General features: G+C 32.7%; 11 protein-coding genes and 1 long non-coding RNA gene across 22 annotated transcripts; 4 read left to right on the top strand and 8 right to left on the bottom strand.

The window, feature by feature from the left end:
• Window positions 1-4,351: 4,351 nt before the first annotated feature.
• LOC145306740 (band 7 protein AGAP004871-like) lies at window positions 4,352-89,858 on the bottom strand. Of its 4 annotated transcripts, none has more exons than XM_080149027.1 (17): window positions 89,795-89,858; window positions 89,100-89,197; window positions 88,573-88,665; window positions 82,508-82,592; window positions 65,724-65,830; window positions 64,728-64,800; window positions 62,880-62,962; window positions 58,006-58,115; window positions 57,159-57,252; window positions 54,285-54,340; window positions 52,043-52,121; window positions 34,739-34,840; window positions 23,130-23,187; window positions 14,465-14,533; window positions 13,729-13,796; window positions 10,360-10,425; window positions 4,352-9,054 (listed from the first exon to the last, which is right to left on the bottom strand). In XM_080149027.1, the coding sequence occupies exons 3-17, from the start codon at window positions 88,594-88,596 to the stop codon at window positions 9,046-9,048; spliced, it is 1,083 nt and encodes a 360-aa protein (XP_080005153.1). In that variant the 5' UTR covers window positions 88,597-88,665; window positions 89,100-89,197; window positions 89,795-89,858; the 3' UTR covers window positions 4,352-9,045. The 4 variants fall into 4 exon arrangements, with proteins under 4 accessions (XP_080005153.1, XP_080005155.1, XP_080005157.1 ...); XM_080149029.1 differs by lacking the exon at window positions 62,880-62,962 and adding an exon at window positions 62,750-62,832; XM_080149031.1 differs by lacking the exons at window positions 10,360-10,425; window positions 13,729-13,796 and having other exon boundaries at window positions 4,352-9,056; window positions 89,795-89,851.
• A 35,399-nt stretch (window positions 89,859-125,257) lies between these two features.
• LOC145306735 (uncharacterized) lies at window positions 125,258-161,987 on the bottom strand. Of its 3 annotated transcripts, XM_080149015.1 has the most exons (21): window positions 161,892-161,987; window positions 161,408-161,442; window positions 161,070-161,146; window positions 160,508-160,543; window positions 140,967-141,052; window positions 140,502-140,554; window positions 139,423-139,487; window positions 138,647-138,715; window positions 137,459-137,497; window positions 136,759-136,837; window positions 135,556-135,595; window positions 135,308-135,347; window positions 134,661-134,760; window positions 134,214-134,269; window positions 133,681-133,710; window positions 132,872-132,944; window positions 132,120-132,170; window positions 131,604-131,710; window positions 129,117-129,201; window positions 127,737-127,796; window positions 125,258-126,250 (listed from the first exon to the last, which is right to left on the bottom strand). In XM_080149015.1, exons 1-21 carry the CDS (start codon window positions 161,959-161,961, stop codon window positions 126,212-126,214), a joined length of 1,290 nt encoding a protein of 429 aa, XP_080005141.1. In that variant the 5' UTR covers window positions 161,962-161,987; the 3' UTR covers window positions 125,258-126,211. The 3 variants fall into 3 exon arrangements, with proteins under 3 accessions (XP_080005141.1, XP_080005143.1, XP_080005142.1); XM_080149017.1 differs by lacking the exons at window positions 125,258-126,250; window positions 127,737-127,796; window positions 129,117-129,201 and adding an exon at window positions 129,414-129,492; XM_080149016.1 differs by lacking the exons at window positions 125,258-126,250; window positions 127,737-127,796; window positions 129,117-129,201 and adding an exon at window positions 130,061-130,136.
• LOC145307252 (uncharacterized) lies at window positions 152,251-155,589 on the top strand. 2 transcript variants are annotated; one of them, XR_013875368.1, is made up of 3 exons: window positions 152,251-152,530; window positions 154,247-154,303; window positions 155,521-155,589. It is a non-coding gene; the product is annotated as an uncharacterized LOC145307252 (long non-coding RNA). The 2 variants fall into 2 exon arrangements; XR_013875369.1 differs by lacking the exon at window positions 155,521-155,589 and adding an exon at window positions 155,065-155,110.
• LOC145307508 (uncharacterized) lies at window positions 155,654-159,314 on the top strand. The gene is made up of 6 exons (XM_080149964.1): window positions 155,654-155,679; window positions 155,732-155,851; window positions 156,062-156,131; window positions 156,562-156,616; window positions 157,406-157,477; window positions 159,208-159,314. Exons 1-6 carry the CDS (start codon window positions 155,654-155,656, stop codon window positions 159,294-159,296), a joined length of 432 nt encoding a protein of 143 aa, XP_080006090.1. The 3' UTR covers window positions 159,297-159,314.
• A 14,389-nt stretch (window positions 161,988-176,376) lies between the features above and the next one.
• On the top strand, window positions 176,377-181,780 carry LOC145306734 (uncharacterized). Its single transcript, XM_080149014.1, has 8 exons — window positions 176,377-176,539; window positions 177,621-177,694; window positions 177,852-177,910; window positions 178,618-178,786; window positions 179,574-179,828; window positions 180,087-180,153; window positions 180,661-180,736; window positions 181,089-181,780. Exons 1-8 carry the CDS (start codon window positions 176,382-176,384, stop codon window positions 181,158-181,160), a joined length of 930 nt encoding a protein of 309 aa, XP_080005140.1. The 5' UTR covers window positions 176,377-176,381; the 3' UTR covers window positions 181,161-181,780.
• A 7,484-nt stretch (window positions 181,781-189,264) lies between these two features.
• Window positions 189,265-193,579, bottom strand: LOC145306733 (uncharacterized). Its single transcript, XM_080149012.1, has 2 exons — window positions 191,957-193,579; window positions 189,265-190,487 (listed from the first exon to the last, which is right to left on the bottom strand). The coding sequence occupies exon 1, from the start codon at window positions 193,577-193,579 to the stop codon at window positions 192,629-192,631; it is 951 nt and encodes a 316-aa protein (XP_080005138.1). The 3' UTR covers window positions 189,265-190,487; window positions 191,957-192,628.
• Window positions 193,580-193,661: 82 nt separating this feature from the next.
• On the bottom strand, window positions 193,662-198,239 carry LOC145306929 (uncharacterized). Its single transcript, XM_080149268.1, has 6 exons — window positions 197,576-198,239; window positions 196,601-197,356; window positions 195,756-195,847; window positions 194,758-194,812; window positions 194,319-194,386; window positions 193,662-193,679 (listed from the first exon to the last, which is right to left on the bottom strand). The coding sequence occupies exons 1-6, from the start codon at window positions 198,237-198,239 to the stop codon at window positions 193,662-193,664; spliced, it is 1,653 nt and encodes a 550-aa protein (XP_080005394.1).
• Window positions 198,240-205,419: 7,180 nt separating this feature from the next.
• LOC145307638 (uncharacterized) lies at window positions 205,420-224,977 on the bottom strand. 4 transcript variants are annotated; one of them, XM_080150120.1, is made up of 19 exons: window positions 224,877-224,977; window positions 224,292-224,327; window positions 222,813-222,878; window positions 221,404-221,456; window positions 220,402-220,492; window positions 219,219-219,251; window positions 218,486-218,540; window positions 215,558-215,637; window positions 214,684-214,734; window positions 213,317-213,377; window positions 212,696-212,770; window positions 212,170-212,216; window positions 210,621-210,714; window positions 210,380-210,489; window positions 209,504-209,543; window positions 208,869-209,057; window positions 207,498-207,628; window positions 206,239-206,364; window positions 205,420-205,765 (listed from the first exon to the last, which is right to left on the bottom strand). In XM_080150120.1, the coding sequence occupies exons 1-19, from the start codon at window positions 224,919-224,921 to the stop codon at window positions 205,439-205,441; spliced, it is 1,710 nt and encodes a 569-aa protein (XP_080006246.1). In that variant the 5' UTR covers window positions 224,922-224,977; the 3' UTR covers window positions 205,420-205,438. The 4 variants fall into 4 exon arrangements, with proteins under 4 accessions (XP_080006246.1, XP_080006245.1, XP_080006247.1 ...); XM_080150119.1 differs by having other exon boundaries at window positions 214,684-214,738; window positions 215,562-215,637; window positions 224,877-224,976; XM_080150121.1 differs by lacking the exons at window positions 222,813-222,878; window positions 224,292-224,327; window positions 224,877-224,977 and adding an exon at window positions 222,520-222,566 and having other exon boundaries at window positions 214,684-214,738; window positions 215,562-215,637.
• A 642-nt stretch (window positions 224,978-225,619) lies between these two features.
• LOC145306928 (uncharacterized) lies at window positions 225,620-229,762 on the bottom strand. Its single transcript, XM_080149267.1, has 7 exons — window positions 229,739-229,762; window positions 229,378-229,492; window positions 228,798-228,872; window positions 227,992-228,080; window positions 227,293-227,314; window positions 226,491-226,528; window positions 225,620-225,695 (listed from the first exon to the last, which is right to left on the bottom strand). Exons 2-7 carry the CDS (start codon window positions 229,474-229,476, stop codon window positions 225,620-225,622), a joined length of 399 nt encoding a protein of 132 aa, XP_080005393.1. The 5' UTR covers window positions 229,477-229,492; window positions 229,739-229,762.
• Window positions 229,763-232,326: 2,564 nt separating this feature from the next.
• LOC145306732 (uncharacterized) lies at window positions 232,327-257,424 on the top strand. Of its 2 annotated transcripts, none has more exons than XM_080149011.1 (18): window positions 232,327-232,542; window positions 232,796-232,879; window positions 234,418-234,465; window positions 235,410-235,536; window positions 239,060-239,155; window positions 239,586-239,628; window positions 240,571-240,618; window positions 245,150-246,558; window positions 249,824-249,871; window positions 250,398-250,425; window positions 252,341-252,406; window positions 252,858-252,986; window positions 253,188-253,228; window positions 254,560-254,668; window positions 255,464-255,544; window positions 255,629-255,733; window positions 256,487-256,528; window positions 257,207-257,424. In XM_080149011.1, exons 1-18 carry the CDS (start codon window positions 232,371-232,373, stop codon window positions 257,261-257,263), a joined length of 2,733 nt encoding a protein of 910 aa, XP_080005137.1. In that variant the 5' UTR covers window positions 232,327-232,370; the 3' UTR covers window positions 257,264-257,424. The 2 variants fall into 2 exon arrangements, with proteins under 2 accessions (XP_080005137.1, XP_080005136.1); XM_080149010.1 differs by having other exon boundaries at window positions 232,328-232,542; window positions 235,410-235,533; window positions 239,057-239,155.
• Window positions 257,425-260,033: 2,609 nt separating this feature from the next.
• On the bottom strand, window positions 260,034-277,330 carry LOC145306730 (uncharacterized). Its single transcript, XM_080149009.1, has 22 exons — window positions 277,280-277,330; window positions 276,700-276,802; window positions 276,515-276,612; window positions 275,849-275,941; window positions 275,693-275,785; window positions 275,039-275,140; window positions 274,686-274,787; window positions 273,873-273,971; window positions 271,958-272,056; window positions 271,720-271,818; window positions 269,668-269,742; window positions 268,529-268,627; window positions 268,108-268,209; window positions 266,864-266,962; window positions 265,631-265,729; window positions 265,187-265,300; window positions 264,156-264,254; window positions 263,891-263,989; window positions 263,546-263,581; window positions 263,072-263,122; window positions 261,805-261,851; window positions 260,034-260,144 (listed from the first exon to the last, which is right to left on the bottom strand). Exons 2-21 carry the CDS (start codon window positions 276,714-276,716, stop codon window positions 261,823-261,825), a joined length of 1,704 nt encoding a protein of 567 aa, XP_080005135.1. The 5' UTR covers window positions 276,717-276,802; window positions 277,280-277,330; the 3' UTR covers window positions 260,034-260,144; window positions 261,805-261,822.
• Window positions 277,331-283,143: 5,813 nt separating this feature from the next.
• On the bottom strand, window positions 283,144-284,441 carry LOC145306927 (uncharacterized). Its single transcript, XM_080149265.1, has 4 exons — window positions 283,826-284,441; window positions 283,711-283,745; window positions 283,339-283,474; window positions 283,144-283,215 (listed from the first exon to the last, which is right to left on the bottom strand). The coding sequence occupies exons 1-4, from the start codon at window positions 284,429-284,431 to the stop codon at window positions 283,144-283,146; spliced, it is 849 nt and encodes a 282-aa protein (XP_080005391.1). The 5' UTR covers window positions 284,432-284,441.
• Window positions 284,442-288,358: the final 3,917 nt, after the last annotated feature.

Raw genomic sequence — 288,358 nt, 5'->3', positions numbered from 1 at the left:
TTTTTTATATTTTTTTCATAAAAATCAAATAAAGAGGTTAAACTAAAAAAATGCCTTTCGATGCTGCTTATATTAACCCCTTCTAAACCACTGTTAAGCTTTGAATTAGATTCTCAATCACTTTAATGATCCAACCAATCAAAATTCACTACCGCCCCCAAAGTTGTTGAGCCAACACAAGGGAAAACGTTATTATAAAACTTTGGGAACTAGTGTAATAAACAGCCTATTGTCCCCTCTCCCAGGAAATTGTACCAAGATCGTAATCAATAATATAGTGTAAGAGAAAAAAGATTTTTTAAAGCGAAGCTTTTCTATAAGAAGGGTAGGTCAGTATGTCCGTAATGGTTAGCTCTTTTCGTTATTTTATACATGTTAGAATTTTACTTTTAATTTCAAACTTTGCATAATGATTCCTTTTTACAGTTAGGTACAATTCTGAAAGCAAAGCAACTCTATAATTGTTATCAGAATTTTCGTACTTCCATTATGTAATACATGCTGATCTTTAACTTTTTTGACGTTATTTTTTGTATGATATGATTATCAAAATAATATGTTAGAATTATAAATAGGGTAACTAAAGAGACATATTGTCTGATTCCACCAATAGGAGAATACTAAAGAAACTTACAAGAGACACATTGGTTGAAATTGTGTACATATTTTGTTAAACACGGGCACATCTGTCTTGTGTTGTAAATGGGAAACAAAAAATGTCTGTCCTATAAGAAGAAAACAAAAGTTTTAGACATTTATATCAAGATTAAATCCTGAAATTTTCAAAATATTTAACAATGGGTTTTTGAGAAAATTAGATTTATAAATTTTAAGTTCAATTTTCATCCCCTAGGAGTTACCGCATAATCATGACAAAAAAAACAAAGATTATTTATTTTAAATTTTAAACAATTTTGCTTTTGTGAAGTCTTTCACAAAACCTTTCTATATTAGATTTATTTAAGGCTGAATTTTCGTGACCTTGGCAAAGCAACTGATAAAAATGGCCATTAATTAACTCCCTTCAGGAGTGGTTTTATGAAGAACTTTAAAAACCAAACTTGTTCAAAAATTTTAACAAATAATCTTTGCTTTTCTTGTCATGATTATGCGGTAACTCCTAGGGAATAAATAATGACCTATCGGTCCATCATTTATTCCCTCGGGTAAGAAATATTCATTCCTAAACAAAAAACTGGACAGGAATATCATTCTCATTTAAACAAAAAACTCATTTTTTTATGCTAAAATGTGGTTTAATTTTGGTTTTTAATTTTCATTTATTTCCCGGCTATGATCATTTTTATCCCTGATATCAAGTTTATTTTAATAATTAATAATAATTCAAAAATCTTCCAAAATAATTTTAAAATCTTCTAAAAATGACTACCTCGGGGAAATGAATGGTTACCTCCGGGAAATAAATGAATATTTACATCCACTATATAAGGGGTTGTTTATATGGGAATGATAATTGAACTTGAAATTTTCAAATCTAATTTTCTCAGAAAACCCTTGTTAGAATATTTTGAAAATTTCAGGATTTAATCTTGATATAAATGTCTAAAACTATTGTTGTTTTCTTCTTATAGGGCAGACATTTTTTGTTTTCCATTTACATTTCAAGACAGATGTGCGGGCTAATTTTTAAAATTTCTTTCGTATTGCGAGTCAGGTTTAAATTGTCGCATATTTTAGGATTAAGCCTTTCCTTTTGCCCAATAAACCTGATAAAAATCAGCAAAATAAAACACATACCAAAGATTATTTTTTTACAAAATTTTATCCCTTTTCAGCCATTTCAAGCATTTTTTAGGGTTGATTGCTTTCTTCTAACTTCAAAAATTTCTATAAACAAATTTACTTAAACAGATCATATTTGTGATTTATTTCCTACTTTTACAATATATTCAATTTTTGCTACAAAACCCTTACTCATTGTTATGGTGGAATGCTCACTGAAAAATCACCTAAAAGGCAAAGGAACTAAAGAGACATCTCTTAAGTAAAACTAATTATGAAATAAAAAAAATCTTCCAAAAGTAAAGAACAAAATCCCCCCAAAAAAAAACAAGATAACAATAAAATTCCATGATAAAACACGGTTTTCCCGTTATAAATAGTTTCAATCCTGCATAAAAAAAATCTTTTTAAAATTTCTTTCTCTAATTTTTAAAATTTTGGAAGATTTAAATATAAACGAAGTTGCGGGTTTCATCGTATTTTCACAGTAGCTTTTGAAAGGTTATTAGGTTAGGTTAAGTAAATGTTAATGATTTCCCAGCAGGGTTAAAAAATATGCCCCACAGGGCTAGAGCCCCCTGCAGGGGCTAGAAATAGCATAAAAGGTACTGTTAAAATACGACGAAACCCACAACTTCATTTTCTTTCCATGATCCGATGTCCCTTTAAAATGTTTGTCCTAGAGGACCTTTGTCACTTACAATTTATGTTCTTTAGGAGGTTTATCCGTTTAGGATGTTTGTCCCTTTAGGAGGTTTATTCCTTTAGGAGGTTTGTCCCTTTTAGGAGGTTTGTCCCTTTCGGAGGTTAGTCCCCTTTAGGAGGCTTATCCCTTTAGAATGCTTGTCCCCTTTAGGAGGTTTATTCACTTTAGGAGGTTTGTCCCTTTAGGAGGCTTGTCCCCTTTAGGAGGTTTGTCCCTTTAGGAGGTTTGTCCCCTTTAGGAGGTTTGTCCCTTTAGAGAGTTTATCCCTTTAGGAGGTTTATCCCTTTAGGAGGTTTGTCCCTTTAGGAGGTTTGTCCCTTTTGGAGGTTTGTCCCCTTTAGGAGGATTGTCCCTTTAGGAGATTTGTCCCCTTTAGGAGGTTTGTCCCTTTAGGAGTTTTATCCCTTTAGGAGGTTTGTCCACTTTAGGAGGTTTATCCCTTTAGGAGATTTGTCCACTTTAGAAGGTTTGTCCCCTTTAGGAGGTTTGTCAAAACTTGCTTGTTTAAGTAAGGGTTTTTATAATAAAGTAGAGGACAGAAAATTTAATCACAAATGACCGCCTCCCCCCCCCCCCCCCCCCACGACAGTTATGGGTTAAGCAACTAATGACAAAAATTACTTGTAAATTTTGTATAGCCATAAGGAAAAAGTATAAGAGCATGAATACTCTTTTCATGGTAAAATACTACTTTCCCATACCTAAATTTTAAAGAAAATTTAGCAGACGAAAAGCTAAAACCACAACAGGCTTTTTGTATGTCAATCATAAATAACAATGACCTATCTTATATATATAAAAAAAAAATTAAAAATTTAATTTTTATTATTATTATTCTATAATTTATTAGGTTTTAAAAAAATTGAAGGAAAATATTTAAAATACAATTTGATTTAGAATCTTTTAGAAAAAACAAAAAGCCAGTTGTGGTCTTGATGCGGCAGAAAAGTATGTTTCACATAGTTTAAAAATAGGAGGATCTACCTTTTATGATTGAAAATTTAATTTTTTTTGAAATTAGCCTAAATGTAATATTTAAATCTAATTAACATGATAAAACTTTAAAATGTTTACTAATAAAGAATTAATAGTTTAGCTCTCAGCCACCAGGTTCGCTAGTTTTCTACTTCAAAGACACACATAAAAAAAATATTTCAAAACTGAATAATCTAAATAAGTGAATAATCTGTAATGCTATCTATGTTCTCTCTAAGACAATGTTTTTACAATATTTTTAACAATTTCAAGTGATGTTATTTACCCCTCAGGGTTTGGCCCTTTAGTGACAAAATCCAAAACAAGAAAAATACAAACAAAATAAAAATAGATGAACGCTTTGATATTCTAGTTCTATATCCAAAGCTAGATGGCACTGAAAAATTGATTATTATGATTTACAGTCAAATGTTTATATTAATTTGTAAAAACGTTTAATTATTAAAAAATAAAAGTTAAATAGACTGCAATATAAATCTTATAAACTAATAATGTGTGTAATGATTTAAGTCAGTAGCAAAGTTATGAGAAATTAATAATGATAATTTTATATCCTTTTTATAAGTTTCATCAGAATGGATAATAATTCAAAATATTTCTATAAAAATCAGATGTATGCTTCAAACAGTAACTATAATTGTCTTGAAATTACATTTAATTTTAAAATATTCTTATTTTGAAAAGTGGTGGAATAACAATAAAAATTCAGCGCGACAATTGCTCAATATAGGCCTCTAGGCCCACTGACTATTTTAGTCCTTCAAATACCTCGATTCCTCTCTTTTATTATTTTCTCTATGTGTATAGCAAACTGGATTTTTTTCGATTTTTGAATCCTTACTTAAAGCTTACTTCTAACCTAGAGTAACAAAAGCTACAAAATATGGTTGCAAAAAAAAACAAAAAAAAGTTTAAAATTCATATATTTGGTCTAACTTTAAATGACATATTTCATTAAAAAATTAAATTGAAGCAATAATTATAATAATATTATTTTATTATTAATATAATATTAAGGATTATTTCTTTTTTTTGTCTCTCTCTCTTTCTATCTCTCATAAGAAGAACTAAAGAGATGTAAAAAGTATGAAAAATGAATATCTTGCTTAAGTATGCAGGGGTAAAATCACAACATTTTTTTGGCACTTTTTTGCATTTTGGGAGTAATGTTTTATTTTATATTATTGATTTTTCATACTTTTTTAGTTTTAACATTTTTAAAGATAGATAGATAGTCAGATTTATAATATATAAGATCTCTAATAAAAACAAAAATTTGAAAATCAGTACTGGGGCAAATTTATTACTTAAAAAGTCAAGCAGACACATTATAAAATAATCTACTTGGCATAAATAATCCTATATCATTTATTTGAGCATTCAGTAGGAGGAGACATTAATTTTTTTTTTAAATTATGAAATTAAACAGAGGTGGATTCTTAAAAAAAAAATTTGGGTCGCTTCTCACTGGCGAGGCAAAATTATTTTTGTAAAAAATACTCCAAAATCGCATAAGAAATCTACAACAATTAAATAAAAACATAAAAGGGTTATTAACATAAGATTTTGTTTAATTTTTGTAGATTTTTTACAAAAAAACAATTTTGCCTCAACAGCGAGCTGCGACCAAAATGATTTTAAAGAATCCAACTCAGGATACATTTTTGTTTCATAATTATATTGAATTTGATTTAAAAAGCAAAACTTAAAACTTTACTTATGAGAATAGTTATTAGGACAAGAAAAAAACATGTCTTTTAGTTCCACCAGGGTGAGAGTCAGTAAAATATATTTTATATATATTTCTAAATAATATACAATTAAGCTTTGGAATTTTATCATCTACAAAGATTCATAACAGAACTTGAATGAGGGTTTTTTAAAAAGATTTTATTTCCTTGAAAATCATTGATTTTGGTCCAAAAAGATAATAATCTTAACTCCTTGAAAAACAAGGAACTGATTACAGCAAGCCATACTTTTCTTCTCTCATATAAATTGAGCTAATATTTTTTTAAATTTTTCACCAAATAATTTACTTTTCTAAAAAGCTTTTTTTTTTAACATATTTCCTAGGTATTTTTTTCTATTAAAAAATAACTTTATTTGGTGAAAAAATGATTTTATCTAAACATTAATATACAGAGAGACTTAGAGAGAGAGATACATATAATAATAAGTAAGAAATATAAAACTAGAGAGATGATTAAACAGAAAAATAAAATTAAATGCTATTTTACTTTAGGATTTTACACTAACTCTTTTCTTTATATTTACATATCCATTCTAAATATTTGGGATTTGGAATAACTTAGAGATTTTATCAATATCATTGTTTCAACTTGCTAGCCAGGAGAAAGGAAATTGTGAGTTTTTATTTATTTATTTTTTGTCCTAAGACATCAAAAGACCTGGATAAGAGGCTGTTATAACTATTGAATTCAACAAGGTTTATTCATAATTCAAAATCAGGGATCTAAAGGGATAAGACAATGGCCAATCTATTGATGTTCAACCCCAAAGATGATTACATTTAGTGGTTGAAACATTAGGACACTCAACTAAATACACAAACCAATCAAAATCTAATGTCCCCAAAGTTGTTAAGCCAACAAATAAGTAAACTTTATTAATAAAAATTTTGGGAACAGTGCAATAAAAAGCCCAATGTCCCCTCCATCCCTGATTCCTAACAGAGGACTATAAACAAAAACTCACAATTGTGTATTCTGGGCCAAAACAAATCTCTTCAGTGAATGTGTTTTCTATTTACTTTCTTCTTAATTAGACATTAAAACTTTATAACAAATTTAATAGAAATCTGGGATATAATAATCTTTCATACAATATGATTCATCCATTATTATTAAATCACAATCATACAATTAATTAAGGATTATTCTTAACTGTTAAAAATGTTGGCTATCTCATATTTTCTCATATTTTCTAAGAAAGGACGCAAACTTCAAAACCTAAGTTATTTTCTTTTTTTTTCAGAGAGAAATTCTGGTCAGGTTCTCCTTATTCCTGTGTGCATTGTGCTATCACTTTATCAATTATAATTGTCACTTGTCTGTGCACTTTTATTCTAATAAAGAGGAACAATATTTTTGGCTGCATGTGAACACATTTTTTTCTCTATTTCTCTTAAAAAAACACTACTGTTTTTTTTTAGGGGTGTTAGAGGGGTGGGTGGTTATGTTAGTGGTGTAGGAGCATGCCCCCACCCCCCTTGGTATCTTTTTTTTTAAATTTTTTACATTTCACTGTTTCTACTTCTACTTCTGGTCTTAGACATTAAAGTGTCAGAAATTAATAAGCATCCTTGTCCAGTTTTTATTCAACTTATTCCCCCCTCCCCCCAATTAAATAATTAATCATCAAAAAATTACATTAAGCATCTAAAATCTAAAAATGAATTAATTCTATTAATGTTAAATGCATTTAGAGCTATATGTGAGTAGCAAATGAGGGGGGGGGAGTTGAACTACCAAGGACAAAATTAGACAAATGGAAGTTACAATTATAGATTGTGCTATAGTATATATTTATATATATATATATATATGTTATTCATTTTATTATTTCAGTGACAATTTCACTGCTCATATAATATCAAAATTGTTTACAGTTGTCTAAAGTTATTTTTATATCTAAAGCATATTTAAACCTAAAGTCGAAAATTTTGATTATTGCATAAAAAATCTTCCAATTGTCAAAGAAAAAATCTTCCAATTTTTAGAGTATTTCCATAAAAATTTGAAGATTTTTTGTTTGTTAATTGGAAGATTTTTTTGCAATAATTTTATATTTTCAGTTGAAAATGCTTTGGTAATATCAAAGTTTGGGATAGTTCTAATATTTATAGAAATTGGAGAAAAAACTATGTCTTCATAAAATAAGAAGAATGATGAAAAATTTTAAATTTTAAACTTTAAATTTGATTTTTTTTGCAATAAGAAATTTTGGCTATAAGCATTATTTTTTTCACCCATTCTCCTTACTCTAGTATTAATGAAAAATTTCTAAATTAATTTATATCATAACATAAACAATTTGTATACATAGTGGTGAGTTAGTATTAGTTTCAAGAGACAAAATTTGGACTCAGAATTGAAGGGAGGTTTTGGTACTTCTCATTCATTTTTTAAATATTTTATTTCAATTTTTCTAGTAAATGCAAAAAAAACATGATCTATTTTCACATCAGTGAGATATGATTGTAAAAAAAAGTTTTTATATTTAGCAAAACCAAGAAAAAAAAGATGGAAATATCCAGTTTTAGAGGTCGTCTTTTCAATGGAAAAATCTGAATTTTTGGCACATTAATTTCTAGAAAGGATTGGTAGTAAATTGGTTTATTCAAGATAATGTTTCAAAGGCCCAAAGTTGAGCAGATATCTATTTAATTGTTTGCATTGATGGATTTTGGCTTTTTGTTATTACTATAAATGGACCAAGTGCAGTTTAGTGTAAAATGTTCCTGGTATGACAAATATGTCTACAAAAATCTATGAACGGCCAAACGGTGGAACGTATAGATTATGCTCGCACAAAATTGTAACTGACAAAAGAAGGCCTACAAATAGTCTGGAATAGTCATTTATCAATAATGCACAATCAGTGCACAAACATAAATGCGCCAAAATGACTTATTTTACACGTTTTTTCTTCATTAAAGCTTTCCCTGTGCATCATTGGATCTTGGCTACTCCATATTATTTGTAGGCCTTCTTATGCCCATTTAAACGGTGTGCAGGTATGATATGTACGTTCAGCCATTTGGCAGCTAGCCGATTTTAAACTTCATATATTTTTTGGAGATATTCGTTACCAGGAATATTTTACCGTGAACTGCTCTTGACCCATATTAAGTTTCAGGATAAAATTAATCAAATAATACAACAAATAATAATTGTAATTATTATAATAAAATAATACTGTAGCATTTCTGATCCCAGAGGTTAAAAATTGACATTTTTAGTTTTTTTTTATTATTACTGTAGAAAAAAGGTTTTCATTATGCCATTAATAAGATTTATTAAATCTTTTTAAAGACAAATGGGGAAGATATTTATGCAAAAAAACAAGCAAAAATCGTTACCATTTTAGATAAAACTCATAAATATAATCAAAATTTTAAAATCCTTGCTTTTAACTACTTTTTAGAGTTACAAATTTAAAATCTTTACTGAAAATTTTACAATTTTTTAAAGCTTAAAAAATCTTATTCATGGCATACTTTAAATTAAATTTAGTGATAAGGTTTTGAATAGTTTGAAGAAAGCTTGAGACACAAGTTAAGAAGGTTGTATTCTTCTCTTGATCATGAGATCAAGTTAAGATAGTTGTATACTTATCTTGATCATGAAGACCAAGTTAAGAAGATGGTATTCTTCTCTTGATCATTAGATCAAGTTAAGAAGATGTATTCTTCATTTGATCATAAGATCAAGTTAAGAAGGTTGAATCCTTCTCTTGATCATGAGAGGACTCATGGAAGGATATTCCTCCACCTCTATCTCAAGCTCCTCCACCTGCCCCTCCTCCTGTCCCTCCCCAAGATCCTCCTCCTCCAATTCTTCACAGTCCATACCTGACTATTCATCCTGCAGAGCAGCCAACATTTTAGACAATAATTTATTTTTTCATGATAGGGTCAGTTATTTCGCGTGTTTTCCGTAAAGTTGGGTCTAACCTTTTAGTCAAATACTCTTATCAAAAACACAACCGGCCGGATATCGAGTATTTTGCCGGGAATCCGGCTACGACCGGCTATCTGGCCTGATACGTTTGATTTAAGGCAAAAGAAGTTTGACTAAATCCATAAGAAAAAAGCTATATGACCATTAAATATACCCATTATCAGGAACTGATTTTCTTGAAATCGTAGCTGTTCCTTCTTGGGATTCATCCCATTTTAAAGATGAGAATTCCTTAAAATATCAAATAATTTACGTTGCGAAAATTCCCTTTTAAATTGATCAACTGGTAAACACCTTGTATGTGCAATATATATTTGCACTTTTGTCTACTGCGATAATTCTTATATAAAAGTAAAACGAAGTATACTATCTTGCTAACCACTGGACCAATGTGGTGAAGCTTCTTATAGGTATAGGTTTTTGAACCTAGTAATAGTGTCTAACTTTTTATCTTTGAGACGTAACAAAAATTAAAGGATAAGAGGGGAGGTGGGAAAGGAAACCCCTAAAAAAGAGATGGATTTTTGTTACGTCACAAAGAAAAAAGTTAGACACTATTACTAGGTTCTAGGTTTATAATTGTTTTGGATGGGGGACCCTCCACTTTTCTAAGAGAAATTTGCATATTCTAGCTTTCCTTAAGTGTTTAAATAAAGCATGAATATAGTTTTTAAATTTCTGCAGGTTCCCCAACAATTTTGCAACTTAGCTTCTAAACTTTAATTGATACAAGAATTTATTTTCTGTATCGCTTTAAAACCGATTAATATCCGGTGGATTAGAACCGGTTCACAGCCATACCGAAAACTTATGTCTAGCATTGTATTGTATCCAGTTTTCTATAAATATAAAAATGTACAATCATAAGATTCCGCATCTTAGGGCTAAAAAACTGGTTTCTATCTCATAATTGTGCATTTTATATCCGCTGAAAGCTGTTTATAATACGATGCGAGAAATAAATATTATTTTTTTTAACACTAGCGCTTTTTCCAATGGTATTTCAGTTTAAAGAAAAGTACTACAGATCCTTAGTGATTATATTACAATTATAACCAGACAGAATTTTAAAAAGTACCCAAAGTTTTCTTTGTGCCAACCAATAAGATAACGTGGATACCCGTGTAATTATAGTCCAATGACCCCTAAAAAAATGCATTTTATTGGACAACCCCGGCCCTGTAGATTCAAATTATTTATCAAAAATGCCTTTTTCATATATTTGTTGAGATCACTCTTGCGGGCGGGATTCATGTCACATTCCTTCATATGCGCCTAAAAATGGTCCATCTCAAAAAACGCCTATTTCAAATGATGCCAATCTCAAAAAAAACCTATATCAATTTCTGCCTATCTCAAAAATTGCCTATATATCAAAATTATGCGCCTAAAAAGGGGCAGACTTACAAAAAAGCGACAAACATTTTTATTCAACCCAAGATAGATATTTAGATGAAATCAAGCAATTATCATGTCAAATAATAAGAATATATCACATATCATACCCAATGATGATACACAAAATTACCACTTTTTAGATCACAATTATAGGTTGAAACGTTTATACACTTTATGAACCAGCATATTAAAATTTAATATATATTTTTAAAAATAGTTAGTAAGCATTTTATGAGATATGCGTTTTTTGAGATAGGCGTATTCTGAGCGTTTTTTGAGATGACCCAAAATGACAATATCCTAGCCTAACTTTTAAAAATAAACCTTCTTAACCCTTACAGATCGGGGGGGGGGTCATATTGACCCCCCCCTCTAGTTTTTTCAATGTCATTTTTTTTGTAGGTAAGATGGAGAGCTGTGACTTCATGACTTTTTAAGTTTAGTAATTATGCGTCGGCAAGAGTTGATTTTATTAGGATATCTGGTCTGTGTCGGTCGTGGTGTCCGGTCAAAGTCGGTTGGGTAGCACCAAAATTTAAAAAAATTCTAAATACTTTTGTGTATAAGGTAGAAACCTATATTTTTTTTGGTGAATACTAAGATATCAATGACCTTATGAGAAAAGTGGTGTTATGACCGTTTGACCGCACCCTGACCGACTTTATGACCGATTTTTGTCCGGCTTTTACTACAGACATATATCCTGAATATCATGGCTTCTATTGCAGCTAGAGACCTAAAATTTTTTTTGGTAAATTCTTGAGGAACAATAAACAGATAAAAATATTAATTGGCGCCGCCAACCGCCGTTTTACCGCCGTAACCGCCGAAAATGGCGGTTTCCGTTATTTGCCGTTTTTCGGCGATGATCAGAAAAAGTAATTTTTTTGTTATGAAAAATAAAAGTTCGTCCTAAAATTTGGTCATCCTAGCTGCAAAATTGGCCGCTCTACAGCTGTTTTAAAATTTAGCGGCTGGCCGCTAAAAAGCGGCTAAGGAGCGGCCTGGCCGCTATGACTAGAAAAAGTTATTTTCTCTAAAAATACACATGAACCACCAGAAAAAAATTTTACGTCTTTATCTGTAACAGAAGCTGAGATAGAGGGGGGGGTCAATATGACCCCCCCCCCCGATCTATTAAGGTGGGAATTGGGGCCCGATCTGTAAGGGTTAAATAAATGACCGACAGTCCAATTTCAGCAGTCTACCTTATATTGGAGACGAGTAAATCTGGTTTTCTTCAAAAATATTTTAGACAGACGGACAGACATTTCAAATTGTAGAGTAGCCTCCCTTATAATAACAGAAAGGACAGACTTTTTGTTTCACCATCAAATTTAGTTTCTTTCTTTATTTTTTTTGTTCATTTATTTATCGCATCGGATAAGAAACAGCTTTTCGCGGATATTAAAATATAAAATGATAAGATCAAAACCAGTTTTGATAGCTGAAGGCCCGGCCTAAAAAAAGCTGTTTTTGATTTTATTATTTTCTTTATGATATTAGTGGAAAATTGTGTGTAATATGATGCTATACAAAATTTTTCAGTATGGCTTAGGACCTTGTTTTGAAAACCAGCGGATATTAATCGGTTTCGAAACCACACTGAAAAATGGAGTAAAAAACAATAGGCCTAGCCTATAAGTTGGCTTTCCTAAGTCATACATAGTCATTTAAATCTGTGTATGAATAAGGAAATCTTATCTTTAAAAAATAGCTTTCATGTTAAATACTTGTGGCTGCGTCCAAAGAGGCCTCTAGGGGCACTTGAGTTGGGGTCGATCCCTGTTTTAATTTTAGTTTTAAATAGAAATTTTTTTGTGAGGGTCATTTTTCTAGAGGCGTTTTCTCTTGTAAGGGTGGTTGCAACTTTCCCCAAAATAGTTATAAACCTTCCCAGGACCTAAGTCAAGCTATACTGTAAAGGAGAACCATATTGGTTGGGTGGTTAGGGAGATCCATTGTCAAGATAAACATCCTGTTACTTTTAAAAAATTTTTAAACCTATTCTCAAAATTTTTATTTGTAGTTAAAATTTAATAATTTTCTTTCGGTTTTCTTATATTCTTTACCTATCTCAAACATGACATGGGGATTCCTGTAACTATTTAGAATTCATAGATAAATGCCTTTCCTGTATAATTCAAAATTTTGCCATTTTTAACCCTTACAGATCGGGCCCCAATTCCCACCTTAATAGATCGGGGGGGGGGGTCATATTGACCCCCCCCTCTATCTCAGCTTCTGTTACAGATAAAGACGTAAAATTTTTTTCTGGTGGTTCATGTGTATTTTTAGAGAAAATAACTTTTTCTAGTCATAGCGGCCAGGCCGCTCCTTAGCCGCTTTTTAGCGGCCAGCCGCTAAATTTTAAAACAGCTGTAGAGCGGCCAATTTTGCAGCTAGGATGACCAAATTTTAGGACGAACTTTTATTTTTCATAACAAAAAAATTACTTTTTCTGATCATCGCCGAAAAACGGCAAATAACGGAAACCGCCATTTTCGGCGGTTACGGCGGTAAAACGGCGGTTGGCGGCGCCAATTAATATTTTTATCTGTTTATTGTTCCTCAAGAATTTACCAAAAAAGATTTTAGGTCTCTAGCTGCAATAGAAGCCATGATATTCAGGATATATGTCTGTAGTAAAAGCCGGACAAAAATCGGTCATAAAGTCGGTCAGGGTGCGGTCAAACGGTCATAACACCACTTTTCTCATAAGGTCATTGATATCTTAGTATTCACCAAAAAAAATATAGGTTTCTACCTTATACACAAAAGTATTTAGAATTTTTTTAAATTTTGGTGCTACCCAACCGACTTTGACCGGACACCACGACCGACACAGACCAGATATCCTAATAAAATCAACTCTTGCCGACGCATAATTACTAAACTTAAAAAGTCATGAAGTCACAGCTCTCCATCTTACCTACAAAAAAAATGACATTGAAAAAACTAGAGGGGGGGGTCAATATGACCCCCCCCCCGATCTGTAAGGGTTAATTAGAATAAACAAAATCACCCTTTCTGTAGATTAAAACTATTTTTGCAAAAATTTGGACACTGCTATTTTGTATAAAGTTTTAATGAAAAGTACCCAATGTTTTAAAGTCAACAAATGGTAGAAATTGTTAGTAAAATTTTGGGTACCTGTTGGTAAAGTGTCGGGTACCTTACCTTTGAATCACTCAAGAAGCGTTCTACATGACTGCATCCATCGAAGTCACACATGAATGCTTTGCACTACAATCCAGGATATCAGGTATTAATAATGATACACAAAATTACCCCTTCATGTAGATAAAAATTGGTGGTTGAATAAACCAACCAATCAAAATTCAATAAAAATCCCCAGGGTTGTTAAGTATAGGAATAAGAAAACGTTATTATAAAACTTTGGGGACTAGTGTATTAAACAGCCCAATGTCTCCTCCCTCCCTGAATAATTGTACTAGCATATATAGATGATCATTAGAATGTAAAATTTGGGAATCAGCGTAAAGTCAAGCACAATCCAGGGTATAAGTGATTTTATATTTACAACAGGGATCTAAAGGGATAAGACAATGGCCGATAAATTGATATACATCCCCAACGGAGATGCACAAAATTACCCATTCAAAAATTACAATTAGTGGTTGAAACGTTAGGACAATCAACTTAATGAACCAACCAATCAAAGTTCAACATATACCTAAGTTGTTAAGTCAACGATTAAGAAAATGTTATTATAAAACTTTGGGGTCATCTATCTCCAATTGCAGCCAAGAAATCACATATACTCTGTTAAAATTCAATGTCCTCCACAATCTATTTTTACATCTCCTCACTAGAAGGACGGTCGGACGAACAGATAAAGTAAATTATAGAGTAGCATTGCTGTTGAAAAAAAACTTGATGTCTAAAATTTCCTTTGGCTTTATCTTTTCTGTTGAGGATGCCCTCTCTGGTCCCTTACCATTCAACAAGTGAGTAATCAAATCTGAAATAAGAATTCATTAAACTTTCCATTTTTTCTATCTATGTATCTATCGATGTATCTATTGATGTATCTAGCGATGTATATATTGATGTATCTATCGATGTATCTATCAATGTTTCTATCAATGTTTCTTTCGATGTATCTGACGATGTATCTATCAAAGTTTCTATTAATTTATCTATCAATCATTCTATCCATGTATCTATCAATCATTCTTTGTATCTATTAATGTATCTATCAATGTATCTATCAATGTATCTATCAATGTATCTATCGATGTATCTATCGATGTATCTATCGATGTATCTATCAATGTATCTATCGATGTATCTATCGATGTATCTATTGATGTATCTATCAATGTATCTATTGATGTATCTATCAATGTATCTATTTATGTATCTATCAATGTATCTAACAATGTATCTATCAATGTATCTATCAATGTATCTATCAATGAATCTATCAATGTATCTATCAATGTATTTATCAATGTATCTATTTATGAATCTATCAATGTATCTATCAATGTATCTAACAACGTATCTATTAATGTATCTATTAATGTATCTATTTATGTATCTATAAATGTATCTATCAATGTATCTATCGATGTATTTATCAATGTATCTATCAATGTATCTATGATATATCTATTGATGTAACTATCAATGTATCTATTGATGTATCTATCTATGTATCTATTGGTGTATCTATCAATGTATCTATCAATGTATCTGTCAATGTATCTATTGATGTAGCTATCAATGTATCTATTTATGTATCTATCAATGTATCTAACAATGTATCTATCAATGTATCTATCAATGTATCTATCAATGTATCTATCAATGTATCTATCAATGTATCTATCAATGTATCTGTCAATGTATCTATTGATGTAGCTATCAATGTATCTATCGATGTATCTATAGATGTATCTATCGTTGTATCTATCAATGTATCTATCAATGTATCTATCAAGATATCTATCAATGTATCTTTCAAAGTATCAATCAATGTATCTATCAATGTATCTATCAATGTATCTATCAACGGATCCATCAATGTATCTATCAATGTATCTATCAATGTATTTATCAATGTATTTATCAATATACCTATCATTGTATCTATCGATGTCTATATTAATGTATCTATCAATGTATCTATCAATGTATCTATCAATATATCTATCAATGTATCTATCAATGTATCTATCAATATTTTCTATAGATGTATCTATCAATATATCAACCATTGATACACTGATAATACACAAAATTACCACATTTCTGTAGATTAAAATTAGTGGTTGAAAGGTTTGGACACTCAACTTAATTAAACTAACCTAAATTCACCAAAGTTGTTACTCTTTGGAGACTAGTGTAATAAATAGCCCAATGTCTATGTCAATATCTATTAATGTATCTATTTATGTATCTATCAATGTATCTATAGATGTATCTATCAATGTATCTATCAATGTATCTATGATATATCTATTGATGTAACTATAAATGTATCTATCAATGTATCTATTTATGTATTTATCAATATATCTATCTATGTATCTATTGGTGTATCTATAAAAGTATCTATCAATGTATCTGTCAATGTATCTATTGATGTATCTATCGATGTATCTATTAATGTATCTATCAATGTATCTGTCAATGTATCTATTGATGTATCTATCGATGTATCTATCAATGTATCTATCAACGGATCTATCAATGTATCTATCAATGTATCTATCAATGTATCTATAAATGTATCTATCAATGTATCTATCAATGTATTTATTAATATACCTATCATTGTATCTATCGATGTCTATATTAATGTATCTATCAATGTATCTATCAATGTATATATCAATGTATCTATCAATGTATCTATCAGTGTATCTATCAATGTATCTATCGATGTATCTATCAATGTATCTATCAATGTATCTATCAATGTATCTATCAACGGATCTATCAATGTATCTATCAATGTATCTATCAATGTATCTATTAATGTATCTATCAATGTATCTATCAATGTATCTATCAATGTATTTATTAATATACCTATCATTGTATCTATCGATGTCTATATCAATGTATCTATCAATGTATCTATCAATGTATCTATCAATGTATCTATCAATGTTTCTATCAATGTACCTATCAGTGTATCTATCAATGCATCTATCGATGTATCTATCAATGTATCTATTAATGTATCTATCATTGTATCTATCAAGGTATCTATCAATGTATCTTTCAACGGATCTATCAATGTATTTATCAATGTATTTATCAATATACCTATCATTGTATCTATCGATGTCTATATTAATGTATCTATCAATGTATCTATCAATGTATCTATCATTATATCTATCAAGGTATCTATCAATGTATCTTTCAACGGATCTATCAATGTATTTATCAATATACCTATCATTGTATCTATCGATGTCTATATTAATGTATCTATCAATGTATCTATCAATGTATCTATCAATATATCTATCAATTTATCTATTAATGTATCTATTAATGTATCTATTTATGTATCTATCAATGTATCTATCAATGTATCTATCGATGTATTTATCAATGTATCTATCAATGTATCTATGATATATCTATTGATGTAACTATCAATGTATCTATTGATGTATCTATCTATGTATCTATTGGTGTATCTATCAATGTATCTATCAATGTATCTGTCAATGTATCTATTGATGTAGCTATCAATGTATCTATTTATGTATCTATCAATGTATCTAACAATGTATCTATCAATGTATCTATCAATGTATCTATCAATGTATCTATCAATGTATCTATCAATGTATCTATCAATGTATCTGTCAATGTATCTATTGATGTAGCTATCGATGTATCTATCGATGTATCTATCGATGTATCTATAGATGTATCTATCGTTGTATCTATCAATGTATCTATCAATGTATCTATCAAGATATCTATCAATGTATCTTTCAAAGTATCAATCAATGTATCTATCAATGTATCTATCAATTTATCTATCAACGGATCTATCAATGTATCTATCAATGTATCTATCAATGTATTTATCAATGTATTTATCAATATACCTATCATTGTATCTATCGATGTCTATATTAATGTATCTATCAATGTATCTATCAATGTATCTATCAATATATCTATCAATGTATCTATCAATGTATCTATCAATGTTTTCTATAGATGTATCTATCAATATATCAACCATTGATACACTGATAATACACAAAATTACCACATTTCTGTAGATTAAAATTAGTGGTTGAAAGGTTTGGACACTCAACTTAATTAAACTAACCTAAATTCACCAAAGTTGTTACTCTTTGGAGACTAGTGTAATAAATAGCCCAATGTCTATGTCAATATCTATTAATGTATCTATTTATGTATCTATCAATGTATCTATAGATGTATCTATCAATGTATCTATCAATGTATCTATGATATATCTATTGATGTAACTATAAATGTATCTATCAATGTATCTATTTATGTATTTATCAATATATCTATCTATGTATCTATTGGTGTATCTATAAAAGTATCTATCAATGTATCTGTCAATGTATCTATTGATGTATCTATCGATGTATCTATTAATGTATCTATCAATGTATCTGTCAATGTATCTATTGATGTATCTATCGATGTATCTATCGATGTATCTATCGATGTATCTATCAATGTATCTACCAACGGATCTATCAATGTATCTATCAATGTATCTATCAATGTATCTATAAATGTATCTATCAATGTATCTATCAATGTATTTATTAATATACCTATCATTGTATCTATCGATGTCTATATTAATGTATCTATCAATGTATCTATCAATGTATATATCAATGTATCTATCAATGTATCTATCAGTGTATCTAACAATGTATCTATCGATGTATCTATCAATGTATCTATCAATGTATCTATCAATGTATCTATCAACGGATCTATAAATGTATCTATCAATGTATCTATTTATGTATTTATCAATATATCTATCTATGTATCTATTGGTGTATCTATAAAAGTATCTATCAATGTATCTGTCAATGTATCTATCAATGTATCTATCAATGTATCTATCAATGTATCTATCAATGTATTTATTAATATACCTATCATTGTATCTATCGATGTCTATATCAATGTATCTATCAATGTATCTATCAATGTATCTATCAATGTTTCTATCAATGTACCTATCAGTGTATCTATCAATGTATCTATCGATGTATCTATCAATGTATCTATTAATGTATCTATCAATGTATCTATCAAGGTATCTATCAATGTATCTTTCAACGGATCTATCAATGTATTTATCAATGTATTTATCAATATACCTATCATTGTATCTATCGATGTCTATATTAATGTATCTATCAATGTATCTATCAATGTATCTATCATTATATCTATCAATGTATCTATCAATGTATCTATCAATGTTTTCTATAGATGCATCTATCAATATATCAACCATTGATACACTGATGATACACAAAATTACCACATTTCTGTAGATTACAATTAGTGGTTGAAAGGTTTGGACACTCAACTTAATTAAACTAACCTAAATTCACCAAAGTTGTTACTCTTTGGAGACTAGTGTAATAAACACCGCAATGTCTCCTCCTTCCCTGCCACAAATATGTATAAAGAAAGTTATTTTCATAAAAATTAGATTTCTATTTTTAGAACAAAAAACTTTTCTTACAATTTTCTGCTGCAATTCTACTCTAGCCATTACAATAAACAATTTAATCTAAAATCCAACGTCTAAAAAAGCAACTAAAACCAGGTGCAACTAATTATAAATACCATGCATAGTTAGGACTCACAGATAAAGGTTGTGCAATCAATGGTTTGGTTGCCTATCAGGCGAATGGACACAGCTTTACACAGCAAAGTGCCTGGAGAGATCTAGAACCCGAAGCGTCCCTTAAGATTAAATGAATTTTAGAGTAGCTTCGCTACTAAAAATCTACATTTATATAAAAAAAACATCTTCAGTGAGTGGGTTTATGAAGATAATATGTGTGTGTGTGTGTTTATATATGTGTGTGTGTGTGTGTGTATGTGTGTTTGTGTGTTTGTGTGGTTGTATATATGTATATGTGTGTGTGTGAGTGTGTGTAATCAGTATTCTTAGTGCTTGCCCATTTACATGTTCTCTTTCTCTGTATATAAGTAAAGACTCACACAACCTATCTAATCAGGGATTTTAAGGGATAAGATAATGGCCGATAAATTAATTAGCATCCCAAATGTTAATACATAAATTACTCCTTCTAGTGATTAAAATTAGTGCTTGAAACGTTTGTAAACTCAACCAAACAAATTCAATAAAATTCCCCAAAGCCAATGAATAGGACAATGTTATTATAGAACTTTGGAGACTAGTGTAATAAACAGCCCATTGTCCGCTCCCTCTCTGAATCAAATCCTCTGCCACAGAGCAGATACCATGTCGCAACTTTGTATTCGGTCTTTGAAATCAGCTAATAGCGTTGAAAATAATAACAAAGCCAATTTCATAAAAAAGAACAGAAAGCAATTTGCTAGTAGATGAAAAGAAACTTCACCACTTGTACAAGGTAGTTTTCTGGATTATACATTTCTTCCTGTGGCATTAGCAAGACTATGTGGATATTGACAGGGGAATTTTTGTTGTCAATTTAAGTTGCTCGTAAAAAAAGTCCTCAGATATTGGTCAATATGTTCCTCCATGGTGTTGGTTATGGATGAGGTTTGTAGTAAGGGGTATCGTTATTTAAAGCAGTTTAGAAAAACATTTTATCAGGGTATGCAAGAATCTCTAGATAATAATATCCATGTAGTCCAGAACATAGTGTGCAATGCTAGAGCTGTTACTTGGGTTGTTAACAAAATAATGCCAAACTAAACCACGCGGTGGGGGCGTGATTTAAATGTGTAGTACTCCTTTTGTTAAACTCAATTTATGGTTTTGTATATAATTGCAACGTATTTATAAGACTTTGGGGAGCAATAAAATGAGACGTTGGGTATCCCTCTAACTGAACCGATTTTTGATTAGTCAACGGATCTAAATTTGTGTCGGCCAGGATATAATTAAAAGCCTAAATTGGCCAAGGAATAGCCGAAAACGATATTTTTAAACTTAAAAAATTAAAAATAAAGAGCTAAATGAGCGATTGCGTCTTTCTCTTTTTATCAACAGACGCACTTGTATATATTATTTTCATAATGAATGATATGTATTTCCCATTTTAACGTCAGCTTATGTATAAATTTGGTAAGCTATATTATTGAGTAGCGTTGTTAAGTTTGGATGGAAGAATTTTGTAATGAAAGCGAAAGTGGGGTAGAGATGGGGTAGGAACCGGTTACAATAAATCCTAGAACTCTTGTCAGTGGATCAAATTCCACTGTTACTTGTTACTACTGATGGTATTTCAGGAGTAATAAATACCCACAGGGTTAGAGTAAATGCCAGCTTGTTGCCAACTAAAGCACAATTCAGACTTTAAGACAATTATTAAATTAAATAATTAGTTGTTATTTAACCTATTACCCTATCTATTAAGAACTTTAGCGTAAATGATAATGTTTTTGCTGGCTGTCAGAAAGATGTCAGGTTCAAGCCTAGACATTGCTGTGTTATACTATAGCCTTTAACAATAGTTACTAATGCTGCTATGTCAAGCATTTGGCACTAATGAACTTATTATTATGAACAGTTAGGACTTCCAGACAATGGTATTAAATTAAAGGGTTTGTTGTTAATTAAAGTAATATCCTATCTATTAAACTATCAAATATGCACAGCATTAGAGTAAAACCCAAATGACATAATATTAGAATAATGACTAATCTAATATGACATCATTTAGGATACTTAAGCCAAAATTTTATAAAGGGATAAGTAGTTTGTGCTTGTATTGCATAAAATCTGTGAGTTGGCTTCAGTCGAAAAGAATTATTAAGTCTAATTGTTTTTAAATATGCGTTTAATTATACTTTGCGTTTTGTCAATATTAAGAACAGTTAGACTTAATAATCACTTTCGACTGAAGCCAACTCACAGATTTTACACAATACAAGCACAAACTACTTCTCCATTTATCCCCTTTTTCATGGGCACTAAGCATATGCGCAATTTTTTTGAAAATGTCAAATTTGTGTCGGTTTTGTGTGCTTTTTTTATGTGTGTAACATTTGTTAATAAGAGATGAGAAAAAGAGAGGTAAAATTCAGGGAGGGAGGGGACATCCAGCTACTTGTTAGTTTAGTCCCCAAAGTTTTGTATTAACGTACTTTAAACCTTGACTTTAAGAGACTTTTATTAATTTTAATGGGTAGTATAATTTAGTTGAGTGTCCTAACGTTTCAACCACTAATTGTAATCTACAGAAGGGATAATTCTGTGTATCATCAGTGGGGATGTACATGAATTTATCGGCCATTGTCTTATCCATTTAGATCCCTGGGTAAAATCTAATATTTGAATATAAACCCTACCCCACCCCCTCTTTCCATATTTTTAATACAGAATAGGGGAAAAGGTTGAGGGGGGGGGGGGTCAAGGTTTAATCTAAAGGTCCAGTGATGCATAAATAACGACAATACATCCCTATCCTAAAATATGTCAGCAATAATTAACAAAATTAACGCTATTCTCATCATGAGATAATTACTTAATTGCTACTATCTATCTATCTATCTATCTATCTTTATATCGGTGTATCTATCTATGTATCTATCTATCTATGTATCTATCTATCTATCTATCTATCTATCTATCTATCTATCTATCTATCTATCTATCTATCTATCTATCTATCTATCTATCTATCTATCTATCTATCTATCTATCTATCTATCTATCTATCTATCTATCTATCTATCTATCTATCTATCTATCTATCTATCTATCTATCTATCTATCTATCTATCTATCTATCTATCTATCTATCTATCTATCTATCTATCTATCTATCTATCTATCTATCTATCTATCTATCTATCTATCTATCTATCTATCTATCTATCTATCTATCTATCTATCTATCTATCTATCTATCTATCTATCTATCTATCTATCTATCTATCTATCTATCTATCTATCTATCTATCTATCTATCTATCTATCTATCTATCTATCTATCTATCTATCTATCTATCTATCTATCTATCTATCTATCTATCTATCTATCTATCTATCTATCTATCTATCTATCTATCTATCTATCTATCTATCTATCTATCTATCTATCTATCTATCTATCTATCTATCTATCTATCTATCTATCTATCTATCTATCTATCTATCTATCTATCTATCTATCTATCTATCAATCTATCTATCTATCTATCTATCTATCTATCTATCTATCTATCTATCTATCTATCTATCTATCTATCTATCTATCTATCTATCTATCTATCTATCTATCTATCTATCTATCTATCTATCTATCTATCTATCTATCTATCTATCTATCTATCTATCTATCTATCTATCTATCTATCTATCTATCTATCTATCTCATTACCAATGGGCAGAGGGAAGATTATAGTTGAATTTTTCTCGGCAGAAATTGAGTTCAACGTCTAAAAATAAAATGAAACATTAATTTAAAAAAAAACAAGGATGAAATTTTGAGGACCTAGCGGCACTTTAAATGTTGGGTACTCAAAAAATGTTATAGGAAAACATTGGGTGGGGGGGGATCCCAAACCCTGCACCTATAACAAATTATTGGTTTAAAAGTTTGGACACAGTTTATTTTGAATCTACCAATCAAAATTCAATATAAGAACCCAAAGTTTTTGAGACAATGAATAAAACAACGTGGTTATAAAACTTTGGGTACGATTATAATTTCAATATCCTCTTCCTTACTGATTCTATTTACCATAAAGTAGGGGGCGGGGGGGGGGGGGATAAATATTATTCTCGTATTCATTCGAATCCGGTGGATAGGAACCGGTTCTCATCCATACGAAAAAACTATGTCTAGCATCGTATTATATCCAGCTTTCTACGAACATAAAAATGTACAATCATTAAAACCAGCTTTTTTTTAGCCAGTGCCTTCGGCATCTCGGGGCTAAAAAAACTTGTTTTAATCTTATAATTTTACATTCTATATCCGCGGAAAGCTGTTTATAATACGATGCGAGAAATAACTATTATTGTTTTATCTCTGGGTATTGCATAACAGAGAGAGAGAGGGGACAATGGGCTGTTTATTACACTAGTCCCCAAAGATTTATAATAACGTTTTCTTATTCGCTGACTGACGAATCCCAAAATACATAACTTTTGCACCACGTCGTCTTCCTGTGACGTCATATTCTCCATCTCTTTTTTAGGGATTTTCTTTCCCACTTCTCCTCTCATCTCCCTCATTTTATGACGTCACAGGAAGACGACGTGGTGCAAAAGTTATGTATTTTGGGCTTCGTCCGCTGACTTAACAACTTTGGGGACTGTAGTGAACTGTTGGTACATTAAGATGAGTGTTCATACGTTTTAACCACTAATTTTAATCTACAGTAGGGGTAATTTTGTGTATAATCATTGGGGATGTATATTAGATCTTTTCATGAAAATACACTTTTTCGAATTTTAGTCTTCTGCTAACCTAAAAAGTTACTTTAGGAGCCTAGAAATACATGTACAAAATTTCAGCTCTCTATCTCTACTGGCGACCTAGCGCCAGGCATGTAAAATATCAACAGATAACGGTAGCACGGCGGTTTTAACAATATCTCAGTAATGTGCAGGTTTTGAGCTCTTCTGCATATTTCAATTTAAACACATAAGGACAAAGGTATATTATCCCAAAAATCTTTTGTCAAAGTCTACTCTACACCTAGCGCCAGTCAGTTTTCTAAAATCATGCATTTTATACCTGTGAAAATAGAAATCGCCAGCGCTAGGTGTAGAGTAGACTTTGACAAAAGATTTTTGGGATATTATATCTTTGGCCTTATGAGTTTAAATTAAAATATGCAGAACACCTAAATTCATCTTCCAAGCCATTCTCTAAGCATTTTAATTTTTTTTATGAAATAACGGGATTTCAAAACCGCCCTTTGAAAAGGCCTAAAAAATATCTTTTTTTGTCACTTTTTTCACTGCTTATAGTTACAACTTATTAAGATATTATGCTCAGTTAAAAAAAAATCGGCGCCTCCAGCACCAAAACCGGCAACAACTGGCAGTTAAACTTCTGTGCCCCTACTTGCCCCCCTCTTTGGCCAACAGTAGTTATCTCAAGAAGTAAAAGAGATATCACACAGAAAGAAAACTTTTTAAATAAAACTTAACAAAGTAACCATTACAGATTTCATTTTGGGACTTTCCTTCTAGGTTCTTGTGGAGCAAAAGACCCCCCAAAACACTAAAAATATGAGTTCTGAGCTTATTTTTAAAGAGATCAACCTGTTTTTTTTGAAAACTTTGTTAACATAATGAAACTCAGTAACATTTACATATTTCATTTTGGGACTTTCCTTCTAGGGGCTTGTTTGGCAAAAGACCACCAAAAACTAAAAATATGAGTTCTGGACTTATTTTTAAAGATATCAACAAAATTTTTTTGGGAAAACTTTTTTCACATAACCAAACTCAGCAACCTATACAGATTTCATTTTGGGACTTTCCTTCCAGGAGCTAGTGGAGCAAAAGACCCCCCAAAACAAAGATATCAACCTGATTTTTTTAAAGAAAACTTTTTAAATAAAACTAAACTCAGTAATGTTTACACATTTCATTTTGGACTTTGCTTTGAGGGGCTTGTAGAGCAAAAGACCCCCAAAAACAAAAAAATATGAATTCTGAGCTGATATATAAAGATATCAACCTGATTTTTTTGTTGAAAACTTTGTTAACATAAACAAACTCAGTAACATTTACAGATTTCATTTTGGGACTTTCCTTCTAGGGGCTAGTGGGACAAAAGACTCCAAAAACAATAAAAATATGAGTTCTGAGCTTATTTTTAGAGATATTGAGCTGATTTTTAAATGAAAACTTTTTGAACATAACTGAACTCAGAAACCATTACAGATTTAATTTTGGGACTTTCCTTCTAGGGGCTTGTGGAGCAAAAGACCCCCCCAACACTTTTATTCCTTCTAGGGGCAGGTGGGACAAAAGAACCCCAAAACAAAAAAATATGAGTTCTGAGCTTATTTTTAGAGATATTGAGCTGATTTTTTTATGAAAACTTTTTGAACATAACTGTACTAAGTACCCATTACATATTTAATTTTGGGACTTTCCTTCTAGGGGCTCGTGGAGCAAAAGACCCTCCAAAACACTAAAATATGTGGGGGGTCTTTTGCTCTACAACAATCTGTAAACATTACTGAGTTTGGTTATGTTAAAAAAGTTTTCTTTAGAAAAATCAGAGCTGGATCTTTAAATCGTTTATAGGTGCGCTGAACCAGGTTGATTCATTTCAGCGCACCATCAGATTAATAACATCAATCTTTAAATCGAAATGGCATGGGCAATTTGGCGCGGCCAGTGGCGCGGTACTGGCGCGACAATAGTCCTCAGCGAGTGGCATTGCCGCGCCAAATCGAGGTAAATCATATTTAATAAATAAATATTTTTTTTAATTACTTTAATATTTTATTGCAAAACTATTGTGAAAACATTTTTATAGTTATTTTTAAAATAAATTATATATTGTTTTATTATAATCACCACCTCTGGATCGCCCCGATCTGGCGCACCACTAAAACGATTTAAAGATCCAACTCAGGTTGATATTTTTAAATATAAGCTCAGAACTCATATTTTTTTGTGTCTTGGGAGGTCTTTTGGTCCACTAGCCCCTCAAAGAAAAGTCCAAAATGAAATTTGTAATGGTTACTGAGTTCAGTTTTATTTAAAAAGTTTTCTTTAAAAAAAATCAGGTTGATATCTATAAAAAAAAGCTCAGAACTTTTTTTGTTCCACTAGCTCCTGGAAGGAAAGTCCCAAAATGAAATCTGTATAGGTTGCTGAGTTTGGTTATGTGAAAAAAGTTTTCTCAAAAAAATTTTGTTGATATCTTTAAAAATAAGTCCAGAACTCATATTTTTAGTTTTTGGTGGTCTTTTGCCAAACAAGCCCCTAGAAGGAAAGTCCCAAAATGAAATCTGTAAATGTTACTGAGTTTCATTATGTTAACAAAGTTTTCAAAAAAATCAGGTTGATCTCTTTAAAAATAAGCTCAGAACTCATATTTTTAGTGTTTTGGGGGGTCTTTTGCTCCACAAGAACCTAGAAGGAAAGTCCCAAAATGAAATCTGTAATGGTTACTTTGTTAAGTTTTATTTAAAAAGTTTTCTTTCTGTGTGATATCTCTTTTACTTCTTGAGATAACTACTGTTGGCCAAAGAGGGGGGCAAGTAGGGGCACAGAAGTTTAACTGCCAGTTTTTGCCGGTTTTGGTGCTGGAGGCGCCGATTTTTTTTTAACTGAGCATAATATCTTAATAAGTTGTAACTATAAGCAGTGAAAAAAGTGACAAAAAAAGATATTTTTTAGGCCTTTTCAAAGGGCAGTTTTGAAATCCCGTTATTTTATAAAAAAATTAAAATGCTTAGAGAATGGCTTGGAAGATGAATTTAGGTGTTCTGCATATTTTAATTTAAACTCATAAGGCCAAAGATATAACATCCCAAAAATCTTTTGTCAAAGTCTACTCTACACCTAGCGCTGGCGATTTCTATTTTCACAGGTATAAAATGCATGATTTTAGAAAACTGACTGGCGCTAGGTGTAGAGTAGACTTTGACAAAAGACTTTTGGGATAATATACCTTTGTCCTTATGTGTTTAAATTGAAATATGCAGAAGAGCTCAAAACCTACACATTGCTGAGATATTGTTAAAACCGCCGTGCTACCGTTATCTGTTGATATTTTACATGCCTGGCGCTAGGTCGCCAGTAGAGATAGAGAGCTGAAATTTTGTACATGTATTTCTAGGCTCCTAAAGTAACTTTTTAGGTTAGCAGAAGACTAAAATTCGAAAAGTGTATTTTCATGAAAAGATCTAATGTATATAAAATTATCGGCCATTGTCTTATCCCTTTAGGTCCCTTGTTGCATAATAATGCATTGTTTAATCAAATTATCATATCTTTGGGAGCAAAGCTTCTCTATAACTCAATATGTCCGTCCGTCCGTCTGTCCGTCCGTATGTCCGCCGTCCGTCTCTCCAAGGATCTAAAGGGATAAGACAATGGCCTATAAATTGATGTACATCCCAAATGATGATACACAGAATTATCCCTTCTGTAGATTTTTGAAACAATTGGACACTCAACTTAATGAACCAATCAATCAAAATTCAATTAAAGCCACAAAAGTTGTTAAGCCAAAAAATAAGAAAACTTTCTTATAAAACTTTTATGTGCTTTCAGAGAGAGAGAGGATAATCAACAATTTATTACACTAGTCCCCAAAGTTTTATATTAACCTTTTCTTATTCGTTTGCTCATCAACTTTGGGGACTTTTAGTTAATTTTGATTGGTTGGTTTATTAAGTTGAGTGTTTATACGTTTAAACCATTAATTCCACAGAAGGAATAATTTTGTATATAATGATTGGGGATACATTATCGGCCATTGTCCTATCCCTTTAGATACCAGAGCTGGATCTTTAAATCATTTCAATGGTGCGCCAAATCGGGGTGCGCCGAATTTCAGCCAATCAAAGCGCGTAAAATGATGTGCTCTTATTTATGGAAAGTTGGCTCACCCCGATTTGGCGAGGCGCACCATTGAAATGATTTAAAGATCCAGCTCAGATGTGCTTCGGTACTTATGGATGTTGTCTTACTTGTTGGTTCAATGTTTGTTTAATTAACCATAGTGTACTTAATCTACTTATAATACCATGGCAGGGAGAGGACAATGGATTGTACATTATACTTGGTACCCAAAGTTTCATTCTCATTCGTCAGTTTAAAATCTTTTGGTTGGTTAGTTCAAGCTAGCAGTGTCCAAAATTTACCAATGCTGGATCTTTAAATCATTTTAGTGGTGAGCCAGATCGGGGTGAGCCAACTTTCCACCAAATGAGAGCACAGCATTTTATGAAACGTCGCGCTGTGATTGGTGGAAATTCGGCGCACCCGATCTGGCTCACCACTAAAATGATTTAAAGATCCAGCTCAATTTTAATACAACTTTGGGTACTAGTATAATTAACATTCCATTATTACCTGGCTGTTTATTACACTAGTCCCCAAAGTTTTATAATTACGTTGGCTTAACGTCTTTTAATTTTGATTGGTTGATTTAAACGTTTCACCCACTCATTGTAATCTACAGAAGGGTTAATTTTGTGTATCATTATTGGGGATGTTGTACATGAATTTATCGGCCATTGTCTTATCCCTTTAGATCCATGAGCCACCCTACTAAAAAATAAGAAGAAAAAATATTTTTTGGTTGCAAATATTGTTTACACATCAATCTACAAATAAATATTCATGAACAGGGTGTTTCATAACAAATAATTATGTATACATCTTGAATAGCAGCTGAGATTCATGGTCGGACAGACAGAGTGTACATCCCCAATGATGATACAGAAAACTAGTCCCCTTTTCGTGGATTACAATTACTGGTTGAAACGTTTTGATACTAAACTTTATGAACCAACCAATCAAAATTCAGTAAGAGTCACCAAATTTGTTGAGCCAAATAATAAAAACTTTTGGGACTAGTGTAATAAAAAGCCCAGTGTCCCCTCCATTCCTATAAATGTATATGTATCTATATCTTATATTAAAAGTATGGGTTGGTTCATGTTCTAATATAGAAACCTGACCTTAAGATCTATAAATAGCAGGGATCTAAAGGGATAAGACAATGACCAAAAATTAATGTACATCCCCAATGATGCTACACAAAATAACTCCTTTTGTATATTACATTTAGTAGTTTTGACATTGAACTTAATGAATCAACCAATCAAAATTCAATAATAGTTTCCAAAGCTGTTAAGCCAACCTATAAGTTAATAAAAATAAATAGCAAGCCTAAAAAATGACGGATTTCTATAAAATAGGAGCCGATAAAATCACGAACCTCCCCTCAAAATAGTTATAAACCTTCCCTAGACCTATAAGAACCTATAGTCCCTAAAGTTTTATTATAATTCTTATTTGTTGGCTTAACAAATTTAAGAGACTTTTATTGAATTTTGATAGGTTGGATTATTAAGTTGAGTGTTTAAACGTTTCAACTATTGAATTTTTGTGTATCACCATTGGAGATGTTATATCAATTTATCGGCCATTGTCTTGTCCACGTAGACCCCTTTATCCTTATTTTACCATTGGTAAATTAAAATGTATAATGGCCTATCATTGGTCATTTGTATTGTATGACGTCATTTTTTATTAGGCACTATTTACTGCTTCAGGTTTCTTTAGTTAACTAAGACCAAATGTCTAGGTCCCCTCCTCTTAGAATAAATCGATACTAAATAAATATAATAAATGTAGTATAACAAGTTATCAATATAAAACAAATAAATAAGATTGGTCAAATGAATATATTATTATTTTTTCTTTGCCAGGAATCTAAAGGGATAAGACAATGGACGATAAATTGATGTACATCCCCAATGATGATACACAAAATAACTCCTTCTGTAGATTATAATTAATGATTGAATCATTTGGACACTCAACTTAATGAACCAGCCAATCAAAATTTAATTAAAGTCTTAAAGTTTAGCCAAGCAATAAGAAAACGTTATCATTAAACTTTGGGGACTAGTGTAATAAACAGCTTAATGTCCCATTCCTCTCTGATTTCTGGCGGAAGCGAACCAGCTCTATAAATAACGTAATTTTAACTATTCAAGATAGACAACGTAATTTTTAGAAACCATTATATTAAAGTAACATGATGCCTGTCTATCTATATTGAAGGATCTTGCCGATGAACCGATATGGTTCTCCTTTACAGTGTAGCTTCTCATAGATCCTGGGAAGGTTTATAACTATTTTGGTAAAGGGTGTCACCACCCATCCAAAAGAAACGCTCCCACCCATTTTTTCTTTAAAATCTAAAATTGAATGTGAGTAAGAGACTTCCCCCCTCCCCCCTTTCAGAAGCCTCTAGGGGCAAAACCATTAATATCCGATAATTGGAACAGGTTGTCAGCCATACTGAAAAATCCCGCATAGCTTCGTAATATAGGCAATTTTCAACGAATATTAAAATAAAAACTATAAGATTAAAACCAGTTTTGTTAGGCCTTCATAGGGGAAACCTTCGATTCGATATATTCCAAAATTATCTATGGACACACTTACATTTTTAGGCTTGATTATAAAGATGCTTCGATTGTAAAAAGATGACTAATAATCCATATTCTATGTATACCATGTCACGGTTGGTTTTTTATTAAATGAATAAGTTAGGGTACAATGTTTGGCACTTTCGATATAAGTAAATGATAATAAAAAAACCCATAGAATGCGATAATAACTTCAGAAAAATCGAAGAAAATAGTTTTCATACTTAATTAACGTTTTTAAGTTTTTCTTCAAAAAGTTTAGATAAGATGCCTTTAAAAGTCGTCTATGATTTTGTCAGGGATAAAAATGTAACTTTAAAATAAGAATTACAACATATTTTTTCAATTAGTACAAAGTAAAATTTTGAACATTTTATTGATCAGTATATTTTTTAAAATGTGAAATATTTTATCATGAAAATTTTGTTATGATTTGATTGTCTGCTAGATTACAAGAAAAAAGATACTGACAGTACTTGTTGGTTCTTTAAAAAAAATTAGGTAGATTACTTTCAGAACCCATCTTTTTGCAACGTTATTTCAATAGAACAGAGCCGTAGTCTTAGTGTACTCAATATCTAGACAGCCAACCATTGTTTTAGAATTGTTCAATTTTTTTTAACTTCTGATAAAAACAGAATTAATGGTATTTTGTAAATATTATACCTCCAAGAAATGGCTATACTTCCCAATCATATGTTGTGTGATATTTAAGAGGAATTATTTTGATATAATGTCATTAAAATATTCATTGAAAAAAGTGCTATTCTAGCTTATACTTTACATTTTAATGTGTATGATAATTCAAATAAAAGATAATGAAGATTTATATTATATTTAATGGTTATAATTATAAAGAAAAACCTGGAAACAGTAAAAAACTGACTTTATTTTATTGACGTAGGGAAAATTTTGTCAAATATTTGAATAAAAAAACAATATAAAACAAAATAAATTATTTTTAATATAGTCACAAAAAGGCTTAATGAGTTTAGGAAATATTTCATTCACTAATCATGTCATTTAAACTCTATTACACAGAATACAGTGTAAAAAGATGTTCTCGTTTTGATTTTAAGTAATTTCAAATGCATTTTAATACCTTTTAATGATTTATTTTTTGAAACATCTTTTTATAAAATGTTATTGATTTTTGAAGTTATATGTTAAAATGTTTTTAAATTTTGTTAACATTTTGTTTTAAATGTAGAAAATTGGTAATTCTAAACATTCAAAAAATGATTTTATTAAATTTTCATCACTTAAATTGCATGTTTGATGAAATTTTCAACTGATAATTCAAGAAAAATCGTTTAAGTTTTATTATATTTTACTTTGAAATGTTAAAAAAAATATAATTATTGTCAAAAATGTGGAAGTTATACTTTCCTCAAAAAAAGACCTAAAACATGCAAATTAACACGTGTAATGAGATTTTTTTTCTTTCAGGTTTAATTTTAAGTAATTATTGATATTTTTTGTAAAAAGGATTTTATATAAAAAGTTTTAAAACTCGAGTTATGTAGTGGTTCTAAAAAAGGTTGCGAATTTATGCAATTTTCTTGCAAAAAAAATTTTCTAGGATTTTAAAAATAGCAAAGGGTGTTATTAGAAGTACTTACAGATACAATTGCTAAGTCATTTTGGCCAAACACTAAAATAAAGTTTTTACATCTGAGGGTCCAACCGTGATGTACAAAGAGGGTAACTTAGGTGTTAGGTTGTAGTCAAATGCTATTATCAAGTCAAACTGTTCTTAAATTTGGATTATTTCATAAATATACATTATAAATTTGGTAATAATTAATAACACTTTGACTTAATAAGAGCATTTGACTACAACCCAACACCCAACTTAGGACCTTGGACAAAGTAGCTTCAGACAAATTAGCTTCACGACAAAGTAGCTTCACGACAAAGTAGCTTCGGGACATTTACATAAGAAAAGTTTAAAATTTCGTGGATTTTACAAAAAGTAATTGGTAGAATTTTACAATTTTAAATAATGTTTTTACAATTTTTTGGTTAGGTTAGGTTAGGTTATAGTCTAAGGAGCCGAGCGCCCGCGGCTAGGCAGGTCAGTGGGCCGAGCACTGCGGCCATGACCTTTATTAACAATGGAGGATACTTTGTCCAGAAGCTACTTTGTCCTGAAGCTACTTTGTCCTACAGCTACTTTGTCCTGCAACCAATATTGTGGAATTAGGCAAATAGAATGATATATACTAAAAGACAAACAAAAATATGATAAAAATAGCTCTACGGACGTTCTACTAATGATTATAGAGTTGCACCAAATTCTAAGTTGTACCTAACTGTCACCATGACAAGTTTAAAAATGATAAAACTATTCTAACATGCTTAAATTTACGATTTTAACTATCCATTACGGACAGACGGACAGACGGACAGACAGACAGACAGACAGACGGACAGACAGACAGATAGACAGACAGACGGACAGACAACATAGAAAAAGCTTTGCTTATGAAAAAGTTAAAAATAGTAAATTTGAAGAAAAAAAAGTAATTTAGAGAAACATTTTACTCATTTAAGTTGGACAATTTACATTTTAATTCAGGGTGGGAGGGGACATTGAGCTGTTTATTACGCTAGTTCCCAATGTCTGTTTTCTTATTTGTTGGGGACTTTTATTCAATTTTTATTGGTTGGTTCATTTAGTTGAGTGTTCAAACGTTTCAATGACTTATTGTAATCTACAGAAGAGTTAATATTGTGCATCATCATTGGTGATGTACAATGTACATCAATTTATCGGCCATAGTCTTATCCCTTTAGATTCCTGATTTTAAGTAACTTTTCTTTGAGACCTTTCAAGTGTAAATGAAAATAAAATATATCTGTGTTTGTGACTGTTTGTTGCAGAGGATCTCAATAACAGCTGAACCGATATGGTTCTCTTTTACATAGTAGCCTCTAATAGGTCTAGGAAAGGTTTAAACTATTTTGGAGGAGGGTAATGAGAATTCGCCCTAAGACAGAGTACCACCTACCCCCCTAAAAACAAATGCATTTTTAAAAAAATTTCCCGTTTAAATTTAGAATTATAACTGAAGCCCACTTCCCTAACTCAATACCCCTAAGAAGCCTCTAGGAGCGTAGCTGCTAGTCCTATAGTATAAAGTAGTAGGCTTATTTATGTTTTGTCTGTTAAGATCTGAATCGATTGGGATAAGAGATGTATCAATAATGCCTCGGGATGGTTTTAGGCTATTTTCGTTTAATTATAGTCTTTGATTTTTTGTTGCTAATTTTAGATGTTTCAATTACGTCTCGGGATGGTTTTAGGCTATTTTGTATAATTTTGATCTATGGTCGTATTTTGGATAATTTTAGATTATGCCCACGCTGAAAGAAATATTCCCATGTCTACAATAATATTCCCACGAATACAGAAATATTTCCATACCCACAGAAAATGTTCCCAAGCCTTAATAAGCTTAAATATTCCCACGCCCACATTAATATTTCCACGAAAACTGAAATATTCCCACGCATACTGAAATATTCCCACGCCTAGAGAAAATATTCCTACGCCTACAGAAAGTGTTCCTACACCTACAGAAAATGTTCCGACGTTTTAATAAATATTTCATGCCTTTAAATATATATATAATGCGCATAAATATTAAATATTCCCACACCTACAGAAATATTCCAACGCCTCGAGAAATATTGTTGTACCTGCAAGTATCTCAGCTGAAGGGCCTTAATAATCATTTCCATTCCATAATAAGCATAAATATTCCCACGAATACTGAAATATTCCCATGCCTAACGAGATATTCTCACGGCACCAGAAATATTGTTTTACCTGCAAGTATCTGAGCTGTAGAGCAGCTGAAGACTCAGCTATAACCTCTGAAGCTTCTCTCAGAGCTCTGGAGGCTTTCTGTTCTCCTTCTGCGGCTATCACCTAGATAATTATTATAGTATTATACACAGCTTTCCGCGAATAGTAAAATGAAATAAAAGGCCCCTAACCGCTTCTAATCCAGCGGATTACTAGTCGGCTTCGAAGCTATATAGGAATAGTTATTAATAGCAAAGTATTAAAGACAGCTTTCCGCAGACTAAATAAAATAAAAATAGGATTAAACTAGTTTTGTTGGCCTAAGGGGCCGAAGGCCCTGTCTAACAAAACTGGTATTAATTTTATTATTTTTATTTTAATATTAAACTACGATGATATACATGACTGTTACGTATGGCAGATAACCGGTTATAATCCTGAGGATATCAATCGGTTTCGAAGCCATACTGGAAAACATTATAATTCATTCATTAATTTACAGCGTTTTTTTTAAACTGCGACCGTGGCTCAACACATAGTGCATCCGCTCGTCGTAGGGGAAATTACAGGTTTGAATCTCCGCTTAAAACCGCGTCATAACAAAAGACAAAAATAGTTCTTACTGCTGCCATGTCAGATGCGCAACATAAATAGTTTTAAGGGTCCTACGACAAACGCAGGAGTCCCAACCATCGGAGTGGACACTTAACTTAACCTAACCTATTTTAGACCATCTTATAGGTTTTTTATATGCCTAACACCTGCGGGGGGCTTATTTGTTCATTCATATTTTAACCTAACCTAATCTGTACAGAAATACTTAATCACGTTAATATTTTAACACTCCTGCGTTTGTCCACTCCGACGTTTGGGACTCCTGCGTTTGTCCGTTTGAACCGTTTTAAAGGATATGACAATGGACGATACATTAATGTACAACCCAAGTAATGATGATTAACAAAAGAACCCTATATTCAATATTTATATCTAAATTATTGGTTGAAAAGTTTGAAGCAACGAATCAAGTGTGGATGCAAGTATTATTCTTATATAAAAGTATCGGGATGTCTTTCTGTCTGTCTGTGTGTAGCGTAAGAACCACTGAACCGACATGGTTCTCTTTTACAGTGAAGCTTCTTATAGGTCAAGAAAACATTTATAACCATTGCATTTTTATTTGTTGGTTCATTTGGTTGAGTGTCCAACCGTTTCAACCACTTGTTGTAATCTACAGATGATATAATTTTGTGTACCGTCATTGGTGATGATCATAAATTTATCGGCAATTGCCCTATCCCTTTAGATCACTGACGTTCCTATATAAGAAGATTTTTTTGTTAAAAGTTTTTCTTTTATTACTTTTTGGATAAATCAATCAGAATCAGATTCTGCACTTTGACCCAGGGATCTAAAGGGATAAGACAATGGCCGAGATTTTGATGTACAGTACATACCCAATGATGAAACACAAAATTACCCCTTCTGTAGATTACAATTAGTGGTTAAATTGTTTTGACTTGATGTACCAACCAAAAAAATTTTACTAACAGTCCCCAAAGTTGTTAATCCACCGAATAAGAAAACGCTATTATAAATCTTTGGGGACTAGTGTATTAATTACCCCAATGTCCCCCTCCTCCCTGAATTTAACATAAGAAGGTTGAACATAATAGATATAAAACATCTAGATTCCTACTCCGTAAATTGAACCAAAAAAAAAAAAACTGAGGTGGATTCTTAAAAAACTTTTTGGCTCACTAAAATTAGTGAGACTCGCTAATTTTTTTTTTGTGAAAAATCCTCCAAAATCACATAATCGGGATTGTTATTTTTTTTAAAACCCTTTTATGATTTTATTTAGTTTTTGTATATTTTTTATGTGATTTTGGAGGATTTTAAACAGAATTTTTTTAGCAAGTCTCACTGATTTTAGGGAACCAGTGAACAAAAAAGTTTTTTTAAAACCACCTCTGTTTTCTTGGTTAGAACAAAATTTTTTGGTACGAAAGAGGACAGTTATTTCTTATCAAATACATCCTTATAAAAGTAACAAGATCAGTGTCTGTTTGTTTGTCTATGCCATAGGATCACTGTAACCGCTTAACCGATATGGTTCTCCTTTACAGAGTAGCTTCATATGGGTCATCGAAAGATTTATTTTTGGAGAGGGTTCCACCCCCCTCCAAAGAAAAATCACCTCTAGAAATTTCCTTGCCCAAATTGTTTTTCTATACCTTTTCTTTTAAAACTACGATTGAAAGAGAGGGTAGGGGTGGTTCTAAATTCCAATTTAAGTTGTACAGATTATTGTATCAGATAGACTATCTGGGGTAAAAAATCTATTTTGAAAAGGTTGCATTTAACCAGGGTGGAAGGGAACATTGGGCTGATTATTACACTAGTCCCCTAAGTTTTATAATAATATTTTCTTATCTTTTATATTCTAACTACAATTTCCCTCCCCCCCAAAAAGGGCCCCAGGTGCAAAAAATCACAATTGGCCAAATCACACCAGGGATAAGACAATGTATAATTAATTGACTATTTTGCGGAGTTTTCATTATTATTCCATAAAACGGTTGCCAAATTCTATTTTACTAAGATAGCTTATATAATAGTTAAATTATAAGCAGTTTTTTTAAAAAACAGATTATGCGCTGTATGTGCTGTTCTCTATAAGGTTCTCTCTCATACTGTTCTCTATTAGGTTCTCTCTCATACTGTTCTCTATTAGGTTCTCTCTCATACTGTTCTCTATTAGGTTCTCTATCATACTGTTCTCTATTAGGTTCTCTCTCATACTGTTCTCTATTAGGTTCTCTCTCATATGATCTCTATTAGGTTCATTCTCATACTGTTCTCTATTAGGTTCTCTCTCATATGATCTCTATTGGGTTCTCTCTCATACCGTTCTCTATTAGGTTCTCTCTCATATGCAATGATCTCTATTGGGTTCTCTCTCATACCGTTCTCTATTAGGTTCTCTCTCATACTGTTCTCTATTAGGTTCTCTCTCATATGATCTCTATTAGGTTCTCTCTCATACTGTTCTCTATTAGGTTCTCTCTCATATGATCTCTATTAGGTTCTCCCTCATACTGTTCTCTATTAGGTTCTCTCTCATACTGTTCTCTATTAGGTACTCTCTCATACTGTTCTCTATTAGGTTCTCTCTCATATGATCTCTATTGGGTTCTCTCTCATACCGTTCTCTATTAGGTTCTCTCTCATACTGTTCTCTATTAGGTTCTCTCTCACACTGTTCTCTATTAGGTTCTCTCTCATATGATCTCTATTGGGTTCTCTCTCATACGGTTCTCTATTAGGTTCTCTCTCATATGATCTCTATTGGGTTCTCTCTCATACCGTTCTCTATTAGGTTCTCTCTCATACTGTTCTCTTTTAGGTTCTCTTTCATATGCTCTATTAGGTTCTCTCTCCTGCTTTCAAATGATATGCCCTAGTTGAGTTTTATTCCAACACCACACCATGTGTGACTGATGCATATTTACAGGAGGATGTTTTGATACTTCACATAACATAGATTTTTTAGCACAACTTTTCTGTAATTATGGCATGTAAGATAGGGATATAAAATGTATCAAAAGCAATTTTTTTACTTTAGATTTAATTATAAAAAATCTCTGCTTTTTGGATATTGTTTTTTTGTAATTATGGAAAACTTTGCTTTTAGAACAATTGTGTTCCAAATCTTTAATTTTGAAAATTATAAGAGGTGCTAATATCGTCTCTCAAAGTGGCAATATGAAATAAAGGGGCAACATGGGGCAGTGTCACAGACCAAGAATAGCCCAAAATATAAAATAAATCCTTGTGTTACAAAATTGTGATAAAATGTGGTATGAAAAGCTATGTTAAAAGCAGAAAACAGACACAATTTTACCATACTAGTTTACATTAGAGTGTATCAAATCCTGGCTTTTTTAATTACAGGGAGTTTGATGTCATTTTGGGTTTTAGACCTCTCCATTCACCTTATTAAATGTGGTATAAAGCATCCATTCACCCTGCAGACATCCAACCCTTTGATTGCAAAACTTCGTCTTAGTCATGAAGTCCTAACTGTGTATGGTAATCAGTTGCTGTTTATGGTACAAGGCATCTTACTATTGATATGACTAAGCTGACATAGCATCAGTAGGTACCATTATTAACATTTCTAGTATTATGCATTGTGGTCTAGACTTGTATGTGACACTTCCCGGACAGCAAGCTGACACATTACCAATTACTGGAAGTTTAGTTGAATGTTACTACTTTAAAATTTAATTTTATTATTGTATCCGTTATTTGATAGAAAAGTAGTTGCTTTCTCACAAAATGAATGTCACTTTTTCTTATGCTTTCTCCCTGTATGGGGGCCTATACCTGTAGAGACCTATTTCAACTTTAACCTAACCTAACCTTACCTAAAGTTATAAACAAACAAACACTAAATGAGCCTTCTCTCCCCATTATTTGAAACTCAATAAAAATGGGGACGGAGTGGGGACCTTACTTTTATCCCAGGTATCTAAAGAGCTACGACAATGGCTGATAAATTTATGTACATCCTTAATAAAAAATTCCCTTCTGTAGATAACAAATGTTAGGACACTCAACTGAATGAACAAATCAATCAAAATTTAATAAAATTTCCCAAAGTTGCCAATGAACTAATATGTTACTAAAAATTTTTATATGGGAAGGTACTAATTCAATTTAGGGAAAACATGTTCTAAACTCATCATAAGGTTCCAGTACATCCTGTTTAAACCTTTCCTCATGTTTTTTTTCTAAACTTTGGGTGGGGTGTGTATAGATTTTAAGTACTAGCGTAACAAACAGCCTAATGTCCCCTCCCTCCCTGCTTGTAGCCACAGTTTAAATAAATTTTGAAACAGTCTACTGTGTGCATACATAATTTAAGATTTTCTAAAGTTTTACATAAATATTTAATATAAAAGTTAGAGACTTAGAGTATAATGCAAACAAGAGCAATTTTATCTAAAAAAAAGCGCAGCATCAACAAACTTTTATATTTCAAGGAAAAATAAATAATAAATTTCTACTAAATCAAAAAAACATTTTATGTTAAAATAAAATAACTGTTGTAATGATTGATAGATCTAGTGATAGATTGATGGATAGATTTATTAATATTTATGGATTTATTGATAATTAGATTGATTGATAAAACATGTGATAGAATGATTAATTGATAGATAGATTCCTAAAGCAATTGATAAATTGATTTAGGAATGAGAAATTTGATTATGAGTTCAATTGAGAGACAGATTGACAGATCCAATGATTGATATATTGATAGATTGATTGATAGATCATGTGTTAAATGAATTAATTAAACAATCTATTGAAAGATTGATTGATAGATTGATTGTTAGATTAATTGATTAACCATGTGATAGATAGATTAATTGGTATCAAAATCAAAAGATTGATTTTTAAATTGATTGATGTATTGATTGATTGGTCGATTAAAATTAAAAAATTACTTGCAAGATTGATTGATAGAGAAGTAGATAGATCAATCAATAGTTCATTAGATAGATTGATTGATAGATTGATTGATAGACTGCTTGATAGATTACTTGATTTTTTGATTGATAGAATAATAAAGAAACATGATCTATGTGTGTTTGTCTGTCTCTTTGTACCAAAGAATCTTGCTAACCCCTGAACTGGGTTTTCTTTACAATAAAGCTTCACATAGGTCCTGGGAAGGTTTATAACTATTTTTGTGCAGAGTATCACCACCCTTCCAATTGAAATCACCCATAGAAAAACATATACACATCCCCCCAAAAATACTAATTTTTTAACTAGAATTGAAAATGGGGGGTTGGTCGAATCCCGACCCCTGTAAATTTTTTTATTTTTATTTTTAAAACTGAAATAAATATATAGGGGTCGAATTCAATCCCCGACAACCCCTAGAGGCCTCAAGGAGTGAAGCCACTAGTAGATATTTAAACAAAAGACTGCTTAATAGATTGGTAGATAATCATATTTGACGATGGTTCTTTTTAATTAAAACCCTAGAGGACTTGATATCAGGGATGTTAAGGGATAAGACAATGGATGATAAATTGATATACACATTCAATGTAGATGAACAGAATGACCCCCACTGTAGATTAAATTATAGGATGAAATGTTTACACACTACTAGTTTGGAACCAATCAATATTTAAGTACCCAAAGTTAAACTTTGGGTACTAGAGTACTTTACAGTTTAATGTTGTCTGGATAAACTTTGAACTAATCAAAATTCAATAAAAGTACCCAAAGTTTTCATTTGCCAAAGAGTAAGAAACAATGGAGTTATAAAACTTTGGGTACCAGTTTAATTTAAAGTGTCCAATGGTCCCTTCCTACACCTGAGGTGAATTCTTTAAAAAAATTGCCCCACTAATCGTTTAGTGGGGCAAAATTGTTTTAGTGAAAAATCCACCAAAATCACATTCAAAATCTACAAAAATGAAACAAAATCATATGTTAATAACCCTTCTATGATTTGTTTAATTTTTGTCGGTTTTTAATGTGATTTTGGTGGATTTTTCACGAAAACAATTTTGTCCCACTGAGCGATTAGTGGGGCAATTTTTTTTAAGTATCCACCTCTGGTAAATCTGTAATTGGTCTCTATTTGTCCCAACTTTTAAGCAAGGGCAGTTTTAGCAGGGAGGGAGGGGACATTGGGCTATTTATTACACTAGTACCCATAGTTTTATAATAACGTTTTCTTCTTTGTTGGCTTAACAACTTTGGGGACATTTATTGTATTTTGATTAGTTGGTTCAAAAAGCCGAAAGTTTTTAAAGTATGTTCTGTTATTCCTTGGCTTAAAAGCTTTGCTTGATTGGTTGATACAAAGAAGTATCCAAACATTTCCACCAATAATTGTATTCTACAGAGAGGGTGATATTGTTTATCATAATTTGGGGTGTAACTGTACATTCATCAATTTATCATCCAATGTTCAAACTTTTCAACCATTAGTTTTATCTTGTTTATTATGATTGGGGATGTAAATCAACTTATCGGTCATTGTCTTATCCCTTTAGATCACAGTAAGGAGCTACAAAGATTTGCTCTCATTAGCAGAACTGCAAATTAACAAGGATGACAACATCCATATATAGCAAAGCTCTCCAAAATAAATATAAGAAATTTATCCTTGAGGGGAGGTGACATTGGGCTGTTTATTACACTAGTCCCCAAAGTTTTATAATAACCTTTTCTTATTTGTTGGCTTGATTACTTTGGGGACTTTTGTTGAATTTTGATTGGTTGGTTCATTAAGTTGGGTACGTTTCAAGCACCAATTAATCTACAAAAGGGGTAATTTTGTGCATCATCAATTGGTAATTACATCAATCTATCGGCCATTGTCTTATCCCTGTAGATCCCTGGATATATTAGTAGCTTAAGATCTCACTAACCACTGAATCGATTGGGTTCTCCAATTTAGAGAAGGCGGTTTTAGGCAATTTTATTTTTTAGATTTAAGTCTCGGGATGGTTTTAGGCTATGTTTCTACCCTTTCAAATACAAAGCCCCTAGAGGCCCCTAGTAGCCTTTTGTAATACATGAAATTAAAATATCCCTATACATATTTAAAGACTAATACAAAATTTATTCAATTAGTTTTTGTGATTTATTTTCTTTTCGCTTCGAAACCAATCAATATCCAGTGGATTAGAACCGGTTCTCAGACATACTGGAAAACTAAGTATAGCATCGTATTATATCCAGTTTTCCTTATGCTAAAAAGAATGATTTTAATCTTATTATTGAAGATTTTTATATCCATGGAAATCTGTTTATAGTACGATGCGATAAATTACTATTATTACACTTATTCTATAACTTTCAAAAAGCGAAGCTTTTCTATAATTAGGGTCGTTCCTTACGTTCGTATGGGATGGATATCTCTTATCGTTACTTTAGGCATGTAGGAATTGTCCGATCAATTTCAAACTTAGCATGATGGTTCCTGTAGTAGGTAAATATGACCTAGAAAGATTTTTATTTGATATGATTATCCTATTGATCTGATTTTTTTGATTATTCATTCCTATTACAACAAGGTACAATAATAATAGTGAAGCACCTCTATAATCAAGTCTTAGAAATGAATATATGTCCTTAAACAGTTTCTTGTTTTTAAGCAGTTTTGCAACACATTTTATAACAATTTTGCTTTATAATATGTTTATTTAGTTCTACCACTCTACAAGTGTAAATGTTCGTTTGTCCTACCGTTTCAGAGCTTCGCTTTTATGGATGTTGTCATCCTTGTCTTTATTTTATAACCCATAATGGCTATTGTGCAAAAAAAATCGTTGCAAATAAACTTTTCAATAAAACAAAAAAAAATGCTTCTTAGGCATTTTTTTTGGAGTGTTTTCCCAGTGTTTTGGAACTTACACTCCCCCCCCCCCCTTTCATAAACAAAAACAAAGAAACGAACAATTTTAAAGATAAGAAAGGGGGGGGGGGGGGTGAGGGTATTTTAAAATTCTTTGTAAAATGATTTGAAAACAGCAAATATTTATTTTTCAAGGCCATCAAACCTGGGATCTAAAGGGATAAGACAATGGCCGATAAATTGATGTTTATTCCCAATGATGATACACAAAGTAACCACTTCTGTAGATAACATTTAGTGGTTGAAACGTTTAAAACTCAACTTAATAAACCAACCTAACAAAATTCAAAGTTGTTAAGCAAACGAATAAGAAAACGTTATTATAAAACTTTGAGGACTAGTGTAATAAACAGTTCCTCCCCTGAAGTAAAAGTAGCACAGGAAGGAAAGAGAGACCATGGATTGTAAATTACACTGGTACCCAAAGTTTTATAACTTACTTATTTGTTATAAATTCTGATTGGTTGGTTACTTACAAACAAAGTCCTAACTTTCCAACTAATAATCTTAATATGCAAATGGGATAATTTTCTTGATCTTCATTGGGGATGTACACCAATTTATCAGCTATTGTCTTATCCCTTTAGATCCCTGGGAATTGCCAAAGTTTCTCCTATTTTCGTTACAGGGATCTAAAGGGATAAGACAATGGCCGAAAAATTTATTTACATTCCCAATGGTTTGCAGAATATTACACCATCTGTATATTAAAATTATTAGACGGTTAACTGACCAATTAAAGTTCAGCAAAAGTCCCCAAAGTTGGTAAGCCAACAAATAATAAAACTTTGGGGACTAGTGTAATAAACAGCTCAATGTCCCCTCACTCCCTGAATTTCTACCATGTTTTGTTACAAGAATAAAAGAAATGGAAAGATTGCAAAAAAGTTTTTCTATCCAGTTAGGTAAGTGGATAGATATAGAATATGTGGATACATGTCCAGTGAGGTAAGTGAATAGATATAGGATATATGGATACATGTCCAGTGGGGTAAGTGAATAGATATAGGATATATGGATACATGTCCAATGGGGTAGTGAATAGATATAGGATATGTGGATACATGTCCAGTGGGGTTAGTGAATAGATATAGGATATATGGATACATGTCCAGTGAGGTAAGTGAATAGATATAGGATATATGGATACATTTCCAGTGGGGTAAGTGAATAGATATAGGATATATGGATACATTTCCAGTGGGGTAAGTGAATAGATATAGGATATATGGATACATGTCCAGTGGGGTAAGTGAATAGATATATTATATATGTGGATACATGTCCAGTGAGGTAAGTGAATAGATATAGGATATGTGGATACATGTCCAATGGGGTAGTGAAAAGATATAGGATATGTGGATACATGTCCAGTGAGGTAAGTGAATAGATATAGGATATATGGATACATGTCCAGTGGGGTAAGTGAATAGATATAGGATATATGGATACATGTCCAGTGGGGTAAGTGAATAGATATAGGATATATGGATACATGTCCAGTGGGGTAAGTGAATAGATATAGGATATATGGATACATGTCCAGTGGGGTAAGTGAATAGATATAGGATATATGGATACATGTCCAGTGGGGTAGTGAATAGATATAGGATATATGGATACATGTCCAATGGGGTAGTGAATAGATATAGGATATGTGGATACATGTCCAGTGGGGTTAGTGAATAGATATAGGATATATGGATACATGTCCAGTGAGGTAAGTGAATAGATATAGGATATATGGATACATTTCCAGTGGGGTAAGTGAATAGATATAGGATATATGGATACATGTCCAGTGGGGTAAGTGAATAGATATATTATATATGTGGATACATGTCCAGTGAGGTAAGTGAATAGATATAGGATATGTGGATACATGTCCAATGGGGTAGTGAAAAGATATAGGATATGTGGATACATGTCCAGTGAGGTAAGTGAATAGATATAGGATATATGGATACATGTCCAATGGGGTAGTGAAAAGATATAGGATATGTGGATACATGTCCAATGAGGTAAGTGAATAGATATAGGGTATATGGATACATGTCCAGTGGGGTAAGTGAATAGATATATTATATATGTGGATACATGTCCAGTGAGGTAAGTGAATAGATATAGGATATGTTGATACATGTCCAATGGGGTAAGTGAAATGATATAGGATATATGGATACATGTCCAGTGAGGTAAGTGAATAGATATAGGATATATGGATACATGTCCAGTGGGGTAAGTGAATAGATATAGGATATATGGATACATGTCCAGTGAGGTAAGTAAATAGATATAGGATATATGGATACATGTCCAGTGGAGTAAGTGAATAGATATAGGGTATATGGATACATGTCCAGTGGGGTAAGTGAATAGATAAATGATATGTGGATACATGTCAATTAATCTTGAAATTCATTTATTGGTCAGTTTGTTCAGGGAAGGTTTATAACTAAGAGAAATAACCCCTAAAATAAACCATTTTCAACTTTAAAAAAATTAAATATAAACTTTGAAACTTATCATGTTGAAAGGGACTTTCTAGCTTAATCTGAAATCAGACCCAAACACCTTTAAATTGGGAACAAGAGAAAAATAAACCAATACAGGATCGAAAGGGATAAGATAATAGCTGAAAAATTAAAGTACATTTTCAATGATTACGCCCCCCTTCTGTAGATTACAATTATTGGTATAAATATATTGACACTCGAAAGTTTTCAAAGTTGTTGAGCCAACAAAGAAGGAAACATTATTATAAACTTTTTGGTACTAGTGTAATAAACAGCCCAATGTCTTCTCCCTCCCTGGTGACTACCATATTAAGGGCTTTTTCTAGCAGCTAACAAAGAAACCATAACTTTTTCTTCAATTCACAAATAAAAAACATTTTGCAATAAAGTCAATCAAATGGATAAAACCTTTTTATTCTTAGCAAGGCTTTGACAGCAATTAAATAGCAATAAAACTACGAAACCTTCCCTAGGTAGCTAATTATTTATATTATAATTGTAAAGTGCAGTAGATAGCCTGCTGTTCTATGTACTGCTACAATTAAGCGGGGCCTAATTTCTCGCATTAATAAATCTTATCTTATCTAAACTATAAACATTTAGGTATGATTTGGCTATTCACAAAATTTGCAAGACTCAAGGCAAAAATTTTCTTTTTTTTTCATTTATTTAATGTCAAAAGAGAGAGTGAGTGTCAGACAGACAAAGAGATAGAGTGAGGATATAGACAGACAGACAGACTGACAAAGTTAAGAACAGACAGAGAGATAGAGTAGGGACAGACAGACAGAGTGAAGGACAGATAGAATTTTTGAGAAACAGAGTGAGATACAGAAAGAGGGACAGTGGGTGACAGACATACAGAGTGAGGGATAGACAGACAGGCAGACATAGTGAGAGACAGACAGATAGATAGAGGGACAGACAGATAGAGGGACAAACAGATAGAGTGAGAGATAGACAGACAGACAGAGTAAGGGTTAGACGGACAGAGTAAGAGACAGACAGACAGAGTGAGAGACAGACAGATAAGTAGAGGGACAGACAGACAGATGGAAAGACATACAGAGTGAGACAGACAGAAAAAGTAAGGGTAGACAGACAGACAAAGTGAGAGACAGACAGAGTGAGGGATAGACAGACAGACAGATTGAGGGATAGACGGACAGAGTAAGAGACAAACAGACAGATAGAGGGAGGGACAAACAGACAAACGGACAGACAAACAGACAGACAAACAGACAGAAAAACAAACAGAAAAACAGACAGACAAACAGACAGACAAACAGACAGACAAACAGACAGACAAACAGACAGACAAACAGACAAACAGACAGACAAACAGAAGGCAGAGAAACAAACAAACATTAAAACAGACAGACAGACTAACAGACAGATAGACAAACAGAAAGACAAACAACAAACAAACAGACTAACAGACAGAGAGACAAACAAACAGACAAACAGACAGACATACAGACAGATAAACAGACAGACAGACAGACAGATAAACAGACAGACAAAGGAATGTGTGTAACAAAAAAAAGATATCACTTAGCAAGATGATATTTTTCTCTTCTCTTTTAGATTAATTGTGTGTATGTGTGTGTGTGTGTGTATGTGTGTGTGTGTGTGTGTATGTGTGTGTATGTGTGTGCACAAATTGACAACACACAACACCTTATCATTAGTCTTCATTTGGTCAGTTCCACACACATACATACACATTCACACACACACACACACACAAAGATACACACACACCTGAACATAGATGGGGGACAAATTCAGATGGTTTTATAAAAAGAATACCTAAGTGACTTTTGATTTAAATGATACTAGCGGATTTCTCTTGGGATAGTGGTGGTACCCTCCCCCAAAATAGTTATAAACCGTCCCAGGCTCTATGAGAAGCTACCCTGTAAAGGAGAACCACATCGGTTCAGCGGTTAGCAAGATCCTTTGGTACAAACAAACAAAGAGATAGACATCCTGTTACTTTATTATAAAGATGATTCAAAATATAGGGATCTTAAGGGATAAGCCAATTGAGGTTAAATTTATGCAGCTTAAAATCGTTGGTTAAAAAGTTTAGACACTTCAAATGAATTTTTCTTTTCATAGTCCAAAGTCTATATGAAACTTTGAGGTCCAGTATATTATTCTTGCTAATGTCCCCTTAGTCCATGCTTAGAAAACAAGAGTATCATATTTCTAAACGTCTTTTGAAATTCAAGTAACTTAAAACGTTTGGGTACTTTTGAAGAAAGTGCGGTTGATACCCCCCCGCCCCCTTTAACATATATTAAAAATGAAAATTCTGGTGAATATTTTTTTTCTATGCTTAACCCCTGCAGGGGGCCCTAACCCTGTAACCTAGTAACTGCTGCGCCCCTGCATCTATGAAATATGTATTCCAAGAGTAAAGAAAGCAGAAAAATAGCCAGAAACCATCCCAGGACCTATAGAAAGCTTCCATAGATTGGAGAGCTTAATCGATTTATAATCCTATTATATAAAGTAGTAAGCTTTTTTGGCTGTAGCGAAGGATCTCGCTAACCGCTAAACATATATGGATCTCCTTTACAGTGAAGCTACTTATAGGTCCAGGGAAGGTTTTAGGCTATTTTATTTTTAAATTTAAGACTTGGGATGGTTTAAGTTTTTTTCTACCACCTCCTTAACCCTTTAAAGTCCCCTGGATACTCGGGGCGCAGCCGCTAGTACTTATTATAAGTATGGGGGGGGGGGGGGGGGATTATCAGTGCTTAAGAGGATACTTTTAAATAAAGCACCGAAATTTTAAATAAATTTACTTTTTGATATTCATGACGTTTATTCAGCTGTGCATCTAGCTTCGAGAAATTATATCAAGAAAAATATTAAATTAAACATATAAGATAATCCTTATACAAAAGTAACATGATGTTTGTCTGTTTGTCTGTGTGTTTGTACCGAAGGATCTCGCTAACCGCTGAACTGATCGGGTTCTCCTTAACAGGGTATTTCTCATAGGTCCCGGGAAGGTTTATAACTATTTTGGGGGAGGTTACCACTACTCTCCCAAGAAAAATCGCTCCTAGAAAAAAATTCCCCTCCCCCCAAAAAATTACGTTTTCTTTTAAAATCTAAAATAATAAATTGGGTTATCAAATTCGACTCTCCCCTCTTCAAGTGTACCTAGAGGCCTCTAGGGGCGTAGAAGCTAGTGAATAATAAATTAATGTACAATTCTGACAAACCAACAAACAAATTATTTGTCGAAATTGTACCTATCAATTAAGATTAAATATTTTTTTTGACCATGGCAACGTTTTATGTTAGATATCTCTAAAAAGCAATATTGCTTCCTCAAAATTTGGTTCAAATTGGAATTTTTAAGAAAAAAATGTCCCCCCCCCAAGAATAAGGTTAAAAATGGATGATAAAATCCATAAGTAGCGAGTAATAAAAAAAACTGACAAAGTTTTTTAAAATGCAGATGTTAAGTTGTCATAACAAATTTTAAAAAGAGAGATAATATGCAAAAATCTCCGAAACATAACGTTTACATCATTAGAAGCATGACCAATATACAGACGGAAAAAACAATGTATAGATTAGATGCGCATATGTCATAAGAATCTTCAATAAAAAATTCAACTGTCTTTCTTTAATAGCAGCCGATGAAATCACGTTTCCCCCATAGCGTTATGGACGGACAGACAAAGTGAATTATAGAGTAGCTTCGCTACTTCAGAAACCGATCTCCAAAGAATATGCGAGGATATATGTAGGTAGATATACATCTGCAATATACTTCAAGGATATCTAGGAATAGGAACATCATTATCTACAATATAAAGTAGTACGATGTCTATCTGTCTGTCTGAAGCTTAAGATTTCAGCAACCACTGAACTGATTGGGCTCTACTCTTCAGGGAATATACCTACTGGTCCTGGGATGGTATCTTGGGGGGTGGGACGCCCCCAACCCCCACAAAAAATGAAAAATACCACCCCCCCAAAAAACTGAAATTAAAAAAAGGAATCGACCACTTCCACCCCCCTCCCCCGCAAAAAAAGAAAAATTTCCCCCCCTCCAAAATTTTTTCTTCTTTCAAATCTAAAATATGAAAATTAGGTTGATTAAACCTCTGGGGAGGGAGCCCCTATAAGCTAGGGGCGAAGCCGCTAGTATTCTTTAAGGTGGGGGGTATTGGACGTTAAATTATATTGTTGCCTAAAGTTTTCCTTAAAGGTGTTAGTTTTAACGCTTAAAAACAGTAATAGAACGATATTATTCACTAAATATATGTATTCATTATTGAATAGAACCATAGACAAAAATTTTGTATATTTATATTTAGTGAATATTATCGTTCTACTACTGTTTTTGAGCCTTAAAACTCACACCTTTACGGAATTATAGCACAACCTTCCTCCCCCTTTGTAATTTTGTGTATCATCAATGGGATGTACATTAATTTATCGGCAATTGTCTTATCCCTTTAGATCCCTTCTAAATTCTACTTGTGCCCAAAGTTTTTGATAGTTTATATCTTGGGTACTTTTATTATTAATTCTTGAGTGTCCAATCTTTTTCACCAATAATTTTAATCAACAAAAAGGATAATATTGGGGTTGTTCTTCAATTTATCATCCATTGTCTTATGCCTTGATACCCTTGGGGTCTGTGTGTGTGTGTGTGTGTGTGTGTGTGTGTGTGTGTGTGTGTGTGTGTGTGTGTGTGTGTGTGTGTGTGTGTGTACATGTGTATATATGTGTGTGTGTATGTGTGTTCATGCCGTGTGTATGTGTATGTATGTGTTTGTGTGTGTGTGTGTGTGTGTGTGTGTGTGTGTGTGTGTGTGTGTATGTGTGTGTGTGAGCATGTGTGTGTGTGTATGTGTGTGTAGCATAGTACCTCCCTAGGGGTTAATAATTAATTACACAGAAGTCCACAACATAGGTCTACCCAGGGTGGGAGGGAGGGGACATTACACTGGTACCCAAAGTTTTATAATAATTTAATTTAATTTTAATTGGTTGATTCATTAAGTTGAGTAACCAAACGTTTCATATTGTAATCCACAGAAGGAATAATTTTATGTATCATCATTGAGGATGTACATCAATTTATCAGCCATTGTCTTATCCCTTTAGAGCCCTGTGTCTACTTCTAGATATATATAAATAGATCAGAAAGGGATAAGCCAATGAACGATAAATTAATGTTCATTCCGATGATATACAAAAATACCCCTTCTGTAGATTACAATTAGAGGTTGAAACTTTTGGTCATTCAACTTAATGAACCTTAAATATTGGGTATATGCTCTCAAATGCTTTTCTTAGTTCAAACTGCTTAAAATTAATATTTATTGCATCGTATTATAGACAACTTTTCGCGGATATTAAAATGAAAAACTATAAGATTAAAACCAGTTTTTAAGTCCAAAAGACCCGGGCTAATAAAACTGCGTAAAATTGTCAGTAATACGATGCTATACATGATTTTTCAGTATGGCTGAAAACCGTCGGATATTAATCGGTTTCGAAGCCTTACTGAAAATTTCTTTATTTTATCTGAAACTCAGAACTTGCTTATTCGAAATGGTTGTAGTTTTCCGGTAAGTTTTATATTTGTTTATTTGATGGTTTTAAGCTATTCTTCTCACCTACCCAGCACTCGCCAAGGAGCTAGAGGCGAAGCAAAAGGAATTCTCTTATTCATACATGTGCAGTGCAACCTACCATTTGATTGCGCGAACTTTGTCTAACTGTCCTAACTGTGCATGGTAGTGAGTCACCCATGTTTTTTGGCATTCCCATTACTTGTAACTATTTTTTGCCCATCTGACATAGCAGCAGTAGGAACCATTTCTAACGTCTTTAGTTATGACGCAGTGTTGGGCCGAGATTCAAACTTATAACCTTTCTCAAAACGAGCGGATATGCACTGTTTGAAATCATATAATATAATCGGGTAAGCATTAAACTTTGGATAATTACTTAATATTGCATCATATCAAAGAAATATTTCATCAGATATTAAATTAAAGAATTATAACATTATAACCAGTTTTGTAAGACACGAGGGCCGAAGACCCGGGCTAACAAAACAGGTATTAATTATATGATTTTTATTGTAATATTCGTGGAAAATTATCTGTAATAATATGTTATACACGATTTTTCAGGACGGCTGACTGAACCGGTAATAATCCGGCGGATATGAATCGATTTCGACGCCATACTGGAAATATATACTTTTCAAGTATTATAGTTCAGATCCGTTTCTAATCCAGTGTAAATGCAGCGGAAATACAGCGGATTTGTAGCTGAAATGCAGCGGATTCTAAATCTGCTTACCTTAGCTCTGGCCTCCCTAGCGGCCTCAGCCTCGGCAGCCATAGCTCTCTGCAGCTGAACTGGCAACCTCGCATCTTTACTAAAATTTTATACAATCATTAGTTAAGCTCACAAAACGGCGTTGCTACAAAAGACCTAATTACAAAACACCGTAAAGACCAATATTACAATAGATCTTATCTTACATAAGACCATTATTCTACAAAAGATCTAATCTTACAAAAGACGTTTATTTTCCAAAAGATCTAATCTTACAAATGACCTAATAAGAAAACACTTAATCTTACAAAAGACATAATCCTACAAAAGACCTTATTACAAAACACCTAATCTTACAAAAGACCTATTTACAAAATATTTAAGCCTACAAAAGACCTAATTTTACAAAAGATCTAATCCTACAAAATCCATAACCCCTCAAAGGGCCTAATCCTACAAAAGACCTAATAAGATAACACCTAATAAGAAAACATCTAATCTTAAAAAAGACCTAATTACAAAACACCTAATCTTACAAAAGACCTAATTTTACAAAAGATCGAATGCTACAAAATACATAATCCCTCAAAGGCCTAATCCTACAAAAGACCTAATTTTACAAAAGATCTGATCCTCCAAAAGACTTATTCCTTAAAAATACCTATTCCTACAAAAGACCTAATTAATGAAAGACCTAATATTGAAATTGATCAGTTTCAAATACATTTTTTACAAAAAGGGACTATAGAAGGTTGAAAAGGATTAGTGGTAACTAATCAAAATATATTCCTACTTTTGAGCTGTGTGTTTTTCTATGGATAGTCTCTTTTCAACACTAGTGCTATGTATCATTCTATAACCTAATCTTTTGTGATTAAGTCTTTTGTAGCAACGCCCACCAAACACCCGAATTTGATGAATTTCCCAGTATTGCTTTGGAACCGATTCTTATCCTCTGGATTAGAACCGGTTCTTAGTCATACTGAAAAATCACGTAAAGCATCGTATTAAAGACAATTTTCCACGAATAGTAAAATGAAAATCATAAAATTCATACCAGTTTGGTTAACCCGGTTCTTTTTAATATCCGCGGAAAGCTGCCTATAATACGATGCAATTGTAGAATTTTATCCCCTGTAAAATAATTTGTTATTGCTACTCTACTTAAAATAAGTATTTATCGCATCATATTACAGACAGCTTTCCGCAGATTTAAAAATAAAAATAAAAACTCTAGTTTGTTAACCCTGAGAGGCCGAAGACCCAGGCCTTTTATGATATTTATATTAATACACGTGGAAAATTATCTGTAATTTGATGCTATACATGATTTTTCGGTATGGCTGAGAACCGGTTGTAATCAACCGGATATTAATCGGTTGGAAGCCATACTAGAAATAATTCTTACCTTTCTTATGTTGATTAAACTCCCATGGGAAAAAAAATTATTTTTAATAGCGAAGCTACTCCATAATTCACTTCCGTTCGTCCGTCAGTCAGTCCGTAACGCAATTGGGGAAATGTGATTTATCGGCTGCAATTACAGATAGACAGCTGAAATTTTTAGTGAAGATTCTTCTGCCATATGCACATCTATTCTATACATTTTTGTGTTCGTCAATCGTCTGTCTGTTGTTAATGCTTAAAAAGATGTAAACTTTATTTTCTTTTTAAAGGTTTTGTGATTTTCTTGGAGTTTTAGCATATTCTCTCTTTTTTCTTTGTTATGAGAACTGTACATCTTCTCTATAACTAACTTTGTCTGTTTGTCCTAGGCGTTTATTTTTTTGTGCTTCGCTACTTATGGATGTTGTCATCCTTGTTAAACTAGACATTCACATCGTTCAAGTTAAATATTTTTTCATGAGGGGGTGGGGGGAGTTTAAACAACATGATTCTTTCTGAGGTAGAATATAAACCCTCCTACATTTCAATCTTTTTATTTGACTATACGGGAGTGGGGGGAGGGGTTTACTGAGGAAATTCTAACTGATTTTTAATTATACCTACCTTCCTCTCTGAGTTTCTAACTATCTATCTACTTCCTATCTTTGTATATAAAACCTCAATCGGTTCAGTGGTTAACACATTTTTAAAAAATCTTTCTAACTGATAAACTACCTACTATTTGTTAGAGATTTTAAAAATCCACTAAAAATATTGAAGAAATTCACTAAATTGTTGTAGTAAATTCGAGGATTTCTTTTCTCTAAATTCCCGGATTTTTGTCCAACTATTTGAAGAGAATATAGATTATACTTACATCTCAACTCTCTCGACTTTGATACCCCAACTTGTGGTCGCCTCGTCGAGAACAGTCTAAAGAGTTTTACAATTTTGTTAACATTACAAAAAAGGGGATTATGACTGGTCGGACATTTTGGCCTCCCTGTGCATTGTATCACTCGGCATTTGGCGCACGTGTTCGCGCAAATGCCGCAAACATGCACAAGGGATGCACCAATAATGCCCCACGCACACGAGGATTAATATCCAAAAACTTACATCTCCACACGCTCCACCTTGATTCCCCACGATGTCGTGGCCTCGTCCAGGACAATCTGAAAACATCGAAGAAAAAAGGAGATACTATTTGGGTAAATGGGTTAAGGACAAAAAAAGGTATTCTAAATAAACAAACAAGGATGACATCATATACTTGATAGTGTAATAGTTATTTCTCGCATTGTGTTATAAACCGCTTTCTGCGGATATAGAATGTATAATTATAAGATTAAAACCAGTTTTAATCTTATGATTGTACATTTTTATATTCGTAGAAAGCTGGATATAATACGATGCTAGACATAGTTTTTTCGAATGGATGAGAACCAGTTCCTATCCGGATTTGAATGAATATGAGAAAACAAATTATTGCCTTATTATTCCTAAGAGTATATAAATAGCAATGTTTCAAAAAAAAAATAATGGTTAATTTAAGTTTAATTTAAATAGAAGGTAAGTTTTCATCACTCCTACCAAGCCCTGACTGTTTGAATCAAATCTCAGAGAAGTAAATGAAGCATATGAAGCAATAGTTTTAATTTTTTTATGTTTGTTATTGGGGGGAAGGAAAACCGCATCTTTACTTATTTTGCCTAATATTTAAGATTTTGGGGGGAGATGCATAAACCATAAGTGATAGAGGAAAACAGGAAAGAATTCTTTTTGTTTTTGAGCGAATCTGGTAAAAGTGTCTCTAAAAAAGGGTAAATTTTAAAACTTGTGGTCGAAGTATCACAATTGACGTCATTTTTCCTTCTAATATGATGTCATTTGGAATAGTTTGGCCAAACATTGTAACCATTAGTCCCCTTTTATTAGGAGACACTTTTACTGTCTTATTTTTGGGGTTATGAAATCTACTAAAAACTTCATTAAAATACTTAAAAAGGAATAAGGGATTAAAACATTAATAGAAAATTTTCAAATTAAAATATAAGAATAATTTTTTTGTCACAGTTAAAATTATTTCCAGGTAAAACATAAAATCTAATTTTAAAACGTTTATGAAATTGATCAAAAAATATCTAGGAATATTTAAACCTTGACATAGAATAATAGATAATAACATAATTGATGAATTCCAGCTCTGTAGAAAGAGAAATAAATATCTAAGAAAAGAAAAAAAACCTAAAACAATTTTCATAAAATTATCTAAAGAAAATTAATAACAATTTTTTGAATAAGTTAATTTTTTATTCCATTTCGAAGCTCAACTTCTATTGAACCTTTCAGGCTGTTGTCAATATTGCATGAAATATATATTTAGGGACAAGGGAAAAAGATTCTAAAAACAAATCAAATGCAAATTTCCCCACAAGCCCCCTTCCTTTTTAATGCACTTTCCTTTAGTTACAGCACAATGATGTGATGTGATGTCATAAAAATGAGTGAATATCCATCTCTTTTTTTAGGGGTTTTCTTTTCCACTTCTCACCTCATCTCCCTCATTTTTATGACGTCACATGTCTGATTTTTTAGTGATTTTCTCCATTTATATCGTATTAATCATGGCCACTGCATTTGGAATAGAAAAAATTCATATTTGTGTTTGGTTATGTAAACAATACAAAAAATGTCATCAAACTTTTCCCATAAAAATAAAGTCAACATTTTTATAATTAATACAAAAAAAACTATTCCAACTCACTTTTACTAATCAATAAAACTCATATTATGAAACTTCTTACAAGAAAAAAATGCGGAAAAAAATAAAAATTTAAGGGGTAAATATGGAAAAAACGAAAATGTAATAAAACTTAAATTTATGTTAGAAACAACTTCTCTAACTAATTTGTTAAATGGAATTATTTTTACAGGGAACTAAAGGGATAAGTCAATGGCCAATAAATTGGCCAACATCCCCATTGATGATACACAATATAACCCCTTCTGAAAATTACAATTAGTGGTTGAAACGTTTGAACACTCAACTTAATGACCCAACCATTAAAATTCAATAAAAGTCAAATTTTATCATAGAACTTTGGGGACTAGTGTAATAAACTTTCTGCCAACAAACACAAAAACTTTAAAAGGTAGCTTTGCAAAAAAAACCTAAAACATTAATAAACAATATGTTAGAACTTTCAAAAATAAAAAAATAAAAATTATTTACAATTATAATTTTAATATTTTATTATTACTCCAATTAATCCACATATAAAAGTAACAAGAAGTCTGTGTGTTTAGTTCAGAGGTGAATTCTTAAAAAAAACTTTTGCCCCACTAAAATTGAGGCAAAATTGACCCCTCTAAATTTTTAGTTCGCCTCACTGATTTTAGTGGGGCAAAAGTTTTTTAAGAATTCACCTCAGAAAAGTGATTTAAATTTTCTTGTAACTTTTAAAAGAAAATTTAAGAATATGGAAGCTTCTCAATTAAACTGATCAAATCCCTCCAAACCCTCCCTTCAAAGCAAAAAAATCTAATTTCAACAAATAAACCAGACGATTTTTTATGAAAGCTGAAGCCTTTATGAACCCATCTCATATAAAGATTCAAATTATGAATCATTTATCAGGGCCATACAAAAGACGAGAAAGCATTAAAAAACAAGTTTTTTAATTGACGGCAGAAGTGAAAACTATAAGCCTTTTGTTTTAATGCGCGTAAAAAAAATATTTTTTTTTACCTGCATCGACCCAGATATAGATTCTCTGTCGCTTAGAATTTCATGGAGATTCTTCGTACCCAAAATATTACGCAGTGTTGTTTGAGCAAGTAGTCTAGATAGATAGATAGATTATATAGATAGATATATGAAAAGATAGACAGATAGAATAAAAGACATATGTAACAGATGTAAAGACAGACTGATAGACAGACTGACTGTCTCACATAAAAACAGACAAGCAGATGGAAAGATAGACAGACTGATAGATGGACAGACAGACAGACAGAACGATAAATAGACGTACAGACAGACTGATAGACATGCAGAAAGACAGATAGACAGACAGGCTGATAGAAAGCAGACAGACAGACACTGTCATACATAAAAGCAGACAAACAGACAGACAGACTGATATACAGACAGACAGAAAGACAGATAGACAGACAGACAGAAAGACAGATAGAAAGACAGATTGATAGACAGACAGACAGAAAGACAGATAGAAAGATAGACTGATAGACAGACAGACTGAAAGACAGACAGAAAAACAGATTGATAGAAAGACAGACCGAAAGACTTATAGAAAGACAGATTTATAGACAGACAGACAGAAAAAAAGACAGTAAGACAGACAGAAAAACAGATAAAAAGAAGGACATATACATACAGACAGACAAACTGATATATAGACAGACTGATAGATAGATAGGCAGACTGTCATACAGACAGAAAGTCAGATAGATAGACGGACAGACAGACTGATAGACAGGCAGAAAGACAGATAGACAGATAGAAAGCAGATAAACAGACAGACAAATCCGCAAACTCTTACATAGTAAACTTAGAGAAAAAGCTAATTGTTTACCTTGTGGAATGATGCGCGTTTTCTACATTTGCCACAGACACAGTGGCGTTTGATACTCGGTAATATACTACAGCATCCACTGATACTGTCACAGAATCTTTGGTCAATACCTAGATAGATAGATAGATAGATAGATAGATAGATAGATAGATAGATAGATAGATAGATAGATAGATAGATAGATAGATAGATAGATAGATAGATAGATAGATAAATAGATAGATAGATAGATAAATGGATAGATAGATAGATAGATAGATAGATAGATAGATAGATAGAAATATATATATATAGATAGATAGATAGCTGGATAGATAGATAGATAGCTGGATAGATAGATAGATAGATAGTATGTAGATGGATAGATAGATAGATAAATAGATATACAGATGGATAGATAGATAGATAGATAGATAGATAGATAGATAGCTGGATAGATAGATAGACAGATAGTATGTAGATGGATAGATAGATAGATAAATAGATATACAGATGGATAGATAGATAGATAGATAGATAGATAGATAGATAAATAGATATACAGATGGATAGATAGATAAATAGATATACAGATGGATAGATAGATAGATGTAAAAATAGAAAGCTGGATAGATAGATAATAGTTATTTCTCTCATCGTATTATAAACAGCTTTCCGCGGATATAGAATGTACAATTATAAGATTAAAACCATTTTTTTAGCCCCCGAGGTGCCGAAGGCACGGGTTAAAAAAAAGGTTTTAATCTTATGATTGTACATTTTTATATTCCTAGAAAGCTGGATATAATACGATGCTAGACATAGTTTTTTCGTATGGATGAGAACCGGTTCCTATCCACCGGATTCGAATGAATACGATAAATAGATATTATTTAACATATATAGAATGCATAACGATACTCTTCAGTTACAATAATATTTTGATACTGAAAATAAAATAAAAAAAATCTAAAGTTTCAAAGATTTTTACAAAAAACATTAGAGGATTTTTCAAGGCATAATCTAAATTACAAATATTTATTTAAAATAGATAGACAGATATACACCATATAAAAGATACTGAACAACACCTAGGGTAGAAATCTAAAAATAAATTTTCACATACAGTTCCCCATTGAGCGCAGATACCTCCCTCCCCTCTTACTTATTTTGAAAAAATAAGAGGTTTGGTGGGGGGGGGTTAGTTTTTCGTTTGTGACACAATAAAAACTGTCACGAATTTGTATTAATTTTGAGGAACACGACTCCAATTACGTCATATTTTTCTTTCCCGAAAAAGGGAAGGGGGAAAGAAAAAAAGGGAAGGGGGGAAGAAAAAAGAGATGGGAGAAAAGGGGGTTTTCCCCATCTCTTTTGAAGAGATTTTCTTCCCCCCTTCCCTTTTTCGGGAAAGAAAAATATGACGTCACTGGAGTCGTGTTCCTCAAAATTAGTACAAATTCGGGACAGTTTTTATTGTGTCTTCGTTTGTTTGTTTATTTATTTTAGGTTAGGTTAAGTTAGTTTGGTTATTAAATAGCCGAAGTTTTAATTCCCCCGCAGTGTTTAATAATTGGAAAAGAAACATTACACTCAATTTATTAAAAAACTTATGGGGGGATTATAAGTGGTCCAGCGACCACTTATGGGAAATCACCAAATGCCAGGGAGAAAGGGGACATTGGGCTGTTTATTACACTAGTCCCCAAAGTTTTATAATAACATTTTCTTATTCGTTGGTACATAGCTTTGGGGACTTTTATTAAATTTTAATTTGTTGCTTCATAAAGTTGTGTGTCCAAACGTTTCGACCATTTATTGTGGAATCTATTTAAAATAATCTATGGAGTAATTTTGTGTATCATCATTGGGGATGTACATAAATATATCGGCCATTGTCTTATCCCTTTAGATCCCTGACAATGTCTTATCCCTTTAGATTCATTTAGATCCAATCCTCTAAATGTATGTAAAAATTTACAAATGTACCCTTTAGTCTTCAATTTAGTTATGGCAGGCAGGGAGTAGGGAAGGGGACAATGGATCGAATATTTAATTTTTGGGAGTCTCAGACTTTGGGTACTGGCTTAAAGGGATTATGGTTTTTCTAGACTTGATTAACAATTTCTTCAAATTTCTGGATAACTCTGGATTTCATGGCCTTTCAGCGAAAACTCTTAAGTTGAATTAATTGCCCATTGTCCCCTCCCTTACTCCCTGTAGGGCAGGAACAAACAAACTGACGGACGGACATACCCTAAATATAGATTATCTGTGCTACCAAAAGATGTAAAAATGACCATGAAAGTACAATGGATATATGTATACTTGGATGTTGCAACAGATTTCCATGTTCTCTAATAAAGTGAAACTTACATCCACCCTTTATATTCCCATCACCTCCCCTCCAATTGGATGAACCAATAAATGATGTCCCTTTTAGCAACCTAAATTGACGACAGTTTTTCCCCTGTCAATATATCCAAGTATTATATTCTATATCCATTATTGCAAGTACTAACTATTGATCTAAAGGGATAAGACAATGTCCGATAAATTGATGTACATCCCCAGATTACAATTAGTGGTGGAAACGTTAGGACACTCAAATTAATGAACCAACCAATTAAAATTTGATTAAAGTTTCCAAAGTTATTAAGACAACGAAAAAGAAAACGTTATTATAAAACCATGGGGACTATTGTAATAAACAGCTCAATGTCCCCTCCCTCCCTGGATTGCTAACAATGCTAACTCTAATTGACCTTCGACCAACTTTACTTAGCAACTCTTAGGCAGCAGGAATCTCAAGGGATAAGACAATGGACAATAAATTTGATGTTCATCCCAAATGGTGATACACAAAATTACCCCCAAGGACGTCCAAGCTTTTTTATTTGAGGGGGGGGGGGGCGGTAAAAATTGGAAATTAAAATTTTGGGGGTGCCGTAGTTCATTTTGAGGGGGTAATCTTTATATCATAGTTTAAAGGACTCCAAGCTTTTATTATGGGGGGGGGGGGGGGGTAATCATCTTTTCACCCGCCCCCCTTGGACTTCCATGATTACCCCTGTTGTGGGTTAAATTTATTTTTTAATAGTTTGTAATAAACAATAATTATTTGATAATAAAGTACTTTGAATACTATTGTAATTTAATGCCCAATGTCCCCTCCCTCCCTAAATACTAAAGTATGTATGCATGGACGTCCAAGCTTTTTTTTTATTTTGAGGGGGGTAAAATGAGAGGTTACAAATGTTTTAGGTGGTGTAAACAAACACCCCTTTAGCCCCCCCCCCTTTCTATAGTTTATATATATTCTCTAGGAAGCTTGATAGAGATTCAGAGCAGGTTTTATGCCATTTTCTGGAGGGTTATTTAGTTTATACCCCTAAAAAAAGATTTTTCTTCTTCTATATAAACTCAGGAAAAAATGGATATATTATTAGTTGGATCTTACACCAGATTTTTAATGATCTCTAATAAAGTAAAACATGCTGCGGGATAATATAACGATTCCCTCCTTTCACCCCCCCCCCAATTATCCCCTCTCCCAACTACTGAATGAATAATCTGACCAATAAATAACAGGGGCAATAGCAATTAATAGACAAAAATTAGTCCCCTGCCATAATATCCACAAATATTCTATATCAATTAATATTTCCTAAAAATTATGACATTAGAAAAAATTTATTTTTCATTAATTTGCGGAGATAAGACAATGAATGATAAATAAATGTGCTCCCCCAATTGATAATAAACAAAATTCTCCTCCTTTAGATTGAAATTATAGGTTGCAAAATATGGACACTTTTAGTTTGTAACCATCCATTCAAATTCATGAAAAGTACCCAAAGTTATTGTTAAAAAACTTTGAGTTCCGGTACGGTTTCCACTCCAATGTGCTCTTCCTCGTTGAACAGGTTTATAATAAATGTTCCTGGAATCGAACCTTTCCTAAAAAAGTTTATAATAAATGTTCCTTGATTTAAACCTTTCCTAAAAAAGTTTATAATAAATGCTTCTGGAATCGAACCTTTCCTAAAAAAGTTTATAATAAATGCTTCTGGAATCGAACCTTTCCTAAAAAAGTACATAATAAATATTCCTGGAATCGAACCTTTCCTAAAAAAAGTTTATAATAAATGCTTCTGGAATCGAATCTTTCCTGAAAAAAGTTCATGATAAATGTTCCTGGAATCGAACTTTCCCTGAAAAAGTTTATAATAAATGTTCCTGGAATTGAACCTTTCCTGAAAAAGTTTATGATAAATGTTCCTGGAATCGAACCTCTCCTGAAAAAAGTATATAATAAATGTTCCTGGAATCAAACCTTTCCTGAAAAAGTTTATGTTAAATGTTTCTGGAATCAAACCTTTCCTGGAAAAGTTTATGTTAAATGTTCCTTGATTTAAGCCTTTCCTGAAAAAAGTTCATAATAAATGTTCCTTGATTCCAACCTTTCCTGAAAAAGTTCATGATACATGTTCCATGATATTGATCAAATCGTTCCTGAAAATTCAAACTTTATAGGCTGCTAGCGGCTGAATATATTTGCATATCTTCTTATTACCTGAATGAAAAAATGGCTTACAAGTAATCTGAAATAGCGCCTAGCAAGAGTGCAAAGAAAAAAATGCCCGAAAAAAAATATTTTCGCGCAATTACCCAGCCACATATGGTGGATGCGAAGAAATTTGCCATCGTACAATTCGTACAATCGCACAATTTGCTGCTTGAGATATTAATTAGTTCATAATACCTCTTGTGGAGGTACACATAGTGTTATTGTTCGCAGGTCCACTTTTTGATAGGATTCTATGCAAGGCAGCACGAAAAATATTCCTAAATATATATCATGTGTTGTGATTGGTTGACAATAGCGTTCATACCTCTTGTGGGGGTACACCAAGGGTAATGGTACGCAGGTCCACCTTCTGATACGACTCGATGCATGGCAGGACGAAAAATATTCCTGAAAAAAACGGATTCACATAAGCAAAAATGTTTTTTTTTAGGCCATACCCCCTCACCCCCGCCCCCCACATACCCTCCCTTCTTACTTAGGGTAAATAATTAAACCTAAACTTGACTTGAAACACCTATCTTTTATGGTAGGATGTATTACTATAGGATATTTTAATATTTTGGTAACACAAAACGCTTTGTTTAAGTAAAAAAATAATTTTGCTCTTTGCCTGGATGACCATGCCAGGTTTGCTGGCATCCTGTACCCACAAAGATGGAGATATTCAAAAAATTTCAGAACTCAGTTATATATTTAAAAAGACACTAAATTATAGTTATCAATCTTTCATTCACAAAAAAATAAATAATAAAAAGCTTCACTGTTAAGGAAAACCATATTGGTCCAGTGGTTGTTGAGATCTTTTGCTACACACATAGACATTCTATTACTTAAGCGCTACTTATGAAATAACTCTCCTTATTCCCAGGTTGTACATTGAGCACTAAATGTCATTTTATTTATCAAATAAGAAAACATATAAAATCCTATACAAAAACTTCTTAACTGTGCCAGATGTATAACCTGGGTTACATACAAAAATTTCTTAACCATATCCAATGTATTACCCGGGTTACATACAAATATTTTTTAAACATATACGATGTATAACCTGGGTTGTTACATACATAAATTTCTTAACCATATCCGATGTATAACCTGGGTTATATACAAAGGTTTCTTAACCCTATGCGATGTATAACCTAGGTTGTTACATACAACAATTTCTTAACAATGTATGATGTATAACCTGGTTTACATACAGAATTTTCTTAACAATGTATGATGTATAACCTGGGTTACATTTAGAAATTTCTTTGCAATGTATGATGTATAACCTGGGTTACATACAGAAATTTCTTAACAATATATGATTTATAACCTGGGTTACATACAAAAATTTCTTAACCCTATCTGATGTATAACCTGGGTTACATACAAAAATTTCTTAACAACGACTGATGTATAACCTGGGTTACATACAAAAATTTCTTAACAACGACTGATGTATAACCAGAGTTACTTACAAAAATTTCTTAAACATATTCGATGTATAACCTGGGTTACATACAAAAATTTCTTAACCCTATCTGATGTATAACCTGGGTTACATACAAAATTTTTTTAAACATATACGATGTATAACCTGTGTTGTTACATACATCAATTTCTTAACCCATATCCGATGTATTACCTGGGTTACATACAAATATTTTTCAAACATATACGATGTATAACCTGGGTTGTTACATACATAAATTTCTTAACCATGTCCAATGTATAACCTGGGTTACATCCAAAATTTCTTAACTATGTATGATGTATAACCTGGTTTACATACAGAATTTTCTTAACAATGTATGATGTATAACCTGGGTTACATTTAGAAATTTCTTTGCAATGTATGATGTATAACCTGGGTTACATTTAGAAATTTATTTGCAATGTATGATGTATAACCTGGGTTACATACAAAAATTTCTTAAACATATTCGAATGTATAACCTGGGTTACATACAAAAATTTCTTAACCATATACAATGTAAAAACTGGCTTACATACAAAAATTTCTTAATCATAACTGATGTATAACCTGGGTTACGTACAAAAATTTCTTAATCACTTGCCCCTATAAGGAAAGTGTATTCTGTAGTGGCTACTTAGTTCTTTCATGTCAAAATAAATCCATAAATAGATTGTATTGATACTGTACCTGGACCCCTGGAGCCTCCAGACAAGAGACGACCTAATCTGAATATAACAGCTCTCTCATACTCCTGCACAACCTAAATAACACAGTCATAGATAATAACATCACCTCAAAATAATGTTTTTTTTCCAGTATTGCTTTGAAACCGGTTAATATCCAGTGGGTTAAAACCAGTTCTCAGCCATTGAAAAATTAGGTCTAACATTGTATATTATCCAGTTTTTTATGAATATAAAAATGTACAATCATAAGTTTAAAACCAGTTTTTTTAGTCTGGTTTTAATCTTATAGTTGTGCATTTTATATCCGCAGGAAGCTGTTTATAATACAATGCAAGAAATAACTATTATTTTCTCCCCAGGAGAGCATTTTCTAACGTTCCTCACACTTTTCAATGATGCTACTAAAGTACAAACAGCACAAAGATGGTATTTATAGTTCAAAAAACTAGAGCGAGCTCAGCAAAGTTTATTTCTACTATTTTTGTTTTTTGGATAACTTAAAATCAAGACATAAATCTCCTTATTAAACGTTATAAAACTCATTTTAAAGAATTTTATAAAGTTAAAGAAACAGGAAGATATTTCAAACTGATTACTTTGGCTTGTGAAGAAACTATTTCAGTATCAGAAAGCTTAAAGGTACAAAACAAATAAAGCAGACATATAAAGAATCTTCACATTAAAAAAATCAGCATGCTTTGTTAAACAGCAGCTGAGAAATTAAGGCGCTTCACCCAGAAACAGACGGACACTTCGAATTATTGAGTAGCTTTGTTACTAAAGCAAAAGCAGGGATGATAAGGAATAAGACAATGGACAATAAATTGGTACACAACCCCAATGACTAATAACAACTATTTGTTGTAAAGTTTGAAGTCAACCAATAAAAAACACCCATAGCTTTTGAGCCAAAGAAAAAGATATCTTTTGGGGTACCAGTGTAATTTACAGTCCAATGTCCCCCCCCCCTCATCTGCCTCCCCCACCCCATCCCTACCTTGAAGCATACACACAGAGAGAAGGGAAGGGTAACAACAACTACGCCCCAGGAGATAGCGGTCAGCAGCCACCCACACACACCAATACCACGGATTTCACTGTCAGCTGAATTAAATGGATAATTTTCATAACCCCTTTCATCTAAATTGATTAATTGATTGATTGATTGATATATAGATTGATAGATAGTAGGTCATGCGGTCATTTTGATATGCAACATGCCTGTGTTTGAAGGAATTTCAATTTTTGGTTTTATAAGGGGCGGGCACATTTTATACCCCCCGCGCGCCCGTTGTTTTTAGATTACAAAACCCCTTTCAAGTTTCACAGGGTTTTATAGTGGCCAAGTAACCCTTGCCAACATGCTGTAATATGAAATTTCAAAGTCGACCCACTCTAATAGATAGATAGATAGATAGATAGATAGATAGATAGATAGATAGATAGATAGATATATAGATAGATAGATAGATAGATAGATAGATAGATAGATAGATAGATAGATAGATAGATAGATAGATAGATAGATTATTTGGAAAACTTCCCTAGACCTCTAAGAAACTTAACTGTAAAGGGGAACCATACCGATCGGGTGGCTAGCAAAATCTTAAGGTACAGACATACAGACATCATTTTTTTATATTAGAATATTTTTGACATGCTATTGCTGTGCTACTGATATACACAATACTTGTCATTGTTTTTATTCAGGCAGGGAGGGGACATTGCACTGTTTATTTCCATAGTCCCCAAAGTTTTATTATTCTAACAACTTTGGAGATTTTGATTGGTTGGTTAATTAAGTTGAGTCTCAAAATGTTTTCATCACTAACTGTAATCAACTGAAGAGGTGATTTTGTGTGTCATTATTTGGGATGCACAACAATTTATTGGCCATTGTCTTATCCCTTTAGATCCCTTAGGTTTTATTTGTTTTCTTTTTATCCTCTCATTTCTCTTCAGATGCATCAACTAAACCTAAATAATCCTTTTTCATCCAACTATCTATCTTTATATCTATCTATCTTTCTATCTATCTATCTTTCTATCTATAGCTATGTTTATATATTTCTATTTACACAGAGTAATCAACACAGTTTATTTGAACATGTCATTTTTATTTAGTAAACAGTGTTCCATTTGAATAATCCTTTTTCATCCAACTATCTATCTTTATATCTATCTATCTTTCTATCTATCTATCTTTCTATCTATAGCTATGTTTATATATTTCTATTTACACAGAGTAATCAACACAGTTTATTTGAACATGTCATTTTTATTTAGTAAACAGTGTTCCATTTGAATAATCCTTTTTCATCCAACTATCTATCTTTATATCTATCTATCTTTCTATCTATCTATCTTTCTATCTATAGCTATGTTTATATTTCTATTTACACAGAGTAATCAACACAGTTTATTTGAACATGTCATTTTTATTTGATACACAGTGTTCCATTTGAATAATCCTTTTTCATCCAACTATCTATCTTTATATCTATCTATCTTTCTATCTATCTATCTTTCTATCTATAGCTATGTTTATATTTCTATTTACACAGAGTAATCAACACAGTTTATTTGAACATGTCATTTTTATTTGATACACAGTGTTCCATTTGAATAATCCTTTTTCATCCAACTATCTATCTTTATATCTATCTATCTTTCTATCTATCTATCTTTCTATCTATAGCTATGTTTATATTTCTATTTACACAGAGTAATCAACACAGTTTATTTGAACATGTCATTTTTATTTGATACACAGTGTTCCATTTGAATAATCCTTTTTCATCCAACTAACTATCTTTATATCTATCTATCTTTCTATCTATAGCTATGTTTATATATTTCTATTTACACAGAGTAATCAACACAGTTTATTTGAACATGTCATTTTTATTTGATACACAGTGTTCCATTTGAATAATCCTTTTTCATCCAACTAACTATCTTTATATCTATCTATCTTTCTATCTATAGCTATGTTTATATATTTCTATTTACACAGAGTAATCAACACAGTTTATTTGAACATGTTATTTTTATTTGATAAGTTAAATACACAGTGTTTCATTGTTTAATTTTAACAAATCATCAGTTGGCTAATAATTAAAAAGGCATGATATTCAAATGAGTATTTAATAAATACCTATACATGCTTTAGTTGGGTTTTCGCAATCCAAGTGAAATCCAACTTTTGTCCTCCTTATGAAGGGCCACCCTATGAAAAGGAGGGTCCAACCCATAAAAACGCGGGGCCAACCTCTAAAAAGGAGGAGAGGGACCACCTAGAGCAACTGAGGAGCTGAAAAGTACTGCATGTAAGTAATATTGCTGTAAACCTATGGAAACTTAAAGATGTCTTTTTTATGCACAGTCGCGGTAAGAAAGGAGTGGTTTGGGTGATTTTTTGGTGGGGAGAGGGTAGTTAAATTTGTGCTTTTAAGCTATGACTAATTTTTTTTATATAGCACAAAAAAGATAATAATTACTTAAAATTAAGTAATTTTTTGAATGATATATATATCTTACATCTTTTTACCAATCTATTATTGATATATAAACTTATATATCTGAATTAATCAGTTAGGAAGTAGTTAAATAATTTACATAAAATTTGGGGGTTTTATTGAGTCATTATTGGGCTTGAAAGTGAAACAGTGATCAAGCTTTTTCACCAATAACATTAGGGTATATATAAATATTGCCTCTGTTGTCCCATCTCTTAAGATCCATGCAAAGTGTAAAAATTGGCCGAGTAGATTTGGTGTTTATGCATGTGTGCAGATATAATTTATAGTAAAGAGTACAACCCTCAACCATGGCTCAACCTTGTTGTCAGGGAGGTGAAAGGTTCGAATCTAGTTGTAACAACGTGTCATAACTAAAGACTGTAAAATGGTACTGCTGATATGTCAGGAGCAAAACATTAATAGTTAGAGTTGGGGGAATGCTTGAAATGCCAAGACTATATATAGCAGAAAAAAAGTTTTGATTTAAATTCAAAGTATACATATCCATCAAAATGTAATCTTTTCATTCCATTAATTGTTCGATAATAGCCTTTAAAGTTTATAGATTTTTTGAGATGATAACTACAAGGAACATTTTAACATGAACTGTACTACATCTAATGAATCTACTTAATCAACTTGGGTACAAAGCCATATTAATTGTGGCTAAAAAATTCAAACAAGATCTGGATTGAATAAGTGCACATTGTAGATGAGCATTTATTGTTTTTCTTTCTTTTCCCCACATGGTTTACATACAAAACTACTATAAATATTCCTTTTTAGTAGCAAAAATGTCTATTTGTCAATCTGATTGTAAGTGTGACTACAATGTAACATTAAATTTTTGTAAAGAGCCAGTATAATATCACTATTGCCTGTCTGTAATGCTTTGAAGGATATTTAAACAGCTGCTGTTTTTGATAAAATAATTACTTTTAGTACAACGTGCCAGACATAACAGCAGTTACCGTTTTTTATGTCTCTAGTCCAAACTTGAACCTGACACATCCCCAACAGCAAGCAGGCACACCATCTTTAACACTAATGCCATGGGTTCATCAAATACTTACGATTAAAAAAAAACATGTCCGAGAGGAAACCTGGGTGTGTTTTAGCTACGTTTAAAAAATAACATGTCTGAAAGAAAACCTGTGTTGACACTTTGCTTTTTACATATTCAAATAATTAAAAGAGGCTCACTTGCAGCCCACCTGGCATTGCAAAATGACTTCTGTCACTGAGCCAGTGCTCTCCAATGCCATTTTGATTTAAAGATCGCAATTAGGTGAGCTGCTTTCAAAATCGGCTCACTAGAGGTATTGGCAGTGGCATCGCAGTGATTTAAAGATTTGTATCTATTTCAGCAATAGATATAGTAAAACTAGATGGCCAAATTGGCCCTATAACCCATCAAACTTAGAAAATAAAGCAGACAAACACCTTTTTTTATTTTTTGTTGTATATGATATAATTTCTAAAAAGCTAACTTTATCATATAAAATTCAACTAATATATTCATGGCAGACTTATTATATGTTGTATCATAAGCTTCGCATTACATGAGGGAAGAAATTTGTACTCAGTATAATTTGCCCCCAAAAAAACTTTATCCCAAGTAATGCGACTATTTTTGCGAACAAAATGAAAAAATATGCCTATTCATGCCAAAATCTGTACACATTTCAACCAACAACAAGGCCGGATGTTGGTACACTGTTATTCTATTGGCAAAAACCCACGACCCTAGCACAACTCATAGCGCACTTGCTCATCTTTGGGGAGGTGATAGGTTCGAATCTCAACTTACTATGCATCATAACTGAAGACATTAAAAATGATTTCTACTGTTACTGTGTCAGGTGTAAAACATTAATATTTAGAGTAGGGGGAATGCCTTGGCCCAAAACAGGCTTAACTCATTACAAGCACAGTTAGGACTTCTCAGACAAAGGTCGTGCAATCAAACAGTTGGTTGTCTAATGGGTGTTACTTAATCTTATACCCAGGGTGTTTGGACAGAATAGGAGATATTTTGCTCCTTTTGGTTATCCTGGGTTGTTGGACCATTGCATTTGAATGTCATGAACAGAAACTCCACCCGTATGAAGTAATTGACAAGGTAATCCTTTTGGCTGATTTAGAATATCATTAGTTGGCTTGTGTGAACACTTTGCTTATTTGGCAGCGGGATAATGAGAATACTTTTACAGAATATCAACACACAATAAAGACTTACCAGGGCCGGGAGAGAGGGGGGGGGGGACATTGGACTGTAAATAAGTTATACTGGTACCCAAAGTTTTATATAAACATGATATCTCATTATTTGGGTACTTTAATCAAATAAACTCACAATAAAGACTTACCAAGGCCGGGAGAGAGGGGGGGGGACATTGGACTGTAAATAAGTTATACTGGTACCCAAAGTTTTATATAAACATGACATATAATTACTTGGGAAATTTTTGTTAAATTGTCAAAACTGTCTTAACATTTCCACCTATGATATTTATATAAAGAAGGGGCAATGTGTTTAGGGTAATTTGTACATCAATATATATATATATCTATAATACAAAGTAGAATGATGTCGGTTCATCCGTCTGTCTGAAGCTTAAGATCTCGGTAACCAATGAACCAATTGGGCTCTACTCTTCAGGGAATGGCCGATTAATTAATTTACATTCCCAATGATGTTACACAAACTACCCCTTTTATAGATTACAATTAGTCGTTCTAACGTTTAGACACTTAACCTAATTAACCAACCAATCACATTTAATAACTGTCCCCAAAGTTGTCAGGCCAAAGAATAAGACAACATTTTTATAAAACTTTGGGGACTAAATAAAAAATTGAAAATTTGTAGATTAAAATTATTGGAACTTCTTGCAATTTAGAACTCATTAATCATAATTCAAAAAAAGTACCCAAAGTTATACAACTAACAAATAAGAGAACTAGGTTATAAAACTTTGGGTACCAGTGTAATTTACAGTGAAATTCGTTCCTCCATCTTGGCAAAATATTAATGGGCATACATGATTCTACATAGCATAATAGATAGATAATAGTTATTTATCGCATAATCGTATTATAGACAGCTTTCCGCGGGCAGTAAAACAATAAAAACTTAAAGATTAATTCCGGTTATGTTAGCCCCAAAAGGCCGAAGGCCCAGACTGACGAAATGAGTATTAACATTATGATTTTTTTTATTTTACTATCCGTAGAAAATTGTCTATAATATGTTACGATACATGATTTTTTAGTATGGCTCTCTGAACCTGTTCTAATCCGGATATTAATCAGTTTTGAAGCCATACTGGAAAAAGATTTTAATTTTTATTGAAAAATATAAAACATCATGTTTATATATTAAGAAAAATGCTGAATTTTCAAAATTAATAAAATTTTAAAATATTTTCATTTTCAGATTTTTAATTTTAGAAGATTTTTTAAAATCTTTAAAATCAATTCTTTTCCAAAGTTTAATAGCCAGAATAGTTTGTGTATGAGAAAGGCGTATGGACCTATATACTGACAGACGGACGGACAGACAGACAGATATACTATTTGTGCAGAGAGAGAGGGGACAATGGGCTGTACTTACACTAGTCCCCACAGATTTATAATAACGTTTTCTTATTCATTGGCATAACAACTTTGGAAACTTTGAATTTTGATAGGTTGTTTCATTTATTTAAATGTTCAAATGTTTAAACCACTAATTTTAATCTACAAAAGTGGTAATTTTGTGTATCATCATTGGGGGATGTACATCAATTTATCGGCCATTGTCTTATCCCTTTAGATCCTTGGTATTTGTGACTATTACAGAAGAAACTAAAAGAAAAAAGAAGAAAATCAATTGTTATCAATCTTTCTCAATGATAGAAGGGATGAGGAGAAATTTATTTTTTTGTTTATCATTATTGGGGATGTATGTCAATTTATTGTTAATAGTCTTATCCCCAAAAGTATCTTATGAAAACTATAAAAAAAACGCGCTAAAAAAGGCATTATTTTTCGCAATATTACATAAAATTGAGCGAAAGCTTTCAGTCAAATGCGCGTATTAGGTCATATTAATGGTCATAATTAATGACAGCTTGACCTAATAAGCGCATTTGACTGGAATTCGACAGACTTATGTGCAAAAATGACGCTCTTTTTTGCTGTTTTTTTTGAGGTTTAGGGACTTTTGAGGATAATACAATGAAAAATGAATAGACATACATCCCCAATAATGATAAACAAAAAAACTTTTGGTAGATTTAAATCATTGCTTAAAAAGTTTGAACAATATCCCATGACAACTTTTAATATTTTTATAAATCGTAGAACAAATCATATAAAGTAGTAAGGTTTTTTTTGTCTGTAGCTAAAGATTTAAATAAGTACTTAAACTATCGAGTTCTCCATTTGTGGAAACTTCACATAAGTCCTGAGATGGTTTTAAGCTATTTCATTTTTGGATTTAAGATTTAGGCTATTTTCAGTACGAGGTTCTCAGGAGGGAAGGGACATTGAACAGCTTTAGGTACTTTTATTAGATTTTGATTGGTTTGTTCAAACTTTGTTATCAGTATCAAAACATTTCTTCCAAAAATTTTAATCTACAGAGGGTATAATTTTGTAAATTATCAATGGGGTTATACACCAATATGTTGTCCATTGTCTTATCCCTTAAGATCCCTGTTCCATCTTTGTATTTTGAAGTTTGTCTTATCCCTTTTACCCCTATACATACATACATATATATATATATGTATGAACTCTTTTCTTACAAGGAGGGGGGGATCTTTAGGCTGTTTATTATACTAGTCCTCAAGGTTTTTAACTGACAATTTTCTTATTTTAATAACTTTGGGGACTTTTGTTAAATTTTTATTAGTTAGTTCATTTAGTTGAGTGTCTATACCACTAATTGTAATCTACAGAAGGGAAAGTTTTGGGTACCATCATTGGCAATGTACCTCAATTTATCGGCCATTGTCTTATCCCTTTAGATCCCTATTTTTCTTACCCCCAACCCCTTCCCCCAATCCACTCTATTATTCTTTTTCTCAGTAAAACTAAGAGACTTATTAGTCATAGAGAATTATTCACTTAGTAAAAGTACATAAAAAATCTACAAAAAATGAAATAAAATCGTAGAAGGGTTATTAACATAAATTTTATTTATTTTTATAGATTTTTTATGTGAATTTGGAGGATTTTTCACAAAAACTATTTTGTCTCACCAGCGATGCAGCAACCTTCATTTTTTTAAAGAATCCACCTCTGGTGTTGTTTGTCAATAACCATTGGACTAAATCCTATAGTTATGGCCTATATTAGCCTCTGAATCTGAAGGGATAAGACAATATACAATAAATTGATAAACATCCCAAATGAGGATACACAAAATTATCCCTTTTGTAGATTAAAAACATTGCTGTACTAGTTTTGCTAAAAGTTTTGAACAAACCAATCAAAATTTAATAGAAATACCCAATATTTTTGAGCCAAAGAATAAGATAACATAACTATAAAACTTTGTGCCACCAAAAAAATGATGTCAAACAATAAAATGACCAAAGAGAGGCAAGTATGAGTTTTATCACTGGTCAATAACAATTATACTGGCCTATCATTGGTCAATCAATTGTATGTCTTTTTTTGAGGCACTTTACGCTGCTTCATTGTGATTGTGTTGGATCCTGCCTCTAAATAAATCTATTCTGTTACCTCTATTATCTCACAAGATATTGAGAATGTTTTGATTGAATACTTTCCTCTTGTTAGAAGCAAAACTACTCAATAATTCTCCATACATCTGTCTGTACGGTTACATGTGTTATTTACTCAGCTGTTATATAGGATAGGCTTCTGATTTTACAAGCACTAGCTGCCAGACAGCCAGCCGATAATATGATGCAATTATACTGCTTTTTTGCATATAAAACTTGGATATCCAAAGTTATATAACAACAATATATAAAAATTGGTACTTTTATTAACTTTATATTGAAAGTATTTGAATCTTCAATCATTTATAATCTGTAAAAGGTGTAATTATCTGTAAAGGCTGCTATTACTCTACTTATGGATGGTTTTGTCCTAGTTTTCTCTCTTTCACTGATCATTGATAGAGTTATTTGCAGGGATCTAAAGGGATAAGACAATGGATGATAATTTGATATACAAACCATTGATGATAAACAAAATTAAATGAAATAGATGAAATGTTGAAAATTTTTTTTGGAATCAACCAATCAAAATTACCCAAAAAAAGTACCCAAGGTTTTCAACAAATAAGATAAGATAAAACTTTGGGTACCAGTGTAAATGATAGTCCAATGTCTCCTCCCTCCCTGGTTATAGCTTCGAAACCTATTTTTATGCAAACTGAAAAATCAGGTATAGCATCGTATTACGGACAAATTTCTACAAATTTTAAAATAAAAATCATGAAATTAATACCAGGTGTGTTGGCCCGGGCCTTCGGTTCCTCAGAGCTAACAAAACTGGTTTTAATCTTATAATTTTATTATCCGTGGAAAGCTGTCTATAATACAATGCAGTTATACAACAGATATTACAGTTTACTACTTGTAAAGAAACATAAAAAAAGGATAAATAATTCCTTTACTTTTCTTGTTTAATGTGTATGTGTGTGAGTGTGTGTGTGTGTGTGTGTGTGTATGTGTGTGTATTGTATTTGCTTTGAGGCGTGATATGGGCTGATTACAATAGTATATTTGTGTGTATGTGTGTGTGTGTGTGTGTATATGTGTGTGTGTGCTATCATGTATAACTAACCACTGGGGAATTATAAAGCTATATAACAACAGGGAGAGAGGGGACATTGGGCTGTTTATTACACTAGGCCCCAAAGTCTTATGATAGTTTTTTCTTGTTTCTTGGCTTATCAACCTTGGGGACTTTTATTGAATTTTGATTGGTAGATTCATATAGTTCAAACGTTTCACCCACTTATTGTAATCCACAGAAGGGGAAGTATTGTGTATTATCATCCGGGATGTACACCAGTTTATTGGTCATTGTCTTATCCCTTTAGATCCCTGATATAACAAACCAAGAACAAGGATGACAACATCCATAAGTAGCAACTGAACAAATGCTCCATAACTCACTTTGTCCGTTTGTCCATCAGGTTTTTTATTGGTGCTTCGCTACTTATGGATGTAGTCATCCTTGTTATGATTTTATTACTGAGGTTTTTCATCCGTTTGAAGGAATTGTCAAGAGATTTTCAAGACAAATGTATTGGAAATGTGTTTCAGTGGTCGATTTGGTACAATATTGAAGTCATGTCTTAAAATTTGTGAGTATGCAATTATAAAAGGGGATAAGACAATGGTCGATAAATTAATGTACATCGTCAATGATGATATACAAAATTACCCCTTCTGTAGACTACAGTTAGTTGTTTAAACATTTGAACACTCAACTTAATAAACTAACCAATAAAAATTCAATAAAAGTCCCCAAAGTTGTTGAGCCAACAAGTAATTAAAAACTTTACGTTAGAATTATATAATAGTTATTTCTTTCATCGTATTATATACGGCTTTCCGCGGATATAGAATCTACAATTATAAGATTAAAACTAGTTTTTTTAGCCCCGAGATGCCGAAGGCACGGTTTATAATACGATGCTAGACATAGTTTTTTCGTATTGATGAGAACCGGTTCCTATCCACCGGATTCGAATGAATACGAGAAAATCTATTATTTTTTAGGATTTATAGCTTAACTTTTGTAGATATTGTCATCCTTGTTTTAAAAAAAGTCAAGAGTTATCAAGTTCTTTAGTCCGTTTTTCGATATCAACTTTATTCTTTGTGATATATTATATTTTTCAGAAAGGGAGGGGACATTGGACTGTAAATTATACTGGTACCCAAAGTTTTATAATAACGTTTCCTTATTTGTTAACAACTTTAGGGACTTTTATTGAATTTATATTGGGTGGTTCATTAAGTTGAGTGTCTAAACTTTTCAACCACTAATTGTAATCTGCAGAATGGGTAATATTGTGTATCATCAATGGGGATAGACAGTATTTAAAAGACATTTCGAAAATTTTGATGTGTTTGTTCAACCGTTACAAGCACTTTAATTTTGTGTATCATCATTGGGGATGTACATCAATTTATTGGCTATTGTCTTATCCATTTGGATCCCAGGTAAATTATACTGGTCCCCAAAGTTTTAAAAACACGTGCTCTCATTAATTGGTATTAAAAGAACCAAAAAAAAGGCCAAAATTATAAGCTTAAACCACTTAAAACTTCCTTTATAAAAATATTCCTTTAAAGAAAAAATATAAGGAATCAACTCATTTGACATTAACTTTTTTGTCTAAATGAAACCTCCCCCCCCCCCTCCCTTTGCAGAAAGAGTTTTTGGGATGTTTATTACACTGGTCTCCAAAGTTTTAACAACTTTGGGGACTTTAATAGGATTTTGATTGGTTGGTTCATTAAGTTGAGTGTTTAAACGTGGCAAACACTAATTGTAATCTGCAGAAGGGGTAATATTGTGTATCATCATTGGGAAAAGACATACCAAATAAGACACTTTTGAAAAATAGCCTAAAACTTCCCAAGACTTAATATCAAATTTTACCAGTAGAACAAAAACCCTACTAGGGCCTTATATATTCGAGGGGAGAGGGAAAAGCAGAAAAATAGCTTAAAATCATCCCTAAATCTAAAAATAAAGTAGCTTATAACAATTGATCTATGTAAAGCTTCTCTAAAAAGAAGAACTTAATTGGTAGCTATCGAAATCTTAAGCTACAGACAAAAAAACCTTATCCTATTATATAAAGTAATAAGCTATTTTGTCTGTAACGAAAGATCTCACTAACCGATTAAGTTCTCCTTTCCAAGGAATCTTCAGATGTGTCCATGGGATGGTTTTGGGCTATTTTATTTCCAGAGCTGGATCTTTAAATCATTTCAATGGTGCGCTAAATCGGAGTGCGCAGAATTTCAGCCAATCACAGCGGCGCAATTTTTCAAAATCATTTCAATTGTGCGCTAAATCGGGGTGCACCATTGAAATGATTTAAAGATCCAGCTCAGATCAATGGGTTGGGATGGTTTTAGGCTATTTTTGGCATATCCTAGCTATTGAAATACATAGCCCATTGATGCTTGGAGCGCAGCCGCTAGTTACTTTATGTAATAAAGTTTTTAAAATTTATAGTTATGGGTGGGGGGGGGGGAGGTCCGGCTAAGATAAAAGTGGATATCCCAAATTATGTTTATGAAAAGCCTTTTACTTTCATCTTAATATATGTATTCCGGGCATCTAAAGGGATAAGACAATGGCTGATTAATTGATGTACATCCCATATGATGATGCAAAAAATTTCTGTAGATTAAAATTAGTGGTTGAAACATTTGAACACTAAACTAATCAAAAATCAATACATAGCTGTTAAGCCGACGAATAAGAAAACTTTATTTTAAGACTTTGGGGACTAGTTTAATAAACAGCCCAATGTCCCCTCCCTACCTGTATGTATCCAGTATTAACAGCAATATTAAGGGATAAGACAATGGACAATCAATTTAAATTCATCCCCAATGATGATTAGCACAATTACCCCTTATTGATCTATCAGTTTCGATACCACTTTTTATCAATTTATATTAAAGTACCCAAAGTTTTTGAGCCAAAGAATAAGATAACATGTTTATAACATTTTTATAAAACTTTGGGTGGCAATATGATTTACAGTCCAATGTCCCCTCCCTTCCTGAGTAATTTTTATTACAATATTCCTGTTAAATATCATGATTTCTGTTTGTTTGTCTTTCTGTATGTATGTCTGTGTCTTTGACTGTCTCTTTGTCTGTCTCTTTGTCTGTCTGTTTGTAAGTCTGTATATCTGTTTGTCTGTTTGCATTTAGGTTTGCTTGTCTGTATGTCTCTTTGTCTATTTGTTTGTCTGTCTGTTTGTATGTTAGTTTATTTGTCTGTCTGTTTGTTTGTCTGTCTATTTGTCTGTTTATCTGTTTGTCTGTCTGCATGTATGTTTGTTTGTCTCTTTTTCTGTATGTCTGTTTTTTTATATGTCTCTTTGTATGTTGTTTGGTCGTTTGTTTGCCAGTGTATATGTCTGTATGTCTCTTTGTCTATGTGTTTGTCTGTCTGTTTGTATGTTAGTTTATTTGTCTGTCTGTTTGTTTGTCTGTCTGGCTGTTTTTTTTGTTTTTTTTTGTCTTTTTGTCTGTCTGTATGTCTCTTTGTCTATTTGTTTGTTGTCTATTTGTATGTTTGTTTGTCTGTCTTTTTGTCTGTCTGTTTGTCTGTCTGTTTGTATGTTTTTTTATTTGTCTGTCTATTTGTCTGTCTGCATGGATGTCTGTTTGTTTGTCTGTCTGTTTGTCTATATATTTATCTTATAATTATCTTTTGTCTTTACATAAGATTGTAGTCATAATTAGGCAAATACTATTAAGTTTTCTGGGTTAGTCAGAATTTCCCATGGAATTGGGCTGTTTATTACACTAGTCCCCAAAGTTTTAAGGTAATGTTTTGGCGTTTTGGCGGGGGAGGGGGGGCGGGTACTCAAATTTTCAAAATTGAAAAAAAAAATTCTAAGAGGATAATACCAATGTTTTCTTATTCGTTTGCTTTACAACTTTGGGACTTAATTCGTAAGTTGAGTGTCCAAACCTTTCAACAACTAATTGTAATCTGCAAATGGGTAATTTTGTATATCAAAATTGGGGATGTACATCAATTTATGGGCAATTGTCTTATCCCTTTCAATCCTTGTATAAAAGTAACAGGATGTATGTTTTTCTGTGTATGTGTGTCTGTTGCCTAATATTTCCATTTTTTTCTTTTTAAAGCTAAAATGGAAAATAGAGTATGGATGGACCCTAAATTGAATTCAATTGATACCCAAAGTTAACAAAGCCCATATTATCCTGTTGTGACGTCATAAATTTTGCAAAAGGTAAATGAAAAGGGAAAGAAGAACCCCATTTCTCCCATCTTTTTTTGAAGAGATTTTCTTCCCCCCTTTTCTTCTCCTATCCGGAAATTCATGACGTCACAACAGAACAATATTGGCTTTGTCCCCAAAGTTTAATAACCGCATTTCTCATTCAATAGCTCAAAGCTTTGGGTACTCTTGTTGAATTGATATTGGTTGGTTCATTAGGTTCAGTTTCCAAATGTTTCAACCACTAATTATAAACTAAAGAAGGGGTAATTTTGTGTATCATTATTGGGGATGTACATCAATATATTGGCCATAGTCTGATCCCTTTCAATTAAACCTATTGAAGTTCAATCAAAGTACTCAAAACCTGGTTGAAAACTTTGGGTACCAATTTAATTTCTAGTGCAATGTCCCCCCCTCCCTGGTATTATGATATTATTATAAACAACAAGTCAGCAACTTTTTCCAATGCAAAAATAAAAGACAGCTTTTGTGTATAGTCCCTTTTATGACAACGCCTCTTAGCATAACATAAAATAACCTATCAAAATACAATGAAAAGCCCCTGAAGAGGCGTTGTCACGAAAGGGACTATACCCCAGCATTTTTTAAAATTTTTGTAAAAGAATAGTTATTTCTCGTATCCTATTATAAACGGCTTTCCGCGGATATAGAATGTACAATTATAAGATTAAAACTATTTTTTTTAGCCCCGAGGTGCCGGAGGCACCGGCTAAAAAAACTGGTTTTAATCTTATGATTGTACATTTCTATATTCGTAGAAAACTGGATATAATACGATGCTAGACATAGTTTTTTCGTATGGATGAGAACCGGTTCCTATCCACCGGATTCGAATGAATACGAGAAAAACTTTTCTTTTGTGTATTTGGATCTACTGCAGTTCCTGGTAAAATGCTCCTGTTAACGAATATCTCCAAAAATTTATATATTTTAAAAGCTGCTAGCTACCAAACAGCTAATCATACATGTCATGTCCATTGTTCATATAAAACATTTTACCGATATGACTAAAATTCTTATCGGCAAATTGTACTTTAATCACTTTGAAGTAAGAAAGAGACAGCGTAAAGTGGCACAAAAAAAAAAACAATAAAGTTGACCAATTAGGATCCATTATACACTGTAATTGGCCAATGGTAAAATTTGTACTAGCCTGTCATTAGTTATTTTAACATATGACGTCATTTTTTTGTGCCACTTTACGCTGTCTTAGTAAGACAGCTTATTGGATACGCTTTTCCTCAGATATGAACGCTTATAAGAAACTTGGGCTCATGTCAAGGAAACGAAGTGGCAGGTTTCATCGCATTTTCACAGTAGCTTTTAAATGTTATTTTAGGTTAGGTTAGGTGATAGCCCCGCAGGGTTAGGCAATCGCCAAACGCAGGGGCTAGAAATAGGTGAAAATCTACTGTGAAAATATGATAAAACCTGCAACTTCATTTCCTTCACATGAAACTTGCTTATGAATCATACTACGATTTGTTCCGAAACTTGAAAATACACCATATAATAGTATTGCTTGGTTGGTATGGTAAAGATGGAGAATGAATCATACTACGATTTGTTCCGAAGCTTGAAATTACATCGTATAATAGTATTGCTGGGTTGGTATGGTAAAGATGGAGACCGAATCGAGACATTTTGTTCAAAAATTTGAAAATACACTATATAATAGTATTGCTGGGTTGTTAGGGCAAAGATGGAGACTGAATCCTACTACATTTTGTTCAAAAACTTGAAATTACATCGTATAATAGTATTGCTTGGTTGGTATGGTAAAGATGGAGAATGAATCACACTACGATTTGTTCCGAAGCTTGAAATTACATCGTATAATAGTATTGCTGGGTTGGTATGGTAAAGATGGAGACCGAATCGAGACATTTTGTTCCAAAAATTGAAAATACACCATATAATAGTATTGCTGGGTTGTTATCGCAAAGAAGGAGAGAGACGTCACAATTTTAAAAAATGACGTCATACGATAAAATTGACCAATGAGAGGCCAGTATAAAATTCACCATTGGTCAATTACAGTGTATACTGACCCCTTATTGGTAAATTTTATTATATGACGTCATTTTCGGAAGAACTTTACATTGTCTTAAAAGGAGAAAGCTTCATAGTTTTGACTTCAGCTGGAGTGAAAAAATTCCAAATATTGGCAGCCACCTCGTATAATTGTCCCATAACTAATATGCAGGCATAACAAGGGATAAGACAAAGGTTGATAAAACACCCATTGAGGAAGAATTTGTTTGTAAACTTTTGGGTACTAGTATAATTAACAATCAGATGTTCCTTTCTTCCTTTAAGATCTAACTCTTTATCTATCTATCTATCTATCTATCTATCTATCTATCTATCTATCTATCTATCTATCTATGTATAGAGCATATAAAACAAGAAATGCGGTGTCATGAATTATTCAGCTACTCTATTGTATGAGCCCCTGTACTTTTGTCCATCCAACCGTTAGGCCGTCTGTCAGATGTCATATATAAGAAGTCAGATATAAGAATTTAGATGTCAGATATCAGATGTTAGAAGTCGGATTTCATTTTTCAGACATCTGATGTCAGATATCAGAATTCAGATATCTGATTTCAGATTTCAGGCATCTGATGTCAAATGCCAGATAATAGATGTTAGGTGTTATTTATCAGATGTCAGATGCCAGACATCAGATGTCAGATGTCAGATTTAGATGTCAGTTGTTATTTATCAGATATCAGATGTCAGACATCAGATGTCAGATGTAAGGTATCAGATGTCAGATGCCAGATATTAGATGTCAGATGTTATTTATCATATGTCAGATCAGATGTTATTTGTCAAATGTCAGATATCAGATGTCAAATGTCAGATTTAGATATCAGATGTCAGACATCAGATGTCAGATGTCAGACATCAGATGTCAGATGTCAGACATCAGATGTCAGATGTCAGACATCAGATGTCAGATGTCAGACATCAGATGTCAGATGTCAGACATCAGATGTTATTTGTTAGATGTTATTTATCAGATGTCATATGTCAGATGTTATTTATCAGATGTGAGATGTTATTTATCATATGTCAGATCAGATGTTATTTGGCAAATGTCAGATATCAGATGTCAGATTTAGATGTCAGATGTTATTTATCAGATGTCAGATGTCAGATTTAGATGTCAGATGTTATTTATCAAATATCAGATGCTAGACATCAGATGCCAGATGTTAGATGTCATTTATCAGATGTCAAACTTACCCTGCATGGCTTCTTCGTCATTACTCATACCAATGTTACTGACATTAGATCCGCGCTTTCCGTCGCCGTCACCGTTTCTTTGGGACTAGAAAAAATCAAAATTATTATCCTTATATCTTTGTGCAAGTGTGTGTCTGTCTTTTTGTTTCGGAAGTTATCGCTTTCGATGGACCAATACAATTCTCATTTACTCCTAGAGTCCTCTAGTGGCTTAGCCACTAAAAATCTAAAGTAATACTTTCAATTTCTTGAAGGAAATGGGATTATCAAGCAAAGGCACTGATAATTTTTTTATATTTGTTTTTAATTGAGGGTGCATATTTAGTTTTTAATTTGTTTCATAATCATTTTGAGAAAAAAAAACTAAGATGACAAGGTTAACTTGTAAATTCATATCAGAATTTATCTTAATAAAACAAGAATTTTAACATCCATAAGTTGCAAAGCACGAAAAATACTCGGTTCTAATAATATGCATACAGAGGCTGTGCTGCCAGCCATTTGTAAGATAACTGCATTTAATTTTATTTAGAATAATCACCCTGGAATTTTAGTGTTGGTCCATTCATATTTCCAAAATCATATGCTATGGAAAAACAGGATTTTGAAGCATAATTTGTTTTAATGCAAAATCACTAATACTAATGAAGAAAAAATATATTGATTATTAATTTCTGTAAATGGTAAGTGGGTTCAATTTAGCAACACCTTTGTTCAATTGTTTGTTGATGATGATAAACAAAATTACCCCTTCAGTAGATTTAAATAATTGGTAGCAATAGTTTTAATAGTTTTAACTCCTAGTTTGAACAAAAACATCAAGATTAAAATAACATTAAAAAAATTTATAACCCAACAAATGTGAGATAATGTTCATAATACTTTGGGTATCAGCTTTATTTTCAATCCAATATCCCCTCCCTTTCTGGTAACAGCAGAGCTATAAGCCAACTAGAGAAATTGTTTTAATTTCCTATTCTTGAAATTTGTAAATCCAATTTTAGCTTTGCCTTTCAGTAGAGTAATTCCTTGCATGGCCTGGCAGCCGCAAGCCAGCTTCCAGACAGCTGCAAGTCATCTGCAAGTCATCTGCCAACCAGCTGCCAGACTCACAGCTGCTTATATGCTGCAAATTTACTGCTCTGAATACAAGTAAAATAGCCTTTGAAAGAAGTAAATTCAGGAATTAAGGGGACATTAGACTGAAATTCCATAGGTACCCAAAGTTTTAAAACGATGATTTCTTGTTCCAAATTTTATATTTATACTATTTTTATAAAACTTTGGGGACTAGTTTTCCATAAACCTCTAATCTTAATTTCATAAATAATGGAACAAAAAAAAGGATCTTTATGTAAATTTATTTATCTATATTTTATAATTTTTTTATCTCTGAAGTTTTGCGTTGCTCTAATTTTAAATCTTCAAAAATGCATAAATGACAAGAGTATGATTTTAAAGTCATGATATTTTTAAAACTACTTAGTAAAACATTAAATTTCTTCATTTATAAGCTTTGTAAGTGCATATGATGCAATAGAATTGGAAAAAATACTGGGTTTTCTAATTTAAGTTGAAATGCATTTCATGCAACTATCCCTTTACCTATATCTTTGGTTCTGATAGAATTCAGAACTTTACAAGTATTAGGATCCTGAGTATTTTTGTAGATAGATAATTTGGGACACTTTCACATATAGAAATATATATGTTGAACACTGAATCCCCCCTAATTTTTTTAAAAGAATTTCTAAAAATTGATGGGTATTATTTGTTTTTTATTTATTACTTAAAGTAAAGTTAGATTAGATTATGTAGGTTACTGAACACTACAACACACACAGGGGTATGGATGAAAAAAGCCTTCCCCCTCCTTACTTTCATCTTATCCCTTTAAATCCCTGAATAGCATAAAAAAAGAAGAATGTATTACAAGCTCCCAAGCCCTGAATTTAAATTTGATCTGTAGGTAATTAAACTTGAAATTCTCAGAGAAGATAGTAGGTTCTAAAAACATGTTAAAACATCATTTGCACAGTGAGGTTTCACCCAGAGCAGTTTTCTTAAGCACAGAGCAGGGCGGTAGGGGACATTGGGTTGATTATTACATAAGTCCCCAAAGTTTTAAAATAGCATATTCTTATTTATTTCCTATTTGTGAATTTTGATTAGTTGGTTCATTAAGTTGAGAGTCTAAACATTTTAACCACTAATTGTAATCTACATGAAGGGGTAATTTTGTGTATCATCAAACGTGATATATATATTATATATACTAATTTATCCGCCATTGTCTTATCCCTTTAGATCTCAGAGCACAGGTAACTACATTTGGAAATAAAAAGGTTTTATATTTATGTAGAATCTGTACATTCATTTAAGTCTTTTAATTTTGTATTCAAATTTATCTACAAATTTTTTAAAATTTTTCCTATTAAAATATTTTAGGAAATTCTTTTACAGAGCATAAGTGATAAGACAATGAACGAGAAATTGATGTAAAACCCCCATTATGATGAAAAAATTACCCCTTATATAGATAACAATTAGTGGTTAAAAGGTTTGGACTCTCAACTTAATGAACAAACCAACCAAAATTCGAAAAAAGTCATCAAACTTGTTTAGCCAACTAATAAGAAACTTTATCTTAAAACTTTGGGGACTGGTGTAATAAATATGATTTACAGTCCAATGTTCTCTCCCTCTCTGTTTAATTTCTACCTTTCATATGAAAGATCTATTTAAAGATTCATATATTAATGTGGTGTTTTATCATTTCCACAAGTGATTGAGTCATTCAAAACCTCATTAATGCTCAACTTTGTTTTTTAAAAGCGAAGCTTTTCTATAATTAGGGTTGGTCCGTCCGTCCGTACGTAACAAATAGCTCTTTTCGTTTATTTAGGCATGTTAGAATTGTCCTTTCGATTTCAAACTTTGAATGATGATTCCTATAGGAGTTAGGAACGAGTTAGAAAGCAAAGCAACTCTAAAATCGTAGGTCCATTTTAAACGTGTTGATTTTTAACATCAAACTTTTATGTAATAAAATTATCCGATTGTTCTGATTTTTGGAATACTGATTTCTAGGACAACAAGGTACAAAATAATCTTTTTTTTTTCAATTTCACTTTTTTCATTGTAAAATTTTATTAAAATTTTCAGGAAAAAAAATCTTCAAACAAAAAAAAATTATCATAATTCAAAAAAATAATACCTTCTGTGGATAGCAATTAGTGGTTGAAACATTTGGTCACTCAACTTAATTAGCCAACCAATCAAAATTCAATTAAAGTCTCCAAATCTGTTAAGCCAACGAATAATAAAACGTTATTATTAAATGCTTTGGGGACTAGTGTATTAAACAGTTCAATGTTCCCTCCCTATTTTGCGAATATTAAAAACATAGAAAAATGACATTTTGCGGTAGCCAAGGGTACAAAATTGATTTTCAATTAGATCTCTCTCTCTCTCTCTCTCTCTCTCTCTCTCTCTCTCTCTCTCTCTCTCTCTCTCTCTCTCTCTCTCTCTCTCTCTCTCTCTCTCTCAAAAGTGCATCAGAACCTTTGTCTGGAAGTTTGTCAGCCCCGGCAACTCAAAATTTTCCAGGGAATAAAAGAAAAATAAGTGGCTCAATGTAAATTTTATTGTTAAAAGCGAAGTTTTTCTATAATTCTAACTTGACATGGTGATTCTAGTGGTAGTTAGGTACCATTTAAAAAGCATGGCAACACAATAATCGTTACCAGAAAGTCCATACGTTCTTTTAAAACATGTTGATTTTTTATTTTTGACAACAATTTTTTATGGGTCATAATTATCCTATTCATTCATATCTGTTATTTTATACCAACCAATGAAAAATAAATGATAATACCCATAGTTTTTAAGCCAACAAATAAGGGATTGTGGGATTATAAAACTTTGGGTACCAGTTTAATTTACAGTCCAATGTCTTCCCCCCCCCCCCCAACCCTAAATAATTTACTTATCCATTTATCCGAGGAAAGGCCCTTCAAAGTTTATATTGGTTGAAAGTTAAATGGATGTCTCAACATTCCCACAATTCAAAACTATCGGCTACGCCCCTAGAGGCGAGAAAAGGGGGGGAAATCGTCCTTCATCTATTTTTGATTTTAGTTAGATAAGAAAAAATAACAAAAAAAAACATATTTTGGGGTGATCATTTTTTTCCTCCAAATATCAGTTAAACCTATGGGAAGCTAAATTGTATAAGGAGAACCATATCGGTTTGCGAGACCCCTCAGAACACTCAGAGACATATCCATCCCGCATGTAAAACAAGAGGCTACGCCCCTAGAGGCCACTAGGCTCCCTTGGGGTGGGAGGGAAGAGGGGAGAAAAATCATGTATAGCATCTTATTATCGACAATTTTCTACAAAAATTAAAATAAAAATCATAAAATTAATACAAGTTTTGTTAGCCTCAAGGAGACTAAGGTTTAAATCTTATAATTTTTCTTTATAATATCCGCGAAAAGCTGTCAATAATACGATGGGATGAATAACTCATTTACCCTTACAGTTAAATGTTATCAAACGTCTTGCTAAAGTCAAACTGCTTATAATTGCTACAATTACAATTTCCATCCTATAATATCAGGGATCTAAAGGGATAAGACAATGGCCGCTAAATTGATGTACATCCCCAATGATGATAAACAAACTAACCGCTTCTGTAGATTACAATTAGTGGTTGAAATGTTGAGATGCTCACAACATAATAAACCACCAAATCAAAACACAAAATAAAACCCGTTTAATTTTATAGCAGAAAAACATTTCATGGTCTTCAAAAAAAAATTGCCAATAAAGTTCCATATTTTTAAAATTTTAGTGGCACATGACCAATTTACAAGGTTATTGCTTCAACAAGTGAGTGAAGAAAGTCGCTCATAAAAAAAAATTCTGACGTCATAAAAATGAGGGATGAAGAGAGGAGGAGTGGGAAAGAAAAACCCCTAAAGAAGAGATGGATAATCCTTAATTCTAATGACGGATGCTGTGAGTATTGGTGCAAAAAATGGGGACAAATTTCAAATTGTTTTGGCGTGTGACGTCATACCCCCATCTCTTTTCTAGGGGGTTTCTTTCCTCCTTCCCTTTTCTTTCCCCTCACTTGTGACGTAAATAATCAGCCCCGTCAAATCAATTTAAAATTTGTCCCCATTTTATGCACCAATACTCACAGCATCCAACATTGTCAGTTTGTTCCTTTCATGATTTTTTTGTGTGCTTCACAACTTATGGATGTTGTCATCCTTGTTTTTTTTTACAAATAAGCTTCACTTACAATTTTTAGATTATTTTTTTTTACATTTAAGGGGGTTAAAGTGCCTTATAAAAAAGTGGAGGTATTTAAACCGAAATATCAAGATTTAGCGTTATATTCCCTTTTAATATGACGTCACTTGATTAGATTGGCCTAACATTGTAAAAAATTTCCAGTATCGCTTTGAAACCGAGTACTATCTGGAGGATTAGAACCAGTTCTCAGCCATACTGGAAAATTATGTCTAGTATTGTATTATAACCAGTTATATAATAATGTACAATCATAAGACAAAAAATGACGTCATATCTCCTTCTGATATGACGTCACTTGCATAGGTTGGCCAAAAATTGTATCATTTTTCCCCTTTTTTACAAGGCACCTTTTCTACTATCAAATTACATTTTTTAAATCAGAGCCTAGTAAATGACGTCATATCCCCTTCTGATATGACGTAACTTAAATAGGTTGGCCAAAAATTATAACATTTTCCCCCTTTTTTACAAGGCACTTCTACTTACATTTTTTAGATCAGAGCCTAGCAAATTACGTCATATCCCCTTCTGATATGACGTCACTTGCATAGGTTGGCCAAAATTTATAACATTTTTTACCTTTTCTACGAGGCACTTTTTCAACATACATATTTTAGATCAGAGCCTAGCAAATGACGTCATAGCCCCTTCTGATATGACGTCACTTCAATAAGCTGGCCAAAAATGTTAATATTTTTTCCCTTTTTTACAAGGCACTTTTTCTACTATCAACTTACATTTTTTAGATCAGAGCCTAGCATATCTCAGTGGCCCCTACAGATGAAAAGGTTGTTCAGGCTGCTGAGTCTTCAATACCATACAACATCTATACCACATGAATATTTATTTAGATATTGATTTTCATATTTGTGGAAAATTGTCTGTTTTACGACGCTATACATCATTTTTCAGAATGTCCAGGGAAAAAGGAATGTGATTCTAACAAACAATTCTATGTGAAAATTTCCCCTTAACACACCTCCCTTTTTTCTATCCCCCTTCTTACCCACTTCCCTTTCAGTTACACCAAAAAACAAGTTTTACTTCGACTATACTTTAAATTCTCATGATGGTTTAATGCTATTTTACCACCCTCCCTTCCATTATGTTATTGCAATAAGCAAAATTTTCTTTGCAGCTGAAAATAGAAAAAAAACAGTATAGAGAAAATTACCCATAAATTAGATTTTAAAATTTGTCAACAATTTGATTAAAATTTGATAATAATTTTTTAAAATGCATATATCTAAATAAATATTCCTATCTATCTGATTTCTGAAGGAGGATATTTAAATTTGGGAAAGGAAGAAATTCGCCAATGTATTGGCAGTAAGTTGATTAATTGATGGTTCACTGACCCTCCTGTGTACGTATTATTTTATGCGACAGAGTTGACAACTTTTTAAAATTTTATTTATTTTTCTAAATTTTAGCGTGTTTGTTTGCTCGCTGAAAACTGTTCAGTTCTGTACCTTAATCTGACATAATATGAAGTGCTAGCATATTGGCAATGATTAATGGTTACAACAATTTCCTGTGTACGAAAAATTTTGGGTTAACAACTTTCAATAGTTTTAATATTTTATTTTAATACCATGTTAGATTACTAGCTGGAAAATGTCTGTATCTTATTCTGACATAACATAATTAAAGAAAGTAATTACGTATTGGCTACAAATTTATTGATTAATGGTTACAACAATTTCCAGTGTATGCAATATTTCAGGGTTAACAACTTTTAATAGTTTTATTATTTTTTAAAATTTTTAGCTTGTTAGTTTACTGTTTGGAAAATGTCCAGTTCAAATCTGTATCTTAATATGACTATTACACAGAAATATTTTTAAACACTAATGTATGGACTGATCGACGAACATACAGAATGACAAATAAAATTATAAAGTAACTACTAAAAAATGTGTAAATAAAATAGTTGTCAATTCTGTTGCAAGAAAATACCTAGTGGAGCAAAATTTGGCGCCAAAAAACAGGTTCTGTGTCAGCTGATCAAAGTGATGGTTCTGTAAGTGTATGTGTTGTTTATCTGGATTTTTTAAAGATTAATTATGATAAACAAAATTACCTCTTCTATAGATCTTAAAGTTTTGGGTTCAGAAGATAAATTCAAAATTTGATATAGGTACCAAAACTTTTTAAGCCAAGAAATAAAAGATTGTGTTTACAAAACCTTGGGTACAACCGGTATGATTTAATAGTCCAATGACCCTTCTCCCAGTCTTGTTGAATGTAACTATTTCACAGGGATCTAAAGGGATAGGACAATGGCCGATCAATTGATCTGTATCCCTAATGATAATACTCAAAATTGCCCCTAATGTAAATTACAATTAGTGGTTGAAAAGTTTGGACACTTAACTAAATGAACCAACCAATCAAAATCCAATAAAAGTCCCTATGGTTATAAAGCCAACAAATTAGAAAATCTTACTATAAAACTTTGAGGACTAGTGTAATAAACAGTCCAACGACCCCTCCCTCTCTGAATATGTATTCAATTATTCTGTAAATGTCAAAGTCTACTAAAGTTAGATGAGAATTAATCTAATTTCTACATAACTTCCATAGAGAAAATAATATAAGTTATGATTAAAATGCAAAAAGCCATTGTATGTTCCCTATTTTTTCATAATTTTTTTCCGGATGGGAAAGTAATATTTTGGGGTAGTCAATCTCATATTCTTTTTTTTCTAATCATAAGCTTGCATATTGGGGGTGGGGGGTACTCCCCCCCACCCTCCAAATGAAAATAATTCAGAAATTAATTGGACTGTTTATTACACTAGACCCCAAAGTTTTATAATAAAAAGTCGGGGATAAGACAGTGAACAATAAATTGATTAACATCCCCAATTATGATAAACAAAAATAAACCCTATTATTGATAAAGTTATTGGTTGAAAAGTTTGTGCAATCAAATGTTTGGTTGTCTGTCGGATGTTACTTAACCTAATATCCTTGGGTGTTAGGTTATGTAACACCCATCAGACAACCAACGCTTTCATTGCATGACCTTTGTCTGAGAAGTCCTAAATGTGCATGGTGGTGAGTTTTGCATGTTTTGGGCCAAGGCATTCTCTCTACTCTAACTATTAATGTCACACACCTGACATAGTAGCAGTAGGATCCATTTTATTAACGTTATGATTATGATTTGTTGTTAAGCCGAGTTTTGAACCTATCACCTTCTTGACGATGAGGGGATGCGCTACGTGTTGAGCCACGGTCGCGGAATTTTAAATTGTATTACATGGGCTTGTAAAGAAACTATTTGAGTATCAGAAAATAACACATTTCCTAAAGTGTTATGAGGAGTTTTTCCTCTGTTGCAAAATTATCAGTTCAACTCCCAACTCTCATTTTAATCATTTATTTTCTGAAATAAAATATTTATCAATGATTTGAGGACATTTTTATCAGAAAGGGAGGGTACTTTAGGCTGTTTATTACAGTAGTAAATTTTGGGGAATTTATTGAAGTTTTGGTTGATTGGTTCATTAGTTCAGTATCCAAACGTTTTAACCACGAATTTAAGAGGTGATTTTGTGTATCATCATTGGGGATGTACATCAATTTATCGGCCATTGTCTTACCCCTTTAGACCACTGCATTTTATGCTAACAATCAAAAAAATATAAACATTTTCATTTATTAGAATTTATAAAATTTATTTATCATCATTGAGATGTCTTGAATTTAACTTATAATCTTTTTATTATAATTATATGCAGTTTGAATTTAGAAAAACGTTTGGTAGCATATACACATAACATAAGAGGTCAGAGATCTAAAGGGATAAGACAATGGCTGATAAATTGATGTACATACCCAATATATTACACGAAATTATCCCTTCTGTAGATTACAATTTGTGGTTTTAACGTTTACATACTCAACTTAATGAATCAATGAATCAAGATTTAATAAAAGTCCCTAAAGTTGTTAAAACCCAACAAATAATAAAACATTACTATAAAACTTTGGGGACTAGTGTAATAAACAACCCAATGTCCCATTCTGCCCTTCTTTAGATTTATTACAATGGTTAAAACGTTTGGACACTGCATATGTGTACCCAAGATTTAATATAAGTACTAGGGTTGGGCCGGAGACCGGATATCCGGCTAATTTCTAATGCCGGATATCCTGAATCCGGCCGGTTATCTGGTCAAACTTTAATATCCTGCAAATAACCGGATACCCGGCCAGATAATCGGATATCCTGCTTTTGAAATCAGCCGGATATCCGGTATCCGGATAGTAAAAATATCCGATATCCGGTTGGATATTGAAAATAGCCGGATATCCGGCCCAACTCTAATAAGTACCTAAAGTTTTGTCATGAATGCATGATATAAAAGTTTGGAAACAAAGGCCTTTTTATTATATTATGATATTTACATAATGTAATTAGAAGAACAAAAATCATATTTCTTTTCCTGAATATTTATTTATCGCATCGTATTATAGACAGCTTTCCGCGGGTAGTAAAATGAAAAATGATACGGTTAATTAAAGGTTTGTTGGTCCCTGGAATTTATTTTACTATTTTTATTTTGGTATCCTTGGAAAATTGTCTCTAATACGATACGAAAGGATGATTCTTCAGCATGGTTTAAAACCGGTTATAATCCATCGGATATTGATCAGTTTCGAAGCCATTAGTAAAAATTTAGGGTCCATCCGTAACGTTATTTTAGGCAAGTAAGAATAGTCCTATTAATTTCAAACTTGAAATAATGATTCCTGTAGTCGTTAGGTACAAGCGTATCAATGAAAGAAAAAGAAAATATAGATAGATGGATAAATGGATAGATAGATAGATAGATGGATAGATAGAGATATAGATAGATAGATATATAGATAGATAGATAGATAGATAGATAGATAGATAGATAGATAGATAGATAGATAGATAGATATATAGATAGATAGATAGATAGATAGATAGATAGATAGATAGATAGATAGATAGATAGATAGATAGATAGATAGATAGATAGATAGATAGATAGATAGATAGATAGATAGATAGATAGATAGATAGATAGATAGATAGATAGATAGATAGATAGATAGATAGATAGATAGATAGATAGATAGATAGATAGATAGATAGATAGATAGATAGATAGATAGATAGATAGATAGATAGATAGATAGATAGATAGATAGATAGATAGATAGATAGATAGATAGATAGATAGATAGATAGATAGATAGATAGATAGATAGATAGATAGATAGATAGATAGATAGATAGATAGATAGATAGATAGATAGATAGATAGATAGATAGATAGATAGATAGATAGATAGATAGATAGATAGATAGATAGATAGATAGATAGATAGATAGATAGATAGACAGAGTACCATTACTGTTGAATAATAAAAGAATAAATTATTGCTTATTAGACAACTCTCTGTATTATAGTTGAATAACATCTCTAGAAATATTCTGCAATCTGATTTCTCCATGACGTTATTAATATTGGGTTCCCAAAGTCTGTCAAAGAAACACTTAAAGCGAGTCCCCAAACCAGGTATACAAATATTTTATTCAATGACTCGACTGACAGACTAACTGATCTAAAGGAGAAGAGAATGGCTGATAAATTGATGTACATCCCCTATGATGACACACAAAATATCCCCTTCAGTAGATTAAAATTTGTGGTTGAAACGATTGAACACTCAACTTAATGAACCAACCAATCAAAATTAAGTAAAAGTCCCCTCAAAGTTGTTAAGCCAACGAATGAGAAAACGTTATTATAAAACTTTGGGGACCAGTGTTATAAAAAGCCCTATATGCCCTCTCTTTATGATTTTTAGGAAATTATTGTTCTTGATAAAAATGAATATTTATTTATTGTTTTCTTAGTATTTTTACATACATCAGAGAATATTAATAACAAACTTGTACCCAAGGTTTTATAAACACAGGTTCGCCTAAAAACTTTGGGAACTTTCATTAAATTTCAAAAGGTATCGGTGTCTACAAGTTTTTTACTAATACTTTTATTCTACAGAAGGGGTAATTTTGTGTATCATCATTGCGGATGTACATCAGTTTATCTTATTCCTTTAGACCCCTTGGAACCTGCACGACTTTCATTTGGGTCTTTGAATATCAGCCAATAGCGTCAGAAATAATAACACAGCCTTGTCGCTACAAATGAGCAGAAGGCAATTAGCTAGCCGACACTTAAGATCCCCACCACTGGAACCAGGTAGTTGTCTGGGCTATACATTATACATAAAATTTATACATTTAGTTTTTTTCACTTAACCTGTCTTTTGTTATTCTTTTAAATATTTTCATCTGCTATAAAAAGTGTCAATACATTGTGAGTAAATTTTCTTCTAGAATAGATACAAAAATTATCAGGAATCTTAAGGAATAAGACAATGACCGATAAATTTATGTAAATCCCCAATGATAATACACTAAATTACCCCTTCTGTAGATTGCAATTAGTTGTCGAAACGTAATGAACCAACCAAATAAAATTTAAATAGTCCAATACAGACCGAGAGACAGACATACAAAAAGGCAAAAAGAGAAAGAGACAGACAAACAAAAAGAGAGACAAACAGATAGACAGACAAACAGACAGACAAATAGAAAGAGAAACAGACAGACAAATAAACAGACAAACAGACAGACAAACAGACAGACAAACAGACAGACAAACAGACAGACAAACAGACAGACAAACAGACAGACAAACAGACAGACAAACAGACAGACAAACAGACAGACAAACAGACAGACAAACAGACAGACAAACAGACAGACAAACAGACAGACAAACAGACAAACAGACAAACAGACAAACAGACAAACAGACAGACAAACAGACAGACAAACAGACAGACAAACAGACAGACAAACAGACATACAAACAGACAGACAAACAGACAGACAAACAGATAGACAAACAGATAGAAAAACAGACAAACAGAAAAACAAACAGACAAACAAAATGATAAGCAGAGAAAGATACTACCAAATAAAAAGAGAGACAAACATTCAAACAAACATACAGACAAACAGACAAACAAAAAGACAAACAAAAAGACAAACAAACAGACTGAAAAACAGAGAGAAAAAACATACAATCTAACAGACAAACAAACAAAGTAACAAAACAAACAGACAGACAAACAGACAGACAGACATTCTGTTCCTTTTTTATCTTGCTTAATGACAAAACTAACATTTTTGCTTTTTTTTAAAAAGAATAAAATCTGTTGTTTTAAAGGGCAGCTAGGGTATCAATATTCATATGGGGTATTGTTTTATTGTTTTTCAATATCAAAGGGGGGGAGGGGGGTGTTTACACATTACAACCAGGGAAGAAGGGGAAATTGGAAGGAATCTAGAGGGATAAGTGGTGATTTAATGTCAAACACAATAAAACAAGGATGAAATCATCCATAAAAGCAAAGCACTGAAACGGTAGGACAAACGGACATAAGCACTTGTATAGTGTCAGAACTAAGCAAACTGAATATAAATGTATAGGAGTCGAAGCAAATTTGTAAGTAAATTTGTTGAAAAACTGCTTGGTACAGGATAAGTTTTAGAACTGTAGTATACAGGTTTTTCTCTTTTAATATTTTACTTTGTTGTCCCAGGAATCGGTATACCAAAAATCAGACCAATCGGATTATTAGATCACAATTTGTTATTAAAAAAGAAAAAAAAATCAACTTGTTTAAAACTGACGTACGGACATTCAGGTCATGATTATAGAGTTGCTACGCTTTCTAAATTGCTCCTAACTACTACAGGAATCACCATGCAAAGTTTGAAATCGATAGGACAATTCTAACATGCCTAAATTAATAAAAAAGCTATCCATTCCGGACGGATGTACGGACAGACGCTTTTCAAAAAATCTCTGGGATTAAGCCCTTTGAACAAAGTAAGGTACTTTTTTCTCAATAATGCTAATTCAAAATAGATCTTTCTACCTAATAAACAAAAACTTTCCGTGGTTTTCCATTTTTCCCCCCTGAAGTGCCGTAAAATCAAGTCAAGACATAAATCCTTAATATTTTTGTTAATAGGACAATTTTGGTTGATCAGTATATATTGCGAAAAGTGCTTAGAAATTATTAAGGTTTGATAATCAGTAATTGTAAGCACTTATAAATTTATCATAAACTCTCAACAGTAGCATTATTGCTGTCGGGGAGGTGTCAGGTTTGAGTCATGTTCACAAAGTGTCATACTAGAAATGTTAAAATGTTACCTACTGCTGCTATGTCTGACACGTGACACTTAAAAAAGAGTATGGAGAATGTCTTGGCACATAAACAGGCACAAATCATTATTATGCACAGTTAGGACTTTAAGACAAAGCTCATTCAAACAAAGGGTTGGTTGTCTTTTGGAAGTAAACTAATTTCCTTGGATGTTAGAGTATCACATTTTTTTGTATGATATATTTATCCTATCCTGATAATGAAAGTATATCCTTAAAAATTATCCTCTATTTAAGCCCTTTTGAGACAAATTTATGTACAACTTTGTTTAGACCTATAAATAAATATTCTACTTATTAATTTCTTTCAATAAGTGTCAATGCTTGTGTCCTACCGTCTAATTTTTTAAAAAGCGAAGCTTTTCTATAATTAGGGTAGGTCCATCCGTCCGTCCGTCCGTAACGGATAGCTTTTTTCATTAATTTAGGCATGTTAGAATAGTCCTATCGATTTCAAATTTTGCATGGTGATTCCTTTAGTAGTTAGGTACGATTTATAAAGCGTAGCAACTCTATAATCATTACCAAAATGTCCGTACGTCCATTTTAAACTTGTTGATTTTTTTACTTGGGGTCTTTTATTGAATTTAAATTCGTAGGTTAATTAAGTTGGGTGTCCAAACAGCTAACCACTAATTGTAATCAAAGCGAGTAATAATTTTGTGTATCATCATTGGAGATGTACATCAATTTATTAACCATTGATTTATCCCTTTATATCCCTGGCCTTATGGATGTTGTCATCCTTGTTGTGTAAATATAAGAATTATGCTTTTAGTAAGGGATTAAGGGATAGGCAATTAATAAAAATTTTCTCTTTGTTTACTTTTTAATGTTGTACCTTTCTATCAATGTATGCCACTAATTTCCGTGTCAAAATCTGCAAAATACATCCCAAGCACTTTAAGCAAGTCTCTAAGGTTTAACATTCATATTTGGTCCCCAAAGTCTGTCACAACCTGCAAAAACCTTCACATACACTTTAAGCAAGTCCCCAAGGTTTGACAATCACATTTAGTTCCCAAAGTCTGTCAAAACCTGCAAAATCCATCCCAAGCACTTTAAGCAAGTCCCTAAGATTTGACATTCATATTTGGTCCCCAAAGTCTGTCAAAACCTGCTAAATCCTTCACATACACTTTTACCAAGTCCCTAAGGTCTGACATTCATATTTGGGTCCCAAAGAATTTCAAAAAAAAAATCCATCACAAACACTTTAAGCAAAGGTTGAGACCTCTAAATATTGAATATTCAATCCATTGTCGCATCCCTAGACCCCTGGTTCCTAGTAGTATCAAATAATGTCAATAATAATAATATGTATTTATAACAAAGAAAATAAGCATACACCACTGAATATTAATATAATATATAGAGGTGGAATATTAAAAAATTTGGGTCGCTGCTCGCTGGTGAGGCAAAATTATTTTGTGAAAAATCCTTCAAAATCGCAAAAAAATCTACAATAATTAAATAAAATCAAAAAAGGGATGTTAACATAAGATTTTGTTCAATTTTTATAGATTTTTATGTGATTTTTGGAGGATTTTTTACAAAATAACTTTGCCTCACCAACGAGCAGATACCCTAATTTTTTTAAGAATCCACCTCAGTATAGTATTCATAATATAACTACAATTATTATTTTTTATTTTGTCCAAAGAAGAAGGAGATATAAGCAGGGATCTAAAGGGATAAGACAATAGTCGATATATTGATTTACATCCCCATTGATTATACACAAAATTACCCCTTCTGTATATGTATTACAATAAGTGGTTAAAATGTTTGGATACTCAACTTTATAAACAAACTAATCAAAACTGAATAAACGTCCCAAAAGTTGTTAAGCCAACGAAAAAGAAACATTGTAATAAAACTTTAGGACTAGTGTAATAAACAACCCAATATCCCCTACCTCCCTGAAACATAATATAAGTAGATTCATTATCTTTTTTATTTAGTCTTAAGAGGGATGAAAATTGTTTATTACACTAGTACCCAAAGTTTTATAATTAGGTTATTCCTTGGCTTAAAAACTTTTACAAATTTTTATTATTTATTTCATATCAAATGGTGGCCAAAACGTTTTTAACAATATTTTTTTCCTCCTTAATTTTGTTTATCTTCATTGGGAATGTAGATTTATTTATCCTCCATTGTCTTATCCCTTAAGATCCCTGTTCTTAGTAGCTAATCAACTCTCCAACTCACTTTGTCTGTTAGTCGGTAATGTCTTAAGAATAGTTATTTCTCTCATCGTATTATAAACAGCTTTCCGCGGATATAAAATGTACAATTATAACATTAAAACCAGTTTTTTAGCTTCAAGATGCTGAAGGCACGGGCAAAAATACTGGTTTAAATCTTATGATTGTACGTTTTCATATTCGTAGAAAAATGGATATAATACGATGCTAGACATGGTATTTTTTGTATGGATGAGAACCAGTTCTAATCCACCGGATATTAATCAGTTTCGAATGTGTACGAGAATTTTTTTTCTTTCCTATCACCCCCCCCCCCCTTATTGCAAGGAATGATTTATTTTGTGTTCAACTCTCTACACCCCTATACACCCCCCCCCCCTTTGACAAGGGTCTACACCCCCCAAAGAGCCAGAAATTTTAAGGAATAAGACAATGGATGATGAATTGATGTTCATCCCCCAATGATAATAAACAAAATTACGACTTCTCTATACTAAAATCATTGAAATTTAAGCTTTAAATATTTAAGCCAACTAATGTGAAAACGTATTTTAAAAACTTTGGGTACCAGTATAATTTACAGCCCAATGCCCTCTTCCTCCCTGATATAATTAATATATAGATAAGAGGATTATGTGTTAGGATTTTTTTGAGGGGCAAAGCTATTCTATAATTAGGGTCTGTCCGTAACGGATAGCTTTTTTAGGGTTCCATTGGAATTCAGCCCACACGGGATTCAACCCACCGAATTCAGCCCAGCGGGATTCAACCCAACGGTATTCAGCCCACACGGGATTCAACCCACGGTATTCAGCCCACACGGGATTCAACCCACGGTATTCAGTCCATACGGGACTCAACCCTCGGAATTCAGTCCATACGGGACTCAACCCACGGAATTCAGTCCATACGGGACTCAACCCACGGAATTCAGTCCATAGGGGACTCAACCCACGGAATTCAGTCCACACGGGATTCAACCCATTATATATGTAAAATTACCAGTTTGAAAAAAAATATTTTTTTTTTTAAATTTGAGAACAAAATTTTTAGAAAATTTTTTAAAAAGTTTTTAAAAAAGTTTATGTAAATTTTTTTATTGTAGAAATTATTTTATAAAATATGCTTTATAAAAAATTTGAGAATTATTTTCTAAAAATTTGTTTCTCAAATTTGAAAAAAAAATATTTGTTTTTAAAACTGAGAATTTTATACATATATTGGGTTGAATTCCGTGTGGACTGAATTCTCAGTTTTAAAAACAAATATTTTTTTTTTCAAATTTGAGAAACAAATTTTTAGAAAATAATTCTTTTTTTCTCAAATTTTTTTATAAAGCATATTTTATAAAATAGTTTCTACAGTAAAAAAAAATTACATAAACTTTTTTTTTAAATTTTCTAAATATTTAGTTCTCAAATTTAAAAAAAAATATTTTTGAAAACTGGCAATTTTAGATATATAATGGGTTGAATCCCATGTGGACTGAATTCCATGGGTTGAGTCCCGTATGGACTGAATTCCGTGGGTTGAGTCCCGTATGGACTGAATTCCGTGGGTTGAGTCCCGTATGGACTGAATTCCATGGGTTGAGTCCCGTATGGACTGAATTCCGTGGGTTGAGTCCCGTATGGACTGAATTCCGTGGGTTGAGTCCCGTATGGACTGAATTCCGTGTGGGCTGAATACCGTGGGTTGAATCCCGTATGGGCTGAATACCGTTGGGTTGAATCCCGCTGGGCTGAATTCCGTGGGTTGAATCCCGTGTGGACTGAATTCCAATGGAACCCTTTTTTAGGCATGTTAGAATTGTCCTATCAATTTCAAACTTTGCATAGTGATTATTGTAGTAGTTAGGTACGATTTAGAAAGCGTAGCCACTCTATAATTATGACCTGAATGTCCTTACGTTCATTTTAAACATGATACTTTTTTTGCTTTCTTAAAAACAATTTTTTATGTGATCATTTGATTGATTTGATTTTTGGATTACTAATTTCTATTACAATAAGGTACAATATTATAAGCATCTCTATAAGTTTTGCAACAAATTTACATATTGTTTTGCCAAAACTTATTTATATATCTATATTTTGTACATTCAGTTCTGACACTCTACAAGAGTTAATGTTCTACTGTCATACCGTTTCAGAACTTTGCTTTTATGGATGTTGTCATCCTTGTTTTTTAGTAGCAAAGCTGTTCTATAATTCACTTTGTCTGTCTGTTAACTACAGGAGGAAATTTCTCAGCTGCTATTTGAGATACGAAATTTTGAGTGGTGACTCACTGTACCAATGAGCTTAATTTACTTAAACCGTCGGTCTGTCGGTTATGCTTCAAAAGACAGCTCACTTTGTCCGTTTGTCCAAAATGTCATCCTTGTTCTTATTTGAAAAAGTAGGCTATTAATTCTGATTAAGGATTTAACATTACTTGGATGTTGCACTAGATTTTCATGTACTCTGACAAAGTGATGACCGCAGCTGGCTAAATTAACGTTAACCCAATCCATCCCCCGTTACCCCATCCTCACTGGATGAATGAACTGACCAATCAATGAGGTCAATATTAGCAACCTAAATAAACGACAAATTTTCCCTTGTCAATATATCTTTATCAATTATATTAGCAACCTAAATAAACGACAAATTTTCCCTTGTCAATATATCTTTATCAATTATCTTTAAAGACAAGGAAATTTTTTCTTTTAAGGGAAGACTTCTAAGAGGACTAGTGTAATAAACAGTCCAATGTTCACCTCCTCTCTGTGAAAATCCCGAAACATTTAACATATATTTTATTAATGTATTTCAAAATATTTCAAAATGCCTGACAGACAGACCAACGGATGCTAATTGGTATCACGAATCTTCACAAAACAAGGATGACAACATCCTTAAAAGCGAAGCTCTAAAACGGTAGGACAAAAGGGCATTAACACTTGTATAGTGTCAGAACTGAATAATCAGAATATAAATGCATATGAGTCGAAGCAAAATTGTAAGTAAATTTGTTGAAAAATTGCTTGATGCAGGATAATATCTAAGGACATACATACATTTTAAGGAGTAAAGATTTGCTTCGCTTATAATATTGTTGTCCCAGGAATCAGATCAATCGGATAATTATATCATGTAAAAATTTGTTTTTGAAAAGTGAAAAAATCAACATGTTTAAAATGGACGAACGGACATTCTGATAACGATTATAGAGGTGCTACGCTTTCTAACTTGTACCTAATTACTACAGGGTTCACCATGCAAAATTTGAAAACGATAGGACAATTTTAACGTGCCTAAATTAACGAAAAAAGTTATCCGTCACGGACGGACCGACCCTAATTATAGAAAAGCTTCACTTTTAAAAATTTCAGCTGTCTATATTGACTAGCAGCCGAAAAAATCACATTTTCCCCTCACATTGTTACATACGGACAGACATACAAAGTGAAATATAGAGTAGCTTTGCTACTAAAAAAATAAATTTAAGATTACGGATTTAAAAATGTTGAAAGATACCGAAAAATTCCAAGCCTAAGAATGTGAGAATGTTGACAGGGATCTAAAGGGATAAGACAATGTCCGATAAATTGATATACATACTTAATGCAGATACACAAAATTACCCCTTCTATAGATTAAAATTAGTGGTCGAAACGTTAGAACACGAACTTAATGAGCCAATATATCAAAATTCAATAAATGTTCCCAAAGTTGTTAAGCAAACGAAAAATAAAATTTTTTTATAAAACTTCGGAGACTAGTGTAATTAACAGTCCAATGTCCCCTCCCTCCCTGAAATGTAACTTACTTTTTTCAATCATAAAAATGTTTGAAATTTGCGGAGGGGGGGAGGGAGGACATAGGACTTTTAATTATAGTAGTAATACCCAAAGTTTATAAGCAAGTTCTTATTCGTTGGCCAGACAGTTTGGGTTTCTGTATTAAATTTTAATTAATTGGTTCGTCAAGTTGAGTGTCCGAACGAATCAACCAATAGTTTTAGTTTTCAAAAGTGGTAATATTGTCTAAAAGTCTGAAACGAAAGATCTTGAAACTGCCGAACTAATATGGTTCTTCTTTACAATGTAGCTACTAATAGGTCCTGGGAAGGTTTCTTATTTTTAAAGCGAAGCTTTTCTATAATTAGGTCGGTCTGTACGTTCGTACGTATGACATGTTAGAATTTTCCTATCGATTATAAACTTGGAATGCTGATTCCTTCAACAGTTAGGTATGATTTATAAAGCGTAGCAACTCTGTAATAATTACTAAAAAGTCCGCAGGTTTTGAAAAATGATAATTTTACTTTTTGATAAAAGTTATTTATCGCATCGTATTATAGACAGCTATCCGCAGATATTAACATGAAAAATTGTAAGAGGCCTGTGCTAACAAAAATATTTTATTTAAATATAGAAATAGTGAAAAATTGTCTGCAATCAATTGCTGTACATGATTTGTCAGTATGGCGAAGAACCAGTTCTAATTCCGCGGATTTTAATAGGTTTCAAAGTTTTAATTGGCAAAATCTTTCGGAGATTAGACTAAATTTCAGAAATACTAAAACAAATCAATATGCGAGGGGGACATAGGTCTGTTTATTACACTAGTCTCCAAAGTTTTATAATAACGTTTACTTATTCGTTGCTTTTTATTAAATTTTGATTGGTTGGTTCATTTAGTTGAGTGTCCATACGTTTCAACCACCTGTTGTAATCTACAGACGGGGTAATTTTGTATATCATTACAAAGAAGTATATCAATTTATCGGCCATTGTCTTATCCCTTTAGATCCCTAACCTAAATTAATTTTCATATTATAATAACTTTACTTTATAATTTATTTATTTCATGGTATTATAAAAAGTCCGTACCTTCGACATCTTATAATTGTACATTTTTATACTCATAATGGATATAACACGATGCTATACATAATGCTTTAGTATGGCTGTTCTAATCCAGCGGATATTAATCGGTGTCGAAGCCATACTGGAAAATGTATACCATATCGGCTACAATATGAGGCATTCTTATTCATAACTGACTTAGCTCGAAGATTTTTAAAAAACAATTTGAAGATTTTTTTATTTTCAAAGCAAATAAACTCAAAATGTAACTTTGTCCTTTTTTGCTATAGATTAATGTATTATAGAATACTATTAACTGCGTCCTTAACATCTAGGGGCTCTACATTCGAAGAGATATGGAAGGTCAGAAAAAATAGCCTAAAACCATCACATGACGTAAATTCAAAGAATGAAGTAGCCTTCAACCAACCCAGAAACTATAAGAAGCTGAACTGTAAAAGAGAACTCAATCGGTTGAGTAGTTATCAAAATAGTAAGCTAAAGACAAAAAAAACTTACTACTTTATATAAAGTTATATATACGTTTCTAAGGACAATTTTTATACAAATAATAAGAAATACATTAACATGTAAATAATTATTATGTAAATCACCTCTAGAGTAAAAGTATAATACTGTTTTTTCTTTTTTTTTTCTTTCTCTTATTTTCTCTCTTTTTTATATTCTATATCTCATATGAGTATATTGTATGTGTGAGTGTGTGTGTGTGTATGTGTGTGTGAGTGTGTGTGTGTGTGTGTGTGTATGTGTGTTAGTTTTCTCAGCCTCTATATATTTTGAAAACCTCTGAAACAACTCGTATAGAACAACCAAATTTCAACCAAAAACAGCATAAAAGTCGTTTTCTAGTAGGGCTTCAAAACCGATAAATATCCGCTGGATTTACACCGGTTCAGTCTAATTCATAAAATGATGAGCTATCAGTCAAATCATTTAATACATATTGGTTAACAAATATTTATTTATGCTAAATTTTATTTTTGAAAATGACTCATTTTAAGGCAATTTATTTCATATGTGTCATAAATAAATAAGAGTTTCTATCTTTCATAGTTGCTAAGAAATCCTCATTTAAACTAATTTAGATTTACACCTAAGGATTTATCCTAGATATAAAGTAGCTACACAACTTATGAAAAAAGAAAAAATTAAGGAATTGGCCAGAAATATCCTAAAACCATCCCAAGAAATAATATAGAATAAAGCCCTCAATACAATACTTTAAAATACAGAACTCTATTGGTTTGGAAGATCTTAACAAACAGACAAACATATTTATTACTTTATATAATTAGACTATCAGTTAAGCCTCAAGAGGCCGCTAGGGAAGGGGTGAAGAGGGGGAGAGAGAATCAACCCTACAGTTTTTCATTTTTTTGTTGAGGGGGGGAGGTGAACTTTCTCAAATGACGATGTCTTTCAGGAGGGTGGAGGTGCCCTCTCTTGAATCTCCAATGAGTTAAGTGACACCATAAAAATGATGTCATACAATTAAGTTGACCAATGAGAGGGCAGTATTCACTGTAATTGACCAATGGTAAAATTAATACTGGCCTCTCATTGATTATTTTATCGTATGAAGCCCCTTTAGACATCCTATTTCTTTTTATTTCAGGCTACAAATTTGCAATTTAAAATTTTTGCTGTTTCGTATAGATCTTTCTCTGTCATATAGATTGCGGGTTAGAGGGGGAGCGGGGGTGTTGTTGCAGTATACTTGCAAGGAAAAGGGGGATAAGGGGGACATTAAAAACATCCCTTCTTAAAATAATATCCCCCCCCCCCTATGTTCTATAATTCTTTAAGATGTAGCCTTCCCCTTTTTTAAAGCCAAATAATACACCTACCCCTAGGCTTTATCAAAATAAGTATATATATGTTTATACATATATTAGAGAGGGAGAGGACATTGGAATGATTATTGCACTAGTCCCCAAAGTCTTTAACATCCAGCTAAACTACAAGATTGAAGTGGGTGCAGTGTCCACTGAAATATATTTCAATAAATAACTAAGAAGTATCAAAGACTTTTTCACTCAGTGAATTTATCTTATAATAAGGTTTTCTTATTTGTTGGCTTAACAACCTTGGTGGCTTTTATTTAATATTAATTTAGTTGATTGTCCAAACGTTTTAACGACTATTTTAAATCTACAGAAAGGGTAATTTTTGTATGATCATTGGGGATGTTCATAAATTTATCAGCCATTGTCTTATCCCTTTAGATACCTGGTATAAATGTAAATATATATATTATATTATATGTTTAAATCTTAAGAAAACGATTCTAATAAAGATAAACGGATATATTATTACATGGATATTACACAAGAATTTTTCTCTAGTAAAATGAAACACGCAGCGGGCTGAAATAACAATTTCCCCCATTTCCTTTACCTCATCCCCTTTTACTGGATAAACGAATTGTCCAATATACGAGTTCCATGTTAGCAAGCTTATATGCCAAAAAATTTTCCCCTGCCATAATATCCACGTATATTCAAGTTCAAGTTCATTCTACAGAAGGGGTAATTTAGTTTATTATCATTGCAGATGTACATACATCAAATAAATGTTTATAGTCTTATCTCTTGATTTTATTTTTCGTGGAAAATTGTCTGTAATACGATGCTTTACAGTATTGATCGGTCCTAATCCGGCGGATTTTCATCGGTTTTCAAGCTATCATTTTAAAAAGTTTAAATATTTCCTAAAAATTCGTTTTCAAAAATGCTTTCTGTAGCATAAGATCTCGCTAACCGCTCACCCCGATATGGTTCTCCTTTCCAGCGAAGTTTATTATAGATTAAAATACCATTAGGTATAATACTACAAGCGAAGCATCTCCATAATCAAGTATATAAATGTAAGTAGGTCCGTGCATACTATATTTATGCAATTTTGCAACAAATTTCTGTACAATTTTGTTCAGAACTACAAATTATTGTTCATAGTTTTTTATTGCATCGTATTATAGACAGCTTTTCGCGGATAGTTAAATGAAAAAATTATAAGATTAAAACCAGTTTTGTTAACCACAAGGGGCCAAAAGGGGCTAACAATAATGGTATTCATTTTATTTTAATATTCGTGGAAAATTTCTGTAATGCGATGCTATATGTGATTTTTCAGTGTGGATTAATTCCAGTTGTCTCGGTTCTAATCTTTATTTTAATATCCGCGGAAAGCTGTCTATAATACAATGCGATAAAAAAACTATTTAAAAAAAAACTGTTATATTATATTCCTTTAGATCTTTGAATAAATACACACAGACATTTCAGTTATTTAAAGGGATAAGACAATGGCCAATAAATTTATGTAAAACCCCAATGATGATACACAAAATTACCCCTTCTGCAGACCACGATTAGTTGTTAAAACATTTGGACAATAAGTAATCAACTTTGGACACTCAACTTAATAACCAACTTATTAAAGTCCCCAAAGTTGTTAAGCCAACGAATAAGAAGACGGTATCATAAAACTTTGAAAACTTGTGTAATAAACAGCTCAATGTCAATTCCCTCCCTCCACACACACACATACACACACAAACACACATACACACACACACACACACACACACATACACACACACAAACACAAACACACACACAAACAAAAATAAAGAGTAAAACAAGGATGACAACATTAATAAGTAGCAAAGCACAAAAAATCATGGTCAGACAAACGGACAAAGTGAGAACAAAACTAGATGTTCAGTGATTATAAAAAAGAAGATAATATTGTGTAAATACTAACAAAAAAAAACCTATTTGAGACTTTTTGAAGATTGACCGACGGATTGACGGACGAAGTAAATAAGAAAGACTAAACTACATAACTTTTGTGTCACTTTTGGAAAAGACGATTCCTATATGACGTCATATAAAGGGAAAAGAAAAAGGGAAGGGGGGGAGAAATCTCTTCAGAAGAGATGGGAGAAAAGGATGCTGTGAGTATTGGTGCAAAAAATATGACGTAACAAAATAAATTAGCCAATGAGAGGCCGTTATTGACCAATGGTAAAATTTATAGTGGCCTCTCATTGGCTAATTTTTTTTGTTACGTCATATTTTTTGCACCAATACTCACAGCATCGAGAAAAGGGAATCGTCTTCCTCAAAAGTGACACAAAAGTTATGTAGTTTAGTCTTTTGTCAAGTATATGATATAATGGTTGCTCAGTGGGAAACATCACAGAAAGATTTCAGCTGTCTATCTTCAATAGCAGCGGAATAAATCGCATTTATACTAATAAGGCAGGGAGGGGATATTGGACTGTAATTTATACTGGTACCCAAAGTTTAATCAACAAGTTTTCAGTAATAAAAACTTGGTTTAAACGTGAAGGGTCCAAACTTTTCAACTAATTATTTTGCTATGTAGAATGGGTAATTTCGATGGGTAAGTAATTTATTGTCCATTGTCTTATCCCTCAAGATCCCTGCGCTTATCCAAAAAAAGTATTTTAAGTTTTGGTTAGGTTAGGTTAGGTTAGATTAGATTAAGTTAGGTTATGTAAGGTAAGGTAAGGTAAGGTAAGGTAAGGTAAGGTAAGGTAAGGTAAGGTAAGGTAAGGTAAGGTAAGGTAAGGTAAGGTAAGGTAAGGTAAGGTAAGGTAAGGTAAGGTAAGGTAAGGTAAGGTAAGGTAAGGTAAGGTAAGGTAAGAGTTTTTGACGGACGGCTACAATTTTATAGAAGTTTTTTTTGTGTCCAAACTATAAATCCTAAGAGATTTTAGCGAAAATAAGCTAAATTTACTTTTTAAATCCCTTTACCAAAGTTATTATATAAAAGTTATATTATGCAATGGATTTATTATGACTTGGATCTTACACTAGATTGTCATGTACTCTAAGTGAAACTTGTATCTGGCTAAAAAATACCTCCTCCCTCCACAAAATCACCCCTTTTACCTCTACCCCTCCTACTGGATGAACGAACTGACCAATAAATGATGTCCATGTTAGCAACCTAAATTGACCCCTCCCTGTCATTTTTTAGGGGGGGGGGGGAGGCCCACTTGCTAATAGGACATCACAAATCTTAGAGTATCAGAAAATAAGCGATATATCCCCAATGATTATAAACAAAATCACCCCTTTTTGGTTGAGAAGTTTGAACGCTACAGATTTTGAACCAACCAATCAAAATTCGATAAAATTACCAAAAATTTTAAACCAACGTATAATATAACGTGGTTATAAAACATTGAGTACTAGCCAGGGGTAGCCAGTCTAACCAACAATTTTACAAAAAAAAATCACAAAACCTTATGGGGTATCTGGTGGTATATTTTATTTTTGTCATGTAAGTGAAGAGGGGTGGGAAAAGGGAAGGGGAGGAAAAGGGGAAGGGGGTTGTGGGGAATTTTCCTTTAGAGTTGTTTGTCAGAATATCATTCCCTTGTCCCTGGATAATAGCATAAATTACAGTCCAATTTCCCCTCCTTCCCTAGCTGCAATAAATCTACTTACTTTTACAACAACTTTGGCGCCCTTACTCTAAGACTTAACTTTGAGCTAATTTAAGACATTTTACTTTTATTGCTTCAGTTTCTTTCCATGGTGGGAGGGGACAATGGGCTGTTTATTACACTAGTCCCCAAAGTTTTTTAATAACGTTTTCTTATTGGCTTTCCAACTTTGGAGACTTTAGTTAATTTTGATTGGTTGGACAATTAAGTTGAGTGTTCAAACGTTTCAACCACTAATTTAAATCTAAAGAAGGGGAAATTTTGTGTATCAATATTGGGGATGTGCGCCAATTTATCGGCCATTGTCTTATCCCCTTTCGTTCAAGGTTTATTTTACTCAGGAATCTTAAGGGATAAGACAATGGCCGATAAATTTATGTACATCCCCAATGAGAATAAAACAACATTATCCTTACTGTAGATTACAATCAGTGATGGAAACGTTTGGACAATTAACTTAATGCACCAACCAATGAAAATTCAATAAAAAAGTCCCCAAAGTTGTTGAGCCAAAGAATAAAAAAATGTTGTTATAAAACTTTGGGGACTAGTGTAGTAAACAGCCCTAGTTTTTTATTTGTAGCTGGACAAAGTGACTCGACCAATCAGCCTTGTGACGTCATAAAAATGAGGGATTATCCACCTATATTTTAGGGGTTTTCTTTCCCACTTCTCCTCTCATCTCCCTTATTTTTATGACGTCACATGGCTGATTTTGAGACACTTTTCCAGCTACTTTCATTTCTGGGATAGCGCTATGTAGGATAAATTTATCTCTAATATAAGTCGAGGAAAAAGGAAAAAAAAAATTTATAGGTCATTTTAAAAACGGGTCGGTCCGTCCGTCCGGAACGGTTTGCTTTTCTCGTATATTTTGAATGTCCGTACGTCCATTTTAAATATGTTGATATTTAACCTTTTTAAAAAAAACTATTTTTTTGTGATATAGTTATCCTATTCATCTTATTTTTTGAATAATGATTCCCATTACATCAAGGTATAGTGTTCTAAGCGAAGCATCTCTATATTGAAGTCCTAAAATGTAATTATGTCCGTTGACAAAATCCAGAATTGAAGCAATTTTGCTAAAAGTTTATTTAAATTTTATTTTGCCTCTACAAGTTAAGTGTTAATATTCGTTTGTCCAACCGTTTCAGAGCTTCACTTTTATGGATGTTGTCCTCCTTGTTTTTATTAATTTTTCTTTCTTTATCCCAAGTCATCAAATTTGTAGGGGTAGGGGGGGGGGGGGTGAATCGAGAATATCAAAATTTGGACATACATTTAAAACCTAATTATAGAAATGCTTTGCTTATAACATTAATCCTAATCCTAGAAATCAAAACTCTAAAAATCAATTAATAGTTATTTCTCGCATCGTATTATAAACAGCTTTCAGTGGATTTAAAAATGTACAAATATAAGATTATAACCAGTTTTTTTAGCCCAGAGATGCACGGGCTAAAAAAAAATATTTTTAATCTTATGATTGTACATTTTTTAAGTATGGCTGAGAACCGGTTCTAATCCACCAGATAATAATCGGTTTCGAAGCGATACCGGAAAAAGATTTATCAGGCTTATAATCAAATAAGCAAAAAAAGTCCCCCCCTCCCCACCTTCCTGATTTTTTTCCCTTTTTCGTCGTTAAACATGGGCGTATTAAAATTCAGGGAAGGTGGGATGCACCCAGAGAGAGGGAGGGGACAATTGGCTGTTTATTACACCAGTCCCCAAAGTTTTACAATAGCTTTTTCATATCCGTTGGCTTAACAACTTTGGTGACTTTTACTGAATCTTGATTGGTTGGTTCATAAAGTTGAGTGTTCCAACGTTTCAACCAATTATTTTAATCTACAGAAGGGGTATTTTTGTTTGTAATTATTAGGGATGTACATCAATTTATCGGTCATTGTCTTATCCATTTAGAACCCTGAAATACACCACAAGATCTTATTTTGATGTATCTGTGAACCAAGACCTTGCTTATTGAATTAGTAATTACTGCAGGGATCTAAAGGGATAAGACAATGGCCGATAAATTGATGTACATCCCCAATGATGAAACACCTTATTACCCCTTTTGTAAATTAAATTTAGTGGTTGAAAAAAATTGAACACTAAACTTAATTAACTAAACAATCAAAATTCACTAAAGTCCCTAAAGTTGTTAATCCAACGAAAAAGAAAATGTTATCATAAAACTTTGAGGACTAGTGTAATAAACACCCCATTGTCCCCTCCCTTTCTCTCTAAATTACTGGCAACTACTCTATAGGCTTTAAACCATTCCAAGACTTAAATCTAAAAATAGAATAGCCTAAAACCATCAAAGAACCTCTGTAAAGGTTCCCTAAAATAGAGAACCCAATCGGCTCAATATTCATTAAGACAAAAAAACTCGTACTACTTTATATATTAGAATTTTATGGTCAAACTTTGTCTAGGTTCTGCATTTCCATGACTTGTGTCTGTTGTTGGGCCAAAGTATTCTCCCTCCTTTGACTATCTAAGTCGCGCACCTGACATAGCAGCGGTGTAAACCATTTTAAATGTCTTTAGTTATTACAAATTAGGCGTTATTGGCTCTTTAGAGAATTATTTTAAGTACGCCTCTCTCTTTCTCTCTCTCGCTATGTGTTGAGCCAAGGGTCATTTTACCAAGTTGATACAGGAATCATTTGAAAATGCTTAATAATGAGTTTTCAAATATTAGTGTGAAATCAGGAATCTAAAGGGATAAGACATTGGCCAATAAATTATTGTACATTCCCAATGATGACACACCAAATTACCCCTTATGTAGATTAAAATTAGTAGTTGAAACGTTTGAACACTCAACTTAATAAACCAATCAATAAAAGGCCCCAATGTTGTTACTTAACGAATAATAAAACGTTTTTATGAAACTTTGGGGACTAGTGTAATAAATAGCCCATTATTATATTCAACTGTCTGTCTGTCTGTCTGAATGTTCAGAGTTTAAAATTTTTGGTGAATATTCCCTACGCAGTAGTTATTTATAGCATCATATTATAGAGAGCTTTTCGCGGATGGAAAAAATTTTTAAACCAGTTTTGTTATTTTACTAACTCTGTCCAAAAAGATGGTTATTTTGGTAAACTTAAAACAATATATTTTACATGGAGCAAACAAAATTTTAAATGAATATTTTTTAATAATTTGTCTTTATATAAATAATTAAAAAAGAAAAAGTAAAAAGAAATATTTTCTAGGGGCGATTTTTTGAGGGAGGGTGGTGGTATCCTCGCCCAAGTTGATTATAAACCCTCCCAGGACTTATAAGAAGCTTCACTGTAAAGGAGAACCATATAGGTTCAACGGTTGGCGAGATCATTCGGTAAAAACACAAACACACAGACACATACACATCCTGTTACTTTAATATAAGGAGTAGTGGATGCGCTCATAGCATCTAGGACCTCTGTATTCGATGGAGTAAAAAATTCAAAAATAGCCTAAAACCAAACTTATTGATAAGAATTAATTAGCTTAAAACCAAACATATAAATAAGAATTAATTAGCCTAAAACCATCCGGGGACCTATAAGAAACTTCCATAAAATGAAGAACTCAATCGGTTCTGTAGTTATATAAACCTTATATCTATAATACAAAGTAGCTTTATGTCTATCTGTCTGTCTGCATGAAGCTTAAGATCTCGGTAACCGCTGAACCGATTGGGATTCTACACCTCAGGGAATATACCTACTGTGGTGGTTTTAAGCTATTTCATAATGGACAATGGATAAATGGATAAAAACAAAAAAAAAATATTAACACTATTTCACTAAGTTTATCCAAAGCTTGGGTTATACCAAGTCTTAAGGGTGACCAAATATGGATACAGATCACTAAATTTTCTTCTTTAGGTGTTTTACATCCATTGGTATATTAAATCCACTGTAAAACAATAACACAAGCAACAAATTTCAACAAAATTCACTAAAAAAAACAAGAAAAAACTGGGGTGGATAATTTTAGATTTGTTAATAAATCACTGTGTATGAGTTGTGTGGTAATGATGATGTGTGGGCCTGGACTACTGGACTAACAAGCACAGATACCCACTCTATCTCTCTCTCTCTCTCTCTCTCTCCTTCTCTCTCTATCTCTCACTGTCAGAGAACATATCTATGTTAGGAGTGGATGTTTAGACCTTATTCTTAAGCAGAAATACCCACATTCTCTCTCTCTTTCTCTTTCTCCCTCTCACTCTCTCTCTCTCTCTCTCACTCTATGATATGGATGGATGTATGGACCTTATTCTATTCCTGGATGCTATATAAATGTTTGTGTGTGCATGTGTGTATGTGTGTGTATGCTTAAGGATGAGAGAGAGAAATATACACTATGATTCCAAAAAAAGAAAAGTTGAGGGTTCAATTAATCAGGGATCTTAAGGGATAAGACAATGGTCAATAAACTGATGTACATCCTCAATGTTGAAACACAAAAATACCCCTTCTGTAGATTATAATTATTGGTTGAAACATTTGGACACCCAACTTTACGAACCAACCGATCAAATTCAGTCTCAAAAGTTGTTAAGACAACAAATAAGAAAACGTTATTCTATCTTAAATAGTAGCCATAAAAATCGGATATATGGAAGGACAGATGGATATTTCTAATTCTGAAGTAGCTTTGCTAAAAAATAGAATTTATAAAGTAATATTAATTCTAGAAATACTAGAAAAAAAGGATGACAACATCTATAAAAGTGAGGCTTAACAATTAACAGGAAGGACAGACAAACAATAAATCTTGTAGAGTGTAAGAGCTTAATAAGTAGAACATTGATTTTTAATAAAAGGAGGAGTAGTTTGTGCTTGTATTGCATAAAATCCTTGAGTTAGCTTCATCGAAAGTGATTATAAAGTCTCAACTCAACTCAATCAAATATTTTAGTAAATATTGAAATCTTTTATTCTGAAGGGAATTTTCTTGGGAGGGTGCAAGGGTGGTGAGAACCTCCCCAAAACTAGTTCTAAAACTTACTAGGACCTAAGTGAAGCCAAATTGTAAAGGATAATCATATTGGTTCCTGGATTTGCATCATAATTTTGAATTGGTTCATGTATATTCATATATAGGAATTAGATACCACTATTTATTTAACTAGCGGCTACACCCCCCCCCCCCCCCCCTAGAGGCCTCTAGGGGCACTTGAGTGGGGGGAGTTGAATCCCAATTTTTTTTTACTTCAGATTTTTTAAAAGTAAAAATAATTTTTGGGGGGGAGATTTTAGTTTTTAAAAAATTTAACTTAATATTTTTTTTGGTGGGGAGGGGGTAATTTTTTTCTAGGGACGAATTCTCTTAAGGTGATGGTACCCTCCCCCAAAATAGTCAAAGACTTTCCTGGGACCTATGAGAAGCTACCCTGTAAAGGAGAACCTGATCCGTTCAGCAGTTAGTGAGATCCTTTGGTACAGACAAACAGACACAAAGAAGGACAGACATCGTACTACTTTGTGTTATAGATATTAACCCTTTACAGTCGGGCCCCTTGCCGCACCTTAATCGTGTAACCAGTTATAATTGTGTAAAAGTAACCAGTGAAGGGATAAGAATTGGACTTTTTTCTTTCAAAACCCACTGGAAATTATACATTACTTCCACAAAGATGATGTTAGAGAGAGAGAGTGAGAGAGAAAGAGAGAGAGAGAGATGGAGAGTTAGAGAGAGAGAGAGAATGAAAGAAAGAAAATGGTGTATTCAATGTTAGTGGCCCATATAACCCAATCTTTTACTCACACACACACACATACACACACTCACAGTCACACACACACACACACACACACACACAAACATATTTTGCAGATGTATCAAAGAGAGAGAGAGAGAAAAAGCAGATCAAGGTGCTTTTTATCCGAGGATATTGAGAGAGAGAGAGACAGAGAGAGAGAGAGGGAGAGAGAGAGATAGAGAGAGGGAGAGAGGGTGAGGGAGGAAGAGAGAGAGAGAATAGGAACAGATACAAGATTATTAATTAAGGTTTCCTAATTAGAATGGATGTAGAATATACATAGATATTTTGACAGGAGAAAAATAGTCATCAATTTAAGTTTGCTATTTTCCCTGTCATTTATTTGTCAGTTTTTTCAACCTGCATTGGAAGGAGAGGTAATCATTATTTTAGCCTGCTAAAAGTTTCACTCTATTTGATAACGTGGTTATTTGGTGTAAGATCCAAGTAACAATAAATCCATTATTATAAACAGTAATAAGAGCTTTTCTGTGCCAAAACAAAATATTTGGACATTTTTTTAGCCATCTAAAGGGATAAGACAATGGCCTATAAATTGATGTACATCCCCAAAATTATACCTTCTGTATAAAACAATCAGGGGTTGAAATGTATGGATTCTCGACTTTATAAATCAACTAATAAAAAATTAATAAAGGAACCTATGGTTGTTGCGCTAACAAATAAGAAAACTTTATTATAAAATTTTGGGAACTTTTGTAATAAACACTAAACAGCCCAATGTCCACTCCATTCTTGAGTAATAAAAGCTTTTTTAAGCGCAAATAAATTTTACCAAAAAAAAAGTAAAAAAACAAACCTTATTTGGTAGTTTATTTTGATAGAAACATCATTAATTATTGAAAGTATTGATGCCTTTAGATCCCTGCAAAGAAAATTTTTCATTTTTAAATTTTAAACTACAAAGTAATACAATTTTACAAAGAAAATTTGCAAATGTACACATAGATTTGAGTTTAAGAAATGTTAAGTAAAGCAACTATCCCATAAAAATTACTTATTTTGGAGAAAGAAAAAAAACTGCAACCAATTGACATATTATTACCTACTAGTGGATATGCCCCTAGAAGCCTCTAGGTGCACTTAAGGTAGGAGGGGGAAAAGTTGACCTCATCCCATTTTAAATTTAAGTTTCAAAAGAGTAAAAAAATATTTTTTTGGGGGGAGGGGGGTAAAGACACTCTCTCCAAGAATAGTTTAAAACCTTCCCATGACCTATAAGGAGCATCAATATTGGTTCAGCGGTAAGCAAGATCCTTCAGAACAGACAAAACACACTTACTACTTTATATGATAGGATTATATTCATTTTGGGGGGTTGTTTGTGGGTTTGGGGTTTGTTTCAGTGCTCCACATCAATTTTCATGAACTCAGAAAGGGAGGGGACATTAGTTCCCTAATTTTTTGATAATAAATGTTTTTTTACTCGTTGGCATAACAACTTTAGTGACTTCCAATTTTCATTGGTTATTTCATAAATTTAAGTTTCCAAATGTTTGTAATCTACAGAAGGGGTAATTTTGTGTATCATCATTTGTGAATGTACATTATTTAATTGGCCATTGTCTTATCCCTTTAAATCCCTGCAAATACCTTCCTTCATCAACAACCTTGAGTGGAGGTTTTCAAGGTGTCTCTGAGAGGTTTAGCACCTCTTTTCTGCTCATTATTTACATCCCCCCACCCCATCTCCTTTTTTATACCCCAATCTCTCTCTGTCTCTCTCTTTCTCTCTCTCTCTCTTTCTTTCTATCTCTCTCTCTCTCTCTTTTTATCTCAACTATACTAGAGGTTGGTTTATACCCTTGAGATTCAAAAAAGAGGATAAGGGAGAATTCTTTTGAAAAAAAAATGAAACAAACAATCTCTGAAACGGCTGAAAGGATAATTGATCATTGTTTTCCTGGTACCTATTGAAGATAGATTGCTGGAATTGTTTTTATAATAAACTTTGTGTTTAATATATTGTTCTCCCTCTCCCTCAAAGTATGATGCTCTAACTGAACACTATGGAAAAACACTATGTACAAGTCCCCAAAGTCTTATAATAACGTTTTCTTATTCGTTGGCTTAATAACTTTGGGGACTTTTGATTTTTTAATTTTGATTGGTTGGTTTATTAAGTTGAGTGTTTGAACGTTTCAACCACTAATCTTAAGCTACAGAAGGGGTAACTTTGTGTTCCAGCATTTGGGATGTACATTAAATCAAGTCCCATCGTATATAGCTAATACTCTGTGGATAAATGGTTTCAATTAAAGATAGAATTTGGAAAGTCACCAAGACAATTAATTCCCAATATGGCTTCGTAACTGAATTATATCTGCTGGATTAGAACCGGTTCGGTCAGCCATACTGAAAAATCATGTTTAGCATCGTATTACAGACAATTTTCCGCGTATATTTAAATAAAAATCATTGAAATTAATGCCAGTTTTGTTAGCCCGGGCTTACAGTTCCTCGTGGCTAACAAAACTGGTTTTAATTTTTTATTTTAATATCCGCGGAAAACTGTCATCTTAGGGTCATCCTTATTTTTAAATATATCATTGTGATGGAAGGGGAAGGGAAGGGAGGAAAGAGAGGGAATAGTTTGGAGGGGGAGGGGTGGGGAAAAATGAGGGGATAAGTTAGGGTTGCTAACAAACTAGTGCCAAACTAAACCACGCGGTGGGGGCGTGATTTAAATGTGTAGTATACTCCTTTTGTTAAACTTAATTTAGGGTTTCTTATATAATTGCAACGTAGTTATAAGACTTTGGGTAGTAATAAAATGAGACGTTGGGTACACCTCTAACTGAAACGATTTTTGATTAGTCAACGGATCTAAATTTGTCTCGGACAGGATATAATTAAAAGCCTAAATCGGACAAGGAATAGCCGAAAACGATATTTTTATACTTAAAATTTAAAATATAGAGCTAAATGAGTGACTGCGTCTTTTTTTCTTTTTATCGACAGACGCACTTGGATATATTATTTTCATAATGAATGATATGTATTTCCGATTTTAACGTCAGCTCATATTCAAATATTATTAAGTAGCGTTGTTAAGATTGGATGGAAGAATTTTGTAATGAAAGCAAAAGTGGGGAAGGAGGATAAGGGATGGGGTAAACAAGTTATCAAAAAACCAAAATTTCTTGCCAGTGGAACAAATTCCACCTAAGTTAGAAGTGAAGGGGGGAAGGCAATGAGGGGATTTGTTGGAAGGGAGGGGGGGAAGGGAGAAATTAGTTTGGAGAGGGGAGGGCAAATTTAGGAGAGGGGTAGGAAATGGGGGAGAGAGGAATTAGGGTAGGGATAAGGGGGGAGGGAAATTTTAGGGAAGGGGGAGAGAAGAATTGGTGGAGGGGGAGAGAGCGGTTAAAGCGGGAAATTGGTGATTTCTTTGAGGATCAAGCATGTTCAATCCATTCCGCTTATATTACATCCATAAATTGGTAATAGTTATTTTTCGCATCGTATTATAGACAGCTTTCCGCGAATATTAAGATGAAATATTATGAGATTTAAACCAGTTTTGTTAACCCCGAGGGGCCGAAGCCCAAGTAAACAAAACTTTATTAATGATTAAAAATCTTAGAGAAAAGACAATGGCCGTTAAATTGATGTACATCCCCAATGATGATATACAAAATTATCCCTTCTGTAGATTAAAATTAATGGTTGAGATGTTTGAACACTCAACCTAAAGAGCCAACCAATTAAAATTAATAAAAATAACAAAAGGTGTTTAAGCCGCGAATAAGAAAACGTTAATATAAAACTCTTGGGACTAGTGTAATAGACAGCCCACTGTCACCTCCCTCCCTGAAAAAAAAATTTGGTGCAAAGATGATTTGAAACATTTTGGGGACTTGAGGACCCAACACTGTATAGGCTCAATATGTATATCAAAGATGTGTATTAATGTGTGTGTGTGTGCGTGTGTGTGTGTGTGCGTGTGTATGTGTGTGTAAGTGTGTGTGTATGTGTGTCTCAAAGGCCCATATCCATACCAGAGAAGGGAAGCGAGGCCTTTCTATAATTAGGGTTGGTCCGTCCGTACGTCCGTACCGAATAGATTCTTTGTTAATTTATACATGTTACAATTGTCCTATCGATTTCAAACTTTGCATAATGATTCCTATAATAGTTACGTACGATGAAGGCAGCGTAGCAACTCTTACCATAGTTACCATAAAGTCCATACGTTTATTTGTACTTTTAAAACTTAGTTAATGATCAATATTTATAAAAGTACCCAAAGAATTTAGGCCAAGAAAATGTGATCATAAACTTAATACCAGTGTAATTAACCAGGAGGGGACAATGGGCAATTAATTCAATTTAAGAGTTTTTGCTGATAAGCAATGAAAACCAGATTTATCCAGAAAATTTGACCAAAATTGTAAAGGGATCATAGTAATATAATTTAGAACAAAATTAGTTCTAAGAAAAAAATCATTTACTTGAAAATTAAATTACCAATACATCACAATCTAGTAAACATTCTGTAATTAATCACTAGAAAAATCGTGTTTAGAACTTCGTCAACCCTTCTCATATATTTTTAACTGCCACCTAAATTCAAGGGGTTCTTAGATTGTTTAATATATAAATATCACAGTAGAGTTTCTATACATGAAATGACATTTACCCAAAGTCAGTCAAACCCGCTGAATTCGTGCACATTCCCTTTAAGCCAGTACCCAAAGTCTGAGACTCTTCAAAATTGAATATGTGATTCATTGTCCCCTCCCTTACTCCCTGGTAATTAACAGTCCAATGTCCCTTCCCTCCTTGGAAAAATAGGCTTCGACGAAAATAAACTTGTTAATTGGGAATTGTATTCCACCCCTCACCACGCCCCCCCCCCCTCAAGGTCAGTTGAATAGATATATTATATCTAGATGGTCAATTTGGCCCCATAATCAGTCAAAATTAGAAAAGAAAAAAGGGAGGGTACAATGGGTTGTTTATCACACTAGTCTCCAAAGTTTTATAATAACGTTTTCTTATTTGTTTGCATAACAACTTTAAGTACTTCAGTGTATATTGATTAGTTCGTTCAATAAGTTGAGTGTTTAAACGTTTCAACTACAAATATTAATCTACAGAAGTGGTAATTTTGTGTATCATCATTGAGGATGTACATCAATTTATCGGCCATTGTCTTATTCCTTTAGATCCCTTTGTTTTTTATTTGTTATATACGATTGTTTCTATCAATGCGAGCGACGAAATGTTTCGACGATATAATTCCGTAAGCTAGATTTATCCTAAGAAAATTGAAGTATTTGCGACTATTAAAAGCTGACTTATAATGCGAATGAAGTGACAAAATAACCGCCCACTCTCAACAATTTGTGTACACACTTTCTAACCAATAATATGGCCAGGTTGTTCCTTCACTGTTTTCCTATTGGTTAATTTAGAGAGTTTGTATATTTGAACACATTCTAACCAATATTTTGGCCGGCTTGTTCCTTCAGTGTTTTCCTATTGGTTAATTTAGAGAGTTTGTATATTTGTACATATTCTAACCAATACTATGGCCAGGTTGTTCCTCCATTGTTTTTCTATTGGTTAATTTAGAGAGTTTGTATATTTGTACATATTATAACCAATAATATGGCCAGGTTGTTCCTCCATTGTTTTTCTATTGGATAATTTAGAGAGTTTGTATATTTGTACACATTCTAACCAATAATATGGCCTGCTTGTTCCTCCATTGTTTGTCTATTGGCTAATTTAGAGAGTTTGTATATTTGAACACATTCTAACCAATAATAAGGCCAGGTTGTTCCTCCATTGTTTTCCTATTGGCTAATTTAGAGAGTTTGTATATTTGAACACATTCTAACCAATAATATGGCCAGGTTGTTCCTTCACTGTTTTCCTATTGGTTAATTTAGAGAGTTTGTATATTTGTACATATTCTAACCAATAATATTGCCTGCTTGTTCCTCCATTGTTTTCCTATTGGCTAATTTAGAGAGTTTGTATATTTGTACACATTCTAACCAATAATATGGCCTGGTTGTTCCTCCATTGTTTTTCTATTGGTTAATTTAGAGAGTTTGTATATTTGTACATATTATAACCAATAATATGGCCTGGTTGTTCCTCCATTGTTTTTCTATTGGATAATTTAAAGAGTTTGTATATTTGTACACATTCTAACCAATAATAAGGCCAGGTTGTTCCTTAACTGTTTTCCTTTTGGATAATTTAGAGAGCTTGTATATTTGTACACATTCTAACCAATAATATTGCCGGCTTGTTCCTCCATTGTTTTCCTAGTTACTAATTTAGAGAGTTTGTATATTTGTACACATTATAACCAATAATAAGGCCAGGTTGTTCCTCCATTGTTTTCCTATTAGCTGATTTATAGAATACTCATGTATTTTCCAGTATGGCTTCGAAAACCGATTAATATCTGCTGAAATGGAACCAGTTCTCAGCCATACGGAAAAAACATGTATTTCATCGTTTTAGACATTTTCCACAAATATAAAATCATAGAATTAATACCTGTTTTGTTAGCTCGGTCCTTCGGCCCCTCAGGTCTTACAAAAATTGTTTCAATCTTTTAATTTTAATTTTAATATCCGTGGAAAGCTGTCTTTAATACAATGAGATATATAACATTCCCTTTTCAATAATTATTCCAAGGGGAGGATGGGAACATGGCACAGTAAATTATTTTCGTACCCATACTTTTGTTAATACCCTCTCTTATTCGCTGGTTTATTCTTTGGGTACGAGCTTGGTTGGCTCAAACTAGCAGGTCCAAAATATTTTCTTGAAGTGAAGCTTTCAACAATAAGAGTCGCTCTGTCTGTCAGTTCGTAACGGATAGCTCATTTCTTTCATTTAGACATGTTAGAATTGTCCTATCAATTTCATACTTTGTATGCTGATTTCTGTAGCAGTTAGGTTCGATTAGAAAAGCGTAGTAAGTCAATAAACAAGGATGAAAACATCCATAAGTAGCAAAGCTCAAAATTAGTCATGAAAGAAATAAAAAATTAACTGAAATAAATAACGAAACCTTTTAAAATTTATAACCTGAAAATCTAGGAAACGATCTAGCACCCCAACAAATAAGAAAATTTGTGAAAATATGTAAAATGTTGTTTAATCCCTGAAAATTTTAGCCGTCTATGACAATGAATATGAGAAGATAAAAGTATGAAAACTTAAAAAATCTTTAAATGGCACCCCAACCAATAAGGAATTCTCAATGAAACTTGATATAAGTATGCAGAATATGAATTTATTCAATTCCTAAAAAGTTCAGTCGTCTATCTTGTATAGAAGTCGAGAAAATCATAAAAACTAAAAAATCTAGGAATTGATTTAGCCGAGAAAATCACGTTTCCCCCAAACGTTTCAGACGGGTATTTTAAATTATATAATAGCTTCGCTTCTTCAATATTTTTCTTGAAAATCCTCGGGAAAAAATCTTCTAATTTCTTTTTAAAAATCTTCCAGCTTCGTGGATCTACAAATGTTGATATTTTGATAACTACTTAACCGATTTAGTTCTTCATTTTATGGAAACTTCTTATAGGTCCCTGGATAGTTTTTTAATGCTATTAAATTTGTATATATTTTGGTTTAGTTTAGGGCTATTTTCCTACTTTCCCTACTCCTAAATGCTAGGAACGCAACCGCTAGTTTATTTTTAGTAGCGAAGCTACTCTATAAATCACCATGTCTGTCCGCCCGCTTAAAGCTAGTCCTTTTAATATCGTTCCCAGTATGGGGTTATTTCGGTAAATAACTTTTTTAGGCAGCTTTTAGATTTTTACTGATTTCCACATATATTTGGTGATTATAGTCAGATTTAAGTTTTTTACGAGTAATGGAATCAAAATTAAATTTCCCGTCGTTCTGAAGGATTTTATAAATGAAAGGGATAGGGCAATTGCCGATAAATTGATGTATATCCCCAATCATTATACACAAAATTGTTTATTCTGCAGATTGCCCCTTCTGTAGCTTAAGATTAGTGGTTGAAACGTTTAAATACTCAATTTGATAAACCAATCAAAATTCATTAAAGGTCCCAAAATTGCTAAGCCGACGATTAAGAAAACGTTATTATAAGACTTTGGGGACTAGTGCAATAAACAGCCCATTGTTCCCTCTCTCTCTCTCTCTCTCTCTCTGTCTATAATGCTTAATTTGAGTCACTTTAACCTTAGCAAAGCTTTTAATATTGTCAAATATAAATTCACGAAACCTTTGACTAAAAATATAGTAATATATATTTATGTATGGGTTCGAAACCGATTAATATCCGGTGGACTAGAACCGGTTTTCAGCCATACTGAAATTTCAAAGCCTTGGGGCTAACAAAACTGGTCGTCGGAAAGGTGATAGGTTCGAATCTCGGGCGTTAAGACGTTAAAGGAATCCTGCAAGAAATACCACGCTTTAACTGCTGAAAGACTGCCACAAGTAGACCAAATACCCCAAATTTGAAGCCTCCAGCTTCTATAACAAAAAAGTTCTAGGCATTTTAAAATGACATTTTATGTACAATGAAAATTTTGAAAGAATTGCAATGCTCATGTTGAAAACTTTGAAATTAAACTACGTGGCCTAGAAACAAAATTATAAGCTTATTTTTGTCATAAATTTAGGTTTCCAGTAACTAATTATATTTTTACAATAAAATTACCCATTTTTATAGTCAAAATCATTAAAAAAAATTAAGTTTAACTTGCATTGTACCGAGTGTACTGTAGCCAATAAGAAGGCTGAATCAGCTTAACAACCAATCACAGCTAAGCTTGTATTAGTTTCCCCCTTTGTTTCCGCTATGATTTTTGTTTAAAAATGCAATTTAAATCGAATTTTTTTCATATATTTTGACTATGAAATGTGGTGTTTTTATTGTAAAAATGTAATCAGTTACAGGCAATCTAAGTTTCTGACAAAGATAAGGTTATAATTTTGTGTCGAGGCGACGTAATTTAATATTGTTTTTTCTTTTATGAGCATTGAAAATCTTTCAAAAATATCATTTTTCATAAAGTGCTATTTTAGTATTTTTTTCCTGATATACAATCATAATTTTTGAGCTTCGCTACTTATGGATGTTGTCATCCTTGTTATTATATAAAACAAAGCTCAAATTTCAAGAAATAATTTTTTGAACCTAGTAAAAGTGTCCGACTCTGACTATGACGTAAAAAAATTAGCCAATGAGAGGCCACTATAAATTTTACCATTGGTCAATTACAGTGAATACTGGCCTCTCATTGGTTAATTTTTTTACGTCATAATCAGAGTCAGACACTTTTACTAGGTTCAGTTTTTTTTTAGTAAAGTTATAGTCCTATACTCTTTTTTCTTTGGATAAAATGCGGGAAAAATTAATTTTTCTTTTTAATGAAAAGAGTTTATTTTTTGGTACAAAATCTTTAGGTAGTTGTGATTCGTTGGTTCCAAACTTTTCAACCAATTAAAATCTGCAAAAGGGATAATATTGTTTATCATCAATTTATCATCCACTGTCTTGTCCCTCAAGATCCAGAGAGAGAGAGGGGACAATGGGCTGTTTATTATAATAGTCCCCAAAGTTTTTTTAAACATTTTCTTATCCGTTGGCTTAACAACTTTGGGGACTATTTGAATTTTGATTGGTTAGTTCATTATTTTGAGTATTCAAACGTTTCAATTACTAATTTTAATCTACAGAAAGGTTAATTTTGTGTATCATCATTGGATATTGTATATCCATTCGATAGATCATACCTAATTTTGAAAAACTGTCAGAACTGTTTCTCGCATCGTATTATAAACAGCTTTCCGCGGATATATAATGTACAATTATAAGATTAAAACCATTTTTTAGCCCCGAGGTGCCGAAGGCACGGCTAAAAAAACTGGTTTTAATCTTATGGTTGTACATTTTTATAATCGTAGAAAGCTGGATAAAATACGATGCTAGACATAGTTTTTTCGTATGGATGAGAACCGGTTCCTATCCACCGGATTCGAATGAATACGAGAAAAAACATTACCTCTATTTGATTTTCAAAATGTAAAAAAAGAGTGCCCTTCGACTATAATTGTATGAAAACAGAAATGACAACAGATGTAAAAACGGTAGTACAAACGAACATTAACATTTGTAGAGTGTCAAACTGAATAATCAGAAATATAAATGAATAAAAGTGGAACAAAACAAAATTGTAAATAAATCAGTTGAAAACTGCTTAAATAGGATATTGTTTAAGGACATACTAACATTTTAGGACGAACACAGTAATAGTGTCTGACTGATTATGACGAAACAAAAAAAATTAGCCAATGAGAGGCCACTATAAATTTTACCATTGGTCAATAACGGCCTCTCATTGGCTAATTTTTTTTTGTTACGTAATAATCAGTCAGACACTATTACTGTGTTCTTTTAGGACTTGTATATAGAGATGCTCCGCTTATACCAATGTACTTTGTTGTCCTGGAAATCAATATTCCAAAAATCAGACCAATCGGATAATTTTCTCACATAAAGATTTGTTAACAAAAAAGGAAAAAAGCAACATGTTTAAAATAGACGTATGGACTTTCTGGTAACGATTATAGAGTTGCTACGCTTTCTAAATCGTACCTAACTAATAAAGGAATCACTATGCAAAGTTGAAATTGATAGGACAATTATAACATGCCTAAATGAACGAAAAAAGTTATCTGTTACGAACGTACGGACCGATCCTAATTAAAGAAAAGTTTCGCTATTAAAAAAGTTATTATAAAAATACTTTATTGTTCATAATTTGAAAAAATGAATAGAAAAAATTACATTTTTTGGGTGATACTATATATATAATTATTGGACTGTTTATTACACTAGTCCCTAAAGTTTTGAAATAATGTTTTCTTATTCGTTGGCCTATCAACTTTAGGTTCACTAAGTTTTATCCACAAAATGTAATCTACAAAAAGGGTAATTTTGTGTATCATAATGTGGGATGTACTGTACATAAATTTGTCGATCCCCCCACTATCAAGTGTATAAATAACAAGAAAAAGTTTTAAGATTTTGGTGGTCGGTCTTTTTTTCAAGGGGCGATTTATATTTGGAGTGTTTTGGTACACTCCCACTATATTTTTAAAAACCTTCACAGGACCTAAGAGACTCTACCCTGTAAAGGAGAACCATATTGGTTCAGTGGTTAGCGATATGCTATAACACACACACACAGATCCTGTTACTTTATTATAAGAACTAGTGGCTGCGCTCCTGGCATCTAGGACCTCTGTATTCAAAGGTCTAAGGTAAGTAGAAAAATAGCCTAAAACCACACTTAGATATAAAATTAAATAACCTAAAACCCTCCAGTGACTTATATATGAAGCTTCCATAAAATGGAGAACTCGATCAGTTTAGTAGAAATCTTAAGCTACAGACAAAAAATCCTTACTACTTTTTATAATTGGATTATAGTATTAAAGGTTTTTAACTGGAACTAAGGCAGTAGTGGAATAGTTATTTATAGCATCGTATTATAGACAGCTTTCTGCGGATAATAGAATAAAAAATAATAAGATTGAAACCAGTTTTGTTAGCCCCTAGAGGCTGAAGGTCCAAGCTAAAAAAACTTTATAATTTGAATATTCATGAAAATTGTCCGTAATACAATGATTTTTCAGTATGGCTGAGGACTGGTTCTAATCCAGCGGCTATACATCGGGATCGAGGTTCATTCTTGGTACATTCCCTGGCCGGCGCTAATAGCCTGAAGTTTAATATAATCAAAATGTTTTTTTTTGGCAAAATAATTGTTTTTTGATTGAGTATATAACCTGTTTAAGGCAGGAATTAACAACTTTTGGGGATTTTTCTATTGAATTTTGTTTGGTTGGTTCATTAAGCTGAGTGTCCAAACGTTACAACCACTAAATGTAATCTACATAATGGGGAAGTTTTGTTTATTGTCATTGGGGGTGTACATAAATCAGCCATTGTATTATCCCTTTAGAGCCCTGAGTTTAGTATTAGTTTAGAGTCTAAAGGGATAAGACAATGGTTGATAAATTGATGTACATTCCCAAGGATGCTACACAAAATTACCCCTTTTGTGGATTACAATTAGTGGTTAATGAAACAACCAGTCAAATTCAATAAAAGTCCCCAAAGTTTTTGGGCCAACAAATAAGAAAACGTTGATATAAAACTCTGGGGACCTGTTGCCTTATTAATTACTAGCGGCTACGCCCCCTAGAAGCCTCTAGTGGCACTTTTTTTGTTGCGTTCAAGGTTGCGTAGGAGTCTGTTTCTGCGATACCTCGCAATGTTACTATACTTAAGACAAAAATTTTGATTTATTGTGATTTATCTTGGGAGGGGGGTGGTACTCTCCCCCAAAATAGTCATAAACCTTCCCGGGACCTATGAAAAGCTACCCTGTTAAGGAGAACCAGATCAGTTCAGCGGTTAGCGAGATCCTTTGGTACAAACACACAGACACACAAACATCCTGTTACTTTAGTATAAGGATAAATTTGAGGGAAAGTTGAACCAAAAGAAGACACATAAACATTTAGCTAAATGGACCCAATTAATAAAGAAATTAAAAATTAAAATCCTAATAAATTTTGATGTGGGTTATTATTCTTATGTTTAACTCTGCAGTATGATTCTACAGGTATCAGAAAATATTTTTAAAAATGCTTAAAAGATAGTTTAAACATGGTACCTACATTTGCCATATTTGCAATAAAATAGCCAGAATTGGGGGAATGTCTTGTGTCTCAAAACAGGCACAGCCCATTGTCATGAACTTACAAAGGTTGTGCAATCAAAGGGACGGTGACTGCTCATTAATTGGTGATTCTAGTGACTTGAGATCTATCATAAGGTCTTCAATATCCTTATACTAAAGTAACAGGATGTTTGTTTGTCTGTGTGTCTGTACCGAAGGATCTCGCTAACCGCTGAACCTATCGGGTTCTCCTTAACAGGGTAGATTCTCATGGGTATTGGGAAGGTTTATAACTATTTTGGGGGAGGGTACAACCACCCTCCCAAGAGAATGACAAAAAAAAAAGACTTCAAAGTAACATAAAGAGAATTATCATAACAGAAAGAAGTAACGTAGAGACTTTAACAAATAAAAATATCTAAAGTGCCACTAGAGGCCTCTAGGAGCGTAGCCGCTAGTGTTCTATAAGGTAACACTATTTCTAATTGTTCTAGGATTCTCCATTTTTGATTATATTTTCCTGCAACTCCATCACCCGTTGCAACATCTCCTCCTGGTATTTGGTCATCGCAGGATTCATATCCTAAACATTCATTTAAATCAGGGTTGGGCCAGATACCGGATACCCGATATCCGGCTGATTTCTAATGACGGAAATACGGTAACCGGCCAGATATCTGGCCAATGTTTGATATCCGGCATTATAAATCAGTCATATATCCGGTATCCAGATTATTTGAATATCCGGTATCTGGCCGGATATCTGACCAATGTTTGATATCCGATAACCGTATATCCAGCGGTATAAAAATTAGTCCGATATCTGGTATCCGGATTATTTCAATATCCAGTATCTGGCCGGATATCCAGCCCAACACTAATTCAAATCATGAAATGTTTGCAACAACTTTTCTCGTATTCATTCGAATCCGGTGGATAGGAACCGGTTCTCATCCATACGAAAAAACTATGTCTAGCATCGTATTATATCCAGCTTTCTACAAATATAGAAATGTACAATCATAAGATTAAAACCAGTTTTTTTAGCCCGTGCCTTCGGCACCTCGGGGCTAAAAAAACTAGTTTTAATCTTATAATTGTACATTCTATATCCGCGAAAAGCAGTTTATAATACGATGAAAGAAATAACTGTTCCAGTATCGTTTTGAAACCGATTAATATCCGGTGGATCAGAACCAATTCACAGACATACTGAAAAATTAAGTATGGCATCCTAAAGTTGCAGTTTCTTTAATATTTAGTTATTCATCGCAGTTTATTTATGACAGCTTTCGGCAGATAGTAAAAGGAAAATTTATAAGAATCACTCCAGTTTTGTTTGCCTTTCTATATAATCATCTTCTTTACCTGCTTTTGAACTATTGATTCCTATGGTAACACGGTTTAATATTTTCAGCAAAGCAACTCAGTAATCAAGACTCAATGACAAATTTATAAACATTTTGCTTAGATTTACAAATTAATTTCTGTCAATAAGTTGTAAATGAACTTAAAAAATGGTTTTACTCTTATGATTGTACATTTTTATATTTGTAGAAAACTGGATATAATATGATGCTAGACATTTTCCGTATGACTGAGATCCAGTTCTAATCCACCAGACTTTGAAGGTATTTGGTAATAGTTATTTCTTTCATTGTATTATAAACGGCTTTCCGCAGATATAGAATTTACAATTATGAGATTAAAACCAGTTTTTTAGCCCCAAGGTAACGAAGGCACGGGCTAAAAAACTGGTTTTAATCTTATGATTTTACATTTCTATATTCGTAGAACACTGGATATAATTTGATGCTAGACATAAATTATCCGCATGGCTGAGAACCGGTTCTAATCCACCAGATATTAAACGATTTTGAAGGCATATTGGAAAATAACTTACAGCCTCTTGCTGAGTCTCATTCCTCATTCTTTGTAGTTCTGCCACTAGCAGCGCCATCTCTCTACCCTTCCTCTCTGCCTCGTCTCTGAATATATTAATACATTAGTTCTGCCACTAGCAGCGCCATCTCTCTACCCTTTCTCTCTGCCTCGTCTCTGAATACATTAATAGTTATCATTCTTTGTAGTTCTGCTACTAGCAGCGCCATCTCTCTACCCTTCCTCTCTGCCTCGTCTCTGAATACATTAATACATTAGTTCTGCCACCAGCAGTGCCATCTCTCTACCCTTCCTCTCTGCCTCGTCTCTGAATACATTAATACATTAGTTCTGCCACTAGCAGCGCCATCTCTCTACCCTTCCTCTCTGCCTCATCTCTGAATACATTAATACATTAGTTCTGCCACCAGCAGCGCCATCTCTCTACCCTTCCTCTCTGCCTCGTCTCTGAATATATTAATAGTTATTATTCTTTGTAGTTCTGCCACTAGCAGCGCCATCTCTCTACCCTTCCTCTCTGCCTCGCCTCTAAATATATTAATAGTTATTATTCTTTGTAGTTCTGCCACTAGCAGTGCCATCTCTCTACCCTTCCTCTCAGCCTCATCTCTGAATACATTAATACATTAGTTTTGCCACCAGCAGTGCCATCTCTCTACCCTTCCTCTCAGCCTCATCTCTGAATATATTAATACATTAGTTCTGCCACCAGCAGCGCCATCTCTCTACCCTTCCTCTCAGCCTCATCTCTGAATACATTAATACATTAGTTCTGCCACCAGCAGTGCCATCTCTCTACCCTTCCTCTCAGCCTCATCTCTGAATACATTAGTTCTGCCCCCAGCAGTGCCATCTCTCTACCCTTCCTCTCAGCCTCATCTCTGAATATATTAATACATTAGTTCTGCCACCAGCAGTGCCATCTCTCTACCCTTCCTCTCAGCCTCATCTCTGAATATATTAATACATTAGTTCTGCCACCAGCAGCGCCATCTCTCTACCCTTCCTCTCAGCCTCATCTCTAAATACATTAATACATTAGTTCTGCCACCAGCAGCGCCATCTCTCTACCCTTCCTCTCTGCCTCGTCTCTGAATACATTAGTTCTGCCACTAGCAGCGCCATCTCTCTACCCTTCCTCTCTGCCTCGTCTCTAAAAACATTAATAGTTATTTATCGCATCGTATTATAAACAGCTTTCCGCGGATATTAAATGAAAAAACAAAAGATTAAAACCAGTTTTGTTAGTCCCAAGGGGCAAAAGTCCTGGGATAACAAAACTGGTATTAATTTGTATAATTTTTATTTCCATGGTAAATTTTCTGTAATACGATGTAATACATGATTTTTCAGTATGGCTGAGAATTGGTTCTAATCCAGAGGATACTAACTGGTTTTGAAACCATACCTATAATACAAATTTTTGTCTGCTAAGACCAGGGTCAATAAGAAATGAGAAAACAAAGTGAATATAAATTTATATTTTTAGTAGAGAAGCTACTCCATAATTTGATATGTCTGTCCGTATGTCCGTCTGTCAGAGACGTGATTTTCTCGGCTCCTATAAAAGATAGAGAGCTGAAATTTTCAGAGATTGATTGTATTAACATTCTTCATATTTTCACCAAGTTTCATTAAGATTCGTCAATTGGTTGGGGTGCTAGATCGATTCCTACATTTTTAAGTTTTAATGATTTTCTTAACTCCTAATCAAGATAGACGGCTGAAATTTTCAGGGATTAAATACTTTTATATTCTGCATACTTTTATCAAATTTTATCAAGATTTGCTTATTGGTTGGGGTGCTAGGTAGATTCCTAGATTTTTAAGTTTTCATGATTTTCTTTATTCCTATTCAAGATAGATGGCTGATATTTTTAGGGATTAAATAAGTTAAGGAATTAGTTGAGGTGCTAGATCGATTTCTAGGTTTCTCATTTTTTTTGATTTCAAAGGTTTTGTGATTTCCCTATTTCATAAAGTTTGATGTTTATTGTATGATACTTCTCTATAGTAAATTTTTTCCCAACATTACTTCTTTATTTTTGAGCTTTGCTACTTATGGATGTTGTCATCTTTGTTTTTTTTATTACTGACTTTGGGTAATAGAAACTGTGTGCAACTTTACTTATTTTTAGTAGTTTTAAAAAAATTGGGGAAAATAGTATAGAATACCGCTAAAAATTATTTTAAAACCAGTTAAATCTTATTGAAAATATCCAAATCTAAGTCGTAGAAATTGTGTCTCACCCTTCCAGGTAAATAGCTGAAAACCTTGTTTTGATTAGAATATAGCAAAGAACCCAATCAGTCCACTGGTTAAGGCAAAGGCAAACATACAAAAATTGTTCTGTTTTACCTGTACTGTACCTAATACAATAAAGTAGTAAGCTTTTTTGTCTGTAGCAAAGGATCTCGCTAATTGCTTAACAGATATGGTTCTCCTTTACAGTGAAGCTTCTTGTTATAGAATAAATGAATGGAGTACCTCCTGGCAGCTTCCATGGCCCTTCTCTCTTCCTCCTCTTCCTCAAAGGCAATGTTCCTTGCATTCAGCATCATCTCCAGCTCCATCTCTCTGGCTCTTCTCAGTTCCTGCCATTTAAAATACATTATTAATCTATTTATAAATCTATCTAAATATCTATCTATCAATATATATTAATCTTTCTATAAATCTATATTGATCTATCAATTGATTTATCTATTGACCTATATATCGATCTATCAATCTTTATATCGATCTATCTACATATCTATCAATCTACCTATTACCTATTGATCTATCAATATATCCATTGATCTATCGTTCTATACATCTATCTTTTTTATCGATTTATATATCAATCTATCGATATATTTATTAATATATCATTATGACAATCTGTATATCTATCTATTGATCTAATAAATAAGTATGAAAAATTTTCTCATCAATCTAATATGTAGTTCATCTAAAATTTACTTAATAAACTATCTATCTTTCTAATTATATCTATCTGACCTCCATTTTATCCTCCTCATTCTCTCTGCGCATCCAGTTGTCTCCAATTGCCTGAACAAATGGATCTATTGGTCCTAAAAGACATCCTTGGGGTGCTCCATATGGATATATTATTATTTGGATCTTTCACTAGATTTAAATGTTTTTAATGAAGTGAAATTTGTAGTGGGCTAAAAAATGATATAATAAATTATTTTGGCTGTAAGCAGACTTTAAAATTTTCTGAAAATAGTCGACACCAGCTACATTTTGGCTGCTAGTCAGGTATAAGGTATAACCAACAACTGAAATAAATCTAACATAATATTTGGGGGGCAATTGGAGAGGTCGTCCCCCAACGACAGTTGAAAACCACATATAGGTTTCATGATTTTTTTCGAATTAATTTCCTTATTGGTATAAGCTGGCTGCTAGTAGACTTTAATTTTTTCTCAAAATAGTAATTTTTTATATTTTTTGAAAATAATCGATCCCAGCATCCCTTCATCGCCATGATTTGATAAAATTTATTTTTCGCATCGTATTATAAACAGCTTTCTGCGGATATAGAATGTACAATTATAAGATAAAAACCAGTTTTTTTAGACCCAAGATGCTAAAGGCACGGGCTAAAAGACTGGTTTAAATCTTATGATTGTACATTTTTAAATTCATAGAAAACTGGATATAATACGATGCTAGACATAGTTTTTTTTTGTATTGATGAGGACCGGTTCTAATACACCGGATTCGAATGAATACGAGAAATTTACCTTTCTTCTTGGTGCCGCAGCTACTGGCACCTGGCGGTCATTATCCAAACTTTGTTGCTCTGTATATCTTGTCCTGTATTATACTCTCTTCTTCACTTTTTTAAATCCAAGATTTTCTATAATTAGGAACAGTCCGTCCGTCCAGGACATTTTGCTCTTTTTCTTTATTTAAACAGGTCCTATAAATTTCAAACTTTGTATGGTGATTCCTATAACAATTAGGTACGATTTAGGAAGCGTGGTTACTCTATAAGCAATATCAGTAATTCTGTACGTCCATTTAAAACATGAACACTTTTTACTTTTTTGACAGCAAATTTTTAAAAATCAGCTGTCTATTATTACAGTTGCCCCCAAAGTTTTATAATTACGTTTTCTTATTCGTTGCCTTAACAATTTTAGGGACTTTATTAAACTTTATTTATAAGATTGTTTGTCAAACGTTTCAGCAACTTATCGTAATCTACAGAAAGGGTAATTTTGTATATCATCATTGAGGATGTACATTAATTTATTGGTCGTTGTCTTATCCCTTGAGATCCCTGAATTTGATAAAAATATTTCTGGTAAAAGTTGGGAAGATAGAAAGTAGGGTTTGGCCGAATACCCGGTTTGGCCGGATATCCAGTCATTTTCAATATCCGGCTGGATACCAGATATTTAAACTATCCAGATACAGGATGTCCAGCAGATTTCTAATGCCGGATATCCGGTTATACGGCCAGATACCTGGCATATGAAATCAGCCGGATATCCGGTATCAAACAAAAAATTATCTGGCCCAACCTAATTGAAAGTGAAAGAAGAACCTGATGTTTCCATTTTGATGGTTGGCAGCTCTAACCATAGATAAACAAGGATGACAGCATCCATAAAAAGCAAAGCTCTGAAACGGTGGGACAAACGAACATTATAACTTGTATAATAAGAACCATTTTTCCAAGAATCAGGTTACAGTGATAGAGTTCATTTCTAGCTGTTGTAGGAATCATGCAAAGTTTGAAATTGATAGGACAATTCTAACATATCTAAAATAATGAAAAGAGCTAACAGTTATGGAAGGACTTACCCTAACTGTAAAAAAGCTTCGCTTTTAATAATATCCATAAAGGCGAAGCTCAACAAATCAGAAAGACATGCCTATGCATTTTAACAAAGATATAGAAATCTATATATCAATATATTGATCCATCTAAAATTATTATAAAGTTGCTATGAATTATTATAAGACCCAACTGTTACAGGAATCCTTATGCATGGCTAGGACCTGATAAGGACCTTCTTATGGGCTGATTAGGACCTTCAGACGAGCTAATAGTCTATAAAAGTTATTTATCTATGCCTGAATGATTCCAATTCTCTGGCAGCTTCAGATTTCTCTTGTCTATGGTTTTCCTCCTAGATAGATAGATAGATAGATAGATAGATAGATAGATAGATAGATAGATAGATAGATAGATAGATAGATAGATAGATAGATAGATAGATAGATAGATAGATAGATAGATAGATAGATAGATAGATAGATAGATAGATAGATAGATAGATAGATATATAGATAGATAGATAGATAGATAGATAGATAGATAGATAGATAGATAGATAGATAGATAGATAGATAGATAGATAGATAGATAGATAGATAGATGGATAGATAGATAGATAGATAGATATATAGATAGATAGATAGATAGATAGATAGATAGATAGATAGATAGATAGATAGATAGATAGATAGATAATGTAGCAAAATAAAACTTTGAGTACCAGGACTGGATACTTTGGATACCTGTTCATATTGTTGTTGTATTTGTCTAGCTCTTCTCATCTCATTAATCTCTCTTTCTCTTTCCATCCTCATTCTCTCTGTTCTGTCTTCCTCTTCAAATCTGAAATAGATCAATCAATCAATCAATCAATCTATCAATAAATCAAACTATCTATCAGTATACCTAACTTTCTATCAATTAATCTATCTATCAATCAAACTGTCTATCAATCTACCTGCCTATCTATCAATCAATCTATTTATTAATCAAACTATATATCAATCTATCTATCTATCTATCAATCTCTCTATCAATCGATCTATCTATCAATATATCTATCAATCTATCTATCAATCTATCTATCAATCTATCTATCAATCTATCTGTCAATCTATCTATCAATCTATCTATCTATTGATATATTTATCAATCAATCTATCTATACACCAATCTTGCTATCCTTCATCAATCTATCAATCAATCAATCATTCTATTAATAGATAAATAGATAAATCAATCAATATATCAATTAATCTATCTATCAATCAATTTATCCTTTGACAAATCTATCCATTTTGTCCATAAACAGGCACTACTCATAACTATGCACAATGAAAACTTAAGAGGTTGTGCAATCAAATAGTTTGTTGATGGATATTAACTGTACCTGTCTTCCATTTTGATTCCTTGTCTTGCAGCTGCCAGGCCTGAAACATAAAAAGAACATAAAAACTGGTTTTAATCGTATGATTGTACTTTAAATTCGTAGAAAACTGGATAAAATAAGATCCTAGACATAGTTTTTTCATATGGATGAGGACTGGTTTTAATCCACCGGATATTAATTAGTTTTGAATGAATACAAGAAATCCCATTTTAAGTTTGATATTGCATCAAGGGTTATGAATCTATTACCTGGTGAGATTTCTCTAACATTTCTTTGGCTTGCCTCCATCTAAAACAAGAACTTATATTAGTCAATTGGAGTACCCCAATGTGGAGTTCTGGGATCAATTGGAGTATCCCAAGGTTGTGTTCTAAGACCAATTGGAGTATCCCAAGGTTGTGTTCTAGGACCAATTGGAGTTCACCAAGGGTGAGTTCTAGGACCAATCTTGTTAGTTCTTTTTGATCAAGGAAAAAGTGACAGGGAGGAGACATTAGGCTGTTTATTACACTCGTCCCCAAAGTCTATTTTCATATTTGTTGGAAAATTTATTGAATATTGATTGGTTCATTCAGTTGAGTGTTCAAATGTTTCAACCACTAATTGTAATCTACAGAAGGTTTTTTTTTGTGTATCATCTTTGGAGATGTACATCAATTTATCAACTATTGTCTTATCCCTTTAGATTCCTGGTTTTCTTTGAGACCTTCACTTGTAAATGAAAATAAAAGATGTCTGCGTGTGTCTGCTTGTTGCGAAGTATCACGCTAACAGCTGAACCGATATGGTACTCTTTTACAGAGAACAACTTCATCAGTCTGACACTCAACTACTCTCTTATGTCCTTCCTTTATAATGCCTGTGAACTTTTCGTACAAATTAATTAGTAGTAAAAAGTAGGGATAAAAAAATCTGATCATATGGTTTATTAATAACATAAAAAAAATTGTACAATTGTACAACTTGTACTAAGGTGCAACAACCGATTTGGAATCATACAACAAGGTAGTTTGGTATGCGCATATTCCCAAATCCGTCTGACATTGCCTTTTACCATTACCTCATAAGGGCGGGATTCTCCTTTGATTTAAGTGATCATCTAGAGAATCCAGAGCATCATCCACGTGTAATAGGATGCGATACCCTAACACCCAAGGATATTAGGTTAAGTAACATCCAAAAGACAACCAACCCTTTGATTGCACAATTTTTGTTTGAGAAGTCCTAACTGTGCAAGGTAGTGAGTTGCGCCTGTTTTTGGGCCAAGGCATTACCCCTACTCTTACTATTTATGTTGCATTCCTGACATAGCAGCAGTAGGAACCATTTTTAACGTCTTTAGATTTGACGGGGTGTGGGCCCGAGATTCGAACCTATCACCCCCCTAGCAAAGATCGGATGCGCTACGTGTTGAGCCACGGTCGCGGGTTACAAAATTCTGTGTGACATACCTGCTGTCTCATTTCCTCCTCCTCTAATGCCTGTTGTCTGGCAAACCTCATCATTTCTATCTCATTCTCTCGTTGCCGCCTGTATAAAAAAGACAATCATAAATTGTGCCTATTTAAGATGTTGATAAATTGATGTACATCCCAATTTATGCTACACAAAATTACCCCTTCTGTACATTATAATTATAGGTTTTAACGTTTGGACACTCAACTTACTGAACCAACCAATCAAAATTCAATAAAAGTCCCCAAAGTTGGCGAACAAAAAAAATGAGTGAACGTTATTATAAAACTTTGGGGACCAGTTTAATAAACAGCCCAATGTCCCATCCCTTCCTGAAGAAGAGGATTTTTGTTTTCTCGTATTCATTCGAATCCGGTGAATAGGAACCGGTTTTAATCTTATAATTGTACATTCTATATCCGCAGAAAGCGGTTTATAATACGATGAAAGAAATAACTATTATCACATTTTAAACAATAGTTATTTCTCGCATTGTATTATAGACAGCATTTTGCAGATATTAAAATTAAAAATAATAATAAATTTGTATTATATTTCATTGAAAATTGTCTGTAATTTGATGTTATTCATGATTTTTAAGTATGGCCGAGAAATGGTTTCAATCCAGCAGATATTAAGACATATTGGAATAGGATTTTTGTTTTATGACATTTTAAAGAGAATTTCAAAACTTACTTCATTAGATTTTCTCTGTTGATTTCCGTAGCTCTCATTCTAAAATAAAAATAGATAGATAGATTGACATATATATTAAGAGATATAAGTTTTCCGGAATTTTAATGTAGGGAGTAGATTTGAAATCTGCATCAAATTTTAAGGATTTTTTATAAAATTCGTTTTTTGTAAAATTCTTTATCTAAAAGCGAAAATACATTTTAAGTTAATTAATTTTGACCAATAGGATAGGTGGATTTTAAACTACCTGCGCTCTAATTGGTTGAATGATGTACGACATCCAATCAGAGCGCAGATTTTTTAAATCCACCAATCACAGATGCCAAAATTAATTAACTTAATTTGTATTTCCGCTTTTAGATAAATAATTATACAAAAAACGAATTTTATAAAAAAAAATCCTTAAAATTTGATGCAGATTTCAAATCTACTCCCTACATTACAATTCCGGAAAACTTATATCTCTTAATATATATAGATATGTGAATAGATAGATAGATAGATATATAGATAGATAGATAGATAGATAGATAGATAGATAGATAGATAGATAGATAGATAGATAGATAGATAGATAGATAGATAGATAGATAGATAGATAGATAGATAGATAGATAGATAGATAGATAGATAGATAGATAGATAGATAGATAGATAGATAGATAGATAGATAGATAGATAGATAGATAGATAGATAGATAGATAGATAGATAGATAGATAGATAGATAGATAGATAGATAGATAGATAGATAGATAGATAGATAGATAGATAGATAGATAGATAGATAGATAGATAGATAGATAGATAGATAGATAGATAGATAGATAGATAGATAAATTAGATAGATAGATAGATAGATAGATATATAGATAGATAGATAGATAGATAGATAGATAGATAGATAGATAGATAGATAGATAGATAGATAGATAGATAGATAGATAGATAGATAGATAGATAGATAGATAGATAGATAGATAGATAGATAGATAGATAGATAGACAGATAGAAATATAGATAGATAGATAGATAGATATATTCATAGGTAGATAGATAGATAGATTAAAAGATATACTCATAGATAGAGCGATAGCTAAATCGATAGATAGATCAATATAGATTTATAGAAAGATTACTATATCTATATACATATCTATAGATAGATAAATAAATTATAGAAAATAACCTCTCTTCTTCTTCTAGCTGTCTCTCCCTGGCCATTTTCATTGCATTCATTTCTTTCAGTCTCTCCAACCTAGAGAAAGAAGCTCTTTATAATGCTTATAAAAAAGGAATGAAATTAAAAAAAAACTTTTGCTACAAAGAGTTAGCCCAACAAATAAGAAAATGTAATTATAAATCTTTGAGGACTAGTGTTATAATAGTGTAATGTCCCCTCCCTCCCTGTCACTTTTTCTAGATCATTAATGTAATGAACTAACTGGATTGGAATGGTCCTAGAACACACCCTTGAGGTACTCCAACCTTGGGATACTCCAATTAGTCATAGAAGACAACCCTGAGGTACTCCAATTGGTCCAAGAACACAACCTTGGGGTACTCCAATTGTTACTAGAACACAACCTTGGAGGACTCCCTTTGGTTCTAGATTATAACCTTGGGTGAATCCAATTGTTCCCAGAAGACAACCTTGGGATCCTCCAATTGTTCCTAGTAGACAACCTAGAATGGTCCTAGAACACCTCCTTGGGGTACTCCCGGTCATAGAAGACAACCTAGGGGTACTCCAAAGGTCATACAAGACAACCTTTGGTACTCCAATTGGTATTAGAAGACACCCTTGGGGTACTCCAATTAGTCCTAGTAGACAACCTTGTGGTACTCCAATTAGTTCTAGAAGACACCCTTGGGGTACCCCAATGGTCCTAACCTTAGCCTTTGGGTACTCCCGGTCATAGAAGACAACCTTGAGGTACACGAATTGGCAGCAGTCCTACTTACCTCAGTTCTTCCGCTTTGTTTTGGCCACTCAACAAAAAGTCAGGAGCTACTTCTACTCTCTTCACCTTATAGATAAGATAAAGCGTGTTAAAAAAAAACCAATCTCTTCACTTTTTCCAATATAAACTCTACATGTTTGGTCAAAAAAAAATATGCAAATTCATGCTCAAGCAATGGCAATATTGAAACAAGTGAAGTGATTGCTTTTTTAACACCCTTTATAAAAGGGAAAATAATGGAAACATACAAAACCCTCTTAACCCTTTACTGATGCCTCCCCTTTACTCCTACCCACCACTAAAAACTTTAAAGGTCAATAAAACCTGTAACTTCACATTTATTGCTAAAACATTATTGTTTTACAGACCTTTTTCTACGAACATTAAAATAAAAAACCTAAAATTACCGCTGAACCGATCGGGTTCTCCTTAATAGGGTAGATTCTCATGGGTACCGGGAAGGTTTTTAACTATTTTTGGGGAGGGTACTACCACCCTCCCGCGAGAAATCGCCCCTAGATAAAAATTCTCCCAACCATCCCCCCCCCCAAAAAAAATATGCACAATTATAAGATTAAAACCAGTTTTGTTACCCCCAAGATGACGTAGGCACGAGCTAAAAAAACTGGTTTTAGTATTTTGATTGTACATTTTTAGGTAATATCCTCTTAGAAATTTTTTTTCAATTTTGAAAATTTGAGTACCCCTCCGGCCCCCTTCCCCCCCAACAACAAACATCTCTGAACGCAGCGTTCGGCTTTCTAGCCTGCCTAGCCGCAGCGCTCGGCTCCCTAGCCTATAACCTAACCTAACCTAAAATAGTTCTTTAATGTTCGTTGTCGGGGGGGGGGGGGGGGGGGTTAGTACTCAAATTTTTAAAATTGAAAAAATAAATTCTTAGAGGAGAACGCCCATTTTTATATTCACAGAAAACTTGATATGATCGATGATACAAGATTTTTAAGTATGGTTGAGAACCGGTTCTAATCCAGCAGATATTAGGTAATCGGTTTCGAAGCCATGAAAAAATTTACTAAATTTTTTAATTATTTTGTAACGGATAAAGTTTGTAGTAATTACCTTTTCTCTGGCTAATCCTTCTTTTTCTTGATTTTCACCACCCTCAGTTTCTTCTAAAAACAAGGATGTCAAAATCCATGAAATCAATGCTCTGAAAAGGTATGACATACGAAAATTAACAATTAATCAGAAAAAATAAGTCTAAACAAAACTGTACATTAGTAAATTTGCTGTATAAAAGAAAAAAATTTTATTTTAGGACTTTATTATAGAGATGCCTAACTTACTTGAAAAAAAGAAGGGGGGGTTGTAATTTTTTGCTTGTGGTGAATTCTCTTGAATGGGCGGTGGTACCCTCCCCCAAAATAGTTATAAACCTTCCCAGGACATATGAGAAGCGACTCTGTAAAGGTGAACCATATCGGTTCTACGGTTAGCAAGATCCTTTGGTACATACAAACAGATAGACATCATACATAAAGTAAAACGCGTTTTTTTTAAATATGTATTATTTTTGACATTTACCTAATGTTTTGAATATTCCCCTGGCGTTGCTGATCATTCGCATGTCTTGCTCCTTGTCCTTCCTAACCTCTTCAGCAGCCTCACTGTATCACCCAGGTTGTACAAACTCATAATTGGAGTCCCCCAAGGTTGTGGAATATAAAAATGTACAATCATAAGATTAAAACCAGTTTTTTAGCCTGTGCCTCCGTTATCTTTGGGCTAAAAAAAGGTTTTAATGTTATAGTTGTACATTTTATATCCGCGGAAAGCTTTTTATAATACGATGCGAGAAATAACTATTCTCATATAACCCTGTTACAATTTATTACAGCTTCCTTTTGATTGCTTATAGGTAATTGCGATTTTTAGGACTTTTCTATCACGGTTGGACCCTCAGATGTAAAAACTTTATTTTAGTGTTTGGCCAAAATGACTTAGCAATTGTATCTGTAAGTACGTCTAATAACACCCTTTGCTATTTTTAAAATCCTAGAAAATTTTTTTTGCAAGAAAATTGCATAAATTCGCAACCTTTTTTAGAACCACTACATAACTCGGGTTTTAAAACTTTTTATATAAAATCCTTTTTACAAAAAATATCAATAATTACTTAAAATTAAACCTGAAAGAAAAAAAATCTCATTACACGTGTTAATTTGCATGTTTAAGGTCTTTTTTTGAGGAAAGTATAACTTCCACATTTTTGACAATAATTATATTTTTTTAACATTTCAAAGTAAAATATAATAAAACTTAAACAATTTTTCTTGAATTATCAGTTGAAAATTTCATCAAACATGCAATTTAAGTGATGAAAATTTAATAAAATCATTTTTTGAATGTTTAGAATTACCAATTTTCTACATTTAAAACAAAATGTTCACAAAATTTAAAAACATTTTAACATATAACTTCAAAAATCAATAACATTATATAAAAAGATGTTTCAAAAAATAAATCATTAAAAGGTATTAAAATGCATTTGAAATTACTTAAAATTAAAACGAAAACATCTTTTTACACTGTATTCTGTGTAATAGAGTTTAAATGACATGATTAGTGAATGAAATATTTCCTAAACTCATTAAGCCTTTTTGTGACTATATTAAAAATAATTTATTTTGTTTTATATTGTTTTTTTTATTCAAATATTTGACAAAATTTTCCCTACGTCAATAAAATAAAGTCAGTTTTTTACTGTTTCCAGGTTTTTCTTTATAATTATAACAATTAAATATAATATAAATCTTCATTATCTTTTATTTGAATTATCATACACATTAAAATGTAAAGTATAAGCTAGAATAGCACTTTTTTCAACGAATATTTTAATGACATTATATCAAAATAATTCCTCTTAAATATCACACAACATATGATTGGGAAGTATAGCCATTTCTTGGAGGTATAATATTTACAAAAATACCATTAATTCTGTTTTATCAGAAGTTAAAAAAATTGAACAATTCTAAAACAATGGTTGGCTGTCTAGATATTGAGTACACTAAGACTACGGCTCTGTTCTATTGAAATAACGTTGCAAAAAGAGGGGTTCTGAAAGTAATCTACCTAATTTTTTTTAAAGAACCAACAAGTACTGTCAGTACCTTTTTTCTTGTAATCTAGCAGACAATCAAATCATAACACAATTTTCATGATAAAATATTCAGGTTTCTACTTCACATTTTAAAAAATATACTGATCAATAAAATGTTCAAAATTTTACTTTGTACTAATTGAAAAAATATGATGTAATTCTTATTTTAAAGTTACATTTTTATCCCTGACAAAATTATAGACGACTTTTAAAGGCATCTTATCTAAACTTTTTGAAGAAAAACTTAAAAACGTTAATTAAGTATGAAAACTATTTTCTTCGATTTTTCTGAAGTTATTATCGCATTTTATGGGTTTTTTATTATCATTTACTTATATCGAAAGTGTCAAACATTGTACCCTAACTTATTCATTTAATAAAAAACCAACCGTGCTATAGAGATGCTTTGCTTATGATATTGTACTTTGTTGTATTAGGAATAGTACTCCAAATATTAGACCAATCAGATGATTATATCACATAAATATTTTTTTTTAAAGTTTAAAAATCAACATGTTTAAAATGGACGTACGGTCATTCTAGTAACGGTTATAGAATTGCTACGCTTTCTAAGTCGTACCTAACTACTACAGGAATCATCATGCAGATTTTGAAATCGATAGGACAATTCTAACATGCATGTTTTAACGAAAAAAGCTATCCATTACATATGGAAAGACCGACCCTAATTATATAAAAGCTTCACTTTTAAAAAGGTTTTAATCTCCAGGACTTGGTATAGCTGTTTTAAAGATCTTGCTTGCCCAATGATAAACAAATTGTATGTAAATTTGTTGCAAAATTTCTTAAATACAGGATATTGTTTTAGGACTTAATTATAATGATTATTTGCTTATAAAATTGTACCTTGTTCTTCTAGGAATCATTATTTCAAAAATTCAAATTAATTGAAAATTTTATATCATATAAATAAAATTTACAAAAATATTTTTTGATACCTAACATTTTTTATTTTAGTAGTTGTATGTTTTAGAGAAAAAGAAAAAGAAGAGGGACAAAGAAAGAGAGAGAGAGAGAGAGACATAGAGAGAATAAGAGAAAGAAAGAAAGAGAGAAAGAGAGAGAGAGAGAAAATAAAAAGAAAGGTGAGATATTATAGAGGGAAAGAGAAAGAGAAGGAGAGAAGAGCGAGAGATGTGAAAGAAAGATAGAGAAAGAAGGAATGAGAGAAAGAGAAGAAAAAAATAAAAATAAAAATAGAAGATAGTAAAATTTATCAATGATAGCTAGCGAAATATCGCAGGCAAAAAAAAATAAGTTACAGAAAGACAAACAGACACACTCACAAAAAAATTTGCTTCGCTCCTAAAAAAAAAACTTTATTCAAAATTCCCCCCTTGTGGTGAAATTATTATGTACTGGTCATTTCCTCGGGGATATAAAGGGATAGGACAATGGCCGATAAATTCATGTACATTCCCAATGATGATACAAAAAATCACCCCTTCTGAAGATTACAATTAGTGGCTGAAACGTTTTGACACTTGATGAAACAACAAATCAAGTCCCCAAAGTTGTTGGCCAACAAATAAGAAAAAGGTTTTATGAAACTTGAACACTAATTGTAATCTACAGAATACAGGGCAATTTTGTGCATAATCATTGGGGATCTACATCAATTATTAACCATTGTCTTTTCTTGATTTGGTACAAACCATCAGAGTCCAAACTTTTTCACCAATAGTTTTAACTTACAAAAGGAGAAATTTATTGTATCATTATCGGGGATGTACAACAATTTATCGTGTATTGTCTTATCCCTTAAGATCCATTCACATGTACAATATATATTAAAAGCGAAGCTTTTCTATAATTAGGGTCGGTCCGTCCGTCCGTGACATGTTGAATTTTTCACTTTTTTAGCAACAAATTTTTATATCATCTAATTATCTGATTGATCTGATTTTTTGTATACTGATTCCTAGAACAACAAAGTACAATGTTATAAGCGAAGCAACTCTATAATCAAGTCCTAAAAATGTAAGTATGTCCTGAAACATTAGTCTGCATCAAGCAATTTTTCAACAAATTTACTTACAATTTTGCTTCGACTCTTATACATTTATATTCTGATTATTCAGTTCTGACATTATACAAGTGTTAATGTCCTTTAGTCCTACCATTTCAGAGCTTCGCTTTTATGGATGTTGTCATCCTTGTTTTATTAATATTCCCTTAAAAAATTAAGTAATATCCAATATTCAGGGACCCTAAGGGATAAGACAATGGACGATAAATTTAACTAATATCCAAAATTATCCCTTCTATAGATTGTGCAAACTACTAGTTTGAAACAATTACATTACAATTATTGGTTTAAACGTTTGGACACTCAACTTACTGAACCAATCAATCAAATTTCAATAAAAGTCCCCAAAGTTGTTAAGCTAACGAATAAGAAAACTAGGGTTGGGCCGGATATATTTTTAGCCGGATACCAGATACCGGATATCCGGCTGATTTTAAATGCCGGATATCCGGTATCCGGCCGGATATCCGGCAAATATCCGGTTATCCGGCCAAATTACCGGATATCCGGCCGGATAACCGGCCAAATTACCATATATATTAAAGTAGCAAAAAAAATTTCTTCAGAAATCTTATATAAATTTACATGAAGATAAAAATAAAGATAAAAAATGTTCTTCTAGCTTCAATAATAAGAAAGTTATAGCCATTAAAAATTTTAAAAAGCAGAGATTTTTGGTGTAAAGTATAAAAAATTATATAGCCGGATATCCGGCCGGATAGTTTCAATATCCGGTATCCGGCCGGATATTGAAAATGGCCGGATATCCGGCCACACCGGATATCCGGCCCAACCCTAAAGAAAACCTTATTAAGACTTTGGGGGCTAGAGATAAATTGATATACATCTCCAAATATTTTGGACTCTACTAGTTTGAAACCAGCGAAATCAAATTTCAATAAAGTCCCCAAAGTTGTTAAGCTAACGAATAAGAAAACCTTATTAAGACTTTGGGGACTAGTGTAAAAAAAAAAACAGTCCAATGTCCCCTCCCTTCCTCCCTGCTAATAATGAAAATTTGAAAGTAAATCACAAGGCCATACAGGATGACAACATCCATAAGAAGCTAGGGACAACCAAATATTTTGGATAAACAGCCATATTTATGGATATCAATTTCTGTTTGGTAGCGAAGCTACTCTATAATTTTCTTTGACTGTCCGTCCGACCTTACGTCAGTCCGTCAGTCCATAACGCTATGGGAGAAATGTGATTTTCTCGGCTGCAATGTAAGATAGACAGCTGAAATTTTCGGTAAAGAATTTAATGACAGGTGCGCATCTAGTTTTTATATTGTCTTATTCGTCTGTCCGTCTGTCAGTCTACAAAAGACGTAAAAACATATATTTTATAAAGGATATTTTCTTCATTTTGACATCTGAACATCTATAACTAAATTTGACTGTTTGTTAATTTTAAATTTGAAGTGCTTCGCAACTTATGGATGTTGTCATCCTTGTTTTAACTGAATCTTAAAGTTGTATAATAGCGTAAAACCAGCTGCCCTTAAAATTTTGACCTACTTATAAAACAGACAAACAAACATTATTTTACTTTAATACAATAAATAACCTACTTAAATTCAGGGAGGGAGGGGACATTGGGCTATTTATAACACGAGTCACCAAAGTATTATAGTTACGTTTGTGGACTATTATTGAACTTTGATTGATTGGTTGAGTGTTCAAACGATTCAACCTCTAATTGTAACCTACAGAAAGGGTAATTTTGTGTATCATCATTGGGGATGTATATCAATTTATTGGTCATTGTCTTATCCCTTTGGATCCCTCACTTATATGACCTAGAATATTTAAGAATTATTCAATTTTTAACATTTGGAAATTATCCCTCCCCCCCCCCCCCTCCCTGATATACATCCCCAATGATGATAAACAATATTACTCCTTCTGTAGATTTGAATTATTGGTTGATAAGTTTGAACACTACTAGTATGAACCACCCAATCAAGTTTTAATAAAAGACCATAAAGATTATAGGCAAGCGAAAAAACTTTGGATACCATAATAAACTATTCGACTGTTATTGAGATCTTTAGTTAGAGGAGTGTTGGGGGGGGGGGGGGAGATTTAGTTCAGTTACACTTTATAGGGAATATACCGTAGTCAGGGAGGGAGGGGACAATGAAATGTTAATTATATCATGGATCTCAAGGGATAAGACAATGGATGATAATGTGGTATACATCCCCATTGATGATACGCAAAATTACTCCTTCTGCTAGTTTGACAGCAACCAATCAAAATTCAATAAAAGTACCAAATTTTTAAGTGTTATCGAATAAGATAACGTGGTTATAAAACATTGGGTACCAGTGTAATAAACAATCCAATGTCCCCTCCCTCCCTGTAACACTTAAACCTACCACCAAAAATTTAAAAATGTAAGAATGAGGGGGGTGTATTTATACCTCTGCCTCCCCTCTTCATTTTTTTCCCCTATAACTAATCACTACGGAGCCTCTACATGTGGGGCCCTAACCCTGTGGGGATATCCACAACCCTATAAAACCTAACCTAATTTGACCCAAAGTAATGAACAAACAAACAAATTACTAACCCCCCCCCCCTCTTTTCCCCAACCTTATTTTCAATTTGGGGGGGGGGGAGTATAAGGGCTTAAAAAGGTATTTTGTGTGAAAGTGCTGTTGATTATATTTTTCATTGAATATACTGAACCAGCTTATACCAATAACCAAATTAATTCGGGAAAAAAATCACGAAACCTATACGTAATTTCAGCTGTCGTTGGGGGTCAACATATCGTAGAATTGACGACATTTACCACCTGCCCCCCAAATATTATTTTAGATTTATTTTTTTTGTTGGTTATACCTTACTCCTGATTCTGAACTGTTGTTGATAATTTAGGGAATAATAGTTATTTGTATTATATTGTATTATAGACAGCTTTCCGCGGATATTGCAAAATTATAACATTAAAGCCAGTATTGTTAATCCCGAAGGGCCAAAGTCCCGGGCTAACAAAACTGGCATTGACTTTATGTTTTTATATTAATATTTGTGGAAATTTGTCTGTAAAACGATGTTGTATATGATTTTTTAATATTGCTGAGAACCGGTTCTAATCCAGCGGATATAGATCGGATTTGAAGCAATACTGTAAAACATAATTTTGTTCCAATTTTATTATTTCAGTTGAAGAACTTCAGTTGACAGAGTAATAGTTGAATTTAATCAAAAAAAATGTTCCTGGTAACGATTATCTCCAAAAAATCTATGAACTTTAAAGGCTGGTAGCTGCCAAACAGCTCAATGTACAATGTGTTTAAAAAAAACTGCGTTTTCCAGTTTTGGGAATCAACCAGAAGGAGCATGAAAAAAATAATTATAGGTCCATATTCTCTGTAAAAATGTACAAAACTTTTAAGGTTTTTTTTCGATATCTCTAAAAATGCGGCTGTACTGACAGGTATATGTAGGGTAAAAATGCCTGATGCTAAAACTGTGATAACAATTATAATCAAATAACTCATTTATTTTGCAACATATAGGTTGTAAAGTACAATATTAAAGAAATAAAAGGTTAAATCAATGTCCCCATTCTAAATTTTTTACATATTTTCTTAGTTTTTCTATTTCTCTATGGCAAAGTCATTTTTAGTAAGGAATCTCTTATAATACTGTGCGCATTGAAGAATAAAACAAGTAACTTTTTATTTCATTTCAATGTCTTTAAAAATAAGAAAGTTATCTTGATTCAAATTGTCGCTAAAAAGGCTTTTTCTTTAATTACTTGTTATGTGAGTTAATCTGTCATACATCAATCAAAGGGGATTAGGAGATTAAAGGGGGAGGAGTGAGGAACGAACATGGGTTTTATTATAATACTAGCAAATTGAAACATAATTAAAGCAAGAACAAAGTTAATCATTTGTTCTGTAAAAATAAACATTTTAAAATTAATTTTAATTTTAATTATTAGAATATTTCTTTGAGCATGTTATAATAAGGTTTTCAAGTCAAATGAAGAATTTAGTTGAACGTTATAGCCCTAAAGTTTACAAGTATAAAGCAACACACATACATTTTGAATTCTTTAAGCTCTAAAAAGCGCTAATGTTTTAAGAGATATTAAAAAACACCTTTTATAAAATAAATCCATATTTTTATAGAGAATAAGAATATATAATTATTTTTTCATACTCCTACTGGTTGTTTCCCAAAACCGGAAAACGCAGTTTTATTTGAAACACCCTGTACATATCATGCCCGCACACCGTTTTAAGTGACATAAGATTGCCTATAAATTATCTGTAAGCCAAAATGCACAGGGAAAGCTTCACAGAAGAAAAAACGCGCAAAATAAGTCTTTTTTTCGCACATTTATGTGCACTGCGAGATAACTGTGCATTATTGATAAATGACTATTCCAGATTATATGTAGGCCTTCTTTTGTCAGTTAAAATTAAGTGCGAGCTTAATCTATACGTTCCACCGTTTGGCCGTTAGTAGCCTTTAAACTTCCCCAAAGTTTTACAATTACGTTTTCATATTGGCTGGATTAATAACTTTGGATACTTTTATTGATTTTGATTGGTTGGTTGATTAAGTTGAGTGTCTACACGTTTCAACCACTAATTGTTATCTTCAGAAGGGTTATTTTCTATAGCATCATTGCATTGGGGATGTTCATAAATTTATCGTCCATTGTCTTATCCCTTTAGATCCCTATCAACGATCAGATGTGCTATGCGTTACGCCAAAAGTATTTAAACTCAGAAAACCTTTTCCAGTATTGCTCAGAAACCGATTAATATCCGCTGGATTAGAACAGGTTCTCAGCCATACTGAAAAATTATGTCCAGCATCGTATTATGTCCAGTTTTCTATAAATGTAAAAATGTACAATGATAAGATTAAAACCATTTTAAAAATCCTATATTAATACATTTTTATATCCTCGGAAAGCTGTTTATAAAACGATGTGAGAAATTACAATTTTTTCTCAGATTAGTGGCTGAAAAGTATGTAAAAATGTTAAGCTCCAGATATGAAGTAGACAGGTGAGCGGATTTATTAAAAGCTTAGCTTTTCTATAATTAGGGTGGGTCCGTCCGTCCGTACGTCAGAGACGGATAGCTTTTTTTCGGTAATTTAGGCATGATAGAATTGTCCTATCGATTTCAAACTCTGCATGATGATTACTGTAGTAGTTAGGTACGATTTAGAATGCGTAGCAACTCTACAATTATTACAAGAATGTCCATATGTCCATTTTAAACATGTTGATTTTTCTACTTTTTAACAACAAATTTTTAAGTGATCGAATTATTCGATTGATCTGATTTTTTGTATATTGATTCCTGAGACAACAAAATACAATATTATAGTCCTAAAAATAAAAGTATGTCCATAAACATTATCCTGTATCAAGCAGTTTTTCAACAAATTTACTTACAATTTTGCTTCCACTCTTATACATTTGTATTCTGATTATTCAGTTCTGACACTCTACAAGTGTTAATGTCCGTTTGTCCTACCGTTTTAGTGCTTCCCTTTTATGGATGTTGTCATCCTTGTTATTACTTGGATCTTACACCAGATTATCATGTACTCTAATAAAGTGAAACATGCAGCAGGCTAAAATAACAATAGCCCCAAATCCCAGGGGTCTAAAGGGATAAGACAATGGCCGATAATGTGATGTACATCCCTAATGATAATACACAAAATTACTCCTTCTGTAGATTAAAATTAGTGGTGTAAATACACTATAAGTCCCCCCAAAGTTGTTAAACCAACAAATTATTAATATAAAACTATGGGGACTAGTGTAATAAAAAACATCCCAATGTCCTCTCCCTCCCTGCCCCCATCCACACCCTTTACCTTATCCCCTCCCCTTCTACGGAATGAACGAACTGACCAATAAGTATTATCTATTGTTGCCAAATTGTCCCAAAATGGTTATAAATTATTTTTCTTTAATTTTTATCTTAGAATGGTTTTAGGATATCTTATTGCACTTTACTTGGTAGGGGCATAGCACTAGTGAATAGAATTTTTAAAGTTGTAACTGGACAAAGTGTCTCAAAAATCATCCATGTGACGTTATAAAAATGAGGGAGATGAGAGGATAAGTGGGAAAGAAAACCCCCTAAAAAAAGATTGATAAACAAACATTTTTATGACGTCACATGACTGATTTCTGAGACACTTTGCTACTAGAACTAGAACTAGAACTATTGCTGCACTACTCAAGAAAATGATATTTCAGTGAAATAAGCGATGACGAAGGAGATAGTGCCAACCCAACTAATCTGACAGCAATTCAGGTGAAATTAATGCAAATTCAAACTTTTGGACTTTGAGTTCTCAAACTAGTGCAATTTAGCTTATTTTGACTGATTTTCAATATTTTGGAGATAGCACAGAATGCCGTGAAATTTGTAAAATGCAGCAATTCAGGTAAAATTAATGCAAATTCAAACTCTTGGACTTTAAGTTCTAGAACTAGCGCAACGTTGCTTATTTTGGCTAATTTCCATTGTTTGGGAGCTAGCGCAGAATGCCGCTAAATTTGTAAAATGAAATGATTCAGGTAGAATTAATGCAAATTCATAATCTTGGACTTTAGGTACTAGAACTAGCGCAACTTATACTTTTGGACTTTGGGTACTCAAACTAGTGCAACTTTGCCTATTTTGGCTAATTTTCCTTATTTGGGAGCTAGCACAGAATGCCGCTAAATTTGTAAAATGCAGTGATTTGGGTAAAAATATGTAGAGAGATGAACAGATGTACATCCCTAAAGGTGATAAATAAAGCTAAAAGTAGTTTGACAGCCATGGATATTATATACTTGGGCACTTTTAATTTAGATCATAAAGGTACTGAAAGATTTTAAACTTTGGTTACCAAATGTAATTTACTGTCTAATGTCCCCTCCCCTCCTGATAATATAGTGCTTGTATTTTTTTTCAGACCTTGCCACGTGGTGAAATAATCTCCACAAATGAAGTGAAGGAATAAATTTGAATATTTTAAATAGCGCACCTATTCTTTGACTAGGGACTTATCATTTGTCTGTCTGTACGTAAATGATTCTTTCTTATCCCAATAGGATTTTTTTTAAATTGTACATTCCAATAAGCATGCTTCAAATATTTAATAATGGTACAATATATTTTCTTGTATTCATTTGAATCCGGTGGATAGGAACCGGTTCTCATACATACGAAAAAACTATATCTAGCATCGTATTATATCCAGCTTTTTAGCCCGTGCCTTCGGCACCTTGGGGCTAAAAAAAAACTAGTTTTAATCTTATAATTGTACATTTTTATATCCGCGGAAAGCTGTTTATAATACAATACTTTTAGGCACTTAAAGGAAATAGGAAACCAGGATTATCAAGCAAGATGCTGTCTAAAATGGTGCAAAAAATTGGGACAAATTTCAAATTGATTTGACGGGGCTGTTTATTTACGTCACAAGTGAGGGGAAAGAAAAGGGAAGGAGGAAAGAAACCCCCTACATAAGAGATGGGGGTATGACGTCACACGCCAAAACAATTTGAAATTTGTCCCCATTTTTTGCACCATATTAGACAGCATCATCAAGCAACTAAAATTAATTCTCAAAGTGCACCACTTTATTTTTTACATTAGAAAAAACACTTTGAAAGATATTTTTTGTCACCTTAAGCTGAGATTCGAACCTATCACCTCCCCAACAATAAGCATATGCACTACGTGTTGAGCCACGTTTACGGGTTACCAATGACTCTGTAACTCACTTTGCAGGTTATATTCTTGATTTTGTGCTTTACTACTTATGAATATTGTCATCATTTATGAAACTAAATTATGATTCTTACTGTGTTACTTTAAAATATCCAAATTTGAAGGAATTTGTATCCCAGTATCTTCTCAGTATGCCTGCTCAAGTTGTAAGTATAACAAGGATGACAACATCCATAAAAGCAAAGCTCTAATATCAAAAGAACATTAACACTTGTATAGAGTGCCAGAACTTAATAAGCAGAATATTAGTTTGTAAGTCTAAACTATTTCTATATGAATTTGTTGAAAAATAGCATACATTTTTAGGATTATAGAGATTCTTCAATTATATTATTAAACCTTGTTCATTTGTTTGAATGTCTTATGTAAGTATAACAAGGATGACAACATCCATAAAAGCAAAGCTTTTATATCAAAAGATCATTAACACTTGTATAGCGTGTCAGAACTTAATAAGCAGAATATTAGTTTGTAACTCTAAACTAAATTCTATATGAATTTGTTGAAAATAGCATAAATTTTTAGAATTATAGAAATTCTTCAATTTTAATATTAAACCTTGTTCATTTGTTTGAATGTCTAAGTATAACAAGGATGACAACATCCATAAAAGCAAAGGTCTGATATCAAAAGAACATTAACAATTGTATAGAGTGTCAGAACTTAATAAGCAGAATATTAGTGTATAAGTCTAAACTAAATTTGATATGAATTTGTTGAAAAATAGCATACATTTTTAGGATTATAGAGATTCTTCAATTATATTATTAAACCTTGTTCATTTGTTTGAATGTCTTATATAAGTATAAGAAGGATGACAACATTCATAAAAGCAAAGCTCTAATATCATAAGGAACATTAACACTTGTATAGAGTGTCAGAACTTAATATGCAGAATATTAGTTTGTAACTCTAAACTAAATTTGATATAAATTTGTTGAAAATAGCATAAATTTTTAGAATTATAGAAATTCTTCAATTTTAATATTAAACCTTGTTCATTTGTTTGAATGTCTAAGTTTAACAAGGATGACAACATCCATAAAAGCAAAGGTCTGATATCAAAAGATCATTAACACTTGTATAGAGTGTCAGAACTTAATGAGCAGAATATTAGTTTGTAAATCTAAACTAAATTCTATATGAATTTGTTGAAAATAGCATAAATTTCTAGAATTATAGAAATTCTTCAATTTTAATATTAAACCTTGTTCATTTGTTTGAATGTCTTATGTAAGTATAACAAGGATGACAACATTCATAAAACCAAAGCTCTAATATCATAAGGAACATTAACACTTGTATAGAGTGTCAGAACTTAATAAGCAGAATATTAGTTTGTAAGTCTAAACTAAATTTGATATGAGTTTGTTGAAAAATAGTACATACTTTTTTAGAATTATAGAAATTCTTCAATTTTAATATTAAACCTTGTTCATTTGTTTGAATGTCTAAGTATAACAAGGATGACAACATCCATAAAATCAAAGGTCTGATATCAAAAGAACATTAACACTTGTATAGAGTGTCAGAACTTAATAAGCAGAATAATAGTGTATAAGTCTAAACTAATATTTATATGAATTTGTTGAAAAATAGCATACATTTTTAGGACAATAGAGATTCTTCAATTTTAATATTAAACTTTATCATTTGTTTGAATGTCTTTGTTTTATTGATCTTATCATTAGGGTTTGGCTGGATATCCGGCCTTTTAAAATATCCGGCCGGATACCGCACATTGAAACTATCCAGATACCGGATATCTGGCAGACTTCTTTGCCAGATATCTTGCCAGATATCCGGTATCTGCCCAAAAAAGTATCCGGCCCAACCCTAGTTGTTATCCTTGTTTTGTTTAGGCCAGGATAACTTTGGATAACTGGTACAGTGCGTGGGACAGTGATCTTAAACAGAAAGTAAGTTTTATTGGGTCATCTCAAAAAACGCCCATCTCAGAAAACGCCCATCTCAAAAAAACGCCTATCCCAAGAAACGTTTATTGTTCAAATACAATAAAATACTTCTTTATAGGGGCTTTATTAACCCGCGATCAGGGCTCAACATCTAGCGCATCATAATTGAATATGTTAAAAATGGTTTTTACTGCTGCTATGTCAGGAGATAAACATAAATAGTAAGAGTAGGTGGAATGCCTGTGCCCATAAACAGGTGCAACTCATTACCAAGTTGGGACTTCTCAGACAAAGGTCATGCAATCAAATGTCTCAAAAATTTCCTATCTAAAAAATTATATCCAACTCAAAATTGCCTTTTTCAAAAAAACATCTTATAAAACTTGTTTTAGGTAATTTAGACAGATTATAAGCCCTTATCAATCCTAAAAGATGACGATAAATATCTCAAAATCGCCCATCTCAAAAAACGACTGTCTCAAAAATTGCCTAGTTCAAAAAATCGCCTGTCTCAGATAATAACTAGTTAAGAAAACACCTCTGTCTTAGACAACACCTGTCTTAGAAAACACCTATCTCACAAAACGCCTATCTCAAAAAATGTCTGTCAATAATTGCCTAGTTCAAAAAATCTCCTGTCTCAGATAATAACTATTTAAACACCTCTGTCTTAGACAACACCTGTCTTAGAAAACACCTATCTCACAAAACGCCTATCTCAAAAACTATCAATCTCAAAAAACCTTTTAAAAATTTGTTTTTAGGTGATTGAGACAGATTCTAAGCCCTTATCGGTCATCACAGAAGCCAATAAATATAAAAAAAAACATATCTTAAAAAACGCCAATCTTAAAAAGGACTGTCTCAAAAATTGAGTAGTTCAAAAAATCGTAAAGCCAGTCTCAGCTAATAACTAGTTAAGAAATGCCTGTCTAAGAAAACACCATAAAACGCCTATCTCAAAAATATCAATCTCAAAAAATGCCTGTCTCAATAAACATCTTATAAAACTTGTTGGTAGGTAAATAAGACAGATTTGAATCCCTTATCGGTCATAACAGAGGCTGATAAATATCTCAAAATCGCCCATCTCAAAAATTGCCTAGTTAAGAAAACACCTCTGTCTTAGACAACACCTGTCTTAGAAAACACCTATCTCACAAAACAACTATCTCAAAAACTATCAATCTCAAAAAACCTCTTATAAAACTTGGTTTTAGGTCATTGAGACAGATTCTAAGCCCTTATCAATCATCACAGAAGCCAGTAAATATTTTGATTCTGAGTAAGTTTTTATTTTTCCAGTATGACTTGAAAACCAATTAATATCCGCTGGATTAGAATCAGTTTTTCATGTATACTAAAATAAAAATCTTAAAGTTAATACCAAATTTTTAAATCCCAATCTTAACCTCACCATATTTTTTTCAGGGAAAAAATTGGCAAATTCTTTGGTGAAGGTGGCACAAAGCAGAAGCTAAAATCTATTTTTATTTCTGACAACAACTTTACCTTCGAGGACCAGATCAGCGCCAAGGCATGCCTCTTCAGGTTTGTGTGTGTGTGTGTATTTGTTTGTGTGGGTCGGTGTGTGTGTGTGTTTTTCTTCAGATTGTCAAATAGTTATTAAAAAGATAAGGGACATTGGGCCAAAACTGACCAAAACTGTACGGTTTATATTGAAAAAATTGTTTTTTTTTTAACACCCTTTAGTTAGAGGAGTGCTTCAAGGTTGCATTTTAGGTCCTATTTTTATTTTAGAAATTTTTGTGGCTATAACAGAGATGTTTTGGAGAAAATTTTAGTAATATCAGATTTTCATTTGCATAAAGTAAGGTTTTTTTAACATTAGCATAGCTACTCTTAAATTAAGGTGTGTCCTTATGTATGTCTGTCACTTAGTAAGTAAAAGTAATTTATTTTCAACACTACATGAAATTACTGGCTTTGAATATATCAGAGTTTTATTTTTAAATGGTTACTCTCCTATCCTATCTATAATACAAAGTAGAATAATGTCGGTCTGTCTGCAGCTTAAGATCTCAGTAACCACTGAACCGATTGGGCTTTTCTCTTAAGAGATATACCTACTGGTCCTGTGATGGTTAACCCACCCCCCCCCCCCCAAAAAAAAAGCTTGATTAAATGAAAGTAAAGAAAGACAAAGACCTGTTTGTCTGCTATAGGAATCTCTTTTTTAAGTTTGACGAATTTTTTTGGGGTCAGATGGACCATCTAAATATATTATGTATATTGTTAAGGCAATTCCTTTTATCAATTCTTGGAAACAAAGCGGTCATCCGGCTACATTTAAAGGTAAACTGGTAATTTTCAAAAAAGTGACTTGTTGAACATTGAATAGGATTGATATTTTTAAGGATCTAAAGGATAAGACAATGGCCAAGAAAATAATGTACAGTCCCTATGATGATGTTAAAAATTACCCCCAAGTAGTAGTTAAAACTTTTAGACACACAACTTAATGAACCAACCAATGAAAAAGTTCCCAAAGTTGTTGAGCCAATGAATAAGAAAATGTTATTATAAAACTTTGGAGACTAGTGTAATAAACAGGCTGACGGACGGACAGACGGACGCATGGATAAATAATGCGATTTTCTAACGTAATTCTTAGGAAAGCTTTTAGTTATGTATACTTATAAAGTTTCTTAGTTATTCTCAGGTATTCCTATCTTTAGTTTATTTGAGTCGTAAGTGCAATTCACGGTAAAATATTCCTAGGAATAAATATTTCTAAAAATCTATGAAGGCTTTTAACGGCCAAATGAATTAAAATTTTAGCATACAAAAGAAGGCCTACAAATAATCTAAAATAGTCATTAATCAATAATGCACAATTATCACGCAGTGCACATAAATTCACAAAAAAAACTTGTTATACGCGTTTTTCTGCGGTGACGCTTTCTCTGTGTATCATTTGATCTTGACTGTTCCAGTTTAATTGTAGGCCTTCTTATGCCGCCTTAAACGGTGTGCGGGCATGATATATACGTTTAGCTGTTTGGCAGCGAGCAGCCTTTAAAAATTCATAGATTTTTGGAGATATTCGTTACCAGAAGCATTGCAGTTTATGTATCTTTTTAGGGAAGAAAATTTTGATGAAAAATCAGAAATTGGGCAACAAAAAAGAAGAATCAACTACAGAGTCTAAAAATGGTATTTTTAAAACGAAAGCTACTCAATAATTTGCAATGTCTGTCTGCCTGACTGTTTGTCCGGATGTATGTCTGTCTGTCTGTCTATCCAACTGTCTATCTATCTGTTCGTCAATTTGTCCATCTGTCTGTCGGTCCTTCTTTCTGTCTATATGTCTGTCTGTCTGTCCATCTGTCTTTTCGTCTATACATCAGTTTGTCCATCTGTCTGTCCTTCCGTCTGCCAACTTTTTGTCCATATGTTTTTCCATCTGTCTGTCGGTCCTTCTATCTGTCCTCACGTCTGTCTGTCCGTCTGTATGTATGTCCATCTGTCTATCTGTTTGTCCATCTTCTGTAGGTCCTTCTGTTTTTTGGTTTGTCTGTCAAAGAAGGTGTATCAACTTTTTTTTATGGCTAGCCGGTTCTTTTAGTAAGTAGTAGATGTAAAATTTTTCATAGAATTCAGATATGCAATCGGTTTTTTTGTAGACCTCTTATTTTTTAAGTAATTTAAGTTTTTTTTAAAAATAATTAGGTCGGTTTTAAGGTACTAAAACGCAACAAAATAAAAGAAGAAAATGGCCAGTAAGAACAAAAATAGTAAGATCTTTAATTTGACACCTTACTTTTAAAATTCTGTTCAGTAATTATTGAAAAAAATCTATTTTTTTAACCTCGGTTTAATAAAAACTTTAGACCTAAATATTTTCTCAAACAGACATAAAAAACATGAGTTCATATATACCTTTAGAATCAGAAAAATATTACGAATCCATTGTAAGCAAAATTGAAAAAAAGTAAAAAAATAAAAAAATATAAAAATGGCCAATTGTATTTTTTGTTCTGGCAACACTATCGTCTTCCCTTTTTTACCCCCTCTTTACCCCCCTCTATACCCCCTTCCCATTTTTATACCCAATTCAAAAGTTAAGACGTTGCCTGTACAATATAATATGATATTTTCATATAATTCCTTTTATTGTAGTTTATATACTATATTGTAAACTTTTTTTTTCAATTTTGCTTACAATGGATTCGTTATATTTTTCTGATTCTAAAGGTATATATGAACCCATATTTTTTTACTTGTGAAATGATAAAATTGAGTTCAAAGTTTTTATTCTCGTGGGTTTAAAAAAATCGATTTTTTCAATAATTACCTGACAGAATTGAAAAAGTAAGGTGTCAAATTAAAGATCTTACTATTTTTGTTCATAATGGCCATTTTCTTTCTTTTTTTGTTGCATTTTAGTACCTTAAAATCGACTTAATTTTTTTTTTTAAAACTTAAATTACTTAAAAAATAAGAGGTCTACAAAAAAACCGATTGCATATCTGAATTCTATGAAAAATTTTACATCTACTACTTACTAAAAGGACTGGCTAGCTATAAAAAAAAAGTTGATACAACTTCTTTAAGAAAAAGTAAATAAACTTTTAGAATTAATTTCTTCCAAAGGAGGGTGGAGGAATTCTCCCGTAAAAATCAAGGAATGGCCGATAAATTGATATATCCCCAATGACGGTGCACATAATTACCCCTTCTGTAGATTATAATAAGTTGTTGAAACCTTTGGGCGCTAAACTAAATGAACCACCCAATCAAAATTTAAAAGTCCCTAAAGTTGTTATGCCTTTACAAATAAGAAAACCATTATAAAACTTTAGGGACTAGTGTAATAAACAGCCCATTGTCCCTTCCCTCCCTGTAAAAATATGTTACTTTTTATAATTGAATATATTTCTTAGGTATTTATGAAAATGTCCCATTATCTGAAAGAAATCTCATGGAGCTACAATTTCTTGAAATTATAAGATTTATAGATACAATTATATAAAACATAAATAGAAGTAAAAATTTGTGTTTTTATTATCAAACCTACTCTATAATTTAAAATATCCGTCTGTCCGTCCGTAACGGTTAGCTCTTTCAGTTAATTCAGACATGTTAGTAATGTCCTATCGATTTCAAACTTTGCATGATGATTCCTACTACAGTTAGATACTATTTAGAAAGCATAGAAACTTTATAATCATTATCAAAAAGTCTGTTTGAAATACGTTGAGTTTTAACCTTTTTAACAACATTTTTTTTATAAATTATGATTATTCTATTAATCTGATTTTTGGAATAATGATTCCTATTACATCAAGGTATAATGTTATAAGCGAAGCATCTTGATAATCAAAATCTAAAAATGTAGGTATGTCTTTAAACAATATCCTGTATTTTAGCAATTTTACAAAAAAAATAATAATTATTATATTCTTCTTATTTAGTTCTGACACTCTAAAATTGTTAATTATCCTGAATTTGTAGAGGATTGTTAGGGAGAGAGGGGAACCTCGTAAAAGTGTCGAACTATGACGTCAGAAAAAAATAACAATTAACCAATGAGAAGCCAGTATTCACTGTAATTGACCAAAGGTAAAATATATAGCGGTCTCGCATTGGTTAATTATTAATTTTTACTGGGTTCGAGAGAGGGGACTTTGGGCTGTTTATATTTCTAGTCCCAAAAGTATTTTATTGATTAGCTTAACAATTTTGGGTACTTTTAGTGTATTTTTATTGATTGGTTCGTTTAATTAAGTGTCCAACTAATTGTAATCCATCAAAAGGGTAAACTTGTATATCATCAAAGAGGATGTACATAGATTTATCGGCCATTGTCTTATCCCTTTAGATCCCCAGGTTTGATTTAAATTGGAGAAATCGAAACTGGATAACCTCTAAAAGACAGGTACAGCACAAGGTCTTATTTAATATATAATTCTTTCCCCCCCCCCCCAAAAAAAAAAAAAATTACAGACAAATAGATTTAAAATATATATGATCTTTCACCAGATTATTATGTACTCCAATAAAATAAAACTTGTATCATGCTAAATAATGATCCAACCCATCCCATTTACACCATCCCCTCCAGAAGAACTGACCAATAAATGACAAGAAAATCTACTTGTATATTCTACATAACTTTACAGACATTAGTTCTGGATTAAATTCATTCATTCACATTTTAAAATTGAGTTTGTACAATTCCTGAGCTCATATTTGACTCTTACACTGGACATCATGTTCCTGAATATATACATTGATAGATAGATAGATTGATAGATAGATTGATAGATAGATTAATAGATAGATTGATAGATAAATTGATAGATAGATACATAGATATATCGATAGATAGATCGATAGACAGATTGATAGATAGATCGATAGATAGATAGATCGGTAGATAGATAGGTAGATAGATTGATAGATAGATCGATAGATAGATTGATAGAAGAATAGATAGATTGATATATAGATCCATTGAAAGATCAATAGATAGATTAATAGATAGATTGAAAGATAGATTGATAGATAAATTGATAGATAGATTGAAAGATAGATTGATAGATAAATTGATAGATAGATTGATAGATAGATAGATCAACAGATTGATAGATATATTGATACATAGATTGATACATAGATCGCTACATAGATCGATACATAGATCGATACATAGATCTATACATAGATCGATATATAGATAGATAGATAGATGGATAGATTGATAAAAAGATCACTAGATAGATTGGTAGATTGAAATATTTACCTAATAAGAGCAATGGAGTCCATACCCTGCTCTTCCTGTTCTTTCTTCTTTCTCCTCTTGGCCTTCTGATCAACTCCCTGTTATAAGAGATAAATGGAGAGAGAGAGAGAGAGAGAGAGAGAGAGAGAGAGAGAGAGAGAGAGAGAGAGAGAGAGAGAGAGAGAGAGAGAGAGAGAGAGAGAGAGAGAGATTATGAAGATTTTGTAAGAATTTGGAACATATTGTGAGAATTTGGAAGATTTTGTGAGAATTTGGAACATATTGTGAGAATTTGGAAGATTTTGTAAGAATTTGGAAGATTTTGTAAATTTGTAAGAGAAATGAACTAAACAACTTACCATAACAATATTTAGAATATGGGCGGGCACAGCATCTAGTTTTTAAATTTTAAAAATCACAATTTATCCGTTTGTTTGTTCCTACTAATTATTAAAAATGGCCTCTTTTAGGGGACTTTGCTTTAGGTTAAAGACCTATCTATAAAATCTAAAACAAACTCCTATTGCAGTAGGTACTGTTTTTAATGGAAAACGCTGTCTATAATAGATAAATAACTATAATAGTTGTTTAAATTTTTAAGATGCAAAGTATCAAAAAAGAATTGACATGATTAAACTACGAAAAACTATCCGGTACAGACGTACGGACATATTTACACACACACGTATATACACATACACACACACGCACACACACATACACACGCACACACACACACACACACGTAAACACACATATATACACAAACACATAAACACACACACACACAAACACCGACATACACACACACAAAATAGAAAGAATGATAATGGGATTTTTTGCCTTGCAATTCTTTTTGAGATTTTTTTGGCTTTGTTTTTTTCACTTTTTTTGTTTGTTGTTCAAGCTCCATTTTTGTAAACTATTTTTACCCTGAAAAACAAAAACAAAAAAAACGAGGATGACAACATCAAAAAAATCAAAGTTCTGAAACGGTAGGACAAACGAACATTAATGCTTGTAGAGTGTCAGAACTGAATAATTAAGATATAAATGTCGAAACAAAATTGTAAATAAATTTGTTGAAATAGTAGCTGAGTATCCACGAGGATATTCAGATACTATTGGGAAAAAACAAGTTTTATAAAATTTCAGATTTTTTTTCACGTGATATATAAATATAAGCAAAGCTTTTCTTCACATCATCTCTGTAATCGTTGCTTTAGTATTATATTGTGGTATCCGCCTAGGGTAAATGGCAGACACCAGAGTTCGAATAAAGACTACGGCAGTGTGAACAGACGTGGACACCTTACTATAGAGAAGCTACGCTTCTCTAGCATTCACTAGACAAGAATCAACATCTATTTCAGTTGTCACTTTATTGAAGGTTTAAAGGATACTAAAGCTATATACAACAAACATTAACTACAATGGATAGGAATAAATAATCATAACATAAAAGCATTGTAATACATATACAATGGTCAGTTTGGGCAATCATGGTCCCCCATCCCTGGAAAGGGTGGGGGGAATTAAGAATACAGTTAACCATAATATAAATACATATGGATTAGGAATAAAGATAGTTAAAGATAAATCATACAGTAAAACATAGATAATTGCAATGGTTAGGTAGATGGCTATCCCTGTCTGGGGCAGGCAGGATAGCCCATGGAGCAGCACAATAGGTAGATAAGCATAGAGGGGTTGAGTGGTAGGTCTGGGTACTAAAGAGGGAAGGTTTGATGATTACTTGTGACAACAACAGTCTGTGTGGGGGTGATTATATTAGGTGAGGGCAGGTTTAGATCCTTTATCCTCAGGGTTGAGGTGGTGCTGATAACTTGGTGGTTGAAGGGGAAGGTTCCGGTGCTTAAGATGGGAGAGGGAGGGGTAACACCCCTCCCTCCATTTGCAGGACAACTGAGAGATGAAATCAGTACCGTTATCTGACATATTTTCAGTGGCTTTGTAATTGTAGAATAACAGGATTTAGCTAGGTGCGTAGCATCACTATAATGTCTTGGTTTCTGCATGGTCCAAAGCTGCCGCATACCACAATATGACCATTTATAACAAAATGATTTTTTAGCCCTGTAGATCATTTTCAAAAGTTAAGCTTTTCTATTTAAGGGTATGTGGGTATGTCCTTTAGAATTTCTGGAATTTTAGAAAGGTCCTATTAGTTTTAAACTTGGCATTATGATTCCTTTAAAGCATAATATAAAGAGCATAGCAAATCTATCATATTTACAAAAACTTTCAATAAAAAGTGTTAATTTTAACTTTTTCACAACTAGTTTTTAAATGGTGTAATTATCTAATTTTTGGCATAATGATTCATAGAACAACAAGGTAAAATTTTATGAGCAAAGCATCTCATTAATCAATCCTAAAAAATTGTAAGTCCTGTAGTCAATCATGTTGAAATCATGTACCTTATTTCATATTGATAATGGACAAGAGATGTAGATAAGATTTGCTTTTGAAAATACCAATATTAAACTAGTGTGGATATTCAACTACTCATGGGAAATACGCGTGGATACTCAGCTACTATTGGGGAATTCGTGGATACTCAGCTACTATTGGGGAATTCGTGGATAATCAGCTACTATTAGCCCAATACTATACATAATTTTTTTTAGTTCTAATCCTCCGGATATTAATCGGTTTCAAAGCCATAATTATTTCTTGCATCGTATTATAAACAACTTTCCGCGGATATAAATCCAATTTTTTGAGCCCCGAGATGCTGAAGGCACTGGCTAACAAAACTGGTATTTATATAATGATTTTTATTTAAATAATTGTGAAAAATTATCTATGATATAAAGCCCATACATGATTTTTCAGCATGTATGACTTTACCGGTTCTAATCCTGCGGATAGTAATCGGTTTTAAAGCCCCATACTGGAATAGTTATTTCTTTCATCGTATTATAAACCGCTTTCCGCGGATATAGAATGTACAATTATTAGATTAAAACCAATTTTTTTAGCCAGGCACGGGCTAAAAAAACTGGTTTTAATCATATGATTGTACATTTCTATATTCGTAGAAAGCTGGATATAATACGATGCTAGACATAGTTTTTTCACATGGATGAGAACCGGTTCTTATCCACCGGATTCGAATGAATACGAGAAACTTTATTAAATTTTACATGTAAAACTATGTTGCAAAAATAAATTCCCAGATGGGACAATGGGCTGTTTAGTACACTAGTCCTTAAAGTTTTATTATAATTTATGTTTGCTTGACAACTTTGGGGACTTTTTAATGGCTGATTCATTAAGTTGAGTGTTCAAACGTTGCAACCACTATTTTAAATCTAGAGAAGAGGTAATTTTGTGTATCATCACTGGGGTTGTATATCAATTTATCGGCCATTGTCTTATCGAGCTTTGGATCCTTGTAAATATTATCCTTGTTTTCACTTTAACTTGACTTGAAAATAGCACAGCAACTGAATTCAAGGAAGCAGCGGTCACAGTGTCTCAGGATATATTTATGTTTTACATGGAATAATAACAAGTAGATTACAATTGAGGTAGATTTCATATTTGTGTTATACATGGAATAGAAAAAAGTAGATTACGATTGAGGTAGAATATTTAATTATGTATTACATAGAATAGTGATGTGTAGATAAATATTAAGGTAGATTTAATATTTTTATATTACGTAGAGTAATAACAAGTAGATTACAAATTTGTGTTTTTCATGGAATAATAACAAGTAGATTACATTTCAGGTAGATTACATATTTGTGTTTTACATGGAATAATAACAAGTAGATTATATTTTATACAGATGTTAAATTAGATTATTGCATAGAATAGTAAGAAGTAGATAACTATTGAGGTAGATTTTATATTTTTTTCAATAATAGAATAATTACAAGTAGATTAAATTTTGGATTAATTTAAAATTAAATTATTTTGAAGAATAATAACAAGTAGATTGAATGGTGTCTTAATTTGAATTAATTATTAAGTAGAATAATTACAAGTTGATTAAATTTCAGATTTATTCTAAATTAAATTATTACATGGAATAATGATAAGTATATTTCAATTCATGTAGATTTTATATTTATGTATTACATAGAATAACAACAAGTACATTATAATTTAGGTAGATTTTATAATTGCATTTTAAATAGAATAATTAAAAGTTGATTACAATTTAGGTAGATATATATTTTTTACATAGAAATTAAAAGTGGATCACAATTCAGTTATGATTAAATTAGGTATTAAGAATAATAGTTACAAATAGATTACAATAGAGATTTTTTTCTTAAAAAAGCTACCTCATTAAATTTTTTTATTATCAATTAGGTTAGGTTAGAAATGTTAAATGGCCAATCACATGTGGCTAGGCAGACTAGGAGACCAAGCTCTACGGCTAGGCAACCAAACACTGTGGCCAGGTGGCCGATTGCTTTGATCATGGTCATTATTTTGTTGGGGGAGGGTAGGGAGTTTAATTTTTTTTAAATGTTAAAAATTTCCTATAAGGATTATACCAACTATCTCAATTCAATTTTAAAATTTTAAATTACTAATTTTGACATTTGGTATTACGCCATAGTGTTGTCTTCGAGCTCATGCAATATATGAACCGATTCCTATGCTACCTTGAATCCCATTCGCCATGAATTAACACCTAATTTTTTGGCAATAAACGTTGGAGAGAGAGAGAGGAGAGAGGATAAAAATAGAAGAAGTGAGAAAAAAGATCTGAGAGGCTTTTATAATTTAGAAAGAACTGAATAAAGGCCAGCATTACTTTATGCTACTCTGCTACAATATCGATGGCGAACTCGCAACCTTCCTATTCTTGAAAGGCCGATTTTTCAACGTTTATCGCAAACAATATTAAACAATGTAGCATGCTACCTTTTTTTTAAAAGTTTTGCTGGGTATTTTTTTAGGACTATTTCAATTCTCAGTCAACACCACCATTTTAATAAAAATCAACTTGCGTTCAATTCTAAACATATTATTCTATGTTTTTATTTTCCATGGCGATCATTGAAATGTCCCCATTTTGATATAAATCTACTTCAATCTAGTAATCTATGTTTTTATTTTCCATGAATATTCATTTTGATAAAAATCTACTTGTGTTCAATTCTAAACCTAGTATTTTATGTTTTTATTTTCCATGGCGATTTTTTTTAAAAGTCAACATCATTGAAATTATAAAGTCTACATTTTGATAAAAATCTAATTCAATCAAGTATTCTATGTTTATATTTTCCATGAATATTCAAAGTAATTATGATAAAAATCTATTTGGGTTCAATTCTAATCCTAGTATTCTATGTTTTTGTTTTATATGTATTTTAGCATGTATGTTTCAGTCAAATGTACTCTAAAAAATTAATATGCAGAAAAATTTGGAGAAACTGTGTCATACAAGAGACGTTAAGGTTGGGACTTACCAATACAACATATTCACGTGGCATTAATGGTGGGAATAATAGGAATATCGTGGTCTATTAACAGGCTTAACTCATTTTCATGCTCAACAGAGGCTTTTGGAAAAATAACATTTCTTATTCATTTGCTAAACAACTTTGGACACTTTAATTTTATTGGTTCATTAATAAAGTTTAGTGTCCAAACGTTTCAACCACTAATTGTAATCAACAGAGGGAGTATTTATGTGTATTATTATTGGGGATGTACGTCGAATTATCGCATTATCGCAACTGTCAAATCTTTTTTGGTCTTTGCTTAACTTTCTAAAGTGTACCTAACTATTACAGGAATCAGATTGCAAAGTTTAAAGGCGATAGGAGAATTATAACATGCTCAAATTAATGATAAGAGCTAATAGGTTTTAAAATTATTTCAACTCTTACATAACCTAACCATAAAATTCTAGAATCTAGGGAAAGGGGGCGGGGGTATGCAAGTCAAGAATATAGCCTAAAACCAACTCAAGACAATTATAAAGCTTCCCTGGCGAGGATTATTTTAAGACCTTTAGCTTCAGACAAAAAAATACTTACTACTTTGGAAAGCATTTGAAAAAATTAACATTTTTTACAGTAAGCGATTCGCTAAATTTCTTTCAAGATATTCTCTCTCTCTTTCTTTTTTTTTTCTTTCTCTCTCTCTCTTTCTTTTTTTTCTCTCTCTCTCTCTCTTTCTTTTTTTTTTCTCTCTCTCTCTCTCTCTCTCTCTCTCTTTCTCTCTCTATCTATCTCCCTTTCTCGTTTTAGCCAGGGAGGGAGGGGACATTGGGATGTTTATTACACTAGTCACCCAAAGCTTTATAATAACGTATTCTTTTTCATTGTCTTAACAACTTTTGTTAAATTTTGATTGGTTGGTTCATTAAGATGAGTGTCTAAACGTTTCAACCACTAATTATTATGTAGAGAAAGGGTAATTTTGTGTTGCATCATTTTGGATGTATATCAATTATTATCGGCCATTGTATTATCCCTTTAGTTTCCTGCGTTTAAGCGCGAGCTCTTTTAAGCTTTCCCTTTCTTTAAATATTTCCTCTCTCTCTACCTCATTCTCTCTCTCTCTTCAGGGATCGATGGAGTGTAATTGAAATTGCTCCCCCCCCCCCAAAAAAAAACCCTTAAAATATTTGGAGGTCTTGATTGGGTAGAGCGTTCAAACTTTTCCACCAATAATTTTAATCTACATCAATGTCCTATCCCTTAAGATCTCTTAAATGACATTCACTCTCTCTCTCTTTAATGGATATATTATTACTTGGATGTTGCACCAGATTTTCATGTACTCTGATAACGTGATGCTTGCTGCTGGCTAAAAATAACGATACCCACCCCCTCCTCCTTGTGGATGAACAAACTGACCAATAATGATATAAATATAAGCAATTTAGTTTTTTTCCTGGCAATATATCCACGTATAATCAATTCCATTATCGCCCTATCAAATTGGCAGGGAGAGAAAGGACAATGAGCTGTTTATTACACTAGTCCCCAAAGTTTTATAATAAACTTTTCTAATTGGTTGACGACGTAACAACTTTGGGAAATTTTATTAAATTTTGATTGGTTGGTCAATTAAGTTGTGTGTCCAAACGTTTCAACCATTAGTTGTAATCTACAAAAGGTGAAATTTTGTGTATTAAAATTGGGGATGTACATCAATTTATCGGCCAGTGTCTTATCCCTTAGGATCCCTGTAAATTGGCCTAAATCCCCCCCTCCTTTCTCAGTATCCCCCCCTCTCTCTTTAAAAGGGCTAAAAATTACCCCCCCCCCTCCTTGCCACAATTGACACAAATGACCGGCCGAAAAATGCGAGCTATTGCACAGGATAGCTTCGAATCCGATCAATATCCGCTGGATTAGAACCTGTTCTCGGCCATACTAGCCGCGGAAAGCTGACTATAATCCTATTTTTCCGCACAACCGCGATTGTTAAGCGGTTGTTTAACAACAAACAAGGATGACATCATCTATAAAAGCAGAGCTCTGAAACAGAAGGACAAACGAACATTAACACATGTAAAGTGTCATAACTGAATAAGCAGAATATAAATGTATAAACAAAATAGTAAGTATAATTTTTGCAAATCTGCGTAAATACAGGACACTATTTAAAGACATACAATTTTAAGGACTTAATTATAGAGAAGCTTCGCTTAAAACACTGTGCCTTGTTGTAATAGTAATATGTATTAAAAAAATCACATAAATAGCAAAACTATTTCATCAAGTTAAAAAAATAACATGTTTTTTAACCCCTTACAATCGGGCCCCTTGTCGCACCTTAATCAGTCGGGGGGGGGGGGGGGCGTTCAACGCCCCCCCCCTTATTATCTCAGTTCCTATTAGAAGTAGAGGGCTAAAAAAAATTGTGCAAGTCCCCTGTGTTATGATGAATTTCCGACCTGAAGTAAGTCAAGGTCAATTTTCGCTTCCTTCACCCTTTTATTTAACAACCTTTGTTTTAAGGTCCTTTTTTACTTATAAATTTCAAACGGCTGTAATTTTTTTATTTTTGAAGCTAGAATAAAATTTTTTTTGCAGAAAATGTTTATCTTTATGTAAATTTTATATTTGAAATATCAAAATATAATTTCAGCGGCCGCAGCTGTACTTGGCAGCTGCCAGCCGCCGCAGTCGGCGGGATCTTTATGAAATTTTAATACATTATGTACACATGTAAGATAAGCTTAAGTTTGAAATTTTAAGTCTCTAAGTAAAAAATTGCGGCCACAGGAGCCTTTTAAAGATTTCTGGAGACCTGGAGGATCAGGACCTGCAGGATCATACCTGGAACCTAAAATTTACTTGAACACCTGTATTTAATATGAGGATGTACTACTAGAGGGTATTTTAGTATTTTGGTAAGATAAAATGCTTTGTTTAAGTCAAAAAAAATATTTTTGCTCTTTAACTGGATGACCCTGCCAGGTTTGCTGGCATCCTGTGCCCGCCAGGATGGATATATTCAAAAAATTTCAACTCTCAGTTATGTCTCATACCCACACTTAAAAAGTCAAGCAGTTTGGGCTCTTCATCTTTCACACACAGAAAATGAGATAGAAAAAAACCGGATGGGGGGGGGGGGCATTCAACGCCCCCCCCCCCCCCCCGACCGTTAAGGGTAGACGTTAATAGACTTTCTGGTTGCTACTCTTTCAAAATTGTATCTAACTGTTGTACCTATCATTCTTTAAGTTTGAAATCGATTGGACAATTCTAAAGAGCTAACCATACGGACGGACAGACATTAGCTTTTCGGGCTACTTATTACACTAGTCCCCAAAGTTTTCTGATTCTAAAGGCTTATTCTTGACTTTTACTAAATTTTGATTGGTTGGTTCATACGTTTTAAACAAAAATTGTGATCTACGTATAGGGTAATTTTGTGTTTCATCATTAGGGATGTAATTGTACATCAATTTATCGGCCATTTTGCTACATATGGTCCAATGTTAACCTTCCAAAAACCTAAATTACAAAATTTATAAAAAGATTACTCAATTTCATTTTTTTAAAATCTTCCAAAAGAAGGCGTATCAACTTTTTTGCTTTTTATTTAAGATAGCTAGCCGGTTCTTTCAGTAAGTAGTAGATGTAAAATTTTTCATAGAATTCAGATATGCAATCGGTTTTTTTGTAGACCTCTTATTTGTTAAGTAATTTAAGTTTTTTTAAAAAATAATTAAGTCGGTTTTAAGGTACTAAAACGCAACAAAATAAAAGAAGAAAATGGCCAGTATGAACAAAAATAGTACGATCTTTAATTTGACACCTTACTTTTAAAATTCTGTTAAGTTATTATTGAAAAAATCTATTTTGTTAACCTCGGATTAATCAAAACTTTGAAATTAAAAATATCCTCTCACAGGCATAAAAAGTATGTGTTCATATATACTTTTAGAATGAGAAAAATAATATGAATTCATTCTAAGCAAAATTGAAAAACTTTTATAAAACTAAAATAAAAAATATAAGTTTATTTTAAGAATCATAATTTTCGGCTTTAAAGGGTTACCTTGAATAAAACCTGAACAAAACCTAAACAAAAGACAATGCAATGTAGCAGATATTTTTTAAACACAAGAAACAATAATGTATTTTTAACTGCATTGTTTTGAAGTTTATAAACAGACTGATGCATATTTGTTCATAATTTTTCATTCTTTACATGTTCTGTAATATCACTATATTTATTGTAGTATCTATTGTATATATTGTATGAACGTTCTCCTTTTTTTTGGCAATTCTATTGGTTAACTTTATAGGTTAAGCTTTGCGATTCGTCAATTTTCGCGATTTGTGATTGGCTAGTTTAGTAGTTACAATTCTTAAAATAAACTTTTTATTTTTTTTATTTTTTATTAAAATTTTTTAAAACTTTTTCAATTTCACTTAGAATGGATTCGTAATATTTTTCTGATTCTAAAGGTATATATGAACCCATGTTTTTTATGTCTGTTTGAGAAAATATTTAGGTCTAAAGTTTTTATTAAACCGAGGTTAAAAAAATAGATTTTTTCAATAATTACTCAACAGAATTTTAAAAGTAAGGTGTCAAATTAAAGATCTTACTATTTTTGTTCATACTGGCCATTTTCTTCTTTTATTTTGTTGCGTTTTAGTACCTTAAAACCGACTTAATTATTTTTTTAAAAAACTTAAATTACTTTAAAAATAAGAGGTCTACAAAAAAAAACCGATTGCATATCTGAATTCTATGAAAAATTTTACATCTACTACTTTCTGAAAGAACCGGCTAGCTATCTTAAATAAAAAGCAAAAAAGTTGATACACCTTCTTTGAAGCAAAATCTACTAACAGCGAAACGATGTAAAAATCTATTCCGATCCAATATGGCGATAAAATACACAGGGACGAAATTCAAAACCCAAATTTCTTTCTTTTTCCACAGGCCGAAATTTAAAATTCCGTTCGACAGTTTGTCCAAAGTCTGTTCAAGCTACCCAATATGGAATGGTTTTGAACCCGATACAACTATACTTTTTTTAGAATCGACCCTTACCTCTGACGTGTAATAATAGTAAGAACAAACAGCTAAATATTCTAATAAAGTGTATTAATTCAAGACAGATTAAACATACAATTATAATATTAAATATAATAGCAAGGATTCACTTTTAGGTTCGTGCCGAGTCGCAGAGCAAAGTCTTGCTCCGAGACGGTTGACACAAGAACTGAAAGCTAATTTACAAAATACATATAATGCTCTCAAGACAGGAAGAAAGGGACTATACATCACATTTCTCCCCGGCTTTAACATGAACATAAATTTCGAAACTGTAACATTACAGATTGAATATAACAATATGTTTATTACATGTTAATTATCAAATATATTATAAATAGCATTGAATGCTTATTAAATAGATAATAATTGATCTGGTATGACACCTGCCATAATTTTTATATTTTTTTTTTTTTAATTTTATTTCCAGATCTTTAAACACTTCATTTACATTTTTTTTTCTTTTTGTTTTGGTTCCTTAGAACTCTTTTATGTTTTTTATATGTTCCTTTTTTTCTCTTTATGTGTTTTTTTCTCTTTTTTATATTTTTTTTAAAAAAAACATTGATTAACATATAATCATTAAAAAATGCATTGATTAACATATAATCATTGAAAAATGCATTGATTAACATATAATGCATTGATTAACATGCAAACATTGGAAATGCATTGATTAACATAGTTATTATAAATGCATGATAAATAAAAACACTGATTAACATATAACCATCAGAATGCATTGATTTAAAAACATGTCATTAGAGATGCATTGTTATAAAAGCATTAATATTAAACCTTTTCGAGACTACTACTGCCTCAACAAATACTTAATACATAAAAATAAAATAAAATAAAATATGAATTAATACACAGTAAACTATAATTATTACTTTCTTTTTCCAGCTGCTCTTCCTTTCTTGCCAGATTCTTCAATGTCCATAGGAATGGTAGCTTCATTATCATTCACTCCAAGTTTTGCGGTCTCATCACACAAGCCGTCTTGAGGCATCCTTGCCTCAGTATCACCAAGCATATGTAAACATCTTTCAAATCCGCTATTAACCGCAACTGAAATCGAGGTTGCAACGCTATCAACCTCCTCTTGAGTATCCAAAATCTTTTGATGCTTACGACTAACCTCCTCCCCGAATTTATCAAGCACCGTCAATATTCCAGGCGTGTGTTCCATCCTCATTTCCTCCATCGCTTGTTCATCAACACGCCATTGCTGACCTGACAATTCAAGGTCTAGACAAACAGGAATGTTCTGATCCAAAGGCTGATCCTGCTGAACACAAACAGGACCCCCAAACCGAGTAACCAACTTAAAATCACCCTCAAACCACTCATTTACTTTGTGTTCAGGATTAAACTTCCACTCGAGATTGGTTGCCAACAAACTTGTATGAACTTTTCCATCCAACTCCAATCTAAGTTCCTTTACCACATTCTCTAAAGTAGTACCTGGCTCACAAAGCAACGTCTGCTTGGCTAGAGTCGGACGGAGACGTTTGCAGCGCATCTGCATTTCCCAGGTCAAAACTCTTCCGTCTACTTTATTGTTCACCAAACTACCTGTATATGTAGCACTCACAAGATTTTCAATTATTTCTCTTTGTCCATCCAATCTAACATAACGTATCTCAGCTGGCATCTCTCCACTGGTAATTAAGCTGACCGAGTTCACGTTAAAGATGCGTGGTATAAAAACCGATAGGTTCATGTATTCATTCACATGAATAGCGTCAATAAACACTTTAGCACTCAAATCCTGTTCAGACTTTCCTTCAAGCCACTCTTTTTGTAACTCGAACAAAGTTGTGGATGGCATCTGTTTCAGAATAAAGGAAATTTTATTCACAACATCTCTCCAATGTGCCAGGAGCCGGATAGCTGATACAACCTGCGTCTTCAACCGCGCATCAATGCTATTGCCCACCGTTCTCAGCACCGTCTGAAGACTCATTCGACCATCTGCAGGTATGACGTCAACTCTGGAAAGTTGGTGCCAGTCATCCAGTTCCCCCATGTGCTTGATTATAGGCAACAATTCTCCCAACGTTTGGCAGCTTTTTCTCTCATCTCCATCCAGGTACTCAATCTTGGCAAGCAACACCAAACTTGGTAACATTTCACAAACAAGCTTGGAGAGAAACATAGTTGCACTCAATTTATTCAAATTGTTTGTCTCGTTCCAGTACAACTTTCTGTTTATGGCTTTAGAATGCTCACCAGCCGCTACCAGGTTCAAGTGTCTTGAGTTCTGGCTGGTAAAGATAGGGATCCTGTCCAAAGCCCAGTCTAATGAGTTGATACATCTCCCCATCTCTAACTGCAACGAAAGCATGTTTACTAAGTTCAATTTAAACCTTGGTTCATTATCAATAAGACGAACTAAATCTGCAAGTGGCATGTCTTCGCTGTTCATAAACACATTCCTCGACGATCTGCCCACACTCAACGTCGGCAGCTCGACGCGCGACATTATCAACACCAGCCGGGATGCAGAGTTGCTGACCAACGCGCTCACAGGTAGACCAGGTTTGACTTGATTTCCTTCATCCGCAGATTGTTTGTGGCGACCATTTTCTTCGTTGCTCAATAACTGTTGATTCATTGTTGCCGCCGTAACCAACCTGCAAAAATACAATATAATTAAATTTCTGCATAAGAATTTAAAACCTAGCATTAAATTCTTCTTCGGTAAATCTTTTTTTATAACACCATGAACAACAACAATACAAAACTACCAACATGGGAATTATACCTAACAACAACATCAAAACAATCAATACAAACTTAGCAAACAATGGTAGTATATCTTTAAACAAATGTTCTAAACCAAACCAAGAACCTGTAACTTGTTCGAAAAATGACAACTTATGATCAACAAAATCCAACTTAGAAGCCTGTCCATTAAAATCCTCAAAATCCTCTAAGCCCTGATATCTAATAGTCTTATTAAAATCAGCAATAAACACCTTTTCATCATTCAGAAAAATCTTTTGTCCCACATGTTCAGATTTCTCATTGGCAATGTGAAGAATTTCGAGTCCCTGCCCCTGATTCCCAAGAAACAAATTAGCTGTCAACTTCAGAAATACCGGACTTTGCGAACAATTCAGCAGTTTTATGTCTTCTACTGTAACAATCATTCTACTATATTCTTGTATCCCAACTGTCTCACCTTTATATTCCACCAACAAATGTCCTACAGCACATCCATAATCCACACCTAACTTTACTGGAATTTCAACCGCTGTACATTTTTCATACTTAGCAATCTCTCCCAGGTATATAATTCTGAACCCATGATGCAACTGTACATTTGATCTAACTTCTGTTTGAGCACATCTAGAAATACTAAAAAGTTCCATCATCCTCTCATTCCTTTCTCTACTAGCCAAAAACATAGCATTTAAATCAAACCTGGCTTCTTGTTTTAACAAATCCCCAAAATAACTTCTAACAGCCGCCTTCGGTTCCTCTAAAAACTTGATACCCTCCAATTCTGTTACAAAAATCTTAAAATCCAGATGCTGCAAAACAAGTTTCTCTGTTCCCATAACTTTAACTAAAGCCCAGTTCACAAAAGCTAAACAGTCGACCGATAGAAATTTTCAGTTAACCTTTTTTGAGGTCAACCTTTTTTCAGTCATACTTTTGAATTTTTACTTCAAAAATAAATTAGTTAATGTTCCTTTTTCCCTGAGAATAACAGCTGTAAGTCAGACTTTAGAAAATTTAGACCGACGTCCTCATGATCCCCAAAAAAAATAATTTCAATAATATTTAATTTTCAAGAAAAATGATATCTGCAATCTTAAAGTACTTTGAATGTAATTAGTTAATGAAATTAAAACAAAATAATTTTGGTGTTGTATTTATTATAATAGTTTTGCAATGGTGAAGAAACGTCCTTCAACTTTTTAGTACATGCTACAGCTGAGAGTTGATTATTAAAAAGTCCGACTAACTTAAAAAAAAATGGCGGTCAAAACAAATACCTTTTCGAAGTTTTATTGAAATTGTTACAATACTTAAACTCTTTAAATATTATTATATTATATTTATTTTATTTGCGATTTTTTTCCAATATCACAATATATTAACGTTTGCTTAAAGTTATTAAACATCTTGCGAGGCAAGGAGAAGGGTTAGTTTGTGATACAAAGGTTACATACTTATGTGTGTATAATAATGTTTGCTTTTCAAATAAAGTGACATAATAGTTACTAGCGGCTACGCCCCTAGAGGCCTCTAGTGGCACTTTAAATGTTTGTTTTTTTGGTTCAAGTCTTTATGAAACTTTTCTATTTTACTTTCAAGTATGTTGCGTTGAAATCTCTCTAAGTAAAAAAATTCTCTTGGGAGGGAGGTGGTACCCTCCCCCAAAATGGTTATAAACCTTCCCAGGACCTATGAGAAGCTACCCTGTTAAGCAGAACCCGATTGGTTCAGCGGTTACCAAGATCATTCGGTACAAACAGACAGACAAGATAAGAGTTATTACTGTGCTAATTATAGTAAAGGAGATACGTGGTAAAATGTTTCATCTTATTTAAAACTTTTGATTCTTTTCCTCAAGTTTCCAACGTAGCTCCTAAACTACAAATAGCAAAAGAATGTTACTTTTATTTTAATAACTATGTTTATGACGTTTAAAATATGTAACATTTTTTAATATGAACACAAGCCGCGTATTTTGAATTTTAAAAATGTTTGTATTTTTTGCACAACCTTTATATTGTTCATGGTAAAGCAAAACTAAATAAAAATTTTAATTAATTTCAGATTTTAAAAATGACAAAAGCTTGGTCTGCTGCACAGTACCAGAGTCTGGTACTGTGCATGAAAGCCACAACAATTTGCAATGAATCCTCTAATACACAGAAAAACTTTTATGCACTGATGTGTAGCGACCCTAAGACCCGCCAAAAAAACTCTTGGCGTATCCACAGGTAGATATAATTGTTAAGATGATTCTTAATATACCAAAGGGATAGTTGCCTGAAGTACATTTCCGAAAAATGATTTTTAGCAAATGTAATTTTGTATTACAATAAATAATATTCAATTAGACAACACTAAATTAGTCATCATGTTAGAAAAAAAATCCAGCTATATAAATTGCATATTTTTAAAAGTACATTGTAGAAAATTTAAATGCTCTTATATTTATGCCTTACTGTTAATGTTTAAACCATTGAACAGGAAAACATTTACAGTTCAATAAATTCAATTTTAAATCCATTTCGTGCAACTACCCCTTTACAATATATAAAATTCAGTTTCATATTTCTATTATCAGCATTGAAGGATACTGCATAATTTTAAACATAATAAATTAATTCCGTCTTGATTTATATTTTTGGAGTATAACTAACATGGATTACAACATCCAAAAAAGCAAAGTTATATAAAAAGATAGTTACTACATTTTTTCAATCGTTTCTAAATGTTAAAGGAATGACTGTGCAAAGTTTAAATCGATAAAACAATTCTAACATGTATAAATTATTATTAACCTTAACAGCCTTTCATATTGGACATATAGGCAAATCGACCATAATTATACAACATATTCGATTTTAAAAAGTCTAAACTGAACAAGATTATAATGCAATATATGTAGCTAGCGGCTACGCCTCTAGAGGCCTCTAGTGGTACTTTAAATGTTTGGTGTTCTAAAAAATAATACGATACTTTGCAATGTTACGTAGGAGTTTCAAAAAAAATTGATTTATTGTGATTTCTCTTGGGAGGGTGGTGGTACCCTCCCCCAAAATAGTTATAAACCTTCCTGGGACCTATGAGAAGATACCCTGTTAAGGAGAACCCGATCGGTCCAGCGGTTAGCATGATCCTTCAGTACAAACATACAAACACACAGTCAAACATCCTATTACTTTATCATAAGGATTATGTATACGTTGAACACAAAGATTTGACATTACATTGTGCTATCTTTCAATTGTAATTTATGAAATTACTTTAATTATTCTTATATTAATGCAGTCAATTAAAAAAAATATTTTATAGCTTGTGGAAAACCGTCCTCACAAAGTTCAACAACGTGAACGAAAACTCCTCCAAAAGCCTCGCTCAAATAAAAGGTAGTAGTTATGTTCATTTGTATTCTAACTTTTTAAGTATTTATATACATTTAGGGTTGGTGCGTCTGTCAGTTATTATTTTTCATTTCAAAAAGGCAAACGTGATGTTTAAAACTTACATTTTATTTCCTTTTTTTTTTAATTTTCTTATTTCTAGCAAAATGGAAAAGAGAAAATATTACAAAACCCCAGGAACAGACAAGGGACAAGGCCGAGGTAAATTATTTTCATTTTAGATGTTAATTACATTTGTACATATTTTTAAATTCTTGCAGATCTACTTGTATACGTATGGTTATAATGCTAATTAACCTACTCTACATTTCCTTAGCTATGTTAATTTTTAAAGTGGGCTACTTAATTGCAGAGATTTTCTGTTATAACTAACGATGTGAAAACAATATTATGGGCAAAATGAATTACCATTACTTGGAAAGGGCAGGATTCTCCTTTGAATTTTAGTGATCATCTAGAAAATCCAAAGCATAATCAACGTGTAATGGGATACGATACTCTAACACCCAAGGATATTAGGTTAAGTAACATCCATAAGACAACCAACTCTCTGTGATGCACGACCTTTGTCTGAGAAGTCCTAACTGTGCATGGTAACGAGTTGCGCCTGTTTTGGGCCAAGGCATTCTCCCCACTCTTAACTATTTACATAGCTCATCTGACATGGTAGCAATGGGAACCAATTTTAACGCCTTTAGCTATGACGCGGTGTCCGACCGAGATTCGAACCTATCACCTTGTCAACGACGAGCGGATGAATAGATGCACATAGGTCATAAGAATTATCACAACAAATTTCAGCTTTTTATCTTCAATACAAGCTGCAAGAAATCGTATTTTCTTGCAACTATTTAAACAGACAAAATTAGCAATAGAACATCTATGCTACTTACAAAAAATATATTTAGATAAAAACCAAAAGTCGACTAGAACAATACGAGAAGAAGTTAAAAAAAAGAAACTCGTTGGCGAAAAAAACTGGTGGAGGCCCCCCACCAGTGGAGCCATCTTTTCCTTCAGCCTCCGAGGACGATGAACCTATTTTTAACCGCTATAGACTACTTTCTCGGCCTAAAGGTATAATAGTTTTGAGTCATGTAAAAATGAAGGTCATTTAAAGTAAACACGAACATAAAATGAAAGTGAGGGTGCTGTCAAAAAAAGTTTTAGAAGGTGGGGGTTTTGGTAGAGGTTGGAGAGGGGTTTCTCGTGAATTTATGAATCACAAAGCAAAAGTGTGTTGGGGGGGGGTAATCAACCATCTCGTAATCAATGCGCAATTGGCACTTAGAATTCTAATTTCATTATAAAACTTGGCATGAGTAATCAAAAAAGTAAAAAAATCATCTTGTTTTAAATGGACGAACGGACTTTCTGGTAACGATTATAGAGTTGCTACGCTTTTTAAATCGTACCTAACAAACTGTTATAAGAATCAGCGTGCACAGTTAGAAATAGGACAATTCTAACCTGTTTAAATTAATGAAAAGAGCTAACGTTACGGACGTACATACGACCCTAATTAAAAGGAGATCGCACTATAGATCATCAAACACTTAGACACAAAAACAAACTTGTGTGTTATATTTTAAAGTGATTATAGTTTGTATTAATAAAGTAGTAGAGCTAACAAAAACCCAGGAATAGTGTATAACCAACAAGCGAAATTAATATAAAATAATATTAGGGGGGCAAATGGAGAGGTCGTCATTTTTATCATGACAGCTGAAAAACATGTATAGGTTTCGTGATTATTTACAAATTCATTTCATTATTGGTATAAGCTGACAAAAACCCACAAGGATAAAGGATTTTTTTCTCTATGCAAAAACCTAATTTATTTATCAATAAATGTATAATTTAGGCAGCAAGCTCACATACCCCGTTGATGAAAATATTTCTACTCCAAAACCTTCATCCTCAAAGTTATCCTCGTCCACGCCCATTTTTAGCAATAGTCCTGACCATGTTACTTCCCAACTTTTAACTCCAAAAATCACCCTAAATTCTCCTTTTCAAACGCCCACCTCTGTAACACCTTTTTCATCCCCTGCCACAAGTTTCCCCAACACCAACGTTTCCCCCGTGCAACAACAAATTACCAGCAGAACAGTTCTAGGTAATCAAAATATGACATTAATCAATTTCTTCCTTTTTACATAGATACCTTCCTTTTAACAAATGTCTTTGGAAACAACAATATCTAGAAAACCTGATCACTTGATGTTGATTTCAAATTACGACTTTATACATATTTCAATTACCAAATGTCCATATGACTTTCTTATGTCTATCATATTTATTAAAATAATTTAAAAGTTTCAATGCAAAATCCACCTAAATAACTTACCTACTTACATGATATTACAATTTTTAGAAAACGGAGACACCATCTTTGAATTGAACTGTTCTGTCTCCAAAATAAAAGAAAAAAACATTGAAAGGTAATAAAACTAGGATAACATCCAATAAAGCAAAGCTCAAAATAAAAATGATGACAAACAAACATTGACATGTGTAGAGTGATAGAGCTTCAATGATCAGAATACAAATATTAAAGTTTTAACAAATTTGTACTTTAATTTGTTTCAAAACAATGTAAAGTCTGTTTAATGTACTTTTTCATTTCACGTCATTCTAAAATGTTTTTTTGTTTTATTTTATTTAGCACTTTCAACTCAACAAAACATTTGATAAAATTTCTTCAAAAATCAATTATAATTTAAATTTTTTTTTATTCAATAAGTTGAAAATCCACATTTTTTAAAAGAACGTTTTTACTTTTTGGTAATGATTATAGAGCTACTATACTTTTAAAAATCCAACATTACTTACAGGAATCATGATGCAAAGCTTGAACTCGATAGGACTATGATAATACGACTTAATAAAAGATAAGGTTAAGGTCCAAGGATGGCCTTGACGTGAACTATACCATCAACAATATTTAGTTGGTCAATAGAGCAGCTGGAGAGGGCCAAAAAAATTGTGGAATTAAAATCTGCAATGGAGAAAAGAAATCTAGAGGTACAGTTTATATTAATTCAATTTAGATAATATTTATTCAACAAGGGATGGCAATATCCTTAAGTAGCTGAGCACAAAAAATCATGGATAAGAATTCGGACAAGGACATTAAAAAGCAGGTTTTTAAAATCAATAATAAATTCTTTGAGAAAAGTATAATGAAACATTCATTTATTTCGTATTATATTTTGTATGATGACTGACAGACTGATAGTCATGTTAATAAATATGTGGAAAAATATTACTAAAAAAAAAATTAAAATCGAGGTAGGTTTAAACAATTTAGTTCTCTACAGAAGCATAACTTTTAGTCTCTATATATCAATGATTATAATTAATTTCCCTCATTTAGAAGCAACTTTTGGTGGAACAGATCGAATTCATGCGAAAAATAAATGAAGCGAAACTTAAAAAATTCACTTGAACATTTGACATAAATTAATATTCTATATCTTATTTTCTATATTGGTTGGAGAGTTTTGTATGTGAAAAAAAATATTTAGCGATTTTCAACAAATTTAGCTTTAAAAACCAGTTAAAAATTGTCTATTTTTCCAAGATTAATGAACCTTGACCAATTTAAGAGTTGCAAAAATGCGTATATTTTTAAAATTCAAATTTCGCGGCTTTTATTAATAGTTTTTTGTTTGTAAATATCATATTTATGCTATTTGTACGTTGCATTTTGTGCTATGTTGGAAAGTTTTAAGTCAGATGGAACATTTACCACTTAGCTCTTGAAAAATACGTAGCACAGGAATCATACTTAAATATACAAAAACTAGAGTTTAAGACGATTTTAACGGTATGCATAACATATTTCTACTATTAACACAAGCCACACAATTCGAATAAAAAAATTACGCATTTTTCCACACTCTTTAATTAATTTGTTAAGCAATACTTTTTTCCTTTTAAAAAAACACCCTGCATTTTTGTGATCGATTTCCTTTCAGTTTTAGGTTTGGTCTCAAAAGGTGTCTTATCCAACCCCCCCTCTCTATATTTCCATAGTAAAGTTTAAAAAATAATATGTAATTTAAAACCCTGTAATTTTAAAATATTTTTTGTTTCTTTCTTAAATAAAAATTGTTAACTATCGATGTTTAATTTTTTTTGTGTATACTGTATTAGTGTATATTCATGGATATTATCAACTTGCAAAACGTGTTCGAATTAGCTTTGAATAACTAACTTAATTTGTATTTTTAAAAGCGAAGCTTTTCTATAATTAGGGTCGGTCCGTTTGTACGTCCGTCCGTAACGGATAGCTTTTTCCGTTAATTTAGGCATGTTAGAATTGTCCTATCGATTTCAAATTTTGCATGGTGATTCATTTAGTAGTTAGGTACGATTTAGAAAGCGTAGCAACTCTATAATCATTACCAAAATGTCCGTACGTCCATTTTAAACATGTTGATTTTTTTTACTTTTTTAAATAGCTTTTTTTCGTTAATTTAGGCATGTTAGAATTGTCCTATCGATTTCAAATTTTGCATGGTGATTCCTTTAATAGTTAGGTACGATTTAGAAAGCGTAGCAACTCTATAATCATCACCAAAATGTCCGTACGTCCATTTTAAACATTTTGATTATTTTACTTTTTTAACAACAAATTTTTATGTGATCTGATCATCCGATTGATCTGGTTTTTGGTGTATTGATTCCTGGGACAACAAAGTATAATGTAATAAGCGAAGCAACTCTGTAATCAAGTCCTAAAAATGTAAGTATGTCCATAAACATTATCCCGAATCAAGCTGTTTTTCAACAAATTTACTTACAATTTTGCGTTGACTCTTATACATTTATATTCTGATTATTCAGTTCTGACACTAGACAAGTATTAATGTCCGTTTGTCTTACCGTTTCTGTGCTTCGCTTTTATGGATGTTGTCATCCTTGTTATTACATTGTTGATTATAATGGGTGGAATTCTATTTCTATTTATGATCTTTGCTTTTATGAAAATTGTATTCCTAAAAAGTAATGAATCATAACATATTTTTAGAAAACTTTATTGGATTCATCTTTTCATTGGTGAAATAAACATTACTCAGGAGTGAAAACAGGGATATTAAGGGATAAGACAATAGCTGATAAATTTATGTGCATAACCAATGTTAATACACAAAATTACTCCTTCTATAAATGAAAATAGTAGTTAAAATGTTTGGGCACTTACCTTAATAAAGCAAATAATCAAAGTTCATTTAAAGTCACCAAAGTTGTTAAGCCAATAAACTTAAGGGAATAGTTTAATAAACAACTCATTGTCCCCTCTCTCTCTGACTGACAAACGTCGGATAGGAGACTTTACCTAAACTATCTTACATGTTTTCTAAATGCCTAACCCCGGCCATGCGGGGGCTTATTTGTACACTTGTTAACATTGAACCTCATTAGCAAGATTAATTTTCATTTAAACTTTTACAATTTAAACTTAAAGAAAACTAGATTACATTTTTTAAATTAAAGATTACTTTCTACTCGTATAAATACAAAAAATCCGTAGACATATAAAAGGAGGGGGGGGGGGCGGATGTGCCACTTTTTGAAACTAAAAGTAGAACATGCATGATTTCAGCCCATAAAAGAGTTACAGCTCTAAAATTCGGCACAGCAGTTGCTTTTAAGAAGAAGAATATGGAACTGTGAAGAAATGGCAACGGAACCGCCGCTCCCGCCAAAAATGTTTTTTGCCTGTTTCCTCCAAATTTGACAGTTCTCTATCATCGAGATAAACTTTTTTTTCTCATAAAAATTTCCCCCACATTTTCATGTAACACTTGTAATACTTCAAACATGTCAATATTAAAAAAAGTGTCAAGTGAAAATATAAGGGAAATTTTTATGAAAAAAAAAGTTTATCTCAGATGATTTAAAATCGTTTAATATGGCGAAAAAAGAGAAACAACATTTTTGCCGGGAAATGGCGGTTTTCGGCGGGAGCGGCGGTTCCGCCGCCGTTTCTTCACAGTTCCATATTGTTCTCCTCAAAAGCAACTTCTGTGCCGAATTTTAGACCTGTAACTCTTTTAAAGGCTGAGTTCATGCGCGTTTTACTTTTGTTTTAAAAAAGTGGCACATCCGCCTCCCCCCTTTTAATCTTGGACTTACAGGCTTAATAATAATCTATATTTCAAAATTTTCTTCTCCGGAACCATCCAGTTCGATGTCGTCGGAGAATTCACTCAAATTTCCATCTTCATTCATCAGTCTTCCCCCAAGCATTACAACTTCCCCTACAAGATTAAGTAGGTAATAAAGGATTGTACAGCACAATTTATTTTTCTTTATTTTTTCATATATTAATTGAAACCAATTTTAATCTTTAATTATTTAACAGTATGATCATATTTATCCCCCCCCCCCCCCCACAGTGAGCCCAGGAATCCAACTTTGTGGAAAAAATTATTTATGCCCCAAACCGAACTTTAGAAAATCAATTATTTTAAAAGTCCATGTTAAAATTCATCATATTAGAGGAGGTTTGCCCTTTTAAATTAATGAAAAATTAAAAAAATTAAAGTTTTTATGGCCTTCTGAAGTTGTTACCCTGGAATTCACGAAATTTAGATACAAAAATCTCCCAAAAAAATATTTTTAAATTTTTTTTTGTTTTACTTGCCATTTAATCAAATATTAACTTAGGACGTAATGTAATAACATTTTAGAAAGGTTGTGCAATTATCTAACGCTGGATAACAAGAAACTAAATAGTTTTGTATAAAAAAAACCTCTTGAATCCATATTAAAGAAAGTTGGTGAAAATGCAAAAAAAAGCACGTTGAATATTTTTTTAAGCTCTGATTCAAATACCTTGATCTTTTTAGCAACGAGGTGAAAATTTTTAGGATGAAGTTCTAGCATTAATTAGGCTATATATAAGAGGATCCCATTGGTCTTATCAACTTTCACTTAGTTGCTTAACCTCTATAGATATTTTTGTAAAGGTCGTTTTAAGCTATTTTTAGTGTATAATCCTTATATAATTTGTTGCCGGATTTCATTATAGAGAAAAATCCTTTTACAGGGTAAAAATCTGGCAAAATGCCTTTCCAAAAAATCATGGCATAAAATTTTTCCACCAGTGGTGGAAAAGTTAGAGCACCTCAAAATAAAATTTTACTATGCCCTTGTGTATTGGACCCTGAGGGCCTCCTGGAGGGGCTACCAGAAATCTAAAGGTATCTTTAGAACCACAATGGCCGGCTCTAACTGCACTCAGAAGAAGTCAGAGATAATTGCCGGCCGCCTTCCGTCCTTTAATTGGCGGCAAAGTTAGCACACCAAAAAAATGACAATTTTTTGTTGTGTTTTTTGCACACAGGGCGGCGTGTGTTTGTGGCGCAGCCACGTGTATTACCACTTTTTTGTAGGTCATTCCAAGCCGGATTGACGGGTGTGCGGCCAGAGGTGGTCTGACCGGCCGTTTGGCCGACAGCCGCAGTTAAAGGTCGCAAAAATTGTCAAAAATTGAAATTTTTTGAGGATTTTTGGCATGACAGTGCAGCCAGACTGCTTGGCTGACAGGCCTGGGACACATGTCACCTGACACACTGGGCCATTGCCCATCTTTGCTATTTTGCACAATTTTTTTCCCATCACTTCCCTGGCCGTGATGGCCATTCAAAGTGGCCTGGGTCAAAATCGACCAAAAACCAATTTTTGGGGGTGATATTTTGACCCCCCAATCATCTAGAGAGGGAGGAAGGGATAATCTTGTTAATTCTGTAAAAGGTACTATAAAAACCTTTTAATTAAAAAAAAATTGTTTGATTTGGTTGAAAAATAAGGAAGTTATTAATTTTTTCCACAAAATTGGATTCCTGGGCTCACTGTGCCCCCCCCCAAAAAAAATAACTGTGGTAAAAAAGATTTTGTCTCATCTTCACTTAACAATATTTGACAGTAACCTAACATATTTATTTAAAAAATTCTTGTCACTGCTTGAAGGTGCTTATCATCGCTTCTCACCTTTATGCATGGTCCCCATTTTAGTTGTCTTTATAAACAAGTTATGTACCCAAAGTTTTAAATGTATCATAGCTTAAATCATACCTTGAGTTTCAAATGGAGCCATATGGCTTCTCATTCTATCTCTGGCTTCAACACCTTAGAATGAGGTTGGAATAATAAACTTAACTTCAAATGTATGTTGGTAGTTTCAATAAGTTTTTTGTTTAGCTTAAAAATTGGTGTTATAAAAAATAAGAAATGAGTGAAAATGTGCTCATTTAACTTTTAAGAATTTCTTCCAACCCTGCCTGTCAAATTATGAAACTCTGCAATATCGGGCTCTTCATAATCTTCGAGGTTAAAATCATCTGGGTTTTTAGTTTTCCCATCATGGTCATGGTTCAAAATTTCCCCTGCGTTCAAGATCCATACTTATTAATCTTAATATAATGATAGTCACTATCAAATAAAAAAGCTTGGAAGGGGCATTAATTATACGGGCGATTCATCTTAGGAGGGTGGTGGTGCCCCCCATCCCCAAAAAATATTTTTAAACATTCCTTTAACCTTTGGGAAGATATATTGGAAAGGAAACTATTGTAAGATTTAGCATAACATACAATCATCCTATTACTAGTATATAATGATATTACAGTGGAGGGGAATTTAGACCCCACCCCTGGTCGTATGGACTTTCTAGTAACGAATATAGAGTGGCTACGCTTCCTAAATCGTAACTTATTGTTATAGGAATCATCAAGCTAAATTTAAAATTGATAGGATGCTTTTAACATGTCTTAATTAACGAAAAGAGCTAACAGCTAAGGACAGATCCTATTTATAAAAAATCTACGCTTTTAAAATCCGTTGTAGATCTAGAATATTTATTGAGTAACTTGTTAAACTACAGGGGAAAGTAGGTTTTTCAGATACCGTAAAGGTGTGCGTTTTAAGACTTTAAAATAGGAGTAGAATTTTAAAATTTGCAGGACATACTGGTTTTAGGGGGTAGCGGTGGTTTTGTCGCCGTTTGTTCACAGTTCTTTATTGTACCATATTAGAGCAACTGCCATACCAAATTTTAGAGTTCTACTCCTTTTTTTAAAGTCATAAAACACACACTTTTACAGGATTCTCCGAAAGCTACCTCTCCTTTATGGATATATCCCTTTCACGACACCAAAACTTTGATTTACAAAAACTTATGTTGTACGATAGCCTTAAAGATATTTTTGAAAGGAATAGCAACAGATTGCGTTTAATAACAGACTGAAATACAATTATAAACCTGTCAAGGACTAAATAATCTATAAAAGATTTATTACTCAAATACGTCACTAACTTAAAGAAATTATATTGATTAATTACCTAAATAATAATATATATTGTTTAAGCTATTAAGACAATAATTTGTTTTTTTTATCGTTGAAACCAGCGTTTCGGAGCCGGGGGCAGCAACATTTTTGGTGGAGCTAGAGCGGTATTTTTCGTTAAAAACGGCTCCGGCTCCAGATTGGCTAAAAATGATTTTTAAAGTAATATTATAATTTGGCGACGGTCTATTTCTATAAAATAAACTGAAAAACTATTGTTACCTAACAAATAGACACACATCCTTCTACTTTTATATAACTTTAATCAAATAAAAGCCGTATTTCCAGATCTACGTCTCCGCGGAGCCGCATCAAAATTTTACGGCTCCGAAACTGTTGAAACTGTTTACGTAAATGATTTAAACTTTCGATGCGTAGAAAACTTGATTTTAAAACACACGTATCTTAGTTCCTAACTTGTCCAATGACAACTCTTCTTTCGCAAAACGACCAATCAAAATTCGTAAATTAGTTTAAAGTGGCGTAAGAATCCTTCCCTTTTCTTTTGACCACCTAACCAACGTGTGCTCTTACTTTAACCCTCCGTCTGACCTGAATTGATTAGATAAAGGAAGGGTCCTTATAAATTATTATTGATAGGTAGCAGTCTAATAAATATTAAATTGTGCCCTTTTTATAAAGATTATCCTACCATAAAAATGTAAGTAATTTTTTTTCTACCTTCGACCCTTCTAAGTCACCTTCGTTTTAGGTCCTTTTTGAAAGCGAAGCTTTTCTATAATTAGGATCGGTCCGTCCGTCACGGATAGCTTTTTTCGTTAATTTAGACATGTTAGAATTGTCCTATCGATTTCAAATTTTGCATGGTGATTCCTTTAGTAGTTAGCTACGATTTAGAAAGCGTAGCAACTCTATAACCATTACCAAAATGTCCGTACGTCTATTTTAAACATGTTGATTTTTTTACATTTTTAACAACAAAGGGGGGGGGGCGAAAGTGACACTTTTTGAAACCAAAACTAAGAGTCAACAAAGGAACTCAACTAAAAAAAGGGTTACAGGTCTGAGATTTTGCATGGCAGTTGCTTTATAGGGGTACAATATGGAACTGTGAAGAAACGGCGGCGCAACCGCCGAAAACCGCCGTAATTTTTGTTGCCTTTTCTCGGCGGTTTTCGGCGGTTGCGCCGCCGTTTCTTCACAGTTCCATATTGTACCCCTATAAAGCAACTGCCATGCAAAATGTCAGACCTGTAACTCTTTTTTTAGTTGAGTTCCTTTGACTTTTAGTTTTGGTTTCAAAAAGTGTCACTTTCGGCCCCCCCCCCCCCTTTGTATGTGACCTAATGATCCGATTGGTCTGATTTTTGGTATACTGATTCCTGGGACAACAAAGTACAATATTATAAGCGAAGCAACTCTATAATTAAGTCCTAAAAATGTAAGTATGTCCATAATCATTATCCTGTATCAAGCAGTTTTTCAACAAATTTACTTACAATTTTGCTTTGACTCTTATACATTCGCATTCTGATTATTAAGTTCTGACATTATACAAGTGTTAATGTCCGTTTGTCCTACCGTTTCAGAGCTTCGCTTTTATAGATGTTGTCATCCTTGTTTACTTTAAACTACGATAGTTTTTATTTGCTTTGAGGGAGCAGGGCGCTAGATCTTAAGAATTTCAAAATTATTATTCACCCCTCCCCACCACCCACCCCCTATATAAGAGTTAACTACAATAAGCACGAGAATTTAAACGTCCGGAAGAAGGGGTCATGAGGGAACAGGAAATTCTTAGCTGCTATATAGGATAGCTGAAACATTTTAAAGGTTCTCAATAACAATGGAAATGAACACAAACTCAATGATCGATTGTCTCATCTTCTATCTTTCCAGTGGGATTTTGTATTATTTTTTTCCGACATTTCAATAGTTAATTAAATGATGCTTATCTAATCTAGAACCTGTTGTTCTTCTGCACTGCCTGAAATGCATTAAATTTCCGAGATTTTTTTCAAAGCTGTTGTCAATGATATAAAGCAATTTTCAGGAATTAACATATTGCCAATAAAAATTTGTTTAATACTTTCTATTTCTGTATACACTTCATGTTATATTCGCTACTTATGATCGTTGTCATTCTTGTTAAAACAAAATATTGATTAATAATTTTTGAATATCAATACGTTTATTAAATTTCATGTTTTAAAATTTAAGGTTATATAATTAAATACGATACACAAATAAAAAATCACATTTAAATCTATTTACGGCGTTCTCCTCTTCTTCAATTTTAAAAATTTAAGTACTCCCCCCTCCCCCGACAGAACATCATTTTTAGGTTAGGTTTTAGGCTAGGGAGCCGAGCGCTGCGGCTAGGCAGGCAAGGCGGCCGAGCGCCGCGGCAATAGTTCATAGTTCTGTCAAGGGGAGGGGGGGGGGGGGGGTACTCAAATTTTCAAAATTGAAAAAAAATATTTCTAAGAGGATATTACCCTATTTACATTAGGTACCACACAAAAATTAAAAAGTTTAAATTGAAGGCTTTCTATGAAAAAGATAAATTTTAAAATTAGATGAAAGGTAAAAGACCAACGGCCAAACACGCTACTTATATGTAACCACTGAAAGGGGATAAAAATTAAAATCTTACAATTTTACTAATTTTTTTATAAAACAAATTATAATCAAAAGAAAATTTATTTATATCTTTCAAGCATAAATCAGCCTAAAAGACAAGATAACTAGTACAAAGAAATATCAATGAAGCTGTACTGTGTTGTATATTATACTTTTTTACACAATAATAACATTAAAAAATATTACAAAATCTATTAAAATGAACAAAAAATATTATTGTGTTAATTTTATTTAAGAGCTTTTTAATTCAAATAATGTTATAATCAAATGTTAAAGACTTGTTAAAGTTTGTTTATTTAAAATTTTATAGAAATTGTACGTTTGTTTTTTATTAATTTTTAAAATAAAATAAAGCTTAGGTAGTACACATTTCTACTTTTAAGGTTGGCAAGATTGACTTCAATTGACATTTATATTTAGGATGAAAGCATATAACAAACTATTTTACATGATTAAATTAATTTAGATTTGAGATAGGAAATTTCTTGTGTTTGGGCTATCATTTGTTAAGAAATAAAAATAAATGAGATTTGTTTCATTAAAAACATCCCCTTTTAAAAAATAAACTTTACTTTTGTCTAAAGAAGTGCAAAACACACAGAACGACTAAAGGTTATTCTGATGCTTATAAGCAAAATAATAAACATGTGATGAAAAAAAGTTTATACAATCAGACACAAAATATTAATAAACCTACATACATAAAAAATGTGTTTTTTGCCAAAAGCCATTGAAAGCTATACTGTTTCTTTCTTTGTATACTATTACTCAGCATGTGTCTTATCCATTTTTCTGTATCAGGTTCAGGTCATCTAAAAAAAAATTTAAAATCATTATTTAAGGAAATAAAAATATGAATTTTAAATTTATTGAAGGTTTTTAATGGATCAAGAGGGGGGGGGGGGGGGGTTGACACAATTGCGTAAACTGTGTGTATAGGCTTTATCTTTAGACTGAGAGGATAGTTTATTAGGGATAAAATCATTCTTATATAATAAATTTTCCAAAGTTTTAAGATTTTTTTGATAGGCCTCGACATTTAGGAGCTGTAGGCCTCTAGGTTCAGAAGCTATAGTCCTCCAGGTCGTCTATGAAGAAGTAAAATAATTTTTTTTTTGAAGAGTTACAATTTATAAAACAAAATAATCATCTTTTGTTATTTAAGTTGATATAAAGTTTTACGATTTTTTGGATAGGCCTCCAAGTTCAGGAGCTGCAGCCCTCCAGGTGAAAAAAGTTTTATTTTTTCTTGTTCAGAGACGACCTGAAGGCCTGTAGCTCCTGAACCTGGAGGCCTACAGCTCATAAACCTGGAGGCCTATCTAAAATATCATAAAACTTTGGAAAATTTATTATATAAGAATGATATTATCCCTAATAACCTAACCTCTCAGTCCAAAGATAAAGCAAATACACACGGTTTATGCAAATGTATCTTAACCCCCTTCCCCTATTTTGTTTGTAAAAGACTCATTTTAAAGATGTGTTTATAAATCTTAATCATTTGAGACAGATATATTTTATTGAAATTTTTAGTTTCATATTTATTTTTATTACTGTAGTGGTGTGCACAGGGTTTTCTCGCCCTCCCCCCATTAAATTTTTTTTTTGGGTGGTCTGGTTTTACCCTCTCCCTAAATAGTTATAAACCTTTCCAGGACCTGTGAAGGATAACTATATCGTTTGCATTTAGCGAGATCCGGTAGAGTCTTCTTAGAAATTTTTAAAAATTTGAAATTTTTATATCCCACCTTCCCCCAAACAAAATAATGACCATGGCTGCTGCCCACTGACCTGCGTAGCCGCAGCGCTTGTCTCACCTGTCTGCCTAACCTTATCGTATTTTTTAAAAAAAATAAGGAACCGGGAGGGGGGAGGGTGGGGTGAAAAATTTTCAAAGTTATAAAAAAAAGAGCACACAGACAGACACCATCCTGTTACTTTATTACAAGGATATAGGACTAGAAATAGTTAATTATCACATCGTATTATAAACAGCTTTCCGCGGCGCCAGGGGACTAAAAAACTGATTTTATCCAATAATTGTAAGTTTTAATACTTGTAGAAAACTCGATAGAATACGATGCTATGCATAATTTTTCAGTATGGCCTAGTACCGGTTCGAATCGACCGGATATTGATCGGTTTCAAATCAATACGGGAAAAAAATTAAATTTTCTGTCTAAGCCATAGAGGTCTACAGCGGCAATTTCACTCAGTTATTTAGTTACTGACAAGGATGGACCGACCCTAATAGAAAAGTTTTGAACATTTTGTTTACCTATTATGAATTAAAGAAAGATTAAAGGTAGCTGCTCAACGAATTTCATCTTTGAAAACTCTGAAATGTAACATTTTTAAATAAAGTAAAATATATATAAACTGAGAATAAGAATTATACTCATTCTCCATTGGCATTAAGTATACGGAAAAGACCTATATAATAATAATAATCTTAGTGCTTTCTTCCTCTATCACTTAAATTTTAACATAAGTCTTATGATCAAAATAAAGAAATTTACGTAATTAATTGATATCAGCTGATAATTCTATTTACGATTCTTATTTTTTTTTCTATATAAAAGCGATGAATAGCTGACTTTTTTAGGACACGTAATGAAAATAAAGTATATTATAAAAATTGTTTTTACTTTATGTTAAGATAAAAAAAATATATTAAAACAGTTTTTTAAAGACAGCTTTTGAATATTTTTAAAATAAATTTGAATTACCATATGTTTTTCACTGACCACTAGCAGGGATAGAAAGATAAACCAATGATTTTAATTATGTAAGCAAAATGAGACCAAGTATAGAGTAACTTTTTTTTCGTCGAACAATATAATTAAACTTGTAAATAAGAATAATGGGGTAATTATTACAATCTCTTATCATTTTCATGTACAAAAACTGTGTAATAGAAGCAAAAAAATAAGAATAAGTTTAGGTTGGGTTATATTTCAGTTGTACTAAAATCGGTTGACCTACTGAAAAAAAGGTCGACCTCTAAAAAGCTTTTGTGAACCGGGCTTAAAATATTCCTTTCCGAGTTAGAAACAAAAAGTTGATCATTCCACGTAGTTAAATTGAATGTATCTTGAAAAACTACCTTAAAATTACTGGCCGGTTTTCGTACTACATACGGAAAATAGCGTGAAGTTGATGTTGCCCACAAATGATTTTTTTCAAAGTTCGCCACAATCGTCTTTTTATCATAATCCATAACAACATTTCCCTTGATCAAAACTGGAGTATTTTTTACTAAAATATGCAAAGTCCCAATAGCAAAACCTAAGTTGAACCACATGTTGTGCGCATATACTCCCAGTGTCTTGCATTGAATGTTTTCACCACCAACATCACCGAAAGGTGACAATGTTCCATTAACCGTAAAACTGTGAACAGTTGGCAAATCTATATTCACTTTAAAACTAATACCATCATGCTGATACTTGCCAGAATGGAAAACCCTTCTACATTCATCCATACTCAACTCTACCTGTGTTTCATGTGGCACGTCTAACACGTGCACATGACTCGCAGTGTCGCAAAACCAGCGCTCCAACTTTAGCCTAACCTCACAACTAATAGCCTCCGACAACATAAAATCAGTTTCTGCTAGCCCCAGTAATTCCACAGATCTGACCGGTTCCATCCTATCATGCAAACAGGCAGCCGATCTAAGCTCAACAGCACTTATTTGAGAACAATCATAAGCCGCTAACCGTGGATCCTGTGACGCATACATACCACCAACAATAATAAAACAATAGGTCTGCATCACAACAACAAATAACAAAATATCCAAGTACCTGACTCCTCTATCATCCTTGGATTTCTTCACAGGTATTGGTCCAGAACGTCCACTTTTTGAACTACAGGCGTCGGGTGACCTCTTTCGCATACCACGATCTCCCTCTCGTCTGTTCCGGTCATGTCTGTCACCACTGCCGCCTCCTCGCTTGTCGTCACGCTCCCGACGATTGTCATGGTAATCTCTTCTCCTGCAAATATTATACAAATTATTACAAATATTACTTTTTAATCAATTTTGCGAGGTTCCTAGTTACTACATCTGCTACAGAATAACGTTCTAATCTATCTTTATCTCTATTTTGTCTATCCTCATCCAATTTTTGTAATTGCACTTCATTTGTAGAACCTTTAGGACGACCTTTTACAGGAATAGTTTCAGACATTTTTTGCGATTTTGCATTATCTAACGATCTATCCAATTCATCCTCCTCAACATCCCTACCCCGTTTAACACTTCCCCTTCTTTGTTCCAAGTTTACAATTTTACTCTGAAGTTTTGGAAAAGTGTCTTCTAAAATACTCATTCGAGACTCTAATTCTCTAGCAGATTCCATGTTAATATCCTCTACACCCAAACTGTTATCTATTAAACTATTATCAGTCGCATAATCTCCATGAAAAACACTATCTTTACTAATAGTAGAATATGTAGAATCTAACTTAGTTTTGTCATTCGTATCTACACTTTCAGAAATATGAGTACTTTCCAAAGTATCACTAAGATCCTCAACTAAATCATTTAAATATTCATTATCCTTAGATACATTTGACCTTTGCTGTGACAAGTCAACACCCAAAAAAGAATCCTCCAAAAAATCTGGTGTTACCTGTCCATCCTTCCGCCTTCCAACCACCTCTGGACTAGCGCCACAACTATTCTCCTCTTCAGTAACGCCTGAACAAGATAAATTTCTTAAAGTATTGGGAAAGTCATAGTTTATTTTCAAGTCATTGTCCACAGAGAAGAACTCATCTGTAACCACTAAGTCAATCTTTTCATCTGGAGTCAAATCTAGAGTACTCTCTATAACATATATTTTATCCCTTGGCACAATTCTAACCCCTTTGTCTTTCAATCTACACTTTTCCAGGGGTTGAACCTCAAACAAACTGTCAGAAATTACTTTTGTCACTAGACACGGACCCACCCATAAAGAACAGAGTTTACGAGCTACACCAATCGTTGTGACGTCATAATAAATATAACAATAGGAATTTATAGCTATCGGCCTACCTATCCTTTCTGTATTTTCTACCTGTAAATACTTCTCAGTCCTCTCTTGTCCAGTTCTCCAATTTCTGTCAAGACAATCCAATAACTCTGAAAAATTCATATATTTAATCTTTGTGCGTGTTAAAGGATCAAATGCGTCCAATGGAAGCTTAGGGTTACGTAGGAAAAACTTGAAAAACGGGGAACATCCTAACCTCCGATTAAAAGAAGTGTTCATACAAAATTGTGTAGCTTTAAGTATATGAGCCCAATCTCCATCTTGAAAACGTAAATCAGTCTTAAGAAACGAATACACCGATTGGTTGTATCTTTCACTAAAATTAGAATTAGCTGATCTGGGAGGGATAAAAATTTGTTCAATACCCAACCTTAAACAAACTTCCCTAAAAACTTTCGATTTAAAACTTTGTGCATTGTCAGTCCTGATTCTTTCGCACAATCCCCAAACAGAAAATAAATTAAACTTCAAACATTCAATAATTGTTTCAGCTTTAACATCCTCAATAGCAAACAACCACACATATCTAGTACAACTGTCAACTACTATTAAAATATGCTTACAAATGACTCCATTATATTCACACTCATTCAAAGGACCTATCGCATCTATGGCCAACTCTGCCATAGCCTCCCCAGCCAAAGGTGAAAATTCTATATTATGATTATGTTTCGGTTTTTTACGCCTATTCAAACAAATGACACAATTTGCAACTGCCGCAGCTACATATTTAGACACATAGGGAAAAATAAAGTGTCTGTTAATCCTACTCAAAGTCTCCAGGTAACCCCTATGTCCCGCTGTAACATCTGCATGAGCCAACAAAAAAACTTTATTGCACATTCCAATAGGTACCACTACCCGTTCTATTAATTGAAATTCCTTCTGGAGCCGCATGGGTGAAGTCAAAATAATTAAACCATCTTTAAAACTCAAGTGTTCGAAAAACCTTAATATTTGTTTACCACGATAAGGCATTTGAGACAATTCTCTGGACGTGGGTTTGACATTATTTACAATAAATTTCCTCACCTCCACTAAAACAGGATCCTTCTCCAGACTACGACTGAATTCTCTCGCCTTCAATCTTGACGCTATTTGACTGGCCGTCTCCGCTCCAATACCTGCAATAAGACATAATTTAGGATCTTCTAATTGATATACAGTATCCAATATTAACTCTCCTTGTTCGTCCGTCGATAATTTAGATATCCTATCTTTACTATCCTCTAACGTAGTACGTGACAATATATCAACATTAGTATGCATCTTGCCCTGCCTATGTACAACCTCATAACTGAAGGTGGATAAAAAATTTATCCACCTTATGGTGAGGCCAACAAAATATCCGTTTTGTCTCCAAGTAGATAGATGTTTCAGTGCAGCTGAATCAGTTCTAACAATAAATTTCTTGTGTCTCAAATAACATTCAAATCTTTCAACAGCATTTACTAATGCACATAATTCTCCTTTATGCGCTGCATAATTGGCTTCATGAGTTGAACAAACACGTGACCAACACGATATCATTTTCTCTTGGCCATTTTGTTTTTGACTTAACACTGCAGACATAGCTGTAGATGACCAATCTGTATCCAACACAAATGGTTCAGCCTCCATCCTCCAATCTGGAAATGATTTGCTTATTTCTTCACAGAACAATTCTCTAGTCTTTGTAAAAGCTTCCATACTTTTTTCATCCCATTCTATTTTACTACTGTTTCTGAATTTGTTCAATGGTGCCGTAATATCAGAAAAATTCTTGAAATATGAACCATAAAAATTTATGAAACCAGTAAATCTTTGAATATCTTTACCTGTTTCAGGTACTGGCCAATTCTTAATTTTTTCAATGTATGCTTTGTCCATGAATATGCCTTCTGCATTTATAATATGACCCAGAAATTTCACTTCCTCTGCAAACAATGTACATTTTCCAAGATTAATCTTGAGGCCTGCTTCACAAAAGGTTCGTAGTAGTGTATTCAGATGCTCCAGATGTTCCTCCACATTCATGCTATACACGAGAACATCGTCTAAATAAACTAGACAAAATGCTCTTAATTCAGGACTCAAATCCATTACTCTATCCATCAATTTTACAAACGCACTTGGAGCATTGGTCAATCCGAATGGTAGCCTCTTGAAGCAATACTGCCGTCCATTAGAACAAAATGCTGTATATTTCCTGACAGATTCCTTCAAATGCATTGAATTATACGCCGAAGTAAGGTCAATAGACGTAAAAATCTTCTTTCCTCCAAGTTTGTCAAATAACTCACCAATGTTAGGCAAAGGATAACATATCTTCTCAGTTATTTCATTTAACGAGCGATAGTCCAGGACAAACCTGACTTTCACCTCGTTAGTGTTTCCCACTTTCTTCTTAACAGCAAAGATTCCAGAATTAAACGGTGAATTACATTCTTCTATCACATCTGTCTCCAACCATAAATCAATCTGTTCCTTTAGTTTCTCTGCATGATGAGGATTAAGTCTAATCATTCTATTTTTGAAAGGTTGAGCTCCAGGAACTAACTGAATATCATACTCCTCCAAAGTACAAGATCCAATATCCGTAGGGTCAATCGATAACGCCTTAAAATTCTTTAAGAACAAACCAACTATTCTACCTTTCAAAGAGACGTTATCTTTTAAAAATGGAACTTTATCCAACTTCAATTTATCTTTAATAAAACAAATCTTCTTTAATGTTGTTGACACATCTTCTTTAACTCTATTTTCTTGCAACATCGCTATCTTCTCCGCTAAGAACAAATTTCCAACCAAAGTACCAGCAGGAACAGATTTCTTAAAAGTTTCAAAATTCGTAATTTTAGTCATAATTTTACCGTTTTTGCCCACCTCCGTAATTCCTTCATTTATCAACAGGTTATTCCGGCTACAGTAACCTTGTCTAGGAGCTATATAACACAACTGTCCTTCAGGCATATTTCCCTTAGTTGAAACTTCTACCACAACTGTACTTAATGCTGGAATTTCTATTCGATCTTTCAATGAACAAATCCATTTTTGGTCTTGTAACTCAGCTACATTAATCTCAGGTTTCTTAGTTCTTGCCTTCTCCATTTTCTCCAGAACCGTATGAACCAAATTCTTCACTACAATCTTTCGTTTAGCTACCAGATTCACACTGGTTCCATGCATCTCAATCCTGTTACCATCTTTCCCAAATATCGTCTTCACGTGATTTTTGTTAAGCCAATGACTGCCTAGATTCATAGGTACAGTCATGCCAGAAATCACATAGCAATCTTCTTTAAAACTGTGGCCTCCAATCTGAAATTCAACATTCCGAACAACACCGTCAATCTTGATGCTGGAACCCTGCACGCCTGTTGCTTTCGAATCCGTTTCTTCAATTGTACATTCAAGTTTTCTAGCTAACACTTGAGAGATCAGGCAGCCACGGGCATTACCGCTGTCAACTAAGGCCAGGATTTCCATGCCACCAATCTTCGTTGGAACGTAGACTTCAGCCGCTCCAGCCGCCATCTCAGAATCTTCATGAAAATTAGAAAACAACTATCTAACCAACACCAGCAGTTATGAGGTTGTAACTATCCAATTTTCCTATCAAATAACTATCTATCTATTTGCAACAAAAAACAGAATAACAGAATAAAACAAATCACTCACCGACAATATTTCCTCCTCCAACAGAAACGTCCAAAATATCTCTCAATCCACAATCAAAAAAAACTTCTCTCCGGCCAATCTAAAATATTACAAACATTTTAGATGCCAATTAGTAAATAAATCACTTTAAATAAGAATTAATATCGGTATTAATATATATAACTAATTGTTTTACAAGACTGATTTTCGAACAGCAATATATATAATAGTAATCAATTATTAAACAGCATAAAATAAAATCTTAACAACTCACCATCAAATAAATAGTATATCTCAACCACTACAAATACTCTTCCCGACCAATCTAAAATAAAATACAATTATTTTAGATGCCATACTTAAATGTTATCACTGAACAAATAAACTTGCAACACATTTAATAAAGAGATTGTATTAAGAAATATAATATTAATCAAATATTATCAATCACCAAGCAACTAAATAATTCTTTCTGAATGCCATAAAATTTTTTTTTTAATGCAATAAAATATTACCTAATAATACTATTATTATCAGATTAATAACTGATCTCCTGCACACTACTTTTATGTATAAAATTCTTGAAAGTCGAAACTCAACTAACTATATTTCTCCATACCTGAGAGCACCTTCTTGCGCAGCTCAACTTTCTGACGCAGCTCAACTTCTGTGTGCAGCTCAACTTTCTGCGCATGGAACGCCCCACTCCTGTTAATCATTGCAGCTACCTCTCTACACCACCCCATTTTGCGCATACCAGCTCTGAGAGATAGTGCAAACTTCTTTGCAAATATGTTCACTCCCCCTTTCTCCTCAAAAGAGAGACAGCTCCACCATTCTTGCGCATACCAACTCCGAGAGACAGCGCAAAATATCTGCCAACCCCTCCCTTCCTTTATAAAAAGAGAGGCTACTCCACGATGATATCTAATGCATTATAACAATTTTGCTTCATGAAATTCTAAGCTTCATAAAAAATTTTGCTGAATCAACATTACTAAATCGCAATATAATTGTTTTAAAATTAAATACTTAAAACCACAATAACTGACTCAACTTTTAAAACAATTTTTCACATTTTCATCAAAATTTAATACTTTTCAAATATTTAATTTCACATTTTTATCCAATTTGATTCAATTTTAAATTAAAATTAATATTCTTTCATTAACAATTTTACAAAATTGTATTCCTATTTCGTTATTCCATTTTCAATTCCTTATTATTCTTATCTCTGTTAGACTCCCCAACAGTCTGAAACAAAAATGAATTTTTCTAATTACAACAAAACATAATCGAAAACTAAATTAATTATTTTGATTTCTATTATAACATAATCTCATAACTTCATATACGGTAATAAACAATATGTTATCTTTTCATAATTCAAAATAAACCATCAAAATAAACTATCACAGTATTAGAGTTGCTTCGTTCACTCTTTATCATTAATTTTGTTTTGTTGTTGTTTATTTACAACGCGCATAAATCAAAACAATGCCGCGTAACATGTAGAAAATGGAATAAGGTTTTAGTGGTCATAATACATACAAAACATTAATACCATAAAATGTCATCTATAATAGCACTATTCCATGCCTCAACCTCCGCTACAAGATCATCTTCATAATCACGTGCCCCTAAACCATCGACATACGCCACTTCCTTCGTATCTGCTTCATCCTTCACCCCTCCTTCAATTTCACCAACCAATTTCTTTTTATCAATGCCATTTTCATCCTTTTTAAAACTCTTTTGCCCCGTCTTATAGGGAACAAAAGGCTTGTTTCCCCACCGCAAAAAGTATTTTCCTTTAGGATTAGGTAACTTTTTATCTCTAATATCAAAGCAATCCCTCATCATGTGTCCTTTTCTATTGCAATAATAACAAATAAAACCACCTTGAATTGCGCCAATTAAAGGAATAAGTTCAGCTGGTCCGCCAAATTCATCAGCTAAATCAATTTCACATTGATTTATTTCATATGAAAAATTATCTTCATCACTAACCTGATCAATAGTTACAGGATTTGACTTGGAACCAGCGCCACCAACCATCGTTTTAGCCAAAGCCATCTGGTTTGTTGTACATCCTCTAGCCATTGACCCTGAAATTTGATTAAATTGTAGCCCTTTAACAATCAGCTGTGCTTTAACTATTAACTCTGTCCGAAACTTCGTTATCATTCGCACTTGTCCGTCACGCTCCAAATCTAACGAAAATTGACGCATCTGGTTAGCCAAAAGTGGAGATAAAATCACATTACACACTTGAGAATAGAAATCCATAAACATATCATCAGTTGGTTTCGGATAAGTACGTTTCCAGAATGATAATATCTTATCAAAAAATGCATCAATCTTATCATTTTCATGTTGCTTAACACACAAATACGCATCTTTACACACATTTTTCATGTCGGGTGGTAAAAATGTCTCTCGCATCTTACACAAGTACCCCTTTAATGTTAATCGTCTATTCTCCATATCAGCAGGTTTTAGCGTATAACCACAAGCGGTTCTTACACCCACACACTTGTCAAACAGAATTTCCTTGCACACTTGATGATTAGTCATATGATACCGTCTAGTAGTCATCCAAAATCTCTCTAAATAATCATCAAAGAAAATCACATCATCGTCTACTAAAAATTCAGGCGCATTCTTTCTGAACTGATCATCAAGCTTAGCACACGTTTCATTGTACCTATGAACATTCTCCTCCCCCTGCGAAACATACAAAGATCTATCTGGTACATAAACAAGAGATTTACACCAACTAACCTGTGATTCACTCAGCCCAGCCTCAAAGAAATTGAGCGTATTAAAATCCTCCGCTTTAACCTCAGAAAGGGCTGGCCACCACATGAGAACTCCATTGTAGATATTATCCACAGCATCAACCTTAGACAGCTCCCAAAGTTTTATGATCTTATCTTCATGATCTTGCATTCCACCAAAAATAGTTCGAGAACCACTAGCAAACAATTTAGGCTTCTCCTCTGGTACAGATCCTCCAGCCGTCCTCTGCCAAGGCATAGAGTTATTCAAACTATTCTGCTGGGTATTCAAACTATTCTGCTGGGCAATTCTATCCAAAATTCGTTGCTGGCCAGTCATAAACTCATCAACAACCGTCACATTCTCGGTTTTGATATCATTTTCAACACTAGGCACCACCACCTTATTAAGGCGATCTTCTAAATCGTCCATACGAGTAGCTAATCCAGTAACCGCAGCACTGTTGGTATCAACATTATCCGTCAACTCCTGAACCTTCGTCTCCAGCGGCGTCATTCGCCCAGTCAAATTATCCAGCTTATTCCCATTGGAATGAATATCACCCTGCAACGAGGTTATCGACTCAAAGATGTACTCAAGCTTCTCCTCCGGAGACAGCTTCTTAAAATGAGCAATGTTCACCTTCATCGCTCACAAAAAAATTCCTGAATAAAAACAAAACAAAGAATAATACAGTTAAAAGAAAATCTGAGCTATAGATTCGTACTACACTACTGCGCCAAAATGACGTGTAATAATAGTAAGAACAAACAGCTAAATATTCTAATAAAGTGTATTAATTCAAGACAGATTAAACATACAATTATAATATTAAATATAATAGCAAGGATTCACTTTTAGGTTCGTGCCGAGTCGCAGAGCAAAGTCTTGCTCCGAGACGGTTGACACAAGAACTGAAAGCTAATTTACAAAATACATATAATGCTCTCAAGACAGGAAGAAAGGGACTATACATCACACCTCACAGTAAATTTGTAAGCTTAGACCTCATATTATTGTTTTTATATTACTTTAGGTTAGGTTATATTAGGTAGGCCCCGTAGGATTAGAGGGGAAATGCATAGGTAAAACTAATTTCGGGTATAGTCCATTTCTTCGTATTTTCACAGTAGCTTTTCTCCTATTTCTAGCCTCTGCGGGAGGCTCTAACCCTGCGGGGCAATCACCTAACTCAATATAACCTAACCTAACCTATCAAAAGCCACTTTGAAAATACACGACCAATCGCCCCTTAAAGGGAGCTGCAACGAAAGGGACTATACCCAAATTTTCCCTGTCAATATATCCACGTATATTCTACATCCAATCTCTTCTGGATTTTAAAAAATGGTGGGAGAGGGTTTTTTTTAGGGGTGATTTCTCTTAGAATGGTTCCCTCACCCCAAAATAAAAACCGTCACTGTAATGGAAACCATATCGATTCAGCGGTTTGCGAGATCCATCGATACAGACAAACAGATAGAGATCCTGTTACTTTTAAGGTTTAATACACATTTAATCAAATATTTTTCTTCATTTAACATATGTATTTTTATATATTTTCAGTAGGTATAAATGCATAGATTAGTTAATTAGAGTATCGTATTATAGACAGCTTTCCGCGGATATTAAAAATAAAATCATAGGATTCACACTAGGTTTGTTAGCCCCAAAGGCCGGAAGCCCCGGACTAATAAATCTGGTATTAATTATATGATTTTTATTTTATTATTCGATCATGGAAAGTTGTCTACAATACGATAAATTTCATGATTTTTCAGTATAGCTCTGAACCGGTTCTAATCCAGCGGATATTGTTCGGTTTCGAAGCCATACTGGAAAGATTAGTTGCTGTCTTTAGTGCCCTAGCAAAATGGGGATATATTTCTGCTTTTGGCCTACCTATTCTATTGACGTAAGAAAATACCCTTTACCCCATCTCATTTCTAGGGTTTTCCCCCTTCTCTTTCCCTCTACTATGACGTCAATAGAATAGGTAGGCCAAAAGCGGTGACATCTATCCCCATTTTTCTAGGGCAATAAACACAGCGTCATCTACGACAGATTATTCCAAAAATTTTATCCCCCGCAACCCCCACACCCACCTCCCCCATCACCTCCTCCCCCACCATCACCCCCCCCCCCATCACCACCATCACCTCCCTCGCCCATATCACCCCCACCACCATCCTCCCTCGTAACCAGCTGGCCCAGCCAACCCCCCACATCCTCCCCTTGGGGGGCCATCCAACCGCCTCCATCGTCACCCCCAAGGGGTCCTCCCTCTTGGAAATCTGAATTATCCGTCCAGCCAAAATTTTGTTCAGATTCTACAATGTCTTGTCCTTCGAAGGTATCATTCTCTAACTGAAATTGTTCTTCATTTATAGAAATCTTATCAATCCAATGATCATTCTCCCCATTGCTGTCAGCTCGGTCATCATCAACTGCCTCATTCCCACCATCCATGTCCCCCAGAGAAACCATACCTACACTATAATCAAAGTATCCATAGCCCCCACAACCAGCCATAATCAAATATCTTCCCGCGCTTTTTTCTCCATTACCAACATTTCCCGCCAAATTTTTATTGGTCGGAAGATACATGCGTTGCAGCCAACCACAGAGCAGCAATAGTTTGATTTCGTTGGCCAGCACAAAATGCGGTTTCCTCCCCGGCCCCGGCATCACACTAGCCATGGTAAATAGAGATAATCTAGAGATATTAGGGAGTAAGGGAGGGGACAATGGATCGAATATTCAATATTTTAGGGGTCTCAAACCTCGGGGACCTGTCCAAAGTGTTCATAAAGGATTTAGAAAGTTCTGACTGACTTTGGGGACTAGAGCACATTTGCCGCTGAATTTTTTATGATCCTAACAGACAATTTTCTGAATTAGATTAACATTAACACTTAACTATTTTTTAAAAATTTTCTGGTGCTACAAGGAAAGGCCTTGAGGAGTAGAATCAGGAACTTTTGTCCATTTCAAAATATCTCGTTCCTAGCCTAAGTTTCCTGATTCTACTCCTAAAGGCCTTTCCTGGGAGCACCATGAAGCCATAGTTAGAAAAAATATTTTGCATGGGTTATTTTTCTGGGACACTGTACTGGGCATGGCACTCTACAAAATTAAGGTAATAAAGAGAGAGAGGGGGGGGGGAGTTTTGACACAAACAGTGTGCATAGGCTTTATCTTTGGACTTATAGGATAGGTTATTAGGGATAAAAATCATTCTTATATGCAAATTTTCCCAAGTTTTAAGATGTTTTGGATAGACCTCTTGGTGATTTCTGGACAGGAAAAAAAACAAAAAAAAAAACAATTTCTTTATGAATAGTTAGAGGTCAACTTATAAAACAAAATATACATCTTTTCGAATGTTGTTTACATATTTGAAGAAAAAAGATGCATATTTGGTTTGATAAGTTGACCTGCAATAATAAAAATTTTATTTTTACCTGTCCAGAGACCACCTGGTGGCCTGCGGCTCCTGATCCTGGAGGCCCATCTAAAAAATCTTAAAACTTGGGGAAAATTCATCATATAAGAATTATTTTATCTTTAATAACCTATCCTCTTAGTCCAAAGATAAAGCCCATGCACAGATCATTACTATAAAAATTTAGTTTGAAATTACCAATCTTAACCAGACAACTGCCATCTAGCCATACAAGATGCATAGATTTCAAATCTAATTTTTGAGAAAATTAGATTTAAAAATTTCAAGTTCAATTTTCATCCCCTAGGTGTTACCGCACAATCATGACAAGAAAAGCAAAGATTATTAATCTAAAATTTTGAACAAGTTTGCTTTTATAAAGTTCTTCATAAAACCACTCCTGAAGGGAGTTAATTAATGGCCATTTTTATCCATTGCTTTGCTAAAGTCACGGAAATTCAGCCTTAAATAAATCATATATAGAGTGGTTTTATGAAAGACTTTACAAAAGCAAAGTTGTAAAGAATTGAAAAAATATGAATATTTGTTTTTCTTATTGTGGATTAGTGTAAGCTCCTAGGGGATGAAATTTAAACTTAAAATTTTAAAATTAAAATTTTTCAAAAATAAAATTTCGTTGGATTTTTTAGCTGTCCGATATGAAATCTACACATCTTGTATGGCTAGATGGCAGTGGTCTGGTTAAGATTGGGAATTTCAAACTAAATTATTACAATAATGAACTGTGCATGCACACTGTTTACGCAAATGTGTCAAAACTTCCCCTTCTCTTGGTCCAAGAAGACAACCTTGGGGTACTCCAAATAATATATGTATTTAAGTATTATCTCTATTCCCTGTTATCATTCCAAGTGTGAATATCATCAGGATATGGCTGTACTAACAGGTACAAGGTGCTCACACTGAATATCAAACAAATTTTATGCGTAATATTCTGCTCTGTAGCTGCAATGTTGACAATACCAGAGACCATATCCACACTACTATCATCAAATTTTAATATATATTTCCCATTTGCATCGGGAAGGGTAAACTCATAACTCTTATTGTTCTCCAGGTCGTAGTACAAAAAGTCACCAAATATTTGTCCATTCCCCCCAATAGATCTCTCCTTCCTCCAGGCAGCCACAAGGATGCCAAGATCTCCAGTGTTATCCTTGTTTAAAAAGAAGATAAAGTATAAAATAGAATCCAAGTAGAAGATTCTGCCAGGCTACCCTGAAATAAAATTAGAAACATTTTTATTTTTTAAAGACCCAAAAGTTATTCTGGTTTTTAGTAAAATCGCATGATTACATAATTTACCTAGATATATTTTTAAATAAATGCCTTTTTAAATAAGTTACTAAAAGCCAGAATGACTGGCATTTCGCAATTCACAATGATTTGAAACGTTATATTATGTGCTAAACCATGTTCAAAATTGAAATATAGTGACTAAGAAATATTTAGACAAAAATAATTATATTGGAATTTTTAAAATATTTTCTTTAAAAAGTATTTCAACTTTGTCCAAACTGGACAACTGTACAATTCAAGTTCGTAATAAGTTTTTCATTGCGCAATCAATTTGCTTCAATTTTCCAAGAAATATTTGAGGTTTTCAATGCTTTACTTTATCTTCTATGCCTTGATTAGCATGGCTCTCCACGCGGAATTTGAAAATCTGGTGTCCAACTGCAGCTCTTTCATACAGCCGATTGTGGCGGCACCCACTGAGTGGCCCACTACGGCCATCTTGGAGCCAACAAACACCTGAAAAATGATGGTAGCTCAAAGAGAGGGAGGGGACAATATTTTAAGTTACATAATTTTACGCGGCAATCGCACACCAATTTTACCTTTCTTTACAATCAGCTGATCTTTGTTTACATTTAAAAAACGTGTAAAAGCAGAAAGATTTCAATATTCATAAATGTGTCGATTTTTTTTTAGATTTCTCCTGGAAGGGTGGTGGTACCCTCCCCAAAAAGGACAAAAAATACCTTCCCTGGACTTAAAAGTTGCTTTACAGTAAAGGAGACCCGTATCTGTTGAGCAGTTGGCAAGATCCTTAATTACAGACAAAAAAAAGCCTACCAATTTATATAACTTGGTGCCCCAAGAGGTGATAAAAAAAAATTAAGGCGAAATTCGTAATAGGACCAAGGAAATCTTCTGCAAAAATTTTTTTTTTTGTTTTTGGGAGGGTTGGCAAGAAAATAGCCTAAAACAACCACAGGACCAGTAGGTATATTCCATGAAGAGCAGAATCCAATCGGTTCAGTGGTTACCAAGATCTGAAGCTTCAGACGGACGGACAGACATCAAGCTACTTTGTATTATAGATATCCATTTACACAGTGTTTCGTCCTTTTAGAGCTTATCAGTATGGCTCAATTCATTAGAGTTAATTTAGATTACCAGTCCAACACCCTACCCATTGCGCCATAGGATTAAAAAATTAATCTGACAGGGGCGCCGTGGCTCAGTGGTAGCACACTTAGCTAGGTTGTGAGAGTTCGAGTTCAATTCTCCATCTATTGACGCAAATTTCTCATTTGCAATAATAATCACACAACTTCCCCTGGTTGTGTAAGAAGATGATTATTGAGTAAGTTTGGATACTCAATAGTCATGTACATAATATCAGTACTACCCTTATCCCAAGCTCATGTGTGGAGAGCGTCATTCAATATGGTGACTTAATTTGGAACACCTGCCATACTCGGACAGGGTGAGGTAATAATGAGTAGCTCTCATAAGATTGCAGGTCATGTTATAATGTGCTTGAACGTGTAGCTTGATAGCCCAAGTGGCTATACAAAAGTGTCTCAGCCAACTCTATAACTACTTAGGTCCAAACCCTAAGAAACTATTGCTAATCAATCAATCAAAATAAATCTGACCTGAACAGCTGATAATCCAAGTGGCAAGGAGTGTATGAGATAGACTGAGAGACCAGAGAATTGTATCTCCTGGTCTTTACCTCCTTTCTGCATCAGCCTGTGAGTCACTGCTCTACAGTTATTATCAACCCCTGCACGCAGGTTCAGTTCTATTTTATATACTCTCTCACTATGGTTCTCAGTAGGAAGGGAGGGAGGAGACATTAGGCTGTTTTATTACTCTAGTCCCCAAAGTTTTATAATAACGTTGTCTTATTTGTTGGCTTAACAAGCTTGAGGACTTTTATTGAAATTTGATTTGTAGGTTTATTAGGTTAAGTGTCCAAATGTTTCAAACACTAACTGTAATCTACAGGAAGTTTAATTTTGTGTTTCATCATTGGGGATGTTCATCAATTTATCGGTTATTATCTTATCCATTTAGATCCCTGGTGGTTTTACTGGAGAATTACCCTCCTACACTGAAGATTCTCCCCCTTAGACCATAATAAATTAAAGTATCATCCACTCGCCAGTCTAAACATTATGCCAAAAATGTTTTTATTTCTTGAAATTGTTTCGAAAAATACTCAAAAAATAGAAAAAGGGATGGATAATCTAAAGGAAAACTTTCCTCTATAGGAATAGAAAGTAGAGTATATGAAATAATAGAGCTACATCTAGAGGTAACATCTCCAGAGTAATAGAAAGTAAGAGTATATGAAATAATAGAGTTACACCTAGAGGTAACATATCTAGAGGAATAGATAGTAAGAGTATATGAAATGATAGAGCTACACCTAGAGGTAACATCTCTAGAGGAATAGAAAGTAGAGTATATGAAATAATAGAGCTACACCTAGAGGTAACATCTCTAGAGGAATAGAAAGTAGAGTATATGAAATAATAGAGCTACACCTAGAGGTAACATCTCTAGAGGAATAGAAAGTAGAGTATATGAAATAATAGAGCTACACCTAGAGGTAACATCTCTAGAGGAATAGAAAGTAGAGTATATAAAATAATAGAGCTACACCTAGAGGTAACATCTCTAGAGGAATAGAAAGTAGAGTATATGAAATAATAGAGCTACACCTAGAGGTAACATCTCTAGAGGAATAGAAACTAAGAGTATATAAAATAATAGAGCTACACCTAGAGGTAACATCTCTAGAGGAATAGAAACTAAGAGTATATGAAATAATAGAGCTACACCTAGAGGTAACATCTCTAGAGGAATAGAAAGTAGAGTATATAAAATAATAGAGCTACACCTAGAGGTAACATCTCTATAGGAATACAAAGTAGAGTATATGAAATAATAGAGTTACAACTAGAGGTAACATCTCTAGAGGAATAGAAAGTAGAGTATATGAAATAATAGAGCTAGACCTAGAGGCAACATCTCCAGAGGAATAGGACCCCACAAAGCTTCAATGTTCTCAGGAATAGTGCACTCATAAAAGCTTCCTGGTTCAATTGTAAACTCCTTTTGAACGCGGCATTGCGCAGCAGCTGCTGGCATACTCAGAGACACACACACCTTCACCTCATCTGTTATATCAAGCTCAAATTGACGACCTTTATGATAATGAGAGAATAAGTAAAGTATGGACAAACGAACATTAACACTTGTAGAGTGTCAGAACTGAAGAAGAAGAATATAATTGTATGTTGAAACAAAATTGTAAGTAAATTTGTTGCAAAACTGATTAAATTCAGGATACTGTTTATGAACTTAACTACATTTTTGAGGTTTGATTATAGAGGTGCTTCGCTTATAACATTGTACTTTGTTGTCCTAGAAATTATATTACAAAAATTTAGATCAATATGATTATTATATCTTTTTAAAAAAAATTTCTTAAAAAGTTAAAAACAACATGTTTGAAATTGACCTATAGACATTCCGGTAACAATTATAGAGTTGCAACGCTTTCTTAAGCATACCTAACTACTTTAGAAATCACCATGCCAAGTCTGAAATTCATAGGACAATTCTAAAATGCTTAAATATCCTTTCAAACCTTGTTGAATAGTCTGATAAAATTGGTGGAAATTATAATCCTAAAATCAAAGATGTATTTTGGGTTGTAACATTGAGCTAGAGAAATTTGGATTTTATCCTTATTTAAAAAGTAACAGGATTTCTGTGTGTTGTGTATCATACCAAACCAATATGGATATCCTTTACAGTGTAGCTTCTCATAGAGGGAACTATTTTGGGGGAGGGCACCACTATCCTCCTAAGAAAAATTAAGAAAAAATTAAGTAAAAAATATTACCTTACTTGAATTAAAACTAAAATTAAAATTAAATTATGGTTAACTCCCCCCCCCCAAAAAAAAAAAAAATTGGTTGGTTTATTGTTCAAACGTTTCAACCAATAATTTTACAAAGAAGAAGAGGCAATTCTTCATATCATCATTGGGGATGTACATCAAGTTATTGGCCATTGTCTTATCCCTTTAGATCTCTGGTCACTTTTCTACTGAAAATTAAATATATGTTGTAAACATGGTTATCCCTTACATCTAGCACAACCACAATAATAAATTAGATAAATAGGTTTTCTCGTATTAATTCGAATCCGGTGGATAGGAACCGGTTCTCATCCATACGAAAAAACTATGTCTAGCATCGTATTATATCCAGCTTTCTACGAATATAAAAATGTACAATCATAAGATTAAAACAAGTTTTTTAGCCGGTGCCTTCGGCACCTCGGGGCTAAAAAAACTAGTTTTAATCTTATAATTGTACATTCTATATCCGCGGAAAGCCGTTTATAATACGATGCGAGAAATAACTATTACAACAATACACATTTACAACAGTCTAAAGAACGTAGATTCTCTATACCTACGAGGCCTGTCCTTAATTCATATACAATACATCTTTGCCTGAAGTGCCATACAGGTCTTGTGATACTCAGAGAACCCCAGCAGGGTCTTCACACTTGGCCTAGCCTTCACCAGTGTCACCTTCGCCAGCAGTGAGTAGGCACCACCCTCTGCGAAAAAAAAGTGAATTACAGTCAGTCTAAACAAAATCTTGCAAAATATAGCTTTTATAGCATCAGAGATGTACATCAACTTATCAGCCATTGGCTTATCCCTTTAGATCCCTGAAAATCTATTTTACCTAAAGGTAGGGAAACAACTCTGGCCGAGGATAATTTTCTTGACCAAATCTTAGTATTATCTCTGATCTCAGGACTAATGTTCTCCAAGTTAACCTGGATACAATTGGAACATGTTCTCCAGTATAGCTTCAAAACCGATTAATCCGCTGGATAAGATTCGGTTCTGAACCATATTGAAATATAGTTTATAGCATTGTATTATTGACAATTGTTGACGAATATAAAAAAAAACATTCAATTAATACCAGTTTTAGTAGCCCCGGCCTTTCAAAACTCATTTTAATTTTTCTATTTTAATACCCGCAGAAAACGGTCTATGGTCTATGCGATAAATAACTACTTTGATCCATTCTGAAGAATTTACCGCCATTTTTACATGTGGCGCCAAAACTAAACATTTTCGCGCGCTTTTTACAGCGTCATCACAGCGTAATTAAACTTTGGTACCTTGCCCCCCCCCCTTCCAAAAAAACACAAGTAGAGAGGGAGGGGGGGGAAGGGTGTAAACCCCACAATTTGGGGGTGAAATGTCAGTAATCTATCTGACTAGGAAAAGACTAAGGGTAATATTTTTTAGTGGTTTCAAGAGGGGGTGGGGGGGGATCTAAAAATGTTTAGTAATGCCGAGGGGATAGAAAAACCCTGCAAACTGAATATTTTCCGCTTTCTAGGATAATTTTTAATGTAAAGAAATCAGGGTGGAGGGGGGTACATTGGGGTTTTTATTACACTGGTCCCCAAAGTTTTATAATAACATTTTCTTATTCGTTGGGTTGGGGAGGATTTGCTTCTGCAGAAAATTTTACAGGGTGGGAGGGGACTTGGGGGTGTTTATTACACTGGTCCCCAAAGTTTTTTGATAACGTTTTCATATTAGTTGGCTCAACAACTTTGGGAACTTTAATTAAATTTTTATTGGTTGGTTAATTAAAGTGAGTGTATATTAGTATAAACGTTCCAACCACTAATTGTAATGTACAGAAGGGCTAATTTTGAGTATCATCATTGGGGATTTACATCAATTTATTGCCCTATTGTCCATTGTCTTATTCTATTTAGATCCCTGAAACGATATGAAAGACGAACATAACTTCTTGTAGAGTGTCAAAACCGAATATACAAAATATACAGGTTTTGACAAAATTATACGTAAATTTGTTGCAAAACTTCTTCAATACAGAACACTGTTTAAGGATATACTGACATTTTTAGGACTTGATTATAGAGATGCTTTGCTTATAATATTGTACCTTGTTGAAAAATTAATCATTACTCCAAAATCAGATCAATCGGAAGATTATATCACATAAAAAACTGTTGTTAAAAAAGTTAAAAAGCAACTTGTTTAAAATGTAGAGTTGATACGCTTTCTAAATCGTACCAAACTACTACAAGAATCATCATGAAAAGTTTGAAATCGATAGGACAATTCTATCATGCCTAAATTAAATAAAAAAGCTATCCGTTACATACAGATGTATGGACGTACGGACGGACGTATGGACCGACCCTAATCATAGAAAAGCTTCGCTTTAAAAAAATGATTACCTGGAATAGTTTCCATTCTGGAGAGAAGGATTGATCAGAAGAATTACCTAAGAAAAAAGTGGATTATAGTCACCTTTCCGCGGATAGTATAGCTGAGAACCAGTTCAAATCCAGCGTATATTAATCGGTTTCGATACTTGTGTGGAAGCCGCAAAAATATAGTTATTACCCTAGATTGTCAATCATCTAAAATGTTGGATAGTTGAAAATAAAGATATCATGTTTTATTTGGTAAGTAGCGAAGCACAACAAAAATGGAATTGACCAACAGACAAAGTGAGTTATTGAGCAGTTGTTCAGTTCACATAAAAATGCAAAAACTTCAAAAAAATCACGAAACCTAAAAAATATCTTTGAAGCATGACCGACAAAGAGACAAATAAAAAAATGTGTAAATTTGTCATAGGAATCTTCACTAAAAATTTCAGCTGTCTATCTTTAATAGCAGCTGAGAAAATAGCACTACGGACTGACTGACGGACGGACAAATTGAATCATAGAGTAGCTACGCTGCTAGAAACCTGACCTTGACAGCTGCCGACTTGTTGTAAGGTGAGCAGGATTTCAGCTGGCAATCTTGAACAGCCGCTACTAGTCACCACTAGGGTTGCATCAGATCTTTAGGTTTGGTTCTAGAATACAACCTTTGGGATCTAAAGGGATAAGACAATGGCCGATAAATTGATGTACATCCCCAATGAACGATGATACACAAAATTACCCCTTCGGTAGATTAAAATTAGTGGTTGAAACGTTTGAACACTCAACTTAATGAGCCAAGCAAAAAAATTTCACTTAGGTCCCCAAAGTTGTTATGCCAACGAATAAGAAAAGGTTAATAGAAACTTTGGGGACAAGTGTAAATAACAGCCCAACAACCTAAAATTTAAGGTGGGTGCTTAAACTCTACCTTCCCCCCACCTCTATTATTAGTTGGATCTTACACCAGATTTTCATATTCTCTAATAAAGTGATACACGCATCGGGCTAAAATGACGATACCCCCTCATCCATTCCCTTTACCCCATCCCCTCCCTCTCCTCTCCTACTGTATAAGCCAACTGACCAATAAACAAGTTTCATTTTAGCAACCTAAATTGACGAAAATTTTTCCCCTGTCATAATATCCATTTTAAAGATCCAATGCCTTGAAAGCTGTCACAAGAAATTTGAAGTCTTTCCTCCAGTAGAAAACTTTCTTTCATCTTCTAGATAGATAGATAGATAGACAGATAGACAGATAGAAAGATAGATAGAAAGATAGATAGATAGATAGATAGTTATATAGATAGATAGATAGATAGATAGATAGATAGATAGATAAATAGATAGATAAATAGATAGATAGATAGATAGTTATATAGATAGATATTTTTATTTAAAAAATCGCAATTTAAATTATTTCATGAAGAATCCTCTAATATTTTTTTGCAAAAATCTTCAAAACTTTTGATTTTATTGTCAGTATCAAAATGTTATTGTATTATATATGATTCAACATAGAATGAATAACAAAAGGTTATAGGTAATAAACCGTGTTTCATAATGATGGCCTTCAGTTACAATACTGACAATAAATTAAAAAATCAAAAGTTTCGAAGATTTTTACAAAAACTTTAGAGGATTTTCCATGGCATAATTTAAATTACAAATATTTTTAAAAATACATATAAATAAAGAGAGAGAGAGATATTTATCTTTCAGTGGTAGTTTTCGCTGTAACTATATGGTTTTCTTTTACAGTGAAGCTTCTTATAGGTAAAAGGAAAGGTTTTAAACTATTTTGGGGATCTCCAAATAGAAATGACACCCTCCCCCCCCCCCCATAAAAAAAAGAATGTTTATAATAACTAAAATTGAAAATGGTGTGTTGGGTTGGCTTTTCCTCCTCCTAAATTAAGTGCCCCTAGAGGCTTCCAGAGGGCGTATCCGTTAGTGATCTATAGAGATATAGTTAAAACAAGGATGACAACATCCATAAAAGCGAAGCTCTAAAACGGTAGGACAAACAAACATTAAGACTCATAAAGTGTCAGAACTGAATAATCAGGATATAATTTCAAGTTTGTTGAAAAACTGCTTAATTACAGGATAATGTTCTAGGACATACTTACATGTTTAGTAATTAGAGATGCTCCGCTTTTAACATTTGTTGTTCTAGGAATCAATATACTACAAATCAGATCAATGAAAAATTATATTACATAAAAATTTGTTGTTAAAAAAAGGTAAAAACATGTTTAAAATGGACGTACGGACATTCTGGTAACGATCATAGAGTTGCTACGCTTTTAAATCGTACCTAACTACTACAGGAATAACCAGGCAAAGTTTGAAATTAATAGGACAATTCAAATTAACATGCCTAAATTAACGAAAAGAGATTCGCTTTTAAAAATGCTCTAATAAAAGTTACTCTCTAGCACAATTTATAGACAGCTTTCCGCAGATATCATGACTGAAAACCGGTTCTATTTTAGCGGATATTATTCTGTTTGGATTGTTGTGGCTAACCTGTGTCAAATCCAATAACAATCCCTCAGGTGGTTTTCCACGATACATGGCCCCTTCATTTATCAATTAATACTTATGAATGGATCTAAAATTCATATTTCTGGCTGTCTTGGACTTTGGGGACTAGAACATATGTAACTTTTCTTATTTTGGCTAATTGTAAAGATTTTGGGGACCAGCGCAAAGAATTATTTCCAAAGCAGACGACTCTTACTGAACTAATCAATACAAATGCTAGCAGACTATTTCAATAAAATTAAAAACAAGTTTTTTTTGTTTGTAAACAAAACAGAGATGGATTCTTTTTTAAAATCTCATGTTATTAACCCTTCTATGATTTTATTTAATTTTTGTAGATTTTTAATGTGATTTTGGAGGATTTTTCACAAAAACAATTTTGCCTCACTAGCGAGTAGCGGCCCAATTTTTTTTTTAAGAATCCACCTCAGTTTTCTTCTAGAAGAATGGGTGGGATAAAAGAGAAATTCTACAATGATACTTCTGTAATTAACCATTCTAATCAACCCCTTGTCAAACTGAAAACAAGCCTCAATATTGGTATTATTTTCAAAAAAACTTGTTTTTAAAATTTGAATGTTGAAAAGTTTCAACCACTAATTCTAATCTACAGAAGGGGTAATGCATGGTTTATAATCAAAGTATTTTAATTGGTTGATTCATCAAATTAAAAGTCCAAACGTTTCAACCACTAATTTATATCTACAGAAGGGGTAATTTTGTGGGGATGTAAATCAGTTTATTAGACATAGTCTTATCCCTTTAGAGCCCTGGGTTTGACCTAACCCCCCCCCCCCCTCCTATCTTCCCCCAAGTGTTCCTAGAGGCATCAAGGGCTTAAATTCATTGTATTAATTCCTGGCAGAGCAAAGCTTTGATTAAAATATTTTCTCCAAAGTTTTGCTGTTGATTCACTTGTAGTGCTCAGCTTGGAACCTGTTTAGTTCAAGAATTCATGTTATAATTGTCCTATAGTTTTAAAACTTGGTGTGTGATTATTCCTATGACAATTAGGTATGATTTAGGAAGCAAAGCATCCCTATTACTATTGTTATCAGAATGTCCGTACATCCATTTTGACAACGATTTTTCATGTCATATGATTTTCCTATTCAGCTGATTTTTGGAAAAATGAATCCTAGGACAACATAGTACAATATTATGAGCGAATTTATGTCTATCAGACCGACCGTTCGCAACGGATAGCTCGGATAGTCAAACTGGACATGATAGAATCGTTTTATTGATTTAAAACTTTTTTAACAATGAGTTAAAATTTGGAGGACTTACTATGTTAAGCTTTTAGCTATTTCACACCTTTATAATTGTTTGAATGATGATTCTATGAATGATTAAGCATTTCTTTTTTAAGTTTAACGAATTTTGAGGTCAGATGGAACGTCTAAAGGTTGTGCAAAAAATATGCGGACCTTTTTAAAATTCAAATTGCACGGCTTGTGTTAATAGTAGAAAAATGTTATGCATACCATTAGAGCCGTTATGAAGTACAGGGTGTTTCAAATAAAACTGCGTTTTCCGGTTTTGGGAAACAACCAGTAGGAGTATGAAGAAAAAAAATTATATATTCTTATTCTCTATAAAAATATGGATCAATTTTATAAAAGGTGTTTTTTAATATTTCTTAAAACAATAACGTTTTATAGAGCTAAAAGAATTCAAAATGTATGTGTGTTGCTTTATTCTTTTTGAATTTAGGACTATAACGTTTAACTAAATTCTTCTTTTTACTTAAAAACGACATTATAGCATTCTCAACAAAATATTCTAATAATTACATTTCTCGTATTTATTCGTATCCGGTGGATAGGAACCGGTTCTCATCCATACGAAAAAACTATGTCTAGCATCTTATTATATCCAGCTTTCTACGAATATCAAAATGTACAATCATAAGATTAAAACCAGTTTTTTAAGCCGGTGCCTTCGGCACCTCGTGGCTAAAAAAACTAGTTTTAATCTCAAAATTGTACATTCTATATCCGCGGAAAGCCGTTTATTATACAATGCGAGAAATAACTATTAAAATTTAATTTAAAAATGCTTATTTTTTCAGAACAAATGATTAACTTTATTCTTGTTTTAGTTATGATTCAATGTTATAGTTAGTTCATGTTTGTTCCTCACCCCTCCCCTTTTAATCTCCTAATCCCTTTTGATTGATACATGACATATTAACTTATATAACAAGTAACAAAGAAAAAGCCTTTTTAACAACATTTTTTAATCAAGATAACTTGCTTATTTTTAAAGATATTGAAATTAAATAAAAAGTTACTTGTTTTATTCTTCAATGCGCACAGTATTATAAGATATTCCTTACTAAAAATGACTTTGCCATAGAAAAATAGAAAAACTAAATTCTGAAGAAACTAAAAAGCTCTTTGCATGTAGCCAAAAAACGAAATTATGTAAAAATCTTAAATGGTTACATTGATTTAACCTTTTAATTTAATATTGTACTTTTCAACCTATATGTTGCAAAATAAATGAGTTATTTGATTATTATTGTTATCACAGTTTTAGCATCAGGCATTTTTACCCTACATGTACCTATCAGTACAGCCGCATTTTTAGAGATATCAAAAAACACCTTAAGCAAATGTTATGTACATTTTTACAGAGAATATTGACCTATAATTATTTTTTTCATGCTCCTTCTGGTTGATTCCCAAAACTGGAAAACGCAGTTTTTATTGAAACACATTGTATATTTTTTGGAAAAATAAAAACGATTCCTGTGCTACGTATAGTTTAGGAGCTATGTGGTAAAATGTCCCAACTGGCTTAAAACTTGACTTGCGAGTAAATCATTTAAGATTAAAGTAAAGGGTGTGCAAATTAAAACACGTACATTTTTAAAATCCGAATTGCGTGGCTTGTGTTAATGGTAGAAAAATGTTATGCATACCTATGGAATCGCTATAAACTATTTTTTTTGGAAATATAAGAACCATTCATGTGCTACATATAATTTATGATCTTTGTGGTAAAATGTCCCAACTGACATAAAAATAAAAAATAAATCTTTTTTTCCACTTTTCTCACATTTATCAATACAGCTCCTAAACTAAAAATAGCACAAAAATTGTACTTATATTTCCAAAAAAATAGAGCTTATGACGGTTCTAACGATATACATAGCATTTTTCTACTATTCACACAAGCCGAGCAGTTTGAATTTTAAAAATGTCCGCATTTTTGCAAACCCTTTTTTTCAATCTTTAATGATTTACTCGCAAGTCAAGTTTTAAACCAGTTGGGACATTCTACCACGTAGCTCCTAAACTATAAGTCGCACAGTAATGGTTGTTATGTTTCCAAAAAATAGACTTCATAGCGGATCTAACGGTATGCATAACGTTTTTCTACTATTAACACAAGCCGCGCAATCTTAGTTTTAAAAAGCTAATATTTTTTTTGTATGCATTAAACTTTAATGATTTACTCGCAAGTCAAGTTTTAAGCCAGTTGGGACATTTTACTACATAGCTCCTAAACTATACGTAGCACAGGAATCGTTTTTATTTTTCCAAAAAATAGACTTCATAACGGTTCTAATGGTATGCATAACATTTTTCTACTATTAACCCAAGCCGTGCAATTTGAATTTTAAAAAGATCCGCATTCTTTTTTGCACACCCTTTAGATATAATATTATTGCGTTGAGCGAACAGACAAACATATAGACAAACAGACAGATGTACATACAAAAAAATAAGAAAAGAAAGATATGTGTCTGAGTTATTATGACTAAATCCTTTGCCTGGAGTTCTGTCATTGACTGAATCATCATGGTCTAATAATCTTCCAAGGATCTCCTGATAACATTTCATGTCTTTCTGTTTGTCTGTCTTAGTATCTGTCAGTCTGTCTATCTTTCTATGTGTCTGCTTATCTACCTAAGTGCCAGTTTATATGTCTGTCTATATATCTGTCTCTGTGTCTGTCTATTTTTTTAAGTGTCTGCTTATCTACCTAAGTGCCAGTCTATATATCTGTCTAATTGTTTGTCTATCTGTCTAATTGTTTGTCTATCTGTCTAAGTGTCCGTCTGTCTATCTTTCTAATTGTCTGACTATCTGTCATAGTGTCTGACAATATGCCTCTCTATTTATATTAATGTCTGTCTATAATGGCTAAGTGTGTGTCTCTCTGTCTGTCTCTCTATCTAAGTGTCACTCTGTCTAAGTGTCTGTCTCTCTATCTAAGTGTCTGTCTATCTAAGTTTCTGTCACTCTGTCTAAGTGTCTGTCTTATCTGTTTCTCTGTCTAAGTGTCTGTCTATTTCTATTAGTATATGTTTCTCTGTCTGTCGAGCCATCTAATTATCTGTCTATCTATCAAATTGTCTGTCTATCTGTCTAAGTGTCTGTCTATCTATCTTATTATCTGTCAAAGTGTCTGTCTCATGTTTCTTAGTCTGTCTTTATATCTAAGTGTCTGTTTATCTGTCTAAGTGCCAGTCTATGAACTAATGAAGGACATTAAGAAAATGCCTGCATATCAGCTGCATATGTTACAGGATGCACCTTAATATTCATCAATCCTTTGTCCTAATAATTACCCCTCCCCCTTTTTTAACCAAGATAACCTCTAGAGGAAGGAATACGCCAATAGGTGTTATTTTGGTGTTTCACTGAACTAAATTGCTGTACACGATGTATATGTTCACAAGCCCTATAGACAACCATTCCTTTGATTGCATGACCTTTGTCTGAGAAGTCTTAACTGTGCGCCTGTTTATGAACCAAGGCATTCCCCCTTTCAAATATATATGGCCTGTAAATGTAATTTAGACAATACAACAGAAAAAAATATCCAGTTCACTAAATTCAAGTTTAAATGCATTTCAGGTGTGTTTAAGTTTTTAAGTTTTTAAGGCTGAGAACTGAGGTGGATTCTTTAAATAATAACATTCGCTATGTGAAGGACGGAAAAGCTATATTTTAAAAGATTTTGCTAGGTAAAGGACAGAAAAGCTATATTTTACAAGATTTTGCTAGGTAAAGGACAGAAAAGCTATAATTTACAAGATTTTGCTAAGTGAAGGACAGAAAACTTTATTTTACAAGATTTTGCTAGGTAAAGGACAGAAAAGCTATATTTTACAAGATTTTGCTAGGTAAAGGACGAAAAAGCTATATTTTACAAGATTTTGCTAGGTAAAGCACAGTAAAGCTATATTTTACAAGATTTTGCTAGGTGAAGGACGAACAAGCTATATTTTACAAGATTTTGCTAGTTAAAGGACAGAAAAGCTATATTTTACAAGATTTTGCTAGGTAAAGGACGAAAAAGCTATATTTTACTAGATTTTTCTAGGTAAAGAACAGAAAAGCTATATTTCACAAGATTTTGCTAGGTAAAGGACAGAAAAGCTATATTTTAAAAGATTTTGCTAGGTAAAGGGCAGAAAAACTATATTTTACAAGATTTTGCTTTGTGAAGAACAGAAAACTTTATTTTACAAGATTTTGCTAGGTAAAGGACAGATAAGCTATATTTTACAAGATTTTGCTAGGTAAAGGACAGAAAAGCTATATTTTACAAGATTTTGCTAGGTAAAGGACGAAAAAGCTATATTTTACAAGATTTTGCTAGGTAAAGGACAGTAAAGCTATATTTTACAAGATTTTGCTCAGTAAAGGACAGAAAAGCTATATTTTAAAGGATTGATGCCTGGTGGGTATGCCACACTATGTCCATGTCGTAGCAAGGCACAAGGAACCTATCACCCTCCAGCTTCTGTAGGCACAGGTACATGCTGTATCTAAAACGGAGATGGATTCTTAAAAATTATGCCTCACAAAGTGGTTTGGATAACCGGTTAGCCATTGCTGAATCCGTACCATTTTGCCACGCGGCACTGATTTTAATTATTAAAAACTACTGTCCCACTCCAGAATCTGTAGGCACAGGTACATGCTGTATATAAAACTAGCGGCTACGCCCCTAGAGGCTTAGTGGCACTTTAAATGTTTTTTTTGTACAAGTCTCTACGATACCTATCTATGTTGCATTGAAATCTCTTTGCTTAAAAAAAACAGTTTTTTATTTCTCTTGTTATAAATAGTTTTAAACCTTTACGGGACATATGAGAAGCTACCCTGTTAAGTAGAGCCCGATCGGTTCAGTGGTTAGCAAGATTCTTCGGTACACACAAACAGACAAACAGACAGATAAACAGACTTCTTGTTACTTTAGTATAAGGATAGGTTTTCCCAGGGAGATACAGGATATTGGTTTGTTTATTACACTTGTCCCAAAAAATTTTACATTGAATATTCTTATAGAAATAGTTAAAAATCTTCCCTGGACAATCACTGTATAGGAGAACCAAATCGGTTCATTGGTTAGCGAGATCCTTTGCTACAGACAGAAAAAGCTTACTACTTTATGTAATAGGATAGATAGTCATTATACCTTTCCAAACAGCGGCTCAGAAACTCTTTATCTTGGAAATGGGCTTTTTTACATAGGTCCCCAAAGTTTTATAATAAGGTTTTCTTAATCGTTGGCTTTATAACTTTGGGGACTTTTAAAGGATTCATCAAGTTGGGTTCCAAACATTTGGACTGCTTATTGTAATCTACAGAAGTGGTAATTTTGTGTATTAACATTAGGGATGTTTAGATCAATTTGTCGGCAATTGTCTTATCCCTTTAGATCCCTGACGGTTACCTTTCCAAACAGCGGCTCAGAAACTCTTTATATCTAAAATGTGGCAGTGAAACCTGAAATAGTTATCTATCACATCGTATCATAGACAGATTTCCGCGGATATTAAAATTTTAAAATCATAACATAAAAACAAGTTTTGTTAGACACGAGGAGCCGAAGTCCCGGGATAATAAAGCTGGTGATAAATTTTATGATTCTTATTTTAATATTTGTGGAAAATTGTCTGTTATACAATGCTATACATGATTTAACAGTATTGCTGAGAACCGGCTCTAATCCAGCGGATATCAATCGGTTTCAATTCAAAGCCATACTGAAAAAAATTTCGGATATTTAATGGATAAACGTTTCAACCACTAAGTGTGCTCTACAAAAAGGGGTGATTTCGTGCATCATCATTGGGGATGTACATCAATTTATCTTATCACTTTAGATCCCTAATTATAGAAAATCTTGGGTTTTAAAAATTATTTATTAAAGTGATAAAGGAAAGTATCTTGTCAACGAATAAGAAAACGTCATAATAGAACTATGGGGACTAGTGTAATAAACAGCCCAACGTCCCCTCCCTCCCTGCCAATCAATCTCAATTTTCGGATATTGACTGCGCTGGATCTTTAAATCATTTCAATGGTGCGCTAAATCACCCCGCGCAGAATTTCAGCCAATCACAGCCAATCCAGCTCTGGACACGTGACGTGACGCAAAAAAATTTATAATACACCTATCGTTATCTTATTCGTTGGGGGACTTTTAAAGACTTTGTATTGGTTGATTCTTTAAATTAAATGTCCAAACGTTTCAACCACTAATTGTACATCAATTTATCAGCTATTGTCCTTTCCCTTTAGTTCCCTAATTATAGAAAAGCTTGGCTTTTAAAAATATTTAGAGAAAAGATAGTAGAAAGTAGCTTGTCAACGAATGAAAACGTCATAATAAAACTATGGGGACTAGTGTAATAAACGGACGGACCCACAAAGTTTTATAACACCGTTTTCTTAGGGGTGATTTTGTGCATCATCATTGGGGAGGTACATCAATTTATCAGCCATTGTCTTATCCCTTTAGATCCCTAATTATAGAAAAGCTTGGATTTTAAAAATATTCATGTACCTGATAAAAGAAAGTAGCTTGCCAACGCATAAGAAAACGTCATAATAGAACTATGGGGACTAGTGTAATAAACAGCCCAATGTCCCCTCAAATTAATCACAATTTTTGGAAATGAATTGTATAAGCCAAATTGTACGGACTGACGGACGGACGCACAAAGTTTTAAAACACCGTTTTCTGAGGGGTGATTTTGTGTGTCATCATTGGGGATGTACAACTATTTATCAGCTATTGTCTTATCCCTTTAGATCCCTAATTATAGAAAAGCTTGGATTTTAAAAATATTCATGTACCTGGTAAAAGAAAGTGGCTTGTCGCTTGCAGGCAGACAACAGATCATAGCCAACACCTTGCTTCTCCTTAAAACTAGGATTGGGCCGAATACTTTTTTGACCGGATAACTGGCTGATTTCTAATACCGGATATCCAGTATTTGGCCAACGCCGGATATCCGTCATGAAATTACCTGACATCAGACCGGATATCCGGCATTATAAATCAGCCTGTTATCCGGTATCCGGATATTTTTGATATCCGGTAACCGGCCAGATATAAAAAATGGCCGGATATCCGGCAAACCCCTACTTAAGATAAGTGATGGCGATCCGTCGAATTTTTGGGCCGGATTTGGATTCCGGATTCTTATTTTTGGCGGATTCCGGATTCTAGCAATAGTTTAAAAGGATTTTTTTTTAAATTAAAAAAAGCAAGTGCTACATACGTCCTAAAAATCAATGTTCTCTATAATTCACTTCCGAGAATCGAACCAGAATTTAAAAGATTATATATAATGATGAAAATCTTTGCCTTCAAAGAGGAGGAGTTGAAAGAAAAAACTCAAGACTCTAATTTTAGCCTACCAATTAAGAATCCGGAATCCGCTATTAAAAAACGGATTCCGGATCCGGATTCGGATTCCAAAATAGGCCAAAAATTGGGCGGATTCCGGATACGGATTGCCAACCCTACTTAAGATACCATTTTTTACCAGGGATTTGAAGGGATATAACTATAAAATAATTACCCCTTCTATAATCTATCTATGTACATAAATCGTATTAGTTGAAAAGTTTGAACACTAGGTACAAATAAAAAAACTTAAAATTCAAGTTAACGGATAATATAATGTGGGTAATTATTTTTTCTGATTACATCTGTTATCTTTGTAAAATGTTTTTAATTGCTTAGAACTCCCCCCCCCCCCCCTTCCCTCCCGGTCCCTCCCTCTGATAAACAGCTTTTCTAATGTCAGGTCCAACAACTCAGGACAACAAGGGGAGCAAAATCTCTCCTTTTTCTGTCCAAACACCCGGGGTATTAGGTTCAGTAACAGCCATCAGACAACCAACTATCTGATTCCACGACCTTTGTCCTAACTGTGCATGGTAATGAGTTGCGCCTGTCTTATAAGCCAAAAAATTCCTCCTACTCTTACTAATGATGTTAAGCACCTGACATAGCAGAAGTAGGAACTACTTTTAACGTCTTTTGTTGTGAAACAGTTTTAATCTCTCTCTTGGCTTTGAAGGAGCAAGTGGTGAAGCCGTTTACTAGATTTTACTGAAATAGAATAGAAACAAAGTCTATACAGCCAAGGAACTCCCCCAACCCTTGCTATTGATGAAAAATGCCTGGCTTAGCAGCAGTAGATAGTGATACTATTTTTAACGTCTTTAGCACTGAGTATTAGGAACAAAAACCAACCATGGCTCGGCAGCCACAGCCATCGAACAGCCGTAGGCGCGGCAGGCGACCCTTGAAAAAAAACCTACCAAACAATTTTCCGCATTTTCTTGGCTGTAATCTCTGTCAACAAAAATAGATATTATGACATTTTCCTCATAAAAAAAAGATATTTGTTTGTCTGTCTGTAGTGAAGGATCTTAACTGATATGGTTCTCCTTTAAAGTAAAAGTTCTTATAGGTCCAGAGAAAGTTTATAACCACTATGGAGGAGGGTACCACCACCCTTCCCAGAGAAATCGCCCATAGAAAAGTCAACCTTTATCAAAAAAAATCTTCTAAAAAATAAATAAATTTGAAAGTGTCGACTTTTAAACCTCCCCCCTCCTCCCCCTCCAGTTTTATCTTTATACAAAAGTAACAGGATGTTTGTCTGTAATGAAGGATCTTGCTGATCGCTGAACCGATATGGTTCTCCTTTACAATAAAGACTTTTAAAGGTTCTGGAATTATTTTGGGGGAGAGTTTCACAGTCCTTTCAAGAGAAATCGTCTCTAGAAAAAAAAATTATTTTACTATTTCTTTTGATAATGAAAATTAAGGGGGGGGGGGGGCGACTAGGGTGCTAATAGAGGCCTCTAGGGGGAGTAGCCACAATTATCTATTTATTTCCTATTGATGTCTAGATCATATGGCTCCTCTGTAAATGCAGACCACATCTCCCTTAGAGAAAGCAAGTCTCTTTTAATAACTTATGTATTGGTTCTGTTGTTGTAGTAGCCTTGATAATTAAGGATTCAGATGCACACGAAGATTGGAGGTGAGAATCCTTTGGCCAATCTTTAGCTGATGGTATATTACAGTTCAAGCTGACCCGCAATTCTCGTTGAAGCTACTCGATAATTACATCACCCTGGCCTAGAGTTTTGGCAGGTGTTCAACATTAAGCCACCCTAATTAATGTCCAATGATGATTTAGTGGTCCTAAAAGACAACCTTGTGGTGCTCCAAATGGATACATTATAACTAGGATGTTGCACCAGATTTTCATGTACTCTGATAAAGTTATGCTTTCAGTTGGCTAAAATAAAGATACCCCCGTCATCCATCCCCTTCACACCATTCCCTCCTACCGGATGGGCGAACTTACCAACAAATGATGTCCTTATTAGCAATCTAAATTGAGGAATAAATTTTCCCCTGGCCGCGTAAATCCTGTATCCATTATTATAATTCCTTTCAAGGTTCTTCAGGGATAAGACAATGCACGATTTATTGATGTACATCACTAATAAATATAAACAAAATTACCCCTTTGTGATAGTTATAAATCTAATTTAAACTATTGGTTGAAGAGTTTGGACACTGCTAGATGGAAACAACCAATCACGATTTTATAAAATTCCTATGTCCCTTCTTATCCCTCCATTGTGTTTAAAACTTTGGGTACTGAATTATAGAAGACTTGCCTTGTTTTAAAATCATCTTTTGGTCTGCACACACATTTAATAAAATTATCATAAAAAGCAGAAGGATGTCTTTCTGTCTGTCTGTCTATCCGTCTGTCTGTCCGTCCGTCTGTCCGGGTGAAGATCTGATTTAAGTTCTCGCTAAGCGCTGGACCAATTTGGCTTTGCTATTCAGGGAATATAACTAAATAAATATCAAAATAAAAGACAGAGAAGTCCAGACACCCCCCCCCCCAGAAAAAAAATTTATCCTAATCAGCCCTCCCCCCCTTATAGAAAAGTGGAAAATCTAGGGGTCAAAAGGAATAAGACAATGGCCGATAAATTGATGTACATCCCCAATGATGATACACAATATTACACCTTATGTTAATTACAATTAGTAGTTGAAAAGTTTTGGACACTCAACTAAATGAATCAACCACCTAATATTCATCAAAAGTCCCCAAAGTTGTTAAGCCAACGAATAAGAAAAAGATATACCTAATAAGACTTTGGGGACCAGTAGAATAAAAAGCCCAATGTCCCCTCCCCTCCCTCCCTGCATATAATCCTATAATATAAATTAGTAAAGTTTTTTGCCTGATGAATAAGATCTCGAAAATTGCTGGCATAAATGTTTTGTACGCTTCAGGGGGAGTCATTAGGTAGTTATAGGCTATTTTACTGACCTACCAGGGAGGGGAGAAACAAATAGTTATATATCGCATCGTATTATAGACAACTTTCCACGGATATTATGGATTAAAACTGGTTCAAATCCAACGGATATTAAACAGTTTGGAAGCTATACTGTGAAATTAATTAAATTGAATGTGCCTGGTTTCATAATTGATTATTCTTCCCAAGACAGAAGTCTTAAAATTATTTGAATATATTTTTTCAATAGGTGTGTCTGTCTGTATGTCTATCTGTATGTCTGTCTGTCTGTGTGTCTGTCTGTATGTCATGTCTGTCTGTATGTCTGTCTGTATGTCTGTCTGTATGTCTGTCTATATGTCTGTCTGTATATCTGTATGTCTGTATGTCTGCATATTTGTATCGTATGTCTGCATGTCTGTCTGTCTGTTTATCTATCTGTCTGTCTTTTTGTCTGTCTATCTATCTGTATGTCTGTCTGTCTGTATGTATGTATTTTTGTCTGTCTGTCTTTTTGTCTGTTTGTCTGTCTGTCTGTCTGTTTGTCTGTCTGTTTGTCTATCTGTTTGTCTGTCTGTACGTCTGTCTGTATGTTTGTCTGAATGTCTGTCTGTATGTATGTCTGTCTGTATATCAGTCTGTATGTCTGTTTGTCTGTCAGTCTGTCTGTCTGTCTCTCTGTCAGTCTGTCTGTATCTTTGTCTGTATGTCTGTATATCTATCTGTTTACCAAGAATATTTTATTGGTAAGATTGGTTGAAAAGTTTAAACACTAGACTTAGAAGGACACAACCATTCAAGATCTAATAAAAGTATCCAACGTTTTAATGCCAATAAATAAAATAGCGTGTTAATAAGGCTTTGGGCACCAAAATTATTAAACAGTCCATTGTCCCCTACCTCCCTAGTGTTTATAAAACTTTGGATACTGATATAATTAACATTTAATCTTTAGGGTAGGTAATAAATATTCAAACATTGCCTGTAAATCTTGAATGTAATTCCTAGACAACAAAGGTATAATTAGAAACATCATTATTAGTAACAAGGATGAAAACATCCATAAGTAGAGAAGCACAAAACAATAATGGTTGGACTAACGGACAAAGTTAGTTAAAGAACCGATATTCAGTGTTGGTATAAAAGAGAGAAATGTTTATTAAAAATCGGCAGTCTTTCTTAAATAATATCTTAGAAGTCACATTTCCTCCAAAGCGTTCTAATGGACAGTCAACATAAACTAAAGAGTTGCTTATTAATTAAAAGCAGTAGGAACCATTTTTATTAGTTTATTTCATTAGTTATGATGCGTTGTTGGGCCCAGGAGATTCGAACCTATCACCTGCCCGACAATAAACGAATGCTCTACGTGTTACGCCTCATACGCTGATACTTTTTAAATCAGGGGGGGGGGGCCGAAATGTGTTATTAAACTTTTAAATTTTATGTTCCATTTGTGCACCGATTATGAGATGATTACATTGCCCTGCAGCTCCTAAACCTGGAGGTCTGTCCAAAAAATCTTAAACTTTGGAAAATTTATTATATAAGAATGATTTTATGCCTTATAACCTATCCTCTTAGTCCAAAGATAAAGCCTGTACACACGGTTTACGCAAATGTGTCAAATCAAAACTTCCCCTCTCTAGGAGTACCCCAAGGTTGTCTTCTAGGACCTTACCCTGGCGCCAGCATGTGTGTATGCCACACCCATCTGATGTCCAAAGGGGCTACGTAGTCCAAGTCTGAGCTGTATCCGCTGGAATGTGCCTAAATGATCAAACAAGGATGAGACAAACGAAGAATTCTAATTGAAACTATTGGTTGAAAAGTATGGACACTACTAGTCGGAAACAATATATCAGAATTTAATAATAGTACCCAAAGTTTTTGAGTCTACGAATGAGAATTTGTGTTTATAAAACTTTATTTTTTGTATAATTTAGAGCCCACGCACTCTTTAAATTATAAAAACTTTGAATAATTATTTAGAGACCAAAATCCCCTAGCTCCCTTTCTGCGCTGAATTACATAATGTGATGGCAACATCTGTAATTTCCTAGTTAGAGCGGCAGGATTCTCCTTCGATTTTAAGGCATCATCTAAAGAAGCCAGAGCATCATTCACTTGTAATGGTATGCGATAATTAACAACGCCAAGGATATCATATTAGGTTAAGTAACACCCATCAGACAACCAACTCTTTGATTGCAAGACCTTTGTCTGAAAGTCGTACTGTGCATGGTGATGAGTTGCGCCTGTTTGTGGGCCAAGGCACCCCCTTCCCACAACCACTTTGTCTATTAATGTCGCACAAATAACATAGCAGTGTAAGAACTATTTTCAACATCTTCAGTTATGACACAGTGTTACGATGAGATTTAAACCTATCACCTACCTCTGATGATAAGCTGATGCACTACGTGTAGAGCCACAGTCGCGGTTTTCTTTGAAATTATCCAATTAGAGTCCCCCAAGGTTGCTTACCTGGATAAAGGGAACCCAGATATTCCAGTAACGGTCAACAGATCTTACAATCACATCCTCATCATAGAAACGCCTGTGTATGATATTTAACATTATAAAAAAAGTAACAGGATGATCTGTGTCTGTCTGTTTGTAGCAAAGGATCTCTGTAAACGCTTAACAGAACCGATATGGTTCTCCTTTACAGTGTAGATTCTCATGGTCCTGAAGGCTAGGGACGTTTCCGCTAGGTATTACAGAGCAGTTTCAAATGTATTAATGTCTGTCTGTATGTATTTCTATCCTTCTGTAGGTCTGTCTGTGTGACTGTATGTCTTTCTGTAAGTCTGTATGTATTTCTGTCCTTATGTCTGTCTGTCAGAATGTATGTATATATGTATGCTTGTCTGTCTGTGAGTATTTATGTATTTCTGTCTGCATTTATGCATGTATGTATGTCTGTCTGAATGTATGTTTGTATGTATGTACATATGTCTGTCTGTATGTCTATCTGTATGTCTGGCTGTGTGTTTGTTTGTATTTCTGTATGTCTGTCTGTTTGTACCTACGTCCTGATTATCCAAATGCAAATATCATTCCTTTTAGAGTGGACTTGTTTCAAGAACTGTAGCTCATATTCAATATCATTGATACTCAATGATTTCTTCAATCTAACCAGAATTTCCTTTGCCTCCTCCATTATAAACCAGGCATCACTAAAGGGATAAGACATTGACCGAAAAGATTAATTCTAAATCCCCAATGATGATACACAAAAGTACCATTTCTGTAAATTACAGTTAATGGTTGAAACATTTGAATACTCAACATAATGAACCAACAAATAAAAATACAAAAAAGTCCCAAAAGCTGTTTAGCCAACGAATAAAAAATGTTATCATAAAACTTTGAGGACAAGTGTAATTAAACAGCCCATTGTCTCCTCCTCCCTCACTGATTACCTATAACATCTCGTAAATTTTTCTGAAACCAATATATATCATAAATAACTATTCCAGTGTGTGGCTTCGAAATCGATTATTATCTGCTGGATTAGAACCAGTTAAAGTTCTACGCCACCATACTGAAAATCCGTGTATCGTATCATTTTAAAGACAATTTTCAACAAATAATAAAAAACAAAGCCATAAAACCAATAACCCTTTGTGGCAAATAAAACTGGAGTTAATCTTATAATTTTCTATTTTACTATCTACGAAAAGCTGTATATAATCATAATACAATGCGACAAAGTCTATTAATTGAGGGTTATAAATAGTTAAAAACCTTCCCTGGACCTAAAGAAGCTTCACTATAAATGAGAACCATATTAAAACCATATCAAAATTAAAAGTGCTACATAAAGTAAAAACATTAAATAAGTAATTCTATATAATCCTACTATAAGGAAGTATAATAAGGTTTTATTGTGTCTCAAGCTGAAAATTTCAAGAAAACAACTCTACACCCCTCTGATTGATCTCTACTATTTAGGAAAGTTTCATTCAGGTCCTATGATGGTTTAAGGCTATATTCTACCCCTAACTTCCCCTTTACAACAAATGGTATATAGTAAAGAAATTATATTTATTCATAAAACTTTGCATGGGCACCGATATTAATAATGTCCTTTCCTTCTATGGTGTTAAAAAAAACTTTGGGTTACAAATATAATCAACAATCCAATGTCCCCTCCCTTCCTAGTGTTTAAAAAAATTTGGGTACCTTTATATTGAAATTGTCCTATTGAAATCAAACTTGTTATTACTACTACGTATCAAAAGTTTTGTTTTTGTTTACGTTTTAATTTTTAAATATTTTGCAGACAATATGGTCTAATTATATTTGGACAAAATATCCCTCAGATTTTTACGGAAAAGACCATGGATGATACAGTACTCTTTATTCTCTATAATGACAAACAAAATTACCAATCATGCAAAATAATTGGTGGAAAAGATTTTACAAACCAATAAGAATGTAGCTTCCTTGGCTGATTTTACACTAGTCCCCAAAGTTTTATAATGACGTTTTCTTATTCATTGTTATAACAATCTCAAGGACTTTTAAAAGATTTTGATGGCTTAGTTTATTAAGTTGAGTGTCCCATGGTTTCAACCACTAATTGTAATCAACAAAAGGGATAACTTTGTGTGTCATCAATGGGATTTAATGTAGCTCAGCCTAGAACATGAAGGGGAAAATTATTGTAGAGAAATAATGTCCATTCTATACCTATCCAGTATAAAAGCGCATTTGCCGCGGAATATTTTTTTTTCACAAGGTTAACAACTTTTTCATATTAGGTTTTATTTTTGTTATAACTAACTTTATTTGGGTTTAAAACTGCATTTAATATAATTTTTAAATAATTTTAATACATTTATGAATAAACTTTTTGTTCAATTAAATCAAAATCATATAGAAATGACAAAAAAGATATAAAAGTCTTTATAAAAGTTTGGACACTCTGTTATAAACAGTTTTCAATGAATCCATAAGCCAAATAACGAGTAATTACGCGATGATACCAAAAATTGAATAAAAAAAACAATTTATAGTTATAAAGGGGTAGTTTCACGAAATGCATTTAAACTTAATTTAGTGAACCGCATATTTTATCCTGGTTAAATGGTTAAACTACATTTATATGGCATATATTTGAAAAAATTTCAATTTTCTACATCATAGTTTTTAAAATGTCAAGACTTGAAAATCGTCTTTTTAAATTGCATATATCACAAAAAAGACAATTTTCAGGTCTTGATATTTTAAAAACTACGTGGTAGAAAATTGAATTCATTTCAAATATATGCCATATAAATGTAGTTTACCCATTTAACCAGGATAAAATATGCGGTTCACTAAATTAAGTTCAAATGCATTTCGTGAAACTACCCCTTTATCTTAAAAATGTGTTTTATTTTCTCATACCTTTTCTTTTACCTACAAATGGAAAAATTTAAGATTAAAACCAACAAGGGAAAAAGGGCTCGGGCTAACAAAACGGTATTGATTTTTGTTTTTATTTACGTGGAAAAGTGTCTGTAATACAATGCTGTACGTGATTTTTTTAATATTGCTAAGAACCGGTTCTAATATCCAGCGGATTTTAATCTGTTTCGAAGCCCTAATTGGAAAAGTTTTGGCTTATTTTCCTAAAAACATCATTAAGACTAATTTAGTTATGTTTTATTGTTTGATAGTTATTGTAATACAAAATTATATATGTTGTATCCTATGCTTGAAATCAGTCTTCTGAAAATGCACTTCATGCAACTATCCCGTTAACAAGATAATTTAGGTACTAATCTAATAAACAGTTCAATGTCCCCTTCTTTCCTGATTGCAACATTTTTTACTTTTACATGGAAATACTTTACTCGGCTTTTATTGAAGATATAGCTAGGTATTTTTTAACAATTTTATAGGTGATTTTCTATTATTATTTTTCATATTTAAGTTGTCATCTAAATAAGTCTTAAATCTAATTTTTTTATTTGTGTTGTCATCTTTGTAAATTTCTTAATCATATGTTTCATCAGTATTAATCCATTTCAGATTTTTTTTTGATTTTGCTAAACACAACTTACAATGAACCACAGAAGCGGTGGGGGCGGGGGGTACACTAATCTTGCCCCATCTTCCTACGGGGGAGGAGGGAGGGTAGCTGCTGCACCCCCCATGCCTCCAAGCCACCCCCGGGGAGGTGTTCCCATGTCAAGTTCAGCAGCCCCGTCGGGATATTATGCATCTTCTAACCAAGGTACAATTGTTAGTTATGGCCTAAAACCATTATATAGAATGTGCTTGCGGCTACTTTCCTAGAAGTCTCTAGGGGCACTTAAAATGATGAGAGAAATAAGCCAATCTGTTGCTGCTCCCTCCCCCCATCCACGATTTTTTTTAATGGATGGGGAGGATTTAATTTTTTTCTCCTCGGCATAGTTCTAATCTTATATATTCTTAATTTCCTCGGAAATTTGTCTATGATACGATGGAATAAATAACTATTTTAGGCGGGTATGCTGCAGACAACGCGCCTCGAGGAGCAAATTTCATGAGAGAAGGGAGATATGACACTAGCAGTACTGTATACTCAGGTAACTACACTATTATATACTGGTACCCAAAGTTTTATAAACACCAAGGAGGGAAAGCATATTGCACTGTAAATTATGTCGGTACTCAAAGTTTTATAAAATGTGATAAAATTTTTCAATTGATCCAATTTTTGGAATATTGATTCCTAGGATAAAAAAGTATATAAAATGTTTTAAGCGAAGCATCTCTATAATCAAGTCCTAAAAATGTATGTTTTTATACAGTATCCAGTATTTAAGATTTTTTTTCAACCAAGGGGTAGTTTCACAAAATGCATTTGAACTTAATTTAGTGAACCGCATATTTTTCGCTAGTTAATGGGTTAAACTATATTTTTATGGCATATATTTGAAAGAATTTCAATTTTCTATCACGTAGTTTTGAAAATATCATATTTGTGATATATGCAATTCAGGGGTGTATATTCTGCATGGGATCCCCGGCTCAGGGGGGGGGGGAATAAAAAATAAGTGGTTGGAGGGAAAAAAATGTAAAAATTAAGAAAACTGAAAACATTTTTTCCATTTCGCCCCCCTCCTTGGTTAAAAAAACTAAAAAAATGTATCGTAGGAGGGATAAAATAAATAAAATATCGAGTTCTTTAAATATTTTTCTATTTTCCCCCCTACTTTTTAAGAAAAATCTAAGGGGGAAAAAAAATAAAAAATTTTGTAGCAGGGGAAAAAAAATAAATCTTGTGCAGAATATACACCCCTGATGCAATTTAAAAAGATAATTTTCAAGTCTAGATATTTTAAAAACTATGCGGTAGAAAATTTAAATTTTTTCAAATATATAAATGTAGTTTAACCAAGGGGGGGGGGAAGTTTTGACACATTTGCGTAAACAGGGAGTATAGGCTTTATCTTTGGACTGAGAGGATAGGTTATTAGGGATAAAATCATTCTTATATGATGAATTTTCCCAAGTTTTAAGATTTTTTGGATAGGCCTCCAGGTTCCGGAGCTCCAGGCCTCCAGGTCCTCTCTGTACAGGTAAAAATTAAAAAAATTATTTTTTTTTGAAGAGTTAGAAGTCAACCTATGAAACAAAATATGCATATTTTTGAATGTTATTCACATATTTGAAGAAAAAAACGCATATTTTGTTTCATAAGTTGACTTCTAACTCTTCAAAAAAAAATTTTTCTTTTCATTTTTACCTGTACAGAGAGGACCTGGAGGCCTGGAGCTCCGGAACCTGGAGGCCTATCCAAAAAATCTTAAAACTTGGGAAAATTCATCATATAAGAATGATTTTATCCCTAATAACCTATACTCTCAGTCCAAAGATAAAGCCTATACTCCCTGTTTACGCAAATGTGTCAAAACTTCCCCCCCCCTTAACCAGGAAAAAATATGCGGTTCTCTAAATTAAGTTCAAATGCCTTTCATGAAAGAAACTACCCCTTTACCTACTTAAAATTATGTTTATATTCTGATTATTCAGTTCTGACACTCTACAAGTGTCAATGTTCGTTTGTCCTACCGTTTCAGAGCTTCGCTTTTACGCATGTTGTCATTCTTGTTTAATTAAGGTTATGGCAGTCAGGGAGGTTACCCAGGTGGACAAACCAATCTTCCAGGTACTATACGTCATCAGGGAGGGAGGGGACATTGGGATGATTATTACACATGTCCCCAAAGTTTTATGATAAAATTTTCTTATTCGTTGGCTTAACAAGTTTGGAGATTTTTAATGAATTTTGATTTATTGGTTCATTAAGTTGAGTGTCCTTACGTTTCAACCACTAATTTTAGATTGCAGAAGGTGTAATTTTGTGCATTCTTATTTAAAATGAACATAAATTAACTGGTTATGGTCTTATCTCTGTAGATCCCTGATATAACTTTATTCGTGGGCACATCAACAAAACAATAAAGGGGTAGTTTCACGAAATGCATTTGAACTTGATTTATTGAACAGCATACTTTTTGCTAGTTAATGAGTTAAACTATATTTATATGGCATAGATTTGAAAGAATTTCAATTTTATACCACGTAGTTTTGAAAATATCAAGACTTGAAAATCGTCTTTTTGTGATATATGCAATTTAAAAAGATGATTTTCAAGTCTTGATATTTTAAAAACTACGTGGTAGAAAATTGAAATTCTTTCAAATATATGCCATATAAATGTAGTTTAACCAATTAACCAGGAAAAAATATGCAGTTCACTAAATCAAGTTCAAATGCATTTCGTGAAACTACCCCTTTTGCTTTGCTACCTATATTTCGATGTTGTCACGATTTATTATCACTTGGATGTTGCACCGGATTTTCATGTACTAAGATAAAGTGAAACTCGCGGCTGTCTGAAATTACAATAACCCAGTCCATCCCTTTATCTCATCTCCTCCCCTCCTACTGAATGAACCAACTGACCAATAAATGGGGTCCATGTTAACATTCTAAATTGAAGATAGGACGATTATAACATGTCTAAATTAACGTAAAGAGCTAACTCTCCCGTTTGGACTGACTGACCAAAATTACGAAATAGCTTCGCTTAAAAAAATTTCTTTCTAGATCGTGGTGGATACAGAGAACTGGGGGGTGGAGGTATTCCCCCACCTCCCCCCCGCCAGGGGTACAGCAATGGTGGGGGTTATGGAGGTGGTTATCAGTATGAAGCTCCTCTTCCACGTCACAATAGGGATGTTCTTGTTAATTAGTAATTGGTAAGCCCCTGAACCTGGAGGCTTATAGAAAAAAAAATCATCATAAAAATGATTTTATCTTTTATAATCTATCCTCTCAGCCCAAAGATTAATCCTATAATCATCGTTTACGCAAATGTATCAAAACTCCCCACCCCCCTCTTGATGTACATCCCCAATAATGACACATAAAATTAAGCCTTATGTTAAAACGTTTGAACACCTAAGTTGATAAAGCAACCAACCAAAATTCCAAAAGTACCCAAAGTTGTTAACCCAACGAATAAGAAAACGTTATTGTAAAACTTTGGGGACTTGAAGTGCATGAAAAGCTAATTGTCCCAACTCTCTCTGTCTCTCTCAAGGCAAAGCTGTTAGTATTGAATAAACAATAGGGTTGGGCAGGATATCCGGCCAGATAATGGATATTGTAACTATCCGGATACCGGTTATCCGATAATTTTCGGCGTTGGCCAGATATTCGGCCAGATATTAACGAATTATAACTCAGCTGGATATCCATTATCCGGCCCAAACTACACCCCTATCCTGGATAAAATGTTTATTTAAAAAAACATGCGCGTTCAGTTTTTTTCATTTCCTGAAAGATTTTTGTCCCCCAATTCCAAAAATATCTTTCCCGAAATCCAAGCTGTTCTATAAGATCTCTAAAAATGCAAATTACTTTTGTCACTGATTTTTCAATAATTTTTCAAATAACTAAGAAAATTTTTTGTTCAAAACATGTTTTAGTGAACAGTAAAAAGTGTCTAACACATGTTAGAATATACATTCCTTGAATGCCAACAAGACCTAACAAAATCAATAAAAGAATACCTGCTGTTTTGACCATTATTAACTGTTAAACATAGACATATTTGGTTTTAACCAGAGAAGACATAGAAGGAGCAGTTTTTTGAACTTGACTTTAAAAAACAAACGTTGTACCCATTTTTTAGACAAGAAGGACTCATATCAGGGGGACCTGAACATCAGACACAAAAAAAGCAATGAAGACCTATCAGAATTTAAGTTAAACATTTGAATCTCCCAATGACGGTTTTTACCATTATCAACCATTAAATGTCAAAACTTTCAGTTTTTCCCCAAACAACTTAAGTATTTTTTTTGTGCTTTACCAATAAATACAAAGTTGTAGAACTTGCATGGCCTAACATTGACATTAATGGTATCTACCTAGGACACACTTTTCTGGACATTGTGAAGTCTTTCCTGTATAAAAATGGAGAACGTCATTGAAATGTTTGGTTTTATTTACTTTTGACTCAGATAATCTCTACTACCATTGCTGACAGTTGTCTGTGAAAATTTGTGTATGCTGGATGGTCAGGTTGATGGCTGGTCAATAGGTATTGTTTTGATTTCATCAGGCAATGTTCTTTGATTGGTAAAATTTTTGTTTCTTGATGTAAATGTTGTTCTTAAGGTTAACAGTAATGAGTTTGAGAGCTTCTGTGATCTTTGTAACTTTTTCCAGCTGTTCTCTGAGATGAGAGGACTCCATATGGGCATAGGCGTCCAAGGGGGGGGGGGTAATGGGGCGATTACCCCCCCCAAATTCTTTTTCATTTTACCCCCCCCCCCCCCCCCATTTACATTTAAAATTTACCCCTACCCCGGGGGGTGCCGTAGGCACACCCAACCATTTTACGCCATTTTACACCCCCCAAAACCGAATTAGCCCCCCCTTAAAAAAATTTTACCCCCCCGAAAAAAAAAGCTTGGACGCCCCTGCATATGGGGCAAGGATATTCCAACACAATTCTGGCAATGGCCTAGCAGGTCCTTGTCATGGTCTATTTGTTTAAGTTAGATGAAAATTTGAACCCACCAATCACTGTTTTGACTGTTATTCACTTTTGAACTCGCAATTAACAGTTTTTCTCAGAAAAGTGTGTCTAAAATGGATGCCAATAATGTCTATTATTATTGGGTTTTGGGGGGTGAAAGGGAAAGCCCTGACATTTAACTGTTGATATCGGTCAAAACAGTCAATGTTAGGTTAAAATTTTTGGCTTATATTCTGTTATGTCTTCATTGGTTTTATTTATGTGTCTGATGTTCAGGTCCCTCTAATATGAGACCTTCCCATCTAAAAATGGGCACAATGTTGCTATGTGCTGTTTTATACAGAGTGGGGAACATAAATCTGGACTTATTTTAAACAGCTATAGTGCCAAGACTACTTGACCGATCAGGTTGTTTGACCCCACTATAATAAGCTTAGGGGATGACCTTTTAACCCATAGATATCCTTGGCTGATGTAGGACGTGTACTCTGAGCTGGCCGTGCTTATGTTCAACGAGGCAGATTCAAAAATCGCACATTGCTCATGGAACTTGCTGAAGGTACTGTTAGATACATAAGTTAGGTACTAGAAATTACTAGAACTCTCTATCCAAGCTGGCTTGGCCGTAGTACTCCGGCAAATTGACACGTGGCAGATTGTGAGATGTCAAAAACGTCAAAAATCTTGAAAATTTCACAGTAGGCGTTTTAAGACAATGGGTTGTGCTAACAACCTTAATTGAATCTTCGTGTTATTTTCAAAAAGGTATAAAACATTGTTAGAGCTCAACTGTGGCCCAAATAAGAGTCGAAGGGTAGCTTGAAAGATGGGAATTTGGATCCTGCGGTTACTCACGTCCCTCAGGAGATGTGGCCTCCCAGCATGCCAGATCTTAACCCATTGGACTATTAGACTACTTTGAAGCACGATCCATTAGACGTGCTAATAAAACAAAGATATCCCTCATTGCCAACATAAAGGAGAACTTCACCAGCTTGTACAGAGACATGGTGATCATGGCCTGTGGGTGGTTGAGGGGGCGGGTAGGGGAGGTGATTGAGGCTGGTGGTGATTTTATTGAATAATCTAATAGTCCTATACCTATTTTGCCTCTCAGTTTTAAAATTGACATTTTATGTTCATTTGTTTACAAAATAGTAAAAGTCTGGATTTATGTACCACACCCTGTATATTTTTGATGCAGATAATCTCTGCCAAAGTGCCTCTTAGGCAGATGCCCTACTCACAACTATTGTTAGGCTTGGTGAGTTCTATAACTTGGTTTTGTTAGTCAAGTCCGAAAAACTGCTCCTTCAATGTCTTTTCTGGTTAAAACCAAAATTGGCTCTGTTTAACAGTTAATAACATTCAAAATGGCATGTATATTTTTATTGATTCTGTTAGGTCTTGTTGGCATTGAAGGAATGTATATTCTAACATGTGCTAGACACTTTTTACTGTTCACTAAAACATGTTTTTAACAAAAAAATTTCCTAGTTATTTGAAAAATTATTGAAAAATCAGTGACAAAAGTAATTTGCATTTTTGGAGATCTTATAGAACAGCTAGGATTTTGGGAAAGATATTTTTGGAATCGGGGGAAAAAAATCTTTCAGGAAATGAAAAAAACTGAACGCGCATGTTTTTTTAAATAAACATTTTATCCAGGACAGGGGTGACTAATACACAAGAACAAAATTGTTACCAGTGGTTACCCCCCTGGGGGCTTGACACCACCCCAGCCTCCTAACATATCAGAGCACCGTCATCAGAGAGGAGGCTTCAATCCCATGATGGGTGGCAGGTAGGTTAGCTTTGTGTTTATGGGTTAGTTTTCTTTGTGTGTGTTTAATTGGGATGCCTAATTGATGTGGATTCATAATTATTATAAACAAAAATTCCCCTTCTGTAAATTTATTATATATTAGTTGTGAAGGATTGATACTGCTAGTTTGAATCAGCCAATCAAATAGCAATATAAAGCAAACAAATGAGATATTGTGTTTAAAATTTCTTAGGACACTTTAGGAGGGATGGGGGGAAATCGATCTCCCCACCCTAAATTTTAGTCTTAAAAAGAAAAAGTAAAGAAACAGATATAAATCTTTTCTTGGCTTATGAGAAGCTACATTGTAAAGGAGAACCATATAGGTTCAGCAGTAAGCAAGACATTTCGGTAAACACACACACACATACATCCTGTTACTTTGATATATATTTAATATTCTTTGCAGGGACCCAGGAATAAGTCATGGTAGCCACTCTATGAGAACACAGGTATATAAGAGAGATGGGATCATTTTTAAAAGCAAAGCTTTTATTAAATTATGGTCGCTCCGTCCGTTAGAATTGTCCTATCGAATTTAAACTTTGTATGATGATTCCTATAATAGTTAGGTACGACTTAGAAAGCAAAGCAACTCTATAAGCGTTACTAGAAAGTCCGTATGTCCATTTTAAACATGCTAATTTTTCACTTTTTTGTAGTCTTGTGTATTGAAAATATCCTATTTATCAGATTTTTTCAATATTGATTACTATTATTACAAGATACCTACAATGTTATAAGCGAATCATCTCTGTAATGAAGGCCTAAAAGTTTAAGCATGTCTTAAAAAAATATCCTGTATTTTAGCAGTTTTGCAACAAATTTTCCTACAATTTAGTTCAGACTTATGCAATAATATTCTGCTTATACAGTTCCAACAGTCTACAGGTGTTAATGTTTGTTTGTCTTTCCATTTCAGAGGTTTGCTTTTATGGATGTTGTCATCCTTGTTAGTATTAACATGTAGGGGGGCATCTATTTGTTGTTATAAGATGTGATGTTTCTGAATTCTATAAATCTAAAATATATTGGTATTAATAAATATATTTTTAAAATAAACTCCCAGGTTTAAAAAAAAATCACTTCCCGCTCATTAATATTTTCTCTTGCACTATAATGATGCATGGATCTGATTGATAACAATGACCAATAAATTGATGTACATTCCAATGATGGATGATACACAAAATTACTCATTATGTAGATTACAATTAGTGGTTGAAACCTTTGGGCACGCAACTAAACGAACTAACTACCTAATTAAAATTCATTTAAAGTCCCCATGGTTGTTAAGCCAATAAGAAAACGTAATTATAAGACTTTGGGGGCTAGTGTACTAAACAGCCCAATGTCCCCTCCCTCCCTTATAATGATGAGTTTCTTATGTTTAGGTTAACCAGTTTGATGACAGATCTTATCCACCTGGTCCAGCAAGTCAGGTAAAACCTTTTAAAATAGGTCATCTGGTACATATTCCACCTACTCTTAACTATAAATGTCGCGCACCTGACATAGTAGCAGTAGAAACCATTTTAAACGTCTTAAGTTACGACACAGTGTTTGGCAGATTAGCGAGTGCGCTACATGTTCAGCAACGGTCGTGGGTACCTCTTTTATATTATCTACCAATTTCTTTTTGGGGAGGTAGAGTTAGGGAAGGCAGGAAAATAGCTTTACACCACACCAAGACATATAAAAACTTCCCTTAAAAAGGAGATCATTTTTCAACCAGCAAAATTCAAGAGCTATTCTTCTTTATATTAAAGAATTAAGGAAAATAGTTAAATGATAAAAGATCAAGAGTTGAAATAGATTGAGAAAAAAAATAAGCTTATTTGTCTCATGTGTAGTAGATTAATATTAAGTTTTGGTGTTCATTTTCCAAAATATAAATAAAATTAATAGGTATGTTTTGTACATGGATTAATAGTTTTGAATGGTATCTACAATATGAGAGTCAAGTTTTCCTTTAAACCATCATCAGCTTATTGTTGCACCTTGTGCCTTATGGACATAATTATCCTTGTTTTTGGTAGTAACACATGCATAATTTCATTCACTGTCATACCTTGTACTTTCACAGACAAACCTTAGTGTCTGTCAATTGTTTGTTTATATTAGGATTGTCTTTCCAAGATAGTATCTATGGAATATGAATTAGAATACAAAGTAAAATTGCTTCCTGCTCCTTCAGTCTTATTTGGCAACATACTCATATAGAAGGGGAAATGTAGAGGTATCTTAACTCTTAATAGATAAGAAAATAGGGAATATATCCATATTGCCTTGTGTCTTGACTCCTCCATGAAAAATTGCTGTACTTAAGCCTGATTCTTATTCATTCCTAGTTATTCAGATTGCTAAAGTTTACATTCATGAAGAAATGTAGGATCAAGCACTCATTTTCACATTCCTGCCTTTTTCATTCAATTTAGGCTTGTCATAATTAGAACAGTTACAGTTAAAATATTGATGTAATACAGACACATTGAATGCGGAAAATTCATTATTTTGGGTTAAAATGCTAACCAAATAGATTTATTCCTCAACTTAGGGGCGCCGTGGCTCAGTGGTAACACACTGAGCTACAGTGGTGAGAGTTCGAGTTCAATTCTTCATATGTTGACTTGAATTTCTCATTCGCATTAATGATCACGCAACTTCCCCTGGTTGTGTTAGAAGGGGATTATTGAGTAAGTTTGGATACTCAATAGTCACGTACATAATATTATATCAGTACTACCCTTATCCCAAGCTCCTATGAGGAAAGCGTCATTCATTATTGTGACTTAATTTGGGACACCTGCCATACTCGGCGAGGGTGAGGTAATAATGAGTAGCTCTCATGAGACAGCAGGTCAAGTCATAATGTGATTGATTGTGGAGCTTGATAGTCCTAGTGGCTAGACAAAAGTGTCTCAGCCTACTCCATGACTACTTAGGCCCAAACCCTAAGAAACTGCTAATCAATCAATCAATTCCTCAACTTAGCTTATTTGGTGAGTTCAAAATCATATCATTTGACTTGTGCAGCTGTTTAAGGTCATTACCCTAGTATGACAAACCTTGATTATAATATTCTGTTGGCCTTGGTTATGAAGTCTAGGTCCATCTCAATGAATTGGACATCTAAACAGATGAGTAGTACTATTGAAGCTGTCATAGTTACATTATTTATCTGTCACTGTTTTGTCATTACTGGTTTTGTAGATACTCAAATAAAAACTGTATGTGGATCTCAGGGTTGATTGTTGGATCTGTGCAGCTTTGGTTCATATTTCCTTATTATATCTTGAGGAAAAATTATCAGTACTTTATTGTCATCATGATTATTGATGTTGGTCATGTCTATGTTTTGCATCCACCTCTTCTACAAAAGTAATATAATTAGCAGCAGCATAGCTGAAAACCAAAATTATCAATATCCTGTTCTACTGGAAGATTCTCCATTCTAGAGGATCTGCTGCTGAAGGAGCTCTGTTCATAATAATTTTTAATTGTTAGGATGTGATCACTTTGATGCATCTTAGGAAATAAAAGTGTTGAATTCCTACTATACTTAGTTTATAATGTGATAATAACTCTGGTTTGTAAAATTCTGGGTTGTGAGATGGTTTGTAGAAAGTTTGGCTTCTAACAATGAAAGCAATTTATATCATGCCTTCTTTCATACACTCACAAGTTCAATTGGTGTCTCAATATGCCAATGCATGAAGATTGTTAGAGCTTCTTACGGAAGCTCATATTGTATCTGAATCCTGACTGGGAATAAGAGCTACTTAAGTTTACATATTTTCAATTTTCTGAAATAATCGGTAATAAATAAAATATATTAGCTTGTATTCAGGACTCAAAATGTGTATGAAAGAGATTTATTTCTCTTCTAAAGCTGTGCCACTGCCCACCCCCTCCTGCCACCCTCCATTCTAATCTTACTTACTCAAGTCTTATTGATGCCAAAAGCTCCTAGGGAATCTTGGTTACAATGATCTCAAGATGAATTGTGATATCTGGGCTGATGAGCTTTCAAGGATTTTTATGTTGGGAGAATCATGTTTAAGCATACATGCTACTCAGCATTTGTTATTACACACACAGAAGAAATTCATCATTTTGTTTCATTTCTTGATACATTAGCTCATACATCATACATCATTATGAAATTATCAGATTTTCTGAAAGCATGTAATATTACTATTCTGAAGCAGCTCTTATACTAACCATTTGTGTAACTTCACCTTGGTTTATTTAAATTAAGCCTCAAGAAGTATACTGAAAAGGATCCACTCACCTATCATTTGTCTCCATACAGCCATTCAACCCTCAATAAAGTGTATCCCTTATTCAAACTAATGCCACCACCACCTCAATTGCCCATCATGAAAAACCTATTTATCTTTTCATTATCAGTCCTTCCATTTTACTTTTCTACTAAGAATACCACCTGTTTTCCTTTCATCCCAATTTTAATGCACCTTAAACTTGTCCCACAGGTCCAGGAATTCTTCCAATTGATACACCATTCAACCACCCCTGTTAGAAACCTCAGTAATCAAGAATTACTTTAATTATAGCATCATTGTACATGAAGAAAGTCATGTTCCCAATCGCTCTAGACAAAATTGATTCTAATAAACCAACATAAAATAAATCAAAAAATATTGGAAATAGTTTCATCCACTTTAGCCTGTTATATCTTACATCAATCTTTTAATAGTGGATATCAAACAACTAGAAGATATGGCTGATATAATTCTATTGAAGTGCAGTTTTGATTTTCAACTAAACTTTCTCTGTTTGTGTGTAGATGAATAACCTATGGTAATTGTCAAGAAAACTGTTACCTGTTATCAAGAACTGCAATATTACAGTTCCCTCTGTTGCTTGGATCAACAATATTTCTCAATTTCTGAACTTTTGAATTAATGAATTTGAGAATATATGCCTTTTTTCCTATTTGGAAAAACCAGAATTTATTGTCCAGGTAGATCAACACCTAATTGCTTAGTTAGACAATCATAGCATGATACTCAGATGTTGCAAACAAATATCTTAATGATTACAAGGTTTTACACACTGGACTTTGCAAAGTAACTTTTCACTCCACAGTTGCTACATATCATAACAATGGTTAGATGGTTAATGTGGAACTAGATGTATATAGAAGAATAGAAGACATCAGAGTAATCTAGTCTATTTTTTCTGCTCTATTGCTGCCTGGAAAACTGTTGAGACATAGACACTGCAATCTCAATATTGCAGTCTAATTTGTTTACTTCTGGTGTTTTGATCACTTCTATTTTGTCTTTACAATTTCTTGTGAATATGAATTATACTGCCACAGCTACAATTGTTTTTTTTTTTTTGTTTACTTCAAGGTCCTTCATGAGTTTAGAAGAGGGGGAGGGGGGAATCTACCTTTTCCTTCATGATAGGCTTGTTGAATAGAATCGTTCATTCAATTTTATTACTGTTTTGAATTCTAACACTCCAACTGGAGTTTCTTAATACTTTACCTGTGTAACTAGACCTATAGATATATGATACAAAAAAATAATTTCCTTACCAAAAAATAAAAAAATAAACTTATTCTCTATTTGTAATTGTTCTATTTTATGATAACTATCCTAACTCCATGGAAATGTATATGTTGTACCTACTAAGTGCTAATATACTATACAAACTACTGAAAATCCATTCACAAACTTTTGTATGGCATCTCTTTATCTGATAAGCAAATATTCTTTTAATGTTTTTAGTTTATCTTATAGGGTGTGCATGAAATATTTATAAATTATCTATTGTTTGAAGTATTATTGGATAACTTATCTTTACTGCTTAGCATTCAATTATTCTCATTTTTCTTTATCTCATTCTTAAATTTTTGAGCAAGTTAGTAGATTTGTTGTTTAATATTTATTATAAAATTAAATATAGACTTGTAATGTAAATATTTAATTATTTATTTAGGCAATTAATGAAAGTGGATTCAAAGGTGATCCCAGAAGAGCACCAGATTTGTATGATCCTATGGATAGCTACAGAGTAAATGAGTCAGCTCATACACTTGGTCCTCAGCACAGATATCATGATGACAAGCAGGATTATGAAATGGGCAGAAACAGGACTTCTAGAGATGACTTTAATTCATCTCAAAGAGGACAGAATTTACCAAGGGATCAAGAAGGAGGTTATTACAGATTTGATGATAAGAGACCTGAAATGAGCAGAGACATGAGAGGAGATTCAAGAAGATATGACCATGTTGGACAGGATGGAAGGAGAGAAGCTGAACTGAGAAGAGAAAAAGAGAAGCTGTTGGAAGAAAAAAGAAAAGAGGATGCCATGAAGAAAGAATTACAGAGAAAAGAAGAACAACAAAAAAGATTAGAAGAGCAGAGGATAAAAGAGCAGGAAAGGAAAATTGAAGAACAAAGAAAGCGTGAAAGAGAGCAGAAGGAAAGGGAGAGAAAACTGAGAGAAAGGGAAAGGATTGAGAGAGAAGAAAGGAAGAAGATGGAAGAATTGAAAGAAAAAGAAGCAAAGCTGAGAAGATTGGAAGAGCTGGCAATTAAAGAGAAAGAATTGAAGGAAAAAGAGAGAAAGCTGAAAGAAGATATGAGGAGAAAAGAGGAAGAAGACCGAAGGCTTGCAGAGATGGAGAGGAGACAAATGGAGGAGTTAAAACGAAGAGAAGCTGAAGAAGAAAGGAGGCGAAGAGAGAAAGAGGAGTTTGAGAGAATGGAGAGAAGAAAAATTCAAGAAGAAGAAGAGAAATTGGAAAGAATGATCAGAGATAGAGAAAGAAAGTTGCGTGAGAGAGAGGAAGAATTGTTGAGAATGGAGCAAATGACTGAACTAAGAGAGAGGGAAAATTACAGAGACATGGAAAACATTGAACGAAGAGAAAGACAGAGAATGCAAGAGCTTTATGAAAAGCAAAGAGAGTTGGAAGAAATGGAAATGAGACAGAGAGAGCTTGAACTTATTGAACTAAAAGAAAAGGCCCTGAGAGAGAAAGAACAACTGCACAGAGGATTTCACAGTTCAGATAGATCCTACAGAGGGTCTTCAATCAGAAATAGTCATGTTGAATCAACTAAGGATAGATCAATAAGATCATCATCATCTAACAAGAAATATTCTAAAGATGATTCCAGCAGAGCAAGATCATCAAGCAGTAAGGGACCTTATGATTCTAAAAAGCCTGGAGCTGGCAAACCTGATAAGAAAAACAAGAGTGCATTTCATCGTCTAGATGCTATTGATGTTGACAACACAAAGAAGGATGATGCTGATGAGAAAAGAGGAAGTGCATTTCAAAGGCTTGGTGAGAAGATTTCTATCAAATCAAGACTAGGTGGAAAGTTTTCTACAAGGTAATATTTTATATCTATTTTTTTTTTATTATTAGGTCATTAATTTTATGTTGTAGCACTTTGAAGTATCTGTTTGACAGTTCTTGAACAAATATGTTATCAAATCATAATGCTTAATAATGGCAAGAGAGAAATTAGATTGTAATTAGATTTAATGTAAGTTGCTACATCAACTAGTCTAGAGAATTTTGAAACTGCAGAACAGTCACTGAAAGACATGAACATCCATGAGAACTGGAGAGATGTTTAAGGGAATCTGAATTCTTATCCTATGACCTTTCAAACTTAAACTAATAGGTTGGATTGAGTCAGACTACTAGACAGAAAGAAGAAGATGAAGGTACAGGGTTTGTTTGTATTTGACTTCAATTTGGAAATGTTTGCCTTATTGATGAGTGAGTCATGTTTGATACTGGAATTAACCAAACAAATCATACCATCAACTATGAATTGGTTTGGCATTGGCACAGCATGCAAATGGAGGCTAATTTTGATGAAGCCTAATAAAGATCGTAAAGTAACAGAGTAATGGAGCGTGAAGGGTTGATTATGTTTGAAGAGAAGAACAATACCATAGATGGAGTTATTTTTGAAAGGATTACAAAATTTTTAAATGGGTTCAGAAATAAGCAACTTCATCAAATTATTGTAAGAAGCATTTTGGAGCTCTTTTGACAATGGTGAGTAGGTTAAAGGTTATACTAGAAGTTTTGTGCTGTGGATCAATATTCAATATTGAAAGTGATGTTTTTGACTTAAATGTCAAAACATGTTTGTGAGCTATATAAGGTACTGAGTTTTCTGGACACACTGGACCAAACTGAGTTACACAAATGTAGATGATGGGTAAGAAATTGTAAAATGTAAAGTTGAAGATATGACTGAAATAAAATAATAGAAATAGAGAAGAAGAATGGCAGCTAAATGATATTTTTCAACTAAAAAAGTTTTATTAAGCTACAGTCAACCACACTTGGTTTGACATGAAATAAGAATCATGATAGAATGGATCTGCAGAACATTTAAGAAATTTAAATTATAATAAACAGGAATGTAACATTAACCTGGAGAAATCAAGATGTAGAAGAGAGCAGGTGAAATGAATAGGGCTTTTTTTGGCGGCTTTTACAAGAGAATTACAAAGGAAGAATTAAACCAAATTATGTGACATGCGCGAGTTTATCATTTCAAAAACTGCATCACATTAGGAAGTAATAGTGTAATCTAAAGGATATGCTGTTAGTGATATCATATTTATGAAGTAGAAGATGCAAAAACAATAAATGTTAGACGATGACTTGACCAAGGAGAAGAATGTTAAAAACCAACATTTACTAGTTTTAAATGGTTCCTGGTGCAATTGAGTCAGGATCATATATCTCTGGGGCATGTCAACTATTGAGGTAGGCAATACATGATGGTACCAAGAGATAGTGATTTCCAACCTCATTATTATCATTATTCTTGCCTACTGAATTAAATCTCTTCAATTACATAAAAATATTCTTGGACTAGTCCCCAGCATAGTACAGAACATCTTGTGGATGAAAAAATTGATAAAATAAATATGCAGTGATACTATTGGGCTTTAGTCGAACAGTTTTTAGTTGCTTTATTTTATTTTGGTAGTAACTCTTGCATTACAGAACGAATAAAAAGCAGGAGTAACAAAGTAATTGAATGTTGGAAGATAAACAATGTCTAAAACAGGAAGTCTGATAAAGCAAGAAAGAAACCAAATTTTGTCAATTATTTAAGAAGTCAAGATTTCAAAATAAGATGAGTTCATTTACTGTTTAAGTGCCAAGATAATCTGCTGTGCCATAACAAGTTAAAACACGCATAAAGTTTGTTGGGGTAGACTGTACATTTAGGTCTTGTATGTATGTATAATAGGATTTGGATGAACAGTGAGAGCGGAAATGAGAATCCTTTGGCCATTAATGAAATTGGTAAGCTTTGCAAGACAAACTGATACAACATTTATTTGTCAACCAATTTGACAGCCTTGTTATGAAACAAATTGTATCACCTCAAAATATGATGCTAACTGACTGATGGAAGAATTTTACAAAGCATCCTAGTTTTACCAACCTGACAATCTTTACTGCTGAAATTACATGAGCAACAGGAAACATCAATTCATCATCATCCACTTCTCTAGGATTTCAAAGTGCCAACAATAAAAGTAAACACAATATTTTATTATCAATTATTTTTAAATTGTTTACTATTCACATAGTCATTTATCAGTCATCTGCATTCTTTTGTACTTTCCTCTAATTATGATGCTTAACCTCTATACCAACAATTCCTGATATAAAGGACACTTCGTAACATTCAAGACTTCAAATTTTGCATCCCAAAAAGGTTTCAGTTACTCTTAAATTGTACCCTTCAATGATGCTACACCTTCTTTTGGGAAGCGTTTAGCTTATTGTAATGTGTCTACATGTCCTTTATACCTTTATTTGCAAGATATCTACTTTCCCAACCCCTTTAGCATTTACTTGCATCTGAATAAAATGCTGGGATTATTGAAAGAAATTGAAGTAGCAAGTTTTGTGCATTTTCTTGTTAGCTTTTGATAGGTTATTTTAGGTTTGGTTAGGATAAGTACAGTATACGTTACGAAAAATGACTGGTCTTTACAATGGTCTAGCCCCCCCTGTAATGAAGTTGTAACCCTATTTTTTGTATGTGTGATCTTTATATACATGTATACTGGTGTTTGTTGCGGTAAATTAGAACAATGAAGATTTTCCGACATTCAGCAGGCTATAAAAGAAGAAATTCAAAATGAAAAAATTCAGACCCTTATTTTTTAAAGTAAATTTTACTTAAGCTGAAAAATCACATAGTAAAATTTAATTAAGCATAGTAGTTGTGTTGAGTTTTATCTTTAGCGTAAAATTCTGCTTCCATAGACACCTTACCTGACTTGCTAGCTCTCATACAAGTCATTTGAGCCCAAAAAGTATGTATCAAGACCTCAAAATCTATGATTTTGCGGCTTAACCAAAATTCACTTAAAATACCATTTTAAAAACCGGTCATTTTTCATAACGTATACTGTAAATGTTAATGATTGCCCCACAGAGTTAGGAAATAGGCCTGGCATGGTTAGAGCCCCCCGCAGGGGCTAGAAATAGGAGAAAAGCTACTGTGAAAATACAACGAAACTAGCTACTTCATTTTCTTTCCATGATTCAAAAGCTGTACATTGTAGTAGTATCTTAATTTTAATAGATTTTTTAAAATTTAGGAAAGCTGTACCAACTGCAAGTGGAATGGAAATTACAGTTGAGAACAGGTATCTATCTCTCTGATGCCTGTCTGTTCATCCATTCATTCTTAATAAACCCGCTGGACAGATTGGGTTTTGCCTTTCTAAGAATATTTCTGTTGGATTTTAAGCTACATTCTTGGTAGGGTGACCCAGCCTCCCCCCAAAAATAGTTATAAACCTTTCCACAGGACCTTTAAGGTTCAGTGGTTAGTGGGATCCTTTGGTACTCACAAACACTCACATAGATTATGACATCCTGATATTTTTATATAAGGATTATTCTTCATGAAGGGATGGGAAATTGGTCTGATTATTACACTAGTCCCCAAAGATTTTTAATAACATTTTCTTTATTATTCGTTGGCTCAACAACTTTGGGGACTTCTAATGAATTTTGATAGGTTGTTCATTAAGTTGAGTGTTCAAACGTTTAAAACAACAAATAATCTACAGATGTGGGTAAAATTGTGTATTATTATTAGCTATTTAAATCAATTTATCGGCCATTGTCTTATCCCTTTAGATTCCTGAATCTTATTATTTTTTTTAGGGAAATGGAGATGGAGGTTCTGGACGAGGTAAGCATTATAGCTTCGAATCCGGTGCATTTCCGTAATAAATCCGGTGTATTTCCACCACAAATCCGGTGTATTTCCGCTACAAATCCGTTGTTTTCCGCTGCAAATCCGGTGCATTTACACTGGATTAGAAACGCCTCTAATCTATGATACAAAATATATATAGTGTGTTTTTTTATAAGAACTTTTTTTAAAGCAAATTTATCCCACTTATAGTTATCAGAATTTAATGATTAATGGCTTATTTTCTTCGTTTTTTAATGCAATTAATAGAACACCAAAAAATATTTCAGTTTTTATTTAAAAAGTACAGTAAAATCTATAATTCAAAACTTAGGTGTCAACATCTAAAAATGGTGTTAGCGCATTTTTCTTTTGCTCAAATATTCAACCTTTTGCAAGAATGGCTGCTAAACACTTCAAAGTTGAGATATAGAGCTAAAAATGTATACAGATACTATTAGGGACATGTACTAGAAGTTCATATCAATGTTTGAATGTCATATCTCAACCAGGGAAGTAGTACTAGCCCCCAAAAGTCGACTACAGAAAATCCAATTTTTATCTTGTAAAGGGTAGAAGATTTAGGCATAAGAAAAATGCGCTAAAACCATTTTTAGATGTTGAGTCCTAAGTTTTGAATTTTAGATTTTACTGTACTTTTAAAATAAAACAGAAATATTTTTTTGTTGTTCTGTTAATTGCATTAAAAAACGAAGAAAATAAGCCATTAATCATTAAATTCTGATAACTATAGGTGGGGTAAAATTGCTTTCAAGAAAGTTCTCATAAAAAAAAAACACTGTACATCTGCATTATGGCTTCGAACCCGAATAATATCCGCTGGATTACAGCCGGATCTTGTCCGTACTGAAAAATTATAAATAGCATCGTGTTACAGACAATTTTACACGGATATTATAATAAAATTTATATGGTTAGTTCCTTTTGAGTATTGATAACCCACCCTACCCTTATTTAAGAAAAAATTGAAAACCCTGTAGGGCCTATAACTACGGTGATTTAACCCAGTGGGGCTACCAAGTACCCAATAGAACCTGACATAAAGTAATAAACAACAACAAAAAACATCCCCCTATTATCCAGGGATCTAAAGGGATAAGACAATGGACGATAGATTTATGTACATTCCCAATGAATTCAGTGATTATTCACAAAATTACCCCTTCTGTAGATTAAAATTAGTGTTTATAAAGTTAAACGTTTGAACACTCAACCCAATGAATCAACCATTTAAAATTCAGTAAAGTAACCAAAGTTGTTAAGCCAACGAAAAAGAAAACGTTATTATGAGACTTTGGAGACTAGTGTAATAAACAGCCCATTGTCTCTTTATTTTTGCTGTATCCTACTATTTAAAAAATAAGGTGATAGGTGGGGGGTTATCAGAGCTCAACAGTTTACCTTGTGTAAAAGCACCATTAATTTTTAGATTAATGGATGCATAATATACATGGATATATTGACACTGGAAAAATTGTCGTCAATTTAGCTTGCTAATATGGACCTATAGTTGATTTTTCCGCTAGAAGATGAGGACGGGTTGGGTGGGGGCCGGGGTATTTTTATTTTAGCCAGCCATGGGCATTACTTTTATTAGAGTACATAAAAAATCCAAGAAAAAATATACAGAGAGAGAGAGAGAAAGGGGACAATAGGCTGTTTTACATTACATTTTACAAAGTTTTACAAAGCGTTTTCTTATTCGTTGGCTTACCAACTTTGGGAACTTTAAAGTGAATTTGATTGGTTGGTTCATAAAGTTGAGTGTCCAAACGATTCAACAACTAATTTAGAACGAGTTTATTTGTGTATCATCATAGGGGATGTACATCAATTTATCTGCCATTGTCTTATCCCTTTAGATCCTTGTCAATAAATCCTTTATTATCAGATTGGACAAGTGGATGATGATGATATGTATCTTGCGGAACAGAGAGAGAAGGAAAGAAAATTAAAGGTACAGCTTCGAATCCGCTGCATTTCCCCTACAAATCCGGTACATTTCCGCTGGATTAAAACCGGTTTTGAACTATAATACCTTCTTTATAAGTATATATGTCCAGTATAGCTTCGTAACCGATTAATATCAGCTGGATTCGAACCGGATCTCATGTATACTGAAAAATTATGTATAACATCGTATTACAGACAATTTTCCACCAAAATTTAAATAAAGATTGTAGGTATAAATAATACCACTTCTGTTAGCCTTCGGCTCCTCGGGGCTGATAAATTGGTTAAAATCTTAAATTTTTTATGTTTATATCTGCGGAAAGCTGTCTATAATAAGATTCGATAAATAACTATTGTTTCCAGTATGGCCGCGAACGGCCAGGAGTTGATTGGTTCGAATCTCGGTTTTTATGACCGTTGTCATCCTTTTTTTTAATAACCCCCCATCTATTTAGGAACGTCTACAAAAGGAGCTAAGTAGCAAAGATGGAAAAACAAAATCCGCGGAAGAAAATCCGGGAAAAACGGTGGAAGAAAAAAAATCTACCAACGGTACGGACAAAGGAGAAAAACGTAAATCCGAGGTAAGGCTTCTACAGGGGTGTATATTCTCCCACCAAGTTTCATTAAGATTCACAGATTGGTTGGGGTGCTAGATTGATTCTATAATTTTTAAGTTTCTTGAATCTTATATTTCCCGATTTCCTTCGCTACTTATAGATGTTGTCATCCTTGTTTATTTTGAAAAGTTTTCATGGTAACTAATCTTATCCTAATATTTTTAGAGCGAAACGGCTGGGTTGGACAATGTTGTTATCAAAAAGAGGTAATTTGAGATTTTTGCTAGGGTTGGACCGGATATCCGGCCGGATACCGAATATTGGAACTATCCGGCCTGATATGCTACATAATCTTTTATATTCTACAAAAAAAAAATTCCCTATTAAAATAAATGACTTAAATTTTCTTTTTTTTGAAGCTAGAAGATTTTGATTTTTTTGAAGAAATTTTTTTTTGGCTTATCTAATATCCTGCCTAGGAAATCAGCCGGATATCCAGAATCCGGCTCAATCCTAATTTTTTCATATCCTCTCTCTTTTTATTCTTTGTTATGATATCAGATAATCTGCTCTATAACTCATTTTGTCCGTTTGTCTATTTCTTAATACTTATGGATGTTGTCATCCTTGTTTTCAAATCATCTTGGCCGCAAATTATTTCCACAGTAATACGTTGTCCATGGAGGGACGGAACATTGGGCTGTATATTACACTAGTCCCCAAAGCAGTGTTTCGGAGCCGTTTGATTTTGGTGCGGCTCCGGCTCCAACCTAAAATCAAGAAAAACTCGACATATATTTTTTCCCCATAAAAAAAAAATATTTTTTATTTTTTACTTTTGAAGGTTTTAAAAGTTCAATTTATGATAAAAATGGACTTGAAAAACTTAAAAAGGGCATTTGCACATGACAAAACAGAGTTACCAAATTATAATTTATAAAAGATCTCTTTATTTATCTAGTCCGGAGCCGTTTTTTAACGAAAATTACGGCTCCGGTTCCAGCAAAATATGGCGGCTCCGAGGCTCCCGGCTCCGAAACACTGCCCCAAAGTCTTATATTAACGTTTCTTATTCGGCAGTTTAACAACTTTGGAGACTTTATTGAATTTTGATTGGTTGGGTCATTTATAGCATTATATTGCAGACAATTTTTAACGAATATTGAAATAAAAATCATTAAAACCAGTTTTGTTAGCCTAGGTTTTCAGCCCCTCGGGTCTAAAAAAATTGGTCTTCATCTTATAATTTTTCATCTTTATTTCCGCGGAAAGCCGTCTATAATACGATGCGATAAATAACTATTTTTGTGCTAATTAATTCTATTACATAAAGTAGTAAGCTTTTTTGTCTGTAGTGAAGGAATTCGCTAACCGCTCAACCGATATTGTTCCCCTTTATATTGAAGCTTCTTATAGGTCCAGGGAAGGTTTTCAACTTTTGGGAAGAGTAGTTTCACCCTTTCAAAAAAAAAGATATTTTCTTTTTAAAACTCTAGATGATGGGGTTGAGTTTTTCCCCTCCTAATCTAAGTGTCCCTAAAGGCTTCTAGGGGCGTTACCACTAGTATACATATATAGATATAATATATTTTTCTAGGGCCAAAACCCCCGCCTCAAACTCTGAAAATAATTCTGGCGGGAATTTAAAAAGTCTGACTGTACACACCCCTACAAATATGGTCGGTCAGCTGGCAATGATTCTCAAGGTAACAAACATCTTTCTATCTATCTACCTTTTGTATCTATTTATCTTTCTTTCTATCTTTTTTATCTATATTTTTACCTATATTTCTATATATCTATCCATCTATCTGTCTTTTTGTCTTTTTTTCTATTTGATATTCTATATATTTATCTTTTTTCTCTATCTATCTATCTGTCTTTCTATCCTTCCAATTTTATATCGATCTGTCTTTTTATCTATCTGTCTCTCTGTCTTTCCTTCTTTATATCTTCATACTTATCTATCTATCTGTCTGTCTTTCTACCTATCTTTCTATCTATCTATATCTTTCTGTCTTTTTATCTTTATACGCTTTTCAAGGTATCAAGCATCATTCAAAGATAATAAGGATAGCTACACCCATAAGTTAGAAGCGAAGCTCAAAACAAGTTGGATGTATGGACAAACGGACAAAGACAGAGCAGATATTCAGTGTCAAAAAAATATGGTTTCTACATAAAATATCTGTCTCTCCATCAGTCTGTTTATCTGTCTTTTTATTTCTCTGTCTGTCTGCCTTTTTGTCTGTCTGTCTTATGACAGAGTAAGTTTACAAACATTTTATTTGCCCAAGGGTTAGCTATAAAAGATAGAGGTCTGATTTTTTGGGTAGATTCCGCTTACTGTCGGGCATATTTGACCATTTAACATTGGTATCCAAAGACGAAATTGGACTGTAAATTATACTGGTACCCAAAGTTTTATAAGAAAGTTTTTTTTCATGGCAAACAAACTTTTATTAAATCTATGATTGGTAGGTACAATTTTGTTATTTTAGGACCTGCCCAAGCCAGCGATAGAGGCTAAAGTTCTCAGTGAAGATGAAAAATCTACCCTCAAGAAAAAGTTCACCAAGAAGGTAACTATCTATTTATCTATCTATCAAACTACCTATCAATCTATCTATCTATTTAACTATGTATCTAACTATCTATCTATCTAGTACAGCCAGAGTGAGATACCAGATAAGATCCTGTTGCTAGCCCTGGCTAATGTCAACTATGAGGAGAGTATGGCCAACCTTCTCGTGTCAAAGCTGATCAAACAGGCGTGTGGAATACTTAATTTAAGCAGGGATCTAAAGGGATAAGATCATAAGACAATGGCCGGTGAATTGATGTACATCCCTAAAATTTATACACAAAATTGCCCCTTCTGTAGCGTAAAATTAGTGGTTGAAACGTTTGAACACTCAAACTTAATAAACTAGCTGCTAGTGTTTTAAAAAGAGGCGGGAAATTTGGGCATCACTCATCCTTGTTATTTTATGTCATGGATCTAAAGGGATAAAATAATGGCCGATGAATTGATTTACATCCTCAAAAATTATACACAAAATTACCCCTTCTGTAGCGTAAAATTAGTGGTTCAAATGTTTAAACACTCAAACTTAATAAACTAACCAATCAAAATTCACTAGAGCCCCCAAAGTTGTTAAGCTAATGAATATGAAGGCGTTATTAATATTATACAACTTTAAGGACTAGTGTAATAAACAGCTCATTTTTTCCGCAATTTAATACAAGCGGCTAAGCCTCTAGGGGCACTTATATCTACTATCGTTTTCTTATTCAATTGCTTAACATCTTTAGGAACTATTGGTCAGTTTGTTCATAAAATAGAAGGGGATGGGGGAATCATTGTTTTTAGCCAGCTTTCACGAGAGCACGAATATTAGCTCAGCGGTTATCAAGATCTAATAACGATATAAACACACAGACGAACACATAAACGAGAAACTTTTATGGGCAAAAATTAAATCGTCCTAGAAAATTAAAACTTAAGTATTCATCACTTGTAGATGTCTGCGCCAGCTGATAACAATACACAGTCACCTGTTCAGGTTCATAGATAGATAGATAGATAGACAGACAGACAGACAGACAGACAGACAGACAGACAGACAGACAAAAAGACAGACAGAAATCTTGTGCAGTTTTTTTAATTCGATTCTAGCAAAATTTACCATTTAATAAAACTAATCGATTCCAGCAATATTTACCATTTTTAAAATAATCGATTCCAGTAACATATTACCTTTTTTAGAAATAATCGATTACAGCAATATTTTACCATTTTGGAAATTATCGATGATAGCAATATTTTAGCAATTTATAAATAATCGAATCCAGGAATATTTTACCATTTTTATAAATAATCGATTCCAGCAATATTTTACATTTTTATAAATAATCGAATCCAGCAATATTTTAGCATTTTAGAAATATTCGATTCCAGTAACATATTACCTTTTTTTATAAAAAATCAATTCTAACAATATTTCACCATTTTATTAATATTCGATACCAGCAATATTTTACCAAGGGGGAGGTAGGTTGTACTAAAAATCCGTAACGGTGTGAGTTTTAAGGCTTTAATTTTAGCACAACCTACCTTCCCCTTCATAAATAATCGATTCTAGCAATATTTTCCAATTAAGAAATAATTGATTCCAGCAATGTTTTACTATTTTAGAAATAATTGATTCCAGCAATATTTTATCAAATTTTTGTTGTTGCAGGAAGTTGACCTGAACGAAAATGGAGACGAGGAGAAATTGGATTATGAAGTTGATTAATATTCACCACACTGTAATTATATCTGTACCCGAAGTTTCATAATTGTTTAAACCTGGGAGGAAGGGGTCATTGGACTGTAAATTATAATTCCAGTTTTGAATCTTATAATTTTTCATATTATTTCTACGGAAACCTATCTGTAATAGTTATTTCTCGCATCGTATTATAAATGGCTTAACGTGGATATAGAATGTACAATTATGAGATTAAAACTAGTTTTTATATTCGTAGAAAGCTGGATATAATACGATGCTAGACATAGTTTTTTCGTATGGATGAGAACCGGTTCCTATCTACCGGATTCGAATGAATACGAGAATAGTTATTTCTCGCATCTTATTATAAACGGCTTTCCGCGGATATAAAATGTACAATTATAAGATTAAAACCAGTTTTTTAGCCCCGAGATGCCAAAGGCACGGGTTAAAAATACTGGTTTTAATCTTATGATTGTACATTTTTATATTCGTAGAAAACTGGTTATAATACGGTGCTAGACATAGTTTTTTCGTATTGATGAGAACCGGTTCCTATCCAACGGATTCGAATGAATACGAGAAAACATTTTACTGTTCTTCTTGGTTCCGGTTTTGTTACGACAAGTGTCACCTCCCCCCCACCCTAGCTTATACCAACAACGAAATTAATTCGAAAAAAAATCACGAAACCTATTAATAATTTCAGTTGTCATTAAGGGTTAACACATAGTAGAATTGACGAGCTTTACATCTGCCACATATATTATTATTTTAGATTTATTTCGCTTGTTGGTTATACCTTATTCCTGCCCCCCCCCCCCTTCTTTTTTAAACTATATTTTTTTTATTTTATTATGAATTATAATAAAAAGCTTTGCGAAGCAAAATCCTTTGAAAAAGTAGGGTTTTTTCTATGGGCTATATCTTATGGGGGGGTGTATCCTCCCCTAAAACATCTAAACACTAGGGTGGGGGGGGGGGGGTGTCAGAAAAATTAAGATTATCCCAGGACCTATGTTAAGCTACCGTTAAATATAGAACTCAATCGGTTTTAGATTTTAATAATGTTTTTCGTTTTGTAACATTTATTTTCGTAAGTTTTTTTTGTCCATTATGGCTTCGAAACCGATTAATATCCGCTGGATTAGAAACACACTGAAAAATCATGTATAGCATCGTCTGACGGACACATTTCCACGATTTTTAAAATAAGAATCATAAAACTGGTTTTGATCTTATAATTTTTCATCTTGATATCCGCGGAAAGCTGTTTTTAATATAATGCGATATAATTAAAATGTTTTTTTTATTCATAATTTTGTTAAATTCCATTTAATTTTGTTAAAATGTAAAAATTTGATTTGTAATCTAATAAATGTTTTTTTTTAATACTTTTTAAGAGCGAAGATTTTCTACAATTAGGGTCCTTTCGAAAGACAATGAAATTTTTAGTGAAAATTCCTATTATATATAATGTGCATCTACTCTTTACATTATTTTGTCTGTCTGTCTGTCGGTTATGCTCTGATATACAAAAAGCTGATGGGGAAATTTGGTTTTCTCAAATGCTATTTTAAATAGACAGCTGAGCATACCTCACCCGAAGGCTTTTTAAGTTAGAAAAAAAAACCGTGAAAACGGTTTACACAGGATGTACTGGGACCTGGTGAGTTCAAAACATGCTTTCCCTACATTGACTACCTTCTCCTAGTAGAAAATTTTATTTATTATTTACCTCATCTTATTTTGTGTTTAATGTTCATCATGAAAATTCGTTCACATTACAGTTAAATTGATAGATATTGGAGCTTTCTGAAAAGGTCTCTTAACATTTTTCTAGTTCTATTACTTTTTGAGATAACATATTTCAAGGTATTGCAGTAAATCATCTTTTACACAGCAAAAATGTGAAATATAAAATTAGATAATTTAGGGGAAAAAACAATTTTCTTTATAAAAAATCTGTTTAATATTGCTCCAATTTGGACAGTCAAGGTGCCTTTTTTTGTTATCCTTGTTTACATAAATGAAGTGATGTATATTTTGATCGACTACTTTTGGTCATGTGATTTACGGACAAATCCTATTTATAGAGAAACTACGCTAATTATAAATTCATTACCTAAAACAAACAGAAAGTTGTCCTATTGCTTGGCCAATGCAATGACAATGTTTTTACCAAATTATTTTAACATGATAAATGAGTGTTTTTTTTCAATGTGTTGCTTTACATATGTTGCAATCCTCGTTATTTATATGGGGAATAGTCCCTTTCGTAACATCACCCCATAAGGGGCGATTCGTCGTATTTTTAAAATGTCTTTTATAGCAGGGACTAGAAATAGGAGAAACGCTACTGTGAAAAATACGAAGAATCGCCCCATAAGGTGCGATGTTACGAAAGGGACTAATAAAATATTTTGAATGTGCTCAAGAATCGTAGAAAAAAATTTTTGACATAGAAAACTAAAAAGTATGGACCTATATGAAAATCTATAATACAAAGTAGAATGATGTCCTTCTGTCCGTTAGTCCCTTAAGATCTCGGTAACTAATCGGATTCTACTCTTCAATGTTTATACCGATTGGTCCTGTGGTGGTTTTAGGCTTTTTTCTTGGGGAATGGGACACCCCCAAAAAACAAAAATATCCCCCCCAAAATTTTTGTGGGGGGTGGGGGGTAAGTATAAGCTGAGGTAGGTACAATCTTTTTTAATTACCTTGGTGCAAAGAGGCTAGGGGCGAAACCGCTAGTAACAATATAAAACATAACAATATTTGATAATTAAAAGCTGTATATATATTTTAAACATTTAATAGCAATATGATATATTCAATTAACATGATTGAATTTTTAATATAAACAATAATCAATCAATTGTTCAACCAAAGCAACTCTGTCCTGAAATAATGGTTTTAAAAATATCAAAATAATATTAGAATCAATATTAGATGCTAGATGTAAACTGCGAACCAAAAAAATAGGCAAATCCGAATTTTCTAAATGGCAGCTTCATTATTCATTTGGGACGAATTTACTGTAAATATAATAATATGTAGATGCATCTTTTTGTTACAAGTTTCCACCATTGATTTTTTATCAATCAGCACCAATGAAGCACAAGATCTCTAAAACAGCATTTTGGGTAAAAACTGGTGAACCAAAAAGATATGCAAATCCAAAACAAATCAATTTTTGCACTTTTCTTCTGTTTTAAAGATTGATTCTGATAAATTCGCAATTTTTTAAGGGATTTATGCATTAATTATTATGAAATGTAGTATAAGGTAGAAAATAATGATTTTTTAAAATAAGAAAAATTAGAAAAAAAGAAATTCATTCCCTAACACTTTAGAGGTCAGCTGCTGACCTCCAGTTTAATGGATGTAGCCTAATAAATGTTAGAGATAAAAATTACCCTGAAAAGTATACAAAAATGCTTTTTAATGTGTTAAAAAAAAACATTTTAAAATCCTGATTTTGAGGATGATGTCCTTTCAGATGCTCCTATTGGTGATGATGGTGAGCCAAATGTTATCTAAGTACATGCCCATTACAATAACTCGTCTATCAACCTATGTACCATTTTTTGTAGTCATAGCAATCTCCATTGGAGCCTGCCGACAAGAAATATAAACATCTTCTTAAAAAGACAGTATTTACCTTATGTATTGGAGTAATTAAAATTGCAATTTTTTTCTTTTTTAATACTGCTTGGCTGGAGGCTGCTAAGAATACAAAAATTGGACCATAGTTCAATATATAAGTTGTCATCATGGTCATGCACTTTGATAACATTTGGCTCACCATCACTACCCATAGGAGCATCTGAAAGGTCAACATCCTCAAAATCAAGATTTTAAAATGGATTTTTTTAACATATTAAAAATAATTTTTGTATACTTTTGTGAGTAATTATTATTTTTAATATGTATTTAGCTTCATCCATAAGACTGGAGGTCAGCAACTGTCCTCTAAAGTGATAGGGGTCGAATTTATTATTTTCTAATATTCCTTATTTTAAAAAATCATTAATTTTTACCTTATACTACATTTCATAACAATTTATGCATAAATCCCTTAAAAAATTGTTAATTTATCAGAATCAATCTTTAAAACAGAAGAAAAGTGCAAAAAAAATCGTTTTTCCATTGATTTGTTTTGGATTTGCATATCTTTTTGGTTCACCAGTTTTTACCCAAAATGCTGTTTTTGAGATCTTGTGCTTCATTGGTGGTGATTAATAAAAAATTAATGGTAGAAACTTGTAACCAAAAGATGCATCTACATTTTATATTTACAGTAAAATAATCCTAAATGAATATTAAAGCTGCTATTCTGCAAATTCAGATTTGCCTATTTTTTGGTTCGCAGTTTATAATATATATTGAGAGAGGGGACTTTAGTTAATTTTGATTGGTTGATTCAGTAATTTGAGTGTTCAAACGTTTCAACCACTAATTATTATGTACAGAACCAATTGATTATAGATATGCCTATCTTTTGTATAGCTTTTATGTGTTTAAACCTTTTTTTATATTAATTTAAAGAAATGTTTTACCTTGTTGTAAGTTAGATTTTACTCAATCTCACTTCCTTTCTTAGCTCCTGAATAAATATTTCAATATTAATAGTTATTTCTTTCATCGTATTATAAACGGCTTTCCGCGATATAGAATGTACAATTATAAGATTAAAACCAGTTTTTTAGCCCTGAGGTGCCGAAGGCACCGGCTAAAAAAAATGGTTTTAATCTTATGATTGTACATTTTTATATTCGTAGAAAGCTGAATATAATACGATGCTAGACATAGTTTTTTCATATTAATGAAAACCGGTTCCTATCCACCGGATTCGAATAAATACGAGAATAGTTATTTCTCGTATCGTATTATAAACGGCTTTCCGCGGATATAGAATGTACAATTATAAGATTAAAACTAGTTTTTTTAGCCCCGTGGTGCCGAAGGCACCGGCTAAAAAAACTAGTTTTAATCTTGTGATTGTACAATTCTATATTCGTAGAAAACTTGATATAATACGATGCTAGACATAGTTTTTTCGTATGGATGAGAACCGGTTCCTATCCACCGGATTCGAATAAATACGAGAAAATATATTATATGTATTTGTTTTATAAATTATTAGTACTACATTGGCTATAAGACCTGTAGGAGTACTTGAGGAGGGGGGAAGGTAAAACCTCACCCACTTTCAAAACAGACATACAAACAGAACCTGATCCTGTTACTTTTGTATATGGATTAACAGCTATGTCCCAAAATGCATTTAGGATCACTTTTGAAAAAGGGAGGGATTCTGTCCAAAAGCTACTTTAAAGTTTTGAAAAAAATATTAGGCAAGTTTAAATTGTTTTAGAGGCAATTTTTCTTAAGAGGGTGGAGAAATACTCTCCTCCTTAATAGATAAATATCTTCCCTAGACAATAATGTAATATTCGCTGTGAAAAAGAGCCTAATATGTCCTGCACATATCAAGATCTTTCAATAAAAGCACCAACAAATTTAAAGAGACATTCTGCTTCTTTAATAAATGGATATTAATATTATATGTAACTTGACTAAAGCAGGTTGATGAAAGAAAAAAGTAGAATTATGCTTTGATATATGATTTGATTGTAACTTTAAATTTTATTAGCCAACAAACAAAATAAATCTGAAATAATATTTAGGAGTCATTTTTTCTACAAAGCATTGCCCCCAAAAATTATAAAATATTTTTAAAAAATTAATTATGTTGTTAGAGCTGACTTTAAGTGACTAATATAAAAAATACCATAAAATCCAAAAAATATTAAATAAGCTTACCATGTTCAGTTAGTATTTCTGCTATTTTTCTCTTCTTAACTTTATCATGTCCTATGATATGTATTAATAATGTATGTAATTTTCTTTGAAGGTCAGTCATTATGTTAAATATGTTTTGTGATTTTTTCCTTCCAAAATCTATGATTGATTTCAACAATAGTTCTGTAAATATCCTTGTGTGTTTTCTTATTCATTATTATTTGTGCTTTGCTACTTATGGATGTTGTCATCCTTGTTATGATGTAATGCCCTTATTTATATAAATTTAGGTATTTTTGAACATTTAACTCCTAAAATATGTTTTTTAACCCCCCCCCCCCACTCCAAATAAGTAATTAGGGAGGGGATGGGAAGTTCCAAATCATTTTACCCCTTTCCCCCTCAAAATTAGAGTTTCACTGTCCTTACCCCTCAACTTCTCATCAATAGAAAAAAAATAATAATTATACTTTAAACATATAAAAAAAGGCTTACCATAATCATGAAGAGCCTTATCCAGAGCTGTATAACCTATAATATTTGTTGATTAGTCAATAAAAAAAATTGCACTATAGTTATATAGTCATTATGACATTATATAGAATTTGATATTGCTGTAATCTTTCAGTTATGAACTGAACAACTTTTATTTATTGCTTTATACATATATTCAATTATTAAAATACATATCATAAAATTGCTACCACGTTTGAAAATATGAATAGACATAATAGAAAAATAGAGAGTAATGTTCAGAGATTATTAGATGAGTAGATAGATGGAAAGACATACAGGTGGATGTTTAGGTACTTGGATAGTCTAGAATATTATGTAACTAACCTTCATTATCTTTAGTGTTGACATCAGCTCCATGTTCTAAAAGTATCTTCACAGTATCTGTGTTTCCTCTCTCTGCTGCCCACATAAGACTGGTCCATCCTATATATATATGTATTAAATACTCTAAATATTTTATAATTCATAGTAAAGTTATAGAAACAGAGAGAGAGAGGTATAGAGGTAGATGGGCAAATAGGTAGATTGATATATAAATATTGTGGAGAAAGGATAGATAAAAAATATTTATTAATATTATGTAACTAACCTTCATTATCTTTAGTGTTGACATCAGCTCCATGTTCTAGAAGTATCCTCACTGTATCTGTGTTTCCATTCTCTGCTGCATACATAAGACTGGTCCATCCTATATATACATATATATATATAATACTCTAAATATTTTATAATTCATAGTAGAATTATATAAACAGAAAAAGAGAGAGGTATAGAGGTAGATGGAAAAATAGGTAGATTGATATATAAATATTGTGGAGAAAGGATAGATAAAAAATATTTATTATTATTTTGTAACTATCCATCATTATCTTTGGTGTTGACATCATCCCCATGTTTTAGAAGATTCATTTCTATATCTGTGGATCTATACCATTATGATGCTGCCTTCATAAGAAAGGTCACTCCTGGATAAAAATATATTATTTAAAGTGTTCCTGAATTTTTAATTTTTTAAACAGATACTATCCTAAAACACATATTTTAAGCAGGCAGTTTTAATCAAATAAATGTCTATAACATTTTTTCAGCAGGCGTAAAATTGTTAAATATGTTGATTAAATTTTTTGATTAAAAAAACAGAAGTAATCAAAATTTTAAAAAATCAACATTGTTTTTAAAATCTACATAAAAAATTCTCAAATATAGTATACACATATGGAAGCAGGGATAAGGGATAAAGTATTTGCAGAAGATTTCCTTGGTTCTTTATTCAGTATGAATTTTTCCAATTCTACCTATGTTTGGAGAAATATCATGATATGAAATGGTCTCATCTACGTATCAAATTTATTTATGTTTCTCAGCTGAGTAATGATTCTAACTTTAAAAATCTAAATTAATTTCAACTTTAAAACTTAAGTAAGCTGAATTTTTATACCAATTTTTATAACAAGTTTTTATCTAAAAAATGAAAAGAAAATATTTTGCTTCACAATATCTTTAAATCATATTTGCTGTAGTTCAGTGAAAGTAGTACAATTTATACAGAGAAAAATATAATAAAATAGATAGATAGAGTATAGTTAACTATAAATATTTTAATAATATTTTGTAACTAACCATCATTATCTTTAGTGTTGATGTCAGCTCCATGTTCTAGAAGTATCTTCACTGTATTCACATTATCTCTGGACCAATTCCATGGTACTGCTGCCAACGTAAGACTGGTCTTTCCTAGATATAAATATATTAAATAATTATATTTGCTGTAGTTCAGAGAAAGTAGTGCAATTTATACAGAGAGAAATATAATACAATATATAGATAGAGTTTAGTTGTAGATACAGAGAGAGAGAGAGTTGTACAGAAATAGATATATTATAGATAGATTGATAGATAAATACTTTTTACATTGTGAAGTAAATGTAGGCTACAATATATAAAAACTATAAATATTTATTAATATATTAATAAATATAGTATACACATATGGTAGCAGGGATAAGGGATAAAGTATTATTTGCAGAAGATATACATATTTTTTAATAATATTTTGTAACTAACCATCATTATCTTTCATGTTGACATCAGCTCCATGTTCTAGAAGTATCTTCACTGTATCTGTGTTTCCTCTCCATGCTGCCTCCATAAGACTGTGCCTTCCTTAATATAAATACATATAATTAGATACTTTAAGTATTATATAGTTCAAAGCATAAGACTGGTCTTTCCTATATATATACACAGTGATACAGAAAAAACGATAATATGTCCTTGTTCTCTGCAATAAAAGAACATCAAATTTATAAAAGGTGTTTTTCATTATCTCGAAAAATGCGGCCTATATGATAGGTACATAAGTTTCTAAAAATGCCTCTATGTGAAAAATGTTGTGCAAGAAAAATTGAAATAACTCTTCCATTATGTATAAAGAATTGTCGAATTTCAATATTAATTTAGAAAAGTCTAAGAAAAGTACCTTGGTGAGTTTTAAAGGTAAAATGTCTTTTAGCTCCCCACAAAAGCATTTTAAGGAAACCACAATTTGTCATTTTTCACATTTTTTGATTGTGATGCATTTGAAGTAAAAGAATCTTCATTAACAATGCAGGTTATAGTAAAAAGAAAAAGATCCTTTTTATTTGACAAAAATATCTCTAAAGACAAAAAAGTTATTGAAGTTTGAATTTTTCTTGTAAAAGCATTTAATTACAAATTATGGATAAATTATGAGTTTATATCTAAATCTGTCAATCAAATTAAAGTGTTATAGGAATAAATGAGCAATTTTTAAGGTCATGTTTATTAAGTAAACAAAAAGAAAAACCAAATATTTGCATTGTTAAATTAAAATTTTTAGTGTATTTGGTAAAAAATTTTATTGGCTGTGTTAAGATGTTGTTTTCAAGTGATTAAATTTAAAAAAAAAACCTTAAGGCACAAAATTCAACCAGAAAAAAGCATCTTTTGAAATATTCATGCTCTAAAATGCGCTGTTATTTTCAGAGATATTGAAAAACACCTGTTCTAAGTTTAATGTATTTTTTTATAAAGAACATGAACCTTTAATTGTTTCTTCCATATTCCTATTGGTTGTATCAGAAAATCGGAAAACTCAGTTTATTCTGAAGCACCCTGCATATGTATTAAATACTCTAAATATTTTATAATTCATAGTAAAATTATATAAACAGAAAAAGAGAGAGGCATAGAGGTAGATAGAAATAGGTAGATTGATATATAAATATCATGGATAAAAGATAAATAAAAAATATTTAATAATATTTTGTAACTAACCATATTTATCTTTAATGTTGATATCAGCTCCATGTTCTAGAAGTATCTTCACTAAATCTGAGTTCCCCCTTTCTGCTGCATATATAAGACTGTGTCTTCCTAGATATAAATATAATTAGATACTTTAAGTATTATATAGTTCAAAGACACACAGAAAGAGGGTATGTAGGTAGTTAGACAAATAGGTTGATTAATTGATATATAAATTCTATATATATTGTGGAGTAAACATACAGTATGACCCTCGAAAAAGTATTTTTTTGCATCTACAGCCCTTATTTCTCAATGAATTATTAAAAAATGTATATATTATTGTTCTCTATAGATTTCCACATAAGTAGATATGAAAATATTTTTGTTACCTCCATTAACACCGGAGATTTTTAGAGCTAAAGTTTTGAAAAAGTGACTGAGGAAAAAGTAACTTTTAACATGAAACGACTTTTTTAGCAAAATTAAGGTAGAAGTCCTTTTATTTTTGTTACTAGCAGAAACTTTATACAAAAATGAAATAAAAAATTTAGGCTTTGAGTAAAAAGCATTTTTTACACATATTTTTTTAGTCTTTTTAGTTTAATGATATTTTGAAAAACTTACTTATTAGGCAAATTTGTTTTAGATTAAAAAACCAAATAAATCTTTATGAATATAGCAGGAAAATTGTTTTTGTTTCATAATGCTAACTTTAATAAGAAAAAAGTTATAAAGAAAATAAAATTAGAACATAATGATTTTTTAGTCTAAAAAACTTAATTAACCCCCTATTAAATGATTGAGATGTCAGAAAAGGGGGCGGAGCAACTGTCGTAATTAATCCTTTTCATAAATAAGGGTAAATAAATATTCTAAAATTTGCAAATAATCAATTTATTCAGTAGTATTTTTTGCCATATAAAATTGATATTTTTTGGTGGTATAAAAAAGAAATAACTAGTTAACTTGTTTTTCTTTGTGTATTATTATTCAGTTGCCAGAAAAACATAATATAACCATTCAAAAATTATGAGAAACAAAAAAAATTCTTTTTCTCAGTCACTTTTTCAAAACTTTAGCTCTAAAAATCTCCGGAGTTAATGGAGGTAAAATTAAATTTCTTATATCTACTTATGTGGAAATCTATAGAGAACATTTTTTGATAATTCATTGAGAAATAAGGGCTGCAGATGCTAAAAAATACTTTTTCGAGGGTCATACTGTAGATTTAATATATTTTTTAGAAATATGTAATAATATTTGTTTCTAACCATAATTATTTGTAAAGTTGACATCAGCTCCATGTTTTAGAAGTATCTTCACAGTATCTGTATATCCTCCCTTTGCTGCCGACATAAGACTGGTTTTTCCTTCTCAATATGAAGAAATTATATATTCTGTAGTTCAAAGACATTCAAATATATGGATAGAAATAGATAGTATTTTTTTTATCAAATTAAAAGATCAATTGTTCATAATAAGGTAATAAAAAGATAGGAATATGATTGATTAAAAAAAATTATACATAAAAGTCCTATTAGTTAGTTTTAAAAATTCAATATTTTCACCACTATAATTTATATGCAGTTATTATATTTTCAATTTGATTTATGAAATCATGAATTCTAGGACAATTTGGCACTGTCTTGTTGACATAGTACTTCTTTATTAATTTACTATTTTTTAACTAACCATAATTATCTTTCATGTTGACATCAGCTCCATGTTCTAGAAGCATCTTCACTAAATCTGTGTTTCTACTCCACGTTGCCTCAAAAAGATTGTGGTATCCTAGATATTAATATATTAGATACTTTGTATATTCAATAGTTCATATTGACACACAGAGAGATAGAGGAATAGAGGTAGATAGACAAATAGCTAGATTGATAGATAAATATTATATAGATGAAATATATAAAAAGTAAAGAGGATCATGGAAAGAAAACAAAGTCATTCCTTAATTAGGACAGAAGTCACCTTCCTAGGAAGGACATAAGTAGCTTCCCTTGTGTGAGAATTTGTTAGATGAAGGGCATAACTTGTCTCCCTTAACAAATATTTTGCAAGATGGAGGACATAAATAGCCTCCCTTCACCACACAAAACCTAGCTTTTTGGTCCTTCACATAGAAAAATCTTGCATAAAATAGTTTATCTGTCCTTCACATAGCAAATTCTTGCAAAACATAGCATTTCTGTCCTTCACAGAGCAAATTCTTGCAAATCATAGCAAATTCTTGCAAAACATAGCAAATTCTTGCAAAACATAGCAAATTCTTGCAAAACATAGCATTTCTGTCCTTCACATAGCAAATTCTTGCAAAAAATACCATTTCTGTCCTTCACATAGCAAATTTTTGCAAAACATAGCAAATTCTTGCAAAACATAGCAAATTCTTGCAAAACATAGCATTTCTGTCCTTCACATAGCAAATTGTTTTGCAAGAATTTGCTATGTTTTGCAAGAATTTGCTATGTTTTGCAAGAATTTGCTACGTTTTGCAAGAATTTGCTATGTTTTGCAAGAATTTGCTATGTTTTGCAAGAATTTGCTATGTTTTGCAAGAATTTGCTATGTTTTGCAAGAATTTGCTATGTGAAGGACAGAAATGCTATGTTTTGCAAGATGAAGGACATAAGCAGCCTTCCTAATGTAAGAATTTGTCAGACATAGGACAAAAGTCACCTCCCCTAAGTTAGATTTTGTTAGATAAAGGACATAAGTAGCCTTCCTTAGACCAATTTCCAGTGACTTCTGTCCTAATTAGGAATGACTTTGTTTTCTTTCCATGATCCAATAAAGATATTTGATATTATTTTCTAACTAACCATTATAATCTTCAGCATTGACATCAGCTTTATGTTCTAGAAGAGTCTTCACTGCAATTAATAGAATGGTACTTCCTAGATATAAATATGGTGCATTATTTGCCAAATGTACCACTTTTCTGCACTACCTCTCCGATTTTGTTAATACTCTATATTTTGGTCCATTGGGTGATTCAAGGATGCTGGATTGCCAAAAAAAAGTTTCAGAGTCCCTGGATGTCTAGATACCTACTAACAAAAATTTAAAAAACACCCATTTTTCACAATTTTAAAAATTATTTTTTTTTATTAATCTTACATCTAACCTATACATTTTTTACACAAAAATGATCGTTTATTCATTTAAAAAGCGCACTTATGCTATTTTGGCCAAAACTCTAATTTTACAGGGTGTCCAACAAAAAGTGTATTTTGGATATTTAGCGTAATGACCAAAATACCTGTAAAAAAAATCATTTTTTTGGCTTAAATTCTGTGTTTTATCTATGGGCATATGTAATATATCGGTTCAAATTGGCTATTTTTTCAAATTACTCTAATATGTGTCTTAGTATGTTTGGCCATAGTGTTTTCTGACCAGATCAATATATTCCTGTTTTTTGGACACCCTGTATTTAAAAAAAAAAGAGAAAAAATTATTTTTTTTTAATTTTTCTATTTTTAAGTTACTTAAAACTGTCATATAGATACAGATTTTGACTAATTACAATAATATTTGCCTATTTTACAAATTTTTACCTTTTTGGGACACCCTGTGCATGTTTTTAAAAATGATGGTTTTTGCCCCTTTTTTGGGGTAAGGAGTCATTTAAGGGCCATAGATTATTTCTTCATTTTTGTGGAACTTTTCATGGCACATCATTTGTTCTTTATGCATCAACCATCAAGAAGATGTTGATTTATCAAGATAACTGTAAAATACTTTTATTTTGGCATTTTAATTTACTAAATTTCATGTGAAGTAAAATTTTTTGTATATCTAACCAATTTTTGTCAAAAGGAATTTCAAATGCACATGATTTATGTTTCTTTTATTACTTATGTTATAGTAATTATTTATATCATATTTACTTCATTTTCTTGTTTTAACAATTGAAATCCATCTCAACTAAAAAAGGTTAGCTGCACAAAAAATTTTGTAAATTAAATTACCTAAATAAAAGTATTTCACAGTTATCTTAAAAATGCGCATTCAATCGTCAGGAACGGCAAAAAACGTCAAAAATTCCGCCTTTTGCGGTTAATATGGCAAAACGATTCGGTTTTTGCGGTTTTTGCATAAATAACAAATGATGTGTTTTGAAAAGTTCTACAAAAATGAAGGAATAGTCTATGGCCCTAAAATGACTCCTTCCTCCCAAAAAGGGGCAAAAACCATCATTTTTTAAAACATGCACAGGGTGTCCAAAACGTGTAAATATTTGTAAAATAGGCAAATATTATTGTTATTAGTCAAAATCTATATCAATATTCTATATGACAGTTTTAAGTAACTTAAAAATAGAAATAAAATTAAAAAAAAAAAAAAATTTCTTTTTTTTTTGAAAATACAGGGTGTCCAAAAAATAGGAAAATATTGATCTGGTCTGAAAACACTATGGCAAAACATACTAAGACACATATTTGAGTAATTTGAAAAAAATAGCCAATTTGGACCAAGTTTTAGCTCTACAGACGTAAAATCACATTTACAGGGTGTCCCAAGGTAAAATTTGACAACCTTTTAGTCCTGGGTGGTCCAAACCATTATATACCACATATGCCCACAGATAAAACCCAGATAAAACTTTTGTCTCTTTCAAAATATCTTGTTCCTAGCCTTAGAAATGACTAAGAAACCCCCAGTTTTAAGTTATGTTTGAGAATTGGGCAACTTTTAGAGTTTTTTTAGTCATTTCTAAGGCTAGGAACAAGATATTTTTATGATTTTTTTTAACTATTTGATGCACTTTTTTTGCAGAGAAAATGGTCCTTTAAAGGGACTGTGCACAAAAAAATTTCCCATCAGATTATCAAACTTTAGCAAAATATTTAATAATATTTCTTACTAACCATTATTATCTTTAGAATTGACATCAGCTCCATGTTCTAGAAGTATCTTTCCAGTATCTATGTTTCCATTCTCTGCTGCATACATAAGACTAGTCTTTCCTAGATATAAATATATTAGATACTTTATAATTCTTTAGTTCATAGTATATTTATAGACACACATTGATAGAAGGGTATAGAAGTAGATAGATAGATAGATATTAGATAGATAGTTAGAATATGATATCATGAAACTAACCATCATCATCTTTAGTGTTGATTTCAGCTCCATATTCTAGAAGTATCTTCACTGTATCTGTGTGTCCATACTTTGCTGCAGTATGAAGACTGGTCTCTCCTAGATTTAAATATATTAGATACTTTATATATTCTATAGTTCATACAATAGTTATAGACACACAAAAAAGGTAGATTTTTTTGTAGGTAAGATAGAGAGCCACCTGTGTATTTGTTGTTTTAAAGGAATGCCAAGACATTGTTCTGTTTCACCTGAGAGGAGTTTTTAAATAGCTTATAATGAGAATACACGGCCCACCCCCATACTCTTTTTTACTCCCCTCAACCCCCCATCTCTTTTTAGAGGCAGAGAATAGGGAAACGGAGAAGGGAGGTGGAGACAAGGAGCAAGGGATTTGAACAGCGAGAAAAGGGATAGTCAAACGTGCCGTCTCAAGCAGGCAGGCGTGTCGGGCCAGTTTCTTGCCCCAGGCAGGCAAGCGTGCTGGGACACATTATATGTTGATTGAGAAAGGGAGAAGGGAGATGAACGCAAGGAGCAAGCGATATACACAGGGAGAAAAGGGGAAGGTGCCATTAATACTACTAATAGTTGCCAACTAAAAATGAAAATAAGATTTCTAATATTTTTTATAATCCTTCTAGCTTTCTTTTACTATTATATCTTACGAGTAATATTTTAATACCACATCCTTTTACATTATTAGAAAAATGTAATTTCTAGTTGGCAACTATTGAATGCTTACCCCTTTTCTCCCACTTCAAATCCCTTGCTCCTTGCTCACACCTCCCTCTTCCATTTCCCTATCGTGTGCCTTTAAAAGAGAGGTGGGGGAGTGGGGAGTGAAAAAGAGTATGGGGGGGCCCCCATACTCTTTTTTGGGGGAGGCCGTGTATTCTCATTTTAAGCTATTTAAAAACTCAACTCTGCCTGTTTGACCACTTAAATGAAGAGGGACGGGGGTTCTAACCCCAACCCCCTTCCAACCATCAGACCTTCCCCTTTAACCTGTACCTCCTGCACATACCCCCTACCAAAGATCATCAACACCACCCCTCACTCAACAGAGACCACCATCACCTCCAAGGTGCTGTTATCACATTTCAACTCCTTCCTTATCCTTAATCTGTGTATATAAATTGATATTGTCTTTGTATTATCATCAGTTAAATATAGTATGCTGCTAACGTAACAACTGTTTGATTTGCTGCTATAAATTTGTGCTGCTCGTCTATTCACTGCTGCAGTCACCAACTCTTGTACTCCACCGTAGAGGGACCAGACGTTTCCGGTGTGGTGTCCTTTACTTGATATTGTTATGACCATTTGAACGCTCCTTTACAGATTTTATGACCAATTTTTTGTCTGGCTTTTACTATAGACATATATCATAAATATTGTGGCTTCTATTACAGCTAGAAACCTAATTTTTTTGGGGAGAATCCTTGAGCACTAAGGAACTTTGGTGATTAGAAAGGTCATGGCCGTTTGACCGCTCTTTGACCAATTTTTGACTGATTTTCTATAGAGCAATCTGACGAATATGACTAGGAATAGATTATTTTTTTTTATGAAAAAAAAGGTCCACTTAACATTTGGTAATCTTAGCTTCAAAATTGGCAACTCTACAGCTCTTTTAATATTTAGCAGCTGGCTGCTAAAAAGCGGTTAAGAAGCAGTCTGGCAGCCATAATTATGAAAAGTAATTTTCTCTAAAAATGCACATGGAACACCAGAAAAATTGTTATGTAACAGGAGCAAAGATAGAGGGGGGGGGGGGCATAATTTGCTCCTCCCCCCCCCCCCCAATCTATTAAGGTGCAAAATGGGGCCCGATCTGTAAGGGTTAGCAAACAGTTTTTTTTAAATACCTTATAAATATACTAGAAATATGAATATCATGTAATTAACAAACCCTTATCATCTTTAATATTGACATCAGCTACATGTTCTAGAAGTATCTTCACTGTGTCTGTGTTTCTGCTCTCTGATGCAAACATAAGACTTGTTTTTCCTGGATATAAATGTATATTATTTACTAAGTATATTTGTGATTACTTTTATTTAATGAAATCTTCCAATTTTTAACATTTACAAAACGGCCTGCTTTATTGCATCAAGATCCATGACAGATCTATATAGGAAATAAACGTCTATAAATGAGCTTGAGTCTTCCAATGGTAAAGTGTTTAAAACTCAAAGTGCTCCAATAATCCTCATTAAACTCTCATTGACCAAAGCAATAAGACCTTTATTCTAATTGTTTATGGAATGAATTAAGTTTTTCACTTCATGTAGATATTTGGATTACATTGAAGTATTTAATCCTTTTTTTATAAATAAAAAATATATGTTTATAATAGAGTAAATCTAAGAAAACTGTATTTTAAAAGAATTCGATTGTGGCGACACTTTCTTTGTGTTAAAATATTAAAACAAAAATTTTAATCATATTAACCCTTTGGTGATGGTAATGTGAAAAAAATATAATTGAAAAAATATTTTTAAAATCATTTAAATTAATAAATATTTACTTCTTTCTTTTAGATAGTAATGGCGGGGGAGGAAAATTGATTTATTGAGAAATAGATAAATAGATATTTACTTATAGAAAACTAGCCAATAGTGATATAGTTATATTAAGCCAACTCTAGTACTTTATATATTCTATATCATTGTTTTAGAAACATGGAGAGAGGTTTAATATGGTATATATTATGTAACTAACCAAATTTAATTTCTCTAATGTTGACATCAGCTCCATGTTCCAGAAGTATTTTCACTGTATCTGTGTTTCCATGTTGTGCTGCATACATAAGACTGGTCCTTCCTAGATATAAATATAAAAGATACATGAGATTCTACAGGCTTATATATCCAGAATGAAGAATGAAGTAATATATATTCTGTAGTTTAGGTGTTTAGAGGAATATATATATGTAAGATAATATAAGGTATAAGTAGATAGCAAACTAGATGATAAAAAGATAGATGGAAAGATAATTGCTGGTATGAAGTAAATATTTATGTAGAAAGATATATAGATAAAATAATATACTAAAGATACAAATATTTAGATACCACTGTTGTCTATAGAGTTGACATCAGCTCCATATTCTAGAAGTATCTTCACTGTGTCTGTGTTTCCACTCGCTGCTGCCATCATAAGACTGGTTTTTCCTTCTCAATATGAAGAAATTATATATTCTGTAGTTCAAAGACATTCAAATATATGGATAGAAATAGATAGTATTTTTTTTATCAAATTAAAAGATCAATTGTTCATAATAAGGTAATAAAAAGATAGGAATATGATTGATTAAAAAAATTTATACATAAAAGTCCTATTAGTTAGTTTTTAAAAATTCAATATTTTCACCACTATAATTTATATGCAGTTATTATATTTTCAATTTGATTTATGAAATCATGAATTCTAGGACAATTTGGCACTGTCTTGTTGACAAAGTACTTCTTTATTAATTTACTAGCAGTTTCACCCCTAGAATCTAGGGCCTTTTCCCTCCAGGTACAGGGGAGATTTTAAATAAAATTTAGATTTTTCTTTATAATTTTTATAAAAAGTGATTCAAATAAATCTGTGTTTTCCATTTTTCTGACACAACCAGAAGGAAAACAGAAAAATACAGGATAGAGATATTCAAAATCTTGAAATTGTTTCTCTCATACATTTTTTTCAACACAAATTAAATATCATAACAAAAAAAGTCTAACCTCCACATTGACTTTGTCCAAAATCACCACCAGTTTTTATGATTATCAACACAAAACGAGAATCACCACCAGCTTTTACAAAAGGTGTTCTTCCTGATTATGAAAATATACATGAAAAATAAGTCTTGTCAATAAAAATTTTATTATCTTTTTTACCTTTCTCATCTTCTATATTTATATCTTCTTTATAAAACCTTGCCACGGTATCTAATAAGTTGATACATGCTGAGAAATATTTTCTACAATCTTCTAAAATTCAGAAGTTTATATAATTTTGTAGAAAGTTTAAGAAAAGATATTTTCTAAAATAAGCTTAATAGAAAATTTTATTAGTTTAATTGTTTTCAGAAGATTCAATAAATATTGTAATTTAATTATCTTTTTTTTAACTTCACTGGTGCTTACAGGTTGATTTTAAACCTAGCTTTGCCAACTCAACCCTCATCATTTGTTTAATTGTAACATGTTGATAATGCTGGATTTAAGTTGAAACTCATTTTCTGTTTTTAATCCTTAACAGTGCATTATTTTCTGGAACTTTATTGGTCAGGGTTGGTGGGTGAGTTGCATTGAATGTACCCTATTAATGATCTATCTATTAAAGCTACTGGGCTAAAAAAGTTGTGTATTTTCCCTGATTTATAAAGAATTTCCAGTTGTAAGTCATATATTGCTTTCCTAACCCCTTTATTTAACAACTTTTGATATTTTTTTGTGGTTTTAAGGCATTAGACAATCTTTAAAGAAAACATTTTAATTTATTTTTACTTCAACATTAGGTAAACATCAGAACAATAAGAACTATAAGAATATTAAATGGACCTTTTACTTCCACAGGACCAAAATCAGTGTTACAATCTGGAATTTTTTTACATTCATCTAATGTTGTATGTATAGCTGTATAAATTTTAACATTGTCCCTAAAAAATTTTAAAGATTAAAGATCTTATAACTTTATTTGATATTTAAACTTTAAAGCTAAATCTAAAATTAAAACAGAAACTTACCCTGTTTTCATCCACATTTTATGTTTAGGCCTGCAGGTTCTAACAATTCTTTCTGCAAGTACATATTTGATACCAGGTTCCAATGTGGGGTCCCTATATGGGCCTGTTGGACAGTTATGAGGTTGAAATAATTTTTACAGAAGCAGAAATATAATATATGATTACAGTTTTGTCCCCTTAAAAAAGGGAAATGCATGGTTCATTCCCCAGCCCTCTCTTCATATTGATATCCTCTTGACCAATACAATTTTTGTAATCCATCATTCCATTTTGGCCTTTCTTAGTATTGATATAATTATAGGCAATATGACTTAGTAATGTACCATTCATCTTTCAAGAGCAACACAACTGGAAGGGTTATGTTTCTGTAATCTTCCATTACTTATTTGCACAAATCTTTGAGGATTAAGGGTGACAATAAATTTTTCTTATCTGGATAGATAAGAAGACAAATATTGGCCAAGATGATATCTTTATATATATAGAGGATAAAAAATGGAATCATATGTGCATGCTCTTTTTAGAGGGACAAGACTGTAATCATAGCTTATATTTCTGCTTTTATAAAAATGATGTCAACCTAAAAACTGAGGATTGAAGCCACTGTTGATAATTTCATGGAGTGCAGACACAACTAATAAAATAAGTATTTTTATATAAAAAATGTGGAGAAGCATTTTAGCAATGACATGACAATTTATAAAGCATTATAATGTATCTAACATTTCCACAAAGTTGCTTTTCCAATTTATGTACCATAAGACATCTTTAATTCTTGACATAATCATCTTGACAAATATAAATTTTAAGCAAATAAAGGTTTCCGGCATTAAAGTTTAAAGCACAAATACAATAAAAATTTTATTTTATGGATGGGGGGGGGGGGGGGAGGGTGCTGTTCAGGGGAATCAAAAATTGCTTCCTTCAACCACTAATTATAACATATTTAGACTGAAAAGGGCAGAGTTGTAAAATTAGTTTATCAAAAGGAAAATGTCAATTTTCAAATATTTTTTATTATCTTTGTTTTAACCATCTCTTTTAATCTAACTTTGGCTAAAACACTAAAATAGATATTAGTTTAGAAGCTTCACATTATCAATAAAAAAAAGTCTTTTAAAGCAAATACTCTCATTTATACGGCAACAAGCCTTTTAAGAGGATGCAGAACAATTTTTGTATTGGAAAAATATAAATCTAAATATTTCAGGAAACAATTCCTAAAGGAAACTTTCAGATTATATGTAATTGTCTGTACATAAATATACTTTCCTAGCAAATCTGATGATTTTTTCAGAAGATCACATGCCGTCTCATTCCTAAATATTTGATTTGATAAAATAGTTGTAAGATGCTTATAAGTCTAAAAAGATCCAGTAAACACCTGGAATCATTGTTTTACAATTTCAGTCTAAATGTTTTAGAAATGATCAAAGACTAAAAAAATCCTTCAACCGAAATATTCTTTTATTATTTTATATCAAGTAACTTTATAATCATAAGTTGTTTGTTTTTAAAAATTCTTGAAAAATTTAATTTTTTATATAAAATAGGAACCACAAATAATAACTGACCAGGAAATTCTTGTAAAAAAACCCTGAAAATACTACTTTATTTAAGCAATAAATACCTTTCAATTGATTTTTCAATATTTTCAATTAGTTGGGCAATTTCTATTCTATTTATGTTTTCTTGGACTTGAACAAATTCAGTTTTCTGTGAAGTTTTCAACATTGACAGCACAAAAGCTGTGACGAAGAAACCAAAAAGAACAAGACCTTAACAGGGTATTATGTTGCATTACATATTCTTTGCAACGGTGATGCTAGCCATGAGCATTGAGCATAGCAAGTTAAATTCATTTTACATTAAATATAAATTTCTTGTTGTTTAACAAACCAAATTTGTATGTATTAAATTAGGGTTGAATTAAAATCTAAAACTATGTCTAAATAATTATTACTGAAAACTGCTGTTATATCTATAGAATATAAATATTATCTTTTGTTTATTATTTAAATCCTACCTGCAGCAAAATCAACAATACTTCTATTTAAAGACAAACTGAAATATAAAATAAATCTAATTCTAAAAAGTGAAGTCAATAAAAAACCATAGTATGTGAGCAGCAATCTTAAACACACAGTATAAATTGCAACTTCTAGCAATGCTTTCTTCAAAATTAATTGGATGAGGGCATTTAAAAAATATATATTTATGTATTATTTTTAGTGATTTATTAAAAACGAATAATTACCTTTTCAAATTTTTCTTTCCAAAGGTTTCACCAATATTTCCATCTAAAAAAGGTTTCATGAATTTTTTATTTATTCCTGAAAGATATTCTTTTATATTTTTTATTAAAAATTTTTTATTTTTTGAAAAAATTTCTTCACAACCTAATCTATATGGATAACACTACCCTTCCCCCTCTCACTGTCCTTGGTTAGTTAAGGCAGCCTTCCAGGAAAAGAAACTGTTAGTAACCTGTAGTGTTTTCTGGAGGGAACTTATTTTTTTCAAGAAACAAGAAATTGACCCAACTTGTCTTGAATATCAAATATTGAATAAATTCAATATTTGATATGAGAAGACATGTGATAATTATTATCCACAGAATCTCCTGAAGATTCTCTAACTTTCTAGCTCTCACTGCACAGTTCCACCTATCAATATAAACTATTAGTTCCAAACTGAAAACAAGAGACAAAAGCCTAGTTCACAAAAGACATAGGTCGACCTCTGGAAATTTTAGGTTGACCTAAAAAAGCTTTAGGTTGACCGATTTTATAAAGGCATTTTTTAGTTGTACTTGTTTAGGTTGACCTACAGAATAAATCAGTTAACCTCTAAAACTTGTTTGTGAACTGGGCATAAACAGAAAAAAATAAAAGAAAACACTAATGGACCATATATGATAAGAGTTAAATCAAAATCAGAGCTTTTCAGTAAAAAATTTTAATCATAATCTTACCACAAGTCTGGTGGAAGAAATGAAATGACATGTTTTGTAATCAGATATTGCAGTGCAACAATAAATACAATCAGAATGCAAACAATTACTTTGTTTTTAATTCTGGACTTCTGACAATTTTCTACAAAATTTTTTCCCAAAAAATCATTTTGGTGAATTGAAGGTACAGGTATAAATAGAAAAGAATGGTCAGCAAGATTGTGATCACATTCTGCTTTTCTATTGTAAAATGTGGCCAGTGATGGAATGATGAACACAATCAAGCATATAGAAGAAGTTACAATGAATACTCCATCATTCCAGCTAAGGCTGAAAACTATAATGCTCACTAATGTGGCAAACCTAAAACAATAAAAAATATTGATACCAATTAAATTGCAATAGTTTTTAACTTTGAGCATAGAATTTGGTTAGCAAATAGTCAAAACTAATCAACATAAACTTTAATTTATATCTAACTGATTTTACATACCCCTTTTCTTGTCCCCTCTTTTTTACCCAAAACACTATTTTTAAAGCTAGAAAAAAAACCTCTACTTTTGAAGTTTCAAATTGTTTGGTAATTTTTCAGAAGTTAATGAAGTGTATTTCCTGCAGACTTCCTTTAATTCTTCTAAACACCCCCCCCCCCCCTGGCATTTAGAATTTAATGTTTTAACCTTGCAATAATATCCACAGAACTCCTAACCATCAGAACAAATTTGTCACATATCTTTTGTTCTGTCTGAGTCACATTTATTTTATAACTACTGAGCCCCCAGATTATTGCAAATGTTGATGTCATAATGCTGATTAAGTCTAGATAATAACTGCTGTCATCCATGAAATCATAAGTGCCGGGAGATGTTAGGAAGATCTTGTAGAGAATGACACCAGACTGAAGGAAAAGTTGTAATGTGGATTCAACACATATCTCATACAACTGCAGTAAATATATTAATTAATGAGATTCAAAACAATTTTAGAAACAAATTAAAATTAACACACTTCCCAAAGAACAAAATTATCCATAAAAATGGTGGGCATAGGGGGTATCTGGTTCCTATGAGACTTTCAAAAACATTTCTTGCTGACATTTTGTGCGTAAAGGTGAGAAGCAAGATATTTTAAACATATTATCAAAGATTAACATTTCTCATCTAAAATACCTCAAAGATACCTTCTTTTTGAAATGGCTTTTTTCAGGTCATGCTGAACATTGTTACATTTTCTCTTTGATATTCTTTCTTCTTTTTTTCATCATGTGGATTCATAAAACATTGTAATCCCTTAACATTTATAATGATAGAGTTTTTTCTTAGATCCTGTAAAATTATGTTTTTAGACAATTGGTACATTTCAATAATGGTTGTTTAATTGATGATCAAAGTTGTAAAATCAGATTATTGAAGATTATTGGGGTTTTAGTTAATTTGAAGTGAGGGTTGTAATTTGATTGCTTTAGATTAAGAATAGAGTTACTCAAGAGACATATTCACTAAATGGGCCAACAGGAGAATACTGATGGAAAAAGAGATCTAGTGGTTGAAATTTTTTTTCATTTTGTTTGCTATAAATTATTGCAAATCTTAGGATGAAGCTTTTAATGGGAAAATTAATTCATGTAAAATTTCTTCCCTCATATAATTTGAATCATATGACAAAACATATAATAAGTTAGTTATGAAATTATTTTAATAAAGTTTCTAAAAATTATATCATTGAATAAATTTGTCTCAAAATTCTTCGCCTGCATATTATATAGCAGTTTTTATCTGCAAAAATTCCCTTTTTAATTTTGAGGAAATATAGGGTCAGTTGGACCATCTAGATATCCTATGTCTATTAGATTTAGCCATGGGAAAAATTTGTTGTCAATACTGAAATTATACTTGTTTGCTTGTAGTGCTTTTAAATGCAGGAAATTATGACTTCAACATTTATAAAGTTTTGAATACCTTGTACACCATTACAGGCTGATAATATAATGCCAACGCGATTTTTTCACAATTCCAATTTTTCTTCAATAACAGATCCAGTATCAAAGAAATACTTGGCAGGACTAATATGAAAACTAAAAAGTAAAAATACATTTGTAAGTCAACAAAAATTGCAAGTTTGAATTTAAAAAAATATTTTTGTAAAAATCAATGAAAAGAAAACCTGAGCCAATAAATCCAACTGAATTTGCCTGTTCTTTTCCAAACTTTATATAATAGTATGTGTAGTTGGCAAATCCTTGATGTCAATTAAACAAATCATATAAATTGATGCATTTTGCCCTGACAATACACAAGATACACAGGTCAAGGAAATTTTGATAGAAAAGTAATTGAATTATTTAAAAGAATTTATGTCAGTTGGTGTTATATGTGTTTTTGTTCTTATTTTAAGGGTTTTCAAGTCAAATTTTTTATTAGATTATTCATTTTGTATTGACCCTAAGTATGGATTGTAATTTTGGATAACATTTATCAAAATTCTAATTAAGGTGTACAGTAAATTGAAGACTGGTAACAGTTCTTTTAGAAATCACCCTTTTCTTTTGTATCTATCATAGAAAAATATCATAAGTAGTCCATTGAAGAAGGACATTGAAGTCATCAAATGATGAAAAACAAGGGGCATTTTTACAGTGCCTAGAGATTTAATAAAGGGAGATCAATAGAAATGTTGGAGATTCAAAACAAAGGGATGATACCAAAAGTTCCAAATCAAGGATGTCTATCTAATCTATTCCTCTTTATATGAATTAGAATGAAAAATAAAATACTGTCATGGTTATTTTGCAAATGTCAAAATTTTTTAAAAATCCATGGGAAATTTTGATGAGGTAAGTTGTGTCCTTGTGTCTCTGAACGAAGACAACTTTATTCTCATCGGAGGTATGTATTAAAGCGTCAATGCACTGTGAGAGCATTTTTCTAGTGTGTGTGAATGTTTTGTTTTGGACAGATTAGATATTTGTTATTGAGACAAAATGTATTATGTTGTGCTATTTGGATGCTATTGGAAGTGGTTGGGGGGATTTAGGAGTTCTAATTGCAGGTAAAAACATTTTTTATCTAAACAAACCTACCCTAGAGAGCTAAATAATTGTGTGTTCAAGCATGATATTATATGTATAAAATTATTTTTTATCAAATAACAATTAAAAAGATATATTTTTTTATCAATTGATTTTTTTTTTCATGTGAATGATTTTAGCGATATAAAAGCCACACTAAAGATTTTCTTTTAAAGTTATGATTAAGGAACGTTTAAAGGAACATATCTTGGGCTTTCTCATTTAAAGTGATTAAGAAGTAATTTTCAATTTATTTTATTGAACTAAAAATGTATTAAATTTAACTAATTAGCTTAGAATTGTTTTAGATGCTGTTGAAATGTATTTTATGGCATTTTATCTGCAAAGACTTCATCCCTCACCTAGTCAAGCATCCCATTAAAATTGTGGCGTCTGTATAGTCATAAATTAAAAACACTGCTGCTCAGATAGCAGCCGTGACAAATATATTTATTTGATTGTTTCCTGTCTGATGAGTATACTCTTCATATTGATTCTAAAACAAAACAAAAATGAAATCTAAATATTGCTATATAAATTAAATAATCATAACATGGTGACATTTAAAAACATTTTTTTATTTACTTAAATTAAACTATATTAATGGAAATTTCCTTACCCAATTAAAACTAGATTTGATCCAGTAATTGATGGTAACAAAGATGTCACTGGTTAAATCCCAGGCAGGCAAACAAACATCAAGAACCAAGAACACACAATTTGCCAAAGTTAATAACTCCCATAGTTTTACCAAACTAAAATATTACTTTTTTTGAATTAAATTAAAAATATACTTGATTAAAGTGGCATAGTTTAATAAAAAAGGATAACAACATTCATAAACTCAAAGCTCTTTACAGGTAGGACAAACAAATATTAACACTTGCAGATTGTCAGAGCAGAATAATCAGAATATAAATTTATAAAATTGTAAGAAAGAGAAGAAAGCTTTACCTATAAATTTTTTTTAAATTGGTCATATAATGTTTACCTTGGATATCTTTCGGTGAGGTATCCTTCCTTTATCTAAAATGATTTTAAATTATACAAATATAATTTAGAAATGGGATGCATTATAAAAAAAACTTATTATATGAATAGTGTACCTGTACACATTCAACTTGATTTTGTGATTGGTTTGATAATTCCAAATTATGAGGTGTGTCTTCTCCTTGGTTTGATAATACCAACTGATGTGGTGAGTCTTCTCCTTGGTTTGATGATACTAACTGATGTGGTGAGTCTTCACCTTGGTTTGATAATACCAGCTGATTAGGTGTGTCTTCTCCTTGGTTTGATAATACCAACTTATGTGGTGAGTCTTCTCCTTGGTTTGATAATACCAACTGATGTGGTGAGTCTTCTCCTTGGTTTGATAATACCAACTTATGTGGTGAGTCTTCTCCTTGGTTTGATAATACTAACTGATGTGGTGAGTCTTCACCTTGGTTTGATAATACCAGCCGATTAGGTGTGTCTTCTCCTTGGTTTGATAATACCAGCTGATTAGGTGTGTCTTCTCCTTGGTTTGATAATACCAACTTGTGTGGTGAGTCTTCTCCTTGGTTTGATAATACCAACTTATGTGGTGAGTATTCTCCTTGGTTTGATAATACCAACTTATGTGGTGAGTCTTCTCCTTGGTTTGATAATACCAACTGATGTGATGAGTCTTCTCTGTGGTTTGATAATATCAACTGATCTAAGAACATTTTTTAAAGAAAAAAAATATTTGTTAGAAACTTAGAAACTTTTGTTTTCAGTTATTTTAAATTTTAACCCTTAACGGTCGTGGGGGGGGGGGGCGTTGAACGCCCCCCCCTCCGGTTTTTCTATCTCATTTTCTGTGAGTGAAATATAAAGAGCCCAAACTGCGTGACTTTTTAAGTATGGGTATGACACATAACTGAGAGTTAAATTTTTTTGAATATCTCCACCCTGGCGGGCACAGGATGCCAGCAAACCTGGCAGGTTCATCCAGGTTAAAAGCAAATTTTTTTTTTTTGACTTAAACAAAGCATTTTATCTTACCAAAATACTAAAATATCCTCTAGTAGTACATCCTCATATTAAATACAGGTGTTCAAGTCGAGTTCAGGTTCCAGGTATGATCCTGCAGGTCCTGATCCTCCAGGTATCCAGAAATCCTTAAAAGGCTCCTGTGGCCTCATTTTTTACTTAGATACTTCAAATTTTAAACTTAAGCTTTTCTTACATGTCTACATAACATATCAAAATTTCATAAAGATCCGCTGCCGTTTTCCCGCCAATCGCCAACTGCGGCTGCCTAGTACAGCTGCGGCCGCTGAAATTTATATTTTGATATTTCCAATATACAATTTATATAAAGATAAACATTTTGTGTAAAAAAATTTTCATCTGGCTTCAAAAATTACAGCCGTTTGAAATTTTTAAGTAAAAAAGGACCTAAAAACAAAGATTGTTAAATAAAAGGGTGAAGGAAGCGAAAATTGACTTTGACTTACTTAAGGTTGGAAATTCATTATCAATTTATATAAAGATAAACATTTTGTGAAAAAAAATTTTCATCTAGCTTCAAAAATAAGAAAATTACAGCCGTTTGAAATTTTTAGGTAAAAAAGGACCTAAAAACATAGGGTGTTAAATAAAAGGGTGAAAGAAACGAAAATTGACTTTGACTTACTTAAGATCGGAAATTCATTATCAAACAGGGGACATGCACAAAATGTTTTAGCCCTGTAGCTCTAATAGGAACTGAGATAATAGGGGGGGCGCCCTCCCCCCGACCGATTAAGGTGCGGCAAGTGGCCCGACTGTTAAGGGTTAAATAACAAATGACAATTTTCTGATAGTAAAGTTTCTAAAGTTTTGAATATTAATATACTTTTAAAAATATAAGAAACTTTTTTTTAAATAAAAAAGCCATATTATAATTGTTAAAATTACCTAAAATAATTAGGCAGTTTGTAAATTAAAAGGCAAGAGTTTAAAAAACAATTGTGTGTTTGTTTGTGTAGCCATTGTTTCTTAGTGTTTGGACCTAAATAGTCATGGAGGCACTTTTGTATAGCCACCAGGGCTATCAAGATCCATGCTCAAGTACATTAAGCCTTGACCTGCTGTCTCAAGGGAGCTACTCTTTATTACCTCACCCTCGCCGAGTATGGCAGGTGTCCCAATTTAAGTCAACGTAATGAATGACGCTCTTCGCAGAGGAGCTTGGGATAAGGGTTGTACAGATATTATAATGTACGTGACTATTAAGTATCTAAACCACTCAATAATCTCCCTTCTTACACAACCAGGGAAAGTTGCGGTAATGTATTCAACTGAAAAATTTGAGTCGTCACATGGGGACTTGAACTCGAACTCTCATCAGTGTTACTCAGTACATTACCACTGAGTTACGACACCCCTTAAACAATATCTTCTATTGGTTAAATTGATAATTTGGATAATGGAAAGAAAATAAAATAGTAAGATTTGCCATATTTTCACCGTAGCTTTTCTTCTATTCCTAGCCCCTGCGAGGCCTAATTCCTAATTTGCAGGGCAATCATTTACATTTACCTAACCTAAAATAACTTATTAAAAGCAAATGTGAAAATACAAAGAAACCTGCTACTTCGTTTTCTTTCCATGATCCTACAATTTTCATAGAATATTGTATTAAACCTTCATTAAAAATACTTTAGTGTTTGACTAGAAAAAGAAAAAGTTGTAAAATACTCAGAGGAATAAGGTATTTAACAAGCAAATTATTACAAAAAATTAATATGGTCTGATTGTTCTTAAACTATTGACCTTTGGCTGATTTAGAGAGTATGTATCTAGAATATATCTATCCACCAATGAAAATTAAGCACATATACACCATAGTAATGATTATAGTACATATGCATGTATCTATTAACAGGGGAAAATTTGTCGTCAATTTAGGTTGATAATATGGACATCATTTATTGGTCATTTCATTTATCCATTAGGAGGGGAGGGGATGGGGTAATATAATTGGATGGGGATATCATTATTTTAGCCAGCTGCAAGTTTAATTTTATTTTATTAGAGTACATGAAAATCTGGTGTAACATCCACGTAATAATGTATCCATTACTATAGTATGACTGTATGATGCTAACATTTGTATTTTTTATGCAACCATTGTGAAATAGGCTTAGACAATTAATTTGCTTGTTGGTTATACCTTATTCCTGTAAAATACCCTGCATGCTAAAATTTCTAATATATGAGCAAGATAGTTTTTTAGAGTGTACCTGTAGAGATTTCTCATCAAATCTTTCATTTAACTCCATTGTCAGATCCCTAACAGCAGCACTCATTTTAAAAAAAATTTCTTATTCAATTCATTATACATCTGAAAATATTAATTCAGGAATTGAAATACTCCTTTTAATGGATTTTTTTCAATATTAATATTGCTAGTTTTTTTTATGACATTTATATATTTTTTGAACAAAGATGACAACATCCAAAGGTAATAAAGCAACAGAAACAATAGATGGACAAAATAAGTAATTTCAAAGGTATAAAATCATTCTCTTATTCTTTATATTGTTATCATGATTGACAGACTAATAAAGTAAGTTACAAAATGGGTGCTCATATATACAGGCTCTCATAAAAAAAACAACAACCTTAAACAAAGGCATACACCCTCTAGACCCCCTTGACATGAGTCAACACCCACTGATTTAATATAAGAAATAATGATTATTGCATTTTATTTTAAGTAAATAATTTTTTCGCTTGATTTTATTCGGACGTGATTAACAAGAATGACATCATCTAAAGACCCAAAATGTAAAAGTAAAAAAAACAGCAAAGCAAATTAAAGGAAATAGGGTGAATAATAGACAGATAGACGGAATATCAAGTTATGATGCTTAGAAATACATATAAAATAATTTAGAAGTTTATTTTTGATTACAGCTATGAAAAATAAAAAGAGCCTTTCAAATAGACAAGTAGACAATGTGATTGAAAGTGTAGATTCTATTGGTCTGTAAACTTATTACAAAAAAACATATCTTTTTTTAAAAGAAAGAGAAGAAAATATAACCCCTTTATAAATTTGATATGCTAAGAAGATAGCATAAAGCATAAAGATAGCATAAAGACAGACTTTCAGACAATGTACGATGAAAATCATTACCACAAAAAATTCAGTCATTTGTGTAATATAGTAGCCGAGTGAAATAGACCAACAGACCAAGTATATTACATACTGGATGCTCATTTCAATAGGGAATATTCACAAAAAAAATTGAGCAGTCTATCTTAAATAGCAGCTGAGAAATTCACATTTTGCTCATTTCTTTTCTAAACAGACAGATGGGCATTTTGAATAGCTTCGCTCTAAGAAAATAAATTTGATTGATCATTGACATTGTTTTATAAAATGTTCGTTTTTAAATAAAATGAAAAGAAAAAAATTATTATGTTTATGCCTAGAACCCCTGGAGGGGCCATAAACCGTTTAGGGCTACCCAATATGAGAGGTGAGATTTTTGGTGGGTTAAAAAAACCCACACTTTTTAGTGATTTAAAAAATTCGGGTGTTGTACCTTACCCACCCCACCCAATGTCTATGGCAAACCTCTAATTTCAATTAGCAGTCTTATCGGTATCTGGACCAC

Source organism: Acartia tonsa, chromosome 15 (genome assembly GCF_053477335.1).
Source record: "Acartia tonsa isolate MP-2025a chromosome 15, ASM5347733v1, whole genome shotgun sequence".
NCBI classification, from domain to species: domain Eukaryota; kingdom Metazoa; phylum Arthropoda; class Copepoda; order Calanoida; family Acartiidae; genus Acartia; species Acartia tonsa.
Note: the sequence above shows the minus strand (reverse complement) of the source record. Positions and strands in the feature narration are given on the sequence as shown.

What these genes read in the sequence shown, in the direction of transcription:
- LOC145306740 (XM_080149027.1), bottom strand. Translation starts at nt 88,596, where the DNA reads ATGCTAGGCTCTGATCTAAAAAAT. An exon ending in AACGCGCATCATTCCACAAG is followed by an intron (nt 57,253 to 58,005) that starts GTAAACAATTAG and finishes CTATCTATCTAG; the next exon opens with ACTACTTGCTCAAACAACAC. An exon ending in AAAGTCGAGAGAGTTGAGAT is followed by an intron (nt 52,122 to 54,284) that starts GTAAGTATAATC and finishes ATAAAATTTTAG; the next exon opens with TAAAGATGCGAGGTTGCCAG.
- LOC145307508 (XM_080149964.1), top strand. Translation starts at nt 155,654, where the DNA reads ATGTATACTAAAATAAAAATCTTAAA. An exon ending in TCATCCGGCTACATTTAAAG is followed by an intron (nt 156,617 to 157,405) that starts GTAAACTGGTAA and finishes GTATCTTTTTAG; the next exon opens with GGAAGAAAATTTTGATGAAA. An exon ending in AACTACAGAGTCTAAAAATG is followed by an intron (nt 157,478 to 159,207) that starts GTATTTTTAAAA and finishes TATATTTCTTAG; the next exon opens with GTATTTATGAAAATGTCCCA.
- LOC145306735 (XM_080149015.1), bottom strand. Translation starts at nt 161,961, where the DNA reads ATGGAGCTTGAACAACAAACAAAAAAAGTGAAAAAAACAAAGCCAAAA. An exon ending in ATCTCAAAAAGAATTGCAAG is followed by an intron (nt 161,443 to 161,891) that starts GCAAAAAATCCC and finishes TTTAAAAACTAG; the next exon opens with ATGCTGTGCCCGCCCATATT. An exon ending in GTAAGAGTCAAATATGAGCT is followed by an intron (nt 141,053 to 160,507) that starts CAGGAATTGTAC and finishes ACCTGGGTGATA; the next exon opens with CAGTGAGGCTGCTGAAGAGG.
- LOC145306734 (XM_080149014.1), top strand. Translation starts at nt 176,382, where the DNA reads ATGACAAAAGCTTGGTCTGCTGCACAGTACCAGAGTCTGGTACTGTGC. An exon ending in ACTACTTTCTCGGCCTAAAG is followed by an intron (nt 178,787 to 179,573) that starts GTATAATAGTTT and finishes TGTATAATTTAG; the next exon opens with GCAGCAAGCTCACATACCCC. An exon ending in TACCAGCAGAACAGTTCTAG is followed by an intron (nt 179,829 to 180,086) that starts GTAATCAAAATA and finishes TACAATTTTTAG; the next exon opens with AAAACGGAGACACCATCTTT.
- LOC145306733 (XM_080149012.1), bottom strand. Translation starts at nt 193,579, where the DNA reads ATGCGAAAGAGGTCACCCGACGCCTGTAGTTCAAAAAGTGGACGTTCT.
- LOC145306929 (XM_080149268.1), bottom strand. Translation starts at nt 198,239, where the DNA reads ATGGCGGCTGGAGCGGCTGAAGTCTACGTTCCAACGAAGATTGGTGGC. An exon ending in TCATATTATAAATGCAGAAG is followed by an intron (nt 195,848 to 196,600) that starts GCATATTCATGG and finishes GTCTTATTGCAG; the next exon opens with GTATTGGAGCGGAGACGGCC. An exon ending in GGACAAGAGAGGACTGAGAA is followed by an intron (nt 194,387 to 194,757) that starts GTATTTACAGGT and finishes TATCTTGTTCAG; the next exon opens with GCGTTACTGAAGAGGAGAAT.
- LOC145307638 (XM_080150120.1), bottom strand. Translation starts at nt 224,921, where the DNA reads ATGTGGTCTGCATTTACAGAGGAGCCATATGATCTAGACATCAAT. An exon ending in TAGTGTGGCATACCCACCAG is followed by an intron (nt 219,252 to 220,401) that starts GCATCAATCCTT and finishes ATGAATATTAAG; the next exon opens with GTGCATCCTGTAACATATGC. An exon ending in AGACCTGTATGGCACTTCAG is followed by an intron (nt 209,544 to 210,379) that starts GCAAAGATGTAT and finishes CTTTGATTTTAG; the next exon opens with GATTATAATTTCCACCAATT.
- LOC145306928 (XM_080149267.1), bottom strand. Translation starts at nt 229,476, where the DNA reads ATGGAGGAGGCAAAGGAAATTCTGGTTAGATTGAAGAAATCATTGAGT. An exon ending in TGAAACAAGTCCACTCTAAA is followed by an intron (nt 228,873 to 229,377) that starts AGGAATGATATT and finishes AATATCATACAC; the next exon opens with AGGCGTTTCTATGATGAGGA. An exon ending in ATAATCAATTATGAAACCAG is followed by an intron (nt 225,696 to 226,490) that starts GCACATTCAATT and finishes ATGTGTGTGCAG; the next exon opens with ACCAAAAGATGATTTTAAAA.
- LOC145306732 (XM_080149011.1), top strand. Translation starts at nt 232,371, where the DNA reads ATGAACCACAGAAGCGGTGGGGGCGGGGGGTACACTAATCTTGCCCCA. An exon ending in AATCCCATGATGGGTGGCAG is followed by an intron (nt 239,156 to 239,585) that starts GTAGGTTAGCTT and finishes TATTCTTTGCAG; the next exon opens with GGACCCAGGAATAAGTCATG. An exon ending in GGTGGAAAGTTTTCTACAAG is followed by an intron (nt 246,559 to 249,823) that starts GTAATATTTTAT and finishes TTTAAAATTTAG; the next exon opens with GAAAGCTGTACCAACTGCAA.
- LOC145306730 (XM_080149009.1), bottom strand. An exon ending in CAACACTAAAGATGATGATG is followed by an intron (nt 271,819 to 271,957) that starts GTTAGTTTCATG and finishes ATTTATATCTAG; the next exon opens with GAAAGACTAGTCTTATGTAT. An exon ending in TAAGGCTCTTCATGATTATG is followed by an intron (nt 263,123 to 263,545) that starts GTAAGCCTTTTT and finishes TACATATCATAG; the next exon opens with GACATGATAAAGTTAAGAAG.
- LOC145306927 (XM_080149265.1), bottom strand. Translation starts at nt 284,431, where the DNA reads ATGTTCTTAGATCAGTTGATATTATCAAACCACAGAGAAGACTCATCA. An exon ending in ATCAAGTTGAATGTGTACAG is followed by an intron (nt 283,746 to 283,825) that starts GTACACTATTCA and finishes AAATCATTTTAG; the next exon opens with ATAAAGGAAGGATACCTCAC. An exon ending in TCAAATCTAGTTTTAATTGG is followed by an intron (nt 283,216 to 283,338) that starts GTAAGGAAATTT and finishes GTTTTGTTTTAG; the next exon opens with AATCAATATGAAGAGTATAC.